At 43.0% G+C, this 272,681-nt stretch overlaps 1 protein-coding gene across 1 annotated transcript; it reads right to left on the bottom strand.

Moving 5' to 3' along the window:
• Positions 1-32,553: 32,553 nt before the first annotated feature.
• On the bottom strand, positions 32,554-250,295 carry ANTXR1 (ANTXR cell adhesion molecule 1). The gene is given in 19 exon segments (XM_070429383.1): positions 32,554-36,525; positions 36,527-36,751; positions 80,738-80,818; positions 91,081-91,248; positions 92,512-92,607; positions 98,337-98,378; positions 113,655-113,750; positions 143,358-143,436; positions 144,927-144,996; positions 165,040-165,138; positions 175,285-175,345; positions 188,850-188,930; positions 190,305-190,373; positions 192,921-193,000; positions 194,404-194,437; positions 195,018-195,099; positions 222,582-222,653; positions 227,883-227,954; positions 249,776-250,295. Coding segments are annotated over 19 exon segments (1,695 nt in total). The 5' UTR covers positions 249,928-250,295; the 3' UTR covers positions 32,554-36,489.
• Between the last annotated feature and the right edge of the window lie 22,386 nt (positions 250,296-272,681).

Below are 272,681 nucleotides of genomic sequence, written 5' to 3'. Positions count from 1 at the left end.
TCACCTCTGCCCTCTGCGGTCTGCAAAGCCAGCAGGGAGCACTGGGGGTCCCTATCAGCTGTGAGCACCACACTTCTCTACTGATGCCCTTCCAGGGTTTCCCTAATGGATAAACTGGTTCTATTCCAAGGGAGCCCAAACTGCGTGATGTACGCAGGCCAGGCACCAGGACTCCAGTGACCCAGACTAACCAGGATTATGTCCCCAGGTATCTCTGGGAGCAGTCAATCTGCTTAGCTCTATTACCCAAACTGCAGGACCCCTCACAACCCCAGTACCTTGGTGTTTGGGCATTTCTGAAACTTCTCAGGAAAACATTTTGCTCTGTGTTTGGGGAACACCCCCCCCCCCCCCCCCCCCCCCCCCCGCCAAAAAGGTTGCAGACATTTGAGGTACTACAGGGTTCAGTTCCTGGAGTGGGTGAGGCTGTGACAACATGCCACGTTCACTCTCTCATCCTCTGCTCCACTCTCTCTTTTTCAAGTTTCTTTTCCTCCGAGACCCCCTGACTCCCTCTCCCCTCCATGAACACCACAGACCCTACCCTTCCAGGTGCCTCTCCTTATCACTTGCTATTTTGACAGGTACAACATGACCTCCAGGGGCACAGCTGGACGGTGACCACTAGGGCTGGGATCCAGATGTCTTCATTCTCTGCTTTTTCCCTTTAGAACCAATTAAACATTTCTCTCTCTGGGAGATATCTGAGAGAACTGTTTGTTTAAAATATTAGATGGCCGATAGACATATGAAAGAATGCTCTTCATCACTAATCATCAGATACATGTACATTAAAACCACAAGAGGTATCATCTCACACCTGCCAGAATGTCTGCCAATAAATCAACAAACACAGGTGTTGAAGATGTGGAGAAAAGGGAACCCTCATGCACTGCTGGTGGGAATGCAGACTGGTGCAACCACTGTGGAAAACAGTATGGAGTTTCCTCAAAAAATAAAAATGGAACTCCCATTAACCCAGTAATCCCACTTCTAGGAATATATCCCAAGAAACTAGAAACACCAATTAGAAAGGATATATGCACCCCTGTGTTCATAGCAGCACAATTTACCATAGCTAAGATTTGGAAACAGCCTAAGTGCCATCAGCAGATGAGTGGATTAACCAAGATTTGAAATAACAGATTTGGAAGCAGGCCAAGTTCCCATCATTAGATGAGTGGATAAAAAAGCTGTGGTACATTTACACAATGGAATACTACTCTGCTGTAAAGAAAGAAAGCACTCTTACCATTCACAACAGCATGGATGGAACTGGAGAGCATTATGCTAAGTGAAATAAGCCAGTCAGAGAAAAACAACTACCATATGATCTCATGTGGAATCCAATGAACAAAATAAAGTAACAAGCAAAGTGGAGACAGACTTATGAATACATGGAACAGACAGCTGTCAGAGGGAAGGGATTGAGAGGGACGGGATGAAAGAAGATGAAGGGATTAGCCAAAGAACATATATGCGTAACTCACAAACACAGAAAACAGTGTGGTGATGGCCAGAGGAAAGGGGGTGTGTGTGGGTGGGGTGAGATGAAGATGGGCAAAGGTGGGGGGAATAGGGACATCTGTCAACAATAAAATGTCAATAAAAATAAAGTAAAAAATTCATTGAATAACAAAATATGTAAAATACATAATTTCAAAAATAAAAATTAAAAAATGTTAAAAGAGGCATCTTGCAAACTGGTTTTAGGTTTCTGTTTGTTTGTTAATCCTTTCCCGAGGATATTTTTCCATTGATTTTTGGAGAGAGTAGAAGGGAGGGGGAGAGACAGAGAGAAACATTGATGTGAGATGATTGGTTGCCTCCTGCAGGCACCCAGACTGGGGCTGGGGATCAGAGCCTGAAAACAAGATACATGCCCTTGACCAGCATCGAACCCGGGACCCTTCAGTCTGCAGACCAAGGCTCTATCCACTGAGCCAAACCAGCTAGGGTAGGAGGTTTAGTTTTGAAAGTCTAATTGGAGAACCTTGGGGGAAGGCAGTGGAATAATACTGACAGCAGCTATTTGTACCAGGGCCTTACGGAAGGAGGCGTCAGAAGATAGCACCCACTTGCCTAAGGACAGTGGCTTATGGTTAGAGGTAAAGGACAACTGTGAGTGAGGCAGAGCTCAAGGAGTCAGAGCAGTGGAGTCTTATTCACGAGGCTCAGACAGGAGAGTATTAGGAAAAGAGGGAAAGCAAAGGGGTCACCTTAGCAAGAGGAAATGGTGGCAGTCACAGAGTGGCCCAGGCTCCCTGGGATATGTAGAACGAATTGGTTGGAACTTGTGGGGATTCACAGTACCCACAATTCTGCAGGTGGGGCTGAAGCATAAAAGTGCCATTTTGTGCTGTTACTGTGAGCCTCTTGAACTCACCCCAAGGTGGGGTGACCGGGTGGAAGCAACGGGTCACTCCATGGACAGAGCATCCAAGTTGTTAATAAAAATCTCTTAGGAAAAATTGAATGGCGCCCAGGATTAAAACACTTGCTTTGACGGGAAGGAGCCACCGGGGGGCAGTGTCCTCCCAGCTTGTCCTTGTTTCATTGGGCAAAATTCCGCGGGAGTCGAAGGAAGGAATGTAGCCACCAGGCAAGGCCTTTCTTCTTCTTTTTTTTCTTTTTCTTTTTTTCCCCTCTGCGGGGTGTGATTGCCCTGGGAGGCTGGAGGTGGTGATGGGTCCAGACCGCGTCTAGAGAGCAGAAGCGAAGAGCCATCCTGAGGAGCATCTCGCGCTGCAGACCCAGCGGCACTGGGCAGGCCGCCTCCAAGCCCTTCTCCCCGCCGCTTCTCTCTAGCACCTCGGCCTTCCCTGCCCCACTTTCCAGAAATGCGTGGTTAACAGTCACTGTGCTTCAGGCACTTTTCTAGGCCCTGCGGGTACCGATCGTTCGGAACTTGGTTCTGGACCGGCGGGGCAGAGGTCCCCCACAGCTCCTCCCACCTGGCCGCCACCTCCACCTGTTCCTGGAGCCTCAGTCGCGACGGGCCAGGCGGAAGATGATTCCTGCTTTGGAAGGACAGGTGTCAGAGGGGCTCAGCTTGTCACATCTTTGTGTCTCTGGCACCCCCGGGTGTGGCTAGGATAACTGGGAATGGTGCCGCGACCGAAGCTGCGGGGGCGCGCAGTGACCACAAGGGGGCGCTTGAAGATACCAAAGGGCGGTGATAGCAAGGACCAAACTGTGTTTCTCTGGGGCCACAATAAGTCACAGTGACGGGGCAAGCATGGCAGTTCTTTGAACCAGCTCCCTCCCCCGACTTGCTCAGAAAATTCTCAAGAATACTCTGAACACAGAGATAAATATTCACCTGCAAGATTCGGCCATCTGCCTTCCACATAGGGTCAAGGCACGAGTAAACGAGCTGGTGTCTATAGGGCAATTTGCTCTAGACTGAAAACGGAGTTTCCTTGTATCCTTCAGATTTCGGTGGTTTCTTTCTGCCTCCTTAACTGGATCCAGGAAATGGGCTGTAGCCTGGGAGAGCTGAGTGGGGAGTCCTGCCTTCTTTTTGTTTTGTTTTGTTTTTCAATATATTTTTATTGATTTCAGAGAGGAAGGAAGAGTGAGAGAGAGAGAGAGAGAGAGGAGAGAGAGAGGCATCAATGATGAGAGAGAATCATTGATTGGCTGCCTCCTCCATGCCCCACACTGTGGATTGTGCCTGCAACCCGGCCATGTGCACCGACTGGGAATCCAACCATGACCTCCTGGTTCATGGGTCCACACTCAACCACTGAGCCACACCAGCCCAGATGGGAGTCCTGCCTTCTTGTGTAAGGAGGAGCAGCCTGGAAATGAGTTCCTGGCTGATGGATGAGCTCCCTAAGGTGTTGAATTAGGCGTTGGACTTACACCACACGGAAAGCCCTCCCACAGTTGTGTAAAGCCCTCCCACAGTTGTGTAAAGCCCTCCCACAGTTGTGTAAAGCCGTATGCTTTCTCTCTTTCCTACATTGTGGTGGCTAAAGCCCATCTTGTGCCCACCAGGCTGGTTTTGAGAATACAACTCAGGAAGCTGACACAATTACACGCCTCAGCCAGGAGTCTACGTGTCTGACATTTGATGGCAAATTGCAACTTTCCTGGCTTCATAGCTCCAGCGTTGAAAGGTGAATCTATCTGTAAATATCCTTCTCCTTAAAATTTGTTCTCTCACACCTCGTTTCTTTTTGGCTGCTACCCCTTTTGGCACAAGGAACACAGCTGAGGTCAGTGAGGCTGGGGTGTGACCAGGGGACCTTTGTCTCCGGCTGTAGTTAAGATGTGGTCCAAGGTGAGAGGAATTTTTGCCCTGACTTGGAAGTTGAATCTCGTTATTCAAAAGAACTCTGAATTCCTGGGTGTTGAGGTAGCTTTGGGACTCTACGCTCCACTGAGTGCCTCTTCTTGCTCCAGGAACAATGGCCTGGTGGAGAATGGCTCATCATTGGATTTGGAGGGAGCAGCTTGCTTGAGGTCTGGAGGAGAGCTCATCTAAAAGGACCTGGGCTAGGAGATGGGGGCCAGGAGGACAGCCACTCCCAACTGTTGGTACAGTTGGGTCCACCATGCCTCAACCCGGACCCCCAAGATGCCAGAGTGGCTTGCCATTGTTTGAGTAGTACGTGTGATTCTCAGCAGTTACCTGCTGGTACAAACCCACATTCAGTTAACTTCCCACTGCCATACAGGACCCTCACCTACCCCAGCGCACCTCAGCTCCCTAGTGCCTTGCTCAGTGTGCTGCCATGTAAGAGCCAGTCATGTGTGGCCCGGGCTCCGACCTCCGTGTCATGTCAGTACGAGGCTGCCCTGGCCTGGGAAGGACACTGCTCTCCTGTCTGTCATTCCATGCAAAGAGGTGGGTGAGCTTTTCTCCTAACGTCCCACAATGCAGCTGGGGTCAGGCTGGCATGTTGAACAGGCCTGCACTGGAGGCATGGACACTGGGGGGCAGTGAGATGCAGAGGGTCCTGTGTGTCCACCCACCAGATGTGGTGGCTCTTAGGGCCACAGGCCCGTTCTTGAAAGCATGGGTCTCCCTGCAGAGTGCCAGCTGCCATCATCTCTCCCCCAAAGAGAAGCCTCTGTTTACCCTCCCTATCCAGGGGCCTTCAAGCAGGAGAGAGGGTGGAGATTTGAATTCACCTTTGGGACAGACTTTACTTTGTCCCCAGGCCCAGAGAGGAGAGGAAATGCCTTCTCCCCACTGCCCCTCTCAGATCCTCTCATTTCCTGTATGGGGATCTGCCTTTGCTAGGACATCTGACAGCTGTGTTGTTCATCTACTTCCCAGTAGGGACAGCAGCCCCCCTGCCCCAGGGCAACCCTTCCCTTTGGCCTGCAGGATGGGCTTCACAGGACCCCAGCACCCAGCAGCACAATGGCCCTCATGCACGCCTGCAGGATGTTGAGAGTCAGCTGTCAGCATCGGTGGAGCTCCTGTCTGCCCGAGGGTAGACATTCAGGTTTCTGGCGACCACACAGTTCCACTCGGGGATTGCATTTACTGAACTCAAGGTGATTTTCCCAGAAAAGGGTACATCTGCCTCCGGGTGGATTTGCGTATTCACTCCTAGTGATGGACCTGAACTGCTTAGAGCCCCAAAGTATAGCTCTCCATTCCCCTCAAAACTCCTGTCCTACCACCTGCCCCCCATTCTTGGCAGCTGCCCTAATTTGGGGAGAAAATGAACCCCCCCACCCCACCCCCAGTTTCCATCAACATGACCCAGGCAGAAGTGGTGGCTTCAGCGCCCCCCCCCCCCCACCCTGGGGCCAAAGTAGCCGCTGTAATTCCCCAGGAGGAAGGAGAGAGTGTGTCCAGAGCAAGTGTCTTTAGGGAAATAATCTGGAAATCTCACACCTAACTTTTGCTGGTACAGCACTGGCTAGATAAGCCCTATGGCTAAGCCTAACTGTAGGGGATGTGACTAGTAAAAGGACAGTATCCAGGTGATCAAATGCCCAGTTAAAAGCTGGAGGATTCTGTTATTCACCAAAAGAAGGAGACAGCATGATGCCCTCTCTTCTAAATTGTCAACCTCTTCCTCTCTTCTGATCGCAACCGTCAGCATTTCAAGCGTTTCTCATCTTTAGGATCCCATTCTCCTTATTAGTATTGAATCTCCTCCCTCTCCCTCACACTTTTCCTTCTTCCTCAGTCCTATTTATTCCTCAACCCCGGCACTATGGTTCTCCCCCAACACTGCTCTTCATTTGTGTTGAACTCATGCTTTCCGGTGCTCCCTGTTAGGGGAATAAAGGGGTGCATTTGTCTGCGTGCATCAAAACCCAGTGAAACACAAGCAGGAGTTTGCAGCCAAGAAGGCAAGAAAAGGCGCCAAACCTGGAGTCACAGGTAAGCTAGTGCTCGAAGACTGGCTCCCCGATGGCTTCCAGGGGACGGGTTATTAAGGGGGAAAAATCATTCCTCATGGTTGCTAAAGGAGCTGGGGTCGAGGTCGGGGGTCGTTCATAGTTGCATCAGGCCTTGTTCTGTCTGGCTGCATGAGCTTGTGGTCGGTAGGGTTGCTCAGCATTCACGGGCCTGGGGCTGAAAAAACGGAAGCCAAGAAGTTAGCTTTAGCTTGTCCTACACTCTGTCCCTGCAGGTGACATACCTGAGGCTCAGTGTTTCAGTTTGATGCTAATCAGAATCTTCTGTCCTAAGGGATCAGACCTAAAAGGAGGAAGGGCTCAGTTAAAGAAGTGGAGTTTCTGCGTGGTTCCGTTCCCTTACTGGGTGTCTCTATAGCTTCTAGTGCGCTGGCCTTCTCTCTCTTGAGTGCTGTCTTTCCTTCCTTCATTTGCTATCATAACTTCATGCTTTCCCCACTCACTAGTCATTCCCAGTCAATCCCTGATCTGACGGACTCCTCCGCTGCCTTCTATGTCTCCCAGCATGTCCCAGGGCAGCGCTCTCTTCTGTTCTGTCCTCTATGCACTCACCTGAGCAGACCCACTCCTGTGATGCGTTAGTTAGGCTGCATGTAACCCAACAGATGGCTGATATAAGCAAGAAGCTCAGCTGTCTCCTGTGACAGAGTTTGGGGAAGGCTGTCAGACCAGGGTTCACTGGGCTCTGTTTAAAAGCCTGCTTCGCCAGCATTTGCGTGTGGCTCTTCTCCCTGGGGAGCAAAATGGCTGCCACATCTCCAGGCATCACGTCTACCTTCCAGGCAGGAGGAAGGAGAAGGGGAACAAGCAAAGCCAAAAGGAGGATGCTGACTGAGTCCGTTGCATTTCATAAATGCTATCTCAGGAGTCCCCCCAGCACCTCATAGCAGAACAAGGTCCCATGTCCTCCCTGGCTCCAGGGTGTCCTTAGTGAGTGATCTAGCTGGGGACAAGCAGATCTGAATAAGAAAGAAGGAGGAGATGAAGACTGGATGGGAAAGCAGCAGCGGGGATGACCCGTGACATTAGCACCCGTCTGCTGACAACTCAGAAACCCATATCTTCTATACAAATGATCAATAAGCCCAGGGAACAATCCCAAACATCGCTAATCACCAGGGAAATGCACCTCAGACCACAGGGAGATGCCACCTCCCACCCATGAGGATGGAGCAAAACAAACAACACACCTTGTTTGCGTTCACTAGGAACCATAAGTTGGTTGCGAATTTTTCTCCACAAATGACACATGTGGGACATGGCGGATTTTCTTCACTGGGTGAAAAGCCAAATGACGATCATCTTTGTCGTGATGGCGAACATTGTTTCTAATTCAGCTTTAGAAGGACCCGGGGCAGTAAGGTGCTGCTTGAGTGTCAGCTGCTGACGTGCTGGGCAAAGCAGCACGCGATGCACTGGCACCACTTGCTTCGCTGTCCTCGAAGTTGCGTGTTTTTATTAGCAATGTGTCCATTTCAAATGGAATGCTGTTGCCTAAAAAGAAAAAAAAATAGCTCTCTCCAGTCAAAAGAAAACATAGCTATTACTTGAAATTATTTGTGAACACACCTGCCAAAAGTTCAAAACAAAACGGTTGACATGAAATAAATCGAATGCGATTTAAACCTCCTCATGCATGCGAACTGAAAACGTGGGATAGGCGGTAAACTGCACGGATAACGCTACGATGTTCAGAAAAACTCACCTCCCTTCTTAGATGCGCGCAGATGGCGCGTGTTGCCGGGACACAGCGGGCCTGCGGGTGCCGCGGCCCTGCCAGGGGCCTCCCACTTCGCCTCCGAGGCCCTTGCGGGTCGCCCTGAGCTGTGCTCCCCAGGGCCCCGGCTTCATGTCCAAGTGCTTGCAACGTGGGGAGCCCACCGGGCGGCTGTGTTGTAGACGGAGAATAGAGCAGAGCCATGAAATGTGTCCTTGGCAACGGGGGAAAATCCTGGTAGCACAGCAGTTGAAAATCGCTGAGCTAGAGGCGCCAGAGAGAGAGGAAGGTCAGCCAGGCGGAAGTCGGTCTTATCATCTCAGAAGTGACATCCCCTCACTTTTTGACCATATTCTCCTAATTTGAAGTATGTCTCCAGGTCGCTCCCAGGAGGTGGGGGTCACTGGGAGCCATCTTGGAAGCCCCCCACCACAGCGATCTCCTTGGGCTCAGGACACTTCATCTTGCAGGGAACTTCGATCAATGGGGAAAATCAATCAAAGTGGAAGAGGTGGGTAAATTTGCCGATAGCTCTGAGCAGTTCTCCAGGCTTCTCTGCAGCTCTTTCCCACCAGCGTCAGTGTCTGTGTTTTCAAGCTCAGGTGATGAGATGGTGACACTGCACACAGATGGAAGGGTCCTCCCAGGACCTTGAAGAGGGAGGGAGCACTGGTCCCAAGGCTGCCTCCCCTCGCCTGGTCCCACCAGCTCCCAGTGGTTCGGCTCTGCTCTGTGATGTGTTTACACAGATGGGCAAGAGAGATGACTTCACCAGCCAGGCCCCTGGGCCACATGGAGCCCTGGCGGGGCTGGTTTCCAAGTGAATCTTGAGTCAAAATCAGCCGTAACCAGTTAACCAGCAGAAATGCATGTCTTTGCTGCAGACACACCACAACGAGCCACACTGTGTGCCCTGGCACGAGCTGTCCCTCTGCAGTGCCCTCCGCCCTCATGGACCAGCCTTCCCAGGGCCCCTTCCTGAGCCTCCCTATTTCTTTTCTTTTTTCTTTATTTTCTTTATTTTATTTTTTTCTTGAGTCTTCCCATTTCTATCCACACAGCTCTTTCCCTTTCTTCTCTGAAGTCTTAGAGCAGCTGACATCTGTGCCACCCAGTTTAGCTTCTGGCCACATCCTGCTGCGGGGGGTTCTTTACTCCCCACATGTGTGCCTTCTGCCCTGCCTCCAATGCCATGTATGTTTCTCTAGAGCAAGAACTGTTGTCCAATTCCTTTAACCCCCGGCGGTACCCAGCCAGGGTAGGGCGCGTTGATTTGAGGGCGGAGGCCTGGTCAGTTCTTACAGGCTGAGCCTCCGCAGTCTCCCTGCAGGTGCTGTCCACGGCGGGCTTTCCCGAAGTCCATGGGCATTTGATGTTGGTGTCCATGGCATCTGCTTAGATGGAGCCTGGGATTCAGAGGAGGCTGATGGAGAGGACTGGCCTCTTTGTGCAGGCAGCGGTTGTGTGGACAGAACTCATGTTTTTATTAATCCTCAGCCGAGGGTATGTTTAGGGAGAGGAGAGGAGAGGGAAAGGGAGGAGAAGAGAGGAGACAGAGAGAGAAACATTGATGTGTGTGTGTGTGTGTGTGTGTGTGTGTGTGTGAGAGAGAGAGAGAGAGAGAGGGAGAGAGAAACATTGATGTGAGAGAGAAATATTGATAGGTTGCCTCCCGTATGTACCCCGTCTGGGGATTCAACCCCACAACCCAGGTATGTGCTCTGACCGGGTACTGAACCCACTGCCCTTTGGTGTATCGGATGACACCCAACCAACTGAGGCACCTGTCCAAGGCCAGATGCATTTCCACTCACTTCCCCCTCTCGACTCATTTCACACGTCCTCGTCCACTTCACTCACGGGTCCCTATGGTGCTGGCACTCACAGGCAACTCTCAGACTTGAGCTCCTGGGGGCCTGGGGTGTGCTACCTGCAAGACGATGACTGCTGGGGTCCAACCCCAGCAGGTCCAGGGATCCCCAAAGGTGTGGATGGAGTCGGCGAAGAAGGAATGACACGGAGGCAGCATTCAGTTGATCAGCAGCCTAGCCAGGATCTCCAGCCAAGTTCTGGTCAGGATCTCCAGCCAGGTTCTGTGTCCATGTTCCCTCGCTAGGTTCTCCAGCCAGGTTCTCCAGGTTCTCCAGCCAGGTTTGGTCGCCAGGTTCTTTAGCCAGGTTCTCCAGGTTCTATCCAGGTTCTCCTGCCATGTTCTGTCTAGGTTCTCCAGCCAAGTTCTGTAGCCAGGTTCTGTCCAGGATCTTTTGCCATGTTCTCTCCCTAGGTTCTCTCTCTAGGTTCTGTGTCCTGTTGTCTTATTACATCTGTATTTATACCAGTTGATTCCAATCCTATCAATCTCTATTCCAAAGGTTAGGACGTTTCTTATCTCCATTCCAGGGAGTAAAGATTATGTAGCTTAAGTGTGATTGTTCGCAGTTAAAGTGATTAACTATCCGCCTGGCACTTAGTTAAGGGGTTTTATTCCCTCCCTAACTTCAGGGGAAAATTCCTACCTGGGGAAACAACCTTTCTCTGAGAGGTGACCTTGGTTAAAACACATAGCACCAAGAAGGTGAGCAAACATATTAAGAACAGTATGCCATATACGCCAAGTCCCTTGAAACATATGCTGTGCAGATGTTTCTTCCCTGCAGCGACTGTGTCAAGCAGCAAGGATGGACCGGCTCCCAGCAGATGACCAGTCTAGACAAATGTCTTCTCCTGGGGAAAGGGAATCTGGGTCTTTATTCCTGGGCCGGCCAACTCCTCCTCCCCAGCGTTCCTGTCTTTTGGAAAGAGCACAGTGTTCCTATTTGAGGAAGTAGAAGGAATACTTCAGGGGGAGCTGGGCCATTGCTAGGATGTACCCCCCGCACAGGCCCAGGTGCTGGACAAGGCGGTCTGGATGAGTGGTGCCGGCAGAAGAGCTGGCTTCTTGCAAGGATCATACTGTGGGTTTTGTTCTTGGCTTTGCAGTTCCAACTTGAAGGACAAAGCCTACAGCGTCCCGGTGCCTCGGTTCACCACTGGGAACAGGAGATGGTGGGGTCCTTTTGTGGGGGCTGGTGTTTCCTGTGAGCGCTGGGGATCCTCTGACTGCAGTTGATTCTGGGGGGCCACCTGGGGTGGGGGAGCGGTATTGCCCACACTGTCCCATAACCAGCAGTGTTTGCTGGGCACCCTCTGGGCTCCAGGCTTTGGGGGCTGTGGACACTGAAAGCACAGTCACACATGGCAGGTCCGGGCCGGGAGGAGCTCTCGCAGCCTCGGGGAGGAAGATGGGATGACAGCAGAGCTCTGCCTCCCCTGCCCTGGGGGCCCAGAGCCCGAGGAGAGGAGCAGCCGCCTCAGGTGGGAGGCAGCTGAGGAAGCCGGAGGAGGCCGAGTCTGGACAAATCAGAATTAGTCACTTGAGAAGAAGATTTTTGATTTCTCTATGGAAAGTGCCAGAGGATGAGAGCACACAGGGTGCTCAGGGATGGGGAGTGTTTGCCTGGCTACAGTGCGAGGGTTTCCAGCAAGAGTGACAACTAGGCTTGCACTTTAGAACGAGCACTGTGCCTGGAGTGGAGGGGCTGGGGGTGGGGAGGCAGCAGGGGCTCTGCGGGCGCCCAGGTGGGTGGATCTGGAGAGCAGGAGGCCATGCTGGGGACATTGAAACCCGAAGAGTCGGCATTTGTGCTACCAGAACCAATGAGAGGAGACGAGGATGGATTCTTATGGGCTCTTTATTCAGATGGCTAGCGATCTGAGAAGACGGCGGGCTCTGTACCCTACAACCATCTTCCGTCTCATCTGAAGCTGACCTTTTAATAAGGAGAAGAAAGGTGTAGGTAAAGGGGTTTGGGATTCAGAAGACAGTAGGTAAGGAGTTTGGAATGCAGGGAAAAGGGTAATCAGAGAAGAGCTGCAATCGGGTGATTTTCCGGGCATCCCTTCACCTGATGACCTGTGATTTTTTATCTGTGGCCCGGGCTGCAGACGTCTCTTCCGGCTCAGACACGGTCTTGGTCACCTGCTCAGACAGGATCTTGGTGGCCTGCAGTCCTCCTGGGACACAAAAGTCGAATTGCTTGTGGGTCTCCTGAAGTCAGGGCAGGTCATACATACCGGTCCCTGGAACAACAGCTTTCTTCACGCATTAATTACCAAGCCTCTTAACTATAGATCTAAAGCTAAAATACTTTTTTTTTTTTTTAAATATATTTTATTGATTTTTTACAGAGAGGAAAGGAGAGAGATAGAGAGCTAGAAACATCCATGAGAGAGAAACATCGATCAGCTGCCTCCTGCACACCCCCCACTGGGGATGTGCCCGCAACCCAGGCACATGCCCTTGACCGGAATCGAACCTGGGACCTTTCAGTCCGCAGGCCGACGCTCTATCCATTGAGCCAAACCGGTTTCGGCAAGCTAAAATACTTTTAACTTCTGGAGTTCCCCATCAACATCAGGGGAAAGTGGCCAGAGTTCCTGTGGCTGTGTTGTGTGTGTGCAATGCAAATGTGTATGTGTGAGTATGTGGGAGTACATATGTGTGTGAATGCATCAGCCTGTATGTGCAGGTGTATGTGGGTGTGTGCATGCATGTGGAAGTGCATGTTAGTGCACGTGTGTGAGCATGGTGGGGACTCCTAGTCAGGGTACATACACGGTTTGCAGGCTTGATCCCCAATAGGAGGTGTGCAGGAGGCAGCTGATCCATGTTTCCATCTCATTGATGTTTCTATTTCCCTCTTCCTCTCCTTTCCTCTCTCTCTTAAAAGAAAGAAAGGGAAGAAGGAAGAAAGGAAAACTATATTTTAAAAAAGAAGAAAAAGGTTAGGATTTCTTAAAACAATAGAAGCCTAAGCACACCCTCCTCCTTAGGCAGCTCCACTAAGACAAAGAGGATGGGAGGCAGAGGAGATCCCACGGGGGTCCTGTTTGTGCGGAGTTGACTTCTTTCTGTTTCAGTGTTAAGCCTCTAAGTCTGGTCCATGTTAACACCGTGTTAAATGGAAGGAGGCCTGGTTGTGAGATATGCTGTAAGCTAGCACTTCCACATCTTCCTGTGTGTGTGCCACCTGGGGATCCTGCTCAAATGCAGATTGTGATTCCGGGGGTAAGGGTGAACCACCCTTTGAGTAGCGAGACTGTGAAGGAAAGAAAGAAGTCAAAGGCGCCTGCGATCAGTGAGGAGGGGGACATGGGCAAGGGTCTGAGGGAGAAGAGCATGAGTTCTGTTTGGATGTGTTGCGTTTGAGGCACTCACATTTTCCTTGTGGGAAATTGAATGGCGATGACTAGCGGGGTTGGAGTTCAATGAGAAGTCAGCAAAAGGTGAGTGAGAGATCAGAGTTGAAGATGTAGACCTGGATCATAGGAGGTTATAGTGGATGCCTTGGGGGAAATGAAATTGCTAAAGAAAGGAGAGAGAGAGAGAGAGAGAGAGAGAGAGAGAGAGAGAGAGAGAGGAGAGAGGAGAGAGAAAAAGAATAGGACAGAGGGTCTAGGGCAAGACATTTCAGAAGACAGAGGAGACTGACAAGGCATGGTTAGAACATCCAGAGAACAACCAGGAGAATAGGGGAGACAGAAACCCTCCACTAGAAGAAAGTCAGGAGGAGGACGGGAAGTGCTGGGTCTTTCTGGGTCCAGATCCTCCACCCCCATTCTTCTCAAGGTGCCCTGAGCCCTGGGAGAAGCACCTCTCACATGCAGCCACGGGCTTCCTTGCCTTTTGGACTCTGATTGGATTTAAGCCAAGGGGGAGCGCTGGCTGGAGGTTGGAGGGTAGAGCAGGGTGAGTTGGGGTGTGTATTTCCCTGGCTCTTACCCTCCACCACAGAAACCCACTCCTGTCGAGTGACCCTCTCCACATAGCTCACTCCGTTTCTGGCAGAAATAGAATAGTGGAGACTAGCTATAATGATAAGAAATATCAATCATGCTCTGTTATCCATGATTGATTTGTTCTGATTAAAGAAAGGACATTCTAATCTGGCTGGGAGTTGTTTGCCTGCCTGGAGACCTGAGAGTCAACCTCTAAACTCCCTCCCCCCACGTCAGTCTTGGACTTGGGAGTCAACCTTGGAATTCGGTCCATTCTCATTCAAGAACTGCCTGTTATCATAGATTAGCAACCTTATTGCCCCCAAAATGGAGTTGTCCTAGCCCATAGTACCTATTTCCCCCATATTTACAATACCCATTTTGCATACCCATTCTTATTCCTTTTGCCCACTTCCCCATGTAATCTTTGTCGTACCCAGTATAAGCAGCTGGCTTATGGTGGGGTGCAGAGCAGATTTTTGTGGATGACCTGCTGCTCTCCCATACTGCCGGCTATTGGAATAAATCCTCATGTATGATTCTACCTTGTCTCTGCTTAATTGGCTCAAGGAGTGACAGGCAGCCCAGACCCATTGGTTGTCCAGTTTATTTCTGGTAGCTCCTCTCTCTGCTGCTGGCTCCAGTCTACTGCAACATCCCCCGTGAATAAAGGGACTATTTATAGAGGTGTGAGATAGTTTGGGAAAAGCAACCAAACTTGTGTGCGCCATCTGCATCCTGTTTGGACCCTGACCAATAGAGAGGGGATGGTCTGCTGTGTTAAATTGCAAGAGGAGGGCTGGAACCAGGACATAAAATTTTGCAACTGAGAGCTTGCTTTGTTTCCCTAGAGCCATTTCCCAAGTATGATGGGCATAGTGAATTGAAGGCTGAATGAGACTCGAGGAAGTATAAACTGCTCCTTCAGAAAGCTTGGCTGTGCAGAGAATGAGGAAGTAGGGCAGCAGCTGGAGGGAATACCCCGGTTGAGGAAGGGGATGTCAGGGTTGGAGGCTCTGGAGCACATTTGCAGGCAGACGGAAGGTGCTGTCAGAGGAGAGAGATAGAAGATGCAGCAGAGCAGGTGGATGATGGATGGAGGGGTCCTGGGCGGGGAGGCTGTAGGATCAACACAAGACATGGAAGACTCAGCTCTGTAAAGGAGGCGTGTTTCCTTGGTAACAGATAAGGAAGAGGGATGGGTGGGTGATGGAATGGGGAGCGTGTGGAAGAGTGAGGGTTACTGACAGACCTCCGATTGGGTGCTTTGATCTTTTTACCGACAGAGGAGGCAGATCTGCATCTGAAAATGTAGGAGTAAGGGATAGAATAAGAAGTTTAGAAAAAGCTGCTGTAAGGAGGGAAACTGGAAACATCTGGGGAAAAAAATGAAAGAAGAGGTAGCAGCCAGGAGGCCTTTTTATGTTCTGTGGTCCCTAATTTCTTTTACCAGATGGGCCACCCTTTATGCATCTGTCTGTTCTCACTCCCATCACCATTGCTTCTGCCACAGCATTCAACACTAGGTATGTTAGGGGCGGGAAGGAGAAATTGAATAGTGGAGACTAGCTATAGTTATAAGAAATGTTAATCATGCTCTGTTAACTGTGATTGTTTTGTTCTGATTAAAGAAAGCACATTTTAACCTGGCTGGGAGTTGTACCCCCTGGACATGGAAGTTAACCTGAAATGCAGTCCATTCTCCTTATCAGGAGAACTGCCTATTATCAAGGAAATATAACAACCTTGTTGCTGAACAATGGAGGCTTCAGGCCCAAGCCTGAAATGCCTGTAACCTGTAACCATTATACCCATTCTTATTCCTTTTGCCTACTTCCCCATGTAATCTTTGTCCTTCTACCCCATATAAACAGCCGGATTATGGGGGGCAGAGTGCAGACCAGATTTTCGTGGGTGACTTGCTGCTCTCCCATACAGCTGGCATTATTGGAATAAACGCTCATATATGATTCAACCTTCAATCTGCTGAATTGGCTCAAGTAGTGACAGGCAGCCTGAACCCATTGGTTGTCTGATTTCAGATGCATTGTAACTGTGAGGTCTCTTGCTTTGTGGGGTAATTACTTGTCTTTCAGGATTTCTCCCCACTTCCTGCTCTGTTCCAACGGGGGTATCCAGGTGCGGGGTAAAGAACATGAGTCCTCATAACTTTTTCTTGCTGTCTCTGGCTGACCTCAGATTGAGGATGCAGTTCCACTTCTCACGTCTATGGGCATCTGTCTCCATCCTGCGTTTGGCTCAGTTCACCATGGCACACCTCTGGCCTGATCTGGCATTACAGATCCGGTGTCTACCTCCATCTTACCCTCTGGGCCTCTCATTTGGAAAGGGCGAATCTGATTGGCTCAACCCAACCAATTGGGTGATTTTTCTTGGGCCAGGTATCCACGTGGGTTCTAGTCAGCTCTGGCCAGGGTCTGGGGCCCTATATTCCAAACTTGGGCCCATAGAAACTGTGGATGGTGTTTGAGCAACTTTATAAAAGAGGCTCTTAATGAGATTAACACCCTCAAAAGAGTTTAGTGCATTGGGCTTTGGATTGATATGAATTATATTGGTTTAGGAAAATTCCTTTGGTTATTTCCCTGAGATGCTGAAATCTCCCTGAGGGATAGCAAGGCATTAGCTAATGGGCCTCCATGATACTTCCCCATGAGGTGGAACTCCCCAAGAGAAAAGAACTGAGTTTCCTCACCATTCCTATTTCCTGTATGATCCCAGCAAGTAGATCTGACTGGTGGGGACTGAGGTGGTAGAAATAAAACCTGGGCATGTCCATCACCAATACCTGCCCGGAGCTGCTGCTCCCCGAGGCAGAGAAAGGTCTGGCTGGGCCTCATAGACCAGAGAAGAGGCTCCAGCCTACTCTTCTTAAGGCACATTGGTGAGGGACAACATATCGCTTAAAAATTGGATAATACCTTGGGTTAAACTCACATTAAGGTGTCGATGGCAGATGACTCAAACTTTTCCTTGGAGCTAGTTCTGACTCTAAGAAGGGTATTGAGCTTTGAACAAAAGGAGTAAAGGGACTATCCTGGAAAGAAGACATCAGTACATCTACAGGTCAGGAATTCTATCAAGAGATCTCTACACATTTAGTCTTGGGCTGATTATTCTCGAGTCCAGGTGCATGGGTGTGGTGCCCACCGGCTCTCTATGTAGAAGAAAGCCATCACCTGGAATGACTGGAAGGGGCTTGTCTCTGTCATGAACTTTAAAATCTGGGCTCTTTTCCATGACTCTCCTTTTCTGAGATACTTGCAGACTTTCCTCTTGCCTTCCCACAGCTATCCTGCTGGAGAGAGACAGTTTGGACCACTGTCAGAGAGCTCAGCTGTGACCCTTCAGCCTGCTGACCCCCGAAGGTATGTGTTCTCTCAATAAAGGACCAACCTCCTAGGCTTATTGCTATTTTTCTTAAAAAACAAAAACCTGGAAAACCTTCTTCCCAAAGCAACAACAAAAGCATCATAGAGACCCCACTGTATCTATTTCTCAAAGAGACAATCCATCAAGTCTCACATGCCACATGTATTTCTTTTCTAAAAGATTCCCGACTTGATGTCTCCCCAAGGACTTTGTGAGGATGATCTCACCCACTGAAATTGGCAGGGAAGACACATTCCGATTTCGTCCCAGCACAAGAACAGAAAGGTGGTTGTTAAGCAGAAATTATCCAGTTAGTAATCAGACAAGCCCCATCCCTTTTTTTTTCTCAAAAAGATTCTGACCAAATTCTGGAGATACTTCCTACAGTGGGGTCTACCCTAGACCCCACAGGCATCTGCTTCTGGTTCCTATAAGAGGGTTTAAGGCCTGGTTGCTTTTGAAGGTCTCTGTGAAGGAAAAGGGGACTTGGAGGAGTGGAACAATGGGGAACTCTTCCTATTACAAATACATAGAAATGCAAGTAAAAAGAAAACCAAGTTAATCTAGTTGCTGGAACTGAAGAGGGAATGGAAAAACAGCTGGAAGTGGTGAGTAGAGCTGCAGCAAGCCAGGGGTGTGGGCATGTCTGTCTGAGCTCTCATTAGGCTGGGAGAGGGTCCATGCAGAGATGCATTAAGGCCTTCAGTTAATGCTATAAGGGCCTAAAGAAGAAAGCAAAAAGGCGGGCAATTGCAGGGCTGAACTCTCCGTAAAAGGACGACTAGAAAAAAAAATCCAGTCATTGCATCAAGAAGATGCTGAGAAAGTTTGCCTCCACCTGGGTTCTGGGGGGAAACAAAAGTTGAAAAAGCGAAATCACAAGCTTATGCTTTGAGAGGTTCTGGAGACTGAATGCATACTGCCCATCAGTGGCTACCCTAACTAAGAGTTGCACATAAAGAGTGGTCCTAGTTATGTTACCTCTAGGACACATGCAGAAGCAGATGGAAAGTCACTCTGGACATAGGAGCTTTCCATTGAAAAATCAAACTCAGTTGAAGATGAGTGTTCAGTTTAAAATATGAACAAGAATTTGCACACACAATAAGCAGAAGAGTCAATAACTCTGAACTTGAGGTCATAGAAAAACAATCTGAAAAAGACTACACATTCAGGGATGTTTACGTGGCCAAAGAGATGAAAAGAAAAAGTAGAAGCCATAGTGAAAGAATAACACATTATAAAAAAGAATGAAAGAACACTGATAATACAACATATTTGCATTCATGTTCAAATTTAAAAATTAGTGGACAAACTGAGGAAAACTGGCAGGCACCAACCAACTAACAAACGAAACCACAAACCCAACAACATCCTCCCTTCCCCTAAAAAACACACACACTCAAAACCAGCATACAAAAAGACTCCAAAAGCCAGACCTTGGAAAGAGAAAATGGTAGGCCTACATTTTGTCCTTGCATATGTCAACCCAATGAAGCTTAGCATGGTTTATACACTCTTGTAAAATATACCAGTTAGCATTAGGATTATCTTGAGGATAAGAATGTAGGCACTAAACTTGGTTGCCTAGGGCATCAAAATAATCTATTATAATGATACTAGTACCCCTTCGCATGAATCCGTGTACCAGTAGCTCGCCAGTAGCTTGCTGCCGCCCTCCAGTAGCTCTCCGCCAGCTGCCCCGCCCTCCTGTAGGTCCCCCTGCTCCCCCTCCCCCTGCCCCCCTCATAGCTTGCTGCCCTGCCCCTCCTGTAGCTCTCTGATGCCCACTTGTAGCCAGTAGCTCGCTGCTGCCCTCCTGTAGCTCCCTCCGCCCCCTGCCCCCCCTTCATAGCTTGCTGCCCTGGCTCCTCCTGTAGCTCTCCACCACCCACTTGTAGCTCGCTGCCCCACCCTCCTGCTGATCCATGATCTGGTTGATTGTTACGCTTCATGGCATAACGACCATTTGCATAGTACATCTTTATTATATAGGACCAGAGGCCCAGTGCATGAAATTTGTGCATGGGTACGGTCCCTAGGCCTGGCCTGCGATCAGGGCCATCTGCTGGCAGCTGGCACTGCCCACCGCTGCCGCCCACCCCTGGCTCCCCATTCCCCATTGGGTGATTGGAGCCTGCTGGCTGGGGAGAGGGACTGCAAGGCTGGCTGTTCCTGCCTGCTTGCCAGCCCTGCCCCCTGCCGCCAGTCACCCTTTGTGCGTGGGGTGACCGGTGGGGCAGAGGCCTTGGACTGGCGCTGCCTGTGTCCGCCCCTACCCACCCTTGGTTCCCCGTTCCCCATCGGGCAATTGGAGCCTGCTGGCTGGGGGGAGTAGCCGACAGGTTGGCCTGCAGGCCCTGATCAGGCAATGCCTGTGGGTGGGGGGCAGCTCCCGTGTTGAGCATTTGCTCCCTGGTGGTCAGTGCCCATCATGGCCATCCGGTTGATTTGCATATTATGCTTTTATATATATAGACTAGAGGCCAGATGCACGAAATTCCTGCAAGAGTAGGCTTTCCCTCCCCCAGCTGCCGGCACCAGCTTCCCTCTGGCACCTGGGACCTGGGCTTTTTTTGCAGCCCTGGCTTCATCCGGAAGGTCGTCTGGAAGGATGTCCAGTCTAATTAGCATATTATGCTTTTATTATTATAAATGATAATGTAAAGAACTGGAAATATTGAACCATCAGGGCTCCCATGAGTAGTCCTGTAAAATCACACAGTGGGAGAGAATGAATGGGGAACTTGAGTGGAGTCATGAGATAGAAAAGGAAGTTAAAAATATTGTATACTAGTAATTGTATAATTCAAGCATACATGGTAGAGAACTTGGGTAGTGGACATGTCTGATGATCATTCACCTTCAATGAAATGAATCAATGTTAGCTTGGCCTCTTCTACCTGCTCATGCATGATGCTACAGATTTGTGAATTTTCTACTTTTTCTCCTATGGGAAATATTTCACAATACATGAGCATCAAACCATCACATTTTACTCCTTAAACTTATACAACGTTATATGTCAATTACATCTCCATAATGTAAGCTGTGGATTTGTCAAATATGGGCTTTATAATGTTGAGATAGGTTATTTCTGTACCTAATTTTTTGACAGTTTTTATCATGAAAGAATGTTATATTGCCCTAACTGGTTTGGCTCAGTGGACAGAGCCTCAGCCTGCGGACTGAAGGACTGAAGGACTGAAGGGTCCCAGGTTCGATTCCGGTCAAGGGCATGTACGTGGGTTGCGGGCACATCCCCAGTAGGAGATGTGCAGGAGGCAGCTGATCGATGTTTCTCTCTCATCGATGTTTCTGGCTCTCTATCTCTCTCCCTTCCTCTCTGTAAAAAATCAATAAAATATATTTTTAAAAAAAATATATATATATATATATATTTTATTGATTTTTTACAGAGAGGAAGGGAGAGAGATAGAGAGCCAGAAACACCGATGAGAGAGAAACATCGATCAGCTGCCTCCTGCACACCCCCCACTGGGGATGTGCCTGCAACCAAAGCACATGCCCTTGACCGGAATCGAACCTGGGACCTTTCAGTCCGCAGGCCGACGCTCTATCCACTGAGCCAAACCGGTTTCGGCTAAAATATATATTTTAAAGAAGGTTATATTTTGACAAATACTTTTTCATCTCTTATTGAGATGATCATATGCTTTTTATCCTTCATTCTTTTCTTATAATATATTTTTATTGACTTCAGAGAGGGAGAGAGAGATAAAACACCAATGATGAGAGAATTATTGCTCAGCTGCCTCCTATTGATTGTGTGACCTTGAGATCTGGCATTTTGATTTTCTCATCTATAAAGTGGAAATAGAATAACAGTACATATTTACTAGCTTACTAGGGCTGCTGTCACCAAGTGCCACAAGCTGAGTGGCTTAAACAAAAATGCATGTTTCACAGTTGTGTAGGCTCGGTGTCTGAGCTCAAGGTGTGGGCGGGGCCATGCTCCCCCTGAAGGCACCAGGGCAGGAGCTGTTCCAGACCCCTCTCCTACCTTCTGGCAGCTCCTTGGCTTGTGGCAGCATAATGGCCATCTGTACATAGCATTCACCCTGTGTGTTTGTCTCTGTGTCCACATTTCTAGTTTACCAGTCTCAAGCCCATGCCTTCAAATTCTTCAGTTTCCAGGGTGACCAGTCCTCTCTCTCCATCGGGTGCTGCCACAGGAGGCCTCACCCATGAGAGTCACTTCTTCATTCCTTTTAGGAAGCCCTCTCCCCCAGCATGGGAACATCTTTGGGGACCAGGAAGAGAGATTTTGCTGTAAATCCGGATGCCGCAGGTCCTGAGGAGTTATGACCCCATTTTCCTTTTTCTCTGGTGTGGTTTGTTGTGCAGCTAATTCTCATTGGTTACGCTGCGGCAAGGATTCTTTGGGATTTTGGAAGGAAATTTCCTCACATTTTCCATTCCTTTCTTCCCAGAGGCAGTTTGCTGGCACAGTAAGGGCCACTTCTTTTGACAGCAAGATGAGAAACAGAGTTTAAGGCAGAGGCAAGAGCACCTCAATGGGGCACAGAAGCGTTTTTTAGCATAAAAAAAGGAGTCAGTCCAACTTGGGGTCATTTAAAAACTTTTTTTAAGTGAAGGAAAATGCAAAGAGTACAAAGTGCCTCATCGACATGGAAGCATGGAACAGAGAGTGGAATCTCAGAGGGAAGGCGGGGAGGATGGTTGGGTGGGCGGTAATCAACCAAAGACCTTGTATGCATATATGCGTAACCCATGGAAACAGACACTAGGATGCTGAGGGCCTGGGGGGGGCGGTGGGCTGGAGGGAGTCAATAATGGGGGACATATTTAATATTTTCAACAATAAAGAATTACAAAAATAATTCCCTTGGGAAAATTCTACCTAGTTTACCAAAAAAAAAAAAAAAAAGAAAAGTTCCTCCTCTCAAGAGAAGTGGAAACTGCTGTTGGAGGAGAGAAGACTGGCAGAGAGGACTATGCCATGTTTCTCTTCACTTCCAGGTCATGGACACTCACCTTGCACACCACAAGCCCTGGCCTGCCTCTCCGATGGTGGATGGGAGCCCTTTGTTTGCTCTGGGGCACAGTCCTCCCCCTCCTCCTCTCCAAACACTGCTTACCCCTGGGCCCTGTGCCCCAGGGGTTTCCACAAAGGGCCTTTGTTTGAGGGGACAGCCCTGTCTTCCAGTCTGAGGCCACCCCTCCTGCAGGTGTTAAACTGCCAACCACAGTCCCCAAACCACGCTCTCGGCTGGTGCTCCCTTCCTACTCAGCAGCTGTGCTGCCTGAAGGACAGCACTCTCACTTGCAGGGACTTCTGGAGGCTTCACAGGTGCTGCCTCAGACTTAACCTCTCACTTTCCATGAAGTTTGTGCTTAAGGAACGGCTATCACTTGGAAAGAAAATGAAAATCAGTGCTTGCACATGGTTAAAATAAAAAAGCAGACGTTACAGAAATTCTGGCCAACAACGAAAATCCTGCCTTTCATGCCATTTCCACCCACTCCAAGTCCTGCTTCCTAGAGGAAACCAGTCTTAATTGTTGCTTTGTTTCTTTTTAAAATTTAGTTTTTATTTTATTTTATTATGGTTTAACAAGTGACATAGTTCTACAAGGCTTGTCATTAAAACAGCAGTACAGGGTTCTTTTGGGGATGAGGAAAATGATCTAACATTAGGTTGTGGTTGCACAACTCTGTAAATATACTAAAACCCATTGAATTGTCCACTTAAAATGGAAGAATATTATGGTATGCAAATTATATCCCAATAGAGCTCTTATAAAAAGGGGAGGATAATAAATACATTAAAAAAAGCGGTCTCATGACACCCCCCTTCTCACTTACTAGAGGCAACCACTGTTTTTTTCTCTTTCAATTTTATTTTATTATTATTATTTCTAATATATATTTTTTATTGATTTTAGAGAGGGAGAGGGAGAGAGAGATAGAAACATCGATGATAAGAGAGAGTCATTGATTGGCTACCTCCTGCACACCCCCTACTGGGGATCGAGCCTACAACTCAGGCATGTGCCCCAACTGGGAATCGAACCTCGACCTGCTGGTTCCTGGGTCTACGCTCAACCACTGAGCCACACCGGCCGAGCCTCAATTTTATTTTATATTGGTTTCAAGTGTACAGCTTAGTGGTTAGACAATCATATACTTAATGTGTTCCCCTTGATATTTCCAGTACTCACCTGGCACTATACATGGTTAATGCAATATTTTTGATTATATTCCTTATGGTTTGCTTTACATCTCTGTGACTATTTTGTAGCTACCACTTTGTATTTCTTAATCTCTTCATCTTTTTCACCCAGTCCCCCAACCTCCCTCCACTTTAGCAACCACCAATCTGTTCTCTATGTCTATGACTCTGTTTCAGTTTTGTTTGTTCGTTTATTTTTTCTTTAGATTCCACATGTAAGTGAACTCACATGGTATTTGTCTTTCTCTGACTGACTTACAGAAGCAACCACTTTCAACTAGTGTGATATTTTCCTCCAAATCGCTAACTAGTTTGCTTGCGATGCTATTTCTTGTTTCTGGTTTTAGGCATTCACTATTGCTTTTCCAGGAAAAAAGATGGAGCTTTAACTTTCTTCTGGGCCCCCACCATGCAAAAACGTACAGTTCCCATTCCCCATCCTTCCCACATAGTGTTAGTTTTTTGGTTAGCTCCGCATTCTGTGCTTACATTAGTACAACTCCATTGGCAGCTGCCCAGTTGTGTGGCATGGAGGAAGGCTTCCAAGATTTAACTGATTCTTAATTTTTCAACCTCAATTTTTTGCCCCTTCTGGCTGCCTCTCCCAGAGATACCTGGGATGGTTGATCCCCCAATCTTTGGATGCGTCCATAGTGCAACTCATTTAATTCCTGCACGCCCTCTACTGGGGCATGTGTTAGAGACATTACTCTGAAGTCACCAGTTGGAAACATGTTAGGCAAAAGTCAGGGTGCAAATTAGGGGGTGACTGCACCAGGTACCAGGCAATGGATGATGGCTCCAGAATTCAGCCTCAGAAAAATACAATTCATTTTTTGAGGGGAATCCCTAGGTTATTTATCACTCATCCATCTGCTGTTCTACTTCTTAAGTTTTGTTGCCATTTTCTAATCTCCCATTCTCCTATTTTAAAATCCAGTTTTTTAAAATATGATTAATATACCATAAAATTCACCCATTTGAAGTGTACAATTCAACAGCTTTAGTATATTCAGAGTTGTGCAACCACTCCCCAATCAACTTGAGAACGAGTTTTGACAAGTGTAGTAGAGAGATGTTGGGTTTGTTGACAGCCTGGGTTCTAGATATATAGGTCAATGCACTTTTATGGCCTTTCATCCCTTGTAGCTATGGCACTGGCATTATGTGGAAGATTAGAGAAGCATTGAGAAGAGTGGGCTAAACAATTCATCTTTATGAGGCTCAGGTTCCTCACTTTTAAGTCATTCATGAAATTAATGAGGATCTCCCATGTATGTGGTTTTGTGTTAAATGCTGGAGAAACAAAGATGAAATAGTCATAGTCCCTTCCTGTGGTGTAGTGGGGTAGGGGTTGGATAGAGACTAAAGAATGGGATTTTATGGTGAGTGCTACGATAGATACGTAACAGGTGATGTGCCAGAGTACAGGAAGGGAAAATCACGGAAGGTTTCACAGAGGAAGAAATATTCAAGCCTAAATAAGAGCTCTTTAGGTGCACAAGGGAGAGGGAAGGCATTCCAGGCAGAGGAGTGAGCAGTACCTAAGCATGGAGAGCTTGGTGCTTTCAGGGAATAGGTAACCATTCTATTTATCTGGATAGAACATAGGTGCTTGTGGGGGAATGATGAGGAGTGAGACTAGAAGGTTAACAAGGGCAGCTAACATGCCTCATATGTACAATTACTATGCACATATGCAACAAGAAAACTGAGGCACAGACTCACATGACCATAAGGTCCCTCGGTTAATAAGTGGGGGAGCTGGGAATGGCTCTCTGGCAGACCAGCTCTATAGCTTATTATTTTGTTTGTTTGTTATTGGGTTAGATGACCAAGGAGTTTGGACTTGGATCTAAAAACAGGCTTTAAGGTACAGGAGTGACAAGATCCATGTTGTGTGTTCAAGACATCACTCTGGAGCCACCAGTTGAAAACACGCTGGGCAAGAGTCAGGGTGCAAATTAGGGGGTGGCTGCACCATGTACCAGGCGATGGATGGTGGCTCCTGAATTTAGACAGGAAATGGGGCTGCAATGGAAGAGGCTATTAGGAAAGTTATTTGAGAGGCAGAATCAACAGCACTTGGTCCCTGGCCAAGTGGGAGTTAGGAGAAGATGAGGCCCAGATTCAGTGACTGAGCCACGGTGGGTTGTTTGTTATATTTGGGAGTACAAGATAGCAAGCTTAGGAGAGGAGAGAACAAGAGAACGAGTCAGCATGGAACACAGTGCGATTGAGGCAACTATACAATGTTCAGGTAGTCACATCCAGAAGTGGTTGGAAAGATGAGACTGGAATGCTGGGGATACATCTGTGTTGGAGGTATAGATTTGGGAGTCCCGGGCTCATGAGAAAAATTAAAATCATAGGCATGGATATGAAGACAATATGTGGTATGAAGACAGCCAAGGTCAGAGTTCTGGGAAGCATCAGAATTTCTGAGGACTTTTCCTGAGAAGTTGGTTGATGACATCCTTGAGAACAGGTGGAGGGGTGTGGGTGGTGGGAGTAGTGAGGAAGACTCCAGTACTGCCTCTGGGCCCTGTGATATATGGGGCCAAGTGCTGTAAGGGAGAGTCAGGTCTCTGAAGGGCAGGAGGAGGCCAGTGGTGAAGCAATGATGGAGAGAGTTTCTCTAGAAATGAGGATCCTAGGGGGAAGAGAGGAGAGAGGTGGAAGGAAAGATAGCAGTCATAAGTGTTGGGAATGGAGAGAAGATGCTTGACTGTGAGTTGAGTGAGTGAGGGCACCACAGAGGGTAGGTGAGAGAAGGGTGGGAGCCATTTCTAACTGGCCTGTCTTCTCTCAGCTATTTTCTGTGTCTAGTCTGCTCAGGTGGCTGCCTGTTGCTACAGGTGGTGTCAGCCCTTACAGATCTGCTGGGTTGAATCTGGGTTTCTGAAGTGCTCTTGTGCAAGAACCACTGTGTACGTTTACATTCACATATTTGGCTTCCGCTGACCCTAGGACAGATGTGGAAATAGTAAGCCTGTCCATCCAGAGGAAGCAGAGAGGCTTACAACCCAAACCTCCTTTCTGTTTTAACTGGAACATCAGGACCCAGGTTCATTCCTCCAAACCATTCTCGTCCAAGGGAAAATCGGCCATCTCTGGCCTCTCATTTTAGAAGAGAGTGTGATGATGGCATGCCACATGTCCAATTGGCTGGACCACACTCATCCCAGTGCCTGCCCGCTCCTGAGGTCTCCTTCCAGACTCCACACAGATGTCTTGGCTGGTTTCTGAGTGTGTCCTGACTTCTCTCAACAGCCCATCTAGTAGGCATTATATTAGTCTTGTTTGCAATCAAGAAAAAAAAAAGGAAGCTCAAGATCACACAAATACTAAGTGGTAGAAGCAGAATTTATTTTGATTAAACTTTTTTTTGTTATTAAATACTTCAAACAAACAGAAACATTCCAAGAATAACATATCTGGTACCTTCTGGACCTACTCATAGCTCAATGAGACTCTAACGTTAAGTCATCCCTGAATCATACTTTTATAAAGCAAATATTAACATCATAGTTGAAGCGCTCTGTGTTGCCTTTCTTGATGTTTTCCCTCTCCCTCTCTCCTTAGAGGTAACCACTGTTTGAAGTTGGTGTTTATTATTACCATGCGCATGTTTATATTTTGATTACATATACTATACTGAAAGACAGAAACCAAGGAAAGGACCTAGGACCCTAAAAGTCAACATAGTCAGTATATGAATGAACTAGAAAAATACTCGACCTCAAAGATAGAAATAGGAAGGAATCTGGCTTGTCAATGTTAGGTTAAAGGAGAACATTTTTTCTTGAGAATTCTTAAGCACAAGCTAGCATTCATGAAAGTTGTAATCTAAATCTACACTATCTGCATGATTCTAAATAACTTTTGGTCAGAATTTATTTTAAAATAGTTCTGAATTGGTAATGATTCCAGAAGCAAATATAAGTCCTCTTTGGAGAAATGCAATCACAAAACAAACCTGCAAGTTTTTCATGAATAAAGTTCTGAGAAATATGAGCTCAGAGGAAAAATAAAAAAGCGTATAAGGAGACAAGGCACTATGAGCAAAAGCCAGCAGGAACAACAGGCCACAGAACCACCAGCAAAGATTTTAGATGTGGGAATTATTGATTACAAAATATAAATAAGCTTGTTTTATATATGTAAAGAAAGAAAAGTGGTGACTAAACATTTAAGATACAAGTGATTATGAAAGGTGAACAGGCACATTTGAAAAAACAGCCAAGTAGAATTTTTTAAAAAGTCAAATATAAAAATTCAAATAAAAACTCAAATGATGGTTTAAAGAGAGAAGTAGATAAAGGTGACAAGTCCATGAGCAGGAAAATAGGTCTGAAGAAATATTCCAGAATGTATAATACAGAGACAAAGAGGTAGAAAATATGAAAAACAGGTTAAGAGGCATGGAGGACAGGGTGAGAAGGTCTAACATATGTCTACTTGGAGTACTAGAAGAAAAGGAGAGAGAATGGAGGAGAGGAAATATTTGAAGAGATAATGACTAAAAAAAATTTAGACTTGATGAACATACATGCATAGTTCAGATTCAGGAAGCCCAATGAATGTATAGCGATATAAACAAATTTTTGCTTAGACCGATAGTAGTGAAACTGAGAAATACTAAAGACTAACGGGAGCAGATGATATTCCCAGCAGCTGGGGTGGGTATGCTTTCTATCAGCCTTGAAGAGTGGATCTGGGCAGAGTGCTATACTATCCACTACAACTTTTCATAATATTAAGTAAAGAAACACAAGGTAGAAAATTGTATTTACAGTACGATTTCAATATTTTTAAATGGGCATATAAAAACAAAAATGACTGAAAGAAAATAAATGAAAATATTCAAAAGGGTTTGTCTTGGTGTTGGAATAATGGATAACTTTTCTTTTCCCTCCAACCTATATCTTATAAACACATACAGAAAACCTTAGAGTACTTTTATACAACACATAAAACCACTCCACTGATTCCTCTCTATGAACTGTTCAAATTGGTCAGAGAGTTAACATCAGTTTCCTTCAATAGGTGAATGGATTAACAAGCTGTAGTGCATCCAAACAATGGAATGTTACTCAGCAATAAAAAAAAAGATCAATCAAGCAACAAAAAGATATGAAAGAACCTTATATGCATACTAGAGGCCCGATGCACAAAATTCGTGCACTCGGGGAGGGGGGGGCTGGTCCTTCAGCCCAGCTTCTGCCCTCTCACAGTCTGGAAGCCCCGTGATTGATTGGCCTGCAGAGGGAGGCCCTGCCCACTGCTGCCAGCCAGGTAGCCTGAGCCTTCCTCTGCAGGTCCATCGTGGGGCGATGGTGGGGTCCCCGGACCAATCACATCACACCTACCTTTGCAGCAGCAGTCAGTGCTGGGTCGCCATGGCGCCTGCAACCCAGGAGGGACCAAGAGGTCAGCAGTTCAGCTCGCTCGCCAGTCCCTGCCCACCTGAGCCTGCTGCACGTGCAGCCTGGTGTTCCGTCGTCCGTTCGGACGTTTGGGACGTTATGGACCCTGGCTCTCTATATATTAGGATTGCTAAGTGAAAGAAGACAATCTGAAAAGGGCATACACTATATGATTCCAGCTTTATTGAATTCTGGAAAAGACAAGACTATGGAGACAGTAAAAATATCAGAAGTTTCCAGGGGCTCAAGGGAAGAGAAGAGGAAGGATGAAGAATGGTGGAATTATTCTGTATGATTCTGTATGAAAACATGGTGGATACATGTGCATTTGTTAAATTCTATTAGGACTGTATATTGCAAAGAGTGAATGCTAATGTAAATTATGGGCTTTAGTATAGATTTATCAATTGTAAAAATGTACCACACTAAAGCGAGATGTTAATAATAAAGAAAACTGTGTGCAGAGAAGTGGGGATATATGGGAATTCTCTACATTATCTGCTCAATTTTTCTGTAAATCTAAAACTTTTCTGAAACATAAAGTCTATTAAAAAAGAAAAAGAAAAAAGTGAGCCTCGGCTTCTGTAATCTACAAAAGGCAACATACTTAGCAATAGTTGAGACAGAAGAGGCTCAGCAAACTGAGGTGAAGAAACCTCTTTATTAAGGACTGAACAAAGCCCTTTCAGGCCGCTGTGAAATATTAGAACATAAATCTACAAATAAACAGCTGCTTTGTGTATAGCTGCTTTGTTAATGGGCATCACAACAGCTTGACTCCTGATTCAGGATTCTTGCTGTTTCCTCAATGAACCATGACACAACCGTTGAGTCTTGCTCTATGAATTCATGGAATGGCAGGGAATCTGGTCCTGTGACAGGACACTTGATAAACAAACGAGGCAAATTGGAGCTGATTCTGCTGGCAACTGCCAGTGCTGGAGCCGTTTTTTTCCTTCTGGCACCTACCCTAAGTTCTGGCATCTACTCTTATTTTTCCTCCCAGGCCAACTGCAAAAAGGACTTGACCTCAGTTGACCCAGAATGTGGAAGAATGTGTATGCATTGAAAAGTAACCCAGTCAGCTGACAAAGTTAATAAATTTTCATAATAATTCATTCAGTACCACCCAGTGAGAGTCCACACTTTGAATATTTTGCTCAAAGGCAGTGAGAAAATGAGAACTTGTTTATTACCTCTGGTTCTTGAAAGGAAACATGGTCTCAGATAGAGCTTCCATTTCTATTGTTGATCTGCTTAAACGTTCAGACATTGAAATTCTTCATTTATGTTTATTCACTCAACTAACATTGGTGAACTCCTATTATGTGACAGGCACCTTATGCATAGATTTGTGGGTGGGGAGGCTACACGAATACGTGCTCTACTACAGTATCAGAGTGTGTGTGTTGGGGGGCAGGGGGGCGGTAAAAAGAACCTTTTTATTTTCCATGCTTATTTTTGCCTTGACTATAGAGAGTATAACTCGTTCCTGCCCTTCCATTCTTCTTTCCACCCTTTCCTGCTTTTCCCTGGGAGTTGAGACCTATCTGATCGGTAAGATTATAAGACTCATCCATTCAGGGCAGTGCTATCAGTGGACAGACTATCAATCACAATCAAGAAAACTTTCTTGCATTCTCTTTTCTTTAATTCATGAGAAATCTGTTTTTATGCAGCAGAGACAGAAATTTCATCTTATTTTTCCCCAATTAGATAGCCCTTTATTTTATTTTATTTATTTTTTGACTTATTGATTTTCAGGGAGAATTTATATGACCAAGTGACCATTTGAATGTTCAGTAAAAAGGAGAGGAATCAAAGATTATTCTTAATGGAATTATGAGGCTTCTAAATGGTTTAGGTATGATAACTCCAAGTCAACACATTATAACTGTCATCAGAATACAATCCATGTGTTTTGCATATGCCAACTCTATAGCCTTCTACCAAATGTTTGATAATTATAAGCAATGTTAAACTTGTTTGCTATATATTTAGAGGGACAAAGTGTTATAATGATTGTGATAACTTGTGAGACTCCAGAGAAAAGCATATTTTTCCGAAGACAGAAAATTGGATTTAGTGATGAATAATTGTGAATCTCCTGCTCAAGTTCATGGTCAGCACCTGATCAATGATCTTATTCCTGTCCCTAATGGTTCCTTCACTTAGTCAACTTAATACATTGGAGCACTATTCAGGGTAGTTGAAGTGATTTCATCAGAAAGCTGGTCGGTAATGCAAACAATATGCAGGATTTAAAAATTCTTCATACCATACAGTAAGCATTTTTTCCTACTTCTAATATGTTTCTGGTTTTATTTATTACACTTAAATTCAGCTGGAATTTATTTGGGTGTAAGGAGTGAAGTAGGACTCTAACTCCCCCGCCCACCCCCCCTTCCAAATTGCTAGCTGGTTATCTCAAAACGATTCAATGTTTAAGAATGTAATTTAAAAAATGTCTATGTGCCCTAAATGCTATGAAAATAGAATACTAATGAAACCTTGGAAATAAATTGTGGCATGATTATCTGTTTGCAGATGTTTTTATTCCAATTAAGATAAATTCAAGGCTTAATGAGGACTTGCAAAGAAAAAAATTTAGCCCCACTGGCCTGGCTCAGTGGTTGAGCATCAACCTATGAACCAGGCGGTCATGGTTCAATTCCAGGGTCAGAGCACATGCTCAGGTTGTGGGTTCCATCCCCAGTGTGGGGAGTGGGGGAGGCAGTTGATCAATGTTTCTCTCTCATCATTGATGTTTCTATCTCTCTCTCCCTCTCCCTTCCTCTCTGAAATCATTAAAAATATTTTAAAAATATGTTTATTATTTCTTCATTTCTGATACAAACGACTTTATTCTTCTTAGCAGCTTCAGTTCAGCTCTTTCACTTACAGTTTTTTTGTAGAACCTTGACGAGATGGTTTTTTATTTGTTCCTGAATATATATATTGATTTCAGAGAGGAAGAGAGAGAGAAATCTCAATGATGAGAATCATTGATCAGCTGCCTCCCGCATGCCCCACATTGGGGATTGAGCTTCCAGGCAGGTGCCCTGACTGGGAATCCAACCGTGATCTCCTGGTTCAGAGGTCAATGCTCAACCACTGAGCCACGCCGGCCGGGCAAAAATAAACTTATTTTGAAGTGTAAGTAGATAGAAGGGTATTTACTGCAGCAGTATCTATAATACTGCTGGGTTTCTTGAGCAGCTGCAAACCTCTGGAATACTTGCTCTGTAAATCAAATCAATCATAGCCATGTTTTTGTTGCAGGTGCACACAATCCTAAATGAGACAACGTATTTCTTCTGTGTTCTTCTCTGTCTCCATCTTTCATTTTCACTTAGCGTTGATTACTTTTTAAAATTTAAAATGATTACTGGAAACAAAGAATATTTTGATTGTTGGGCAGCTAAAGAAGAAAGAGTAATTAAGACAGGAGTTCAGCAGAGGGCACAAAATAATTTGTGAAACATAATTTCATTTGCAGAGGGCAGCCATTTTATTATGACCAGGATGTTAAACACTTGACCAATCTACGTTTTATTTTTATAACAAAAAGACAACTAGTAAAAGAGTTGATTTTAGGAATTTATTATTTTTTTTTAAAAAAAGCAACTTCCAGAGTTCGTCATTGTACAGGCTTAGCCCGGTCTCCGATAGCATGGTACAGCGATTATTAATTGTTTTTTAATAATGACTCAGAGGCACTGGAGATCCATAACTGTCTTCTGAATTATCACAGAAAGAAAAAAAAAAGACTTAGAAGAAGAGTTTAATGTTAAGTGTACTTAAAAAATCATATTCTAGTTCTTTTAAATTCGTTATCCAAGTATGATAATATAGTAGAGCTCAGATAACTAGAAAAGGCAACTGACCAGAACACCCCCTTCCCACACGGTGTGCATTAACAGGCACTTTACTGCTTACATCCTTATATGGTTTGCAAACTAATTCAACCCATTTCACACAGCATTAATTATTTTTTATTAAGTTCGCATTGGGCTGAAAACGCTGCTCATTCTCTCACAATTATTATTATTATTTTTCCTGATTTTTTGATGGTTTCCCTCATCTGACAGTGTTTGGACTTTAGTGTGCATGAAAGTTTGCAAACATCTCTGCCCATTCTAGTGATATTTACAGTGAGGTTCCCCATGGCCAGGTATCCAAGACTGTTCTTTAATTTGTCCTCCAGCTCTGTTCTTGACCTTGGGAAAAGAGAGACCTTGTGTCTCACTGGAATATGTGCCAAGCTCCAGGCCAGAAGCTCCTGGTCATTAACAGAGGGGACCCCTCCAGGTTCTTATTAATGCTGTGCAAACAAGGGTCTCGTCGTTTCAATAACTATTTGTACATTTATAAAAGCAATACAGTCATGGGAAAAACCAACAAGCACAGCTTGGTAGATAACCTGCCATGAAATATCATTGGCTTTATAATAATTTACTACAACTGTTCTTTTTATTCACACTGGATAGGAAATGCTTCCATCTAACACATGGAATACGAATATATACAACAAAATGTTGGGTTTTATTATATAAAAAAATTCACAAAGACAATAACATGGGGGGTTTAAAAAATAATTTTATGCAGTTTCCTGATCACAATCATATGTCTGCTGCCTTTTACAGGGAATGATACAAGTACTGATAGATTTTAAAAACCAGTTAAAGAATTTTCCTGCCTGTAATAGCCTACTCTTAAAATATTGCCTTGTTCATACAGTATAGGTGTTTTTCCTTCTCAACTGTAATTCTAAATGACTATGGATGACACAATGAGTCAGTTTTAAGGACAAACCCTGCCAATCTTCTTCAAAATCATCATATATTTGCAGTTCCCTATTTCATCAAAAAGTTCACAAAACAACATCTCAGAAACTGCACAGGGCTTCTGATTGATGTGCTGTTGAGATCCTGAATGTTGCATTCACACCCGATTTTTTTCCACAACGTCAGCATCTCAGCTTGAATTTTCTTAAGGCCGCAGTGAGTCATGCGGCAGCGGTGTGGGGTGGACTGTCTTGTACTGCCAGCAGTCAAAACAGTTGTCATGGGCTCAACATCCCTATATTGTGAGCCTGGGGGATCGATCCATTCTTCTGTGGAATGGTTTTCTGGAGTCCAGCAATGTCCCTGAAAGTGTTTGAGACATCCTGGCTCCTACTTCATGAAGGACTATACTAAAGAAGAAGCCTAGTATTCTAAAAATAGACAATACAGGCCAGATTGGGGGCAGGGGGTGGGGGGGGGTGGAGGGAGGGGGCAGGGGAAGGTTGCTTTCATAAGTCCTGGACACCATCTCTGATTTTAGCTCTATGAGAAGGCTGGGGGATTCTCTGGGAGTGGCAGGCTGGGAGAAGGGCTGGGTCTGAGGTACACTTGGAGAAGTGTCTGTTTGGCATCGACACTGCACATTTAGTACCTGTAGTCTAGGCACTGTGCCTAGATCTATTTTTCCCTGACTGTACCTTTTTTGCCTAAGGGTTTCCCCATTCCCCCATGTCTGTTTTTGTTTTCTAAATAGGTTTGGGCAATAGAGCTCCTCTCTCTCTCTCTCTCTCTCTCTCTCTCTCTCTAATTCTAATAGGTGAGTGGTGGTTCTTTGGAGTTGTAATTTGAGGGCTGTGGAAATCATTGGGCTACATGGGAATAGTGCTGTGATTGATTAGCAATGTCTGTTGTGGCTAGAAGAATAGGTGTTTATGGAATGCATGCCAGGTCCTTGTGTCTCTGTTCTAAGAAAAGTGAAAGAATGAGTCTGGATTGATGGATTCTTGGAGGATCTTTGGAGACCAGAACCCAAAGCACTGCGTTTATATTTATATTCTACTTTGTTCCTGAAAAGATTTAAGGAGCTTGGGAGAGGAATTTTAAGAACTGTGGAAAGTTGGAGGAGGAGATAATTTTGAATAGGTTGGCGCAGGAGGCCCTCAACAATGGCCCTGTTTCCACCCCTGGGTGATGAGACCCAATGTTTACAGTGGTTCTCAACCTTCTGGTCCTTTAAATACAGTTCCTCATGTTGTGACTCAACCATAAAATTATTTTCGTTGCTACTTCATAACTGTAATGTTGCTACTGTTATGAATCGTAATGTAAATATCTGATATGCAGGATGGTCTTAGGCGGCCCCTGTGAAAGGGTTGTTCGACCGCCAAAGGGGTCGCGACCCACAGGTTGATAACCGCTGGTTTAGAAAGTGTTTACAGGGCTTCTGCTCACAAAAGATTCAGAACGACTGGGAGCAATGGAGTGAGCCCCAGGCGTGGTGGAAATTCCAGGCAGAGCATTTCTGGTGTATTGCCTCTGGGTCAATAGCTGATAATAAATTGTGAGTATGTTGAAAAGCCAAGAAGAAATCTACTTGCACCCACATACGTGCCTTTTTGGAGTTAACCAAATAACCGGGTGATAGTTTCCTTATTATGTCAGGATCATTGTCTCACAGCTCTATCTAGAAGTCTCTGGTGCATAACTTTCCCAAGAAAGAAGAACAAAATCAGTGAAATTGTGTGGTAGGTGCTAGTGGTGCCATTTTGGGAAGATCAACTCATGTTTATCTCTGGAAAATGGGATCAATCACTTTTTCATATCTCAAATGATTTATACCAAAGCCAATCTATATTTTTACCATGAATCATTAACGGGCTGCTCATTGACAATGTATTGTCTATGATTTAGGGGACGATGTCAGGCCAAAGCCAGCCACCAGCTGCTGATGGCTGTGGGTTTTAGAAACTGTCTGATGCTCCCGTCAGTATGCCCCTTATCAATGCATACACCTGACTCACTTACACAGCAACATGGCAACATACCTTTTTCCATCAGTAAACACCTGCTCTCTTCCTCACTTGGAAACTGGGAGAGTTTGGAAGGAAAATATGGTGTGTTTTTACTCCTCTGAAAATCCCAGTAAGACATATTTTGGATATCTGTCTGATGTTGAGTTTCTTGCCACAGTGGCTACTCCAAGCTTCCCCTAAATGAGTAGGCGAAGGGTTTCCACCTTCCTGGGTGGTGCACGGGGTTGAGGATTCCTTGGTTTCTGGGCCAAGGGTCCAAGGTTAAATGATGGATTTTGAGAGAAGGCGGGAAAGCAGCATTTAGAAACTCAGCAATGTTATTTCTTATCCAACTCCTCATCTCACCCTCAGAGAAATGATTTCTTATTGGTCTCCATGAGACACAATCCCATTTAGAGCATCTCAGCAGTTTCACTGTCTCTGGAACCTTCTAGAGGTGATGGCTGGCTGGCTATAATTGTGACTGTGGTTGCCTTCTCATTTGTTTTCAGGCATTTCAACATTTCGATTTCTTTCCGCTGATCACAATTGTCGGCATATTGGCATTATAAACCAGTTTTTAAAATGTGTGAACGTTAGTGGGCTTTGTCACCACTCATTTCCAAAGCAGAAGCCTCCTTTAACTGGAGAGACTCGTTCTAACACCACAGAGGAGCCTCCTCCCTAAAGTTTTTGAGAGAGCCCAGAGCATGAGCTTTGGGTTCTAGACCGAAGGCCTAGGAGGAGGCCGGGAGGGGGGGTGGCGCCCTGTTGGGAGGTGGAGCCTGAGGGGGAGGGGGAAGGGTGGAAGGTGGGGATGGAATTGGAGGAGTGGGAGCACTGGGGGGTGGGGGAGGGCAGTGGGGAGCAGGGGGTGGGGGCGTGTAGATGGGGGCAGGAGGCGGCGAGTTGGTGTGGTAGGCGTTGTTGAGTGGGTACTTGGCGGGCTGATTGTTCTTCACTCTGGTAAAGTTGATGCAGCGCCCCTGGAAGAGATCAGAGAGGAGATGTGAGCTGAAGCTAGGACCTTCCAGAAGGTCAGGTGGGAGGTGCGGTGGGCAGCCTGAGAGAAATACGTACAAAGCAGACCAGTGTCTATGACAACACTCCACTGGCATGCAACAAGCCTCCTACTTCCTTTTCCCAAGCTCGCAAATTACTTGTTACAGTGCATTTTCCCGGCGGCCTGTCTCTCATGGAGGAGGAAAAGAAGGGGCCTGACCTTAACTGTACGCATGGGGTCCAGCCAAGTCCAGAGGTCACTGATTTTCATCTCAACAGCCTTGTCAGCCAGGTGTTATAATCCATTTGCATTTCACAGATGAGGAAACTCAGGTTTAGGAAAGTTGTCACTTTCCCAAGGCCACACAACTGGGAAGAGGCGGGGTTGGTGGCATTTGAGGAACAATGACCTGCAGGATAGTTGCCTGTAGGATATACAACTGTGTGATCTGAGTCTTGGCTCGGGATGAGACTCACCGCAGGGACACAATGCGTGTTGGTGGGAGATGTGGGGCTGAGCAAACCGTTGTTCACATGTGCCCATGTCCTCTCATCCACCCAGTCGTTAAGTCAAGTCCCTTTTCCTCCACACAGCTTTCCCTGATGACTCCAGCCTCCATTCAGCCTTAGCCTCTCCCACCCCCCTGAATTCTTCTCTGGTTATAATCGAGGCCACCCGAAGCCTGCGCGCTAAAAATGTTTGATCTGTAAGTGCCTTGCCTCCCTGACTCTATGAGGAACTTCTGAAGGGAGTGGCCTTGTTTTATACTTTGCTGCCACACTATTGGTTTAGGAATCACCATGCCATATTTAGATGCCAGCACCCCATCTCCTCTGAGCTTCCATTTCATGAGGTTAAATCAGGGCCTAACTTTGTTAGGTTCAGATTGGGGGTCCACTAACTGTTGAAATAAATGACCATCTTCTACTGCATCGCCCAGAACTCCCAGAGCAAGTTCAGGCTTAAGCTGATGTTGTAACCCAGTACGGAAATCCCCAGTGGGGCACACAACTGTCTTTTACAGGTTTATAAACCTAAGCCTTGGTTACAGTTTATTTATGATTCTGGATAAAGCTCTTTCCTTCAAGACGTTAAAGCCCTAATGGTTACCATCTGTGATAAATTCCTGTAATGGACAAGTCAGAGTTGGGATTTACTGTGCTATGCATTCTGCCCTTCGTTCCTAGACATGCTAAGTCAGACCCAGAGATGAGAGATTCATTTCCTTGGTGAAATTCCAGTCCTGGGGAAGGAGCTGCTGGTGCCTGGGGTCAGGTCCCTGTGTGGCTTCTCCCTCCCTCTAGGGATCAGCAAAGGTGGGTGGGCTGGGGAAGAGAGGAGGCCCACTAATCCAGAGGCTGGGGGTGGGGGGTGGTGGTAGGAGAGAAAGACCTTCCTAGTCAGCCCCTGCAGCTGCCATCATGGCCTCTTGGCTATAGCTGCAGGGCATGTGGGAGGGCTGAGGTGGGGAGGGCAAGAAGCCCCCTTCCCGTGGGGCCCCAGGACTGCACCCACTGTCTCCTGCTCCAGAGGCTGGGCTGTGGTTCGTTAGAGCCCCTAGTCCCTTAGAGCTGACAGAACAACAGTCCAGAGCACTCCTTAAGCAGCCAGAGGGGAGGGGTAAGCTCATGTCTCTGCCATGACACCCCCCCCGTGAGACATGGTGGGGATAATAGTACCGCGGCCACTGACAGTCATTATGAAAATTAACTTAATCAATGCTGGTGATGCCTGGCACGTGGTGTTTGGAAAATGAAGTTGAGTCTAGATGGGGAAATACAGACATAATAATGACCTTATGTACTGTGGAAAGGCGAGCTGGAGGTAGTATCAGGTTTGCTGACTTCTAGTTTAGTGCCTTCTAAGTGAGCTGCAGGCTAGGGCCTCTCCATGCCACACCTGGCCTCTATAATAACACTGGCATACAGGGGCAACATGTAGCATTGGACGTGTGACCAGAGCAGCCCCCAGAGCCCACCCTCTTCTGCACCCTCTTCTATCGTCTCATTGTCACGTAACTCCTGTAACTTACTTGTATAGGACCTCCCACAGTGCTTTGCACACCCAGTTGACTGATGATGCATTTACACATACTGACCATCCTGAAAAAAGGTGCAGATTCCGCATAAACAAATCCCTGGGGTCTGTTACAGTAAGACGCAGTTGGGCTTCAGGGAGGGGTGTGGCTAAAATTAAGTTCTTAAAACCTGCAGCCTGAGGAGCCAATACAAACACTGTAACACTTAGACCATATAATTGGCCTGAAGATCAGTTTACACGACATCATTTTTTGCTTGCGAGAGGATAATAGAAAGGCCAGATGTTCTCAGTGTCGTGTATGCCAGCAAATCTGCACCAGTGTTTGCTTAAAACGTTGCTAGGACGATTGGAGCACTGGTCTGTGTAACCCAGTTTAATTCTTTGCAGTATTGTTTTTGGGTGGTTTGATTCAGATCTAAGATTGAGCTTTGATCTCAGTTTACCTCGGGGTTGCTCACTGACGAAGAACGAATGGCAATTATTTTCACACATTAGCAACACAATGCTCTGGATAAATTCCAAGAAGAAAACGCAATAATATCTCCTGCTAAGCGGCAGCTTGGCAGGATGCAAGGTGGCACCCCTCCTAGGCTGGGAAATGCCACTTTTATCTGACTGAATCTGATGGTGTTGGGAGGATTATTGGAAATGTCCAGGCACATCATCTTCTTTATTATCAAAACCCTATGGGCTAAGTATTAGCTTCACTGTGTAGAAAAAAAGACGGAGAGCTGAGCTTTATTTAAATAATGTGCCCAACATTATAGTCGGGGACTGATAAAAGTTGGAGTGAACCAGTTCTGCTTGCTGGAGGCACTACTCCTCTTTTCATTGGATTATCCTGAAGATAGACTAAAAGCACAAATAATCTCTTGAAGCCCTTGTAGATGGTATCACACAAAGTAGCCCTTGGCCACAATCCATCTGCTCCTAACCTAGCTATGTAGAGATCTTTCCAGAATATGAGTCTGGCCAATTCACTGCCCAGCTCAAGAGCCTTCAATGGCTCTCCATCATCTTGAGAATAAAATCCAAACCCCTCTGATAGAATTTCAGCCCTTTTGTGATCTGGTCCTGACTTCCATCTTTCTTTTTTTCCCCACTTTTGTCAGTGATTTATTTTTTTAAAAGGGGGAGGGTCCTGACTTACATCTTTCAATTAATTTCTTGCTCTTTTATTGCAGGATGTCCAGGTTGGTCCACCCCAAGCCCTCCACAAATATTTGTTCCATGAAAAGGTATACTATGCCACTTGGTACTCTTTTCAGTATGAAGATCTCTCTCTAGCTGGTGGGTGAGCGTCTCTGAGGCAGCATCTGGGTCTTCCTGAGATCTTTAAAGCAGCACTAGGTTCAAGTTCAAGTTGGCACTCAACAAATACTGCTCATTCCCCTGAAGGTTTCCGAGGTGGAGTGAGCCTTTGTTGAAAGCTCAGATTTTCCCTGCAAGTTGAGGTTCTCAGAGGATCAAAGGTCCATGAACTCATAGCTGTGCATCTAGGTCTCCTTGGTCACTCTCTCATGGTCTCTGGACATCTGGGCTCTCGGGAGAAGGTTGGCAAGCATCCTATGTGCTCCCCTTGATTTCCACCGCAGTAGACATGCTAATACATCGCCTTCACAAATAGCTACTTTTAATTGATTTATCAAAGAAAATTGTCCCTCAACAAAACCCTTTGGAGGTGACACACTCTGATACAATCATGGCGTAGACAGGTCGTGTGGACCAGGTTCTGGCTTTTTCTTAGTTTTGAACTGCAGACACGGATGGTCCAAGGAGAACAGAGACAGGAAGCTGGAGGTGTGAGCTGCGGTCTGCCCTGTGGGCCAGGCCTGGAAGGGAGTTCTACCTCCTGTTCTGCCCCTAATGCACTCACTGCGAAGTCCTTTTCTCTCTATGGACCTCGGCTTCTTTATTTGTAAAACAGAGTTGTGCTAGCTAGATGACATCCAAGGGTCTTTCAGCCCTAATATTTTATGATTAAATCAACATTCCAGTTGTTTTGGAGCCCTTTACTTGAATATTTTAATCTGAATTCTTTTGGGGCAGTTTGCACATTTTTTTCTACTACTTAGTTTGGCTAACACTTTGCATTGCATGTTTTCCAGTTGGTTATCAGATTTATAAAATATTAATAAATTGAATTTCAAAATTAGACTCTTCATCGTCTGCTCTTTTGTTAGTTACCATGGTAAAGACTCAAGCGTGGCCCTGGATGGTGTGGCTCAGTTGGTTGAGTATCGTCGCAGACATGGAGAGATCACTGGTTCAATTCCCAGCCAAGGCACATGTCCGGGTTGCAGGCTTGCTCTCCAGTAGGGTGCATGTAGGAGGCAGCCGATGGATGTTTCTCTCTCATCGATGTTTCTATCTCTCTCTCCTTCTCCTTTCTTCTTTCTCTAAAGTCAATAAAAACATATCTAAAAAAAGGACTCAGGCTTGACTGTGAGTTCCGAATTTGAATTTGCGGATGAAGGGGAATGTGAGAAGAACTGTGGGCTGATTGTGTGCAAATGACTTGCCAATGGTGATCTCATGTGTGCTGAGTGTTATAAAACATTCACTTAGGTATCAGGCACGATCAGTGCAGAGGGAGCTGGCCTTTGGAGATCATTAAAAATATGCCACGCTCCCACAGATTAAACAAAATAGTTCCCTATGAACAGAGGTCACTTAAGGAAATTGGGTTTCACAGGAAGAATACGAAAATAATCAGATGGAAAAAGTATAACGTGTACGCCAAGTTTCTTCTGACAAATACCTTTTCTCTCTGGCCTAGTTCATTAATTATCTTGTTTGGAGGACTGTAGGTATTTCTCAAGTTACAAATGGATTGGGTTTCCAAAATTTGTTTTAAGTCATTTGTTTAGAATTAGGAGCATAATTTCTAACTTAAGTCACTCTTGAAAATGGAGATTGGTTCTCAGGCTAGACCACAAAAGCTCATTGGCCTATTGAAGGCAATTGATGTAATCCTGCTGAAGTCGGTGCTCTAACAATAAATGAGACACATGAGCAATGAATGGATGGAGGGCTGGATTGGATGACTTCACAGCTTTCTATCCCACGATTCTCTTCATTTGTTAAGTCCTTTGTGCATTCATCCTTTTGACAAATGGTTTCTGAGTGCTCACTAGTCCTGCACATCTTCTGAGGTGCTGCTGACAGTGCTGAGCAACCAAAAGCAGCCTCTGCCTGCATGGACATTGTCCACAGGTGGAGAGAGACAGCAGTCGAGTGATCCCACAAACAGTCATATTTGTGCTCTGTGACACTGGCCTTCTTGGTCATAGTCGATTGAACCAGAGGTGGGCACCTACCCTGAGCTAGGCCAATCAGATTCTCTCTTCTTGAGTTTATAGGCAGTCAGTCAGTTACGGTTGATCCCTTGTTTAGAGGGAGTGGGAACTGGGGGGCGGCCCTCTTCTGCCACATTCAGGGAGAAGCAGAATTCTGCTTCTATCTCTTAAAAATCCTTCACACCCATGGATTCCTCCCCACCCTCACTATTGCTCATCTTCTATAACTTGGCCCATTAAGTAAACCAGTCTTCCTGCCTTCAGCCTTTCTCTTTTCCAGTGATATTTTGGTTTCCATATAAAATTTATATACACACACATATACAAATAAAAGTGTTTATGCACATACACACACATATGTATGTATGCACATGTATATATACAAGATGTATATATGCCTATGTACATAAAATCTTATATATTTACACATATAAATATATACATGCACATTGACCCACATTCTACATTGTCTTCCTGCTTAAACTCTTCAGTGCCTCCCCACCTTCTAAGGGAAAATATCCAAGTTCCTGAGCAGGAACTGGCCCCTGACCCGGCCCCCTTTGCATTTCTTTCTGCCATCCCACCCCTTTCCTTTCCTACACTCCAGCTTTGGCCCATCATTTGAAATGAAGCCGCCATACCCTGGCTTTTCATTTAGCAGCTTTCATTCACAGGCCCAACGCTATCACAGGGACAAATGGCACAGAGAACCTGTCTTGCTTTTTCCTCTTTCTCAAAGCCTGAGCTGGGGGCAAAGAGAAGGGTGTGTTGTGAGTGGTGAGGCCAGGATCCTTCTCGGTTCCCTTCTCTCCACCTTGAACTTGCCCTGTCTATAAATTTCATATAATAGACTGCCTTTTATGTGCTGCGCATGGAAAAGGAGCCAAGGTCAATTCTTCCAGTTGATTCATTTTGCTGACACACATGCTGGCACGCTCTGCCTAATAACTTCTTCAGATGCCAAACTGAGAGTTAGATGAAAGTGCAAAGTGAAATATTTGGTAACAAGAGGAAACAAGAAAAGTGCAAGGGTAGAAATAAAAAGGGTACATCTTTAGTGGGACATGTGCAAACATAGGGTTTGTTAAGGATTACTACTGAGATAAGGCTTATTTAACAATAAACTTCACTGGAGTTTTTTTTCATCTGATTAAAAGTTTTACATTTTCTTTGTGGAAAATTTGTAAAATGCACAAAAGAAGGGAAAAAAAGATTAAAGTTTTAAGTTATAATACTCAGAGAGTTAGTAGTTTGTGTTTATTCTTGCAGATCTCGCTCTTTTACACACACACACACACACACACACACAGGTGCATATATTTACAAAAATGGAATTGTCCTATACAAATTTTTTTAAATAACATGCTGTGGCCATTTCTCCACTGACATTTTCAATGGTTGCATAATCTTCTATCACAAATGCAGTTATTAAATTCTTTATCGTGCATTAGGAATCCAACTAACTTCTAATTATCACTACATTTCTAAAATAAACTTCTGAAAAGTTCTAGAATCAATTATCAATCTTTGACTTAGGATTTTTGCATCCAATTTCATATGTGAGATTGACCATTTTTCTTTTGTTGTTTACTCTTTTGTCATCAAGGTTATATTAATTTCATGAGAGAAATTGGGAAGGTTTTCATTTTTTATGTGTTCTATATTTCTGAAATAGCATGAAATAATTAGTTAATCAAAAACAGAAAATTCTCTCAAAATCTTTCTGAATATGCTGTTTTTCTAAAGTGCAGATCTTCGATAATTTAAATGTTTTGTACCACAGATTTTGTACCTTTTCTTGAATCCATTTCCAAATTTATCCTTTCTTAGAAAATCATTCATTTCATCAAGATTTTTAAAAGCATTTTTACAGATGTGTACTTTGTATACAGAAAATTCTTACAGTGAAATCTACTTGTGGTGACATCTCTTATATTATTAATATTAGAATAGTATTATTATTATACACATTTATATGTTATGACTTTTTTGACTTTCAAAAATTTGTCAATAAAATTGGCATTGCCAAAGCAAATTTTTAAGATTCATTTTTCAGTTTTATTGATTTTGCTTTGTTTTAATTAATTTGTTCTTTTTTATATTTTCTTTTTAAAAAATATTTTTATTGATTTTAGAGCAGAAGGGAGAGGGAGAGAGAGATAGAAACATCAATGAGAGAGAATCATTGATCGGCTGCCTCCTGCACTGGGGATCCCCACACTGGGGATCGAGCCCGCAACAGGGGCATGTGCCCTTGACCAGAATCAAACCAGCCAGGGCATTAATTTGTTCTTATACTATTAGAGTCCTTGTTTCTGTTTTCTGTCGATTGTTTTAGATTCTTTTCCAAGTTTTAACTAAATGCTTAGCTCATTTGTTTTCATTTTTTTCTTATTTAATAATAAAATTTAAGTCTATGATTTTTCCAAACCCCATAAGTTTTTATTGTGGCATTCCCAATTAGCACTTTTCTAGAATCCCATAATTGTAATTTTGATTTCTCTTCAACTGAACAGTAATTTATGAGCATGTTTTAAAACTGCTAAGTGCTTTTATTTTTTAAAAAAGTTTAATCCCTTATTGCTAAATTCCAGATTTTTGAGTGTGTGTGGTGGGAAAATGTGGCCTGTAAAAATACTGTCTTTTTTCTTCTTCAGGTTTTCTTTGTTGCCCAAGTTATAGTCAGTTTTTACAAATTTAAAAAATAATATGAATTTTCTATTTTATGGATGCACTGTTAAATTAATACCCACTAATTATTTTTAGTAGATTATTTAAAGCCTCTCTCTCTACATATATTTTTTCAACTGCTTGATCTATTGAATCTAAGGGTGGTATGGGTTTCCACCCTTATTCAAATAATGACATTTGCTCAAATACTTCAAATAATGATATTTACTCAAATTTGACTTTGCTGCTTTGGTAATCGGGCCACCCAAGAGCAGCAGGGAGGGGGCCTTGCTCAGCAGTCTGGGCAGAGAGGATCTCTTTTGTTCCAAACAATTCTCTCTCCCTGCCTGGAAGTAGCTGGTCTGAAAGGCGGCTGCATCCATTCCTTCCCTCCCGCATGCATGGGTCCTCCCTCATGGTCAGGAGCAGTCTGTGGTAGTTGTGCATAACGGAATAGGATGGAAGTGATGCTGTGTCTGATATTAAGAGTCCTGGAAGTTTCTGCTCCCTGTTTTTGGTGGCCCGAGCTGCCCTGGGAGAAGTCTAGGCCACTTCGCTGTGGGGAGAGGCCATGCCGAGGGGATTTGAGGACACCCAGCAGCTGGGACGACGAAGGCCTCTTGGACGACCAGTCCAATCAAACCGTGGGATGACTCCAGCTCTAGCCACTATCTGACTGCAACTGCGCATTACACAGCCAAGCAGGCCAACCCACAGAACTGTGAGAGAAAGTAGCCACAGTTGTTTTAAGCCACTATATTGATACAGAACAATACTGAAACAGACAGGCTTTCTACGGATTTGCCTGGTGCTTCCTCCCCGCATACTACCATTTAAATCTAACCCAGTAAGGCTATCCAGTTGGCTCTCCACATCAGTGAGCCCCACATCTGCAGATTCAAAAACAGCAGATTGAAATATTAGAAAAAAGTTACGTTGTTGCTGACGTGTACTGTGTAGTTAGGCCCGTGATGGTTGTGTCTGTACTAAATATGTACAGACCCATTTTGTCCTGATTCCCAATACAATACAGTATAACAATGATCTATATAGCATTTCCACTGTATTGGGTGTTAGAAGTACTCTAGAGATGGTTTTTAAAGTATACAGGAGGATGTGTGTAGGCTATATGCCAATGCCGTGCCATTTTAAATAAGGGACTTGAGCATCCTCGGATTTCCGTATCAGCTCGGGCTTTGGAAACTCATCCCCTACAGACACCTAGGGACAAGTGAACTGTAGCTCTATTTGCTGGCTTATCAAGGGCAGTTTGGGAATGTAAGTTGATTTTTGGGAAAAAGCCTTTGTCCTTCTCATCTGATTTGGCAGGTCTGAGAGTTTGGGGCTGGGAAGCTGCGTGGACCACAGGAAACAGGAAAACGTACAGAAAGCCTTCATCTTCTAATCGGTTTCTCTAACTCAATAAGAGACCTGGATGCGAAGGCCTCTAAGATGCTGCCTTTGTACACAACACCAAGATCTTTGCCTCTAAGGAGTATGAGGAAGGCACGTTTTTCTAAGGGGCTCTGGTCCACACTGAACATGAGCCAAGGGCAAAGGTCTTCCTCCAGGTAGTGCAGTCTGCCACGCCTCCTGCCTCCTAACTAGTCTCTGAAGCTGGTGCCCCCTTCCAATACATCCACAAGGCAGCCACATGAGCCTAACATCTCAGGATCATGCCACATCCTGGACCCCTTCCTCAACTTCCGCCCGACTAAGATCCCAAATATTGATGTGGCCAATGAGGCCCCGCACGATCAGCTTCACCTCCCGCCAGCTCCCTTTTCTCCCCACCTGCCAGCGCCACACCTCCTTTCAACTCCATGGTCATCTCTACTTCAGGACCTTTGTATGTGTCCTGCCTGGAACATGCTTTCCTCCCAAGCTTGCTTGGCTAAATTCAGTTCACATCTCATGTCTCAGCTCAAAGTCAGCTGTCAGAGAGGTTTCCCCTGCTGGTACCCAATCTCAATGACGCCCACCTGCTAATTTCTTTCATGGTTTCCTGCCTCTTTCCTTATCAAACTCTGTCGTTAACTGTCTGTCACTGTACGGCAAGCTCTTTGTTGCCGACTGTATTCCTTCCCCACCCAGAGCTGGCACACAGAGGGCTGCCACAGTATTTACAAAGAAAAAGAATGAAGAAGCAGACTCTGCTTTCTAGGAAGATGGTGAAACATTTGTCAAATACCACACTAAGCCCAGGGAACATTATGATACTATTTGTCCCCTGTGAATAAGCTTAAAAGCCCATCTAATGGGCACAGGTGGTCATCGTGTTATAACTGTAATAGCCAGGAGCGATCCAAGCCTTACGTATGTTATTCTAAAATCTCACCACACCATGTAAAGTAGGTATTACTATCCCTATTACAGACAAAGATCTGGCTGGAGGCTCCTAGGACCATTCTCCAGGGCCACACGAATAGTAGGTGGCAGGGTCAGGATTTAAACCTAGTTTGGTCTGACTTTGAAGCTGATGAGCTTTTCCTTCATCGCTGTTGCCTTTGAACGGGGTTCTGTAGGATTCCCCCAGCCTCCAGGCATTAGAAGCTGTGGGGGTTGTGGGAAGCCTGGAGGGGCCTCTCCCAGCTGGGTCCTGGGTTCTGGTCACAGAGATGAACTCTGGAGTGAATTTGGCCAGAGAACCCAAATAAACACTGTGAAACCAGGGTACAGAAAGGTGACCTCATGCTTAGTAAGAGCAGTCTTTGCTTTGTCTGAAGACCTGCAGTGGGGGAGGGGGAGTGCTAGTGGTTTGGCCCATTCCCTTTTCTGGTGCCACAGCCACCAACCCGCTCCCAGTTCACCGAGAAGGAGGATTCTTGAGGCCGAGAGATGTGGCTGGGACGGGGCAGAGGAATGCAGTGGCGAGGCCGTGTGGGGACGCACCCCGATTCTGAACGGCTCACTCTGTTTCTCCGGTAGCTTCTGCCGTGAAGGGGCATAATCATGAATAAGGAAGAAACCCGATGGGAGTAGCAATACTTTTTGCCCTCTTTTTGGCCATCACAATTTCCACTGGGTCCTTCCATGTTTTCTAGCCTTCTTTCTTTGAGGGCAGGGACTTTGTCATATTACTTGGTCTAAAACAAGCTTCAGGAAGAGCATTAGACACTTAATATTTCAATCAGTGAGCTGCGGAAAGGGGTTGAAGGGTCACATTGCTGGAGAGGGAGCTGTGAAGTGGGCAATGTCAGTCTCCGAACTCCGTTCTTCTTTCTCAGATCAACTGTCTCCTCCATCTTACCTCCTTCTTTGCTTCCTCCCAACCCAAGATGTTAATGCCTGTGTGGTGAGCTGAGTAGAACTCCAAAACTGCTTTGCCTGAGACATCTCCTTCCCACCCCTACACCCAGGCATGTCCAGCCTACTGCTGGGTCTGATATTCTCAACCTTAAGAGTCCTCTGTGGGCATCTCGCCGAGATCCCTCTTAAAATGCCAAACTGTTACCGGGAGGGAGATTCCCTGGACATTGGCACCTGGCAACATGTGGGTTTATCAGCACAATTACCTAACCTTTTGAGGCCAGGGAGAGGGCACTCAGGATTGTTAAGTCTGGGGTGCTGGTGGTCTGGGGAGAGGGACACAGGAAGGCCAAATTTTGGTGGGAGTGGGGGAGGCAAAAGGATAAAAGTGCTAAAGAGAAAGGATGCGAGTAGCTGGCTGCTGGCTGGTATGTTAGCACATGAGCTCATCCCCTTTGGCTGGGGAACCACAGAAAAGGGAGGGGAGGCAGCACCACAGATATGTCCATGGGTCTCTGACCTAGCGCTTCCCTTCCCAAATGTGAGCAAGGAACCCAAGAGAGATGGTTTAATCTCCAAGGAGATTTCTTTCATATGCTAGTCACCTGGTATGAGGTGGCCTGGCCACAGGGTTGTACTAGTTTAGGAATATTTTCACAAAAAGGAGCGGGCTTCAACTCCTCTGCTCTTTGCATCATTTTCAGAGGAAAACAACATTTTTTTGAAAGCTGTCGAGTTTACATGTTTTGGGAAGAAAGAGCAGGATCTGAACCAAGAGATGCACGTGTCCGAGGCCTGCTATGCAGGACGGCGCAAGGATGTCAGACAATCCTTTATGTTCTTGTGAAGAGGGTGCCTGAGCTAAGGGTGGGGCTTGTGAGGCACTTCCTGACAGAATAGAATGCAAGCCCATTTTCTGAAACTTTGAAGTAGGGAGGGCATTTACTGGCCTAGCTGGGGATTTGGGGGCAGGAGAGAGAGAAATAGGGAGGAAAAAGGTGGTGGAGTTAAAGTGAAGAGCCGCAAAGGGACCCAGCACTTCATTCTTCGCAGGAACAGAGCGATTCTAGGAGGAGCTGTAGCCTACATCAGAGGCCCATTCCTCTCTGGGTCACTTCAGCCCATTTTCAAAGTGTATCGAGCCAATCTTCAGTCAATAAAAACCAACAGTGATTTCAGTTCTGCTACTTTCAGGGAAGTTGTCAGTCATGGAAACATGACCTCTTCTTTAAGCTTCTGACAAACTATTATACACCACCTGGCCAAAAGGCTGATATCTCTTAGACGCAGTGGTTCTCAACCTTCTGGCCCTTTAAATACAATTTCTCATGTTGTGACCCAACCCTAAAATTATTTTCGTTGCTACTTCATAACTGTAATGTTGCTACTGTTATGAATCATAATGTAAATATCTGATATGCAGGATGGTCTTAGGCGACCCCTGTGAAAGGGTCGTTTGACCGCCAAAGGGGTCGCGACCCACAGGTTGAGAACCGCTGTGAGGAATTGCAAGCAAAGTCCCCAAAGTTCATGCCTTGAAAAAGAGGATCCTACTTGTTTTTTCGACTTGCTCATGCCAGAGATAATCTGGAATTTGTATTGACATAAGTCATCTTTCGAAGGCCACTGACACAGTTGTTGCTTTTCTATTACTGTAAATGCTGCTCCAGGGGCGGGGACTCTGGCCATACTGCTACAGTGGACGGCACCCGGCCTGGCTGTTGGCAGGACCAGGTGGGGATACGAACATAGTTTATGCACCAGAGTCTAAATCTCTAAGGGCACCGGTGGAGGTGTGGTTTTTGTTGACGTTCAGGAGCCCAATGGTTAACTAAAATTGGGTCTACAGCTACATTTGAGATTACACCAATTATCTGAAATACTCTACTTGTATACATTTCCTCCTTTAGGGACTTCATATTGGTTTCCCGAGGCATGGTCTTGCTTGATTTTCAGATATTCTTTCTTTTAACACCTCCATTTGATTACACTGACTAAACAGAGCCAACACTCCATGAAAGGTTTTTGTTTTGTTTTGTTTTTTTTTAATCTAAGCAAACTTCCTAAAAAAATTAAAACTTTTTTTTGGGGTCATTTTGGTCACAATGATGGTGATGATGTTTCCCAAGTGTTGGCCCTTGTTTGAACTGTGTTTCAATGATGACCTGGGAGTTTGATTCAGCCTTAGAGGAGCTAAAGGGGACAATCTTGAGTTATTTTGTTCACGTAGGTAGCTCTCCTTATAGTTTCATTGTGTGAGAAAACTCAGAGCCTTCCTCTCTCCAGGTTGGTGAATTAGTAGGAGGGAAAACAATGCACCAAAGACAGAAAACAATGGGAAGGGAAAGTGTCGGGGACTTAGAAAAGGAAATCAGTCACATACCAGCTGAAGAGTCACAGACACTATTTGCATGAGAGTGACATAGGAGGTTGCTTGTAACCTCTCCTATGAAGAGGAGCTGGCTGAGTAGGACATGGCACTGCCTCTAGCCTGTCAGTGTCCAAATTGTTGGCCCCTGAGTCACTCTTATCTGGACTTTTCTCCCCATTCCTGCAGCCTGAAGCGATCTCCCCAGTGGACCATGGTCCCATCAGCACACCCTCTGGGTCTTCTGAGCTGAGGTGACCCGAGGTCTGCTCAGAGCTGCTCTGGGTTGGAAGAGGGCCCTTCCTTTCCTTGCTTCTCTGGAACCACCAGGAACCCCCAAAGTGTGGAATATGATGATATGAAGGGGCTCTTTCTGAAGGCAAATCACAAATGTATGCATTCTTTACATTTATATCTGAAAGTGCCTTAAAGAGTTCAAAAGGAGCAGTTTTAGAAAGAGATTATACAAGTATAATTAATGCAAGATAAACTTCGAGAAGGTTCTGGGCCAGGCGTGATTTATAGACCAGACATGTCAGTCTCCCACTGCTTCGGAACACAGCTCTTCCTGTGAATGAGGAGAATCCTTTGAAAAGTTTATTTGAATATGTTGGTGCTGGGACCCTGATCCTGTCCTGCCTTAGTCTACGGAAACCTAGATAAGGATGCCTCCTCCTCCAGCACCTTTCACTCTCCGGCCCCTTCCTCTCCAGCCAGTGATGCTGGGTCATTCCCACCCCCTCTGGCCTGCTGTTGCTCTGACTGATGGAGAGACAACTTAGCCCGCCAAGTAGTCTCTGATGGGAAAGATAGTTTTCTCCCCCCGCCCCGCTTTTTTAAATTGCTAGAGTTCATTACTACTGCTACAGAGAATGACTAATTATAATGTTGCAGCGAGGACAATGATGTATTGTCACTCTGGAATTAACACTAGGAAAACATCATTGTCCCCTTAAGACCATTGTCAGAATATTGAACAATGGCTTTTTGAGCTCTCAATGTTTTTCATTTTTAAGGGTTCAAATCTTGGGCCAGATCGCCAGAAAACATTACCTCATCGTACTCCGTCATTGGGTAACACAAAAACTGTGAACTAAATGAAGATTGAATTTCATACCAAAGCTCTGAGTTCAAAACCTTGGGGGATCATTAGACAAACAGAATGACAGGAAGAGCAGAGAATGATTTGTAATGATGGAGATCTTGCCAATGAGTGCCTGGGAGAACTGGGCCACGGAAGCGAAGGTGGTGCTGGGTGCAATGGAAACAGAGGTGGCCACGGCAGAGAACCACTGTGTCCCAGTGTGATCAGCCGCTCACAGCTTCTCACCGGGGCTTTAATGCAATGGGCTGGGACATTCTTCTACCCACCAGGGAGTCCAGCTCAGACATCACAGATCCAGGTCTACAATCATCCCATAAAGTTCACATCTGCTTCCTTCTCTTTTCTTCAATTACCATTTGTTTCATTAAATAAAAGTAATTAAGGGCATTAAAAACTTTATAGAAAAAAAGTTTTTATGAGCATTCTTAATATTTGGGACCTATTTGTTTACTTCCACATTTCACCATTTTACATCTTAATGCATCCCCTTTGTGGGTGAAGCAACAGAACCAGAGTTTTTTTTTCTTTCCTAGAGGGGAAAATAGCCCAGGCAAACTTTAATGGACTTGCTGATAGTCTCTCTTAGATGCACTGTCCCATGATTAGAACCGAGACCCCATGGAACGCCTTTTACTTTACTTTTAGATCCCTTTTACTCTCACTCACTTTAAAGGTTCAATTATGATACAGGGGAAAGATGGAGCTTTATCCGGAGAATTGAAAAGGAATAGCCTGTCATATTGATATAAGAGCTAATAAAACCCCAAACTCTAATACCATATGTGTTTTAGGCACATAAGGTTGGGTAGGTACTTTTTGAAAGGTGTCTGTACGTCGGCCTCCATGGACATGACTATTCTGGGGAAGAGTGCCCGGTGGCTTCCGGTCCTCTGTAATTGGAGGGTCCCTTTATAGCTCCTGGCCAGCAAGCAGCTGCTATAAATGTAGTGTCATTCAAAAGGCCCACACTACTGCGAAAAAACCAAAACATCTTCCTGCATGTTCCCACTTCTCAGCGTAGAAAACATTATTGCTTAGATGTTTCCATCTCTGTTCTGGAAATGATGTTTTATTTAACAGACCTTCATTTTATTACGACGGTTCATATGGGACATTCCGAATAAAGTCGCCCTTTGTGTTTGAGGCAATCATCACCTCGAGTCTCAAAACAAATTTTGATACAGGGAAGAGGAATCATTGGAGCGCAAGCAGGGGCCTCCAGGGGTCAAAGGCTCCATCCTCTAGTTTCATCGTTAGTGAGGATCGGCCCCGGCCAGCTCTGCTTGTGAGAGGACAATGGATCCTGTCTTTACAATTTATAGAGAGCCAAGCACTTGTCCCATACATCCTTCCTAAGAAGTACATTCAACTGAAGCTAAGACATGGAATGTAAGTTTTGAGAAGTTGTTTTTAAAGAAATAAAGAAAATACACACTGCTATAAGAGCCATTATTAGAATTTATAATTATTATGTAGTACAGAGAGGCCTTGGTGTGATATACACAGGCTGTAATTTTCCTCGTGTCACAGACCCAGAGGTTTCAAAGCAATAACTTGTTGCTCCATCAACAACACATGGGAAAACCCTCAGTGAATTGTCTATTCACTTCCATGTAAGCGTTTCTCATCCTTCCAGGCAGTAGAGGGGATAGTGGTGGGTGAGGAAACCTAGTTTCAGAGGATGATATTCAACTGTTAGATTTGCTCTGGAAACCCAAGCCCAGCCAGCGTCGTCTAGGGGTCCCTCCGTGGGTCTGTGTGGAGGAGGCAGCAGGAAGCATCGTGCCTAACATGGTTGGAAAAACTGAGCCACAGAGAGGAAGGTCAGGGCACAGCTCCAAGGTTGCTCGGCAGCCATGAGACTTCTTGGCTTCCTATGTGGCTATTTCTGTTACGTATTTTTGCCTGTTCAATAGGTGAAACCATCGGAAATGTAAATGTTAACTAAAATAGACTCCATGTTAGTTGGCCTCCCATTTCTTTAAATCATGGCTCTAGCTCTGAGAATTTAACAAATGGTTTCTCTCCAAGAAAAATCCCTTACAGTGTACTATGTTGGTTTTCAATAGCTTCAAGCCTATTTAAAAACTACACAGATGCATAGAGATGCTTCTGGAAGGGCTCATCATGCAGGGCAGGGAACTTCCGGATGGTGGAGGAGGCTGTGGCCAAGTTCAGAGCTGCTGGTCTGGGGCAGCTCCTGCCTCAGATGAACAGGGTACACGGGCACTTTCCACCGCATATGCTGATGACCCCGGCTGGGAAGGGTGCCTGAGGCCTGGGAGGATGGGAGAGAACTGGACATGCTGGAGCAGTAGGCTACATTCAACAAGACAGTGTTTATAATTAAAAGCTAGGTCTAGCACTCAAGCGGAGAAAATCAATTCTGGCACACAGGACCCCTGGCCCAGTCACAGTCTGGAGAGGAGCATCTGGGGGTTTCAGACTGTCTGGTCCACATGAGGCAGCTGTGTGACTGCCCAAGGAGAGCGAATGGATTCTCAGGCCACACGAGGAGGTCAGCACCGCTCAGGTAACTGCCTCCTCCATTGTGCTCTGCGGTGATGAATCACACCTGCTGAGAAATTGGGAGCGCCTCAGTCCAGAGGGGGCTGTGGGAAAACTGGGAAGCCTCCCAGGAGAACTACTTGATCCCAAGCATCATCTGGGCCCCTTGTTAAAAACACGGGTGCCAAAACCCTTCCCTAGACGTACTGCGTGGGTATTACCAAGGGAGTCTGTCATTTTCAAACACACTCTGAAAGTAGTTATAATCAGAAAGTTTTGTGATACATGAAGATAATGAATTTATTAAGCATGCAGCATAGTGCCTTTCTCATGGTAAAGGATCCAATGATTAGAAATAAAAATATATGGTGATTCAATAAAAGAACACGATCTTCTTTAGCCAGTTGGTAAAGGGAGGCTGATACCCTAATTTTCATCCATGGTGTGTGTGCACTACTAGACACTGGGATGTTAATTAGGTTCAAGGTCCTTAAAAAGAGATGAACCTTTCTCCTTTTGAAGAATTTCTGGCAGGTAAGTTGGGGATATACATATGCACAGAGAAGTGTTCTAATCGCAGCAGGAGCCTATGTGCTCATGTATGTTCTGACTAAGCCCCAAATCTAATAATAGGACCACCAGAATCCTGGTAAGGAATGTGGGGACTTATTCCCTAAAGAGGCAGGCTCTGGGAAAAGTAGCCATTTGTGCTGGCTGAGGAAGTTCTGGTCTGGGGTCTTATTGCTTTAATTCTTTCAAGCATTAATTAAGCCCATGAAATAAAGAAAATAATAATATCATAGCCATTAGCAGAACTAAGAATGGGTTTCCTGATGCCAAAGTCAGGTAGCTGTTAAGGCTCTGGCTTGTTTTAATTGGACTAGGGCCATTCAGACCATCTCTCTCCAACCTTTGGAACCAGTTATATTCCTTCTGCCTTCAGGGCCCACACCCCAATTAAGTGGTGAGTCCAGGTGGGGCTGGGATATTTAATAGGCCTTTGGTTTTTTGCTAGTCTTTTATTAATGCTGCAAGTAACAGTGGTCAGAGGCTCTCTGCTGGGTTTCACCTTCTGGTGCTGGGGGCCTGGCCATGGTGGTTTTGTACCCGCTATGGTTTCTGACTCCTGATCAAAGTTAGTCAAAGTCAAGGCTGGAAGTACCACCCCTCCTAGAAGAGCTGCAGGCTCCCCCAGGCAGGCTTGAGTAGGTGCTTTATGAAAAAGCAACCAGGAGGCACCATTTCCCTCTCCTAGGACCTTAACCTACCCATGTACTTTCCTGTTACCCAGTGGGCAGGGCTAAATTATCCTGACTTTCCTAAGCAGTTTGAACCCATGACTATGGCACACTGAACTGACAATTAAATCTTCCTATTGACTTACCCTATTGACTTATATGAAAATATAAAAGGACACCCAAGCCCGGCTGGAGCGGCTCAGTGGTTGAGTGTTGACCCACGGACCCGGAGGTCATGGTTTGATGTCTGGTTGGGGCACTGATAGGGGGAGTGCAGGAGGCAGCCAATTGATGTTTCTCTCTCATCGATGTTTTTACCTCTCTATCCTTCTCCCTTCCTCTTTCTTTAAAAGACAAGCAATTAAAAAATAGTTTAAAAATAATGAAAGGATGCCCAACCCCCTTATTTTTTTCAGAGCTGAAAATAAAAGTTAAAACTCCCAGTCGTCATTTATTACTATTGCTTTTAGCTCAAGGACTTTTAAAATAAATTAGCTTTAGAAATTGACCCAGGACTTCTAAAATGCACTGTAGCTGAATCCTGTTAGCTGAATTTTAATCCCCAAAGCCCCGGGTGACCTTTCTGCAGTTTTCCCATGAGGGCTGGGTGCATAGACTGTAATAACCTTGGCCTCCGGGCTCCCTTTGTCTCCTTCAGAGTGCTCAGAGACTGAGTCGCTCCGGGTTAGAAGTCGCCCTGAAGAGCTTGCCCACAAGATAACCTGTGTGGCCTTTGACAAGTAGCTGTAGGAACTGGCCTGGAGTCAGTCCTCTTGACCTCAGTCTGACCCGAGGACAGCAAGTTCACAAGCATGCGACTAAAAGGGGACAGATATTTTCTCATGATTTCTTCTCTAGAAGAATCCAAACTTCAGAGGGAAGAGGGTCTTTCTGAGTACCTCACGATGCCTAGAAAAATAAGTAAATTGTGAGCCTATAAGTATGCCCCTCACATAGGCCCTCCCTCTAGGCCAGTTCCTTGCCCTGTCCCTACTCCTGACCTGCAGCAGTGGATCAATAGGGTTATTTTCTTTTAATAACAATAATGATGGCACATGCCAACCCCTGTGCTGAGCGCTTTGTGTACGATATTGCGTTGAATCCTCATAACCTTCTCATGACCCCATAGTGCAGGCCCAGAGAGGGCAATTAACCAACATCACACAGTGTGTGGGGAGCTGAGTTCCAAACCAAGCTGTGCTTCATGGTAAAGTCTCTGTTCTTACACTCGCAGCAAAGCGACCCTGAGCCCTGAATTGGTGTTGCTGATACAGGAATGACTACACTAAATTGATCTCTCCATACTCCACATCGTGCTCTTGTAACACGCCGGTGGCCCATCCTCTCTGAGAAAACCTAGAGAGATTAGGGACAAAGGAGCCATTTCTGTGTCCTGAACATTGGCCAGCAGCAGGGGCGGGAGGCCCAGAGCACTTTTGGTGGGAACTGCTGACTGGTGCGATGGGACTCAGTCCTTGGCAGGACGCTCGAGCAGATTATTAAACAGATGGCTTATAAGTTCCAAAGACAGGAAACAGTGGTCACCCTTGTGAGCAAAGGTTTTCAGGGAATGAACTGTGCCAAACCTCATTTTTTTTGCAAGTCCTCCTAATTCATAGATGGGGGCTGACAGATGTAGTTTATCTGCATTTCAGCAAATCACTTCACACAACCTCTCATAGCACGTTCAGAGTAAAGATGGACAGATGTGGGTGTGGGTGGGTTGTTCAGTTGCAATTTAGATGGTTCAGAGAAGGTTGAACAAACAGCAACCAAAGTGCTGATTAATGTAGCAATGACAACAGGGTCAAGGATATAGCAAGCATTTAGTAAATATTTGTTGGTCGTCTTAAGCTCATGGGAAGTCGTTAGTGGCCCCATGAAAGGGCTCTTTCTTTGATTTAGCAAACATTTACAGAATAGATGAGGAGTTTGGGAAGTGGAGGGAACGAGGTCAGATCCTCGATGGAGGGAGGGTCTAGTTCTGTCCATTTTCTTTTGACCTCTGGAGCCCAGCCCTCAGCTATGGTGTTGATTGAGGACAACCACGGGTCTTTCTGGTGTTTGGACACACCATGGTCAGTAAGCACTTAGGAATTCTGAGGGGGAGGTTCAGAGACTACTGTGGGGAAACTGTGTGTGTGTGTTTGGCCTCCCAGTCCACTGCCCATCTACAACCAGATCAGCTTCACTTATCTGTTCTGCATATTGGGCTTCTGGTAAGATTGTATTTTAAAGGCATTCTCTTTCTAGCTCAAAATTATTTGAAAACCACAGACTCTGGTGATATCTAAGATACTTTCTAGCTCTAAAAAGTAAGTGGTACCCTGGCTGGTGTGCTCAGTGGTTAGAAAGTCGGACCTCGCACTGAAGGGTCATGGGTTGTAAGTTTGTTCCCAGCCCCGGTTGGGGCAATTTTAGGAGACAACCAATTGGTGTATCTCTCACATCAATGTTCCTCCCAATGGAAGAGAAAGCAATGGAAAAGGAGACATGGTCCATGTCAGGGAAATGGCAGGAGAGAGGATCCTGAGGGAAGCTCCAAAGAACACCCCACAGGGAAAAAGAGTCACATTAAACCCATGCCGAGCTCACAGAGCATCAAGCCAGCTTAATGGTCACAGCTCAAGGAAGATCTACCTGTTCTCCTACTCCTGTCACTTGTCCCTGCCAAGGAGGCATAAGGAACTGGCTGAGAAGCTGAGATGGGGGTGGGAGGGAGAAGAGTGAAGTGGAGGAATAGAGGAGAGACAGCCACACTCCTCCTTTCCACGGGGTTCAGCCCAGCTCTGGGAGGAGGGACATGTAACTGGGTCAGGTTTGAGGTTTTAAATCTTCTCTTATATTGGACTTCCTAACTACTGAATTTGAGTGTGATTTTGATTGCAAACCTGCCTATAACCTAAGAGAGGGACAAACATTAATGGGGCCTAACCAGTTTGTATCTGGTGGCAGGAGGAAAGGGAAATACGAACCAATGTTTTATTTCCATCACATCACAAGTCATCTTGTTCCAAGTACCAGGTGCCAGAGCTCAGGAGGGGAGAAAGTGGTCGCCCTGAGCGTGGGAACGCCAGTATCATTTTCTCTTCCTCCTCCTCACAGGCCTCAGGAATCTGCCCTGGGCTTGGCTATTGCAGATCCACAGGTCCTACCCACACTCAGCTCTTTCTCTCCTATGGGGCTGGCCGAGACTTAGTGTGCAGACGGCTCTCACTCCGGCCTCAGCTGGTTTAGTAACACGGGTCCTCTGGGACCGGAGAAGCAGGGCCACTCTCTCTCTCGCACACCCACGTCGGCCCATTATGCCCAGTGTTCAGTGCCCCCACCCACATCCCAAGGCTGCTGGCATCTGGGGCAGCCTCATCTGTTGGTAACTTGTAAAAGCCCGAGGAGATGTTGACGGGAACCCAGCCTCTTGGCCTGCAGGCTCCTTCCATGAACCGCATCGGGAGCCTGAGTGAGGCGTTGTCCTGACACTCTGACGTGGAATTTATGCACAAGCACGAACGAGGCACATCTGGGCATTTCACGGAGTGTCAGAGGTGGGGTCTGCGAACCTGCCAAGCTGAGTTTCCATAGGATGAGCTTTTCCAAGGTGGAACGCCGGCGGGGCCACCGGCCTCTGCCAAAGGTGACTGCGTCCATGGAAACGGACTGACATTTTACAAAGGACGAGCTAGCTCTTTGGGAAGATGTGTGTTTAACCTTGTTAACAACATATGTCACACGTTTACCATTTTTAAAATGCACAGGAAAAGGTAAAAAGTCTGGTCCCTTTAGGAAGCAGGTTTATTAACAGGGGGCCGCTTTTGTATGCGTTGGAAGTATGAGGCAGACGTGGGAATGTTTTTTGTGTCTCCATCTCAGGCAGTTGGCCATTTGGCGGATGGAGCGATCACAGACCGCCTGGCCACGAGAAGCAGCGCTTAGAATCGTAGCCGGTGAAAAAGCTGGGCTGCAAAGTTGAGGTTGCAGCTCCAGCTCAAGCTGATCGGTGGTTTGAGGCCCCTCCCATGTAAAAGGCAGGCACAGGCCTCTTACAGCACTAGCTTAGGGTTATTTAATTTGTACTTTATTTATTTTGTACTACAAAAACAGCCAAGAACTGGATGCATATGCTGTTTTCTTACTAGTGTCATTATTATACTAATGATTATGTTACTAAACCAGCTGAGGTCAAGCGGGTGCCCAGGCTCAGGTATGGCACCTCCAGTTGACACTGAGGGCCCACAAATGGGCGCTGGCCTTCAGCACAGTGGGCCAGACCCAGGGTCACCTCCGAGGGTCATGGAAGGAGAGCCTCACGCATTGTTTCCCACAAGGAGATCAGGGGGCTTTCCCCGGGCTTGGCCACCCATCTACGTCCAACCAAAGCACCGTGTCGCCGATCCTGGCGGGATTCTCCTTCCCTTTGTCACCTCCATGCTCTCTCTCCTCTTCCTCTCCCTCCTTCTTCCCATCCTCCTGCTTTATCTCCTTCCTGCCTCTCCTTGTCTTTAATACCTGCCACTTGCGAGGCATTAAGAGACGGAAGAGATGGAAACCAGTGCTGGAATGCTCAACGAGTGAGACAAGAAGCATGTGATGTTGGTTCAGAGGCAGAGGCATCTCCAGAGCTTCCGGAGGAGATAGGACTTGGGTTGAATTGCAGCGAGAGGAGAGGAAAGGCCAGGATAATTTGGGCATGAGCATGGCGTGAGCGGAGGTCGAGAGGCAGGAATACAAAAGGCACATCTGCTGAGACAGTGCCTCAGAGGGCAGGCTGCTTTGTGCGGGACTCATGGAGAGCCAGGCAGGGTCTGATGGACAGTGCATGGCGGTGGGAGAAGTCCTGCTTAGCCCAGCATTTCCCGAAGTGCCTTCGTAGAGCACCGTACCCAGTGATGCTCTATATCAGTGATGGCGAACCTATGACACACGTGTCAGAGGTGACACGCGAACTCATTTTTTTGGTTGATTTTTTTTTGTTAAATGGCATTTAAATATATAAAATAAATATCAAAAATATAAATCTTTTTCTTACTATCGTTGCAAATATCAAAAATTTCTATACGTGACATGGCACCAGAGTTAAGTTAGGGTTTTTCAAAATGCTGACACGCCGAGCTCAAAAGGTTCGCCATCACTGCTCTATATAAACAGATGGGTCATTTTCAAGTTTGGGAAATGCTGTATAATAAATCCCCCTTTCTCCAAAGGACCACCAGCTTATTAAAGCATCTTGGAAGTCCCACAGAGAGAAAAAACACCTGTTTAGCATTGGTAAGCGTGGCATTTTCCAAACGTATGATGCCTATGAGCAGCTGTGGGATTAGTGTTCGGCAAAACACACCTTGTGTGGGCAGACAGTGGGAGGCAGTGAAGGATTCTGAGGGGGCAGAGTTCATTGCTGTGGAGAAGAAAAATCCACTGCATGTCTGAGAGGTGGGCGTGGAGCGTGTGTGCTGACGTGCCAAACACCTGCTCCCCGGTTGATCCCCCTCTGTTTTCCTGGGAAGAGACTGGCTGTGTTGGTAGGTGAAGAAGGGCGCGTTCTCATTCCTGAGCACTGAGAGCATTTATTGCCCTTGGGTATTAGCAAAAGCTCAGTGCACAGGCCAAGAAAATGTTTTCCCTGGCCGGAGAAGGAGTTGCGTATCCATATGCATGCACATGTAAACTTCTGCTGACTGGCAACCCTTTCGGATCTTATATCCTCCCTCCTCCTCTTTGTTTAGACAAAGCCTGTGCGTCTTCGAAGGAGAAGCTTAAGTCATGCCTCCTCTCCCCAGTCTATTTGGACCAACCCTGGCCTCCAGCTTGCCCCCTCCATCCATGATCTCTCTCTTATTCATCTTACTGTCAGCAGCAAACCAGCACTTTATGACACACCATCTGGGTCTTAAATATAATTTTCCTTCCCCATCTCCTTGTCCCCTACTCAGGAGTGCCTGTCCCATGCCGTGCCCCAGGGTGCATGGTGCATATGCTGATTTTTTGCATAGATGACATTACATTCTTCTGCTTTTCAGGGCAAATGAATATGCAATGGACTCGTCTTTCTGCCAGCCTCAAAATGACATAGAAAGAGTAGCCACTTCACTTTTCTTTCCACTGCAGTGATTGTGGAGTACAGCGAGGCTAGAGGCTCATCATTCATCATGTTGTCTTCCTAAGGGTCAGCATGGACAACCAAAAGGCTAACAGCTAGGCAGGCGATGAGTTAACAAGGCCAAACAATGGGGCCACAAACAGTGGCCATCTGCCACTTCCATTCTTCTTTCTGGGCATTAGTCAGAGGGATTAGACTTCCCAGGGCAGAGTGTGTTGGGAAGGACACTGCAGGAGGTGGACGGGGCTGGAAGGACAATCAGGCCAAAGGAGGGCTAAGGCCTCCATCAGCCAGTCTTCAGGGCTCTAGCTCCACAATATTCCAGAGCCTACCCACTCCTCGCCATTTCTGCTCTGTCCTAGCGGGGTCACCCATGATGGTTGCAATGACCACCTCACTGAGACTACCTCACTAATCGGCTTCCACTTTGGCCTCCGTACAGTTGATTCTTCCACCGCACCAAGGGCAGCCAGTTAGATCACGTTCCTTCTCTAACCCCCACTCCATGAATCCTTTATGTTAGGCTGAGAGTAAAATCCGATCACTGGGTTAGAGCCCTGCCTGCCTTGACCCCTGCCTTTCTCTCTGGCCCCACAGCCCTTTCATCTCCCACTGTGCTTGTCCGGTACTGGCTTCTGACTTCCTCCATTGTGCTGACTTCCTCCACTGTGCTGAGCTCTCTCAGCCTTGTGGGTTTTGCACTAGTTGTTTGTTCTCTGGTCCTGAGATGGCCAGTCCTTTCTTTCTCTTTTTTTAAAAAAATATATTTTATTGATTTTTTACAGAGAGGAAGGGAGAGAGATAGAGAGTTAGAAACATCGATGAGAGAGAAACATCGATCAGCTGCCTCTTGCACATCTCCTACTGGGGATGTGCCTGCAACCCAGGTACATGCCCTTGACCGGAATCGAACCTGGGACCCCCCAGTCCGAAGGCGGACGCTCTATCCACTGAGCCAAACTGGTTTCGGCGACCAGTCCTTTCTTGTCATTCAGATCTCACCTTCCATGTCAGCTCTCCAATGTCAACCTCTCCGAAGAGTGGGCTTCTGACCTCACGGGCTTATCATCCTTTCTCTTTCTATCCCACCGCTCTATTTCTCAGCATAGCACCTAGCACTTGGGTGCTGGGAGCCCTTCAGTGCAAGCTTCATGAACAGACATGGCCTCCTGGCTCACCAGAGCTTAGTACAACAAATACATGTCTTGAATGAATAAATGACAGTTTTCCCACTTATCTTGAGACCTCTGAGAAGAGAACCTCCTCATCTGTAAAACGGAAATGAGAACACCTACATCCAAGGGTTACTGGAGGAAAAGCAGTAAAAATACTTGCAAATTACAAGGTTCTTGGCAAATAATAGTATTGCTCAAGTGAAGTCAGTTTCCTTTTTGGTAAAATGGGGATAATATATGTTTTCCAGGAATTTTTCAAAGATAAAGTAGAGTAGATAATCCAATAAATGTACAAAAACTTAGAACAAAGTTTAAAATCCTACAAGTCTGTCTTTCCCTGTGATGACAGAGGAGGGAAGAAGCAGTAGAGAGACTTCTTTAAATGCTTATTAGCTAGAAAAAATAAACAAAAATAAAAGTAAAGCCCTAACATACATATTTTAAAAAATCAGTTATTCAATTATTTATTATCTTTAATTTAGTGATCCATAAATTCTAAAGTCTGACAGCCTCCTCTCTGCAATGTACTCCTGCTTTTTAAGTTTTCTTAAAATCAGACTTTCATTTACCTTGTATTATGAAACATTCTGAACATATTTCCAATACGATGCTGAGGATTTCACTATCTCCAGAGGCAGGCTTGTATATTTTAAATTGGTCATGGACTCAATCCAAATTCCAACCTTCCTTATTTTCCATTGAGTTCCCTTTCTGCTTCTAACTAGACCTCAGATATTGTAGTGACTCTGAACACGGTTTTATATATTGTGATTTCTAGAACTCTGGTAGCAAACATTACGTTTCAGTCTTAAGGCAGCTCCCAATCAATAAGTAATGCAACTTGAAATGCTAGCTAACATTTCAACACCTACCCAAGTCTAGTGCACACTAATCATTGATTTCTACTGCCTGTTCATTAACTATAGCTCTTATAATACAAGAAACGCTGATAAAAATGTCCTATTTTTCAAATCACAATATTCTCTCTTTTTCAAAACAACAACAACTCAGCAGGATAATCTTCCTAATGCAAGAAGGGGAAGGTAGACTAGAATCATTAGACATTTGAAAAAGATGAATGGCTGTTACAAAGTAGACAATAGACCGGGGTGGGCAAACTTTTTGACTCGAGGGCCACAATGGGTTCTGAAACTGGACCGGAGGGCCGGAACAAAAGCATGGATGGAGTGTTTGTGTGAACTAATATAAATTCAAAGTAAACATCATTACATAAAAGGGTATGGTCTTTTTTTTTTTTAGTTTTATTCATTTCAAACGGGCTGGATCCGGCCCGAGGGCCGTAGTTTGCCCACGGCTGCAATAGACCATTAATAGACTTGTGTTGCTAGATTGCAACCCAAAAGACATTGAGCAATATGATTAAATTTAATAGAATTTTGAAACTGGTTTGAGTCAACCAAGCGAGTAACATTTGTGGGCAGGCTCTGGCCTCTGCTTTCTCCACTCTTGAGTTGTTTACAACAATTAGATGAGTCAACAAGAACCATTTAAATTAGAGGCTTAGATTAAAAGAGACCTTCTTAGAGGCTTAGATAACAATAAAGTATGTCTCTGACTATTCAATGTTGGGCTATTTTGATTGATTTGGGATTTCTGAAAGAGACTAGGTTCATGAATCTATATTATAAAAAGCTAGTGACTGCAACGCTGTAACACCGTAACGACCAAATGACCGGTCACCAGGAGGTGCATTGATGGGTCTCGCTGCGTGGTGGGTCTTGGTCTCGTGGTGCTGAGGGTCTGGGTCCTGCTGGTGTGGCAGGTCTGGGTCTCGAACGATTTTTGCATGCTGGGCATCTAGTCTTTTATAAAAGGAAGCATGCACTCCTACCTCCCACATAACTTCTGGGAGCATAATGGATTTGGGGAAGCAGAAACTGAAAAGACTGGGCCAAGTCATCTATCTCTGATTTTCTGCCAGATATCTTGGAGGAAAGTTATCTTGGAGGAAAGAAAGAAGCTTAGTAGTCATCACTAAATTGTGTGCTGTCTACGAGAACCATATGGGTTCAGAAAAAGGAGCAATCTGTAGCCCTGGGTGGGGGTCAGTAAACATGTCATAGAGAGTTAAGAGATCCATATGACAATATTTCTTTTCTGATTGCCTGATTAGCATAATCTTCTGGATGCTCAAAAATTATGATATTTTCTGCTCTTCTGGAGGCACAGTGTGTAAGTAGGTGAAACAAACAATAATATCATCAGCAGGATTAGAAAAACAGTAAACCAGCAAGGAAGGCTGGTGCAGTCTTCTAAGTAATTTGTTCCTTAAACTGAATTGGCATCCATTCCCTAACCTTTTTTAAAAATCCTTACCTGAAAATATTTTTTCCATTGAATTTTAGAGATAGTGAAAGGGAAGGAGGAGGGCCAGGGAGAGGGAGAGAGAGAGAGAGAGAGAAACATTGATATGAGAGAGACACAGACACATCGATTGATTGTTTCCTGCACGTGTCCCAACTGGGGTCGGGGATTGAACCTGCAACCAAGGTACATGCCTTTGGCTGGGACAAACCTGCAGCCCTTTGTTCCATGGACCAAAGCTCTAACCACTGAGAAAACTGTCCAGGGCCATTCCCCAACTTTTAATAATCACCTCTAGCATGCAAGACTTCTAGCTGAGAACACAAAGTTTCTGATCAGAATTGACCCAGAAAGGCAAAGTCATAGCTGACCTAATAGAAAACCAGAAAAGAGTACAGAGACCTATTATTTCTGAAATTTTCATTGTGTCCACAAAATAAAAATGGTTGGAGGACTCAGGGCCTGAATAAAATCATGCTGTCCCTCTTCCCACAAGTGGCCAGTACTCTAGACCAGCACAGTCCAATAGAAATGTAACCACCTGGGTGATACTCAGTTTTCGAGTAGCCATATTTGTAAATGTAAAAAGAAATGGGTGAAGTTAATTTTAATCATATGTCTAATTTAACCCAATGTATCCACAAAATTTCAACATGTACCTAATATAAACATTACTAAAAAGATATTTCACACCTGTTCCTTCATACTACATGTTTGAAAACCCACAGTGTATTTTGTACTTATGGCACATGCTATTTATAACCAGCACATTCCAAATGCTCCAGACTCACCTGTGGCTAATGGTTGCCTTACTGGAAAGTGTAGACTTTACTTTTGAGGTGTTCAAGATGTAAAACCATGTTTTGTTACTTTTGGGAGTAAAAAATAAGAGGCCAAAAGTAATTTTAAAAAATGTGACTCCATCTGCAATCCCACCAACTTGCCTAGAGTTTGCTATTCTATACATGGAGGAAAGCCCTGGTTGACTCTTCTATTGGCCACTGAAGAGCCTAAAAGAAAGTTCTTTTAAGACTTTAATTTAAACTCCTGTCACGAAAGTACTTTTATCTTTTGATCTCATGGACTTTCAAGGACATGTAAAACTATTTGAAATTGCTTCTATCTATCTATCTATCTATCTATCTATCTATCTATCTATCTATCATCTATCATCTATCTATTTTCTGGAAGTGATGGGAAGATTACCCATTTAAAATCATCATCATGATGTTTTGACGGGGCAAGGTGAGGAGAAAGTAGAACAGAGGATAGGCCCTTCTCTATCCCTGCTGTTTTGGGGGAAGATTTACAGGAAACTGTGTTTCTTTAGGGAGGGACAGTCGGTTCCATGGTTTACAAAGCCAGAGAATTTCAATGATCAAATTGTTGCCATAACATAAACATCAAACTTGAAAATGGACTAGTACTAAACACGTTACCCAGAGAGAGCAGGAAAATTATTACAGATTAAATTTTACTCCAAAATTATTGCTCGTTTTTTGGCACATAAATATATGAGCATGGATTGGATGAATTTTATAAAGGGCAGACTGTCATCTCACTGTCATCAGAGCCTGGCTGTGGATGACACTCAGGGGCAGAACATTCATTCCAGCATCAGAGTCTAGAGCAATTTGAAGGCACAGCAAGGCTGCTGAATGACACTGGAGTCTTCACAAAGGTAGGGGAATCTTTGGAAGTGTCCCTCCATGTTGCTTATGAGTGGCCTAGTGTAGATGTAGACATGCGGTAGTTGGCTTGATGCCAGGAGATTCTTTTTTGACCCATTAGCAAGCATATTTGCAATCTTAGGCCACCAGCAGAGGAGTGCTGAACAAACAGGCAGCTGATGGGCTGCTGTGGGGCCCATGGGCTATGGGGAGTTCCCATGTACTTATTCTTGGTTTGGAGAGGTGCTTATTGTTTATAAGCACAAGTTACCTTGGCCATATCTGGAGGACCACATGGCATCTTGTAGGCCTATAAATGTGGTGGGGCCTTGAGGCAATGGTCTCATGACCTCTAGTAAGCTTGCTCCCATCACCAACGGAAAAACATTTCCATTTCTCCTTCCATTTCTCTCTACCTCCGTGCCTAAGACACCCAGCCTTGCTTGATCAAAACTCCTTCCCTTCCTAGAAAGAGAAAAAAGGGGAACACTGTCTGCCTCGCACACCAGAGGGATGCTTCTACAGTGGACTTTGCAGTGGGTCCATTTTCATTAGTTATATCACTAAGGGGAATGGATGTCTGTTATGATGTATAATTTTCCAGGCTCTGTGACATTTAAGAGTTTCCCATTACAAATCACTTTTAGTGAGCAGTACAGAATGAGGAAAAGCTCACACAAGATTTACTCGCGTTTAGACTTTGTATTCAAGTCAGAGCCACAGAGTCCTTGAAAACTAGCTATGCCACGGGTGGAGGCCAATGCCTAGATGCCAGCTGCCAGGGCCACACCATTCAACTCAATCCAGATGTTGGGGGGAAACACAGGAATGCAGAGGTGCTGAAGGCTAGAGGAGTGAACACGCCCAAAGCTAACTCTGCCATCACTGTGGGTTCCGAGCACTTTGCTCTTGATGCTATTAGCCAAAAAGAAAAGATGGAAAAACACTGAAATATTAAACAAATGCCATAAGGATGAATTTGTAGAGTGGGACTAGTAAAGTCTTAGACAGTTGTTTTTCTACCACACTTTCTATTTTCAAACAATTTTTTTAAAAAGTCAGAGTTAATAATAAATGGCAAAGATAAAAAGTACAAATAGCAATTGAAATAAATGTTTAGCTCGTCGATAACTCTTAATCAGCCTCATTTTACCTAGAGATGCCCCAGGAAGACTTTTGCGAGCTCTCTTGTTACTAAGAGGCGAGGGTTGAGTGAGACATCCTTGCCCACTGCTAACAAGCGGTTGCCAATGAAGGGAACGTTATAAAAGTTCACAAGCAGACGAGACCACCTGGGAGTTGCAGAAGAAGTGATCATTCCTGGGACAAGGAAACAAATGAAGCCATGTCTTCAGTGCTGTGAGTGAAGGTAAGAAAGTATGAGCGATGGTCCCTTTCTTCAAGTCACTTACAGCTTGTTCATGGAGTGAAAAGTCAGTATTGACTTTAAACGAAAATGGTGCTAAACTTTGTGGCAATAGCTGTAAGCACAGAAAGAAGGAGGGGCTGGATGGTGAGCAGCGGTTAGGGGAGGGCCTGACAGGGGTGGGCAAACTTTTTGACTCGAGGGCCACAATGGGTTCTGAAACTGGACCGGAGGGCCGGAACAAAAGCATGGATGGAGTGTTTGTGTGAACTAATATAAATTCAAAGTAAACATCATTACATAAAAGGGTATGGTCTTTTTTTTTTTTAGTTTTATTCATTTCAAATGGGCCGGATTTGGCCCGCGGGCCGTAGTTTGCCCACGGCTGGCCTAGGAGGAAGTGGGACTTCCGAGTAAGGGAAGGATGAAGGCTGTGAGTAGATAAAAGATTGGAGAAGGCGGAGTGAGAAAGTGGTGAGTCGGTGAGCTCTCCTCTCTCTCTCCACTGTCAGCCTGGGCCTTCTGCTTCACTTCCTCTCCCGTCTGGGCCATCACATCTGCCATTCCTTCCCACCAGAAGGCCTTTCCTCACTTCACCATGAGAGCTCATTCTCCAGCTCTCAGCCAAATGATCTCTTCTTTTTGGCAGTCTTCCCTGATCCCCTAGTCTGGGTTAAATCTTGGTCTATGTACCCAGGGAACCCTAAATTCCTCCCCGCTAACACTCACCACATCGAGTTGCAATTTAGCACCTTTCTGAGTGCTACAACGTATGTGCATAAGGTCCAGGACCTTGCCTCATTCATGCTAAACCCCTACTGCCTGCCTAGCTGGTGTCTGCTGCAGAGTAGGAGCTCAAAACCTATTTTTTGAAAGAGAGGGTATACCTTGTCCTAGACATATTGTTGGCAATTAAGGAGAAGGCAGGGAAAGGTGGAATCAGGGAGATAACAAGCACATGAGGTAATTTGAGAGCACAGCACTCTGTGCAGGAGGCCAGGCCAGAGTGGGAGGGTGTCAGTGATGATGTCATCTTGGGCAGGGTATGAAAATGCAAAGATGTTGGGAGGTACAAGCAGGTAGGAGGACAGAAACGGAGGTGGTTGGGTAGCAGGAACTAACTCTGCCTTCCAAAGTTGGGTGTGGTCCTACCTTCTCCTTGAGAGATCAAACCCTTTCACAGTGCCCACCCTCTTCTCCTGGCCTAGGGGTAGGACTCAAGGAGAGCTAGGCAGCGTAGGGCTGGTGGGTTTTGGTCTTGCCACTTCCACTAATTTCCTTTGTGAGCTTGAACAGAACAGGGACCTTATTATTTTGGCCTCATATTCCTAACATGCAAAAAGAGTATAAGGTGGTGATGGGAACAAAGGGGAAAGTGTACTCGGAAGTACTTCCAAGTGTCCCCATAACCTTTCTAGACCTCAATTTCCTTACCTGTAAAACGAAGGGACTGGAATTATGTGGAAATACCAATCCATTCCTGACACTGAATGTCAGGTTGAGGTGGGATGGTCATGGAGATGCTGAGATAAGATAGGGGGACATATAGATGGTCTATAGCAGGGCTGGCTCTTTTCCACACTGAGAATTCTGGAAGGCCAACTCCTAGGTCAGATTTTGCTACCTATGATTCAACCAAACACTTTCAGGCCAGAAAAGAACTTCCTGCCAGCCTGGGGAAGGGTGATTCTCAATTGAGTCCCATCCCAGAGTCATGGACTGTCCCTAGAGATGATCTTTCCCAGTGCTCTCAGCTGGAGGACAGGCCCACTGCAGCCAAGTGGCTAGACATAAACACATTTGAACAAAGTAGCAAACTTCCCAAAATGTTATGCACTTGGGTGAATTTTACCCTAGAACCAAGCCCTACCTCCCTCAATCCTGATTCTGTTTGGAAGGAAAAAATGAGGTAAGTGAATTTGAACAGCAGTGTCTTTATTACCCAACTCTGTCTCATTCAGCCTCTATTTCTCCTCTGTTTGCTATTTGCAGTTTGGTACTAGGATTTGACCTTCTGTTGCTGCAGCTGTTTGAGAGATGAAGCAACTCAAAGGTGTAAGTCCAAAGAAAAACTATAAAATGATGACTACGATGGTGATGATGATGATAATGATGAGTGTGTGAATGTGAATGCATGTGAAGGATTCGAAGGCAGAGGGAGGGAAGGAAGAGGGAGAGCCCTCAACCACATCAATTGCGTCCACATTTATTTATTTAAAGAGACCTCCTTCTGAGGGGGAAAGAAGTTGGTGCAATAAAAAATCTCAAGATGGTATATTTTGCATCATCAACTTTAGATTTGGCTTCTCTGAAGAAAATTAACTTGGCAGGTTTTGGGTACAGTTTGGTTTTTGCTGTGAACAGAGGATGCCTTGAACTTTTTATTTTTTGAGTTCAGGAAAATAAGCCAAGAATTCTAAAAACTCATTTCACTCTCCAATGAGATAGTGGAGGAAAGGTTTCCAAGGGTGAGAACCAAATAAATTCTACTGGGAATTCAAACATCCAAGAAGGTGCTGTGCCAAAATACATCACACCCTCTAGGAACATTTCCTACAATTTCCTTTTTTTTTCCCCTTTAAAAAATGACCTACTCTGACAAACATTTATAAAAGGTCAGGAGACAGTGGCCAGCAAATTAGACTTTCTTCTGAATTTGTTGGGGAATTACAACCTGGTATCAGATACTAATAGACACTTTGAAGATCTCTGTTTCCTCAATGTAAAAAGTCAATATAAAGCTTACTGTCTATTGCAAAAAGAAAGACTAATCTTCACATAAAGACTTCAATTTGTAGATAACTTGGTTCTTTTAATTACCAATGATTTAAATTTTTTTTACTGATTTTTATTTTTTTTAGAGAGAGAGGAAGGGAGAGGGAGATAGAAACATCGATCGGCTGCCTCGTGCACCCCCTTTACTGGGGATGGAGCTCACAACCCAGGCATGTGCCCTGACTGGAATCGAACTGGCAACCTCTCTGTGCACAGGACGACGCTCAACCAACTGAGTCACACTGGCCAGGGCAAAATGTGCTTTCTGAATTCTTATCTCTGGTGGGTTCAGTTCCTATGGAATGTCAACCAGCTTCGTGTATTCTGGATGCTCAAATGATCACTTGGCACCACATTGTTTGGTGGTGCTGGGAAGCTGATGTGCTGGTACGTAGGCCAGGTGGAAGTTGTTTCACCAACGAGCTGTTCAAATGTGAATGTTTGTTTCTTTACACACACACACACACACACACACACACACACACTGTCTTATCAGCTCACATAAAACTGGTTTTAATTATTTTAATTGCCTAGTAAACAAAAAGTAACTTAAAATTATTATTAAATTAAATGAAAGAATTAGGCAGTAAGTGATATGCAGTATGATCAAAACTTGGTAAAGAAAAAAGATAATAAAGGTAAAAACTCCATTAACCAAGAAAATGCTTTCTTGGTGACTATAAGAAATGGTGAGAAAATTGTTACAGGGATGATAAAATTGGGAGAACCCTTTGGATTGATTGAGCAGTATTTTCAAACGTATCTAAAGCAATCCTCGTGGGGAACTGCTTTCCATTTTCAAATGATGAGACCTTTGCTAACCCATGTGGTACCTTTGTGTGAACCAGGAAAAGGCACCCCTCTCCTAGGTAGAATGCCACCAGGGGGCAGATGCTCAACGCACAGGCACAGAAACATGGAACAGACTGATGGATCTCAGAGGGAAGGGGAGAGGGGGAGGGTGGGAAGAGATTAACCAAAGATCTTATATGCATACTAGAGGCCTGGTGCACGGATTCAAGCACTGGTGGGATCCCTCAGCCTGGCCTGTGCCCTCTCACAATCCAGGACCCCTTGGGGGATGTTGGACTGTTGGTTTTGGCTCGATCCCCACAAGCCTGGCCAAGGGACCCCACCAGTGCATGAATCCTTGCACTAGAGTCTAGTAGCAATATATTCAAGGAACCTGATAGGGGGTTCTCTTGGGGGTGGAATTTTGAAGTGAACTGCTTATAACATTGCATCCTGAATTACCCACATTTCTTACATGAAATGGAGACATCCACCTAAACCTGAAGTAAACGCTGACACAGAGGAGCCATGGGATTCTGAAGAAGTGACTGGTCTCCTCCTCATCCTCTCTCCTTTGGAGCTCTACTCCCATCTGCCCCACTCTGCCAGCCTCATCACCGGCAAGACAGAAATAGGTTCCTCAGCTTCCTGCCCTCTCACCCATACCTGAGAGCCCATTTTGGGTTCTGACACTCATGCCACTAAGGAAGAGCGACACTTCTGGCCTCTAGGTCCTCTAAGCCCTTCTCCACAGGGCTCCTGCACTCTATCAATGAGCTCTTCTCTTCCTCTTCCTCTCCTGGGCCTCTATCATGAGTGCTTAATCGTTCTCAAGTCCCTATTTTAAAAAACAAAGAGCCCCTTTCAACTCCACCACCTCCCACTCTCTTCTAAGCTTCTCTCCTGCCCCCATCATTCTACTCGGTGAACCTCGGTCACCAAGGTTGCCATGACCTTCTAACTACTAGTCTATAAAAGACTGGTGTCAGCTTGCATCTAAATTTTCCATCAGTTGACACTGTTGACCTTACCTCCTCCATGAAGTGTCATCTCCTCTCGGTTTCCAGGACTCCAGACTCTTCTGTCACATCATCTCTTTCTCAGGCTGCTCCTCCTAAGTTTCCTTCTTGTTTCCCTTTTTCTTTCCCCACCCTAACTTAAAGGATGTGACCTGGGGGTTCAGCACTTGGCCTATTTCTCTTCTTTCTGTACACCCTCTCTCTGGTTTCCCATATAGTCACAGTGGTCTTGCCTGCCAGGGTAATGACTTCCAAATCTTCCTCCAACTCAGGACTCTCACCAGAGCAAACTGCCTCATACACAGGTCAGGACTAGGGTGAGGCAAGGGAGGCATATAGGGCCAAACTCTAAAAAGGTGCTCACTCTCAGGTGCCTGCAGGTGCCCACCCTGCACGTGCATGATCCTGAGAGAGAGGGCCTCCTCCAAGTTTGTGCCTGAGATGCCTCCCTTGCCTCACCCTAGCCCTACTCCTGGCCATCTCTGCTCAGATGCCCCATTGGTACCTCAAACTTGCTAAGTTAAAAAGCTACTTCCTCATCTTCCCTCCCAGAGCTGTCCTCTTCCTGTGCCCTCATCTTGGTGAATAGTGTCACAGCCAGGTCAGTCACTTAGGCCAAACCCTGGAGCTCTTCTTCAACACCTCCCTCTCACTCATCCTCCACATCCACTCATTCTGTCTCCTCAACATCTCTTGAATCCAGACTCTTTCCTCCTTGCCCACCACGGCTTCCGTTCAGGCTGCCACCATCTCTTGTTGCCACCATCTCCACACTGCAGTCAGAGTGACTTTTCTAAAACACACATCTGACACACTCCTACTTAAAGCACCTGCAGTAATTCTCCACTGTCCTAGAGTCGGCTTCCATGACCAGCTCCCCATGCTGCCTCCTCTCCACACTCCCTCCTCTCACTGCCTCTCACTCTGTCTTCTATACATCATTCCTGTGTCTCCCTAAAGGAGCCACAGGCCCACTCTGGATACTTACTCAAGCTTCCCTCTCACTAGAATATCCTCCTTCCACAACTCTTCTTTTGGTTTGAGCGTAAGTCACTTCCAGAAGCCAAGGCTGGTGACATGCCCTTCCTGGGCGTATCCCCAACATCTCACATACTCAGCTCCACCACAGCTTTTCACACGGGGTTGTGCTTGGAGACTTGCCCATTTGTTCCTGCTTCGTAAGGGCAGAGGCACAGCTAATTAATCGGTGAGCATCCAGTATCAACAGGGTGCTAGGCTCATAGTAAAATGCTCAACAAGTTAGTTACTGAATACATGAAGGACTTAAGGAATCTCTAGTGTGCACTTTCAAGTCTGAGAGTCCTGAATTCAAGCCTCAGCTTCACCTCTTGCCAGTGTGTGTCCTTGAGAATGTTAGTAACCACCCTTGAGCCTCAGTTTCTGCTCTGTACAATGGAGATCATAGTTATTCTCAAAGTTATTGTGAATGGGTTTGTGCTTCTATAACAACCTGCTTCTCTTCCAGATCATGCACTGAGCTCCAGGAAGCCAAAATTTAAGTCCTATCCTCATTGGTGTCCCTAGTGCCTGGCCCAGTGACGGGCTCTTAGTGGGAGCCACAACAGATGTTTGATGAAAGTTGTCTGAGGGAAGGCAGCCAAGGTCAAGGAGGAAGGAGAAAGGGGTAATGCAGAGAATGTGGAGGAAGAACAGAGAAAGAGAGAAACAGAGGGCTCTTTCTCTGAGTCCACTTATGTGACAGAAGTCTCATCTGCTTTCGAAGGACCGGGCTGAGGACGCTCTCTCCCCCTAGAGGTAACTTGCCCAGATCACTTCTGTGACAGTAGGAGGACTTGGTACCCATGTGACTGGAAGCTCACTTATTGGAAGCAGCTGCGCAGAAGGCAGTAGCCCTGGGTGAGCTCTGGGAGAGGATTTCACAACCTCTGTGCTTTCAGACAAGCTTCAAACATTGTTTACGTACACTTATGTGTGTGCTTCCTGGGTCTCTTCTGATTGCAAGGAGGCCCAGCTTTGCAAAACAAGCTCAGTGTGCCTTAGTATTTTGTTTGTGCTGATAGTGATGGAATGCACCAGTCTCCCGGTTCCAGATCTGGGAGAGACCCAGGAGTGGAAAACAAAGAAGACATCCAACCCCAGTGGCTTTCTCCCAGAGCTCATGATGTGAAGTGGGGTTTGAGTTGGGGTAAAAATGATCGGAGAGGGTTTGAACTGGTTGATATATTGACTGAAAAGACCTACAAGACAGAGTTATATGTTCTCATTTCCATCCTCTTTACCTAAGGAGCAGCAATAATACAGCAGCCAGAAGCTATGTTAGCCACCTTCTTGAAAGGAGAGGGACTTGAAAGTATATGGAGATTGTAGACACCCATTTCCCTTATACTTGTGAAGCATAGGGTTTCTAGAGTATGGGGAGTTGCCTTCTTTCCAGAAGGCAATTATTTCCGGAAGGAAAGAGAAGATGCTGCCCTGGATGAAAAACAAGGAATTGGACCAGATCATTGCTTCTCACCCTTGGCTGCCCAGTAGAATCACCTGGGGAGGTTTTAAAAGCCCCCAATGTCCAGATCTCATCTCAGACAAATTTAATAGAACTTTTGGGGTGGGGCCCTGGCATCAGTGCTTTAAAACTCCCAGGTGACCATACCCTGCAACCTGGTGGAGAATCACTGGATTCCACGGGTTGTGCGGTTCCTTATGTTTCTGCATTTGTACTTAGTAATCCAGGAACAGAACTGTCTGCAGTTGAAAGGATGTCTCTGCAACTGGTTGGGGCTTAATATTTAGATGTAAGTTAGGCCAGTTATTCCCCAATTGTGTCAATAGATTAGACTATGAAATTATAGATAACTTAAAAAATATGTTTTAAAAGTTAAAAGGTAAATGACAAACTAGGAAAAACGTTGGCTTTCTATATAATGTTAGACTTTAACTTTCATAAGGTAAGCACCGTATACTTAATGCATGGCGGCACAAGGTCTGACACATAATAAGTTCTCAAAACATTCTATATATATAAAAGCCTAAGCGATCGTTACAACCAGACAACTGGATGACTGGCCAATAGCTATGATGTGCACTGACCACCATGGGGCAGGTGCTCAATGTCAGGAGCTGCCGCCTGGTGGTCAGTGCACTCTCACAGCCAACCTCCCAAGGCTGGCCAACCTCCCGCAGTCCCTCCCCCAGGCTGGCTGGCCCCAATCGGCCCCAATCGCTGGCCAGGCAGAGGGACCCCACCCATGCATGAATTCGTGCACCGGGCCTCTAGTTGAGTAATAAATGTACAAAGATGGGTTAAGAGAATGAACATATAAAAACCAATTCTAAAATATCTAATAAAAAAATGGGCCAAGGGTATGTATATGCAATTGACAAAAGAGAAAATAAACATTTAAAAAATTGTTCCACCTCAATGATAAATTAGGTGCAAATTAAATTAGCACCAATCAAATAGCTAAATTTAATAATATTGGTGAACATCTGGGGAGATGGGCATTTGATAGATGTGGATATGAGGGTTAACCCATGTTTCAGGAGGGCAACCTGGCAATATTATCAAAGCTTTAAAGTTCTGCGTGTTGTCTTGTTTTGGACACTTATTCTAAGGAAACATTCGTGAATGTGCACATTATTTGACAACAAGGTTACTGATTAGAGCTTCATTTATACAATAAACATTTAGAAATAAATGTCCAAAAAAGAGAAGACAGCAGAAATATTATGTCACAGATAGACAATAGAAAATGACATGGTCATGTTAATGATATTTTACCAGGATATGTGGTGACAAGGAAAGATAATTTCTTGAATATTGTTAAGTAATTTAAAAAACAGGATTACCAAATGGGACACATAATGTGATGACTAAGGAATGACCAAGTTACTAGTAAAAGCTCTGAGGGTGCCTTTAAGTCTTTCTCAGATAAGCATTCTCAACCCCTTCTGCCATTTGTCCTTGAAAGGTGAGCACATCTTCTGAATCTGAAGAGTGGCCCAGGTGTGTAGGAAGGCTTGGGGACCATCCTGGAAAATGCTCACAGGACACAGGCTCTAATCTCCACACTTTGCTTAGTCTTCAAATGCATTCTGCATTGGCAATGCCCCTGGACAGCCTGGGTCTGAACAGCAACTCTCTGTGTTTACGGGGGACAATGAGAGTATTGCCAAGGTGATGATTTATTGGGCAGCGATGATGGGAAAGGCATTTCCAGCAGAGAAATTAGAATATGTAAAAGCACAGAGACTCAGAAGCATGTTTAGGGAATGGTGAGCAATTCCAGGAGACCAGGGCCGATATGGAGTGATGAGGGAACCTGGGGTAAGTAGCAGATGAAGTGGAAAGAGAGGCCTTTCTAACTCAAGCTAAGGATTCTGTGCTTTCCCCTCATCTTTGCAGATCTAAAGCCTTGGAATGGCATGTTGAGATCTGTGTTTTAGAAAGAGCACAGCGGTGGCGAAGTACTGGAGGCATGTTGTGAGGGATGGTTTAAGCAAAGGATACCATATGCTTAGCGCACTCTTTGAATTTTAGGGTCAGATGTGTTGCTGGTTTGCTAGTTAAGTGGTTTCTTCTGGCACTTCCTCTTATATGTTGGCCCAGGACTTCCTGATGGGCTCTAAGGAAAAACAGGATTGTGAGCCCACCCCAGGCAGAAAGAGCAAGATGGGTGGTGGTGGTGGACAGAAAACATTCAGGTCTCCCGCTGTGGTCCCATTCATGTTTTCCCTGACCCGGGGCTTGGACAGCTCTGAGGAGGTGGGCACCCATCCCAGGAAAGGGTGTGGCTCTGTGCTCAGGCCTCCCCCAGCCATCTGCTCTGCGGTGGGTCCTGTAGGTGCTCAGCCCTTTCAGCAGCCTCAAAGCTTTGTTGGGCAGACAGAGTCTGCATCTGTAGGGTTGGGGTGGGTTAATGGGGGGAGTGGGGGAGACAGGAACTGAGAAGGAAGAATTGCCAGGTTTCTGTGAGGTCTATGTGCATTTGAAAGAATTTAGAAATCAATTGAGAATATAATTAGGTGATTTCTGTTTGTTTTTGTTTTAAATCCAGAACCTGTGACTCTTGTTCATGTGCACATGCCTGGATGTAGTCATTTTGAGTTTATGGAAAATGTGGTCAGTCCCATAAATCAGTGCTGAGGAATTCTCAAGAGTCATCACCATGTAAGTAATGTAGGTTTGTTGAAAGTCTCTTAAGGTAAAGCAAAACAAAACAGAAAAAGGATATAGACAGAGCTACGATACAGTCCTCCCTTCCCTGAAATTCGCCTCTGAGTTGCCACGGGGCAACTTTGAATTCTTGTTCGTAACTAATCTGTGACCTATCTTGTGTAACTGCATGTACATCAAGATGTTTGTGGCCATCATCATAACTATAGGGACACAATTCTCTGCATCTATTTCTCCTGTGTGTCTTAAAATTTTAGCAGGAGTGCTATAAAGAAAGCCCACCTGAAAGTAGGCTGGACAACCATAATAATTTCGTGGCAGACTTAGGTCAATGGTGTCCTAATTCTTTGATCTCCTGGACTTCAAATCTATTGTTTCATGTGATTAGATAATGAAAATTCAAGGTGGTATTGTGTTTCTTAAAAGCACACAGAATATCTTCACATGTTAATACAAATTTTCATTCAAAAGTAGTAAATACGTGATTCAATTTAGGTGTGATGCATTAAGGGAAATTCATTGTTGCTGGATTTAATCCATCAGCCCCGCTCCCCCCGCCCCCTGCCAGTTGGTTCTTATATCTTACATATGATAATATATCTTTCCATCCCTCCTTTTTCCAAACCCTCCCACTTCTCAGGTTGACCCAGTTTGTTGGGGTCCAACCCCAGCAGGTCCAGGGGTTCCCAAAGGTGTGGATGGAGTTGGCGAAGAAGGAATGACAGCGTTCAGTTGATCAGCAGCCTAGCCAGGTTCTCTTGCCAGGTTTTTGTATTTATTCTCCTGTTACATCTGTATTTATACTATTTGATTTTAATCCTATCCATTCTATTCCAAAGGTTAGGGCATTTGTTATCTCCATTCCAAGGTCACTACTCTATTGTTCTGTTAAGCTACAAGGAAGTAACTGAAGGAGATTATCCTAAGTAAAGATTATGTAGCTTAAGCATGATTGTTCGTAGTTAAAGTGATTAACTACCCACCTGGCACTTAATTAAGGGGTTTTACTGATTTATTCCCTTCCTTAGTCCTGTTAACCCCTAACTCCAGGGAAAATTCCCACCTGGGGAAACAATCTTTTTCGGAGAGGTGACCTTGGTTAAAAACATAGCGCTAAGAAGGGGAGCAAACATATTAAGAACTGTATGCCATATATGCCAGGTCCCTTGAAACATATGCTGTGCAGATGTTTCTTCCCTGCAGTGACTGTGTCAAGCAGCAAGGATAGACCGGCTTCCAGCACCAGTTTATGAATTTGTTTTGGCCAGAATGGTCAGTGGAGGTGTTTTTCAGTTGCTCTGAAATGGGCTTGTACCAGCATGTTCTGTCACAAAAGATAGCACTTCTGACCTTGAGTGTAGGTTGCTTACTGTTTTTTTCTTAATCTGTTAGATGAGTCTCATGTATGCTAAAATGTTTTTAATTTTCCACAGAAACTGGATGTATAGCTTCTAAGGCCAAATACCACCCTGAGTGTCAAGTTTATGGCCTAGGCTCATACTGCAAAGTTTGCTCTAGCAGTGTGTTTTTGTAGACCTTCATAGACAAAATACATATTTCTTATGCCACAAGGGCCAAGGTGGCCAAGTATTTCTACGACTTGATTTCTTTCATGCCATACTTTCCTGCCGTCCTGGCCACAACCTAGAGCAAGAACAGCTAATTGGGCAGTAGCTTGCACAAACTATGACTCTTTAGTGGTTCTCAACCTGTGGGTTGCGACCCCTGAAAATACATCCTGCATATCAGATATTTACATTACGATTCATAACAGTAGCAAAATTACAGTTATGAAGTAGCAACGAAAATAATTTTATGGTTGGGGGCCACCACAACATGAGGAACTGTATTAAAGGGTCGCGGCATTAGGAAGGTTGAGAACCACTGCTAGACCATATCCCCTCAGCCACACACCATCCATTGTCACCAGGTGCGAAGGAGAGGAACCTGCCTAACAGGTTCTGCTCTCATGTTTTATTAGTTGTGTCTTGCTGAAGGGTGGGCATGGCAAATATATGGGCATATTTGATACACATTGGTTGCAATTTGGTTTGAATTTTTGCACCAACCCTCCACGGATAGTAGAAAAGCATAAAGTAAATAATCATAATAAATGACTATGTGTTCAGTGTTGGTCAAACGCTTTACAAACATTGCCTTCTCCAATCAATCACACTATGAAGTAGTTATCATCTACTTTATAAAGATGAAGTTCGGAGAGGTTAAGTGACTTGCCCGAAGTTAACTTCCAGCCAGGAAGGAAGCGAGATTCAAGCCCAGCTCCACCTGACTTGAAGGGAGCGCTGAGTCACACATTTCATTGTGCTTTTAGGTAAATGTACCTAATTTCTTGAGAAGAAATAGAAGATGCAGACTGCTGATAGTTGAGGAAGAATTTGGTCCCAAGCTTTTGCTCTGTTAAACTTATGGAGGAGAGACCATCTCTTACAAGGAGACATGGCAATGATGCGATTTCAGCAGAATTGATGTTGTTTCCAGTGTTCCTACGATCTGAACAGGGCAAGTGATTCAGCTCCTCAGTTCCCTCATTTATGAAACGAAGACACGGGCAGATGGTTTCTCAGGTCCCTGCTGGCTCCTCCCTTTCTAGCTCCTCTTAGTTGGAGATGCTCTAAGCTTGGTCTGGACACTTTTGGGACAAATCCTTACCCGGACGGAAAGTACTCCTTTGCTTTTGGACCATTTGGGCCCAAAACCTGCTGCTGGAAGATGGGGGGACTCTTCGGTGGTCCCTGTTCCCTTGCCCCATCTTGTGGCTCTGGCATCCTGTTTGTCGTCACTGCCCAGGGTGGTGAGGAGCAGCAGGCCTTGCTCCTGCGATGGCCCAACGTCAGAACCAGCCCCCCTTTATTCACTTACCGTACCTATAACTTAAGTTTGGGTCCTAGGAGGCTAAACCCAACCTAGTCTGACAAAATCCTTTTCAGAAAAGCAAGTCAAAAGTCAACGTCTTATAAAACCCATAATTTTGTAAACTAGTATCTGATTTGTCATTGCATGAGATAATAGCTGGATTTGTTTACCTGGAGTTATTCTAGCTCTACAAACACAGAGGGAGACAGAAAATGACTGTGTGTGTGACACCATTTCTGAGTCCTACCGTGTCTCCTGGCTGTGGACGCATCACGGACACGCGGTCATATCCTTTCCTTAGTAGGACCCACAAGGCATCGAGTTTTCCCTGCAATAAAAATAAAGCACCAAGATTACACAGGAAAGCAGACCAGTGGCCAGCACAGACCTGTGCAGTTTCCATGCTCCTTCGGTCATGTGACAACACAGCACCGGCAACGTGGTTGTGACAGGGTAAGGGACTCTTTAGTCCCTGAATTCAGAAGCGAAGAAGAGACACCTATCAGAGGACCTGATGCTCATGCAGGATACACTTGAGATATCAGGGCAGCCCCAAGTTTACAAACACAGAGAAGTTCATTCAGGCTGTTGGCTTTTGCCCTTTCACATTCCTGGGCATATCCTAACACAAGTCTATCTTTTCAGCTTCCATTAGAGTTTTTTTCCCTTCCTTAGTGCCCAGAGTTCACAAATGAAAACAGTGATGATAGATAACAGGAAAATTACTAAACAGAAGTGTTTAAGGGCAAGATCAATGAACGGCCCTTAAGGTGCAGATACCTGGCTGTCCCCTAGGCTCACTAGGCAGGAATGACTTGTTCAGGAATCCATGGCTCAAGGGATATTTTACCAAAAATCACAGATGGCCTCAAATCACAACCTCTTTGTAGCTGTGGGTAATTGGTTGAATCTGAGAAGAGTGTCTCCCCAGTATGTGATGAAGGCAGTCTCATGCCTCTGGCCATTCTAGTGGCCAAGACACGCTTTATGAAGGCTGGTTTCTGCCATTGCAAATACCAAACAAACAAAAGGGCATTTATTTAGCTTTGTTCTTAGTATTACTCCTGGTTGGTGACTCCATCAATAGGCAGCAGTCCCCTTTACTTTGCCTGATTTTTTGTCATTGCCCTCGTGGTAGGCAGAAAAACCCTCTCCTGCCACCTTTACTGATGGCATCCTATTCTCTGGAACCTGTGAACATGTTGCCTTCCATGGCAACAACAACTTTGTAAATGTGATTAAATTAAGGATCTTGAGCTGTGGAGATTATTCTGAGTTAGCCAAGTGGCTTTCATTTAACCACATGGGTCCTTAAAAGAGGGGGAGGAGTATCAGAGTCAGAGGAGATGTGCCCGCTGAGGCAGTCAGAGTGATCCAAGTGACAAGACTCAACCCACTGTTGCTGGCTAAGAATTAGACAGGCATGGAGTCCAATCCCACCTCTCCAGTGAACAAGCCTTGTGCCTTTGGGCAGGTTAGTTGGGAGGGGGCTATAAGCCAGTGAGTGGATCTGCCTCTAGAATCTGGAAAAGACAAAGAGATGAATTTTTCTTCTAAAGCTTCCAAAAAAACAACAACAAAAAACCAAAAAAAACCAAAACACAGCCCTGGCCTCACCTTGATTTTAGCTCAATAAGACCCATTTTAGGTTTCTGACCTCCAGACTGTAAGATAATAAATTTGTATTGTGTTAAGTCAGTAAGTTTATGGTGATTTGTTACAGCAGCAATGGGAAATGCATACAGCCCTTATCACTTCCTGACACATTCTATGTTTATTTGCTTATCATCTGTGTTTGCCAACTGGAATGCCAACTCCGTGAAAGCAGGTGTCACTGGTTTTGGGAACTGCTGTGTGCCTAGCCCTGAGGACAGCATCTAATGCTCAATAAATATTTGTTGGGTGAATGAATGTATTCAGTGCTACTGGTGCTGGGCTCAGTGCTTTTACATGTGTCCTCTCATTTCATTCTCCCAGCAGCCCCAAAGGTTTATGGTGAGGAAATAGACGATCAGAGAGGTCAATTAACCTGCCCAAAGGCACAGCTTGTTCACCGGAAAGGTGCGATTGGATGCCATATCTGTCTAATTCTAAAGCCCATATACTTTCTACTATACTGATGGCAAATTCTTCCTCGGACAATTGTGGCTGGAGCACCTGAGTTTAGATCCTTTAGAATAGAGTTTCTAAACTGTAGGTTGCAAGTCTTTAAGTGCTTGTGAAACAATTTTGTATGTTAGGAACAGAACTTTTAAGAAATAAAATAGGATAGAAAAGATTAGAGTTAATTGCACATGGTGAGGATAAGTATTATTTTGTGAAAAATGTTTCAGTTAAATTTGCGCGGGTGTGGGTATGAGTGTACATGTGTGCACAAATGGACACGTATAGGCAAATACTGGGCCAACATGTATTTCCCAACTGGGTCTCAGGCAGACATGCTGGAGAACACGGGTCTGGAAGAGTCTCTGAGGGATGGTGCTGGGAAGGCTGGGGGTGTCTAGAGAGGTCAAGTTCTGTGACACAAAGCTCTCACAGTGGCAATGTTAACTGAAGAATACCACGTCGAAGACTTCCTGTTCTGAAATGATTTTCTAGTGGGTTATATTCAGATACCAAAAGTATGTTCTTGAACCTTTATCATTTGTTGCTCAAGTTCTTGTGGGTTAACTTTGCCTCGCTAAGTGCAGTGTTTCTCATCTCTTTTGGCAAAGTATTTACGAAAGCCTCTGAAAATATTTTGAAATGACTTTAGAATGCTGTGTTCAGCATGGTTTTCTGCATTCAGCCCGTCTCAATCAGCAGTTGCATGTTTTCCTTTAGGGTTCTTTGGGATAAGCATTTATATTTCAGCGTATAACCAGGTGGGTTTCCTGGAAGAAAGACTCTTTTTCTTTCCCTTTTTTTGGGTGACTAACAGTATTCGGTTTTGTAAATCAGCCCACCCACAGCAGTCTGGGCGCTAGTCACTCAACTTCTTGACAAATGAGGGGCGATGAGGTAAGGCTGAAAGAAAATTGGGCTGTTGAAGCATATTAATTAACCCAGCAGACATTTAAAGCTACATGCAGAGCAAAAGAGCAGAAGCCACCTAGATGTATAACACCAGGAAAACGGGTCGTAAATTACGTTTTTCTTTGTTTCAACAGATCATAGTGTAATATTAAGCACAAAATGACGGAATTCAGACTGCCTGCGTTTGTATTCTGGGACTATCCCTCACTGGCTCTGTGGCCTCGGACAAGTTGGTTCATCTCCCTAATGCTTACTGTTCTCATCTTTAAAATGACGATAATAATACTGTCTGTCCCATAGACGTGGTCTGAGGCTTACAATTAGACAGGCACTTGTCTCATAGAAAGTATTCATTAAATGTTATCTATGATCATGGTAACGCCATTACGATGACCATTTGGGAACCTCTGTAGAAAGACAGAAAAGAATGTAATGCAGAGTGTAAGGATCCAATAATTTGAACTTTATTAGCATGTACCTCCCCATCTTCTCTTCTGTGCCTTTTCAACCCTTTTCCCCCTTTCTCTTGAGCCACACTTCTTCTTCAGCCTGACAGTGTCGGGCTTCTCTAGCAGTGCTCAGTGGCCCCAACACTCCACCGAAGCTGCTCTTGCTAAGGCCACCCATGGCAGCCTGAGGGCCAAAAGTCTCGGCCACCTTTGTTCCTCTTTTACTGGATTCTTCTGAGAGATCTGACATGCCGGGTCTCTCCCTTTGCACAGGCCCTGGGCTCTTGTGCCACCAGCCTCTGACTGCTCCTCCCTCTCTCTCCGGTGAGTCCTTTTCAGCCTCTTTTGCTCCTCCCTCTGCCAACACTCTGGTGTTCCCCTGGGTCCTCTTCTAGTCTTACCCCCAGGCTGAGGCTCACCCTGACTACTCTCAGCCAGTCTCACTTCCTCCCTTTCTGCTGATGCCTCACAAATCCTATCTTTGGCTTTGTCTACTCTTCACCTCTCGATCTGGGTATCCAGTGACTTATCAAATCTCAGTTGTAACCTGGACATAGCACAGGTATTGAAAACCAAACACCACAAATTGAACTTTCTTTCTCCAAACGTGCTCCTCCTTTTGTAAACCCTGCCTTGGTTCACGGCACCATCCATCCAGATGGGCAAGCTGAATCCCCCTCCTGCCCCCCCCCCCCCGCCCCCTCCGCCATGTCTGAATCCCACCACACCTTGTGGATATTCTCTCTGTAACAGCTTTCCAGCCGTCTCCTCCCGTCCGTCTCCAGGGTGCTGCCTTGGCCCAGGCTCTTATCTTGCCACTCACTGTCGTAACAGTTTCCTGAATGGTCGTTAACTTTTATACTCCCTGTCTTCTCTCCTACGTGAGTACTAACAGATTTCATTGCTAGTTTAAATGAATGCATTGCAGTTAATAAAATAAAGCAAGAAACCTCTTACTAAAGGTATGTATTTGGGCAAGTGACCAAGCCTCTCTGTGCCTTGGTCTTCCCAATGAGAGTCGTATTAGTTTTTCTTTTGAAGGGTTGCTATGAGAAATAAAGGAGCGAGTGCATGGAAGGGCCTGGATCTGGGCCTGACTTATGGCACAGGCTTCCTCCAGGCGAGGGCTTCAGCCAGGTGAGTTGCTGTTGCTGGACTCTCCTGGCCCAGGTGAGACTCGCTGGCTCTAGTTATATCCTCAGTATGCCGAAGTCTGGCTGTTCCACACATGACCCGAAAGCTCCCATTCTTTGGCATCGAAAACCATCTTATTAATCCATACATTCAACTCCTCTTTCTATGCCTATATCAGGTAGCTTTTTAGGCAAGAGCCGAAGTAAGCTTTAGAATAAGTATTATAACCAAGAAGAGAGTAAAGAATAACTCTGTCAAGTCAAAGAGAAATGCCTAGCAAAGCTCATGGAATCTTGATTTCTGAATGTAGGCAGAAGCCGGTCATCCAAGACGGTAGCTAATGTGCTTATTAGTAGCATCCCCTTGGGGCCAGAAGAGCCTCAGGGGGTTCTTTCAACCAGTCCCCGGGCCTCATGCCAAGCCTGGGGAGGACCCTTCGGGTTGACTCCACCACTTATTCTAGCTTTGAGCGTCCACCACATGCAGGCTTCTCCACGGGACACATGCAAGATGCTGGTCCTCACTCCCCAGGAGAAATGCCCAGCTGCTCTGTGAGCTAAGAGATTCGCCCAACCCTCTGCGCCCCCCCCCCCCCGCCCCCCCCCGCCGCCAGACTGTATTGGCTGATGTTTAAAAATAGCTTTCTTTCATTTGAGACACGTTGACTATAAAATAAAAAATTTACCATTCCAGGCTCCCAACGCATCTCAGCCTCGGACAAAAACTTCCGATCCACAAAGTCAGACAAGCCAGAGGTCCTATGTCAACGCGAGCTTTGTTTCTTCCTAAATGATAAGATTGTGCCGAGGAGGCTTATGCCACCGGCACTCAAAGCACGTGGTGCGTGGCCTGTGTGGCTGGGTTTTTCTTTCCTTTTTCTTTATTTATCTATTTTGGCGAGCAGCAGCTGTGTCTTCTTTGCTGGCTCGTCTGCCTCGGCGGAAGTTAGTCAGAGGCTGAGAATTTTGAGAGTGGTTCTACTTATAGGGCCGTTATAGACGAACACTGGAATTTTTGCACCTTAAAATATATGGTAAATATCGTGCCCCATGCTTCCCTTCAAATGAAATAAATTAATGCATAAAGTTGGAAACTTTTCCTACACCCCTCTTCCCCCCCCCATATACACACTCACACCCACACATGCATACATACACACACGGTAATTGCCCTTTGCTCCTTCTTCTGTGGGTCTTTGTTAAAAAAAATGTTGGGAACCTTTCTGAAAAGTAGCTGAAGAGGGACAATAAAAGTCTGTTCAATGTCAACTGCACATCTGACAACATTTAAAGCTCCAGGGTGTTTTACTGAGCTACATACAGCTTCATTCCAGATAGTTTCATGACCGAAAGCTGCTTGATTACAAGGTCAAGGGGCTCAAGGCCAAGGACAACAGGTGGGCCTAACAGAAAATGAACAGAAGATTGCCCCCTCCCAGGCCCTGCAAGCAGCACAGGCCGCTCTGGCTCTTAGAGGGAACAGCCAGGCTGCCTGGCCAGCCAGGGTCTGGCTTTTGTCCTGCGGCTGTCATTTCTGTCATTTCCAGTCATGTGGAGGAGCTACTGGAAAACGAGAAGAATGGTTTCTCTGAAGGCTGCAAGCCTTCCAGGGAACCTGAACACAGTCCTGGTTTTAATCTATCTGGTGGCCATATATCTGGGCATGACTTAACTTGTCTGAAATGGTCAGTCCCAATTTAATGAGAAACATGGGGTGCTGTAAATCCAGGGGGTGGAAACCAAGCAAAGGAAAACTCAGGCCAGATAGTCATGGGCCTGGAATGAGGAAAGGGTGAAGTGTGGTCAGTGTGGTCAGTGCCTTAAATTAGACGGGGGATGGTGGAGAGAAGCCCACTGTGGACTCCTTCGCTTGGTGAATTCCCACTGGGTTTGCTTAGCAAATGTGCTCACCTGCTTCTCAGATCTATTTTATGAAATGCATGAAAAAAGTGAGTCAAACGCAATACATTAAAAGATGTATATGATTCCGATCACTTTCACTGGGGCGCTAGGAGTCTCCCCAGGACCCCCTGAAAGTTTTGCACTGGGTGGGGGTATTCTCCCTGTGTATAGTAGGGGCGAAGGAGACTGGTTTGCCTCTGTGAGCTGCCTGCCCGCCTCCATCCCTGTGTGTCTCTGCCTTCCTGGCTCTGTGCCTTGGAAACCTGACCCCTTCAGATGGCATCATCTGGTTTCCCTTGGGTTTGGCCAATAGGAGGCACCAGAAGGAGATGAGAGGGCAAGATTAGGGAGAGGCTGGGGTATTTATCCCTTCTACTCCTTCCCTGACCCCCTGGCTCCAACAGTGGCTGCATTCTTATAAGGCAGGGCTCTGCAAACATATTTTTCTTTTTTCCCATTTATCCCCTCTGTGCCCTCTTCCAGCTGCCCCCGCCCCTGCAATCACCACACTGTTGTCCATGGCCATGAGTTCTCTCTTTTTCTGTTTTGTTCAATGCCCCCACCTCCTCCAATCTCCGCCCCCCCCCCCGCCCCCACCCAATCAGAGCTATCTTCCTGCTCTCTATGAGTCTGTCTCTATTTTCCTTGGTAGTTCAGTTTGTTCATTAAATTCCATATATGAGTGAAATCATATGGTATTTATTTACTTTCTGAGAAGGGCCATAGAGTAAATATTTTAGGCTTCGTGGGCCAACAGGCAAATGCAAGGATATTATGTAGGTACTTGTATAGCCATTTAAAAATATAGAAACCATTCTTAGCCTGTGGGCCCTATGAAAGCAGGTGGCAGGCCAGGCTTAGATTGCTGATCCCTCTCTATGGCCACAGTTCCCATTGGGTGGCTTCAGCTCTAGAAAACTGGCTCCAGTGACTCCATCTGTCCTCCTTGCCCGCAGGGCAGGCCTAGGGGTGTAACAGCTCGGGTCCCTCCCTTAGCCCTGCCCACACCTGTGCTCGTTTAACCCTGTTGCGTGCCTTCTGCTTCCTGCCAGGAGTGTGACAAATCCAGTAAGATGGTCCATGAAAGAGAAGCAGAGTTTACGGTACTTCATGAGGCTAAATGCTTTGTCCAAGGCCTGGCGATGCCCACAGGCACTGTGGCTGGAGTGGGGCTCATCCTGGAGCATGCAGCATGTTCAATAGGATAAACACTGACTTTCTGGTAGGAAGTCTGCCCGTCTTTTGGACAAACAGTATACATTTTGACTTTTGAATTTCTTTCTGTGCTTCTATTTTCAAACTTCCTTGTCCCGGCCATTCCTCACCCCATTTGTCCCAGATATGCATAAGATGACCTCTCTTTTTCTCTCCTTCCCTCGAAGAGATAGCAAGAACAGTGTCACCTTCTTGGAACGGAGGTTACCAAAGCGATCCGTGTGCTTCAAGAGAGTCTAACCAGTAGGAAGCTCTGGGAACGGTTTCATAATTACATCCTGTGCCTCAGCTCTGTACCACCAGAAGGTGGAGACCCTACTCTGTGCCAGGTACAGTGCTGTTCACTGCCAGATCTAAGGTCAGGTAAGCATAATGGGTGCCTTCCAGGGGTCAACTCTGTTGGAGAGAAGACTCATAAACATGCTCAGTCACACCAGAGCAACTGCATCTCTCCCACCGAGCAGTGCGCGCTGAGAAGCGAGGGCAAGAGCTGCTCCGCCAGCAAGAGGGCGGCCACCCTTTCTCAGGTGCTAACGAGGGAGTCCGGTGAGGCGCTGAGCCCGTCCACCGGCATCACAGGTCTTTCCCGCCTGGCCGTTTGGGTGATTCTTTGAGACTCAGATTCCCAGCCACTTGGTATGAATCCAATAGTTGTGTTTGTGGGAAAATGGACTGTGAAATCCAGTGTGGTCTCCTTATCGAGACTCCTGACAAACCCACGAGCTATGATCAGGGGCTCTTTGCCAGACACCTCAGGGAACCTCCATTGGAAGGCTGGCTGGGACCTTCCGTGACAAGTTCTTAATTGGGCTTGTTAAAACCCAGGTTGCTGGGGTCCCATCCCCCATGTTGTTGATTCAGTGGATCTAGGTTGGGGCCTGAGAATGTGCATTTCTAACAATTCCTGGGGGATGCTGATGCTGCTGGTCCAGGGGCCACTGTGAGAACCAATGATCTGACACAAGGACAGAGGAGGAGGCTCAAGAGCAGGGACTGTGGAGGGAGCAGTAATGGGGGCAACAGAAGGTTATCCCTTGGGGAGTTTAGATGTGAAATTTGAAAAGGGAAGCTTTGGGGGGGAAATCATTTTATTTAATGAAAATAAGTGAGCAAGTTGTGATGGACGGTATATCTTTGAAAGCCTTTTGTGAGACTCCGAGTCACTAGGCTTGAGACATTGGGCCTGGGAATCTGTATTTTTAAAGCTTTCCCAGGTGCTTCTGATGCTCAGCTGGGTTGGAGAACCTCTGTACGCTCAGTATCCGGCAGTGCCTGGCACATAGTAGATGCACAACAAACCCTCAATGAATTGCTACGAATTCCAAGTGGGTGTTGGGAATGCTTTTAGATTCCTAAACCTAGTTGTCCACATCCTTATTTATTTCATAAAACTCAGTCTTAAACCCCCAGTTGATAAAGGAATAATGTGCTGTCAAGCACAACTTAGATTCTTCAAACGGAATGCATATTCTCTCAATGTCTAAGAATACAGAAATAAAAACCTGGCTGTAACCAAATATGTTGTGTTACTCAGAAGGTATAGATGGCTGCAAACGACATCAAAGAAAAACCCCCTTCGTCTTCATCTCTGAGATCCTCTGCGGCTCCTTCCTGTCTGTGCACGCATGCACGCCACTGCGGGTTCCACATTAGAAAACAACTACAAGCCAACAGCTGTTAGTCAAGCAGCTACATTTCGCCCACAGCTTTCTAAAGTTCAACCCACTGCCCCAGGGGTTTTATCTCAAAAGAGAATCTCACTGCTTTAAACACAGGCGAGCCAAAATGTAAATACCTTGCAATTAGTGTGGGCATAAGCTGGCTCGGCTGGGAGAAGACAAGTACCAATAAAGTGTCACTTGCTGTTTAAAATGGTTGTTCCTTTGATTTCATAGGAGATGGGATATTCTGAGCAAATAACTCAGAGAATGATGAATGTTATTTTTACTGTCATTGGGAGAGGGGTAAGGCTATGCGTTTGTGTGTGTTTGCGTGTGTGTGTGTGTGTGTGTGTGTGTGTGTGTGTGTTGTGAAGAGAGCAGGCTCTTTTACTGAATCTTTCACTTGAGGCCTTGGAGTTGGTCCAGTTCTGTTTGGAGCACAGAAGTAGAGGCTGTAGACCTGAGTTGGGGGTCTTGGGCTCCAGACCTGGGTCGAGTGAGGACTTTACTTACCTCAGTTTTCTGAAGGAGTTTTATGAAATGAAGAAATGGGGACAGACTCACTCAGAGTCTTTTCAGCTATGATTTTCTCACGCTCTTTGACAATTGGCAGAGCGCAAATGTTAATGGGCAAGCCTGAAGAGCAAGGGTATTGAATGAATCATGTATATTCCAAGACATTTGTACCCCAGAGCAAGAGAAAAGAGGCCTTCAGGAAGCATGAACTGCCTCCTATAGTTTAAAGTTCCTAATAAGCCAGAGAGATTTTAAGATTTGAAGCTGTGGGGGGAAGAGAGATGGTAGAGAAAAACGGGGTTTTGCTCGAAGCCAGAGAGAGTGAGTCCTAGATTGATGGCCAACTCAATCCACCAGCGTGGCAAGAGTGGAACGGGCTTATGTTACGGCAAGAGGAATTGCTTACCGATGAAATGAGATGTTATACAATTTATAAAGATCCTCTGGGGTTAATATCCAAGTCCACCTTCATTCCGCTACTTTGCTATGATGGTTTAAAAAAGCCTAGTTCTCAGCCTTGATAATGCAGAAATTGAGAAAAAGTAAATACCTGCAAGTTTAAGTTCACGAGTTGAGAAATTTGTTCCATTGTGATAATCTGGAATTTGGTTTGACATTTCATCATGTCAAAGAGTCTGATTCTTACTAAAAGTGCTTTATCAGGAGTGAGGATGGATTTGTAAGTAGAAAGAGACCCACCTTGATGGGAGAGTACCACTTCGGGGGGGAGGAGGGCCGCCGCATGTTGTTGTTGAGATTTCGAGGCTCAGGGAACTCGTACTCCTGCTCTGGCATTTTGACTCTCGCATTCTTTGCCTTTTCCAACTTAGCACCTTCTTCTGTGGAGCCCTTTTCTCCCCAACGGACCTAAATTAAATAACATGCAAAAAACCAAAATGACAAAATAAAATATGATGCCCCCAGAGAATGGGGATCACAAATACATACGTGATAGGCAGCGCAGGTGCTCCCCCCTCCTCAATTCCTTTGGGCTTTGAGGGCCAGGGAACGGGGAGGTGTGAGAAAGGGAAGGGCGAGGGCTGAAGGAGCGGAGAGAGCAAACCACGTGAATGGATATTTAGGGGTGGAACTGTCCGGGCCGTGGGGACAGCAGGTGCAAAGGCTTTGCAGGCGCAGGCACGGACTTGGATTTTATTCCAGAGAGAGAAGAAACCACTGGGGGTTTGAGCAGATGAGCGAACTGCTTCAACTCATGGTGGACAAGATATGGGGGGCACAGTTAAAAGGCTGTGCCTTCCATTTCTCCATCTAATGCCTCACAATTTACGTCCCTACCAGATCCCAAGTATGAGTTTCCATCAGTTTGCTTGGGTTTTCCATCAGTGAGTAGTCAGCACATAGATATGAGCACAGCAGTCCTCCCTTATCCCTGGGGGATGCGTTCCAAGTGGATGCCTGGAACTATGAATAGTACTGAACCCTATATATACTACCGACTTTCCTATACACACATACCTATGCTGGAGTTTAATTTAGAAATTAGGCACAGTAAGGGATTAACAATGATAACCACTAATAAAATACAACAATATAACAACATACCGTTATAAAAGTTATCTTTCTCAGGAAACTAGCATGAATTTCTTTTTCCTTCTTCACAAATTTCATGGATTGAGATTTGTTCTCATTCTAGATCTTAGCAACCTCCGCATATGATTTTTTTTTTCTTTCTTGGGAAGTCGAGAATTTTCACCGTTTTACTCAAAGGTAACATTTTATGGCTTCTCTTCAGCATGTGCAACCTGCCAGCATCACTGCTCTTGGGCTTTGGGGCCACTATGAAGTAAAACCGGTTACCTGAACACCAGGACTGCAATGCCTCGCCAGATGGTCTGATAACTAAGAGGGCTACTGATGGACTAACCGGGGACGAGGAGCATCTACAGTGTGGATACATGGGATAAAGGGGTGATTCACGTCCTAGGAGGGATGGAGCAGGACGGTTCGAGATTTCATCATGCTACTCAGAATGGCGTGTAACTTAAAATTTAAGAACCGTTTATTTCAGGAATTTTTGGACCATGGTTGACTGCAGGCAACTGAAATTGTGGAAAGCGAAATCACAGATAAGGGGGGAAGGGACTACTGTACATTAAGCTGTTCTCTTACCTCCATCCTTTTAATGCCTCCAACTCCTCGCCCACCATAATAAGAGGCATCCACCGTAGGCCACTTTTTCTTAGGCAGACCATCATCATCTTCCTCCTGCAGAGAGAGTGTGGACATGAAGGAAGCAGAGCACACGCTGTTGGTATGTGTCCACGGTGGCAACATGGACAAAAGGAGACTGTCTGGGTGAGATGATAAAATAAAAACAGAAACCTCCAATAACAAAGTAATTCACAGTATTTCCCCCCCCCCCCCCCCATGATATAGTTTCAGAAGGCTTGTGATGTCAAACCAGGAACCTTAGACATCTTACATATATGGTTAAACTTTACAGCTGGAGGCGGATATGTGTGTGTCTGTGTGTCATCTATGAAATAGGGCTTCCCTGGCCTAGTGCCATTTTCCAAAGGAGAACCTAAAATGATATCATCCAAAACTGAACATAGCAGCACCAAGAACACAAGAAACTCCAATAATAAAGCTGCTTTACTCAATAGGAAACGGAAATGGCTTGATGAGTCTCCTGAGTTTTTAAATGACAGGGGGACAACCAGGAGAGGTCACCTAATTGAGCCTTTCCATCGCCCAGAAGAGTACAGTCGGATTCAGAGATATGAAGACATCAATGGAACTCAAGTTCCAGTCAGGTTTCCTGATGCCTTGTCCCAGGATCTTTCCCCCACACTTGCACACCCAGCTGCCCTCACTCTCATCTCTTCCTTCCTTGCCTAGAGGACTTGCTGTCGCCTCTATTTCTGGGCTGTGCCTGAGTGAGGAGGCGGGGTCAGCCTCCTGCGCATGTGCAGGGACCGGTGTTTCCACAACAGGAAATGCCAACACTTAAATCAGCTCCACGTGCTCCTGATCCACTAAGCCTGCCGTTTAATCCCCTGACCCGAGCTTGCCTGCCAAAGTCAAACAACAGCAGAAGACAACACAAAGGCCCAAGCTTTGACCAATGAGAGAGTTGAAATTTCCCTGCAGTTACCATGGCTCTGTTTATACATTCTAGAGACCGGAGGGTTTTGCAATCTTCAGATGAGAAGGGAATCTTTGATGTGTCTTTGGCCAAAAGTTGGTGGATTAAAATCACAGTGCCCAGCAATTCCACTAAGAAAACCGGCAGCACCCGGGGTGACCCTCACATCTAATGAAGTACAAGGGCTCTTGGCAAGTTGCCCTCACACTGCTCTTCAAGGATGTAGCAGGGAGGGGAAACAGCCAATGTAGAAATACTCTATGATTATTGGATGGCAGATGGATAAGCTGATTTGCTTTGTCTGAGCAAAGCAGTAGGAATCAGGGGTTGGTGGGCAGTCGACAGAAGATGAGCAGGAAAGAGTGGAACTGAGCTACCAGTACCCACCTGAGGTGATGGCTGAGACCCTCATCAGCTGGAATGACAGTGATGCTACAGAAGAGGTTGCTTAATATTCGGTCAGGAGTTATTCATCCGTTGCACTGTGCTGCAACCACATACTTTTAATCCTTCACCAAAAGTCCCTATGCAGATGGCCTTGTGCCAGCAGTGCCTTTGGGGGAGTGTGGAAATCAAGTTTGTTAGGAGGTGTCCAGCAAACGAAGAAGGGGAGTTATCAGAGGAGAGGCATGAAGTAGGAGTTAGTGGTGCCTGGAGAAACCACAGAGCTTGGGGAGTGCTGGTTTCCCATCAGGGGAAGTTATGTTTAAATCTTAAAGGATGTGGCGGCCCCAGACATCTAGTTGGCTGATGCTCGGGTCACATTTCTCAGATTGTAGAGGACCATCTGACCTGCTTGTCCTCAGGCAGACCTGGGCATGTCCTCGGTCACAGTCCTGCTCTAGAAAGGAATAGCTGTAGACTCTGAGGTCAGATGCACACATTGGGTTAGCCCCAAATTGGCTTAGTCCCGTGCTGCCCTCAGACACTGAACTTTTCTGTCTTTCCAAACATGTCAGGCTTTTGTACGGCTCCATGCCCTGGATAACACCACAGTCTTGAGGTGCACAGCTCCCCCTGGAGTTGTGCATATCGATGGTGGCCCTCTTAGACTCAAGCTACAAGTTCTTTAACATTCCTGCTTCTCTGATATCTAGGTGGCCAGCTTGACCCAAATAGGCTCTCAAACCCCGATTCACTGCAGGTGCGAGAGGGAACTATCTATGGAAAGGAAAATGGAACAGAAACAGAATCGAGCCCAAGGAAATAGTTTTAAATCAGCCTTTGAATCCATTTACATTTCGATGAACCATAACCCATCTTAAATCCTTGTGATAAGCCCTGATAGTTCCAAATAAGAACCTCTATTTGTCCATTGCATCTTTCACTCATCTGGCCACTGTGGCTGAGCCTCCTTAGCCAGTGCAGTGTGATATTTTGAGAAAAATAAGGAGGATACAGCTGTCAACACGATTGTTCACATTTATAGAGGAGTAAGTTTTGTGAAGGTGATGATATGAAGTAAGTAAAGGGCAAAGGCCCCAGAAACTCCCAGGCCCAGGAGGCTCTGAAGGGCTGAACCTAAAGTAGAACTGGCTGCTTATGTCATCTGAAGTCTTTGGGGATAAGCCAGAGAAGTCATCCTCGATGTCAGTCTTGGAGATGAATTCCTAGGAGTGAACTGAAAAATCCAGCAACCCCTTTGTTTGCAAATAAAAAAATTCCAAATGACCTAAGATTTCCTTGTTCTGAGCTGTAGAACATGTCATGGCACCAACATACCCTTCACATACACACCATGACTAAGGATGATGCAAAGATTTTCTTGTATTCTTCAATAAAGAATAGTGTATTCATTTTTTTAGAAGTAACGTGTTTTTTTTTTTTTTTTTTTTTTAACTACTGAAATATTGAATACTGAATTCTGGGCCTGTTCTAGTACTCCTGTTTGGCATGTACACATGTGTGTGCGTGTGTGAATGTGTATCGCTGTGCAGTTGATGTCCACTGGTGGTAGATTAGCCCTTCACTCCTCCAGAAGGGGAGGCTACTCTGGCTGTCTGTGTAGACATAGCTGTGAGGGACCCCAGGACTGCTGGTTGGTCCTAGACAACTTGTATAATTTTCCCATCACTTAGTTATTTACATCTAAAAAATTCTTGCCTCGGAGAAATTGTTGGGATCAGTAAGCGTAATAACAAACCTAAAAATAAGTTCATCATTCAAAGGCAGGTGCTTATTGTTAACTGGATGCCCGTCCAGTGTCAATGCCTTCAATACACATCCCTCTCCCTCTCACAGAGTCAGAAAATCCATGATACGACTTAGAACGAAACCAGCAGCTGAAGTGCTCTATTATTGGTTTCTCCCATAAACTGTCAATTATTGGGAATAACTAGAAACTCAGTGAGGAAACCTCACTCTGCTGCCAATTAGAGAAGAAATGCCCCTCTCAGTTGTTAAAATGGAGTTTCCTTGCTTTTGCTGAGATCTTGACATTTCAATTAATTTTTCTTGGACCCCCTCTTTATACAGAAGTATCACTGTTGGTTGCATGGAATCTCAAAAAGTCATGGCTTTTTATGTTGTGCATACTGGTGTTCCTCATTAAAGAGAATCACTGTGGAGCGCATTATAAAGTTGTGTTCATTCTTAAAGTTCATTATTTAAATAGATATTTGTCTCTTGGGATACGATGCTAGTAGACCTGATGAAAGTTGAGATAACAGATCCTTGACTTGCTGATATATGGATGGCAGAGAGTGACTTCATATAGCTAATAATTGAGTGTTAGACAACAGGCTAAGCTCTCTGGGGATAAATCAAGGATTAACTAGATATAGATCTTGGTCTTTAACTAGCTAATGATCTTAAACATTGATGCAGAGGGAAGAGTCAATGAAACACCCTGGCAATGCAGAAAAGGGAGAAATGAGAAATGAATTGTGACAGGAGGAATTAAAGTGTGGTTTCAGACATAGTAGCACATGAGCTGTGCCTGAAGGGCTGGTGGGATTTGAACCCAGGGAGCTGGAGTGGAGAAGGTTGTCTGGGTTCTGACTATGATTTTCAGGGCATTGTGTAAAATACTCTGTGCGGGCTAAGTTATATTCTCTCTTTTTGTGGGATTTCTTTATTATTATTATTTTTTCTGCCAAAACACATTAGGTGGGAGATTAGGGCTGCTTAACGCCCAGGGCCAAGGGACTCTCATGGCCAAGATGCAAGCTAAGGTCATCAGCACCGCCTGCAGCCCGCTCGCCAGCACGGAAACTCACTTAGGTCCGGCACAGCCCTTTAAACCTCAGGCATCCCGAGGTTGTCTTTCTGTGTCAGAAACCAGGTCTGCCTTCTTCAGGTGAGACTTGTCTAAGAATATTAGATGAAACTGAAAAAACTCAATTACTTCTCTTGCTTGCAGCTATTCTTTCTTGGTATTTTTCGGGTTCGAGCCCCACTCCCCCTCCAAAATGGTAGTTCATTCTACACATACTTATCAAACTGTTCTGTGTGTGCAGTCCTATGCTAGATGATGGAGTCTGGGGTAAGCCATACTCCACAGTCTTACACCTAAGTCTCCTGGCATATTTTGGCCACAGTAGCTGCCACATCACCTTCCAAAGACAACTGTAGAGCCAGCACCAGAGGAAAGGGCAACGACTCCTCTAATTGAAAATAATGAGGGGAGGGAACAGGGCAAACAGACCAACCTCATCAAGAGAGTGTCGTGACCTATTTTTCTTTGGAAGTACAAGAGACAGCTGCGCACAGCAGAAGCACTGCCAAACTGGAACTTGCGGGAACTAACCACCGTGCTTTCTCTTGAAGGATTAGGAAAAAGCTTTTGTGGATGTAAAGAGGGTGTTATTTTTCCCCTCCCTCCTCTTTGCACGGCAATGTAATTTCCTCCCCTGATTTCTGGGCAGGAAGTTAGCATTCCAACAAGATGTGCTTTAATTGATGGCAGCTATTAAATCCCTTGGCTTACATGCATATGGTTCAGGATATAAGAGCCACATGGAATTTTAAATGCAATCATGATTCTTTCTGTATGTAGGAAACTTGACAAAGACATTGGGAGGAGGAATGGTGAGGGGGTGGTGCACGGTTTGCACACAACAGACCTTAGGGATTAAGGACCATGAACTAGAAACCTCATCATTATAGCCTTTGGTCCCATTGGGTTTTCAGACCTGTACCCTGGTTTATAAATTGGTGAGCATTGCATCCAGGGTGGCCAGCTCTCCCGGAAGTGATCAGAGGACCAGGAAAGCCACTGGCCGGGCACTCTTACCCCCTCTCCCCCAATATGCTCCTTCTCACCATCAGCCTTCAATGCCTCCACTCTATTCTACCCCAGGCAAACTGCTCCTGGCCAACTTATGGTGGAGCCTAAGATATTTTCCTTCTTTCAAATGATGAGGATTTGAGAGTATGGCCAGGATATTAGCATATCCCCTTCCAAAATATTTTCATTACTTCCTGGCAAATCTTTAGGTAACATTGTTTTAAATTAAAGAACAGGCGGTTCCTAGAATCACTGATTTTCCCTCATCTGCACACATAAAGCATAAGTCTCTGCAGTGAGAAGAGATCCCTAAAGTGTCTCTTTTAGAGGAAAAATAATTGTATTGATAAAAACGTTTCTGTTTGCATCTCAAATTTTATCTGTGCAAGGAGAAACCTTCCCAAGCCTCTGTCTGTGACTGCCAGTTTAGTTCATTCCTGTTCGTCTTTGGTTGGGAAAGAGCCAAAGACCTCCCTGCCTGCTGCTTCACATGCACTGGGAGCCTGGGCCTGACTTAGCTCTGCTTTGCAGGGGCCCGAGTCTCAGCCCAGTCCACTCAGCTCTCCACCCCACACCCACACCCTGCCCCGCTGGCTACACCCGGCTCTGGTCACTCACCTCACTTTCCTCAGCAGGAGGTGGAGGCATCTCCTTGATAATCTGAAAAGAAAAAAATAAAGAACAAGTCAGTGGAAATCTCCAGCCACCTGCTCTTCAAGAGGCCTGCTCTCAAGAGGTGTCTGGGTAGTGTGGCTGAGGGTTCTATTCATAATGGTGTTTTGGTGTAGTTTTGTGTAAAGGAAAAAATGTTTCCTAGATAACAGTTTCATCTCTTATCCCAGGGAGCTAATTTATTCACTCATTAATCCATCCAGTCATTCATGCATGAAATCATTTACCCGTCCATTCAAACAGCTACATATTTAACAAACAATTGTACACGACAGAGGTTAAGATGGTGCTGCAGAGAGGAGTCAGGTACGGACCATACAAGCTGTTGGTAGTTCTGTTAACTGTCACTGGTCCTAAGGAGTACCCATCTAGGGAGGGTGTAGGGTGTGAAAGTCAGGCAGATCGATTCCCAACAGTGGGCAGCAAAGAAAGGGTAGCCATGGATTTTTTCAGGGCCCTGAACTTAAAGGGGTACAAAGGTTTACATAGCAACATTATAAGATTGTATTTTGCAGTTGCCCTGTCATTGGGGCTGAAGAGAGACATGTGGACACTCAGGGCAGGCAGCAATTGGGGGCCCCTTCCATCCAATGAGAGGATGAGTGACACATGGGAGAAGGACAGGGAAGGAGGACAGCTGGGTGGCAGTAAGCGACCTCTCCTTACTCGTGTCCCCAACTTGCACACTCCATTCACAAAAGGAAAGCCCTTGCAGTTCATTAGTCTTTTACAAGGCAGTTTGGTCATCATCACGGTGACTCTACTATATCCTTTGTTAGCTCCTTCTTCTCATCTCAAGCTTATTAATAGAATTTTGGGCCAGCTACATACAAGGCAGTCCTTTTCCTTAAAGAATTCAGGTAAACACAAAGCTCGTTATATGTCTTTTGATGTTTTAGTGCCAGAGCTGGTGTGGACCACTTGTGGATGGGTGCTTGGGCACTGCCCACCGGACCAGTTCCTGATCCAGTTGGAGAGCTCTCCTAGCTGCAAAGCAGACTGCATAGTAGGCATTAAGCTCTTGCCTACTACGCACACATCTCCTCTGACTTAACGAGTATTCTGGGATCTCATTTGGGCTCTGATTCCCACTGTTATCATCCGGGCTACCGCTATCTGTCATGTCATCTCTCTATGTTGAGACAGGCTACTGGCTTGAGGCTCTATTAACACCAGCCTGGGGATTGAGACTCCACTCGTTGAAAAGGACAGCATCCAATTAATTAAGGACAGCAGAGGTTAAGGTCTCCAGGGGTTTCAAACTATCATTTCATCTGCCTCCACTTCCTGGCCATTGTGGGAAGCCTGCTGAAGGTCTCTGGAAAGCATGAAGCCATGATTTTGCTCACCCACTCAACTAAGAAAATCTCTGGGGAGGGCCATTTCTGCCCAGAGCTGATTTCCCATCATCCCAGAGGCACTGAAGATTTAAAAACAGGAAATGCCTGGGAATGGGAGGGAGGGTGGGAGGCTGGGGACAGCCATCTAGAATGTGTCTCTCCTCTTTGGGCAGGGTTAGGGAGGGGAGTGAGAGGGGGCAGGGCAGTTGGGAAGACAGACAGATGATGACAGGGTGCTGTGGCAGTGTGCATGGGGAGGACCGTGGGTATCTGGAGGTTGGGTGCAGAGCAGCTGAGCTTCTGTCTTGACAGGGCTACCAGCTTCCTCCCTCCCTGCACGGCAGCACAGTGCAGTTGTCCGAGCAACCCCAGACCTGCCCTTCTCTGACTGAGGATTTGACAAGTCCTTGAACCTCCCTGAGCTCCACTGTCCTCATCTGTCAAACATTAACCTGGCAGGAATTGAGTCACGATGAGCAATCATACTTGTAAAACACCTGGTATACAGTGGGTGCTCAATTGGTGGCGCAGACTGTTATTATTATTCTCCTTTTCCTTTCTTGCCATCTCTGTGTCTTGTCTTTATTGCATCTTTAACAAAGGTTTCACTTAACCCCTGTGTGAACTAAAAAGCTATGTATGGTCGTTTCCAGATGGAGCAGCCTAGAGGCCAGAGCTTCATAAATGAGTGACAGGAGGCTGGTGTGCAGGCAGTGGCCAGGGGCTACAGGAGGTCAGCAACAGCATGTTTCACCACATATGTGTGGGCACATGCCATCAGCGGGGAAGGGCCGCAGCAAGTGGCCCACCACTCCAACCAAGCCATTCAAGCCATGTCCCAAGGGGAAACCAAAGGACAGTGCCAAAATACTCAATTTAGTATTAATCAAAGGTGGACTAATTTATAATCCAGATTTCACTCTGACATGCCATAAACTGGGCACCTGAGCTTCTGGAAAAATGCCACCATGTTCAGGCAAACAGGATTTAGGCACCTCCAATCTGGTCTCATTGATAGGGTGTCTGACTATATTCAGCAGGAAGGAGGAGGAAGTCTTCTTAATTTCCTAATTCTTCAAAGCACCCTTTCCAACCCCTCTCTCCCTCGCCCACGCCATCACCAGTCTTTCACTGGGCTCAGAGAGCAGCTCGCCCATAGGATGGCAGGGGAGTGTTTCAAAGTGTGATCTAGACAGGCTAAGTTGAAGTCATGAGATGATTTTTCCAAGACTTGAAACTGGATAGACTGTCTGCAAATGAGCCAAACCCTCCTGCCAAGACCAGCATATGGGCCACCCAAAGAAGTGACCTAAGCACAGGGACACATCAGCCTTCTCCACCTTAACCCCCACCCTCCTCGTCCAGAGTGCACATCGCCTGGAGGAGCAGGTGGGCAGCTCTTGAATTCAGTGCTGCTGCCTCCTTGCTGTGCAGTGGCCCAGGGCTCACAGGATAAAATGCTAACTGCCCCACCCCCGTAGGCCTGCATCATGTGGCCCTACCACCAGTCTACCTGACTCCTCTCCCCTCTCCCCTGCACTTCAGCCTCCGGGTCACCTTCTTGTTCCTTCCACGCACCCTGCTGATTCTCACTTGCAGCATCTGTCTTCTGCCTAAATGCTTGCCATCCCTTCCTGCTTTATCGCACCCCTGTACATACCCCCGTTAACACCTATTCATTTAGCCAATCACCAATAAGTACACCTCCCCTGGAAGTCTGCGACCTCACAGAACAGGCAAGGTCCTGTTCATGGGGTCTCAGGTAACCCGGTGTTTTTTTTTTTTTATAGCACTTCCAATGGCAATTAAAAGATTAATTGCATCATTCTCTGCTTCCAAGTAGTATGACTAGAAAGTATTTCCAACAAGAATGCAAACTAGATTCCGCTGAGCACTACCAAGGGTAGGCTCGACTTGGCCCACTCCCTTCTCAGAAGGTTCTAGGAGCTTCCTCTTGGTTGGGAGTGGGCTCCTCAGCTCTTTTCTCATTAGAAGGAACAACTTAAAGATAGATAAGCTTGAAAGGATCCTTAATCAAATGTGTAAAAAGAAAATTCCTCAACAAACGTATCTATAAACACAACATGGTAGAACCAAATGGCAGTGCAGGGGCCGGGGGGCGGGGGCGGGGAGGAATCCGGGACATTTTTCATATTTCTCCTCTTAAGGCCCACCCCACCCCACCACTTACTGCCGTCTTTGGCTTACGTATTGTGGATGGGCAGAACGTGACCATTTGCCTCCTTGGAGTAGCTGCCCTAGAGTCCGTCTGGCATTAGTGGGTGGACTGGTGAAGTAAATGGGGGTATGAAGAATGAGGTGGGATATGGAACTTCTGAATTCTAGTAATGTTTCTTTGCTTCCTGAGAATTTCTTGAAACTGTCTCTGCTGTGCATTGGGAGATATGCCTCCTCTCCCCGCTTATCAGTGCTTTTAGCCCTGGTTTTAGCCACCTTTGTTTAGGTAGACGTGGGATGGCATCAGATTTGACAATGACTGTTATATGGGTTAAGGAAAGAGAGCCAGAGAAGACCAGATAGAAGCTTACTGAATTGAAATCTTACTGGCCACTCTAAGTCAAAACAAAATTAAGTTTTCATGTACACCTCTTAGTTTGGCTGCTGGAAATAGTTATGATGGAAGATGTGGAGATATCGTTAGGTTGGCATAAATACAGTAGAAAGATCACCCATGCCCAGGTCCTGCTTGACACCTGGGAACTTATTCTGGTTTTACGAGTCAGGTTCAACTGTTTAGGTCTCCATAAAGCTCTTTCTTAAAATTTATTTTATAAAATGTGAAGGTGAAATTAAGCACATAGTGAGTTTATTACACTTGTTTCTTTTTCTCCAGAAGTATTCAAATTCAGCTCCTACTTTGTAGGATTTGATCCTGACCACTTGACTCGTTCTTGCTATAACTCTGCTGCTACAGTCCTGGGCAATGGAATGTAGAACACAGTCTACCCTCTTCCTCCTCCCAGGTGATAGCCACCCTGGCTCACTAGGAGTTGCATTTAAAGTCACGAGTGAGGGCAACATGCTGCATCAGAAGCACGCAGCACGGGTTAAAGAAAAGGCTATACTGCTGACAACAGCAGAACAGTACTTTCCTGGCATTGGGTCTTATTTGGAACCACACAAATAGCTTTTTTTTTTGTTATGAAAAGAGAAACTTGGCAAAACAACAAAGGCTGGATTTCTATTTTAAGCCGATGCAGAGGAATAACAAGACAATGAGTCACAGCCGTCCACCTCTGTCGTGACACTTCGATCTAAGAATGCCCTTCCTTCCGTCCTGTCTCCGTAACTCAAAGCCGCAGTGCTACATCATCCTCATCCACCAGGAGTTTATGTCTTTATTTTTTAAAAATCAAGGAAAAGTGCTACATTTACTGTAGCATTATTTTAATTAAAAATGTAAGATGCTTCAAATTGTGAGATTTTTTGAGTTTATTTGAATAGATTGCACAGTTTTGAATGATCTGCTCTGAACCCCATCCTCCCCACTAGTCCAGTTATTTTCATGGGGCTGAAATTCCATATGCAGCGATATTTTTAGGAATAGCCATCATTTTATAGGAAAAATGATGATATCTAGAGAACTTTTGGTGCATCTGCTACTTAACAACTAGTGTTAACTTTGGAGACAAGAAAGGAGAGACAGTTGGCTGGGCCTGCGTTCCTCATCTGATTTCTGGTCTTTTGTACTTTCCATGTTTAGTAAAACCCCAAAGAGGCTGAGTAATCATACTTCTTGTGTTTTTGGTAATTTTGGATTATGAGCTCATGTGTAGTTCGCATTTACCTATGCGAATCCTTTGAGGACTGGGTTGCAGGATCAACCTGCCAGAGAGGACTCAAGTTTCCTTCTGCAGATTCCTAAACACTTCCACACTGTGACCTTCTCAGCTTGTAATTTACAGAGCTCCAAGTAGTACGTACATATTTGAACTTTAAAACTGAGAGGTTATGGTTCTGAATTCCTACACACACACACACACACACACACACACACACACACACACACACACACCAAACTCATAGCCTATTCTTTCACTTAAGGCCCAATTTTAGGCAGAAGACTCAATTCCAACTCCCAAACTTTTGTGGGCTTATCTATGTAAGGCTATTAGACCAGATGTCTGGGCAATTAAAATCAGAATATCTCTCCTAGGACTGCTATTGCTTTAGGGCAGTGATGGCGAACCTATGACACGCGTGTCAGAGGTGACACGTGAACTCATTTTGGTTGATTTTTCTTTGTTAAATGGCATTTAAATATATAAAATAAATATCAAAAATATAAGTCTTTGTTTTACTATGGTTGCAAATATCAAAAAATTTCTATATGTGACACAGCACCAGAGTTAAGTTAGGGTTTTTTAAAATGCTGACACGCCGAGCTCAAAAGGTTCGCCATCATTGCTTTAGGGTCAGTTAACCATCAGATTTCCAGATCTGTCTTTATTTTAGCCCTGGAAATGTCCCCTATTTTCTTGTGAGCCTGGTTATGCATTTAAAACAATGGTTACTATATTTTTTCCATTTTTGTTTTGTTTTGTTATGCAGTCCACTGTATCACCAGTTAAGAGTAATTGATTTTTCACAAATGGTTACCTCTTGCATGCTAAGAGAGGTCAGCTCAAATAAGTGTATTTAGATTGCTAAAGATATTTGGAGCCTTTGATTGAAAACACTGCATATCCTGGGACTTCTAAGCTAAGCTCTTAACACAACCTCCTCTGCTGCCTCCCTGGCCTCAAAGGTTCTGTGGGAGGAGGAGCCCCCAGAACAGAACTGTGTACAGAAGGAAGGCCATTCGAGATCTAAAAGGCCATCTAAAGAAGGCTTTACTATCTCAGATAGAAGGGGATGCTTGTTCTCACACTTTTACATTCTAAACTTCCATTCTGATTCCTAGTCCTTAGAATAAATACACTTCTAATTAAAATCAAGAAACCAAGGAAAAATAGGCGACTGGATATGGAAAGTGCCTATGAAGTATGAGATGAGAGCTAATGTCAGACAAATGACTCTTACTACTATAAGAATGGTATAAATATAATAGAAACCTCCCAGCTGTTTAGAGTGGATTAATGCTGGCCACGTGCTGCCTGAATGCAGTGGTTTACACTATATAAGTTTATCAAAGGCTAATGCCAAGTATTGATCTAGAACACAGTACAAGAAATTTTCCAAAAGATGAGCTTACATTTTTTTATATATATATTTGGAACTCAAACTTTAAATAATTTTTGGCCTCTCATCTCATCTTTCTTAAGACTGGGATTGTTTAGAAGGCCACATTCACCAATAAATAAAGTGAGAGTAGTGGCAGGAATTTCCTCATTTGTTTATAAAGCCTAAGCGATTTGCACAGTAATTTAAAATAATAGCTATGCATAGTCTCCATTAGATAATATGTATGTCAGAGTCACTGTAAAACTCTAAGTGAGACAGTGAAAAACAACAACAACCATGAATTCAGATTCCCTGAGGCTCAGAGGAGGAGGGTCTGATCCGCCTGGGTTAAATGCAAGGTGATGCCAGCCACTGGCAGTGCCTGTGGGAGCTGAGCAGGGCACACAGGGAACAGGATGTGTTGGTGCTGTTCACTGGATGTTCAAGCTTGTTGGCAATGACGCAGCCTTTGAGGAGGGCAGGGAAAATGTTGCACCTCAGAACTCGGGAATCAGTTGCTTTAACATTCTCTAGGGTTATGATTCCTACACAGTTTTTGGCAGAATACAAATGTCCTTTCAGATGTCTGTATGTCAATGGGTGGGGGTAGGGATAGTCCAAGGAAGAGTTCGAAGGTAAAAACAAGCTTAGAAATTCACAATGCAAATTATCCTACTAAAGGCTCTGAGAAGTCCTACAGTGAAGATTGAGTTTAATGGTCTCTTTCAAACTTATTGTCTAAACCCCTTGTGGTTTTGATGTGTAACCAGGATTGAAAATTACAGACCAGGGAATCTTGGTCTGGAAAGAAAAGAGTACACTTACTTAGAGAAGGTATGAATATAAGGTAACCTTAGAGACAATATGATCCCAATTTCCTAATTTTTCACCTAAGGAAATTAAGGTTCAAAGGATTTACCTTGAATTGATAGAGGAAGATCTCCATGGGAACCCACTTATCTTTACTTTTAAATTAATTATTATTCTTTTTAATCCTCACCCCAGTATATATTTCTATTGATTTTTTTAAAAGAGAGAGTGAAAAGGAGGGAGCAAAGGGAGAGAAAGAGAGAGAAACATCGATGTGAGAGAGACACATTGGTTGGTTGCCTCCCACACATGCCCTGACCTGGGCTGGAGATTGAGCCTGCACCCGAGGTATGTGACCTTGACCAGGAATTGAATCTGAGACCCTTCAGTCTGTGGGTCGACGCTCTAACCATTGATCAAAGCCAGCTAGATCAATGGGTTCCACCCATTTGTCTTTTTTTTAAAAATATATTTTATTGATTTTTTACAGAGAGGAAGGGAGAGAGATAGAGAGTTAGTAACATCGATGAGAGAGAAACATCGATCAGCTGCCTCCTGCACATCTCCTACTGGGGATGTGCCCGCAACCCAGGTACATGCCCTTGACCGGAATCAAACCTGGGACCTTTCAGTCCGCAGGCCGACGCTCTATCCACTGAGCCAAACCGGTATTGGCAACCCATTTGTCTTTAATGATAGCTCACACCTTTCCAGTTCACCAGCAGGTGTGAGGATGTGGTGGTAGGATATAAGGCAAGCTGTGAGGCCAGAGGGATGGGAATGAGGGAAGCCATGAGGGCAAGGTGAACGTGAGCACAGACGGGTGTGTGGGGCGTGGGCTGCGGAACTCCAGAGGTGAGGGCAGGCCATGGCAGAGCTCAGTGTGTTAGTGAGAAATGATCTTGTCAGCTGCAGGGTGAGGAGTGTCCAAGTGGGAATGGGTGGAGGCTGGAAAGGACTCCAGGGAGCATGACGGGTCCAGGCTAAGGAGCTGCTTGTACGAGTCAGGTTGCTATTAAACAAACTGTCAGTATGCTAGGTGATGCTAGGCTTGGTTGTCTGGCCCTGAAAATTAAATGTTATGCTTAAAGATGTGGAGAACATTACCTGAAGACTCTATTTTTATTTCATTTAAGGCACATCAACTTCTTGATTCATTTTTGCCCTTTGCAATTTGTCATTGGCGATGTCCAATGGGCTTATATGTTGAACTATCCTTGAAATTCAATAGTGAGTTAAACATGATCTTCTACATAAATTCTTTAAAAACTAACTGTTCCTAAGAGACCCACAAGGCCATTACAAACAAAACAGAGAATAGACCTCTGTTTATATGGAGAGAACTTGTGAGTGCACGCACATTATCCTGTCCCAACGAACCGAATAAAAATAGTTGCCATTATTTGAACAGGAATGTGATGATTTGATTTGACTTAGTGTGATTTATTAGTGGGATTGCAGAGAATTGCAGCTTTACTGCAAGATCTCCCCCTCCCCCCTTTTACTTGTGGAAAAAACACATAACAAAATTTATCATCTCCATCATTTTTAAGTATGTAGTCTAGTAGTGTTGGGGGAGAGAGGAGCCAGCAGTGCCTACAGCTGTTACAGAGGTCACTGCCCAGGGAATTCATTTGCAAGAGATAGACTGGAGAAATCAAGGGGTTGGAGGTCAGGGGGCAGCAGGTTGAAGTGAATGGGAGGAATTGTGGAGTGCCTGCAAAGAAGTTTGCAGATGAAAGTAAGGGAGAAAGTAGCTTGAAGGAGAAAAAAAGTCTGAGCCATTTTGAAGGTTGAAGGAGGCTGGCATACTTTTGTAGGCAGAGGGGAGGAAGACCGTGGCAAGGAAAGATACCAGAGGCAGAGATGAAGTGAGAGGGGACACAAAATGAAGAACACAGTGGAAAGAGAGGGAGAAGGGGCAACTGCTTCTGAGAGAGGGTGTTGGAGGAGGACATCAGAGTACGGGTTACCCGAAGTGGAAGGGTTTCTCACAGGACAGCTTCTGCTTTTTCACTGAGACAGAGGAGCAGGTTGTCTATGGAGAACAGAAGAGCCAGAGGTAGGACGGGGATCTCTGGGACAGTGGCAAGTGTTTGGGAGAGGTAGTGTGAGGATGAAATCTGAGGCTCCAGAAAGATGAGATAAAATTTGCTAAGCACGCTGAAGGCCTCCTGAGTGTGCAGTGGCCTCACCCGCATACTTGGTTGGCAGTTCTCTTCAGATATGATCAGCCTCCTGGGAGCGAAGAGGAGAGACATACCATTGCTAGATCTAGGTGTAGGGGTGGGCAGGGCAAGTGAGGTGGGAGTTAGGAAGTTGAGGGTGTTCATGAGAGCATTTATTCCATCCCCAGATTTTTTATTTGGAGGAGCCAGTCCCCACTGTCTATCAGAATCTATCAGTGTCTGGCTACCTGCTGAAATGTAGGCAGATGTGATGGTCTTCGTTGTGCACATAAAGCTACCAGCCTAGCTGGGCTGCAGGCTCACAGCGGGCATCGCCTCTTGGCTGGGATGGTCTACACCCTCAGGGCTGCCTGAATTTTCTGGAAAAGTTTAGTGCTCTAACATCACTGATTCATTGTTGATTTTTTCTCTATACACTGAGTGGCCAGATTATTATGACCACCTGATGTTTGTAGGCAAATTAGCTATAATTTCATGCTGAAGTTGCTAGAGGGCCAGACCATTATAAATAGGGAAGCAGGTTGTTTACCACGACAGTAGAAGTGATTTTTTTCTGAAGACATGGGCAAACAACGCGATTTAACAGCCTTTGAACGTGGGGTATATAGTATCTAGTATCTAGTATCTAGTATCTAGTATCTAGTATATATATAGTATATACTATATAGAGGTATACTATATGTATATATGTCCCAAGGTGGTCATAATAATCTGGCCACTCAGTGCATATACATTCAAGCCATTCATACATTTACTCTCCTAATACATTCCAACTCTTTTTTCAGGGTTCTCATCTCATTCAGATTTCCCAGTCTTCCTCTTTTTAAAGCTCAATTCAGAGATTTCAGTCATATCGGACCAAACTTACGAGTAGATGGAGTGGCCATGGCGTGACTTAGAGGGTCCAGCAAGGCCCCTTGTGGAACTGAGGCAGGGCTTTATTTATTTATTTGTTTAGGCAAAATATTGAGCCCCTTGAATTCCCTTTTTGAAAATGCAAATAAGCCCAGGGGGCCTAGTCCAGTGCCTCTCTCCCTTTCAATGTGGGTGTTTTTGTGCCAATGAATAAATGCAGGAATCTGAGAAGCCAAAGGTTTATCCAAGGACACCAAGGGCCAAGGTGGAAATCACCAAAAGGTTTGAACCAGAATCTGGCCATTTTCTCTCTCTCTCTCTCTCTCTCTCTCTCTCTCTCTCTCTCTCTCTCTCTCTGCTTTGGTCATTAATGAAAGATGATACTCCTCTATGCAGGCAGTAAGTTATCCCAGGTTCCATCTGGTTGGAAGATAAGAACCTAGGTGGGAGTGGGGTCCTTTAGGAAAGGCAATGGATAGCAGCAGTCGCTCTCACCCATCAGATTTCTTCTTCCAGACAGAGCCAGAGGAAGCCAGAGGATGCTGAGGCAGAGGGCAGGCCTGCCCGTAAGCACTACGCCTGGTCTGATCATTACATGTAAAAATGCTCTTTATGTTTAGTAAATAGGGACCTGAGGACCTGCCCTTCTACTCTGACTGCCCACTGGGACTTCTTGGACAACCCTGCCCTTCGTGTCTCATCATACAGCAATTAAAAGGATAATATTTGGTTCAGGTGGGATTGGAGTTGGGGTTGTTAAATAATTAGCAACTGGAGTTGTTAAATAATTTGAATATCACTCCTGGAGAGAACTTTGCAGAAACCGAAGGAAGGGGCTCAGCAAAGATGAGCCTCCTGAACCTCACATTTTGTAGGCCCTTTCTGCTCTCTGGCTCGTTCCCATCCTCAAGAGGGAGCTATGGTGCCAGGTCATGGGGCATTTCCCACCCTTGGGGCAGGGCGGGGAGGGTGAGGAGGAAGGTTTCAGGCCATCATTTACAAGGACACCTTCGGCTAGTCCCAACGTTGTGCTGAGGGGGTGGGTGAAGGTGGGAGGCGATATTTGGCCTCTTCCCTGCATGCTCTTTCTAGAAAACACACGACTGTATCTTGTCCCCTTCAAAGCATCATTACTCATCAAGGAAGTGAATGATAAATTTGTGATAAATTTGGTTTGGGGTCACATCAAGCATCAGAAATAAGGGTGAAGACAGTTTTTATAGACATCATAAGCAGGAAAGTTAATCTCCAGGATCTTTCCTTGGAAAGAAATCTTTCAGGATTTACAAAATCAGACATTAGACATTCTGGCTGCCTTCCAAAGCAACATGGACTTAACCAGATACATTCATTGAAAAGTATTTTGAATATTGCAAAATAATATGGCCTTGGATGACATTGCTTCCAATAATGAAAGACATGAATTTAGAGACATTTCCCTGCAAATAAAAACCATAATGAGATATCACCTCATTGCAAAGACAAGAGGTAACGTGCTGGCGAGAATGTGGAGGAAAGGGAACCCTTGTGCCCTGTTGGTGGGAACGTAGTAAATCGGTGCAGCCACTACGGAAAACAGTAAGGAGGTTCCTCAAAAAATTAAAAATAGAACTGCCATATGACCCAGCATTTCCACTTCTGGGTTTTTATCCAAAAGAAATAAAATCACTATCCTAAAGAGATAGTTGCAGCATTACCCAAGACAGGAAAACAACCTAAGTGTTGAACAGATGACTGGATAAAGGAGATGTGATTTATATATAACATCATATATTAACAATGTAACACTATTATCTATATTGCCTATATGTAATATATATATAAACAATATCATACTACTTAGCCATAAAAACAGAAGAAATCCAGCCATTTGCCACAACATGGATAGACCCTGAGGGCATTATGTTAAGTGAAATAAGTCAGGCAGAGAAAGACAAATACAAATACTGTATGATCTCACTTATAAGTGAATCTAAAAAAAAAAGAATGAAGTCATAGGAACAGAGACCAGGTTTGTGGTTGCCAGAGGCAGGAGGATGGAAGGTGTGGGTACTGGGTGAAGGTGATAAAAAGATATGAACTTCCATTATAAATAAGTTCTGGGGTGTAATGCACAACATGATGACTTTAGTTAATATACTGTATTGTTTATTTGACAGTTGCTGAGAGTAACTCATTAAATGTTTTCAACACAAGGAAATAAATTTGTAACTGAGGTGATGGGTGTTAATTAAACTCACTGTGGTGATCATTTTGCAATATAACATATATCATTATGTTATGTTGTACAACTCATACAATGTTATATGTCAATTATATCTCAACAAAACTGGAAAAAAGATTTGCCACTAATATAAATTGAATGACATACAATAAAATATACTTATTATAGTAAATATTTTTAAGTATTAATGGTAGTATACAGAACTTAACTATGTGCCAGGTGCTGTTTCTAAGTAATACATACACACACACACATATACATATATATACATATATACATGTATATACATATACATATATACATGTGTGTGTACATGTGTGTGTGTATCTATAATAATAAAAGCATAATATGCAAATCGACTGAATGGCTGAACAGCGGAATGACTGTCCAGATGACCTTCTGGACGACCTTCCAGACGAAGCCAGGGCTGCGAGGGTGGCCGAGGCAGCCGGAGTTGCAAAGGTCTACTCTTGCATCATCTACCTGTAAGGTTGGTGTTCTTATTGTCCTTACTATACAAATGAGGAAACAGGGGCACAGAGAGGTCAAGTAACTTGTCAATGATCACACAGCTAGTTAAGTGGTGAAGCCTTGCTTGGCTGTTTTTTTTTTTTTTTTTAATATATTTTATTGATTTTTTACAGAGAGGAAGGGAGAGAGATAGAGAGTCAGAAACATCGATGAGAGAGAAACATAGATGAGCTGCCTCCTGCACATCTCCTACTAAGGATGTGCCCGCAACCCAGGTACATGCCCTTGACCGGAATCGAACCTGGGACCTTTGAGTCCGCAGGCCGACGCTCTATCCACTGAGCCAAACCGGTTTCGGCTTGCTTGGCTGTTTTATTGTTTCTAGTTGTCCTGGCCCAGAGGTAACTGTTTTTAATAATCAAAGGGACAAGGTGAACAAGAGTGATGCCTACTACACAGAAGCTCTGGTTTCACTGCCTGCTGTGAGCATCAGCAACCCCGGCTACCCGCTTCTTTAAGAGCCCACTGCAAAGTTCTCCCTCCCCACTTGCAGACCTGAAAATGGGCCTTTTAAAATTTTTTGAATCACTATAGAAAGCACTCTGGCTAACTCATGATTCCCCTCCCCCAACCAAAATGGCTGTGCAGCCACAGGTATTTAAAACAACACCTAACTCTTGGGGCTACTATGGTAGGAATCAGTTTAACATGTTGGTGAGATCAGGCCAGTCTGGGTTACACTAGTTGACCCGAGACTCCCACAGGTCCTGAGCCCCTCCCTGCACACACCCACTCTTGTCTGCTGTAAGTCATCTCTTTCCCTCAACACCCACGGGCTTCTGTTGATGCAAGAGCCTCTCTCTTTCCACAAGCTCCTGCCACAAGGATGCACCTTCTGGCTGAGTGTCTCATCTCCTTCATTCCCCTTCTTTAAACTGTCACTCCAAGGTCCTTCCCCTCCTCACATCTAGCACTCCGACGTTATGGTCTTGGTTCAGCTCAGTTCTCCATACAGACGTGAGTCCCCTTGCACTGTGTGCTGAGTGCTGGCGTTTCAGAGGTAACATGTGACAAGCTCTTGGCTAGAAAGGCTCACTGTGGATCCCCCCGCAGGACCCTCCTGGGAAGAACTAAGACACAGGAAGTGGAAGGTGCCATGGCAGCTGGGCAGTGCTCGCTTTGAGCCCACCTTTTTTTTTTCCCACTTGGCTATTACTCTGTTTGGGCTTTTCCTAGTCTACGGGCCAGGAAATAGAAATTGGTAAACAGACAATATCATTTGGCCGTGGCAGGGGAAGGTAGCTTTCTCCAGGCCCTAAGCCAGTGGTTCTCAACCTTCTGGCCCTTTAAATACAGTTCCTCATGTTGTGACCCAACCATAAAATTATTTTCGTTGCTACTTCATAACTGTAATGTTGCTACTGTTATGAATCGTAATGTAAATATCTGATATGCAGGATGGTCTTAGGCGGCCCCTGTGAAAGGGTCGTTCGACCGCCAAAGGGGTCTCGACCCACAAGTTGAGAACCGCTGACCTAAGCTATTCATGGAGACACTGGTCAGAGCTATGCGGTGACTCCAGATGCTAAGGCAGGTTCTTATTGACCTCGTAGCCAAAGTGCTTAGACCAGTGCAGGGCATACAGTAGGTGTGTCCTGTAAGTGTTAGCTACAAGAAACAAAGGTAGGCGCCACTCTTCATTGTTAAAAGTAAAGAGCCCTGAGGCGTTCTTTCAGATGGGCTGACTGGTTGCTAAGACCACGTGGCCTTGGGAGAGCATCAGCGAGGGCAACTCAACAAGTGTGTGTGTGTGTGTGTACGTGCACACGAGCACCATACATACACATGCATATATGCTTATGACATGTCAAATACCACTCATCATTTGCAGTCTTCTGTGGATCCTTCTAAGCACCGGAGCCAGAGCAGCCACCTCAGCTGCCTACCTAAAGGCTATGTCCATGGGATGTCCCACTTCCTTAACCCATATGGACTCCCCGTGACTCCTGGTTCCATTGAACAATGCCATTTTCATCGGGTTTGTATAAATTGTATAAACAATGCAAGACTTGTCCTCTATGTTTGCAAAGTCTTGTCACCCTATCCTTCTCATGGTCCTGTTAACTTTGTGTCACCCTTGGCTTTGAGTGGCCCGAGGCCTGAGGAAGGAGGAGGAGCTTTGGGCACTTACCACGGTGCAGCAGAGGGGCCAGAACCACCAGAGGAGAGCCAGGGCCAGGAGCAGGAACAGGATCAGCAGGGCGATCGCCAGGATGGAGCCATCGGACTGCAGGGCCAAGAGAAAGGGGGTCAGCCATGGGCAGGCCATGTGTGCAACAAGCGGGTGAGCTCAGGGCGGGGCAAGGCAACACCTGTGCTCTCCCCCTCCCATCCCCAATATGCAGATTTAAGGCCCCGAGAAGAGCACAGTTTATCAAGCAAATTGTTGAAACTGCCCATCATTCTGGGCAACCACTCCCTCTATGTAGCCAATTCTCATGAGAAAAATATTCATTTTTTTTAATGAGGCCCTGCTCTTCTCTTGCGGCCCAGGCACCTGGGCGTTGAGGTGGCCTACCCCTGCCCATTACTTTGGGCCATCACTCTCTGCCCAGTGACGGCCTCCCACATCCTGGATCTTCCCCACGCTGTGAATGGAAAGTCTGGGGCTGCCGATAGAAAGCAATGAAGGGCAGAGGGATGGCAGGGAGCGGAGGGTAGAACAGCTGCTGCTGAACCTGGGAGGGGAGGGTGTGGTGGGTGAGTCAACGCTGCCAAGGTTATGTGAGGGCTGAGGGCCAGGGAGTGAGGCGGGCACCCAAGGCGAATTCCATCCACTTCAAAACGTGCCTCGGCCAGCCCTGAAAATAGACACGATTGTTGTGGCCTGAGATGGTTGTTAACTTTTAGTAAACAGAGATCCTACTCAGTGTTGGGATTCTGGGGTTGCTGGCTCAAGAAGCAGATGTAAGTCTCCTCCACTCTGCCTCCCTCCTGGCTACTGGGAGTGGAAATGGGTGCAACTTTCAGGAGGGGAGATGGCAAGGGGCTTCCCCTTAGGTAGGTATTAATTGTTACAGGTACTCCTTCTAAGTAAAGCTGGCAATTCCACATTTAGCCCAAGAAAACAATCAGGAATGTCTGCACAGATAATAATAATAAAGGGAAAACCTAAATGTTTAACAATTAGGGAAGGGATAATTATGCACTATTGAACCACCATGCAGCCAATTACCATGCACACATTTTGCTTTCAAATATTATTTAAATGACACGAGAAACATTCTTGGTATAATTAATGGATTTTTAAATGAGAACGAAAGATTGAGGAATATTTACTAAAATATTGATAGTTTTGCTGGTAGTATTTTTATGGTATTTTTCTTCTTTCTTTTTTTAAAATCCATTCTTTCTTTAGAAAACACACACACCATATTATGAGAAAATAAACTATTGAAATAAACTACTTTAAAAATCTGCATTTAGGGTCTCTCTCGGGTCTTACCCAGGGTCAGTGGACCGATGCGGTATTCAAATGGGCTCAAACGGACAAAAGGCTGTGACCCTCCTGAAATGACACCCATGATTTTTAGTGCCTGTGTCTTCAGGGGAGGCCATTCACAGCACGGTCAGTTTCTCAAAGCCACCCCTCCGCCCCATTTACAGAGGAGGGGGGTGGCCTGTGCAGGGCGACACAGCTGGTAATGGCAGAGCCGGGGCACGACTCACTCCCACTCTGATTGCTCAGCGGGGGCGACTGGAAGCTGTTTAAAGGCAGCGCTTACTCCCTGGAATGTCTTTGACCAAAAGGCCAGGGAACTAAACATCCAGCACCCAGCCAAGACTTGGGAATGCCTGACTGCCCCGAGGGAGCTGCAGCCTTACAGGTGCAGGTGCAGGTGCAGGGCTGGGCAGTGGGCGGGGAGAGAGCGCAGGGGCTGGCCATGCACCTGCCCTGGTAGAGAGGATGCCCCTGGACCCACAGCATTTATGCATGAGCCACGGCAGAGAGCGATGCTGTTGGGGATGACACAATCATACGTGTTTCCCAAGCTTGTTGTTAGTTAAGGACCTTTCCCTAGATCGCTCAGTTTCTATATTCCATGCCCATACAATGGAGATGCTGAACCTCACCTGCCTTATTGCACTGACGTGAGGATAAATGAGCAGTGAGATGGAAGCAGCCATGGCCGGGCAATTGGGATGAAAGCTATCATGTCCAAATATCGAGCTCACCCTCCCTTTATGTCCCCACGACAGAAAACATGGTGGGTATGCTGGGTCATAAATCTGTTTGCACTTGGAATAAGAAGTGGTTTTGGTTACTAAGAGGCTTATAAACAGTGGTCTTTTAGTGTTGACTTATAATTAAGTGAAGACCATAGACTACATTTATTCACATGATATACTCATCTCCCCTCCCCTGATTCTATATTTCCCTTTAGACGGAGAAGCAGAAAGGCTGATGTATTGTGCGGAAATATTTACATTTCCTTCTGAAAGAAGGAGAAGGTTTCTTGTGAAGTGGGGAGGGTGAAGGACCTGGCTCACAAGGGAGAGAGGAGGAAGACCTCCTGGATTTGGATAAAGAGACCTTTGACCCTTCTCCGTCCAGATTTGATCTGCCCCTCATGAACCACAGTTCTCTTTGGTTGTGTCGTTGGAGGACACATGGGACTCAGAAGGGGCAGATGCAGTGAGGGGCACTAGGGAGTGGAAGTGCCTGGGGGCAGGAGCTTCCAGAAGATCCTTTTCCTGCTCTACAGACAGCCCCCCCTCCCCATAAAGCCGCCAAATGCACTGCCTGGTACTCAAGATCTTGTAGCCACCATTACACACGAACTGCAAAAGAGCACCATCAAGCACAGGACACACTTTTTTGATAAACTTAGACCTGAGACTAATGTGTTACTAGAAGATAACGTGCACACAACTTCTGAGGTTTGTTCATGCATCCGTTCAGCAAATGCTTACTGAGCTTCTGTTCTGTGTCCACTGAGCAGACCTCTGGCACACAGGATTGATTAGAAGAACTGAGGTGCTCACGGCCTGCTGAGGAGGATGTATAAACAAGTAACCACAGGCAAGGGGCTGTGTGTTATTCAACCGCTGTATACCCAGCACCTCTTATGTGCCAGGCAGTGAACAAAATAGCCACTCAGAGAGCTTCTGTTTTGGTGGAATAGGAATAATGATGATGATGATGATAGTAGTAACTGTTACTAGTATAGTTAATATTTACTGAGCACTTACTATTGTCAGGGACTGTTCTTTCTATGCACTAACCTGCTTCCTATATATTAGCTCACTTAATTCTCTTTAATAAATTTATAGATTCAACAATATTGAATCTTGCAGATAAAAATTCCATGGCAAGGACAGGTGAAGGAACTTGCCCAAGGACACAAGGAGAAGCTGGAACTTAAACCTGGGCGGTGTGGTTCCACAGCTCACAGGTTTAACCAGCAGACTCCTGCCCTTAGCAAGTGCTAGGGAGCTAGCACTCCATAGGGGAGGTGACACTGGAGCTCACCCGCAGGGCCAAGGAGGGGTTGCCATTCCTGCACAGAAAGGCAAGCACCAAGTGCATGGCATGGGGTGAAAGGGAGGTGGGGTTCCCACTGTGAGAGGCCGTGCAAGCCAAGCCGAGCAGCATGGCTTCCACCCTGAGCCAGGGGATCCTTGATGGATTTAACTGTAATAGGATTTGTTTCTTGGGAAGCAGCTGTGGAGACTGTAGAGTATGGAGCTGAGGAGGGAAGTATTGGGAGTGTAAGGGCAGGCAGAGGGCTGCTGCAATTCTGCCCAGTTCTCTTAGGACGCCATTTTCCAGGGTCGTCTGTCCTGGCTGTGTTCAGTACTGACTTCACTAACATAGCCAACTGTTGGTGTGTATCCACCTTCCCGGGACTATGCTAAGTACTGCACACACATCGTCTCATTTAATTAAATGAGCCTCGTGAAAGCAGCCTTGTTGAGGGTCTGTCGTCCCCTCTTTGCAGGTTTAGGAAAATGGAGCCTCAGTGAAGGTCTGTAACTCACCACACACCACTTACGGACACATTTATATGCCTACAGTTTTAATGTTGCAAAACTGGGAACTGAACCTTTATAGTTTGATTTTGGAACCTTGCCTCCCTCCCATTCAACTGTTTCATGATTATGTTAGATTTCTAAGAATTCACTTCAGAAATCATCTGTACTTTAAAGACAAAACTTTGAGCAGCTGTATGAGAGATTGAGACTGAGTTTGTAATTGCTGCCTCTTCTCTGATGGAAGGAAGCTCACCCATGAGGCCCAGGGTGGGTCAGGTGTCCCACAGGAGACAGCGTGCTGCAGGGCGAAGTTGGAAAGGGGCAGAGACCACAGCAGAGCCTGCTTTCCCCTCAAACATAAGCTCAGCTTAGAGTCAACCAGTAACCTAAGGAAGAGGCACTGACCATGCATGTGAGGGGGACGCTGTGTGACCCCTTGAATATACACCAGCAGGTAGTGTAGGGACACATACACCTCTGCACCGCTTAGTAAACAGTATTTGCTTCATTCAGGAACACAGTGCAGTTATTCTCAACTAGGCCCTTCGAATCTTCTCTAAGTTCCAAGATGAAGACCCCCCCACCCTTGGGTTCTGAGAACTAGGCTTTGCCAGTCGCGGGGAGGCATGTGGGGTGTTCCCGAGCCCACACAGCAGGGCCTGGCACCCCAAAACCTGGCTCCGCCCTGGGCACCGTTCCCTGCTCTGGTGCACACGGCCTTGGCTCCTTGGCCTCGGGCCTCTGACTGCCCTCCCGGGTCCCAGCTCACTGTGTGTCGGCACACCCAGTGCTCACTGCCACCTGGTCCCAAAAGCTTCTTTCTGGGTCAGAGCTCAGGAGGGTTATGGGCTCCCCGCTGCTCTCAGCCCGACTCAGGACCCATGTGTGGCTCGGCCTCTGATGTCCCCCTTTACCAGGGCAAAGGCTGGCCAGGACCAGAGAGACCCCCAGGGCCACAGGGTCACCACAGGCTGAGTGGAGCCGTGGAGGTCAGTGTCCCTCTCATGGAATGGCTCAGGCCTTGTCTCCGGTGGCTAGCGGGCAGGGGCGAGGTGGCCCCGAGAACTCACTCTCGATCCGCCCGCCTGTCCTTCCTGAGCCTGCCCACAGGCCTGGAAACGGACCCCTCCCCACTCCAGGCTCTGGAGGAGGAGCCTGAGGCTGGGACCTGCACGGGCCTGACTTTAGGACACAGAGCCAGAACAGAAGCTGACTTGCCCAGCAAATTCTCAGTCTGACACCCACAGGGCTGGGCAGTCCTGCATGCCATTCACCAGAAACCTTCGAAAAAAGATTTCTGAGGGAGCAAGAAGCTGCAGACGAATAGCCCAAGATTTATTCCTACCATTGTTATTTTCCCAACAGCCTAAATAGCAACACAAGTTAAATTCTTATTTTATTTATTTAAAAAAGTAAAAATGCCATGGACATGGGCAATAGAGTAGTGAAGACACGATGGAGTGGGAAGGGGCTGGAAGGATGGGGGTAAAGGGGTGGGGGGGAAGGGGAGACATCTGTAATAATATCAACAATAAAAAGTTTATTTAAAAATAAAATAAATAAAAAAGTAAAAACAAAGTTTAAAAAATCAGCATAGCCCTTTAATTAAAAAAATCATTTTGGCAAGAGGTGGAGAGCTCAAAGGTATGTGATTGGAGCTGACAGGAAGCATGTGGTACACACGCAGCCTCGGGTGGTGCACCTTCTAGTGGGGGCGGGGTTCACTGCTTTCTTCAATGAAGAATGTTATGCCTGTCCCCCTGGCCAACGCTGCAGTGCCAGATGCTCTCCCGGGGGCCTCTGTGGGCATGCAGACGTGCCATCCTGAATATGAGGGCAGGACTCCCGGGCGCTGCTCCTCCCGGGGCGTTTGTTATTAGGATGGCCTTCCATCAAGGCTGTCTGGCCTGAAAGGCCAAATCTCTGCATCCCGGCTTTCTTCAAAGCCTCTGTCCCCAGCTCACCAAGCAAGGACATGCCTTCTAAGACAAGGAGGCATTGTGGTCAAGGGTTCGGATTTGGCAACTTGAATAATGAAAGCACCTCTTACTTGGGAGGTTTCTAGGTAACTTTGGATTTCTGACACAGGGCTTGGCGGGGGAGCGCTTGCCTGGGCCTGCCTGCGGTGGGACAGAGACAGGCCGGCCTCCTGACACCAGAGCAGTGAGCGCTGCTGCTCTTTCAGGCTGGGTTGTGGGTTGCCATGGTCAAGGGAGAAGCATGCAATGGAGAGGAATTAGTGGGAGACTGGGGGAATCAGCTGAAAGCAACTTTGTGAAATCCTCCATCTCAAAGTCTGGAGGGAGACCCTGCCTGATGCAGGCACAGGGCCGTCACGGAGCCAGCGAAGGGTCTGCGGTCCGGCCCGGGGGCCTCTCTTCCCCCCTCCCACGTGTCCTCCCATGTCGGGGGCACCCCGTGTATCCCCAGGACTTCCTCTTCCCCTCTACCTATTCCGTAAATAAGGCCGGAGTCTGCCAAGCATGCCGCCCCAAGGAGCAGGACTGTCCTCTTCTGGCCCATGCAGGCAGATTTTGGGGGGACTTGATGCTTATACAATTTGGGGGGGCCTTTTAAAGAAAGAGAACATAAAAATACAGAAGTAAAATACTAAGGGCTCCTCCCTGGCCCTTAGAGGAGTCTAGAAGGAACCCTTTCAAATGGGGATCCCTGAAGCTAAGCTTCACCAGCCTCCTGCCAACAGTGCCCCTGGCTGTAAGTTTTCCCCAGACAGGCCCCATGCCCACGGCGAGGCTGGGAAATCTATTTAATTCTGGGCTTCGGTTTCCAGCCCACTTGCTGCCACTCAGCATAGGCTCCAGCCCACAATAATAAAGGCAATATCGTGGCTTTCATCTACCATTTCTGTTTGTCACATGCTTTATTGCCCCCCAGTACAGTGACCCCCAATACCTCTTAGTTTAACTTACCCCAGGATGGGTCCTGGTAATTGTAACAATTACCTTTTGACAACAGAGGACACACAAATGATCAGCAAAGGTGTCACTAGAGCCCTCACTGTTGGTGGTGGGTTTGTCGTAGTTCTAGGCTCAGTTTGCAGATTCTGAGTATTAACACTGAGTTACTGAAGATATTCAGAGTTTTTTACTTTTTAAAAGATATTAGACTATCTTTTAAACGTGTAATGTGAAAGAACGCGTTAGCAGGCTTATCCTGCCACATTGAAGGAATATTAGACAAACTCTGCCAAAATGATGACAGGAGATTAGCTGATGATCCATTAGAGCTTCATAAAGCTGGCAATACTGTGTTCCTGGATTCAGCTAGTAAATGATGATGGTACAGGGCACCCCAGGATGACCCAAGGCGGGTTTGCTATGGGGAGATGCTGCCCAGTGGGCCCTCTTCCTCCCTCCTGTGCCTGTCCCTGTCCCCCTCTCTCTGGTATTAGATGAGGTTGTCTTTGAAGTCCTAAAGGGAAAGAGACCTTTTAGCCAGAGGCAGCTCCAGTCTATGACCTTGTGATTTCATAGCAACCTGCTTGGTCTAAACACCAAAGAAGCCATCCTGGTGAGAGGGAAAGATGCAGAGATAAAGGAATGAGGAATGAGGAAAGTCCTGACTTGTCCTGCTCAGATGGGAGACCCTGTGAGCAGGGAGAGGAGAGTCAGCCCTGGGAAGGGGGAGGGTGGAGTGCCCCACTGGGCCTCCCTCTGCTCCAGGCTGCTTCCCTCCCTCCCAGGGCAGAGGCTGGCACTCCTGAGGCACCACATTCCAGGGCTCTGAAGTGGAATTTAGAACCATCCTCAGCAGCTGGTCTGAGCTCTGCTTCCTGCCCAGACAAAACTGGCAGAGCATGGGCAAGTTTTATTTTGAAAGATGAAATTTAAGTCGTTTGACTGCTGCTGAGAAGTTCTGGATGGGCAAGTCCAGAGACCAGAATTCTCTCTCTCTCCCAGAGCTCATATATTCTGACTGTTATTTCTGGAAGTGGCCTTAGCAATTCTAACTTCTCTGCACACCCCATCCTGTATTTTATTGGAATTCTATTCCCCTGGCATCTGTAACAGTATTCTCCTAAACCCCCTTCCTCCTATCTCTGATTATTCCTTGTTTACCTTCCCTGTGGGCTTCTCTTTGTATGTAGTTCTTCAAATGTTGGCATGCCCCATGGATCCGTTTTTTACAATGTATATACCATTTATTTTGCCTGAAGTGTTTATCTACTTTCTTACACTTTAAAAATTGTAAGATATATATAATTTGCCTTTTAAACCACTTTCAAGTGTACAATTCAGTGGCATTTAGTATATTTATGGTGTTGTACAAGTCATGGATGCAATCTTGTCCATCCTGTCTTTTCTTTCTAAAACTTTCCATGGGCTTTCATTTCCTTTCATAGTTTAAACTCTCGTCTAGATATTGATGACTTAAATCTTTATCTCTAGCCTTGATCTCTCCTCATGCTTTAGGTCAGAGTTAGGGTCATTCAACTGTCTGGTAAGTCCTATTGCTACTTCAATCGTGTCCATGAGTTACGCATATCTCTCTATATAAAAGCCTAAATGACCAGCCAACCAGCCAACCAGCCAGTAGCTATGATGTGTACTGACCACCAGAGGGCAGACACTCAATGCAGGAGCAGAAACCACAGGCATGGAAACATGGAACAGACTGATGAATCTCAGAGGGAAGGGGGGGCGGCGGGAAGAGATTAACCAAAGATCTTATACTCATACTAGAGGCCTGGTGCATGGATTTGTGCACTGGTGAGGTCCCTCTGCCTGGCCTGTGGGGATTGGGCAGAAACTGGCTCTCCAACGTCCTTTGAGGGGTCTCGGATTGTGAGAGGGTGCAGGATAGGCCGAGGGACCCCATCGGTGCACGAATCGGTGCACCGGGCCTCTAGTATGTATATAAGTTCTTTGGTTAATCTCTATCTACCCCTGTCTACTCCATCTCCAACACCATTGATTAGGTGTTGAAACCTAAGATTTCTTTCCTGAATAGTTGCAGTTATCTCTTCACTGGTTTCTCCACCACCATTCTTGCTGCCCTGACTTACATCCTCTGTAAATCTACAGTCATCTATCTAGAACAGGGGTGGGCAAACTTTTTGACTCGAGGGCCACAATGGGTTCTGAAACTGGACCAGAGGGCCGGAACAAAAGCATGGATAGAGTGTTTGTGTGAACTAATATAAATTCAAAGTAAACATCATTACATAAAAGGGTATGGTCTTTTTTTTTTTAGTTTTATTCATTTCAAATGGGCCGGATCCGGCCCGTGGGCGGTAGTTTGCCCACAGCTGATCTAGAATGTTATTCTGACAGCTCTGCCTACCCAGGAACTCTTTAACAGCTCTTCACTGTCTGTATGAGTTCTTCACATTTGAGAATTTGATTAAAGTGATACACTCCTCCCTCAGAAAGTACACGTTCACATTTACACACAAGCTTACAAACTTTGATAACAATTTCAGGGGGTTGGGATTCATCAAATCCCCAGAATCCATTTTTGGACCTCTAGGTACAAGAGTCCTTAGGCCACACAAGGTCCTTCACAGCCAAACCTCTCTTATTTCTCTAACCTCCTCTCCCACCACTTTCTTCTTTATACTTTGTGCTTTGTCTAAACTAAACTGTATATACTTCCCTGTATACACCTTGCTGCTCTCATGTTCTTTTCCCTGAAACACCCTTTTTTCTTTTTATTGGTTGGTTAACTATTTCTCATCTTCAACTCTTTGACCAGTCACCACCTGACTCATTCATACCTTACACATTTATTGAAAACCTATTATGGGCTAGGTCTTCTACAGCACTAACATTAAAGATGGACATCGTCTCTCCAGTCACAGACCTTATAGTTGAGTGGGGAACAGACAAGTAAATACCACCACTCAACTCTGAGTTTGTGCTCCCATTTTTTATTATGTCTCTATCTTAGCTTCTATTGTATACCATAGAAACTAGAGGCTCAATGCACGCAATTCATGCACTCGGGGGTGGGGGGAGTGTCTCTCAACTCAGCCTGTGTCCTCTTGCAGTCTGGGAGCCCTTAAGGGATGTCCAATTGCCAGCTTAGGCTCACTCCCCACCACCACCGCTGCACTCGCCAGCCATGAGCCTGGCTTCTGGCTGAGCAGTGCTTTCCCTGTGGGAGCGCACTGACCACAAGGGGGCAGTTTCTGCTTTAAGAGTGTGCCCCCTGGTGGTCAGTGTGCATCATAGCGACCAGTCGTTCCACTGTTTGATCAATTTGCATATTAGCCTTTTATTGTATAGGATTATATTATTATATGCTTGCTTGTCTCAGACATATGCCCCTAGAAGACATATATCTGACTTTACTCATCTTTGTAACTTTGAGATGCAGTAAAGTATTTTCAATATAGGACTAAATAGTCACTCAACTTATTTATTAAATTGAGGGGAATGAGAATTTAGCAGGTTAACACCTTCTAGTGGGGGGGGCAGACATGGCACTGGAGCCAATGTTGCCTGAGGCGGCTCACCTCCCCCTCCATGGCCCCATCACTAGACACAGCTCACCACTCTCACTACAAAGAACTTGGGCTTTGGAGTCAGGAAAAGATGATCTAAATCTGAATTTTTCCACTTATTAATATGTAGACTTTGGGTAAGTTACCCAACTTCTCTTAACCTTCCTTTTCTCTACATATATGAAATTGAGATATTTCTATTTTCAGGATTAATTTGATATTTACTTCTATTTGTAAAGGTCCTGGCACATGGCCATCCTTCAATAAATGTGACTTCCCTTTCCATTCTCCCCTGCCCAGACCATGGTCCTGGTGATGTGCCAAGGCTTGGCCTATGTAAATGAATTATATTCTTGTGAACATCATGCTGATTCTGACTGGAGCTATGGTGTTGATGGGTGATACCAGGTTACATATTTGGGGAATCACAGGCCCTCAGATTGTTATCACTGTGTCAAGGAAAGGGAAAACCAAGTGGGTTTTCCAATGCTAAATTTAATATCCCTCATTATAGTAAAGTTGATCAAACATTAATGAGAGTGAAACATAATCAAACATTATGATTCGTTCTTGCTACCTGAGAGGTAATCTGGGTGAGAAATGAGAATGAAATTGATAGATATTGGATTCCTTAACCCATAAAGTAGGCCGTACAGAAAAACTACGAGGTGAGAATTACCTCTGCCTTTGTGGAACTCTGAAAAGCATGGCTAAAGCAGTGAGGCTGTCCACGGAGCGCACATGGCAGAACTCCGGCATCCACATGAATCTAATTCCAAACCAGTGGCTTTGGACGCTGGAGACTCTCCAATGATGTCGCCATTGCTCAAAGCATTCTGAAACACCTCCCTTGGAACTGTTTTTGAAACCACTGTACAGGCCACAAAAAGAAAATCTTGCACCTTCTGAGTCATGCTTTGTTTTTCACCAAGGAGGTTCCCAGATCGATAACCCACCATTCATCATTCATCATGCCTACAACTTCTGGGTTGTTTTGAAATCAAATGATGAGGATGTTCTCTTATTGCCCTAAGGAGGATATTCAAATACTGTGCCTTCAAAGTTATGGCCATTTCAGAGCAGGAGTTCAGAAGATAGTTGTAATAGTGACAGTGTTGTTGGAGAAAGGGCATGACCTTCCAAGGTAAATATTTTGAAGGAGTGGCAATAATTTGGATATAAATTCTAGTTCTCTATAAATCTCATTACCAGAAGGACGTAGATAAGCCACCATTCGTATGTGATTAAGGGGAAGATGGATGCCACACGCCTACAAAGGCAAGCTTTGAGGTCCTCTGCATCAAGGTTGTCCAGCATCATCTCGAATCCTGTTGTCACCCTAACTTATTAGAGACATTTCATGTTGTTCATAATGGCGAGAGTGGTCATAAGTAAGTCTTGGATTCATTCAGTACTTTCTTTTCTCTCCATAAAATGCATAGAGCTTGTTAATCAAAACCAGTTTTTAGAAGATAATGCAGACAAGATGTAGCTTGTTAGTACTCAGAATGCCGTATTTCCTGTGAGTAGGTTGCTGAAATAGGATTACCAAGAAAAGTTTATTTAGTAATTTCTAACACTGATACTAGAAGAAAAAGGCTAATTTCTTGTTTTCATTTTTTGTTCCATTAGAAACAGGGATTTGCCTACTTGCCCTTAGTGTAGCTATTTATTTAATGTACTAGTATATGCTCAATTGGTCTTACAGATCATCCCTTTCATATTGGTCAGCATCATGATTACTTGTTTCCAGTAAGTAAGCATGCCTACTGCATACTGTTGGCTCTTGCTTTAGATTATGAACTCAAGAAGGTTCATGCCTATGGGTGGCGCTTCATAGAGACAGATGCTACCAGTGATAACATGATGAACGATTCCTTAAAACAATGTCTCGAAATTGTGTAATAGGTTATCAGGAAACCAACAAATCATTTTCTATTGTGTTTCTAACACACTCTTGGCAATAGGAAACACAGAAAGATGAAAAAATCATCCTCCAATCCTGGAAGATGTTATCACAGTCCATTTAGGAAGTGAGGGCTGACTCACAGGGCTCGTTTAGAAGCAGCATAGAAGTGTGTTGTTAAACTCTAAATGATGCTACAACCCACAGTGCTTGAGCTCAGAGCACAGGGAGTTCAGGAGGCTTGCCAAGGTCAGTGAGGCATCCTGGGACAGGTCCAGGAAGCACTTGGCCGGCCTTGAAGCCACGGTGAGATTTGGGGAGGCGGAGAGAAGATGAGAGGGCACGCCAGAAGGAAAGTAAAGTGTGATCAAAGGCACAGAGGTAGAAATGAACATAATTTTATGTAGGGTGAGGATATATAAAATGAAAATGTTGGATCACCAGCAAAGATTTTTATTAGGGTTCAGTAAATTCACAAACTTTAAGGCCAGCAATTCAGGGTCAACTGAGGCTACCAGGTTGGATTCTATCATGCAGCATTTGTTAGATTTTTATTTTGGTTGCATTTGTTCCTTTTATATACAAACAATCTCAAGCTTTATAGATACCCTTGCTAAGACCATGAATTTCAGCCACGCAGGGAAAATAAAATTCTTTCATACTTCTTGGCCTACAAATGAAGCAGTTTTCCTGATGCTTGGTTGTGTGTAAAAGAGACCCAGAAATGTTTCAGTTGTCAATTATGCAAGTGCTTTTTAATTAAAAACAAAACAAAACACAGGAACAAAACATTAAGCTCTCTGCTTTGGGCACTGACTAAACTAAAATCTGTTTTAGCAACCACAGCAATGGCAAAAGGGTGCTAGTTATGTATAGCTTGTGGCACGGAATCTTCTTTTGGGAATATATAAATTAAATTACTAATTTTTGAATTTCCTTGGTGCACTAATGAATAGGTGAGAAGCTGGTTGCTTTGCAGAGGAAAAATGTTTATATACTTTCATGTGACTTTGTCATTCTATAGGGAGAAGAGGGAAGTTGGCCTCTTTTGGGAGTGCAAGCAATACAAATTATGCCAAACCCAAATAATATCCTGATTACAAGCTACATGTAATGAACCCGGGGGAGGCTGTGATTTGGTGCAATGTGACTATAAAGTGCCAACTAAGACAATATGGTCCGAGGCAGGCTGCTCTCACCTCCAGTTCTGTGACAGCCTAGTCCACTGATTTAGCCAATTTTTGACCATTTAAAGAGTTGGCAATTATTTTAGTGTTGGTAGAAAGTAGATCCTCTCAGGTTCTCTGCTTTATGGTCCTATTTCCCAAACTGTTCATCTCTTCTCTCTTCCCATCCCCCCACCTCCCACCCTCTCTCAGTCTCTCGGTCTCCCCTCCCTACCCACTTTTTGGAGTCTCTTTAAATTGTGCACTTTGTCCTACAATTGTTTTTTCTTTCAGTGGAATTCACTAATCCAGAATGCTCAACCCAAAAGATTCAGCTGTTTGAAACAGCCCCAATAACCCAGGAGTAGGCATTAGCGGACACATTGGTCATTCACTAAAACTTGTGTACTCAGGGCATATATTTATATATTTATGAATATATAAAATAAGAATTCTTATCTCTGCATAAGAACTTGAGACAAGATTGCCTGGTTATCTGATACCTGGGCTCCCAGAAGCGTAAACTATCAAATTAGAAAGGGAGGGTGCACCTCGAATGGAAGATACATGTATGATACCAAGAAGTGAGAGGCCAGGAGAAGCAGAACCCTAACTTTAAAAACACAGTGATCAGTAACAAGGCCACTCTAGGAACAAACAGCCTCAAAAATGGAGGGTTTCATAGTATTTTGCCAAATTTTAGTTCATGATAACAATGGCAGAGAGTAAGATGTAAACATTGTACAATATTTCATGACATCTCTTTTGAGTGAAAAGGTTTCCATAGCAGGGAAGACCTAGGAGTTGATGGGAATGAATTCAATTTGCAGGCGTTTTCCTGGTTCCCTAGGTTAATGATCTCACTCCCCCCACTCCCCCGCCCCCGTACCTGAGACAGTGAGTTGGTCCCTCCTCCCATCCAGAACTGACTAGAGAAAACATAGTCCTTTAGATACATGTCTATTTCTCTTTTTCACCACTCCTGCCCCACCTAATAGTTTTCTTTACCTATCTTGTTTTCTATTCTGTCTTTTTTTTTTTTTTTGAATTATTTTTGTCTTATTTTTTTGGAGAGGTTTACTCTGTTGCTCTTCTCTACCATCTTGAAGTCGTCCATGTCTTGCTAACTTTTCTTCTTTTCTAATGTAAACATTTAAGGCTATAAATTTCCCTCTCAGACCACTTTAGCCGCATTCCACAAATTTTATGTGGCATCTTCATAATTGACTAGTTTTCAGTATTTCCCAATTTCCAGTATTATGTTACTTTGACTTATAAAAGATTCAGATGTGTGTTTGAAATTTTCAAACACATGAGATTTTCAATATTGATTTGCAATCAATTTTTAGTGGACCTTTTTGGTCACAAAACATGGTCCATATGACATGAATTTTTTGGAATTTGTTGAGACTTTGACTTAAGGTCTAATACATAGCTACTTTTTATAAATGTTCAAAGTGTGCTTGAAAAGGAATAGGCATTCTCTCAAGATGCAGGTTTCCTGTAGACGGTAAGCCCTGCATAGCACTCTGGGCCATCTCACAAAGGTGCTGTAATGTGGTTGATGATCAGCTCCTGCCCTGTCCGCCACTCTCCAAAGGAGGAAAGCCACAGTTCTTATTATCTATTGTGGATAGGGGTGGGAAGTGGAGAGGAATTGACTGATACATGATGTTCAGCATGCATTTCATTATTTTACTTTTGGTACAGTACAGAATGTTGGGAGAGATTTCACTGAATTTAAGATGCATCCATTGTAGGATACCTCATTATGAGCCACTAGGAACAAACAATGTCAATTAAATTATGCTACATTATTGATTATATGAAACATATATTTCAGTGGTTAAAATGTGAAAAAAAATGTGCCTTAGATTGATGAAATAATGGTATTTTTTTCATTAACCTTATAATTGCATAACCCCCATTTAATTCAAACAAAAATTCTGGACCCTACCTAGAACATTTTGCTGTAGCCTTATTGTGTGGCCACTAGATCATGTGTAATTACATTATCCAAATATATTTTATTAAATTTTTGGCTGCTTGATCTATTAATTACTGAGAAAACTGTACTTAAATCTTCTCCTGTAATGGTGGATTCATCAATTTCTCTTCATGGTTTTGGCAATATTTGCTTCATATATGCTGAGGATATGTCATTAAATGCAGACTAGAATTATAACTTCTAGGTTAACTGCTCTTTTTAACATTGTGCAATGGTCTTCTTTATACCAATAATGGTTTTTGTTCAACCATAAAGTATATTTTACCTGATATTAATATAGCTACACTAATTTTATTTTGGTATTTGCCTGACATAATTTTTCTCATACTTTTATTTTCAACCTTCCTATGTTTTTATATTTTTGAGTGTATATGTATTATAAATAGCATATAGTGGCTGTTGTTTTTTTAAAACACAATTTGCTATTTTGTGTTTTTTAACTGCTGAGTTTGATCCATTACATTTATCTTGGTTATGGATTGTTTGGATTTAACTTTTATTTCTAAAAATAAATATTTCCATCTCACTATGTGCTTATCACAGCGTTTTCTGAGGCATAGATTCAGAAAAATTGTTTTTGCTTTTGTTCTCACTTACTCTCAAAACAAGGAAATTTCAAACTTAGGGGAAACATTCTTTAAAATACTTAGTGATTAAAATACTGAAAGTCAATTGCTCAAACATCCAAGAAAAACAATTCAGCACGAATCCTCCAAAACATATTTGAAAAGATATTTTTATGCATACAAGGGTTATCAAAATAGAGATGTTGGCAAACTATTGATATTTCAGTTCATAAACAACATCTGAGAGCTGAGTTTTGCATTTTGATATTCCCGTGGTCTTTTGCTTTTCCTAATGACAGTACAAAAAACCACAGGTCATCTTGTTAAAATAATAATAATAAAATACTAGAACATTGTAAAAAGACCTTGAATTTGGATGGCTCTACTGAGATCAGCTAATAAATAGGCGAGAATGATTTGTGAGTGGTATAACAATTGTTTGTAAACGGAAGGCTGTGCTTTGAGGTTACTTGACAACAAATTGTTCTCAGGAGGAGTTTTAAACACCTTCTGGTCTGAAATATCATCTCCTTTGTATTAGGTGGAGGTTGGCCAATCTGAATCTCACTAAGAGAAGCCGTCTACAGTGTTCCCAACAAAAGGTTCTCATATTTATTTTCAAAATATCAAAGGTAAACTCATTTGCTATACTCTATAGGATGGATCGTGTTTGCCTTACTCCTTCACTAGTATACTTTTTGTTCTAGAATTACAGACTCTCAGCATAGGAAGGAGTCTGAAAGCTTTTCTAGTTCAATTGCCTATCTGATGCATGAACTTGCCAAATTGTCAAGTTGCCTGTGCTTGAATACAACAACCATACCAGGGAGCTCCCTCCCTCTGGAACCATTTAGAAAGACTAAAATCTGAGCCACAAGCTGTGTCTATTGGCCTATTCTACTCCTTGGATCTATACAGTAAAAGCAGATGTACAAGTTTCAGGGTAGCCTTTCAAATATTGAAAATGGCCACTAAGTCTTTCCTCATGCCTCCAGGCTAGAGTTCCACTTCTATAAAATATTGTATATAATCGACCATATTTGGCATTATTTTTCAATTATTCAGTTTCTCTCGGCTCTCTCTGATGTGTTCTTTTATTTAATACAATATTTGAGTGGATATTTGGCTTCACCAAGGTGAGAGGTTCCATGACTTCTTTAGACTGAGACACCAACTGCTGTTAATTCAACAAGAAGTCCGCGTCTCTTTGGGAGACACATCACTGAACTGATTCTTACAGAGCCCACACCATCCATGCAAGGAGACTCACACTGAGTACTTACTATGTACAAGGCCCTGTGCCAACTATTTAAAGACTAGGATTGAACTGATCCCAAAGCTCATGTTTGTTCCCACTTTTTTTCTCCGACTAAGTCTTTCCCCTGTGCTTTGCTAAGCTACATCTTTCAGAGGACATATCACCTATAATTATAGCAATAATAAAGGCCATCCTTTTTTGAGGGCTGAGTATGAAATATTGATGAGTCACTTGTAGCCCTAGGGCTGTGGATTGGTCACATTTGGTGCAAAGTTCCCGTCAGCCCCCAAAATGTAAAAGCACACTAGAGCCTATTCCCCTTCCATGACCAAATTTATAAATCAGTGGTATCCAAACTAATGCTAGTTTGTTAATATACTTGGAACATACAAGTACTCTTCCAGGCAATGTGAAAAACGGACAGGTGTGCATGGGAGCAAGTCGGCCAGGAAGTGGGATAATGTTAGGGTGAAGGAATCTAGAGGGGAAAGTCAGGGTGTGGGCCCTGGTCCTGTCCTCCTAGATTAGTTATTGGGAAGGGGCTTGTCTTCTCCAAGGGTCGTTTCTTAGAATTTCACCAACAGTTGAGGGAGGGTCTTTTTGGGGAAGACTTTTTGGGCTGAGCAAATCATGAGCTGCTCATGTTATTCCTGAATGTCCAGAATGATTAGTCCAGCTCCCCTTGCAAGAAGGTGAACACCTTCTTGGGTAACTGGGAAGTAATCTACTGGACTATTAAAGGGACAGTCCTGAGAATGCACTTGCTTGTGTCAATTTACTTATCCAAAGGCTTGTGTGGAGGCTTGTGAATCTGGAACAGGTGGGGGAACTTCTGGATGCCTGTGTGATATTTGTCTTTTATACCCCAAAGTGTATAATATTTACCTCTTGGAGTATACATCCTGCCTTGTAAGCTATGCTATAGGATTCTGGAGGTCAAGGCCTAGCTATTTTTTGAGTTCCTAACACTTTGCCCATAGTCCTATTTAAATACATATGGGTCTTGCTCTTTGGCCCCATTTGCTAGCAGCAACCTCTTTCCTATACTTCTTTCCTTAATGAAGAGACCCACATGCTTATAGCCGTTGGCATGAATTATCCATCCCAAAGACAGCTACCTATTTTGATTGATGGGCTGTTTTGCTGACCTTGGAAGAGAAATAGAAGAAAAATGCCTTCTCTGATTTCTACTTTTTCTGAAAAGCATGCAATAATTTTTTATTATGTTGGAAGGCAAGATTGCCACCTCTCAGCACAGGCTACTGGATTCACTCCCTAACAGGCTGGTGAAATTCAAGAAATTTCGGCAAGGGCAGACATGCCAACTCTCTGTTTACCTAGATAGCCTTATGACTACAAAACTGGGCTGGGTTTGTATTTTTCTAGGTTTATTTCAAAACAATCAGTAACATAATTTAACTGGCTTGCAAAACAGACCCAGGAAGTTGCCTAGGACAGAAGTTTGCAGACAGTTCTGGGATATGCCCCTGCCCTCCCTTTGCAGTCTGTCTTAGCTGCAGCCACTGTAACCTCCATCTCTGGGCTCCAGAACACCCCCTTCTGAGCCAGCCCTGATCAAGGCAGTTCATGGCCCCTCAGCCTTGGCTGGCCACAGTAGTAGAACTTCCACAGCCTAAGTTTCTAGTATTCCAGGGTGATCTCAGGCCATGACATTGTTCCCCAAGCTTTCCTAAGTTTACCTAGCTTCTTTTATTTATTTATTTTTTTTAGACAAAAGATGTTTATTTCCTGAATGAGGAGAAATTGTAAGTTATCATCAAAACTGCATTATGTTTACATTAAATATTAAAGAAATTCCAAAAACATGGTAAAGAAGGCTTTTCCAACTGATCCCAATTGTTTTGTCTCTGATCCCTGCTGTTGCCAAATCCAACCAATTACAGCCAAAGTGGCCCAGAACATGCCTTTACCCAGGCCACACCCTTAGCTAACCCTAGTACTTTCTCCATGACCCAGTTCACTCATCATGTCTTTTGTGAACTCTTCTTTGATTCCCCAGACACTCCACTTCCTGCTATCACTGGGCTGGGCATTGTTCATTTCTCTATTAAAGCACCTGCCCCATTAAATTACAAATCCTTGGAGTACTTCTTTGTTTCCCATGTATTTATATCTTTGTGTTCCCTGGACTTAGCAAAATGAGTAACTTAGATTCTGTATAAGTTTCTATGGTTCTACCTAGTATCCGGCCTTGTGCTGTAGATTTTCATATACAAGGTGCCTGCCCTGAATCTTGACCCAGTTGAGTGGGCTATTTGCAGACCCCCTTCCTCCAGGTATGCACCCCTGACAAGGGTATGCTGCTACAGGAGCTGGTGCTGTTCTGTAGAGGTTTCTGACTACTGCCCTGCCTGGGATCACTGGTTGTCATTTCCCAATTGGGAGATTTTTTTTCTTCTTAAATTATGCGCAAGCTCCCCATGCTTCTTGTATGTGCATATTGGATTAGTGACCATCTTCTCTGGAAGCCTCTACTTCAACCAGCTCAGTGTGTTTTAATCCTACCTCATCCTGGCTTTCTTCTCCTCCTACCAGCAAGTGCCATCATGGCCTCAGTATGATCCTTGAATAAGTCTATTCCTTCATTCTCTCAGTCAGCAGCTATCTACTAACTACAATGCACAGGCATTGTGGCAGGTGCTGGGTCGCAATGGTGAACATGACGCAGCCTTTGTTTTTCCTCCAGAAGCATATGGGCTACACTGTACATGAGAGGCAATTGATCTTTCCATTGTCTGTGCTTTCTTTACGCCGTCTCCAGCTGTTTCCAAACTCATAACCTACCTCTGCATGGCAGCTGGAGACCCACATTCTTGTGAGACACTGGGAGCTATGACGCCTTAAAAACAATACAGATGATACTCGGGCTCGCTCTTCCTGAAACAATGAGTGGAGGAAGGGAAGGAACGACTTGGACTATGGAAACGAGGCATTTGGAGAGAAAGTTTTGCAGTCTTTGTCTGGCAACACAAAAAGGGAAGGTCCCTAGACTGGACATATGGACCAAATTTATTCTTTTAGGCAAATTCCTAGTTTTATAGCAGAAAATATGATCCAAAAGTAAGAATATAAAAGAGAGGTTTCTGATTTTAGAATCTTGGAATTCTTAAATGAATGGAATTAGGAATAAATCAAAAGAGAAAAATCATTTTTCTTAAATAGATTTTAATAATTTTTTTCTAAACTTTGGAGGACAATTAGAGTCAGGTAAGTAGAATGATAAGAGTTCTGAATGTTTATGACTTACTTGGCAAACTTACTAAAGAGCAAAATCCTGGGCTCCCTACCCCAAAAATTCTGATTCATTTGGGTTTTGCAATCTTGGTACTATTGACATTTTGGACTAGATAATTCTTTGTAATGTGTGTGTGTGGGGAATTCTTTCTTGTACATTGTATGTTTTCTCTTTCTCTCTCAAAAATCTATAGAAAAATACCACTAGTTCAGGAAAAGAATAGTCTAAACTTGAAGGATAAAATGGTTAAAAAATCTTTGGTAAAATAGTTGGCACCATGTTCATCCCCATAGAAATCAAATCATACTCCAAAACCACGGTGAGTCATGGCTCCTTCAGGGCACAACAGAGGACTCTCTTCTCTGAGGCTGCGCTCTCATCTGCCTGACACGGTGCCTCCTCTGATAAAATGCCCACAAACGTTCTGGGCATGATATAATACTTTAAATAACAATAGAAATTTTCCATGTGGTATCAACGCATCAACTTTAGTAAGTAATTGTTTTAATTCATTCATATAAATAGTCTAAATATTCTTCTTATGTTGCTCTTTACTTAATTCATTTATTGAGAAAAACTTTTTTCAAAACAGTGAAGAGGGAGGTGGGTTGGGGGACTGGGTGAAAGAGGTAAAGGAATTAGAAGTACAGACTAGCAGTTACAAATAGTCATGGGGATGTACAGTTCAGCATAGGGAATCCTATATAATAAAAGCCTAATATGCTAAGTGTCTGAATGTTCATTTGACTGTTCTACCAGTTGTTATGATGTGCACTGACCACCAGGGGGCAGACGCTCTGACCAGTAGGTTAGGAGTCTGCTGGGGTCTGGCCGATTGGGACTGGGCAAGACGGGCCAGAGACGCCCTGGAGCCCTCCCCCAGTCCCTCCCCAGCTGGCTGGTCCTCATCGGCCCTGATCAGGACTGGGTGAGATGGCCCCAATTGGCCCTGATGGGTCCTGATCGGAATTGAGTGAGATGGGTCTGGCATGCCCTGGAGCCCTCCTATAGTCCCTCCCTGGCCCTGATCATGCACCGGTGGGGTCCCTTAGCCTGGATGCTGCCCTCTCGCAATCTGGGACCCTTGGGGGATGTCGGAGAGCTGGTTTCGGCCTGATCCCTGCAGACCAGGCCGAGAGACCCTACCGGTGCATGAATCCATGCACCAGGACTCTAGTATAGTCAATAATATTGTAATAACTATGTATGGTGCCCCTAGACTTATGGGGGTGTGTGTGTCACTTTTTAAGTGTCTAACCATTATGCTACACACCTGAAACTAATGTAATATTGAACTTCAAGTATAATTGGAAAAAAAATAGTGAAGAAACTGCTATCTAATTCCAGTTGGCTTATAATTTATAAGTGTTATTTTCCTTCGCTATCCTGCAGGCAACATCTTCAAAGTTTCCCCCAGGCTGTTCCTAGCCTTATCGTGTACTCAAAAGGAAGCTTACCTCTCAATCAGGGAAACACTGCCTGTTTATAATCTATGTTAGTAAATAGCAAAGCTTTTCATGAGACAGGCCATTCGACTTTTACTTGGCAAGAAAAGAGAATGTTGATATACTAGTGAAGAGCTGTCATTCTTCGAAAGACTACCATATAGTTCCAGTCCCTTCTATACTTTACCTTTCATCTTTGCAAAGATCATATAAGACAGGCTCTGAGATAGACTCAGGTTAACTTGGCCAAGATCACCCTGAAAAGAGGAGGGGCTAGCATTTGAAATTAGAATATTTGACTCAATATCCTATTTTCTTAATTCCTTCCTTATGCTATAAGTATAGGGCAGTTCTTGTTTTGGTGCTCAGGGCTGAGATTGTTACATTTTTATTTTCGTTCAAAAAGAGTTTCTATGAATAGTGACTTTACATGGGTTCACTCAAATTTATTGGATCTTGTTACTGCTTGTAGCCAGGCTGTTTTGCATATAAGTTAGGGGAGAAAGAGAAGTTTCCTCACTGATTTACTGTTGACTTTAGACCCTCATGATTAACTTTAGATTTCTTTCCTTTCTTCAAAGATGGTGGTTCCCAAACCTGGAAACCAATACAAATCAAATCCTGATCACAGTTAACAGGGAGGTGCATCAGCTGGGCCTCATTGTTACATATGGGGGTGATCAAGGATGTGATGTGCACATCTTAGGAGAGTGGTTGTTAACCTGATAAATGGTCTCAGATGAGAAGGCACCAGAGATTGGTACCAAACGAGAGGAAAAGAAAAAAGGACTCATGGACCCTGGAAGGGATGCTCATGAACACACCCAGTCCTTGCTCAGGTTGGTTTCTCTTCAGGGGAGGGCCTTCTCCCACTTCTCCACTTGTAATTATTGTTTTTCAGATCACTACTTGGGTTTTATCTCCTCCAGGAAGCCCTGTGACTTCCTGCATTCACTCCTCCTTCCCTTCTCTGAATTGCTATCGCATTTACGCCTGGGTCTCACAGTCTTGTGCTTTATATTTTTAAATATATTTTTATTGATTTCAGAGAGGAAGAAAGAGGGAGAGAGATATAGAAACATCCATGATGAGAGAGAATCATTGATCGGCTGCTTCCTGCAAGTCCCCCACTGGGGATCGTGCCCACAACCTGGGCATGTGCCCTTGACCGGAATCGAACCTGGGACCTTTCAGTTCACAGGCCGACGCTCTATCCACTGGGCCAAACTGGCTAGGGCTGCTTTATGTTTTTTATAGGATTGTTGGGCTCTCTTCTCCAACTGGATTTTAAGCTCCTTAAGGATAGTGACTTATAAAATGTAGTAAATAGAGCACCGGATACACAGTAGGAGTTTGAGAAATCCTTGTTGAATGATTCCCTGATTTTTGTACACTTTGGGTGGGAAATGATAGAATTGAAAGTTTTTACCTAAAAGAAGACAACCTTTCATGAAAATTCTTTAAAGCACGAAATTTGCTTGCTTTGTTCTTAAAAGGAAAAACGTTTTTTTGATATTTCCCTTAAAATGGCACCATATTAATGATCTTTCTCACCCATTGCTAGAGGCTGGGAAGAACAGGAGGCCAGTTAAGACTATGGAGATAGCTGGTTTGGCTCAGTGGATAGAGTGTTGGCCTGAGGTCTGAAGGATCCCCAGTTCGATTCCAGTCAAGGGCAGAAACCTGGGTTGCAAGGGCGCATGCTAGAGGCGACCAATCGATGTGTCTCTATCACATCGGTGTTTCTCTCTGTCTCTCCCCCTCCCTTCCACTCTCTCTAAAAATCAATGGGAAAAAGTCCTTGAGTGAGGATTATAAAAAGAGAAAAAGAAAAAAAAAGAAAAGACTAGGGAGGTGGGAGGCATTTAAATACGCTGGAAGAGAGAACTTTGGCTATTTGACCACTTTCTATAGTCATGGAGCTCACCACAGTTTACCATTTGTATAGGAATCTTTTAGCTCTTGGATGGAAAAATCTTTTTTTCCTGTAAAACTTCACGGAATTTCTGCTCCTGGCAGGGGCAACAGTTATTCGTTCTGAATCTTGAAAACTTACGACATGGTTGTCCAAATGGGCACCAAATAAAGCGAGGAAAGAAAAGGCTCGACTACATATTTTAAAATTACCTTTGGTTCCAGTTGATGGACTGGGCAGGCTGCAACTGGCATTGACAAGACTAACCCTTTACTCAGACCCAGGGGATCTTTTTTGATCTAAAAACCTGTCCTCCAAACCAGTTGCTGCCCAAGAACCAAATGCAAGTCCAAGACCTCGCTTCACATTCTGGATGGCCACACATCCCACCTGCTTCTCTGTTTAGCCCAGCGATGGCTTCAGTCTTGTTTATTTGAGCTTCTGTGCAGGGCCCTGCTGGGGACTGGAGCTCTATGTTTGAATATCGGTCCCTCTGTCTGGGTGAATTTGGACATTGTGTCTGTTCCCTTTAGTCACCTGGGGTTGGTTGAGTGACAAACATGTACTTCTAAGGCTACATCTTGTCTCAGAAGAGTTCCTTTGTTATAACCGGATTCTGAAGTGAGGAGCTAATTCTTTGGGAAGGATCTCCAACCAGTTCAGTAATTTCGACTAAGCTTCTACTATGATAATAGCTAATATTTATTGAGCTCTTACTACCTGCCAGGCCTTCTGCCAAGCACTTTACACATGTTATTTCATTTCATATTGAGAGCACTGCTAAGAGATGTAGAGTATTATTATTCAAATTTTACAGATGAGAAAATTGAGGCACAAAGGGGCTAACACAAGTTGGTCAAGGCCATGCAACTAGTCAACAGCAAAACAGATCTCCAGACTTTCCCCCTCGACACCAAATCTTCTCCTTCAATCTTCCTCCTGTCAGCTGAGGGCAATTCCATCTTTCAGTTACTTAGGCCAAAACCCTTGGGGGCCATTCTTTTTTTACTTAATCCTCAACCAAGAATATGCTTTTACTGATTTTTTTTCTTTTTAGAGAGAGAGAAAGGGACAGAGAGAGAGACATCGATGTGAGAGAAACATAGATCAGTTGCCTCCCGTATGCACCCTGACTGCGGACTGAACCTGCAATCTAGGTATGTGCCCTGACTAGGAATTGAACTTGCAACTCTTTTGGTGTATGGTACAAGGCTCCAATCAACTGAGCCACCTGGCCAAGGCTTTTAAAAAATTAATTTATTTATTTATTGAGTTTATTGGGGTGACATTGATTAACAAAACCTTGCAGGTTTCAAGTGTACAACTCAACAAAACATCATCTGCACACTGCATCCTGTGCCCATTTCTGTCCTCATTTATCCCCCTTTGCTCTCTTCCACCTCTCCCCACCCTCTTTCCCCTATAGCAGGGGTGGGCAAACTTTTTGACTCGAGGGCCACAATGTGTTCTTAAACTGGACTGGAGGGTCGGAACAAAAGCATGGATGGAGTGTTTGTGTGAACTAATATAAATTCAAAGTAAACATCATTACATAAAAGGGTATGGTCTTTTTTTTTTAGTTTTATTCATTTCAAACGGGCCGGATCCGGCCCGCAGGCTGTAGTTTGCCCATGGCTGCCCTATAGCTATCACCATCTCTCTCTGTGTACCTATCTACCTATCTGTGTATCTATCTATCTATCTGTGTATCTATCTATCTATCTATCTATCTATATCATCATCTATCTATTGTCTATCTATCTGTCTATTTTTTTGCTTAATCCATTCACCTTTTTTTACCCAGCGTCCCAACTCTCCTCCCCTCTGATAGCTGTCAGTCTGTTCTATATATCTATGCTTTTGTTTTTATTTTGTTTGTTAAATTATTTCATTCATTAAATTCCACATATAAGTGAGATCATATGGTATTTGTCTTTCTCTGACTGGCTTATTTCACTAAGAATAACATTCTCCAGGTCCATCCATGCTGTTGCAAAAGGTAGAATTTTAATCTTTTTTATGGCTAAGTAGTATTCCATTGTATAAATGTACTGTGGCTTTTTTATCCACTCATCTACTGATGGGCATTTGGGCTGTTTCTAGATCTTGGCTATTGTAAATACCACTTCAATGAACACAGGGGTGCATATATTCTTTCAAATTAGTGTTTCAGGTTTCTTTGAATATATTCCTAGAAGTGGAATCATGGGGTCAAAATACAGTTCCATTTTTAATTGTTTCGAGGAAACTCCATGCCGTTACCCACAATGCCTGCACCAGTCTGCATTCCCATCAACAGTGCATGAGGGTTCCCTTTTCTTCACAACCTTGCCAGCACTGTTGTTTGTTGCTTTATTGATGATAGCCATTCTGTCAGGTGTGAAGTGATATCTCATCGTGGTTTTAATTTGCATCTCTCTGATGATTAGTGACTTTGAGCATTTTTTCATGTCTCTTGGCCATCTGTATGTCTTCTTTGGAGAAGTGTCTATTCAGATCCTTTGCCCATTTTTTAATTGGATTGTTTGTCTTCCTTTTGATGAGTTGTATAAATTCTTTATATATTTTGGAAATTAACCCCTTAACAGATGTATCATTGGCAAATATGTCCTCCCATATTTTCATTTTGTTAATGGTTTCTTTTGCTGTGCAGAGGCTTTTTAGTTTGATATAGTCCCACTTGTTTATTTTTTCCCCTTTATTTCTTATGCTAAATAAAAATGGTGAAGGCAGAAATCTTTGTCTTGTTGCTGTTCTTCAGAGAAACACTTTTAGTTTTTGCTCCTTGAGTATGATGTTGGCTATACCTTGAGGTATGATCCTTCTAGTTACACTTTGCTGAGAGCTTTTATCATATATGGGTGCTGGATTTTATTAAATGCTTTTTCTGAATCTATTGATAGGATCATGTGATTTTTATCCTTCATTTTGTTTATGTGATATACCACGTTTATTGATTTGTGACTATTGTATCAACCTTGTAACTGGAATAAATCCCACTTGGTCATGGTACATCTTTTAAATGTATTGGGGGATCCAGTTTGCTAACATTTTGTTGAAAATTTTAGCATCTATGTTCATCAGGGATATCGGACTATAATTTTCTTTCTTTGTAATGTCTTCATCTGGTTTTGGAATTGGGATAATTCTGGCCTCATAAAATGAGTTTGGGAGTCTTCCCTCCTCTTGAATTTTTTGGAATAGTTCGAAAAGGATAGGTGTTAGTTCTTCTTTGAATGTTTGGTAAAATTCACTTTGGGGCCATTCTTGATTCTTCTCACGTAAGCCCTACATCCAATGCTTTGGGAAATCCATTAGCTTTATCTTAACAATATATCGGATGCTGACCTCTTCTCTTATCTCCTTTGCTCCCTCCTGAATCAAGCCAGCATCATCTCTGGCCTGAAATATTGCCATAACCCTCCTAACTAGTGACAGTCCTTCCATCCTTGTCTTCCCACAGGCTGGTCCAGCAGCCAGTGATCTTTCAAATATAAATCTGATCATGTTGTACCTCTGCACAAAAGCCAAAGTTCTCACCAGACCCTCCAGTCTCCTACTTCCCTGTCACTGCTCTCCTCACTTGCTCTCTTCCAGCGACTGATCACCGGCCTTCTTGCTCTTCCTAGAACATACCAGGTGTCTGGTCATGGAGATCTAAGCACTGTGGCTTTCTAATTGATATGTTCTTCCCCCAGTAGTCTCACAGCCAACTTCAAAGTCTCTACTCAAATGCCACCTTCTCAATATATCTCTATTTACATTACACTCACTCAAGAAGTACCAAATCCTCTTACTCTGCTCTATTTTTTTAATAGAACATATTATATTTTAACATAGTGTGTGATTCCTTTATTATGTTTCTTATTTATTATCTGCCTTCTTTCTCGTCACCCTCTCCACTAGGTTTCTGTCTGTTGTGTTCTCTGATGTATCCCAAGCACCTAGGGAAGTGCCCAGCATATTGTGCACAATCGATGAATATTTGTTGAGTAAATGAATGAATGGACCTGGATCTCAAATCATAGGGTGGTTATAACTTTGTTGTAGACATACAGCATTATCAAACGAAAAAGGGAATAATGCAGAAGTGTTATGAGGTGGTGTTGATCAGAAAGCTTAGAGACATGCACCCAGATGAAGATGTAAGGTGTAAGTGAGTTAGGAAGGTACAGAGGGACTTTACTGGGAGTTCTTTTCATTTTGCAGTATATTAGTAAGGACACCCTTTCTTCTTGGCTTAGAGGCCCAGGACTTAAATCAGATTGATATTTACCATACTACAGGTTTGGTTGAGATGTTTCCCCTTCTCATTTCCCTGCCCACGCAGCCTCAAGGTCATGGCTGTTTCTCTGGTATGATCAGACAAAATGAGAAATACAGGCCCACATTGTTGGATCATTTAGAGGAGGGAGGAATCTGGAATGAAGTTGTTAGATTTGGGGTATTTTAATCATTTCCTGCAAGTTGGCAGGTTCTAAAAGGGTCAATTTCTAAAAGAATCAGGCAGGGCACACTTGAAATTTCACTGCTTGTGCACACAGTTTTCATATTTGGTCTCCAGATTTGATGTTCTACTGACAGATCCTTGAGACGTAGACATCTCTCAGACACTTCTTTGTGACAACTCTAGTCCCTTTGGTCAAGTAAAACTTTTCTGTTGTCGGTATCCATTGCACTGGCTTAACTGCTTTCAGGAAAACTGGTTTGCTCCTAACATAGGCTGAAAAGTGTGTTGTGGGAGTGGGGAGGCACGGGTTGGAAGGGAGTGCTGTCTATCACGAGGCCCGGCTTCCTGCTCATTAACCTTGCCTGCTCTCTCTCCTCCACCTGTGATGGTGTTAAGGACATGAACTCCAATTATTGAGGGGGTCCAAACATGTCCTTCAAAGGCTGGCCAGGAATTGATCAGAGCATCTGCCCAAGCTGACCAACAGGTCAAACTCATTCTTCTCTAAAATTATCTAAAGGATTTGGCTGAAGAATCTGAATATTCAGACAAAGGTCATTTGGGAAATGCTCATGTCAGGGACTGAGATCTGTATTCAAGCTGATCACACCCAGATTGCCCTCTGACGGGCTGAACTCTTCAGACGCTGACAGTGGGCAGGAGCAACTACACAGGCCCAGGTGTTCCCAACCATAGCCTCGGGCCCAGCCCCAGACTGTTTCGATGGGTCTGGCATGAGGCCAGGGCAGCAATGCTTTTTAAAAGCTCTCCCGGTGACTTTATGTGTAGCCAGAAACCAAAGCTACCTGACAGCAGGATCCAGAGAAGGGGCACTGGAGGGGCTGGCAGGGAGGACGCAGTCCCTACTGCTGCCTCCCAACCCCTGTGGCATAGGGCCTCTTCCTTGCTCTTTCCTGCTTCATCAATTTTCCATTTTCTCCTGGATTGTTTCCATAACCATATAAACAAGCTGCAATTTCTCCCATTCTAAATAAAAGACTCTCTTTATACTTTTTATACATCTTTCTTCAGTTACTGCCCCTTTTCCTGTTCCCTTTTAGTGAAAAACTCCTTCAGACAAGCTTTCTGTATATGCTCTCCAATTTCTTTCTGTGCATTTTCTCCTAAACCCAGTCCATCCAGACATCCCCCCTCACTACTGCACAGACACTGGCCTGTCTTGTCATCTGGTCATGCCAGTGCCTTCAGGTCTCACCCACAGTCACAGAAATGGGGAGCCTGGAGAAAATGGACACAGGAGTTCCTGACACACTCCAGGGTGCAGCACACCCCTCACCCAGCCCATAGCTGGCCTAGCAGTGTTGGGACGAAAACTCAGAGAACAGAATGCAAACCAGACAACTTTCCAGGGACATGAGAATGACAATGAATCCTTTGGTAAAAGGACAGGTGATGACTTACACAGTGTGTGGTGGTGATGATGACAGAACTGGAGATGAAAGACAGGCCATCGTTCATGCTGACCTGGAGTGCTGCTTTCCTGCAAAGACAGCAAGGGAACCAGAGATACTCAGCATGGGGTGCAAGGGACCGAGAACTGGACACGTTGGCCCGCTAGGGGCTCTGCTCGCAACTACTCTTTGGACTGTAGTCTCTTCCCCTGGGGCCTAAGCTGTCTCCTTTGTAAAATGTGGAGCATGGTCTCTAGGGCCGTTCCCACCTCTGAAACTCCAGGGAGATGTCAGGATACACTAATCATCTGGCTGCCATATCAAGGCAGTGCATTCAGCCCTTGTTGCATTACAGCAAATTGCATTGAATGGTCAAAGCCTGCTTCCATTTAATTTGCTTGTCTCATTGTAGTAAGATGAAGGACTCTTAAAAAATGGTCCAAATCAGTGGGGCTAAAGTGATCAACCCGTAAACCTAACGTTCTGTTGTTGTTATCTGGATTCTCAGCGATTTGATTCTGGTGGGGGCGGTTTTGTTACTACTAACACAGAAGCGCAGTAATAGGTGAACAAAGTTGCCTTCTACCTCCTCATCTATATGAGACTCACTGAATCAGGAGCTTGCATTTTGTAGGATGGGCACAGGGGTATTTGTGGAATCAACAGAATGAATGAATCACAGGCCAATGTTAGGCAACCAGAGTTGGAGCCTTACCATTTGAACAAATGATTGAAGGCAGAATTCAGATGAACCAGTTTAGCATTTCCCCCTTAAAGCCACCATTCTGTCTTCAGCCTGTTACAGACACGTTCACGGAGAGGCTTTGTCTTCTCTCACAGACGTTGCTTCTCTGGTCCTCACAGATTTCTTTTCCTGTTCAGGGTGCTAATTCTCCTTCTTTCTCCAGTGACTATTTCCTAATCACTTTTCACTAGCACTTATTATAATTGCACCATCACGGCATTTCCCCCATAAGTTAGTTCAGGGAGCCTCCGGCAGTCTGGGTGACTGTGCCTCTGTGGACCGTACGCTCCACAGAGGCGTAGAGGAAGAAGCACTGAGCTTGGCCTTGGATGGTCTGAATCTGGGCCTTGACCATCTATGGACCCACCTAGCCTTTCTGAACTTCCTTATCTCTGCAGGGGTGATACTCAACTGGTACGGCAATCACGATGATGGGGCAAAGTAATGTGTGTGAGAGCTTTCTGGAAGGCAGTTGTGATTAAGCCAGACAGACCTTGGTTGGAGCCCCAACTCTTTCATTTACTGCTGTGTGACCTTGGACAAGCTGCTTAAATTCTCTCAGCCACAGATTCCACATCTGTAAAACCGGGAAGATCTGAGCATCTACAAGATGACAAGTATCTTGTCAGAAACTTGGGAAGATGGAATGAGACACCCTTTGTAAAACATTTATCCTGGTGCCTGGCTCACTGGAAGCATCGTTCATCATCATTACTTGGAGAGGTCTAGAGAAAGACCCCATTATAATAACGAAGATAGATACTTCTTTCTCTTCCCTTTGTCCCCTCTATCTCCTCTCTCTTCTCTGAGATTTAGTTGCTGGTGGAAACTTACATGCCAACTTCTTTTAAGATGGGTGCTGGGCACAGCAAATAAGTATCTTCCACAGCAAAGGGCTTCTCATCTGTAAAAGGGAAGTCACTGGATTAAGAGGAGTGAGGCAAGTTTATAACTTCAAGTTCTGTGGCTCCCAAGGACTATTAGCCAAGTCCTTGGAGACACTAGAAAAGCAATGACTCTATGAAATAGAAACTCATCTTGAGCTATAAAATTCACTAGAGTGAACTCAAGGTCTCCTTCCTAAATATTAGTCTCTGACTCTATGTCCAGTCGAGTCAATCAATGAGCAAATAGAAACCGAGTTCTTAGCACAGACCAGGCATAACTGAAAAGAAATAAGAAAATATTAGACTGGTCCTAAGGGAGCTTTGGGTCCAAGTCTAGTTTGAGAGAAAAGCCATATTCATGGAGAAAATGCACTGACAAACACAAAAAGTGGCTAAGCCAGAATAGCATTTGGCTTCAGAAGACAGAGAGCTCCATTTAGTGGGTGACGTGGTGAGGTCACAGGGAACACAAAACTTGAGCTGTATTCCAGGGAGAGATAAGGAAGAGGCATTTCTGGTGGGAGGAATGACATGAGCAAAGGCAGAACAAATGAAAAGTATGTTCAAGGATAGGCCATAAATAGGATTTTAAAAGATCTGTATAGGAAGAAGTTTGGTCCAAGTTGAGTTAGACAGGGATTTGGGCATAGGTTTAATTGCAAGACGATACTCTACTATTGGCATTTGTTGTGAAATTGAAGTCTCTTAGTGACATTTGAATGTGGCTGACACTAAACATTCGCCCAAGTGGAGATTAGTAAGCCCCATGCCTTCCATGCCTGGATTTGAGGAGCAGACACACCTGGGATGGGAGTTAGAGGACATGTCTGAGTGCTAAGCACTATGTCCTCATGGAAGGAAGAAGAAGTGGTCAATTACAGTATCCCCCTGATGTCTAGGGAAATTATCAATATGAAAAGCTAGGGAAGTTATTCCATCTCATTTACTCATCCATCCATCCACCCCCCCCCCCCCATCCAACAAATACTTATTGAAGGACTACTATGTGCTAGAAATGCAGGCTTTTGAGGAGAGAAACACAGCCTCTGTTCTCATGGACTTTATAGAAGTTGCAGGGGAGATAGTTTTTAAACACATTCATTAAAAAAAATATTTTTATTGATTTCAGAGAGGAAGGGAGAGGAAGAGAGAGATAGAAACATCAATGAAGAGAGAGAATCATTGATTGGCTGCCTCCTGCACGCCCCCCACTGGGGATCGAGCCCACAACCCGGGCATGTGCCCTCAACCGGAATCGAACCCGGGACCCTTCAGTCCACAGGCCGATGCTCTATCCACTGAGCCAAACAGACTAGGGCTAAACACATTCATTTTTATTAAAAAATATTCTTTTGAATATTTACCATTAGCCAAACACTGTGCTAGGCCTCACACTGAACAAAAGAGATGAAGCATCTCACTCAAGGAGCTGACCTGCTGGTAATTACACGAATTACTACATATATATATATATATATATATATATATATATATATATATATCTTAAAGCCTAAGTGACCATCTGACTGTTCGACCGTCTGACCAGTATCTATGATGTGCAATGACGGCCAGGGGGCAGACACTCAACACAGGAGCTGCCGAGCTGTAGTGACTTGGCAGCTGCGGTTCTTGGGTGATGTACCTGGAACCAGAGAAGAAGGAGCCCAATTCTGACGTGCATGCCCCGAGAACTGCCCTCCCCTCTTGCACTCTGGGACCCCTTGGGGGATGGCGGAGAGCCGGTTTTGGCCCAATCCCCGCGGGCCAGGCTGAGGGACCCCACCGGTGCACAAATGCACTGGGCCTCTAGTTTAATTATAATTGTGGTGATACCAAAGAAGAAGAAGGGGCTGGCTCTCATCTGGAAGGTCAGGAGCTGCCTCCCTGAGGAAAGGCTGTTGAGGCTGGAGGTCTGGGGGAGAGTAGATGGAGTGGGAGAGAGGCGGCACTGCAGAGATCCTGGGCAGGAAGGAGCCCAGGACTCCGGAGAGCTGAAAGAGGGCCAACAAGGCTGTGGCATTGGAGTGAGACGATGGTTCAACATGAGGCTAGAAAAGGCAGCAGGACCAAATGACTGAGGCCTTGTAGGCCATGGTGGGGCTTTGGGGATTTTTCCTATGAGAAATAAGAAGCTCTTGGAGGTTCCCCTCCAATTTGGAATCAACGATGGCAGATTCAGAATGTTGCCAGAATAGTGAGGGTATTTTGAATGAAATTATGAATCTTTTGACAGTGGCAGGTCACCCAGTGCCTCAACTGAGCATTATTATTTTCAAGACTAGAGGCCCAGTGCACGAATTTGTGCACATTAAAAGGAAATTAATTAGAAGAAATACGTTAGAGGCTGGGGAGGGACCGAGGGAGGTTGGCTCCAGGGTGTGTCTGGCCTGTCTTGCCCAGTCCTGATCAGTGGACCCCAGGAGCAAGCTAACCTACTGGTCAGAGTGTCTGCCCCCTGGTGGTCAGTGTGCATAATAGTGACTGTTCGAATGGTTGAATGGTCAGACACTTAGCATATTAGGCTTTTATTATATAGGGTGTTTTCTTGTCTATGATGTCAATAATGACAGTGATACTCCCTGGGCAGGCTGTGCGTACATGCTCTCTAAGTGCTTCGCATACATCACATAACCAAATTTAACCTGGAGTGTTATCAGGGAAAATGTTAGTCCCTTCATTTTAAAGGCAGGAAACTGACATAGGAAGAAACGTGTCCGATGTTACAAAGGGGAGCATGGATCCATATCCAGGCAGTCCGATTGTCACTGCTTGATAAGAGCCATGCTTTATCTCCTTCACGGTGGCCTTGTGAACTAAGACAGGGTTCATTAGGCTCATTTTCCAGTTGCAAAATGGAGGCTCAGAGAGGCAACCCCAACCCAGGGAAGCACAGCAAGTCAGAGGCAACACCAGGACTAGAACTGAATTCTCCGTGGTTCTTTCCTTGCCAAGCCTCTCCATCCCAGGGAGGCTTGTATTAGAGAATAAACTGAAATTGGGACAGGCGTGGCTGACTAGAGCCTACATTTATTTTCTTTTGGCCATGGCTTACCCTACTGTGCATGCACTGGTAATACCTGGGAGTGCAGATCTCTGCCTACGGAGCCTGCCCACAGAGCCACGGAGCAACCACAGAGCGGCCACAGCAGGCCTCATGACTCCTGGCTGCATTCTGAGGGAAGAGCTGGGTCACACTGAGGAGGTCTCGAGTTGGCGCCCTGCAGTGACATGCCCGGGAGATGCCAGGGCCCGGCATGTCCATGAGCCGTTAGTGTCCACGCTCACTCTGGGGCATTCTCTGCACAGCTCCTCTCCCTTTCTCCATTCCAGGAAAGGAGGGAAAGGACGAGATTGACCTAGTCAAGTAGACATTTCTCGTTCTCCCTCCTTTCCTGCCTGGGAGTCCAAATATTTCTGGAGCAAAGCAGAGGAAAAGCTGGCTGGGAGGACTGAGGGCTTTGCCGAGGCTGCAGGATGGGCCTGACGCAGCCTTGCATCAGTTTATCAGCCTCCGAGCTGAGGGCCTGCTCTGGGGAGCTGGCATTTTCTGCTCGGAGAGGGATTGTTTGGTTTGGAGCCTGTTTTCACTTCACCACAAAAATGAGTGACTTTTTCCCCCCTCTCTCTCTAAACAAAGGAGGGCCATTTGGTTTCCATAACTCAGATCATCTGACTCCTTCCTGGAACGTCCACTTGGGAAGCAGGGCATAAAGCCTTCCTCCTGGGCTGGGCCACGCTTGGTTCAGGTGCCAGGCCAACCTTGCTGCCACCTCTGCCAGAGCCAGTGGTGCTGTGATGTTTACGGGGCCATGATCCACTCTGGGGACGATGGAGGCCTGAGCTCCTCTGTCCACCGGGCAGCAGCCATTTCACTGCGCATTAGCACCAAGTAGGCTGGGCAAACGGGACTGGGAGCTAAGACCAGCGCTGGCTTGTTTGCAACTGGGAGAAAATTAGGGAGGGGCAGGAGTTGGAAACCAGCAGTTAAGGGAATTTTTAGATGATGTGTAAATTTCTTTGCCTTTTACCGAAGATATTCAGAATTCAGTGCATACATATGACAGGTTAACCTAAAGCATTTGTCTATAAGAGTCTGATAATCAAACAGAAGCTTGATTTAAATAAGGATTTGGGGAACTATGAATGTCATTATGCTAAACTGCCAAACACCCCAAGCTTGAGAGCTGGGCATCCCCGAGGATGAATGCAGAAGGCATAGAATGGGGCAGGGCAGACCAGAGTTCAAATCCCAGGTCTTCTTACTAGTGGGTGACTGGGGACAAGTTGTTCATCTGTAAACAGTGATGATGACATCATTACACGGGGTTGTGTAGGGAGTAAATAGGAGTGCATGAAAGTGCAAACCATGTTACTTGGCACTTAATAAGCATTCAGTAAGTGTTATTCCACGTTATTTCACAAACATCCACACCTTTACAATAGCCTATATCCGTGGTTGGCAAACTGCGGCTCGTGAGCCATATGCGGCTCTTTGGCCCCTTCAGTGTGGCCACGAAGTTTCAATCGCACTGTACGTGCGCTCCTGCACGTGGTATTTTGTGGAAGAGCCACACTCAAGGGGCCGCAGTTTGCCGACCACTGGCCTATATGAATGTGTGCTTTAAAATCAGAGGAATTAAAATTTCAAAAATCTCTGATTGCTTAATTACATTGTTTTATCAAAACTAACGTCTTTTTAGGCATTATGAATTCCTTGTGAACATGTGTGTACATATATATGTATACACATATATATGTACACACATGTATATATACATACATACATACATCCATATCCATACATTATGTATACCTATACCTATATCTATATTATCTATAACTATAACTATCTCTATATCTATTTATATCTATATAATCTATATCAGTGATTTTCAACTGGTGGCTACAAGAATTTTAAAAATATACAATACCTGACTACTTAGTCTAGGGTACTGACCTCTTTTTCCCTGAGATTGTCAAATAAAAAAAAATGACAACAGCCAACACAACAATAGCTGTCCAATGTGAATGAATCAAAATTATGCCTTTTTTTTTTATCAGATCAGTAAAAAATATATTTTTTGGTTTGACACAGAATTTTAGTAATTAATTTATATGTGCCACAAGATGAAAAAGGTTGAAAATCGCTGATCTATATCTGTACCAATTTTGTCTAATATTATATACCCATGGTCTCATTTGACATTATTATTTTTTTATTACTTACAATTTGGGAAACTCAGGCTCTGAGAGGTTAGTTAATGAATCAGTTGTAAATGCCAGAGCTGGAATTCAAACTCAGGTTTTATTGAAACAACTTGCCCAAGGTCAACAAAGCTAATTTTTCTACAGATGTCATTTAAATTAGTCAGCTTTTTATATTGTCATAATTGCACAGCTTGTTTTATGATGTAGCCTGAAGCACCCTAGAGCTGAGTCTATTTATACCTGACCACTTTGGAGGCAAATGGTCACGACTCTCCAAGGTTAAAGTGGGAGTAGAGTAGTAGAAGGTATATCTACCATGAAAGGGGACCAGGGTTGAAAAGCTCTGTGATGTGGTCCAGGCCCTACTATAATGAACTATGTTCCAGAACCATACAGTCAAACGTGCACATTCCCAGGTTTTGACCTTGGATCAATGCAATTCTTTTCAGACTGGTAAAGAATTTCCCAGAATTCTTCACTGAAGTTGGTGACTGTCTAATGGATGTGGGATAAAACCAGGATTAAAATTCATTAGCCAATTCAAACACCAATCACAGTGAATCCTTTTATAAGGCTGATTAAATAATTCAAATACTTTCCAAGTCTTGGCAATCTTTTCTTAATATAAATATTTATTTCTGACCAAATGGACAAAGAAAAATAACCCTTAGTTTTAGCTGGGGGAGCTTGCTGAAACTCTCCAAAAGCTGATGTAAGCTCCAAAGTAGAGTTTACATTCCTACTGTGAACAAAATAGTGGAGGTTGGGGACTAAATGAGCTCACCCTGCTCTTTCTCCCAATCTCCCCTGGGTCGAAGGAGCATTTTTATGGCATCCCTGAGCCAAGTATAACTGTTCAGCACTAAATTATCAGCTGGTTTGGGAATGTGTCCCTGAATGAGAACAGACAGGCTAAAGTTAAGCTAGATGTTTCTACCTTTTCACTGACTTCAAAAGTAGGCAGCTTAAAAAAATGTTAGGCTTTTCAAATATTGTACAAAAACCTGAAATAAAATGATATTGAAATTTAAAGCATCTGGGTTGAGCTTTCTGGAGTTCCAGCCAGAAAAGAGATGGTCGATTGACCTACTGGGGCTCCTGCAATGACAATTCACAAACGTGAGGCGATGGGGGAGGGATCTACTGCAAAGCTAAAGGGGATCCATTGCTTAGAGTAGAAAGAAACTAACATTTATTGGGCATGTACTATGTGTCAGGCCCTTGTCTGGAAAGTTTTCATAGATGGTCAGATAATAAGCCTATGGATTTTTGTTGTTGTTATAAGATATTAAACCAAGGGACGAAGCTGAGATTATGAATGTGGAGAGAGTGACTTCTACTTGGAAAGGCTAAATAGTGGTTCTGAGTTTGGAGCAATGAGCAACAAGAGTCAAAACAGAATGGGAAGAGATGGTAGTGAAGTGCAGGTGGGTGGAGCCAAGTTGGGAACAATCCGTAGAACATAGCATAGCCATTTCAGTGTCCTCTTGTGCCGAGCTGAAGCCAGAGGGATGCCTATAAGATGGCAGAACCAAGCTGGTCACCATCCTTTTCCACAGATACGATTCACACCTACCCACTGTGGGGAGCCGATATAGGGTTAAGCCTCAGACTGACCTGTTGGCAAAGTCACAAACAGGTCTTCCGAGTCTTAAACAACCCGATTCGAGAGGTGGCCGCTGATTTACACGCGCTATCATTTAAAAAAATAAAAAAGGGGGAATTTGACAGAAGCTGGTCCATCCTTGCTGCTTGACACAGTTGCTGCAAAGAAGAAACATCTGCAAAGCATATGTTTCAAGGGACCTGGCGTATATGGCATACTGTTCTTAATATGTTTGCTCCCCTTCTTAGCGCTATGTGTTTTAACCAAGGTCACCTCTCCAAGAAAGGTTGTTTCCCCAGGTGGGGATTTTTCCCTGGAGTTAGAGATTAACAGGACTAAGGAAGGGAATCAGTAAAATCCCTTAACTAAGTGCCAGGTGGGTAGTTAATCACTTTAACTATGAACAATCACTCTTAAACTACATAATCTTTACTTAGGATAATCTCCTTCAGTTACTTCCTTGTAGCTTAACAGAACAATAGAGTAGTGACCTTGGAATGGAGATAACAAATGCCCTAACCTTTGGAATAGAATGGATAGGATTAAAATCAAATGGTATAAATACAGATGTAACAGGAGAATAAAGGGAGAACCTCGCTATGCTGATCAACTGAACGCTGTCTCCGTGTCATTCCTTCTTCGCCGACTCTGTCCACACCTTTGGGAACCCCTGGACCTGCTGGGGCTGGACCCCAACACCCACTCTTTTCCTGGCCTGAAGTTGTTGCCAGGGTTCACTGGAAGTTGTCCCTGGCTAGTGACTATGAGATTAGGTGACGAGCTTGGCCAACGGGTTCCAGGGAAGTTCCCTGGCCTGTACCTAACTATGTCACCAGTTCCTACTTATTATAGATACTGGGGATATGTCTTTTGGTTTCCCTTCCTGTTCTTTGGAGCAGGTTGGAGAAAGATGAAAAACAATGAGCACATGAAGAGCCTGGACTCTGGAGCCCCATCACAACTCAGCCACCCACAGGCTATGTAACCCTGTCCATAACCCAAAGCTCTCACCTATAAGATGGGGACAATACTAATTTCATAGGTGGTTGTAAATTTTAATGAGGTGATGATGATTAAATGCTCAACACTTAACAAGCACTTGACACATGTCAACCAGGGCACTGCTGGGCTCATTGTCTGAGGCACCTATAAAACACAAGGTGTGAATGTGTATGAAAACTGAGTAGGTCTTGCAACTTATCGACTGGGTTGTGTCAGGAATACATGGCATAGGTGTGATAAGAAGAAAGTCATCCATCTAGAGCGGATCTGTGGACATGCAGATAGTGCAGTGATTCTCCAATGGGGGTGATTTTGTTCCTCAGGGGACAATTGACAATGGTGGAGGCAGTTTTGGTTGTCAAATTGGGGGAGGAGTGTTATTGGCATTTAATAAGTAGAGATCAGGGATAGTGTTAAATGCCATTCAATGCACAGGGCATCCCTCTTTCCCCAACAAAGAATTATCTGGCCCAAAATGTTAAGGTTTGAAATCCCGGTATAATGTCTACCATGGTTTTATAGCTTTCTTTTGCTCCTTATAGAGGGTCTTACAAATATTATGGGGTGGTTCACAGCCCCCACAGTACTGGTAGAATGTTCAGGAAAGTTCAGAGGTGTTGTAGGATGGTGGGTAGAGGAGGGACAGGGTGTAACAGCTCTGGCCACTGGAAGACACCTGGTTGGAGTAAGAAAGAATGCTGGTAAATTCCTGTATGTGGGTCCGATGGGTCCCGGTTTGCCTAGTGGCATAGCACCAGAGCCACTCTGCTTGGTGGGGCTTTATAACTGAAATAGTGTACTCCAGAAGTGGGGCGTAGATTGCTGCTGTGGTTTTAAGCTGCAGTGGGTGGGAAGGCTATCGAGTCAGAATACCTTATCTATAAATAGCAACATAGGACTCAGCTGAGCACAGCCTTAGAAGGAAAGTGTGTTATCTTGATCACTGTGTCCATGACCCCAGGAGAGAAATTAAAAGGTTTAGGACCATAAATCCATTCCCAGAGGAGCTCAGGGAGGGGATCCAGCAGCCCTGCCGGTCTCTGGATAGTCTTTTTCTGGTTTACACATTCCCTAGTCCCACAGAAGGTTGTGATCTCCCGCCTCCACCCCTCTGGTTCTGGCAAACTAGCTTTTAGAACTGGTCCTCAGTACAGCTAATCTGGCTTCTCCTACTTACTGTTACTTATTGATTTTTAAAAAAATATATATTTTTTTATTTCAGAGAGGAAGGGAGAGGGAGAGAGAGATAGAAACATCAATGATGAGAGAGAATCATTGATTGGCTGCCTCCCGCACACCCTCTACTGGGGATTGAGCCCACAACCCAGGCCTGTGCCCTTGACTGGAATTGAATGTAGGACCCTTCAGTCCACAGGCCAGCACTATCCACTGAGAAAAAACAGCTAAGGTTTTATTAATTATAAAAGCAATACACATTTAGTGTGAGAAATCAAAAATACAGAGAAGTAGTATACCAAAAGAAACAAAAATCCTTGGCAATCCTAACTTCCAGTGATAAACATTGTTAATGCTTTGGGGTACACTATTCAGAATTTTTCCATGCATATTATTTTTTTTTTACATAATTTGAATCATATTATACAAAATGTCATGCTAAATGGCATTCATCTCTATCTGAAATTAACGGGACAGTTTTAAATATTGCAAGGAAACTAAATAAAGATAATGGGGCTCAGGGCTCTTGCAAAATATTTTATCCTCTCAATAAATCTACACCAAAAAATTCTTGACTGTTGACATTTATAGAACTTACAAATTATATCTTCTAAGCAAAATATCAACCTTTAAAAATTTTGTAAGCTTGAGGTCCGAATAAGTGGTGTACTCAAGACAGCTGCAATTGACTAAGAGTAAATATACTTTTTAAAGCTTTGTTTTTGCTTGGTTGAAGTGAATTCAGGATTCATGCACAAGGTATGTGTCTCCTGACACTCAAACTCTTGCAGCTGTGCACAATTAGGTTTGGAAGGATTTTACCTTGGAATTGGGATTGAGGAGCAAGTCTACAAAGATGGCTGAAGCCTTCCACACAATCATGGCCATGAATTAAGCAAACACTGACTGATCTTAAAGAACAACACCTACACGGAAACTAAGAGGAGAGCTGGGATGGAGACCCCATGTACACACTGGAGCATCAGTGGATGTTACTAAGCGGCTGTGGCATGCACGTTGGAGGCCAGAGCGGAATTGCATGGAGGAGAAAACCACAGATAGCACTCTTTTTCTTTCGTTCCCTCAGCAGTACCCAACTTTTCTTCTAAATGAATGTTGAGCAAATATTTAAAGAATGTTGGTTATAAGGGTGCATCGATTATTAACTTCTCTTGCCTGGGGTTCTCACAAGTCTGGCCTATCTCTGTGTTAATCACTTTCTCCTCCATCATCCTATCGAAGTGACAGAGAAGCACTATTATATGAGGAAGGGACAGTCCTGAAATCCCATCCATATGGTGCAGATGTAGAGGGGGTCCAGCTTTCCCTATCAGGACAGCAGGGCTGGGGAAAATAAGTTTTAAGGAAGTTCACAAGCAAATCCTTCCCCCAGCTATTGCTTGCCTGAGTCCACATGCAGCTTAAAATTTGCACTTGGAGGCAATTGCATACTTGATAGAGCAGCGGCAAAGTAGAGGGTGACCGTCTGCTGCTGAGTTAACTTTGGTCTGTGCAAACTTGCCCCCCTCCCCTCAGGAAGAAACTCTTTTTTTTGTGAGCTGAGGTTCCTGTCTGCAAAATAAGGGGGGCTGGTGAGGGACCAGTGCTCAGAGTAACATGGGTATTTGAGGGTCAGGGACCAAAGGCTCCATGGGGATTTGTGTTTTGGAAGCAATGTAGAGAAGAGGTCAAAAGCTTGGGTAAGTAGACCATTTGGGATCCAAATGGCTTCCACCTCCGGCCATCTGGGTGACCTTGGGCACTTCATCTCTCTGAGTTTCAGTTCCCATGTCAGCAAAATGGGGATACAAATAACTCCTCCTTCGCTGGGCTGCTGCACGGACGGAATAGATAGGTTGGGGAGGGCACACGGTAGGTGCTCCGCAATCAGGGGCTGCTCTTCCTGGGACAAAGCTCCCTGGTGATTCTGATGGGCAGCCCGATTAGGAACCACAGATGAGGCTGCACAAAGCGACATTCCATCATCTTCATTTGACTTTAGACTCCCAGGCATGCATCCACATTGCACGACGCACCTTTGACCTATAGATGCGACACTCTAACCAGCGAGAAAGGAAACAACAGGCTTTTGTGTGGTAAGTCTTGTGTTCTCCTTCTCTCTGCTTCCCTGCCCATCTGCCCCCATAGGTGCACTTCAGTGATCTGCTTAGGGTGCCCACAGCAGCCCAGGCCCAGATGTTTGCTAAGATATAAAGTCTAGTTTCTGGATAATAAAGTATAGATTTTTAAAAACAAACACACTGGGAATTCTACATGCGAGTGAGTGCTGTCTCTTATCCTCCTGGGAGCTGAGCTGCTCTTTGGAATTCCTACAGTTGCCTTCATGATTAACGTTCAGTTTGAAAAATGACCTTCAAAGGGGGCCAAATTTCATCCTTTGAGAGTGAACAAAAAGCAAACCAGAGCCATGCCTAGTGAATACTGTTGGAGATCAAGCTGGGAAATAACATTTCGCATCAGAAAAAGAAGTGTGCCTATAAATCCAGGAGTCTGATTTCTCACATGGCTTGTGAACTGAATATTAGTGAGTTTGTTAAAAACCAGTTTCTTTGGTTTATGGCCGTATCTCAGACGTCTCCACACACAACACCAGGGCTGGGGATAATCTAGTATGTTTTTCATTCTTGTCTTAGTAAAAAAGTCAATTTTGTGAAAATTTACTGTTCATTAAAACAGATCATTTCTCAGCTCATACCCGTGTCTCCTTTTTAGTATTCTAATCTCTTCGCAAATGGATTTCCAATTGAAAGTGGATCTTTTCTTGGCACAATACACTGAATACTGGAGCAGGAAAAGTGCAGCCAGAATAAATAAAGTTTGTGTGAAGATTTCCAAGATATTTTCTTGGCCTGGAGTGAGATCAGCCTGGTCATTGGAGAACCAACCAAATGCCAACGTAAGATGTGCACTAGGCCTAAATCATTAACAAAAATTTAAAATTAAATTTTAAATAACTGTTGTGGGCCTTTTTCTTCTTACACAAGGGCATGTGATTGTAGAAAGCTTAGAAAATGCAGATAGAAAGAAGAAAGCAAAAATGAAGAGTGGTCTCAGTCAGAGGTTCCTCGTGTTAACATTTCCATGTGTGTCTTTCAGTCTCTCTGAATACAAATGTCTGTGTATGAAACAGAAATAGCTCCAAATACCCTTTGTGACTTATTAACACATGAAGCTACTTCATTAACATCTTCCCACATGAGTAATTCTTCTTCTTTCACACCATACTATTTAACTGTTTAGGAATAAAGTATAATTTTTTTTGACAAATCTTTCTTTCTTTCTTCCTTTCTTCCTTTCTTCCTTCCTTTCTTTTTCTTTCTTTCTTTCTTTCTTTCTTTCTTTCTTTCTTTCTTTCTTTCTTTCTTTCTTTCTTTCTTTCTTTCTTTCTTTCTCTCTCTCTCTCCCTCCCCCTCCCTCCCTCCCTCCCTTCCTTCCTTCCTTCCTTCCTTCCTTCCTTCCTTCCTTCCTTCCTTCCTTCCTTCCTTCTTTCTTTCTCTCTTTCCCTCCCTCCCTCCCTCAATCCCTCCCTCCCTCCCTCCCTCCCTCTTTCCTTCTTTTCTACCTTCCTTCCTTCTTTCCTACCTTCCTCTCTTTCACTCTCCTCTCCTTTTGCTATCATAAGCAGTATTATGATGAACATTTTATAGCCAAGTCTTTGTAAACATTCCCAATCATTTCCTTTTGATGAAGTTGAAATTCTGGGTAAAAAAGTGTATAAAAGCAGTTGATTCATTTTAAGAATTGACTTTCAAAAGATTTAATGGTATCTCACTAACGATGAATAAAAATACTTGTTCCCCCATATCTTTGCCTATACTGGGCACTGTATTTTTGTTAATCTTTATTAGTTTGATAGATTATTTCAACTTGGTTATGGTAGCATTTTTTATATGCTTATTGCCCATTATTTTTCTTGTAAATTCCCTTTTCATATCTTTTACCCATTCATGTGGTCACTTTTTTTTTTTACTGGTTTTTAAGAGCTGTCTATGTATGAAGGTTATTGGCCCTTTGTTACATGTCTTATAAATATTTTGCAAGTATTCTGCTTCCCTTTAGATTTTGCAGGGAGGGTAACCAGAAAAATTAAAAAAATATGTACTCAAACTTTCAAATTTTTCCTTTATGGTATCTCCCTTCTCCACTGGTAAATTATGTAAATATATTTGTTTCCTTCTAGAATTTTTATAGTTTTATGTTCACATTTTACTTTTTCATCTGGAATTTGTTTAGATTTAAGGTGTGAGATAAAAGTGAACTTAATTGTTTTTCCAAGTGCTTAGCCAGTTGTCTCAATATCTTTTTTTTGAATAATACACTGCCCCCTCGCGCCGCCCCCCCCCCCCCCCCACTCCCTGATTAGAAAGGCTGCTTTATTTTATGCTAAACTAACATAAGTGTTTGGCTCTGTTTATGGACTTTGCTTTTCCTGTTCCAATGCTTAGTTTGCCTTTTGTGGCACCAGCCATGCATTGTTTCAATTACTTTGTATACATCTTAAAATTGGCTAGGGTTTTTGTATACATCTTAAAATTGGCTAGGGCAAGTTTCCATATTTTTCTTGGCTATTCTTATATGTTTATTCCTACATATAAACTTTAGAATTACTTCGTTGACTTTCAATACAATCCCATTGGATTGTATTAAAAGTAAATATTAATTTGAAGACAATTGATGTTTTAATAATAGTGTTAATGATAATAATAAATTAATACCAGTAGCCAACATTGATAAACAGTTTGCTGTGTACCAAGTCCTGTTCTATGCCCCACTTCCCACATTAAACCTCTTAACAATACACGATAGAGTTGCTATTATTTCCATATTATTTTACAGGTAGAGAAATTAAGGCATGAGGATGTTCAGTTACATACCATGGTCACACAATTTTAAGACAGAGCTAGGATTCTTTTCCTAGTTGGTTTGGTTCCAGTGTTTATACTCGTGTCTGGTATTTTTGCCATAAGCATGTTTGCTGTAGACATCTTTGCTGCAAAATTAATTGACCTCTGGCAATTTCACCAGAAAAGATAAAATAATGAAAAATTAAAAAGGAGCCAAAACCTGTTTGGCTCAGTGGATAGAGCGTCGGCCTGCGGACTGAAGGGTCCCGGGTTCGATTCCGGTCAAGGGCATGTACCTGGGTTGCGGGCACATCCCCAGTGGGAGATGTGCAGGAGGCAGCTGGTCGATGTTTCTCTCTCATCGATGTTTCTAACTCTCTATCTCTCTCCCTTCCTCTCTGTGAAAAATTAATAAGATATATTTTTTTAAAAAAAGGAAAATTAAAAAAAGTCATAATAAAAAATGAAAAATTAATAACAAAATAAAAAAGACTTTACTGTGAAAAGTAAAAATACATTGTCTTTGATGTCTTTTGTTCACAATGTTATACATTTTTTGTTTGTTGTTTTGTCTTCTTGTTTGGTCTAGCATTTTTCTTTTTTTGCTGCAATTTCTTACTTCATTAAGAAAGGTATGAGTTTCCAACTAAATAGTTGATTTTAACATCTTGAAGACTGTGAATTAGTAGCCACCTCTTTTATATTTGCCATAGCTTGGCAAACTTTTGATTTTGATGGATGGGAGGGATGACTGTGCTCCCCGAAGGATTTCCAAACTGATGTGTGATCATTTTCTAGAATAGTATGCAATCTGCTTCATAGTAGTTGTTACTGTTCATTATTTTAAGACCAGGTCTACTCGTCACTGGACAGACCTTTATGAGGGCTAAAATTTAGACATAATATAACAGTGGGAGTAACTGCAAGCACTTCACCAATGGACAAATGAAACTAAGTGACAAGTAGCTTAAACACATTGAGTCTGTCAAATGCACATCAAACTATCAACCAGCTATTCTATTTTTTACAGCAAAATTGCCTTACTGCCAATTAGTTGTGCAGCAAAGATGTTTGCAATGAAAATGCTTGTGGTCAAGATATTTATGACAAAGATGCTTATGGCTGGACCCATATCAGATACTGGCCATCTGTCCCTTAACGTCTGGTAAAACATGGGTGAAAAAAATCTGGGTCTGGTGCTTTGGTTGGGGGTTGGGGGGGTAGGATTTCCTCATATCTCTCTTTCCAGTTTATGCATTGCATCTTCATCTGTGTCTAATCACTCTGCTTAATTCATCCATGAAGTTTTATTCCAGTGATTAAACTTCTCCAATTCTAGAATTTACACTATGGTCTTCTGCAAATCTGCCTTTGTTGAACATTCTTCCCCTTCAGTATGTTTGATCTCTTTACACTCTTTAAATGTGTTTATTATCCATTCTCCTTCTGGTTCTCTTTCCTTGCTTGTTTTCCTGTTTCTTTCATCCATCTTCATATTTTTTGCCACTCAGTACTGTGAGCTCATCTTCAGAGGATGTTGTTGACTGCAGGAATGCTGTAGGTTGGGTTGAATGTTCATTGCCTCTGCCAGGGCCACAGGGATCAGGATGGTCATGGACGCACTTTGGGTGATATAATATCTTACCTTTATTCTCTTGCCTTGAGTCACGGAGCAGCTTTTCCAGCTCCCATTTAATGTGTGGTGCAGCTCTTTGGAGCCTAATTTCTGTAGGGGACTCTGCTCTTGCCCACTGCCAGGCATAGGCTGGGGTTCTGTGTTTGGATCAGTATCAGGAGAATGAACTGCAGACCCCCAGGCATGGAGCCCACACAGCTTAGCTTTCTGCTTAGATATTGCTTTCCATTTTTGTTTCCTATACATGGGGGTTTCCTCTTCATTCCTTTGAACAAGGCCACATGTTACAATTTTTAAAACCATATTTTATCCAGAATTTCTGGACCTATTATATCAACCACAAGTCCAGAAATTGTTTTAGATTTCTAAGAGGTTGATTCATTGATTTTATTTTTATGAAAAGGCAAGGAAAGTGGGGAGAAGTAGGTATTATCCTATGGTTTTTATTTTGTTTATATTTATCATCTAAGAATATATTTAAAATTTTTGGCATTAATATGTTGGCATTTTATTTGTGTCTTAGTATAATAAATGTTTAAGATATTTATACATTTAAAAAGGTATATGTATTCATTTTTTTATTGCTCATTTAAATACTCAGAAATTCACGTTAATATCTTCCACTATAAATATTATTTGTCAACTTGTTCTTTTATGTTTAACAGTTTTGCTTCATATAATCTGCTACTGTATTATTTGTTAATGACTATGAGGCCTGTATCATGTTTGAACCATCTAGAGAGCCACAGAAGCCTTACCTTCATCATTGGGCCTTTAATTAGTCTTCTTCTGATTAATAGCATATTATTATTATAAGACATAATGCAGCATTTGGGAAAAAATCTAGAAAGAGGAAATATCCTATCTAATAATAGACAAACATGGTAATTGACCATACCTTCGTTACATTTCCCATTGGCTAATCAGGGTATTATGCAAATTAACTTCCAAAGAAGATGGCAGTTAATTTGCATACATAGGCACAATGCTGGGAGGGGAAAGGGGAAGGATGGAAGAAGCCGCCTGCCGCTGACGGTGATTGGAAACCCAGGCGGCAGGCAAGAGCTGGGTGGCAGGGCCCGTGATCAGAGAACTGGGGCCTCCTTTGCCTGCCCCCTGGCCAGTGATCGAAGAAGCTGGGCAGGGCAGGGAAGAGGCAGCCGCCAGCAGCCGCCCCTTCCCTGCCCCCTCCCACCCCCGGCTGGTGATTGGTGATCGAAGAACCGGGGCCACCTTTCCCCTCCCCCCGCCGGTGATCGGAGAAGCTGGGCGGGGCAGGAAAGAGGCAGCTGCCCCGACGGCTGCCTCTTCCCTGCCCCCCCACCCTGGCCGTTGATCAGTGATCGGAGAAGCTGGGCGGGGCAGGGAAGAGGCGGCCACCTATGGCCGCCTCTTCCCTGCCCCTGCCAGCCAGTGTTCAGAGAGGTACCTGTATTTTTTTTTTTCAAAGTACCTGTATTTTTAATAGTTTCTTGACATGGTAAAAGAATTTTACATTACAATCCAAGGGTGGTGGGGTGAGGAGAAGGAGCAGCAGAACAATCCAACAAACAAAAAGGGAAACAGAAATGCATGGTGGAAGGGATTTGAAGGGTGGGTAGGGGCATTGCCCAACTAAAATGCAATTAGTTTGTTACTGAGTACTATTCATGGGGAAGACAGCATCCTGACTCCTTCTCTATACAGCATACTGGGAGTAAAAATGATGCATCTAGGTGGAAATATGATTAGGGGTTGGAAGACAGACAGGGAAAGAAGAAGTCAGAAATAGACACTGAGAGAGTCACTGGCTGGCTGGCTGCAAATACTGACTCTCCAGTAGTGATAGAATAAAAAAGTGGGGGATATCTCTGGAAGATTCAAGAGATAGGGGGCAACTCTTCTATGGTTTTGACTTGCCCAGCAGATTTCCACATACACACGTGTACACGCCTATGTTTGCATGCACACACATATACACATAACTCACTGCCCTCCCTGGAAGCACAGAAGAAGAAGAAGCCACCAGAAGAAGAAGCCACCCACCTTTGGTCCAGGCGCCAGCGCCTATGGCTGGCTGCAGCCCAGGAGATGGACAAGCCACCCGCCCAAGGTCCCAGGCTGCAGCCACTCGGAGAAGCTGCCAGCCCTGTGGTCCAGGCTGCCAGCACCTATGGCCAGGGAAATAGGTTCCCTCTTCTCCTACTTCAGTCATTACTTCAATATTCCCCTTCTGAATTTCTCTCCTGTGCTGCAACCCAACTCCACTTTTCATTGGAAGGATACGGAACAGAGAGAGCAGTGTTAAAAGCTTACATTTTTAAGCCTGTAAGGTTGGTACTTAAACATATAAATGGAAAACTAGAGTCCTTAAGGTAACAAAGGCTACAAAGGACAGGGACAGCGCATGACTTATTATATTCAACAATCCATATGGGGACTAAAAACTTTGCAATGATGACAATTAGTGAAGATATGAATCAACTAAAATAGTTGACAGCGACAATTCTTCCATCTTTGAAAATATCTACATCAAATCTGTTTAAATAGATTTTCATCTGCATAATAAAACACATTCCGACAAGACCACCACCACCACCACCAATGTGGTCAGTGTTGTGCCGATAAATGTTTAATAACTGAGGGACCCCCTCCCCCCAGTGCACAAATTTTTGTGCACTGGGCTACTAGTATACTATAAAAATGAAAATAGATAAAAATTTAAAACTTGGGATATAGAGGTAGAAAAGGAGAATGGGAAAAGTAAAGTAAAGGAACATAAATTTATTTTATTTTATAGTGACAACTCAACAGACTTATATTTATAAGGTTGATGGAAAAATGTAGACTGAATATGCTGCATTTAAAAACTTACTTACCTTTTCTGTCCTTCATAGTTTCTTGTTCTTATTATTAAGGAATGGGCCCATTCATAAATAAAGGACAGGTACTTTTCAAATTCCAATACTTCCCTCTTAGTTATTTTAAATAACCATATGTCTGAGTTTAGGAGTGTTGCTCGCAGCATATAACGTGATTGAGTCACTGCCTTCCTCTTCTCTAAACTCTCAGCACTGTGCTGGAAGCACGGTTAGCTTTGTGGTTTAAGTCCAATCCCTATCCCAACAGCCTTTTTTTTTTTTTTTTAATAAGAATGAGGTGGAGGGCTATGCAGGTGTTAGGAAAGGAAGAGAAGAGGGAGAAAGAGAATGAGCTGATTTCCCAAGAAATAAAATTCCATGGAGAAACTGGGAAACAGGCTTTCAAAACGTCACTCTGCAAATCCATAGTGCGTTTGCATTTTGTGTTATTCTAATGTAGCACCCCTGTGTCACCTTTCAAGCAAAGGCAACACTATCCCCATTTCCATTCATCTTCAGAGAGGGGTTGGTCCAAAGGCTCGCGCATCTGGGAAGTCTGGAAGGTGTTGATGTCTTGAGTTTGAGATTTTGGTTAAGGAGAGAGGGAAGGCGGACTTGAGTGACATCACCATCGAAAGGGAGAAAAAAGGAAGAATTCTGTAGGGGGTGCACATCCAACTTTCACACTGTGACTACTCAGGGATATTTTAAAATGTTTTCGAATAGCGAATATTTTTTGGAGACGTGATAGTATTTCCAAGTATTAAGAAAACTAACTGAATGTTTCAAATGTTTGGAATTATTCCAAGGCCAGGAATTCCAGATGTTTGTAAGGGAGCCATTGCATATCTCTGTTTAAATATTCAAGCGGGTTTTAAGATGGTAAAGTGAAAAAACAAGGCCTACCTTTCAATTCTTCCTTTTTAAAAACAGGACAGTACCTACTCAATTAAGGCGAACAGGAGGACAGAATGGTGTGAATACCTCCCTGGCCCACCCCCATTCTCTTTCTACCTCCCAGGGCTGTTGTGGCGAAAAGATGTGAAACATTTAAAAGGACATGGCACTGTGGAAAATGCAATCTATTTTTACTGTTCATCACTGCAGATGCTGAATCAATAATTAACTGTGGGATGGATGCCAGGTGCAAATAATAACCAGGCTTCCTGGACATCTGTCCTCTGACAGTCAGTCTTTAAATTAAGAACTTGTCTGCTACAAATGTCTTGTGAGAGTGCCAATGTTATGCTAATTCATTTTTTTTTTGCATGAAATGCACTTAGTTTTGCTTTCATATTCCTGTATTTCATGTCAGATATTCACCATGATGAGTTTCTTGGCAACTCCAAGCCAGAATCATCCAGCCTGAAAAAAATTCCAGCATCTACACATGCAAGCCTTACAGTTTGGCTTTTGGTTCATTCTGAATTAATAAGTTTAGACTCTCTGTTTTTCACTCTTATGCTTGAGAGGCCCTAATACTTGGTTAAGGAATGTCAAGCTTCATGTCCCCTCTCCAATCAGTGCCACCACGGACAACCTGGAAGGGGTAACTCAGTACACGTGTGAGTGCGTCTTTCCTGATGAGAACCAGGGTGTGTAGGGGTTTGCCATGCGCTTACTGCAGGGAAGACCCGTCTCTGTACGGTTTCCTGCGTGAGGCCTTGCTGGAAGATGGGGCTGGCGTTCCCTTCCCCGACGAAGCCCACCAACTCTTAAGGACTTACTGAGCGTGACCGACTCGTTGATCTTGAAGCTGCAGAGCACCCTGTCCACGTTGCGAGCGTGTCGAAAGCCATTTCCTCTCACGACTACTTGAAATGACTCTGAAATCAAGAGTAACAACAAGACACGTTATTTGACTGCAGGCCATTAATTAACCTGGGGCTTCCCATCTTCTCTGATTTAGGGTGTTTGTTAACTAGTTCACCAGGCTTCAAATATTTGAAAATTGGTTCAGGTTGGAAACCAAAAGTGACCTTGTAGGTGCCTTTTATCACAAGACTTCTTACTCTGAATTCTCCCCTTCTTGCCTTGGCTCTTGTTCTTTCTACCTGCAACACCTTCCTCCCAGCTCTGTCATTCAAATCTTCCCCATCCCTCAAGTCCCCGAAACTTTGAAAACTTTGATCCCAGCAGCTGAGGGCCACAGGAGAAGGACGGGCTTTCCATTTCATCAACTCTTATTCTCGTGTCTCTTTTACACACTGGATGCCCCTGAAAGGATTTCTTTAGAGCTCAAAGTGTGGAACATTTTTTGAAAACCACTAATGTATGGCATTGGCATTCCCAGTCTGTCCTGAACAATGTAGCATGTGATTATGTGCTATCTGGCATTTTTCTTTTGCCTTTTCTTCCTCAACTAGAAATACATTCCTTTAGGTGGAGAACTGTTTGATACTGCTTTGGCCCTTCTGCCTCTGCTGGGCATACAGTCCTGATGCCTCGAGGTGTGTAGTGGTAATCATAGCTAGCAAAACATCAACAACTTGCTTATCGGCGACCAGTTGTCAAGCATTACCTGTTTGAATTGACGCTGGCCCCTTACTGTAGTAGTGAGTACTCACTTCTCTCTGAATAGAATAGAGAATACATGTCACAGGTCTCTGGCCCTGCATATTAACTTCACATGTGAATAGTGCATGTTGAATCAATTCATGGTAAAAAATCCTTATGAAGTAAAAATAACGATCCTTTTACAATAGTCTTGCTGAGCGGGTTGGGGGGAGGAAACAGCCCCTGAGAATTAATTAGTTAAATGTGTAGGAATAGTTGCTTAAGTTTGATGGTAGCTAATAGTCAACGCTCCACTTTCTTTTATTTTTGTCATCCTACTGTGTGTAAAAAGATTGGGGCTTGGGATAATGCTGCGTGGCATATTAAAAAAGAACTTAACTAAAAGTCATAGGGAAAAAATGCAATATTTGCGAAAGTGAATCTTAAACTGTAAATTGCTATCCAAGTAGCGATTTTTGTTGGAGGAAAAATGAAATTAGAAGACTAGCATGTGGGACTGTTCCAAACTTTAATAAATGTCATGAGTGTATGTCACTTTAATTCCTAGGAAACTAATTTAGAGATGATGTTTGCCAAGAGAATAATAACGGATGTTAACTGCTCCCTCAGTATGTGCCAGGCCCTGTGCTCAGCATTGTCTGTGTCTGATGTCACGTACAATGTGAGGATTTAAACCTCCCCACAGCCCAGGGAGGTACAAGTGAGAAAACTGAGGTTGGTGAGGTTAAGTCTTCCGTCCAAGGTCACACAGCTAGTAGCTGTCAGAATCAGAACCGGAATCCAACACCATGTCCTCAGAACTCCGCCACGATGCTCTTGACCACCAGGCCAAACTGCATCCTCATTGTCTTGTGACATATGACTAAGCTAGAGATTGACGTTGTGATTTTTAAAAGCTTATTTTAGGCAGGCTTGCCCATTTTGCAGAAAAGTGGAGCTGGCCTGGATGGAAAGCAAGAAACCAAAACTGAAGTAAAAGAACCCCGAGGCACTGCATGTGCCACAAAGAGCACAAATCAGAACAGAATGCCTTTTACAAGTATAATGAACCATGACAATAAGGAACTTGATATTCTGACATTTTAAATGACTTGCCCAAGGTTATGGAATTAGTAAGCAGCAAAACTGGGACTTGTATCCAAATGTTCACTGCCTTAGTTTGAAACTATATTAATTAAGGTCATGGGCACATGGTTTTCCAGGACCGTTAGTCCTATGAATATTAAGTATTGATACATGCATGTTAGTGCATATACACAATTGCTAAGTTTAGAAGGATGGATGTAACAGTTTTCTTTAGATGTCTGCCTGGTGCATGACCTATGATGCCGATGGTTCAACAACATTGTGGAAGAACCTTTTTGCATCTTAGTTACTCAAGGTAAAACTATAGAAACCTATTTCTGGTTTTAGTTCGAATGCTAGCCTTCCAGAAATCTGCCACTGAACGCTTTTGTTGATTCAACAGGTTTTCTGCCTCATTTCTGTGCCCCCTTCTCTTGTTTCCTCCAAGATCAGGAGAGAAAGGAGACCCTGGCAACGCAGGCTGCACGCCGAGGTCTCCTCTCCAACAACATAACATGTTCTAGCGTTACCAGCTCCGCTGCCGGCTCCTCTATAAAAGAGGCTGCCCACACTCTGCTTGGCCTGACCTCACGGTGTTTAGGAAGAAAGACAACGGCAATCCATGACGTGGCCATGGTGGAAACCCAACAATTTAACCCCTTAGGCCTGAGGAGAGGGAGGAAGCGATGCTACGGGAAACAGGAGGAGAGAGGCGAGCTCCCACCCTGCCGGGGCAGTTTCTGTGTTAGTGCGCACATGTGGTTTCCAGAAGAGCCCAAACATCTGACTCAGCAGCCCGACGAGAATGTCAGCTCTTCACACACACAAGTTACGTAACAAAACCCTGTCAAATGAATGCGCCAGCAAGTGAGAAAATGGATTGAACTCCATTTATCCACAAAGCCCTGAACCTGCTCTTCAAAATATGTACAGCTGAGTGTTCTCAGGCAATGTGCACACTGGGTTGCAGCTCTTAAGAAGTGCTTAGGGATTGTAGGGCTTTAGGAAGGAATTTCTACTTGAAAATGATCTTTGATCTAATCTTTTAAGATACAGATTTTTAAGGTGTCTTTAAGACATGCTCATTATGATCCTTTTGTCACTCTTATTCTTAATTATAATTGTTTAAGTTTCGTGATGGTAGAGGCCATCATTTCTATTTCTTCAGAAGTTTTGACTGCATTTAACTCAGGACTGAGTCAGTCTCGGTATAAACTTATTGAATGAATAATAAATGACATCTTGGTTTAGAAAGGGAATAAAGAGGAAAGACAAGGTGTTCCTTCATTCAGGTACCAGCCAGGTCTAATCCTGTTTATTTTCTGAGGATTTATAAGACCAACGAATGAAAAGACATCATTAGTTGTTAGGGAAATGCAAATCAAAACCACAAGGAAATATCACTCCATACTCGCTAGAATGGTTATAATAAAAGAGATGGACAACAACAAGTATTGGTGAAGAAATTAGAAACCTCATACATTCCTGGTGGAAATGTAACATGGTGTATGTGCTTTGTAAAATAGTTTGGTAGCTCCTCAAAAAATTAAACATAGAGTTACCTCATGACCCAGAAATTCCACCCCTAGGTATCTATATCCAAGAGAACTGAAAATATATGTCTACACAAAAACTTGTACATGTTCACATTATTCATAATAGCCAAAAATGGAAACAACCCAAATATCCATCAACTGACTGATGACACTGTTCTTACAAGGGAATATTATTCACCCATGAAGTTCCAAGACATGTTAAGATATGGACGAATCTTGAAAACATTATGCTAAATGAAAGAAGCTAGACACAAAAGGCCATATATTGTATTATTCCATTTATAAAAAATCCAGATTAGCAATTCCATAGAGACATAAAATAGATTGGTGTTACCAATGCTGGAGGAAGAGGGGAATAGGTAGTGACTACTTTGGGCTTCTTTTTGGGGTGATGGAAATATTCTGTAATTAGTAGTTATGCTTGTACACCTTTGTGAATATATTAAAAACCACTGAATTGTACTTTTTACAGGGGTGAATTTTATGGTATGTGAATTTTAGTTCAATTAAAAAAAATTAAGGTCAGTGAATAGTTTGATACACTTATTCCATTCTGTTCTCTCCTTTTGTATATTTTCTTTCTTTGAAATGTGGAACACATAAATTTGAAATGACCTTAATAAAGATTGACTTTCATTCACTGTATCTGAAAATGAGACATTTCTATATTCTCCATTTGTGCTGGTCTCCCAAGACTTTCCTGCAAAATTGTTGTTAGTCATATTTCATCTCGTGAGTCTGTTTGCATTTGTTCTCCTATTCGATGCTTAATGTAAATCTAAAATATAACATAGTGACTAAATTATTCTAGAACTCTTAAAATTCTATAGCTATTTATTTATAACAGCTTTAGTGAGGTGTAACTGACATAGTAACTCACATATAAAGTATAGAACTTGATAAATTTTGACATATGTACATAATCATGGGACAATTCCACAATTAAAGTAGTGACCACATCCATTACTTCAAAAGTTTCCAGGTGCCCTTTGTAATCTCTTCCTCCTGCTCCTCCCCACCACTACTTCCAAGCAACTGCTGATCAGATCTCTATTATAGATTTGTCTGCATTTTCTAGAATTTTATGTAAATGAGCTCATACAGTAACCATTTTTTTGTGTAACTTCTTTTTACTTGGCATAATTATCTTAAGACTTATTCATAATTATTTGAATATTTATGCATAGTCTAGCCCTACTTATTGGTGACTATGGTTCATTATATGGACACTAGAGGCCCAGTGCACAGAATTCGTGCATGGGTAGGGTTCCTAAACCTGGCCGGCAATCAGGGCTGATGGGGCCTTCTGGCTGCTAGCCAGGGCTTTCCGTCCCCAGCTGCCAGCTGCTGGCTGGGGCCTTCCTTCATTCCGGGCCTCCCCCTGGTGGTCAGCGCATGTCATAGCAAGCGATCAAACTCCTGGTCTCCCGGTCGAACTCCCAAGGGAACACTTTGCATATTAGCCTTTTATATATATAGATAATATAATGTATATTATAACCCAACATTTGTATTTCCATTTACCTGCTAATAAACATTTGAGTTGTTTACAGTTTTGGCTATTAAAATAGAGCTGTTTTCGACATTTGCATGCATGTATGTGTCTGGATATAGAATTCCTTTTCTACTGGGTGAATACGTAGGACTAGAATGACCAAGCCATATAGGAGGTATGTGTTTAATTTTTTAATAAACTGTCAAAAGTGTTTTCCAAAATTATTTTGCCATTTTACATTCCCACCAACAGTATATGAAAATCCCTCCTCCAGGTAGAAATATCTTTAAATGAAAAGAAAGATGAAACAGAGAATTAATCAATCCATCCAGAGAGGTGCCTAAGGGCCTGGCATGAGTGCTTTGAAAAACAATGAAAAGGGAAAGAAATGAAACCACTATTTGATGTTGTTTAAATGTGCCTGTTCTAAAGCATCTAATTTCCAAATAGTAAACGTGAAGCCTAAAACTACCTTCCTTTCCTGCTACCCCACCCAGTTTTATTACAAACAGTGGGAAACAACCCAGCAGGAATAATACAACTGCTTCTAAAATGACAATATGAGGAGCTAATTACAACCTCCTTCCATTTCTGGAGAACAAAAACTTAAATGTGGAGCAGTTGGCAGGTTGCACACTTGATTCCAATTAGTTCCTTCCTGGACTACTTGCTGACATAGTACACTGAAGTGTCCAAGTTTACGGCCAATGAGTGGGGCCTGAAAAAAATTGTGCTTAGGCAAAAGGGTGCATTTCCTACAGAGGATCTAAACTAGGCAGGGCCAATCCAACAATGGGTTGATTCTCCTAATTATACAGAGACTCATCTGCAAAAATATTTAATTAGGAACTCTAAAAAAGAGTCTGTATGAGAAGGGAAGCAGGTGCTGTGAAAGGTGCTATAAAGGCTCTCCACATAGCAGGTGACTTCTGACATGTTTTAGAACAGGGACTGTAAAACATTGACAGAAGCACCATGCTAAATGGTGACCATATACTTGGTCTGAGTATTAGGTGACAATAGGGAGTGGCGAGGAGTATGGTGAACTGAAAAAAGTACATACTTATTTTAAACAAAGTTATTCAGTATTCAGTAATTATTATCTTGCAATAAATACAGGCCCAATGTTGCTAGATCTTATTTTTCAAGACTAGATGAAAATCTGAATTTTTAGGTAAAATCAGATTTTAAAATGTTAGCAATAAATTTTAAAGTTTCTTAAACAAACAAACAAACAAACAAAAGCAGAGTGCGGCTTTAACTGGTTTGGCTCAGTGGATAGAGTGTCAGCCAGTGGACTGAAGGGTCCTGGGTTTGATTCTGGTCAAGGGTATGTACCTTGGTTGCCGACATATCCCCAGTAGGGGGTGTGCAGGAGGCAGCTGATCCGATGTTTCTCTCTCATCAATGTTTCTAATCCTCTATCCCTCTCCCCTCCTCTCTGTAAAAAATCAATAAAATATATTTAAAAAAACAAACACATAGTGTGGGTAAAAAAGAACATATGTGTAGACCAGACAGGGTTTGTAGGCTGCTAGTTTATAACCTCTGGCAGTGGTTTCCAGATCTCCTCTTCTCGTAGGAACATACCTTTGTCATGCCATTCTGAAAATATGGGGCTTGGAACCATAGTCTGAACCTGGAAGAGTAGGCCATGGAGTTCGCTCTCTTGACCTGGACACTGGATGACTATTGATTCACCCTAAGACTACATCAGCCTTTTTTTGGTTGTTGTCAGAATCAAACTTGTTGGATATCAAGATAGCTATGATTCTTCTTATTTTTTCTTTTCCCTTATATTGAATAACTAAGTCAAGTTTCCCTATACCTGCTTGATTGTGAAACTGGCTATTTGAACCCGAGTTCAGCATTTTATATTTGCTCCATTAAATGTCACCCTGTTATTTGCAGCCCAACATAATAGAGATCAGCATTGGGTCTCAGTTTTCTTGTCCATCCAGTGCATTATCTCTCTGCCTCTCTCAGAGCACAGTTTGCCGTCAGACTATGGCTGTGGTTGAGTTGTTGGTTAAAGAGCTGTGATCACTGTCTTGGGGGGATGCAATAGTCAGCATGAGTGTCCTGAGTAGACAAGCCTGAGTGGGGCTTCAGCAGGGGCTGCTCTAGGGGCCATGGAAGGGAAGTTATTCATAGAGAGAGAGGGGAGGGGGCTAAGAGAAAAGGTTTTTAATGAAAGCAAATTCTACCTTTCCCCCCGCACAAATCTGTCTAGGGCTTTGTCTCCCCATTGGACTTAGACATATGAACAATCAGTTATTTCCTCCTTTACTTTCTCTTCTCGCACGTGAGTTGATCACTTTGCAGGTACTCTGAACTCTATCAAAGTTCTCCCCAATATTTTTTCTGTAGCATGTTTTTCTCATGTACGTGTAATGTTATCAACATTAAGATTCTCACATTGACCTTTAATCTGCATTAAAATGATAGTGACGATAATAATGCCCCTTGTTTTGTATAACAGTGTATGCTTTTCAAAGCACTATCAGAGGTTATAAACTCACAGCCTACAAACCGAGTCCTGGCAGTAGCCTAAAGAAAATCACAGAGGGGCTCTGCTTGGGTCTACTTGACAGGAGTTCCTGGTCATGAACAATAAAATAGGCTCCAGAGGATGATCAGCAACAGACCTTGAAAGAAATCCATGGAAGAACTTCTGGTGTAAGGATTTCCTTTGAAAGGTTCATTTTCTTCCTAGTGAAGTTATTCTCTAACCAGCGTGTTTTAGCCATTTTGATTCTAATTCAAGAGAGATCGGAGCTTGGCTCTTCAAAACTCTGTGTCTTGTTTAATTTTTTCTTTATAAGAAATAAAGGAAATAGAATTGGATAGTTTACTCCGACATACGGAATGATGGTTTGTCTATAAAATATGTCATATTGCACATAAGCCAGAGATTCAAAAAATGTCTAAAGTAAGGTGCCAGAGATTTGTCTATTTTATTGATTCTACCAAAGAAACATCTCTTGGAAAAGTTACCAATTGAATTGCTTTAACTTGTTTAACTTTATTAATGCATTTTAATATTTTCTTTGACTTTAAAAAATATATTTTACTAATTTACTTTTCTTTTCCATTTAATAATATAATGAAATCAATAAATTTGCTAGTTCAGTTCTTGTGGACCCTGATATTTCTGTGCCATATTCATTTTACATATGTGGTCTTTTTTATTGTCTTGAATATCTCAATGGTATGTAAAGGAGATTTTGGTTCCCAATCTTTGATTCCAGAATTATTTAGGAAGATACTTCTCTATCATCCAAGTTGAAATTTTATTTTGTCCTTGTTCTTTCTGTCTTTGGCTATTATTTTCTAATTTTTCTTCATTTTAATTAGATAGTTCAAAGATATGATAATTTCTTAAGGTGAAGTGAAAGGGGTTGATAAGGATCAAATAGGCAAAAATCAGAGCATTGTTTGTTGAAGGAACACAGGAATCAAGACATTCAGTCAAGATTTATTGACTAATTGTTGAGTGCCGTGTACTCTATTAGGAAGTGAAGAGAAATAAAATTCCTTACTTGTCCTCAAGAACCCTGCAGGAGGGGACTTGATTATGCTGGTGAATTAATAGAAGTGTATTCATTGTTGTTAGACTCTCTGATTCATTACAAGGTTGGAACACATTCAGTAGGATGGCGGAACCACAAGTCTGGGTTTTCCTCATGAATGGGATAATTGTACAATTAAGGAACTCCCCTATTTCCCCATCATTTTTAAAAGAAGGAACTATAAGAACTGTGGAGGTGGGTTTGCCTTGACGCTAATGAACCCTGGTGGGGGCTCCTTACTCCACAGACCTCTTTCAAGGCTCTGGCACTGGATTCACATGGACATACACTTTTATCAAATTTTCAAAGGTAAGATTTTTCAATTCCTTTTCTTCCTTTCTTTTTTTAGAGAGAGAGAGAGGGAAAGAGAGAGAGTGAGAGAAACTTCAATTTGTTGTTCTACTTATTTATGTATTCATTAGTTGATTGTCTTATGTGCCCTGACTGGGGTCAAACCTGTAACCTTGACATATGGGGACAATACTCTAACTAACTGAGCTACCTGGCCAGGGCCTCAATTCTTTTTCTTAAAGAGGTCCTCCTAGATCTGGCCTGTGGCAACCACAATTGTCCCTGCGAGCTGTCCTAACAGGTAGCAATTTATTTAAAGAGCAGTAGATAGTCTTTATTGATTGCTTTTCTTTAGGAAATGTACACATATCTCTGAATAGTCACCAAGTATTGTTACCAACTTTATATGTTTACATATATGTTTAATGTTTAGTTGTTGGCAAATATTATTCAGGGCCTCTAATTCCTTGAAAGTCTTTCATCTATTCTAAAATATAGCCAACAAACTGGAATGAAATCTTTAAGGAATTATTTCATTTATACCAATACAATGTCATAAAGAATAAAAAAGTACAGTATTTGACAAAGCCTGAAAGGTGATCTTCAGTGCTTATAGGATTATATAACACATTTTCTGTGATAAATAATAACTGGCACTGGCATTTGGGAGACTAGGAAGGTGACACTAACAGTGACCTCTCAAGGGTGAAACACTCAAACTCTTGGGGCACCAGTCTTCACAGAGAGGGTTTATACCCTTTTGTATCTTCAGTACCCAGGACAGTGCCTGGCATTCAGTAGGTGCTTAAAAAAGAGTGAAGGGAAACCTTCAACAATTATACAAAAAGAGCCAGTATGGCTGAAGTTTGCAGTCTGTTACAATACAAGACAAGAATGAGACCCCAATTTGGATCAGTTAGAGAAAATATTGTGATTCCCAAAAGGCTGATTCTTTGTATAAGCAGAGACTCCCTGTATAAAGGATAGAATTATAACCGTCTTTTACTAAGACAACTGGAGTTGCCTACACTATTTTGTGAGGACTGGCAGATTGAGAAATTCATTAAGATCAATATATTAACTATGGAAAGAGGCCAGCACTAATTCAATAATTAAATAGATTAGCATTCAGGGGTGGCCTATGATCCCCTGATCATCTGGTATCTGCAGGGCTGCCCTGAGCATAAAGGGTTAGACTCCACTTCTATCCAAAGCAGGGTTGTTGGTGGTGATGTGTGGGAATAATTAATCCCATGAAAAGAGAGTTTGGACAGAGTTTTTCAAAGTTTCAAACAACTGACATGTTGCTTCTTTCTTTTTTTCCTAAAAGCAAATGTATTTAGCAATTTTTTTACTCCTCTCTCTACCCTCCCTCTTCCTGCCTTCTTCCCTTCTCTCCTACCAATGAAACCAACATGTGATTTGAGCTCAAAATATCATTTATATGAGAGCAATTAGCACTTAATCTCAATTTACCTCCTGCACATATGGTGGATGGTTCAGCTGCTAGAATTTCAATGCAGGACTTCTTCAAAATCTAGAAGGAGAGGAAATAAAAAAAGTCAAAGCACAGCTTATTTTGTTAAAAGAGAGAAGTAAGGTTTGCTTTTAGTTACCAAGATAGGAAGAGTCAAGAACATTATGTTGCAGTGGGTGGTTGGTTGGGGAGTGCTTTACTAGCACCCTTAATGTCAAACATGCAATGAGCCAATATTGTGTTAGATGCTTTTCCAAAAGCCATAGGAATCATTCATTGCTTCTTTCAGCAGATATCTACTGAGTCTATGATGTGCCAGACCTAGCTATGGAGAGATGTTGGGGAAACAGAATTACAATTGAAAAGATAAATAACAATGGCCGGTCATATGTGATAGGTGCCAGTGTGAAGGGGCAAACAGAAGGAGCTGAGGAGTTCACGGGGGTGGGGGTGATGGGGAGAGATCACTGAGGTCTGGTACATTGGGAAGGACTTCATGGAAGCCATGGGTGCTGAGGGTAGGGCTCAATGAAGTGGAGTGGAGTGGAGTGAGTTAGGGGAAGGTTGGAGCCCAGGCAGGGAATGGCATTAACAAAGGGAGAAAGTAGAAATACATACATCTCTTTAGCTGGAACATAAGCAGCTTGAAGAATTGACAAAAGAAAGAGTGATAATAGATAAAGCTGGAGAGTAGGATGGAGATGCCAACCCTCTAGGATCACTTCCGGATGACTGTACTCAGTTCCCTTTTTGTTAGTAAAGTCCAGCAAGAAGTTGAGGAAGAAGGTTTTGAGGGCTGAGTTGTGCCCCACTCTTCAGCAGGACCCTCTATGCCTTCCTTAAGTGGAAATGCAGTCTTCTACCAAATAGGAGTCCTGTGAGGTTGGAGGAGTTAGAGAGGAACCCCATGACTGCTTAGGGAGTCTGTAAAGAAGGCTTCTCCGGCCAAAGCAGGGTATCTGATTGGTAGGGTTTAAGCTTCTCTCCATCATTTCTAAGTCATGTTTCTTAAAATTTCAACTAAGCATTTTAAACACGTATAGGATACTGAATTAATTTACCAAGCAAATGCAGTATCTTTATCTGGGCCTTCATTTGGAAATAGAGATGGTTCAGAGGGCTAAAGGAAGTCATTTTTCTATTTATGAAAGGGGAATTTGTTAGAGGAATAGACAGTGAAATTATAACACTAAGTCAATAAAAGGAAAAGCATCTTTTGGCATTGGGAAGCACTCTTGTGTTGGTGTATTTATTTGCATGTGCTACTTTGTTCCAGCTTAACTAAAACATACATCACGGGTTACAATAAAATAAAAGACACACAAATTGCAAAAGGGGAGGAAATGGATTAAAGGGAAAATAAGAGGATGATGAAATAAGGAGTGAGAACATCATAGGAAAAATATACTGTGCAGAGTTTATTTCCTTGCTAGGAATGGCTCATGGATTTAGTTCTAAGATTTCCAGTAGCAAATAAGGACAGACAATATTTATGAGATTCTCAAGCTGTAGAATGAAAACAAGCCAGTTTCTCTGAAGAGATAATATTTACCCATTCCAGAGAGAAAGCTGGGCGTCCGCATAGAGAAGCATTGTGAAAGGAAACGAACAGCACGCTTCAGAAATCTCATGGGCAGATGACAAAACATTAAAATGCATTCACTGAAACAGGCTCCCTCACAACCATGTATTTTTAGGTAACTATATACCTGAAAGTCATAAAAAGCAGTATGTCTTTTTTTGACAGTTCTAAAATTCAGATTTCCAGCTACTTTTCCTGACATTCCTTCCCACTCTTGTGCAATTTAAAGGCATTTTGATCCTTTGATTCTGCTATTTGTTTTCAGCTTTCCCCGATTTCACAGTAGGAAACAGTTTGTCTTTCTGTCAGCTTCTGCCTTCTTTCCTGGGCCTCTGGCTTCTCCAACCACCTCTGTCCCCAACTCCAAACACAGGATCAGCCTTAGTTCTTGCTAGTCCCTAAACCTGTTCCAATTGAAGAACGATTCACGTGCCCGCAACCCCCACAATCCAGTGTCCACCTCCGTGAGAGTCAGTGGTCCTCACACAGCTGGCTCTGGGGACCGGGAATCACCACTGGCTCCTGAGTGCCCTTCATTGTCACTCTGACTTGGGACCAGGCACCCCAAGGATAGATCCTGGGCATCCATGTTTCCCTGTTGTCTTCCCTGTCCTTCCCTTTCCTAGGGTTGGTCCTCTGGGTCTCTTACGTATGCAGTGATGTCCTACGATTAGGGCTTATCAAAATCTTGATGTGCAGGGACTCAAATCCCAGGTGACAGCTGTCTGACTTGAATGGTGCTGATTGTTCAGTCTCTCCCCGCATTTGCTATCATTGGTCTTCCTGCCGGCAGGGCCACCTCAGCCAGTGGTTGCGATGACAGAGCCACCCCCTTCAACATGCCCTCAGGCAAGTCTTCAAACAGGCCACATTGGAAGAAACAATTCACCCACATGGAGAAACTTACTAAATAGTGGCATTAGAACAACCACACAGCTATTTTTTGATGTGTTAAATAAAATTCCTAAGGCATTTGACATCCCTTAATAAATCATTTTATCATCCACAACAAAAGATCTCCAAAACAGTTTAAGAATAAAGATTGGGCTATTGGATCTACTTTGTCCCCAGCCCTAGCCCCACCAAAACACATAAATGAAATATTTTCACCCATGTAAGTTCTTGACTTTGAACCAATGTTTTTGATCCAACTCTAATACTTAACCAGGGGTCAGTAAAGGCAACACCCGTGAATCTTTGAGCACAAAGACACACTAGCAGGAGTTGTCATCATAAACACATGCTGCATTATTCTCCCAAAGTGTCTGCAATTAGCTGATAAATCTAAGGAGTGTAAGAAGGGCCAAAAAATGTCAGCCAAGCGCTGTGATTCAATCCAGTAAAAACACAACTTTCCCAATCTTAACCTAAACCATCTGGAAGGAATGCATTGCCGCCAACAGAGTAAATTTATCAGTGAGGGGGGATGGGCAGGATTTGTCTAGCACTGTGGCTTCTATTACTGTGAAATGTCTGGTTTCAAAAGGTAGGAAGTCACAATGGCACTGGGTAGATTTGGGGGGTTTCCTTGTTTATTAGCAGCCCAGACTGTACGGTAATCACTCTGTCTGAACTTCCCCCACACAGCAAATCAGCTTAGGGCTGGAGACTAGATGAGGGTGAGAAGGTGAAGGATCCATCCCCCCTCAGCACAGTGGTAGCCATGAGGTGTGGACACAGCACTGGGGAATCGCTGCAGTGAAATCACTAGATGGAGTGGGAGGGACTCACACAGAGTCGTGGTGATGTCAGAGCTGACAATATAATTGGCCTGTAATGGAGACTGGTTAAGACCACTACATGCTTCAAATATAATCCCTGTGAGAAGTTAGGTCCTGGCCCTGGTCCTGGACTTACCTGACCTATGGTCCTTGACAAACCCTTTAACTTTTCTGAACCCCAATTTTGGGGAGCAATTTCACGTACTGAATAACAGCTTAGAATCTGAAATCAAATTGCTTGGGCAGCTCATTCATGAGCAGGTGGCCTTGTGCAAGTTGCATAACCTCTCTGAGTCTCTGTTTCCTCAATTGTAGAAGTGGGATAAGAACAGTACCTATTGGATAAGTGTGTTGAGTTGGCAAGATTGAATGAGATAACATAGATAAAGCCCATAGCACAGAGCCCGAAATCAGATAAGTCCTCAACTAATGGTAGCTGTTATTATTGGGCCCCAAGCTGCACCCTGTACTGGCCTTGTGGACTTGGACAAGTTATTAACACTCTGAACCTCAGTTTCCTCTGCTATATAATGGGGATAAGAAAAACACTGACCTGAATGGGCTGTATGATGGCAACATGATAACAGACATGAAAGGAGAGATATTTCCTTTGTAAAGTCAGTTGGACTTAGGTGACAAAACTCATATTGGATTGGAGGGTGAGGAAGAGAGTGAAATTCAAGGAAATCTGACAAGGATTTTGTTTAAGGACAGAACAAACAGATGTGATTGGTCAATACATAGCTATTAACAAGACTTGGGCTACCAGCCATAATGTACCCTTCCTGAAAAAAATTCACCAAGAAATGTCTTCAGAACATCCTTAGTAGCAAAACACTTAGGAGAATGTCTGACGAATAAAAGTAGGTTTACAGTTGTGAGTATGTGAAACAGAGTTTATTCTTGTATTATTATTTATTAATTATTGTATTATTTTCCGTACAAACAACTGAAAACCACATTTTGCCCACCCCATATATTTGGTCCTCAAACCATGATAGCTGTTTTTATTACTTTTCTTATCACCACCACTACTGCTATTACTGTTGGGCCAAGATGGTAGCTCATAGATGCTTACATCCCGTCACCCATCACTGGCCTCAGGCTTAATTTGCTGGGAAAAAAAAAACAACCCACAAAAAACGAGGATAGCTAATAATACTTTCCTGTCAACTTTTGGAAAGATTTCAAAAAGGAGCTATATGGGGAAACATGTTTAAAATCCATAAAGAACTATATAAATGCGACGTGTTGCCACTGGTATAGTTACTTTTGCACATCTCATTAGACTGTTGGCAGAGTAAGAGAGGCAGCAGAGCTTTGCCAAATAATAAAAGCTACTCAGTATATTTAAAGTGAAATCCATTGTGGACCAGTGCAGGTTGTATAGAAGAGTTTATTTTTTTGGACTCTAAAAGCCCAAGGTCCCTTTTCATAAAATTCTCAGTTTATACAGAGATTTTGCGAGAATCCTTAAAGGATTATAAATGTTGCATGGAGTATTAGGAACACCCCCTTTGCCATAGGCACACCTCATTTTTTTTTCTAATTGCTCTGCCTCCTTAATTTTCATTTACTTGGCCATTTTCTGTTAGAGGCTCTGTGTGTGTGTGTGTGTGTGTGTGTGTGTGTGTGTGTGTGTTAATAAAAGACCAGCCTCTTTTATTCACTCATTGCTTCCACACATCTTTCAGAGCATGTTCCTTAGTGTCTTATTTGGTGTTAAGGGCACAGTCTACTTTTAAGACGCCTGGGGCTTGGGACAGGCTAGTCCACGGGTGGTTAACTATCTATTGACCAATCCCATCTGTCTAGTTCTCTAAGATTAAACCTAGCAGTTTTCCTTAATTTCACTCTCTCTGTCCAATGTGGATTTTGCCACCTAAATGCTAAAGATTGTACCAGAGAAATATTTCTGCATCCACCTACATTTTAGTATACATTATCATCCTTCAGAGGACTTGTCTTGGTTTGTAATTATCTAAATATTTTTGGATTGTTTGTTCATTGTCTATCTTCCTCTTTTAGACTATAAATTCTATGGACTTTTTACCCACCACTATATCCACAATGCCTAACCTGGCACATAGTAGGCACTAAGTAAATATTTATTGAATAACTATGTGAATAAATGGGACAATTTCTGCATGACTTCAGAAACTGGCATTCTAGCATATTATGTATTGGTCGTCCTTCTTCCCTGTAGTTATAATCTTAGGGTCTTATTCCTCATCTTCTAACACCTCCTCCTTCTTATTACACGCCACCATCTGTGGGGACCATTTTCTCAGGGTACTTATTTAAATACTGTGGGTGTATCATGTCTAAGACCAAGATTGGCCTGCTTTGTAAAAGCCCTTGATGCCTTTACTTGGAAAAACATGTACAGGTCTGTGTATGGGGGACAGCTCAGACTCCCACAGAAAGACCATATGCACTATTATAGCTGATGGCAGAATGCACACTGGATACGTCTGGGGACCATTGCGTTTAGTTTAAAAGGCCAGGCAGCTTGGGATACACAGCCAGCTCCTCCAAGCCTTCAGGATTGTCAATGCTTCCCCCATGAATTTTGAAATTACAGCAGCTCCTCTAATAACATCGATTCATTTAACATCATTTCATTATGTTTGAGATATTTATATCAGCTAACCTATGGTAAAATCGGTTTCAGTAATGTCATTTCACTGCAGTTCTAAGAGCCTATTTACAATATTAAATGAGGACTTACTATATATGATTTCTAATAAAATGAAAACAAAAGAAGTCACCTTTCCTAACTAAATTCCATAATTTAATTTAATTTAATTTAATTTCATAATTTAAACCAATCATCACCCTTATTATCAACTATGGACAGTATCCTAGATCCATGTCTTTTCTACAGAATCCGAATTACTATTAATAAAATAAAAATGTACTATTATGCACACATCTTCCTGGGATCTAACATGCAAGAAACATTTTGAAGGCTTTACTGAATGTTGGATAATAAAGCCAAAGTTTCTGTCTGGGTGGGAGCACCCAGCTCACTGAAATAAATGCTCCTCTTCTCTTGGTTAATTTCACTCTGAAGGAGTATAGGACAAACAAGGTTCTGAAACGGAGGAAATCCTTTTATTTTCTTCCACGAAATCACTTTCCTCTCCTGTTTTCAGAAGGAACGCTCAGATAACTGTGAACTTCAAAATGTAGTTTATTTAGTAAGAGGAGCTTGTTGACCTGCATATTGGCGAAGGCAGCGGCGCTCCTTGAAAACTGACCCCTGTAGCGAGTGTTTCACTGGATTTTGTTCTAAATTCTGCTGTTGCTTTTGTAATAGAGCTTAACAGATTCTTAGATACAGGAGGAGGAGCTGGGGGAGTTGGTGGGGTTGGTTGCTGAGGATTACTCTCTGCGATCATTGTAGCCTCTTCCTGCAATTATTTTTATTACAGTTGGATTCATTAATAAGCCAAACAGAAATAATAGCTTAGTTGAAATGACCGGCCCGAATGCCTGCAAAGTCTGAGCCTAATTAATGACTGCGGAGGCAAATACTTTTTAAAAAAGATTTTCTGCTCACTATAGAAACAATAATTGATTCTATTTCTGTTTCCAGGCAAATGTGCACGGAGTCCAAATACCATCTTTTATAGATATGGTCTTGGAAGAGAGGATGGGGGAAGGACCGAGGATTTTATATGACACAGAGCCATAAACATGCCGCCTCATCATGCAGTGTAGGTCACGAAGGGCATGCAACCCTCTGGGCTGCCGTACAATGAATAAATAAGCACAGCACGACCTTGGACAACATGGGAAATACGACAAATGGGGGCAGTCTCTGTCATCACACGATTTACCACTGACCCAGAGGAACAGCACTGAGCATGAAAAAGACCCAAGGGCCAGGCAAGTGGTTCCAACTGGTGCTGCTGGAGTTCGAGGCACGAAGAGTTCCTGGTGGAGGAGCCACCAGGGCAGGCTCCGTGGAGAACAGAAGACTGACACAGGGACTTGAGACAGCATTCAGGTGTCGCAAAGACACAGGAAGTGGCTTCCTCCAATCAAATAAGCCCGACTTAAAAGGAGGGTGGCTGTTGCAGAAGTGGTCTCCGCCTGCCCCCCCTGCGAGGTCTGGAAAGAGGCTTAGTCCTATAAAGACAGGTACTTTCCAGGACTGCGGGAATGTGCTAAACTGTGATTGGAGGGAAGCCCGGGTAGTTCTTCGTGGGATCTTGGAAGGGTAAGTGGGAGGGAAGGCCTTTTGTCTTTTGTCATAGCTTTGCTAGGACCTGGACCATATTAGGGGCTACACTTCTTTCACATTCCCATGAGCGGACAAGGGAGGTCAGCACAGGGTAAGTTTTTAAAAGTAAAATAAATACATATACACCATGGAAGAGATTTGCTCCTCAGTTTTGCTGATCTTACAGCTTCTTCGTTAACAAGGATGTTCATGCCAAAACTCGCAAGAAATTCTTGCAAATACAATTGTTTGCTCAATACTTGATCAAACACGCAGGAAGCTCTGCACACTGACTCACCCTCTCATTAATAGGAAGCCCGATGCAAGTTCAAATATTTATTCCAGGGAAATGCTCCTAGATGGAGGTCTTGGTGCCAGGAACTGGTTTTTTCTTCTCATAGACAGCGCGCGTGGTTCCAGGCACCGCCCTCAATTGCACACTAATGGGGACAGCTGGGGGCAGAAGCTGGCATCTCAGTAAAGGCCAAGTGCTGGGATTCAAACCTGTAGACCATTTCAGTGTGATCTGAGCCCAGCTTTCAGGCAGGTTTCCGTTTCCCTGCCTGCAGCACTTTTGATAAAGCAAACCAAGCCCCGGAGCCTGGTTAGACATACTCTACTGTGAGGGCTGGTGCTGCATTTACCAGTTGTGGTCCCTGGAATTTCCCTGAAGAAGCCACAGTGACAGAAGGCAAAGGAATAGCTTCTTCCTTTCCAGTTTTACTGGCTCAAAGGGCTGCAATCTTCCAACCAACTTTTGTCTTGTAATTTTATTAACCAGATTCTGCAAAAGCAAGTAGGAATACTGTCCTCACAGGTAGAATCCTGATTAAGTGTGAAGAAAGATGTTCCTCCCAGCCCGTGTCAGGCTTCCAGCTTCTTGTGATGATGGAAATTCATCTGCTGAACAGAACTTGGGATTTTCAGAGATGCTGTCCACCGAGCAGTGAAAGGCTCACGCTGGTGCCCTGTCAGACCACGTGGGTTCTGGTCTTGCCTCTGCTGTAACTGGGTGAGCTGCATCAAGCCATTTCACAATTTTGGTTGTCAGTGCCTCCTTCTCAGATGTGGAGCTGCTTCCTGGCCTGGCCACATTATTCAGTAGTTTCCTGTGGCCATTCTCCTCATGGCCATAGAGATAGACTTGAGTCTGTTCCAGATCACAGCCCAGGGATGTGTGGCCTTGGACAAGTTAGCTAATCTCTCTCTCCTTTAGAGACTACCTGCTTCTGTAGAGGGAGTAACAATATCTACATTAAATCATGGTCATGAGAATCTGATGATTATGTAAAATGAGTTGCCTGGTATCTAGCACATGAGAACTCAAAAAATGGTGGCATTTCTTATTTTTACCTTCCTAAGGAAATGAGGTGGGGGAGGGCACAGACTCTTGGGTCATGGAATTGAGTTCCAACCCCATCCTCCTCGTTAGAGCTATATGCCCTTGAGTAGGATGTCGGAGCTTCAGTTCCTTCACCTATAATATGGGAATAAGAGTATTTCCTTCACAGGGTTGTTATGATTTTTAAATGAGATAATATTAAATGGGATGAAAGAACAATATTTGGCTCCCAAATCAGTTATCTACAGCTGTAGATTTCTTTCTGTCTTTCCCTATGTCCCACCAATGAGAGACTAAAATGAAAACCAGGTGAGAGCACTTTGAAAAATAACACATTATACAAATCTGACACATGAGGACTTCTCCCTTAAAGTAGAGAGGGCTGAGGAACAGCAAAAAGACCAAAACAGCAGTCAGACTGAGGAGGCAGAGAATCCGGGACTCGATGAATCCAGGCTCTAGGATTCAGTAGCAGTTTTCCCTCTGCTTGCTTCTTCACTTCATCTTCGGCCATTCTCCACCATAAGTACCGCCCTTCCTACATTCTGCTATGTGTCATCCTAGGGCTTTGCTCTGCCAAGAATATTCTATCCATGCTCTTCAATGAATAGTTCCATTTCCTCCTTCAGGTCATCTCTTCCAAAGCGCCCGGATTCTTTGTCACCCCCTTCACTCTTAATCTCAGAACTGTGGTATGTTATTTCTTTTATACCACATAACACAATTTTAATTATACATATTGTTTTTATGCGTCCCTCCCTCTAGATCAGCGGTTCTCAACCTGTGGGTCGCGACCCCTTTGGGGGGGTCGAATGACCCTTTCACAGGGGTCGTCTAAGACCATCCTGCATATCAGACATTTACATTACGATCCATAACAGTAGCAACATTACAGTTATGAAGTAGCAACGAAAATAATTTTATGGTTGGGTCACAACATGAGGAACTGTATTTAAAGGGCCAGAAGGTTGAGAACCACTGCTCTAGATGATAAACTCCACTAGGGCAGAGTCTCTCTGTCTGCTTTACTTATAATTGAATGGCCAGAGTCCACCATAAGAGGTTTTCAATAAGTACTTGATGAGTAAATAAATACTAGCCCCTGCTTCTTAAAAATAAGGTCACTCTGGGCAGAGACCTTTATAAAGCACTTGAGCTTATTGCAAGCTGCCCTGCACTCTTATTTTGGATAATTAAGCCCATTCCTATTTTATTATGAGAAAACAATCAGCCACCAAGCAGCCTCCATGGGCACAAGCTGCATTAGAAGCTTTAGATGGGGGGAAAAACAAGAACTTTCTCTTCAGTACCCACAAGGATAAATGAACCTAATTCTTAAAAATAGCCAACTTTTAGGCCATAATTATTTCTGTCTGACTTGAGAAAGATGAGCCCTGCTGCGCTTGTCCCTGTTTCGCTGTCCAAGCAAACAAATTAACAGCTACCATAAATACAGGTTTCATGTATTGGAAGGATCAAAACCACTAGCATAACTCCCAGATAAAAGCCCCTAAGAATGCTATCATTCAGCTAAAAGTTTGGAGTCTCAAATTATTATTCTTTTTCCCTTTTTGGGAGACATTTTTTGCTAAAAGTTCTTAAAAATCTTTGGCGTCATTTCCATTTGGGGGCGAGGAGAGCTTTATAAACATCCTGGCTCAAGTTGAGCTTGGGTGAGTTGTTAGGTTGAAATATTTAAGGACAACAGTGATTTATGCAAATAAAAATTATAATTTTTATTATATAACAAAAATAATCCAAAGTACTTGGGGAGGAACCAACTCTTGAATGATGTAGGCACAGGTCCCTGTTCAGAACCCAGCCATATGGGGGCAGGACTTCTGCAGTAGCCTCATGATAGAGCTCCTGCCTCTGGCTGCCCCCAGTCTCCCATCTAGATACCCACCGCCATCAGATTCTCTTCTTAAACATCACTTGTTAGACATTCAAAATGTTTTAGTGCTTATACCTTCTAAGTTGAAGTTAAAGGCTCTTCAAGGCTCTTGTCAATCTAGTTTCAACCCAGTGTCTTGGCTTATGTCCCATTACTCCTGACTCCTTTACCCAAACTCTCCCACCAGACAGACAGGCATTATTATTGTCCTTGGAAAATGCATTGCTCTGGGCTGAGGTCACATCATCTGTTCTCTGGTGCTATCCATCACCCCTCTCTGGTGGTTCAGGGGCTCAAGTCTGCCCTGCTTTCTCATGAAGGCTCCAGCCCAGAATCATCCACCTCTGAGCTTCCAAAGGATTCATGGTCAGACCCAAATCCTGCTGTTCATCCTGTCTTGCACCATTTGGATGTTGTTTTATATGGTTATTGCAGTTCTTGTTGTTTATATTGTCAAGGATGCCACCCTGACCCCAGAAATTATTTACAGCAGGGGCCCCTCACTTGGGGATCCATAATTGGAACTGATACTTTTTTATCCTTTCAATTATTTCCACTTTCTGGTTAAGGGAGTTTGAGTGAGTTTCTGTTCCTTGCAAACAAACACATCTGGAAGAAGATGGCTGTCATATGTGCATGCTTAAGATAGGAATGCCCAGCCCGAGGAGAGATTATTTTTCACAAATCTGAAAACTTAAGGTCTCATGTATCAATGCTCTGAAAGTACACCTGAGGCATTTATTTAAAAGTACAGATTCAAAAGATGCAGATTCCAGGCTCCATCCTATACTGACTACAAAAGAAGCCCTTTAGAATGGGGCCTGGGAGTATTATAAACAAGATTCACAGGTGATCCTATATAATAAAAGCCTAGTGACTGAACGGCAGAACAACCAGAACAACCACTTGGCCAGTCGCTATGATGAGCACTGACACCAGGGGGCAGATGCTCAATGCAGGAGCTGCCTCTTGGTGGTCAGTGCACTCTCACAGTGAGAGTGCCACTTGGCTGACTGGGATGAGCAGGGCTCCCACAGCAGGAGCAGCCACTCAGATGGCGTATCCACAGCAGGTTGGCTGACCAGGATGAGAGGCTATTCCCTGCAGGCCACGCCCCCACCAGTTTATATATATACTAGAGGCCCAGTGCACAAAATTTGTGCACTTGGGGGGGGGGGGGGCGTCCCTCAGCCCAGCCTGTACCCTCTCACAGTCTGGGAGCCCTTGGGGGATGTCTGACTAATGGCTGGTGGACATTTTTAGCACTGCCGTGGAGGCGGGAGAGGCTCCTGCCACTGCCACTGTGCTTGCCAGCCTTCAGCCCGGCTTCTGGCTGAGCAGCACTCCCCCTGTGGGAGTGCACTGACTACCAGGGGGCAGCTCCTGTGTTGACTGTCTGCCCCCTGGTGGTTAGTGAGAATCATAGCAACAGTTGTTCTGTCATTTGGTCGATTTGCATATTAGCCTTTTATTATGTAGGATATATATATATTCAAGAAAATTTAGAGAAATGGGGGAATCTGACATTAATATCTCTCATATGATAGTGAAGGGACATGGAAGAGGAAATAATTCATATACCTTGAGAACCAATTGTTAAGTATTCTCATCAGTGTTATTTTCTGCAATCTTTCAACAAGTCTATGATATGTCTTATCATTAATCCCTTAAACAAATAAGAAAATAAGTGAAATAACTCATCTAAGGATCTATAAGGGTGACTTGCTGAGCCAGTACTTAAACTCTGGGCTGACCATCTCCAAAGTTCTCACTTCTCACTCTGCTGGAGTTCCTAACACACCCTGGAGGGAGGGAGAGGGAGCATGAAGACACATCCATGCTGGAGGTTTCCTAGGTCAGTCTGGGGGAGCAGGGCAAGTCCTGACCCTGTGGCTGATAACTTCTGCATCAAAACTTCCTTGCCATCTAAGAGGACAGTGATTCTCTGAGCTCTGAATTTACATCCTAAACCCTGAGGCTGGAGCCTGGTAAGATCCATCTGAGAAACCACTAGCTGTCTACCTGGTCCTCAAACTTAAAGGCAGAGGCTGCAGTGTCTCTGGCCTCCAATACAGGTGCAGCACACACACTGACCTCTGGCTGAGGCTTTAGAGACCAGTGGCATCCAATATGCCAGGTAGACCGAGGGTCTGTCCCATGTATGGAAGGTGGAAAGGAGAGGCCCTGGAAGCCAGAGTTCTGTTTCCTGACAGGAAAGGGTGGTGAAAATCCAAGTTGGGATGGAAAGGTGGTGATTGTACAAACCCTGGAGAACACTGAAGCCTTAATATTTGGGGATTATAGGTCTCAAGCAGTGGTTCTATTAAAATCACCTGGGAAGATCTTAAACAATGCTGCTCTAGGTGATTTCAATGGTCAGCCACGGCAGAGAACCACTGGTTGAAAGTGCCTCCCATGGCCGAGTGAGACCAGGTGAACCTTCAGATTCTCTGAAGACAGCTTGTGTTCAGTTATGGCTGGGAAAACGGAGGCCTGTAACTGCGCACCATCAGCCACAGTCTGGGGGCAGCCTAGGGTCCCCGGCTGCCAGAGCAGGGTTCCCTTCCATGTCGACTTTCCCATTGTAGGGTAGAATTGGCACAGAGAATGAAGAAAGAAACAGGTGTGAAAGGCAGGAGGCAGAAGTGGGAGATGACCGATAGGAAGATCTGCAAAGGAGTGTTCCCTCAAGCAGGAAAACGCCAGCCTCGGAAGGATGGGATCGGGGTATTTACAGCAGATCAGGGGCAGAAAGGGCTCAAATGTCCAGTCTCAAAGGAGGTGCTCTACTCACTGAGTGGATGATGCCTTGCAGAGCCTGAAAGCCGTCATTTACAGGAAACACGTGATCCTTACTGTCCGCAATCCGGGCCAGCTGAGAACAAACACAAACACACATGGAGGATGCAGGAAAGCCACTGGGTTTAGGGGACTCCATCCACTTTTAGAACCAGAGGAACTTGAGAGGCTTTGACTGTGCTCAGGGGCCTCACTGAAAAGCCCTCAGTAATAATGAGTTTACCAGCGGCCTCCCTGGAGCGAGCCCGGGGGGTTGGCGCCAGCTCTTACATTTGTTGTAATACTTCTTTCCTTGGGAGCAGAGGTAAGATTGCCCAGCTAGATGAACATTTGGCCTGGGTTGGTGTATTTATGGATTTGGGGGCAGGCCATGGGCTCATTTCTCTCCCATTCACCCAAATTTCTGTTGGCAACTGTTTTCGAACCAAACAAACTCGTTTCCTTTGAGAGCAACTTTGCAAATAAATTCAAGCTTTGGTGTTGGGGAAGGCCAGTGAATGGGGACCCTTATCTTCAACCAACCTGCTCACTGAGGAAAGGACCCTGGTCATGGTTTGTCTGCTCCAGCTTTAAGGAGCCGAGGACTGGAGAAAGGAGAAGCTGCTCTGTGAGCTTTACTACCCTCGCCCCATCTTCACAGTTTTCTGCAATTGCCACGGTCACAGTCGGTGCCAGGATGTTTACTGATTGCACAAGCACCACAGTGTCATTGGGAAATTTCAGAAAACCCAGGAGAGTTAAAATACATTTATAAAAAGTTACTTATAATCTATGGATTCATCCATTCATCCTCCCATCCATCACATTTCTATTATTGTTAATTTGATATATATTATCTTTCATAGTTTTTCTAGGCAATATACACATATTTATTTAAACACTGGACGCACACTATTCCCAATATTCTGCAATCCTAATTTATTTACTTAACAACATATCATGAGCGCTGTCCCATGTTATTAAAACAAAAAGAAATTACAAACTACACTGAGTAACATTCATTTAGGTTGTTAGCAAATTTTTGCAATTTGCTTATATATATTTGTACATTTTTTTGCCCACTTTCTAATTATTTCCTTTTTTTTGTATTGAAAATACACTGCATATTTAATGGAAGGAAGGGATGTTTGCCATTTAAAAAAAAAGATTCATCACATTGAATAAAAACAACAACAACAAGTTTTCCAAGTTAATTCAGATCTATTTTGACACCTTGGCTGTTTAGCATCTACCAAGAAAGATGCTGCCTGGATGGTCTGTGTTAAATGCCCCCACATGCATCAGCAAATGGCTTTACATTCTTTACTCATCCAACAATCCCCTTCCTGCTTATTAACATTTCTGGAAAAATACTCCATCTAAGGGGTGTTTATGTTGCTGCTGCACCCTCTGCACCGAAACATTCACAAACTTGGTACGCTCCCAAACTGGAGGACAACCAAGCGCATACCTGTGTTTCGTTGAAATCCTTTACCCCGACACAGTAAACAATTGCACCAAGGTCTCGGGATCTGTTAGCCTGGGGCAATGAGAGAAAAGACGTTAGCGAGAGAAGCAGAGGCAAACATACTCCTTTGGATTAGCCAGACTAACTGCAATGATCAGGCATTCACTGAGCACCTACTTACTATATGTCAGATACCACAATGGAGAAGGTAATCCCTGTCCTCAAAAAGCTTATACTCCAGCGAACGACCCACTCTAACCTAATGCATTATGGGCATGAGGGAAGTGATTAGTCTAATGGGAAGTGAGGAGAAAGAGCCACATAAATAGAGTCTTTGAAAGACAAGGAGAGGAAAAGGAAACTGTAGGCTAGGGTAAATTGTATGAAATAATCTGGGGAAATGATTATCTTTTCTATTTCTCTGATGAATTTTTTTGGCATACTTTTTCTTCCTCTGTGATAGCAGCATGGTATAACGGAAAGGATGTGGCCTTCAGAACCTGCTATACCTGGGTTTGACACTTGGCTTTGCTCTAGAAAGTGTGAGGGGGATTAAATGAGATAATAAGTGCAGAGCTCCTCACGCAAGGTCTAGGTGGACAATGCAGATGCTCATAAATGTCAGTCCCCTTTAGAAATAAAGCCATTTTCATTGCCATAGAACACATTGGTTTCATGGATGGGAATTATGGTCCATATTTGAGTAGGTGAACCCATGACCTTTTTTTTAACAATTAAGTATGGAGAAGGCAACATAAAAAACAACATTCAGGTTTTGGCTTGATTTTTATATTTGATTTGTGAAAGGCTCTGATAACGGATTTCAAAGTTCTTCTGCATTTCAGAACAGAAAACAATAATTGGAAATCCTTGGTATATACAGTAGGTGCTTAATAAATAATCAATAGTAAAGATATATTAGGTGCTCAATATGTGCATATTGATTTGAGTTGTGTTCTTTCCCCCACTCTGTTAGTATGCAAACCCACTTGTGACTAATATTGAATTTTAGAAGGGACAGAAACACATCTTTTTTTCCTTCATGTTAGAAATATTTCTTGAGGCTTTCAGGATAAAACAAACTTTTAGACACAGTCTAGCCCCAGTCTTATCTGTAACAACTTCTGTGACACTTTTCCTCCAGTTGGACTTTATATAGAATTATCAAAAATGGGAAGGTTCATTTTCGTTATATATCTTGAATTTTATCTTTCTTTTTCAGAAACTCCCTTTCTATTGGTATTGGCACTCCAACTATTTTTCCAAGTCTGTATGTGCCATACCTAAAATTCTTTTCTACTAACCCCTATTTGAATCATCTGACAACTATCATTTATTTTATATTCAGTTATTTCCTTATTAGGGTTTTTACTTCATTTGACTGTTGTTTGGCACCCAGATAAGACATTCTGCATTCCCATTACATAGTGTCGACTTTAGAGAATAGGAATTATATCCTTTCCCAAATGCTCAGGGAGCGCCTGTCATATTTACTGTGTGTTTCACATTGTGAATTTTCCCAGTGTGGTTCCCAGTGTAGGTGATTAATGTGCTAACCTACATAATCTGTTCATGCCCTTTGCCAGCAGAGGCTTCAACAAGCTGAACATGATTACATGGGGAGGCCCATGAGGGCAGCTACTGTCTCACTTAACACTGAGTGAGTGAAGGAATGAATGAATGAATGAATGAATAGATGAATATATACTTCTTGCTCACTAAGGGAGCCAAATTTAAATTAAATCATAGTCAAGAGCTTGAGGTAAGTGTAATGTTCTTATTAACTCCTCCCTGGGAGGCCAGAACCTCCCTCCCTCACTGCCTAATTGTGTTGCTTTCTAACTTGGCCTGAATAAGGCTTTGTCACTAATGAGGCTTTAATACATTCCCATGGTTAACTGGTTTCCTTGGGCCACTTACACATATAGCTCTCACATCTACAACTTGAAAGGAAAGGCTTTCTTAAATATAAATGACTACTTTTTAATTTTTCAATAAATTCCCTTTTCTGAATCTCTTTATGCAAACTGAAAGTTTCATTTAAAGAGCATTCATTCACTTGCTTCGAGGAGTATTTTATGAGAACACAAATGAAAGGAAAAAAGAAATATCAAAGGAGAGATTACAATTTACTTTGCCTCTAACTAATATTCAACTTTGGTTCATAGAGTGAGAATTTCAATGACTAATCCATTCTGCCAAGATTGGCTCTTACATATGTCAAGTAATTCTTTCCCCTCCTGTTTTTAGTAGAAAATATGAGGAAAATTTCAGAAAAAAAAATGATTTTGGTTAAAAATGATAGTGTTTCAAAAGTGCTAGATCAATATAGTGCTTTCAATAAAATTATGCTAGATATATTTTACCCCTCCCAAACAGAGAATAATATAGAAATATTTTAAAGAGGAAAAATATCTATCATGTATAAGACATGAAAATTCACTTTAAAAAATAAGTTATTATTTTTTAAATGTATAAGACACGATTTTATCCAGGAGTTGTTTTTTTAATCAAGAGTAACTATCATTTTGGCCAAGTAGAAAGATTGCAGCCCATCTCAGAAGGAAGAAGCCCTTTTCCATGTCTGTTTAGACAGACACAGGCCGGACTGTCGCTTACCTCCCTCTCTGAATAGTAAAAGAGATCTTCATGGAGTTCTCCATCAGTCAGAGCAATGATGACGCTGGCTGTCCTGTATCCTGCTCAACACAACACAGACCGCTCAGTCCATCCTGCCACACCAAGGGGACCCTCTCTCAGCCCTGAGAAACTGTCTCCTCTAAGCTCAACCACCCGAGGTCAATATCTTGAGAATCAGCAACTTCTCTTTGGGGACTGGAAGCAATTACAACATGAAGAAGAGTGCCGAGGCAGACTCTAGAGCAGGGGTGGGCAAACTTTTTGACTTGAGGGCCACAATGGGTTCTTAAACTGGACCGGAGAGCCGGAACAAAAGCATGGATGGAGTGTTTGTGTGAACTAATATAAATTCAAAGTAAACATCATTACATAAAAGGGTACGGTCTTTTTTTTTTTTAGTTTTATTCATTTGCCCACGGCTGCTCTAGAGGGAATAGGCTTTGTTTCTGGGTTTCTCAATCTTATCTTAAAACAATGGCTAAACCTGGTGAAATGCTTTCTAGGCTGAGCTAGGAATAACTCCAGTGGCTTTTATTTCTGGGGACAAGCTCTACCACCTGGACTGTTCAAGAGTCCTTCTCACAGGCTGTAGCTGACCACATGCACCAGCCCTTGAAGAGCTGGGCAGAGTCCTAGTCATCGTGATTTACAAGCTGACTGAATCACAGCAGTTGGCAAAACCTACTAGAGTTCTTCCAGTAATTGTTAGGCATCTAGTAACATTGCTGATGGTTGAAATATACTAACAAGCGTTGGTGTTGATGTTGGATCTGTTTTATTTGTTGTAGTTTAGAGTGAAATCAGAAGTGGACATCTCTACAGGCCTAGGAGAAAAATCCCCAATGCAATATTGAATCTTTTAAAAGAGATTTGCCTCAAATAAAGAAAGGCTATTCATAAAAGACACTATAGTAATTGTAATAATAGCCAAAATAATAATAATAATGATAATAATAAATATTAGTTCTATGTACTAGGCACTCTATTAAGTAAAATTTTTGCCTTTTTTCATTTAAATAAAGGAAATTTCAAACTGAACTGGTATCTTAATCTTAACACCATATCCAACCACAGTAATGAAGGGGTGAAGGGGCTTGGAGCTCAGAGAAGACATGAAAATTACAGTTGACATAAAAATCCAAGACTTTACTAACCCATCCAAGTATTTACTAATTTAATGAATTCAACATGCAAAACTGTTCCCAGACATTGCAGACTGTGGCCCATAATGGGATCTAATTACTTTCATATCACTTTTCTTGCCATCAACAGGGTAGTAGCATTAGGCCTGGCACGTATCACCTTTCTAAGCATTCCTTCTTCGTGATGAAGTGTGTGTCCAAGGATTCTAGGCAATATCAAATATGTCTTTTGAAACAAGAAATTACGGAGGCACTTTTTCAGAAGTAAACACAGAAAAAAGTTAACTAGCTCATCATGGTAGTTCATAAGATAGTCTTACCTTGACTGTTTTCATAATAAATCTGCTCGCTGGCCTGGAAAACACATGAAAGAGCCATTAGACAGACAGCCACTGTTTGCTCCTCCAAATCCAACATTGGGCAGTGGGCTCTGGTGTTGGGTACGCAGCCATGGCCCAGTCTTGATTCTTCATGTGATCCACCCACACTTCACACAGATATCAATGGGTCACCTTCATCTAAAGTCACCCTGACATGTAACCAATATACTTGTGAACATGGATCAATGCCTTACTTCACATAGACTGGGATTTGTTCTCTTCAAGATTGAAGTCACTGACATTCTGTCTCAATCACTGAAGCAACATGTAGAAGAGGTGACCGTGGGAACGGGGAGCACTTGCATGTGGCGTGACTCCTGTCAGCCAAGCATCAGCCAACAAACCTTTCACCAGTGTCAGGGAAGGAGCAAGGAAATCTCCCTCGTTCTTTTGTATACTGTTATCAGCGTCTAAGTTTATGGGGAAATTTTCTTACTCTCTTGCCATTGGGTGTTATTCATTCCCTCAATGCATGTGCCTCATCGTCAGCCATCCTTAGGTGGATGTTCCGTGTCACACTTTACATTTGGAGTTGAAAATTGTTATAAAATTACCCTTTGAAATCCTTCATGCATGTAAGTATCTCCTCCTGGCAGGACCTTCTGCAATTCCTCAAGGCCTTGACGAATCTGTTCTCTGAAATCCAAAGACACCCTATTAGTCTTATTAGAGCATTTTTTACTGTGCTGTGTACATGCGAATTAGTCTTTTTCTTATCTCTGTGGATAGTCTATACTGCCCCAATGGTCCCCCAAAAGCCTGTCAGGAATAGAGTCTTTGTAGTACATCACCCATTCAGGGTTAGCCTTCAGCCATAGCATAGGATGAGCGAGATTTCAAAGACCCTTCTTCAGGAATCTCCTCCATCTGCTCAAGAAAGTCTTCCATTTCTTTTATTAATTATTATTAATTTTAAAGAGAGAGGAATGGAGAGAGAGAGAGAGAGAGAGAGAGAGAGATTGATTGATTTGTTGTTCCATCGTTTCCCCTAGTTATGCGTTTACTGATTGGTTCCTGAATGTGTCCCGACCAGGGATCAACCTGCAACCTTGGCTATGGGGACGACACTCTGTCCAACTGAGCTACCCAGGAAGGGCTTCTATCTCTTTAAATGGACAAAGTTTTCATTCTACATTGGAAATGAGCCTTAAAATGCAACTGCTCCTGAGGGGACACACAGCAACTTCAGCACCTTTATGTCAACATGCAAATGGCTCCTGTGAACCAGAAAGAGGCGGGTACCAAAAAACCAGGGCAAGGCCACCACAAGGACCACAGGTGGGAGGGGCAAGCGTCACGCGTGAACTCTGCCACCCGCAGAGTTGGGCCAAAGGAAACTGTGTAGTCAGCTTTGAAAACAAAAGTCTAGGCAATCTCTGCTTTCCAGGACAACGGAGAGTGTTTTCTGTGGCTGATGCCTGTGTTTTCTTACTCTGGTTGCTTGAGGTGGCCCTGGGGCAGGAAGAGGAAGTGAGTTAGGGCATTAGGAAAGGGTCTGACTGAAAGTGGGAAACATGAATGGTCTGGGGATCAAATGGAATCTTTGTGGACCATTCTCTCTGGGATGTAAGATATGTTCCTGTCTTCTAAATAGCCCCACACTGTAACGAAAGGGCAAGAAAGTGTGATTTCTGAAAAAACATTAGCCTTATTCATAAACTGTAAGCCTATGGAAAGTTTGAAATTACCTTCTTCTCACTGGGGCCTCTTTAGTGATAGAGGGTGGAGGTACACTATTTAAATGAGCAAGGGAAGCTTCTTTTGATTAGGCAAAGAACCTAACATTTATTAGGCATCTACTATGTATAAGGTCCTACTCAAAGGTTTGTTTTCATCCTCACAAGACCCATACAAGGTGGGTAATGTTGACCGCATATGATAGGTGAGACAATTTGGGTTTAGAGATTAGGTAGAAGAACAGAGACTCGAATTCAAACCTGTCTGACTTAAAAAGGCGTTCTATTCTGCCAAGCAGCCTGCTAGCACACAGCAGTGCTGGAGAAGTGGGAAGTTTTCAGTAACACTTGAATTAGTGAAGAGCAATAGCAATTTCTAACACCATCTGAGTACCTAAAGTGTGCCAAGCTCTATTTGAAATACACCACACACAATAATTCACCTCTGCCTTATAAAAAATAGCTCTTTTGAATAGATAACACTGTTATTTCCATTCCACACAGAAAGAAACTGAGTCACAGAGAGGCTAAGGAACTTTCCCAAAGCCCTGTAAGACGGAGGTAGGATTAGACCCTAGAGACCCTGTTCTCAATAACCATGATAACTGTCTCTCTTTCGAGTGAATGAATGACATCTATTGCTGGTCTATTCTGGCAATCGCTTGGGAGGAAGTCTAATGTAAAATTAACCTTTTGTTAAAACTGATATAATGGAGTAGCCATGGATGAGGCTGGATCTCCAGGCTGTTGGAGGGCTTAAAAGACAAACTGAAAAGGGGTTAACCTGAGCTTGCCCCTGGCCTAGGCTACTGATGCTTCGCAGGTGGGATAGTGAAGTCCAGGTAATTCAGACGCTGGGAAATGTACTGACTATTGTTTCATTGTCTCATCAGTGCCCAAATGTCAGACCACATGCCCAGTTTTGCAAGTCAAAAAACTGGAACCCTTCCTTGACCCTCTACCTTGGCTCTCCTCTCTCTTTACGCTTCCCTACATAATCTATCATCAAATTCCATTGGTTCTACTCTAAACATACCATGAAACTTCTCTATCTCCTCTGCCAATGCCATGGTCTGAGCCACTATCATCTCTGGCTTAGACCACCGGGAAAGTCACTGGCTAGCTTTCGACTGCCCTCTTGCCCCTTTTCCGTTCATTCTCCACATGGCTGCCGGAATGTTTCTAAAATATTGATCAAAACATGCTACTCACTCCCCTGCTCAAAACCCTTCAATAGCAGACAATTACACTTGGGATAAATCCCAAATCCTTGCCCTGGCCTTCGAGTGCCTACATCATGGCTCCTGTGCCTCCGGGACAGCGGCATGGGCACCACTCCGCCCCCCTCTGCACTGGAGCCCCGCGGGCTTTCCTAAGCTCCTTCTCCACAGACCCTTCCCACCTGCAATCATTGCTAGCCATGGGCTGGGGAGACTTTTTGCCTAGCTCTGCACCGGGCGAATTCTTCCCCAGCCTTCAGTCCCAACTTAAATGTCAATTGCTCCAAGTGGCCTTGTTAGACTTCCCCAGTTCAAATTGGCTCCCTCAATTAAATTTGCTCATGGAACCCCAAACTTTTGCTTCATAGCACGTGGGACATTTTATAACTTTTGATTGTGTAATTATTTGTTTAGGTCCCCCCTCCCCCCCAGTTTTGGACTTCAAACCCTTTGAGAGCTGAGCCATGTCTGGTTTGGTCTCTATTATTTCTTCTACGTCTACTACAGTTCCTGGAACATTCTAGATATTCAACAAATATTTACTGAAGAGGTGAGCGGAGGGAACAGGTGTCTCCACTTTCATCATCCCGTGAAGAGGCCAACCTTGGGGGCAGGGATTAGCTTCACTTGGCATGTGGAGGGAGGCCAGGCAGGGACTGACCTGGTAATGGACTTTAGGTGTGTGCCCATGTGGTGGTTATAAGCCATTCTCTATGTTGTACTCCTTTACATTACCCAAGCATTTCAATAAATCCCACCAAAAGGCATAATTTAATTTCAACCCTTGTTGTTTAGTAATGAAAAAAGGCATATATCGGTGGTGTGGAAGGAAGGGCAAAGATGAGAGCAGTGTCCTCCACCAAGGCCACCATTGGGAGGGCAGAGGGAGGCCCTGGCAGCCATCTGGCCGAGAGCAGCTTTGTCCTTAATGGTTGGCAATTTCATGAGGGTCATGGCAAGGACCAGGTAGTATGAGGGTGAGGCTGGGATAGGAAAATCAGGGTTTGCTCTTGAGCACACAGAAGTGGTATCATGGAACCTTCAGAATCACTGGGGGACACTACGGGGGAAGGGGAGCTAGTTTCTGACACTTAAGGGGTAGGAGATCGGACATTACAAGTAAATGTGAAAAAAAAGTATTGTGGTCTTGCTCTTTGGCCACGGACTAGTGAGATCTGGGCTATATTGGTAACACTAAAATTGGAATAGTGTGTTAAGGCTGCAGCTTGAAAAAGAGGTTAAAAAAGGCATATTAGGGGAATGGAAAAGGCTCCTTGGCTTCACTGTATTCTTTCCCTGCCAAATAAAGTCTGGGAACTGGGGTGTTTCCTCTAAGCCTATTTCCTTTTCTTTACAAGTACTTTCTTGAGCTTTATATATTTTTGGTAGCAGAACAAGCAAAGGCTGGTTTGGAAACTGTCCTTATCCTTGATGCTTTGTGTCTGGCAAGATAAATTGACTATCCCAAGCAGTGATCACAACCTCCCAGATACCACCCTTACTTCTCCAAAGACCAAATGACTTATGCCCCACCTCCCTTCGCCCTGCCTTGTCTCTAAGCACCCACAACATCAAAGCAAACGAAACAGATGGTTTCATGGGAATGGTGGGTCCATTTAAATTTTGGGACAATAAAACTATTAATAAAGGCCCATTTTTTAATGCTCTCTTAGAAATGAAAGAAATTGGGAGAAAGATCTGTTAAAGGGGGTGATAAGAACCTCTCTGAAGCCTTGGTTATTACCAAATGAAATGTTATCTTCCTGGGAAATGAGAGAGGCTGGGAATCCTAGGAAGACAGGCTGCTATTAAGAGTCTCCTGTTTTCCTTGGTGGTTTCAGATGTCTGCCAGTGTTCTTACTTAGAAGTTAAGGGTTCTCAGGCCACATGTCTTGTGTTCCTTTTGCAACCCCTGCAGCACTTAAGTATGGGCCTAGAGTAGGTTGTATGTTGTTGAATGAATGATTCCAGTTTGGGCACATTCATTAATCCATTCATTCATTTCCACAACTATTTGATCATGCATTGTGCACCCAGCACTAGTCTGGTTTGTAGGGATGGGGGGTGGGGAGAAGTGGGATGGTGTCTGCTGGACTTTTCGTTGGCCCTGGGAGTTTTTCTACACTTCATGAAGATAACTTTTTGGGATTCCAGATGTCTTGCAACATTTTCATATTTGCTGATGAAAGGACGAACACACATAAGCACATCAAGAAGCACTTCTATAATCACTTATCCCAAGTATCCCAGTGATGCTCCTACTGCAAAATCCTCCTTGGGGTTATGCAATGTCCACCACATTTTCATTCTATAACCCCCCCCCCCTCAAATAACCCAACATCAGCTTTGCATTGTTGGCTTCTTGCCTCCCATAAAAGAGCTCCTGTGGAATTGGACTTTCCTCAAATGCCCTGCAGTTGTTGCCTTTGCAGCCTCAACTTATACAGTAAACACACAACATTGTTATTACCACTAATGCTGCATTCGCATTTCCAGATGGCCTAGGACTCTGGTGTTCCCTCCCCAAAACATGAAGTGAACCAAACAAAAACATAGATTGATTAAAGTCATGCTGCTGCTGCTACTTGTGGAGTCATGAAATTCCCACACAACCGACCGTAATCATTTGTTTATAATGTATGTAAATCAGCCTCCTTGGGTTTTTTCCTAAGAATAGGCCAACATGATTAATGACATGAAGGTACATATTGAACCAATGATATATATATATATATATATATATATATATATATATATATATATATCTCCTCACCTGAAAATATGTTTGTATCCTCACCTGAGAATATGTTTATTAATTTTAGAAAGAGAGGAAGAGAGAAAGAGTGAAACATTGATGTGAGAAACATTGAGCGGTTGCCTCCCATAAGTGCCCCAACCAGTGGTTGAACCCCAAACCTTGGTATGTGCCCTGACTGGGAATCAACCTCGCAACCTTTTGGTGTATGGGATGATGCTCCAACCAACTCAGAAACTCACCCAGGGCTCTATATATTATTAAGTGAGGTATAATTTATATACAGTAACATGCAAAGATATTTATTCATTTCCTTTGTAATTGTTAAATTTATTCCTATAAAGTTATTTATAATATCCCTTTATGATATTTTAACTGTAGGATCGATAGTAACATCCTCTCTTTGGGTCCATATTAGCAATACCTTGATAGCTTACAATATTCATCCTTATTTTATCATAGTCTACTATAAGTTAATACAGTAAAACCTCACTATAATGAACTAATTCGTCAGAGCCGAAGATCTGTTATATAATAAAGTAGGTTTTCCAAATGCGTATGTTAAAAAATTGATAAATTAGTTTACCTGTTTTACTTATTCAGACACATCTGTGTAATTAAAATTAAGTATGTATGAAAAGTTTAATTACACAGAAAAGTTTCCTAGGTGTGTTAGAGGAATGTTAAATTTATACTGAATAGGTTTAGTAAATGCCTACACTCACCCATCACCACAAGTAACAAATGCACACAACTGGGGTGTGGCTTAACATACTGTTAAAACTGCTGCAGAAAGTCATGCCAAGGGACAACAAAACCAGTTACCTGGTGGGATGCGGTGTGGTCATGTGCTAATCATTTGCCAGACATTGTTTACGAGTGATGACTCTTGGATTTAAATATGTAGACTATAGTTGTAGATATGTAATATTTATTTATGTTGATGAAATTACTAGTGTTTTTTCCCAACATATGGCGTACTTGCTAAAATTTGCTAAAAATAGCAGTGAATTAATAAAAAATAACCTATTAATTTAATTATAAACAAATCTTGGTTACAAGCATTTTGAAATTAACAGGGTGTTAATTTTCACATATGACATACAGACCAGAAATTGTGTCCGTTAAATTTGAAGTGTGTTAAATCAAAGTCTGCAAAATCGAGGACTTACTGTACTATAACACTTATATAATGGCAGAAAGTTTTAATATTATACTTCCACATAATCATTTCTCATCCTTTGTGCTATGACTGCCATATATTTTACTTCTATGTATGTAATAAACTCCAAAACAGTGTTATTTGTCTTTTTATGAGAATCAGAAAATGACTATCATTTCTGTGACTCTTCTTTTTTTCTCGTAGATCTAGTTTATACCTGGTATCATTTTCCTTCAGCCTGAGGAATTCCTTTAGTATTTGTTTTTTTTGTAGTGCAGATTTATTGGTGACGATTCCCTTAGGGTTTAACCCCCCCCCCCCCCCAACCTCTCTGAAGTGTTTTAATCTTGCCTTCAGTTTTAAGGATATTTTCACTGGATATAAACTTCTAAGTTGACTTTATTTTCCAAAGATATTAATCTTTTATCTTCTAGTCTACATGTTTTGTTTTGTTTTTCTGATGAAAAATAAGTGATATTCATTGTTGTTCCTCTGTTTGTAATATACCTCTTCTCCTTCCCATCTGACTGGTTTTAAGATGATCTCTTCATTCTGCTTTTCAGAAATTTTACTAAGATGTACTTAGATGATATTTTCATTGTATTTGTCCTGCTTGGGATTCTTTGAGCTTCTTGGATCTCTGTGTGGAACACCATGTTTGATATTCCAATTACACATACATTTGACCACTTGATATTATCCCACAAATTATAGAACTGGTTCATACTCCCCACCTCCCGGTCTTTTCCATTTATCTCTTTCACTTTAGGTAATTTCTATTAACTTGTTTTTAAGTTCATTAATCCCTTTTCTGCTGATATTGTATTTTTCAGTTCCACAGTTTTCACTTGGTTCTTTGAGATTTTTTTTTCTGATTTCTCATGTCTTCCTACATTATATTCACCTTTTTTGTTGTTAAATTCTTTAAAAAGTCTGTAATAGTTGCTTTAAACTCTCTGTCTGCTACTTCCAATAATTGAGTCATCCATGGTTTGCTTCCATTGCCGTGTTTTTCTTGATTATGAGTCACATTTTCCTGCATTTCCCCATGTTTTATAGTCACTTAATTTGTATTTAAGACATTATGTAGGAAACAAAGCAGTGGAGACTTAGGTGTAATATTGATTTTCTTTATTTACTTACTGCAGAATGTAAGCTTTTTATTATGAGGGACTGATTATTTAGATTCTCCTTAAGTTAGGTTGAGCTTGGGCAGGGCCACAGCTGTAATTAGAGTGTGTTTCCTGTTATTAACCCAACTCCCAGCCTTTTGCCTGTCCTACCCTTATGGTCTGTTCAGTGTTTGAGCTGGGAGGTGGTTAGGTACAGCTTCATAGATTTTTGCTTGACGTTTAGATTTAACCTTGGTAGGAATCCAGAATCTAAGCAACACAAGAATTCACAAGATTATGCAATTTCTTTCTACTTTTCAGTAACTTCTCCCATGTTAATTTCTTGGAACAATGTAGAAAAGAGGTATGGGTGAGGCAGAAGAATTGCAACGCTGATAGATTCCTTTTTCATTTGGAGATCTTTCACATAATCCATCCCTCTGGCACACATTGTTGTCCTATGTTCAGCTGGCTTTTCCTCCTCTCTGCAAAATCTCTATTGAAGGCTGACCTACTTTTCCAACTGCCCATACCCAGACCAGGCATCCACCCCAAGAATGGAAGCTTCTGAAGATCTCTGCTCAGCTCTAAAGGGCTTTTTTCTCTGTAATTCAGTTCATCAGTGCTTCCTCTGTCTACTAGCCCCATAGAAACATATGAATTCTATTTTGCCTGGACTTTTCTGGTTGACAATGGAAATGAAGGTCTTTCACATCCTAACTAGAAGCAGGCATACCGTAAAGTCTTTTTCTAAATGTTTGTAACTACACATTTGTCTCAAATCAGGAAGAAAAATGCTACTGACTGACGACTGGCATATAAATACTAGAGGCCCAGTGCACGAAATCTGTGCACAGGTAAGGTCCTTAGGCCTGGCCGGGGATCAGGGCCAATCAGGCCTTCCTTCCGGCTGCCAGCTGGGGCCTCCCTTCCGGCTGCCAGCTGGGGCCTCCCTTTCCCAGCTGCTGGCTCTTGGCCAGGGCCTTCTTTTGTTCCACACCGCCCCCTGTTGGTCAGCGCATGTCATAGCGAGTGATAGAACTCCCGGTCAAACTCCCGTGGGGACACTTTGCAGATTAGCCTTTTATATATATAGCTACTCAAGTATCTCTCATCTTAAAAAAATTAATCCTCTCTGACCCCACATCTCCCTCCAGCTGTTGACCAAGTTATTTGTGTTCCTCTTCATTACACAACTTCTTGAAAGAGCACTCACTTTTGCACCCCTCTGTCTTTCCTGGTGGAGACGTTCTTCAAATGTGGAGTGATCTTTGGCTATCTTTCATAGTGAATGAGCGAGATTATGAGATTTGTTAGAAGCTCTAAATGCATGTAGGGACATGCTAATTGGCTGATGACCAGCTTTTGTCCACAGGCTTTTTTTGTGGAGCATATATAACTTTTTCCCTCTCAGAAATATTTATTTCTATAGATAATTAGTTTTCAAACTCTTTCCTTGGGTGTTCGGTCTGGAATTGACAAGGAGGAGAGCTGAAAGTCACAATGTTTATTATGCAGATGTCTCCATAAACTCCCATGTCTGGTGTCCGACTGTAAAACCACTCTTATTTAATTTTGCCAGAGAATATACTACAGAAAGGGTAGTTTTCAGAACATAGTGGAGGTGGGTGGTTCTGAAGGTTGAATACCCTCCCCAGATAAACTTGTAAACAATATTCCAGTTTTCATCAAGTAGTCCTTCTTTGACTTTTACAGTATCTGATACCTTCAGTTTTTGAGCTTTCTGAGGTTCTGGAAGCTTCAAGGCTTGCTTCTCTTATCTTCTTCTGCAAGACTGTATCTGACTTCTCTCCACACTGCTTACATTATTTCCCACCCCGATGTCTTCTTTCTGTCCCCAGATACAGTGCTTTGTGGTTGAACTATTTCTTAGAGTCCTCAATGACGGGCATTGTGGTTTTGTTTCACAGTCTTCTGGTTTGGGGGTGCTCTTTGTGAGACAAAGGGCCAAAAATGTCTCTACCTTTCATTTTAAAATTGAAATCCTTCACCTTTTAACCTATTCTGCTCTGCCTTTTGTCTCCACAACCCTGCTGAATCTGCTTTTGTCAAGGTCGCCAGTGAGCTCCCCATTGCCCATCCATAGTCACTTCTCTGGATTCAGTACTCAAAGCCTTATGGCAACAGACACAGTTAACCTGTCCCTCAATTTAAAATGCTTTTCTTCTTTTGATTTCCATTACAGGATATTCTTTCCAACTTCCTCATCTGTTGTTCTTCCTCATATTTCTGTGTAGGCTTTTTCTTCTAGGTAATCTCTTTCTTTCCAAGACTTCAGTGCCATTCAATGGCTCATGGACTTTGGAGGAAGAGAGACTTGGAATTTACTCCTAGTTCTGCTGCTTCTTAGGGATTTCAACTTCAGAGTTCTCAAGTATAAAATGAAGGCCTGAACTGTTAAGATCTACCAGCTCCCTTCCAGCTCAGAATGGTGCATCAGATTGTATACGGGGACCAAAGGGAGAGTAGAAACAGAACGTGGGTATCAGCTGGGAAGTGGAGAGGCCAGTTGGAAGATAGGAGTAGTTCATCATGTGACACGGGGTCAAGTGCAAACCAATAACTGAACTTCATGAAGAGGAGCCCATCAAGTAATTTCCAAAGGTTGCAGCCTAAGCTGGCATAAAGGACAGGAGTGATGGTTTAATCACAGGACAATGTGATTAATTTGTCCAAATTCCTCTTTATACAACTATATTTTGGTTGATTACTCATTTGTACAGTGGTTTTTACCATGCATTTCCTATGGCACCAGTTGGCTTCTGAAACAAATTCCTGTAAGATATTCCCCATCACTAACATTTTTCCCCAGTTGAACCATATTTTGCAGGAGATGGAAGTGGTAGAAAGTGGGCTCTATAGCCAGGGTTGCCTAAATATATAGCTTTTTTTCCCCCATGAGAACCTTCAGTTTCATGCTCTTCTTAGTTCAGTAGGGACTGGGTCTCTCCTGGAGCTGATGACATATAAAATGTTCAGGTTCATATAGGTGAGCTCAGTACTATTGACCACAATAAGTGTTTGGAGGGGCATAGGATGAAGTGGCACTCTGCCAAGTCCCGTGAGCAGAGACTGTGGAGCCCATCATCTTAGATGGAAGCAGAAAGTGGATAGCCCTAGGGCAGATGATCTGTTTTGGTCAGATTACACCTTTTTAGTATAGGCTGGCAGTTCTCTCCAAAGGACTTCCCTACCAGCCTTTGGAGCAATATTGGGCTGCAGGTGGGAGTAGGTAGATGTATACTAGATCCATACCAGATAATCCAACCTACAAGTCATATGTGGACACAGTCTGAGAAGAAGTGTTGGGAATCATACAAGACACTGGGAGAATGTCAGGCAATGACAACTCTGATAAACCACAAGTGGGAGTATAAATTGGTGCAGCCCCTTTGGAGAATAACTAAATCATGCCCAATGAAGTTACATATTCACATATTGTAAGACCTAGCAATTCAATCCCTAGAATTATCATAAAGAAATTCTTGCTTCCTTCTCCCCCAGGAGACAGGTACAAGAATGTTCATTGTAGCCTTGTTTATAACAGCAAAGAAATTAGAAGCAAACTAACTGTATGAATAAGAGAACAAATAAGTATATGATGGTACATTATTATAATAGAATACCCAATGCACAATAGTTTAAATGAACCAAGTGCAGCTACATGTATCTATACAGAAAAAGTCTCAGAAACATAATGTTAAGCATAAAAAAGCCATTTCAAGAAAAATACAATATGGCCATTAATTATAAAATTTAATATGAAAAATACTATATTGGTCACAGTTGTATAAAAATATACAACATCCATTAAAATGATAAACTCAAAATTCAGGATAGTGATTGTCTCTGATGAGAAAAGAGAAAGGGGAGTATATACAGGGCATGTTAATATCTGTAAATTTTATTTCATTAGCATTGTGGTGGATAATAACTGCTCATTATCCTTTGTACACTTTTGTTGCACGCAAATAATTGCTAATTTAAAAAATTGTTGAGGGTGAGAAGCAAAGGCTAAACCTGCAGTTCATGAAGAGGCAGCGTTAAATCTAAGGTTCAAGTCCACACCCTGGGGTTGAGTTAGGTGAGGGACATGTGTGAACCCACCCGATGTTGGCCAATTGTGGAAATGATTTTGTTGGGTCACAGAAAATCTATTAGTTTTGGCTGTGTAGCTTCAGAACTCTACCTACCAATTTTTGGTTCTGTGGGCTACTTCTGCAGTTTGCCTTGCTGGCTTCATCCAGAGAAGAATATTTTTGAACCTTGCTCTGTCAACTTTTAGCCTTTAAATGTATTTTCCACATGAGAGATAGTAGGTGAGGGAGGGAGGCAACATTTCCGGAGTGTCTATGCTGTGCCAGGGTCTCTGCTGGGCACTTTTTATGCAATAATTAACAAAAGTGTCCCAACGCCACCATATGATTGGCATTACTATCTTGGTTGTACATATGAGAAAACAGATTCAGGGGAGTGCAGTAACGTGGAGCCCAGACTGGAACCCAGACTGGTCCTGGCACAAACCCTGCATGGTTTCTATTACATCTGTGGTGTCCAAAGTAGGCACAGGACACTGCTATACACAAAGATAAAGGAAACCTATCTAATATACATATCTATCTATCTATCTATCTATCTATCTATCTATCTATCTATCTCTATCTAACCTATCTATCTATCTATCATCTATCTATCTATCTATCTATCTATCTATCTATCTATCATCTATCATCTTCTGGAGCATAAATTGTACTCCAAAATTTGTGAAAGAACTCAACATGATTTTCATATAAAATCAAACATTGTAGAATAGACTACAAATGTACATACATTTTTAAGGTGAAAGGATGTTAAAGAATTTTTTTGCTTTCAATAAACCACTTTAAACTATACCCGAGGACCCCACAGGTCCACTTTTACTTTCTTTTACTAGCAGGGGTACTCCAGAGGAAGAGGGTGAGAAGCACTGGCCCACTCTTCTCTCACAAATCGGTCTGTTCCCCGACCTGCTCTATTGCTTCAAGGTGTGTTTTTGTTTTTTGTTTTTACCATCATTGAGACTCAGTATCTGTAGCCCTTTGGGTTCAAGGGTGGGAACGTCTGGCCTGCAGGCAATATAAGGCCCACGAAATCATTTGGTCTGGCCCTGCCAAGGCAACCGCAGACGGGACTCAAAATTCAATAAATCTAGAAGCTTTTTTCATAGTAACATAAATTTATATTAAGTGAATTATATTAAGGGAATGATGTTATAAATATCCAAATGGCCCTTGGCAATAAAAAGGTTCCCCACCCCCCCTTAAACAATTGCTTCTAGAGATATTGCCTGGGCTCTCCTGTGTGGGAGAGGTCTCTTTAGATCAGCGGTTCTCAATCTGTGGGTCGAGACCCCTTTGGGGGTCAAACGACCCTTTCACAGGGGTCGCCTAAGACCATTGGAAAACACATATATATAATTACATATTGTTTTGTGATTAATCACTGTGCTTTAATTATGTTCAATTTGTAACAATGAAATCGGGGATCACCACAACCTGAAGAACTGTATTAAAGGGTCGCGGCATTAGGAAGGTTGAGAACCATCAGACAAAGGAAACACTAACTTTTATGTGGCCTCATGCTGGAGCAGAACGTTCTACCTGTATGCCTCTATATAGTGACAGGACAGCCAAAAGCTAAATACTTCAGAGAAGGAGGTAGGCCAGGCAGAGCTGGGGACACACTCTTTGAATTACTGTTGGATATGCAGATGATTTGAGTGGGGGTGTATCCAGGAGGATTTGGGGTAATTCCTTAGCTGTTTGTCAAAACCCTAGCAACAACCACAATAATAACAAGGACACTGACTATATGCCTGGCATTGTTAATTCTTCTAACAGTTCTATAAGGTAGGGGCTATTATTATATTCTTTTTTTTTTTAAGAAATATGATTTTATTGATTTCAGAGAGAAGAAGGGAGAGGGAGAGAAAGAAACATCAATGATGAGAGTGAATTATCAATCAGCTGCCTTCTGCATGCTCCCTACTGGGGTTTGAGCCCACAACCCAGGCATGTGCCCTGACTGGGAATCGAACTGTGACCTCCTGGTTCATAGGATGATACTCAACCACTGAGCCACATTGGCCAGGCCATTACATTGATTTTACAGATAAGAAACAAAGGCGCAGAGTCAAGAGAAGGCTGAAGGCAACTGACTCAGACCCCATGATATTATCCTTCAATCAACAGGCCAGAGAATTAAATGCTCTGCTGTATTTCTCTTAATTTTATCACCAAAGCTTCTTGCATTAAAGTGAATAATATCTCAAAATGGAACGAATCCCAGGTCTTTCAAGCACAAAGTATCTGAAGACTTTTTCTCTTTTATTTTTATATTTAGAAAAGACTTTTAGAACTGTCTCTTGGTAACAACAGCCTATAATCATTCTGCTCCAGGAATCAAGCGGTGTGTTCAGAATATGTCATTTTCCCCTGTGACACTAATGGCAAAACCACACTCCCAACCAAACCAGAAGATGACTGAGGGGGATAGAGAAGTGTGGTCTCTTGGTTTCCACTCAGCAGTTTGAGCCAAGCGTTCTTGGCTTTCACTGCAACTTCTTAAGCAGTAAGCAAGACACTTACCCTCTTCACCCCATCTGCGAAATGCTGATGCTACCTCTTTACCTCTCTCTTTGTGAGGACTATTTCCAAGCTGAAGCTGATAAAAGGCCATGAAGATAAAAGAGGGCATATGTTCTCAGGGAACTGTTTTCCCTAGGGTTTAGGGTAGTGAATTGTGAATTGGATTTTTTAAAACTTAAAACCATATATATAAGAGTAAAATTGTGGGAAGCCCTATAGTATAGTGGTTAAGGGTGTGGATATTGGGGTCATGATGCCTGGGTTTCTACACTTTTACAGCAGAGTGGCCTTTAGCCTTCTCTGACTCAGTATCCCCACCTGTATAATACATATAATAAATAACATAGTTCCCATAACAACCTCACAGGGTAGGGATTATCATTTTCTCTTATTATAGCTGAGAAAAATATTTTAAGATATTGGTACATAAGAAGCCATTAATAAAAGATTGTATAGACTAAAGAATGTATTTGCACATATACCTAGCGATTGCTTCCATTTAAGTATTCCACAGATAAGAAACAAGATAGCAGCATGCATACATGTGCCATGAATTGCGTACATTATCTAATGTAGTACAGGAAAAATCACTAAATTTAAATACCTTAATTTTGTGAGTATAAAAAAAATTCTACTGCCACTGACTACTTAATGTGAATTTGGTCAAATAATTCCATCTCTCTCTGAGAATAATTTTCCTTAGTGAAATGAGGCCAGTGGGTTGGATAAGACATAATAATTGTTTGACTTGTTGTTTTGTTATGCTTTGTTTTATAATTTTTGCAAAGTTCATAAGAAAGGTGAAAATTTCAGTTAAAGATAGTGTTCTGGGTCTACACATTTTAACTCCCCCTTTTCTGTCCAAAATGATGTAGAAACAGCTAAACTAACATAATAGGAGAAAATGTTTGTCACTGATGGAAAATAGGTAAAGATGCCATATGTGTGTCAGACAGTTGGAGGAATTCCTGCAAAACTGGAGCTGCTGACATCATGATGAGGGAAGGACCTGTCAGCCTGGAATTCCAGGACTTGAGAAGAAAAGCCTGTGGGTGATGGGATAGGTTCTTAACATAGGGATCCAACATCTACACCTGACCATCTTCCGTTGGCTTCTGTTTCTTCCCTACCTTGGATATACTACTGGGTCTTCAGAATTTCAGAAAAAAAAAAAAAGCTACATTATGTACATCTAAAAGTTCCTATCTTCTTTAGCCTGGGATCTTCACATTTTCAACAAAGCTTTACATGATGTCTGACAGAACTTACCCCAAAACCCAGTACTGAAAAAAGTAGTTGTTTTTCTTTTGAGTCACTATACTAAGGAAATGTCTCAGAAGTTGGGAAAAAGAGAACCAATTTGAGGAATTTGAGAAAATTTCCCCTTTGAAATAAACTAATGTAAGAAACATACGACACTTCTAATTCATACTCATGATGAAGATATTCCATCTCTAACACAATATCAGGGACACACACACACAAAGGAAAAATTCAGAATCAGGAAAATATTCATAGGGTTGAAAGACATTTGTCACTTAAAAAATTTGAAATGGCAATAAAAAAATACAAAACATTGATGAAAGAAGTGAAAGGCATAAATAAGTGGAAAGACAGCCTGTGTTATGGATCAGAAGACTTAATACTATGAAGATGATAATAGGACCCAAAGTGATCTATAGATTTAATGTAATCCTTATCAAAATTCCAATAGCATTTTGCAGAAATAGAAAAACTTATCCTAAAATTCATATGAAATCCTAAGGGACCCTAAATAGCCAAAACAATCTTGATAAAGAAAAAAAGTTGAAAGGCTCACACTTTCTCATTTCAAAATTTACTACAAAGCCACAGTAATCAAAGCAGTGTGGTACCAGTATAAGGAGAGACAAATAGACCAATAGAACAGAATAGAGAACCCAGAAATAAAACTTTGCATATCTGATCAAGTCATTTTTGACAAGGTGTCAACTATCCAATGGGGAAAAGGCAAGCTTTTCAACAAATGGTGCTGGGAAAGTTATATATGCATTTGCAACAGAAAAAAATTGGACTCTTATTTTAAACCACATAAATAACTCACAATGAATCAAGAACCTAAATGTAAGAGATAAAACTATAAAACTCTTAGAAAAAAATAGGGCAAAAGTTTAATGACACTGAATTTTGCAATGATTTCTTGGGATATGACATCAAGTACAAGCAACAAAAGAAAAATTAAATAAATTGGACTCCATCAAAGTTAAAAACTTTTGTGCATCAAAGGACACTAACAACAGAGTGAAAAGGTAACCCACTGGATGAGAGAAAATATTTGCAAGTAATATATTAGATAAGGGATTAATATCCAGACTATATAAAGAACTGTTAGAACTCAATGACAAAAAGAACCCAATAAAAAATGGGCAAAAGACTTGAATAAACATTTTTGCGAAGAAGATATACAAATGTTCCAATAATCACATGAAAAGGTATTCAACATCACTGATTACTAAGGAAATAGATCTCAAAACCATAATGAGATACCATTTCACACCCATTAGGATGGCTGTTATAAACAAACCAACAAACCCAGAAAATAACAAGTGTCAGAAAAGATGTTGGGATATTCCTTGTAGATTATTGGTAAAATGTAAAATGTTGCAGCCATTGTGAAAAACAGGATGGCAGTTCCTCAAAAAAAAAAAATCAAACATAGAATTACCACATAATCCAGCAATTCATTTCTACATATAATCCCAAAAGAATTGAAAACAGAAACCTGAACAGATATTTACATGCCAATGTTCATAGCAAAATTATTCACAACAGACAAAAGGTGGAAACAACCCAAATACCCATTGACATTAGGAAGGTTGAGAACCATCAGACAAAGGAATGGATGGATAAACACAATGTGGTAGACAAAAACAATGGAATATTATTCTGCCTTAAAAATGAATGAAATTCTAATACCTGCCACAATATGGATGAAACTTGAAAACATGCTAAGTGAAATAAACCAGACACAAAAGGACAAATATTATATGACTCCTCTTATATGAGGAATCTAGAATAGACAATCCATAGACATAAAAAGTAGAATAGAAGTTGCCAGGGGCTGGTGGGAGTTTCAGTTTAGGATGATGGAAAAGTTCTGGAGATGGATAATCGCACAACTTAATACCACTGAACTGCATGCTTAACAATAGTTAAAATAGCAAGTTTTATGATACATGAATTTTACCACAATAAAAAAAATGCAGTGGAAGCCATGAACAGTAAGTAGAATACTGCAAAAACAAAACAAAACTTAAATTGGAGAATTACAGGACCAGAGTGAATTATTTGCCAAGAATTCAAAGAAAAATGATAGAGATTAAAAATTATAGTAGAATATAAAAGAGTTATCGGTTATATTCAAGACTATAATGCACAGACAAGAAAAAGTAATAATAAAAGGAATAATAGAAAAATTTCTTAAGCTGAAAAAGCTTATTAAATTGTCAGATGAAATAGCGCAAGTCCTACACAAAGTATTACACAAAATAAGAGAACCCACACCTAGACATATACTCTTGACTCTTTAAAAATTCCAAAGATAAAGAAAAATAATTTTTACAAGCATCCAGGAGGAGAAAATAACATGAAGCAGAAAGCATTAAAGGGACAAACAGGTTGCTTTATGTTGATTGGAAATATATTCCATAATGATAATACATGTTAGCTAAATAATTCAATACAAATTATAAAACAATGTGTTGGATACTCAAGTGAAACATAGTGGAAAGTTTAAAATTATTTCTGTCTTCACAGATCAAGTAAACAAAAAAATAAAATATTTGATAAATTTAATATGATTTTATATAAAAATTTTTATTCATCAAAGTATGCATATTTTCTAACATTCATGGATGATAAACAAAATTTAATCATAAACTAGTCCACCAACAAAATTAATAAATTTTAAAAGCAGAAATTATATAATCCACATTTTCTAAAAAAATGCAATGACTCTTGAAATTGAGAAAAATATTTTAAAAATTATGTGAAATTGTGAAATACTTTGTGAATCACATTAAATCAAATATAAAATTATAAATTTAAACTATTTAGAACATAATGAGAACAATACATGTCAGAGTATGTGATATTCAACAAGAATGAGATTTAGAATATAATTTGTATTAATAATAACTTTTATTATTAAACAAGAAATAATATAATGAATGAACTTCCAATTCAAGGAGCCAGAAAAACAGGTGAAATAAAAAAATAAGAAGCAGAAGACAGGAATTAATAGAAGTGAAAGAATAAAATAATGAATCACAAAACAAAACAAATACATAAGAGAATTGATGAGTAAATTTAGGAGACAAACCATTGAGTAATTTCAATGGGCAAATAAGAGAAAATAAATACCTTTACATGAATGCAGGAAAAGGAATATAACCACAGGTACATAAGAGATTTTGAAAACTAAAAAAGTAAGTTATAAAGTTAAAATATCAATACATTGGTAATTCCTACCACTTTTCAAGGTGAAAAATATGGGAACATAGGTCATATAAGAATTTAATATAAATGTCAAAGAACTCCTTTAATAATGATCTAGGCTTAGATTGTTTTCCTCTGAGTGGTATCAAACCTTGAACAAACAGATACTTCTATATTAGTTAAGATATTCCACAGCATATGAAAAGACTGCCAATTCATGTTAACGCACTCACATAATCCTTTTACCCGTAGGCTGACAAAGATAGTATAAAATGAAACTCCTGAACACTCTTAATATTAAATGTGGATGAGCAATATCTTCAGGCTTATATTAAATCAAATCCAGAAATATAATGAAAAAATAAATCATAATAAATAAAATGTATTCCATCAATGTAATTTTTCACCAGAAAATCATTTGATTTAAAATTTTCAAATGGACAGAAAGGACAAAGATAAATAAAGAAGAAAGCTATAATTATCTTGATATGACCAAAGGGCGTTTAATAAAACATTTACTTCATACAAAAAATTAAATAAAATTGGAAGAATAATTCCTTAATATAATAGATAAAATATATCTATGAAGTCAATATCCGATGAAGTACATAATTATGAAGTACAAGTCATTCCCATTAAAATTTGAAAGTTTTATTTGTAATAAGACATACAAGAAGATATAACAGCTATAAATATTGGAAAAGAGAATAGAAGTTATTATTAATTACAAATAGTACAACTATTTTACCTAAAAACCATTCCAAAATTAACTGGAAAGTATTGGAATCAATAAAATGTTCCATGAAAATGATGGAAGCCTGGCTGGTATGGCTCAGTGGTTGAGCATGGACCCATGAACCAGGAGGTCAACAGTTCAATTCTCGGTCAGGGCACATGCCTGGGATACTGGCTCAATTCCCATTAGAGGGAGTGAAAGAGGCAGCCTATCAATGATTCTCTGTCATCATTGATGTTTCTATCTTTCTCTCCATCTCCCTTTTTCTCTCTGAAGTCAATAAAAACATTTTTAAAATATGGAATGAGAAATAAATTTATAAAACCAATAGTTTTTCCCCAAACCAGTTTTTCTTAACAATTTTGGGATCATTAGCCTTTTCTGATACAAACTATAATCTCTCTGATTTGCAAATTTTAAAAAATCATTTCATGAGCTCAATAAAAGTCCATGGACTCCCACATTACAGGTTAATTGCTCTTTAGTAAGTGGTAATTTAAAAAATACAACAGAAAAAAATTATTCACAGGGGGGAAAAAACTTTAAAGTGCCTAGAAATAAACTTAGGAAACATTGTATGACACTGATCTAAAGAAAATATCAAAACCTTACTGAGGGACATAAATGAGAAGTGATATATCCTTAAACAAGCTAGATATAGTAAAATGCAATGCCATTTCGCTAACATTATTCATACAATTCAAATGAAAAATTGCCAGAATATTTTGGAACATGATAAAAATTATTTAAAATACACATTGTAAAAAACAACAGACAAAACAAAACTCTAAACACCAGGGAAATTTTCACCCAACATTAGAAGTGAGGAATGACTAGTCTTCCAGATGTTAAAACTAATTAAAATATGTAATTTTGTTCTAACATGGGAACAGACAGAAATGCGGTGCATCAGAATAGAAAACCTAGCAATGGAGCCAAGTTTATGGAAGTGTTTAACTTTTCACATTGGTAGCAAATGATTATTCAGCAAAATGGTATTGGAAAAACTGTCTAAACACTTGGAGGAAATATGATTCATCTTGGCATTACATTGTACATCAGAATAAATTCTAGAAGAGGTAAAGATCTAAATGTAAAAAAAATTACAGAAAATACTATAAGTAAAGAGAGTCATAAAAGGATAATAACAGCCCAATCACAATTATGGTGCTAAATTTCTGAATAAAACACAGAAATAGAATTCAGCTCTACATTAAAATAATAATATATTACAACCAAGTGTAACCATAAATGCAAGAATGATCCAATATTAAAAAATATTATTAATGCATTTCACTGTATTAGTAGGTCAAAGAAAAATATGATCATCTCAATAGATGCCAAAAATGCATTTAATTAAATTTAATATCTATTCCTGATTTCTTTTAAAGTAAGAGTTGGACTTCCTTGACATGATCTCATTTCCAATGAAACATTTAAAGTATTTCAATGAAGATCAGGAAAAGACATTCCAGGGAGTTTTTAGGAAATTATATGCAGTAATTAACACTAAAATAATTAATTCTAATAGTACTTAAATTAACATTCTATCCTTTATTATGCTAATGAAGAAGCCTAAAAATTTTGTTACAGTTTGTTAATTGCTTTGCAAACTGATGAAGCTAAGAAATCTTGGAAGAGCAAAGCACATGAGTTGGACCAAATCCAGAATCCAGAATCAGAATACTAGTTCTGCCATTTTTATTATTTGACCTTAGCAAGTTATCTACTCTCTAAATCTCAGCGTCATTACCAGTAAAATTAAAGTAACAGCAGGTAAGATGGAGCAAACTTGCCCCTGGCTATCACTCCTGCTGATTATAACAAAACTCTGAACAGAATTAAAAAGCAAACACACCAGGGCTCTGAAAAGTAAACAAAGCAGGTGGATTGAGGAAAGCAGTTAAAACCTGGAGGAATAATCCACACAAACATGAGCCCCAATTTGTTTTTCTCTTTTTTCTCATGCCTTTAATCTGACTGTGGGTCTCAGTACATGGCAGTGGCCTGGGATGTTACCTAAAAGACCTAGAAAATCCCCATATTTCTGGCCTCTGGTGAAAGGGCATCTTGTGGCTAAAAGAATGTAGAGGGAATCTCCATTTTTACTTCTCTTTTATTACTCCTGGTTTTGCTCCAAGGTTGGCCTAAATTGAGAACTGTATGAAGCAATGTGATGACCAAAACGCCAGGAGAAACCCCATTTTTCTTGCTAGATGACTTGGAAAGAGGGGCCTCGGTGGGTAAGATAGTATTGAAGAATGCTGGAGAGGAGAGAGCTGGAGAAGGAGGTCCCTTTAATTCTGTGTATGAAGTTATATAATCCCAGGTTCATCTTGAACTACACATGTGGAGGATAGACCCAGTGCAGCTTAGCAAAGCCTTTGAAAATGGGACCAAGAAGAAGTGATAGGACTTGTGGTCTGAACCTAGCCAGGGTGATTTCCTACTAAGCAAACAAAGAAAAAAAATTCTCCAGAGGATTTGACTATGACTCAGAGTCTAAACAACATAATATCACAAACTTCTAGGATATAATCTAAATTACTCCACATACAGAGTACCTAGAATATGTGACCAATTCTTAAAGGAGAAGACAATTAAGATGGCAAATCTGAGCTGTTAGAATTAACAAATAACTTAAAACAGTTATAATAACTATGTTGCATGAGGTAAAGATAAACACATGAAATAAATAGAAACATAAAAGTTCTCAGCAAGAAATAAATTTTAAGAGAACAAAATAGACACTTTAGGACTAAAAAACACAGTATCTGCAGTAAAAAATTTAAATAGATGAGCTCAATGGCAGAATAGAGATGATAGAGGTGAGAGTCAGTGAACATGAAGATAGATCAATGGTAATGATGTAACCTGAAGAACAGAAAGATTGAAGAAGAACTGAACAGGGACATGTGGAATAATATCAAAAGGTCTAACTTTTGTGCCACTGGAGTCCCAGAAGGAGAGGAGAAAATGACAAGTGCAGAAAAAATTACTACAAATTCCCCAAATTTGGTGAAAGACATAAGTTTATAGATTTGAGAAGCTCAGCAAAGCCAAAATAGGGTAAACTCAAAGAAAATCATGCCTAGACACATCATAATCACACTGCTGAGAATTAAAGATAAAAATAAAATATTAAAAACAGTTAGTGAAAAATGGCATATTACATATAAAACAATGAATCAAATGACCACAGAGACCGCATTAAAAGTTGAAGTAATAATGGTTATATAGGGATAGATAAGAAATAATACATAAAGTGTTTAGCATATAAAAGACACAAATGATAGTGATTCTCAAAGTAAATCTACATGTTGGCACCTCACATTTATTTTTCACTCTATTTCTTCAACCTTCCCATGGTTCCCCCTATGTGATTTGATCCCAAGAATTGGACACAAATATACCTTTAATATTATTTCTTTCAATTTACCCCAAATCTTTTGTTCTTGTTGAAATGAGAATCTCTACTAATTCATGTCTTGTTCTTAAACAAGTTTTAAAAAACTCTGTATGTTTCCTCAATCATTACATATAATAATGCATTTTAAACTGTCTTACAGGGATATTATGAAGATCAAATGAGATATAGAAAAAAGTATTCAAATTCCTGTGACCAACTAAAACACTGAAAGTCTTATATTTCAGAAATAGTACCAGTTTAGAGATTCTGAGAGCCTAATTCTTGTAGCCACTTATATGAGAAAGTATTTTAGAGAGAGATGGCTTGCCCCCATTTTCACAGAGGTTGATAAGGTTGGGGATGTGTCAGGAAACCATGTTATGCTTTGTTAGTTGACTCACAGGTTAGGCTAAGCAGTCGCCATATGAAACCCTTACAGCCTTTAGGAAAGCATTTCTGGCTGTTGTTTGCTACATTATCAGCCCTTAATTATTAAATCCTGCTTCTAGCAAACAGCACATTCTAACCTCAGTCTTCTCCTTCGCACAGGAAACTAGGGGTAGTGAAGTGAAGGCACAAAAAATTAGATTGAAAGTAGGGTTCAGATGAGTAATTTGAAGTAGCAGAACCAAAATGGATCTGAAAACCTAGTGTTCCATGAGTATTTATAAATCTGTGACCTTCCCTCTGTCCTCCCCAACTTCCCAAAGGTCGTGAGCAGTAGCACACAAAATATCCACAAGGGATGTGATGTGTGAATCGGTCACTTGGCCAAACTCTTAGTCATGGAGTGGGTGGAATAATCATCATGAAGAATGGATGAAAGGGAAGTTTTGTATGAATAAAAGACATCTCCACATAATGATGCCATCATTCAAAGACAGAGAAAGCTTGGGAGTCTTGAATAGAGACCCCACAAACTAGAGACACTTTCTCAGAGCTTTTTAAAATCCTTGGCCAATATTTTTTTAAAAGGTCATAGGTTTCTTGGGCTTTGTGGTTCTCTGTTTATTGTATTGTATTGTATTGTATTGTATTGTATTGTATTGTATTGTATTGTATTGTATTGTATTGTATTGTATTGTATTCTATTGTATTCTATTGTATTAAAGGGGAGAATAATGATTTTTATTTTTTTAAATATATTTTATTGATTTTTTCCAGAGAGGAAGGGAGAGGGATAGAGAGTTAGAAACATCAATGAGAGAGAAACATCGACCAGCTGCCTCCTGCACACTCCCCACTGGGGATGTGCCCGCAACCAAGGTACATGCCCTTGACCGGAATCAAACCTGGGACCCTTGAGTCCGCAGGTCGATGCTCTATCCACTGAGCCAAACCGGTTAGGGCAGTTCTCTGTTTATTAATATAAGGCAGCAAAATAGAGTGGGAAAATGTGGGGCCTGTGACCAGTGTGGGTTCTGCTTGTATCCTTAGGAACAAGATATGGTTTTGATACCGTTGTAATTTAGCCTACTTATTAATAAATGCAAAGGAGCAAAGGGAAGGCCAAACATTATAGCCCTTTGTGAAGCTTTGCCAGGAAGCTGCAGTTTAGATGCATGCCCAGTAAATTCTGGGTGAAATAAGGAAGGTACTTGTCTGTGAGTCATACCTGGGAACAGGTCACTGGCCAGAGTAGGCATGGCCACTACAAGCGTGGGAAGATATAAGATATTTAATCTCCTAAACAAAGGAGTTCGCTCTCCTGGTTCATGCTCTTGCACTTTGTGTTTTCGGGACTCTTGGGACTCCTGTTGCAGGCAGTAAGTTCTCTTGGCTCGCCTGCATTCACCCACATGGCCCACACGCACCGGACTGATAGACTGCAGCTAGCCTAATGCTAAACTGGACCCTGCTTCATCATGGAAGGGAAACTTTGGATATTGGCTTTGCTGACTCCCCAGCTGCACATCTTCCAGGACTGGATTAAGGGAAATGGGACTTTGGAAACCAAGAGATATAATTCCATGCAAATAAAAATTACTCATCCTCCTGTGTGAGTCTCAGAACATTCTTTTTCTCAAGATATTAAGAATGGGGTCCTCCACTTTCATTGATAACAGTTTCAGTTTCTCTTTTTATTAATAAGGAATAAGAAACTCCTGTGTGTGTTTCTTTAAAACCTCATTCGAGGATATGTTTTTTATTGATTTTAGAGAGAGAAAGGGGAGAGATAGATGGAGGGAAACATTGAAATGAGAGAGAAATATTGGTTGCCTCCCATATGCACCTTTACCAGCATCGAACCCGCAATATAGGAGTGTGCCCTGACTGGGAGTCAAACCCACAACATTTTGGTGCACGAGATGATGCTCCAACCAAATAAGCCACCCAGCCAGGGCAGGAACTCCTGTTTTAAAAATAAGTTTCTGTTAATCTCCAATGGCATGTATGCATAGTCTATATAATAATCTACACTAATAAAAGAGAAACATGGTAATTAGCTTACAACCGCTACCCTTTTCATTGGCTAATCAGTGAGTATATGCAAATTAACTGTCAACTAAGATGGCGGCGGGCAGCCAGGCAGCTGAGAACAGGATGCTTGGTTGCCCCAGCGATAGAGGAAACCAAGGTTCCCGCCTGCAGCTGCGGGGCTCTGAGCTCCTGAAGCAACAGCTCCAAAAGATACAATGTTTCAAGTAGAAGCTAAAAGATGGTGGTTAATCTGCATACTCAGGCTCCAAGAGGTAGAGCGAAGCCAAACAGCCCTGAAGCCGCAGAGCAGAGAGGCCTCCCGGCCGGGGATCAGCGGAGCAGAGAGGCCTCCCAGCCCCGATATCAGCGGAGCCGAGAGGCCTCCCGGCCACCTGGATCAGCGGAGCCGAGAGGCCTCCCGGCCACCTGGATCAGTGGAGCCGAGAGGCCTCTCAGCCCTGGGATCAGCAGAGCCTGATGCAAGCCCTGCGTGTTTATGCACCCTGGGGGTGCAGAGGTCCTGTCCTAGGCAGAGGCCTATGGCGAAATTTTCGACTCTGAGAAGCAGCCTATGGGCTGGAAGGCGGCTCCTCTGACCTCAGTGCAGGAGAAGACGATTAAGTAGAAAACTAAAGAAACCGATTTTACATCATTTCCCAGGTGGAGAACAGTTGGCATGTAAGCCCCTGACCAGTGCCCAGCCTCTCCTCTGTCAGTCTATCTCACTCTTAGGTACCATGTTCTTTGTTCTGTCTTAACTGCAACTCATTTTTAAACTAGATTGCTTTTAAAAGAAGACTAAATAAAGTTTCCCTTAAGTTATTTAGGTGGTGCTGGGGCTGCTGGGGGCCTGATAGAAGACACAAACATGCAACGGGGGGCCTGTACCCAGCAGCCCCAAGGCCCGCCACCTTGGTGCTGGGGCTGCTGGGGGTATCAGAGACACAAACCGGCAGGCCTGGCACCCAGCAGACCCGAGGCCTTTGTGGCAGCACTAAGGAGCAGCAAGCCAAGTGGTAGGAAGCAGCAAGCAGCTGGGCAGTAACAAGGGAGGGGTCCCGGACTGCAAGAGGGCACATGCTGGGCTAAGGGACCCCCCACCCATCCCCAGTGCACCGGGCCTCTAGTCTATATAATAAAAGGGTAATATGCAAATTGACCCCAACAGCCAGGCAGAATGAACAGGAGCAACCGGTTGCTATGATGCACACTGACCACCAGGGGACAGATGCTTAACACAGGAGCTGCCTCCTGGTGGTCAGTGCGCTCCCACAAGGGGAGCTCCACTCAGCCACAAGCCAGGCTGACGGCTGGGAGTGAAGCGGCGGTGATGGGAGGCTCTCCCGCCTCCTCAGCAGCACTAAGGATGTCTGACTGCCAGCTTAGGCCTAATCCCCTGGGGAGCGGGCCTAAGCTGGCAGGTGGATATCACCCCGAGGGGTCTCGGACTGCAAGAGGACACAGGCCAGCCTGAGGGATCCCTCTTCCCCCAAGTGCATAAATTTTCGTGCACCGGACCTCTAGTAATAGATACTGCTGAAAGAGAAATAGGGGTTGAAAGCATCTAGATGGTACGAAGTAGTCTTTTTGTTCTAGATAATAAACCAAGATATGGAGAAAAATGGGGACTAGCTCCTATTTGCTGTTTCGTTGCAAAATCCAGAACACCTTACTCTGTCCTGTTAGTTAGTTTTAGAAGAAGAATGTTATAGAATAAAGTCTTCCTGCCCTCCCTAGACTTACCCTACCTACTTTCCTTTTTCCAATATGTCCGTACATAAGTTCCACATGTTCCCCCCCAACCCAATGGTGCATCGCTCATGGGGACCACATCAATTTTTAAAAAGTAGACAAAGTTTCATTAACTTAAAACTGTCATCTCTACCCTGAATATACCCTCCTAACTATGAATGAATGACAATGTCTCTGTAAGCACTAGTTTTCATCTGCGGGTGGTAAAACCCAAAATAATATTTTTGTTAAGCTAGGTTTAACGAATCCTTTTATGTCAACAGCATTTTCCCACACTTGATTCAAATTTCCTTTTATTTTGTGGTATCATAAACCCTTCCTTTCTCTTCCCTGCCTTAGTAACTATGTATGACAATATTTCAAGTTCTTGCCTCTCTCACAGTGTGCTTATTATATGTCTGAAACCTTAACCCACAAAATAAATCTAATTAAAAGAAAAGAAAATATAGTCCCCCAAGAAATGGTTTTGCTAACATTTTGCTCCAAGTTAACAGACTGAGTCACCAATCAAATGTAAGATTTACCTTAATGTGATTTAGTCATTTATAAAATTTCACCAACATCAGGAAATTCGATCAAAATCATCACAGAGTAAATTAGCAGATGGATCAATGTGCAAAGTTCAAGGCTTAAGTGAAAATAGAGAACTATTAGATTAAAATGACCGACAGGTCAAGGTTGGCAGTAGGGCAGAAATAGGAGAACTACTCAAGAAAAGATGAGCATTTTTATGACGGGAGGGGCATGCTTACCTGTCTTCTGTTAGCTTCATTAGGGTTGTTCCTTGAGTAGAGAAGACAATAAAGGACATTCTTAGCTGTGGGCTGGAATGGAAAAGAAATTCTATTAGGGCCAATAGAAAGACTGTGCAATGCCATTCTGGTCCAGGCTTCCTCCCTCCCCTGCCCTTTATATTAAGGCTGCCAAAACCGAGGACCTACAACCCAAGGGGCTTCCATCATTGGTGTAAACATTTAGCCAGCAGAAGACTTGAAGCTATGGACCAAAGAGAAGACCCATGTTGTCTGCCTGGAGGCTGCTTCTGATTCGACACCACCACTCAGCGAATGTGGATTATAAGGAAGAAGCTAAATTCATCACTGCCTGTGCTCTGTCTGAAGAAGTGTGTCCTTAGGAGAGGACTGGTCTGCATGGTTCTACCAAAAGGGGATCTCAATAGACAGAGTTTGATAGTGTCTCGCAGTCGTCTGGTGTACCCTATAAGGAAGAGAGCGTCTCAGATGGGTGCGGCTTGTTCCCATCAGCCATTAAGATCACCTGTGAACTCCTTTTGCTCTGAAAGTAGGATCACCATCAGCTTTTGATTTCTACTTGGCTTCCCAAGGAGGTTATCCTATAAAGAGAGACTGTGCTAATGGGCCCCAAGCATATCTATTCCAATTGATAGTTATATTTCTCATTAGTAATTAATATATTGGCATGATTTTTATATGGCATTACTTAGAAGCTTTGTCAATGTACAATTGACAAATTTTACCTGTTCTGGGAGTCAGAACAACTCTCAGCTAAGGACCAAATATGCTTCTGTCTGCAGAATGGATTGTCAGACTGCAGGGCTGTCGCTGGGTGGCCAACTGATTCATCTATCATAGCACCAATCTATTTCTTCACAATGCAATAACCTCCCAAACCTGATCTGGCCCCAGCTAGTATCTTTCTCACTTCCTAAATGTTTCTCAAACCTGTCTGTCCCTCTCTCTCTCTCTTTTTTTTTCATCTCTTAGCTTAAGAACTTGACCTCAGTTATCTGACCACTACAGTTATTGCCTAGGGATGAACTTATCTATCATCATTCCTTGTTCCCCTGCTCCCAGAATTATTTTCCTAAAATATAAATCAGATGTTGTCAATCATTTGCAATAAAACCTCCAATGGCTCCTATTGCTTCCAGGATGAAGTCTACATTCATTACCTACCATACGCTTGAAGCATCTTTGGAAACCGTTAGCATGGTATTTAATGCTTGGGAGGAGCCCAAGCAATAGCTGGTGTGTTGAATATTGATCTCGTGAAGCAGACTTAGGTTCTCTGTGCATGACACCACACTACCTATTACTACGTCACCAGTGCTGGCCCGGCAGGATACCTGTCCTAAATAACAATAATAATGATCATACTAATTATGGCCAAACTTACCAAGTGCTTACTATGTGCCTGACACTACTGTTAAGTGATTTGCCAGTATTATCTCATTAAACTTAGAATAACTTTATGAGATCAGTACTGTTATTATTCTTATTTTTTTATAAAAGAAAATTGAGACCCTGAAAGATAAAGGTCACACAGTGGGAGAATGGTGGATCTGGGGCTTGAAACCAAACATTCTCATTCTAGAACTTGGGCTCTTAAGCACTATAGTGCCCTGCCTCCCTTATAGAGAGTTCAGCTCTTGGAAAGAATACAGTTCAGATGTGGGAAACGTAGGTCTCCAAGAGGCCGTTGGTATATGAGTCTAGGCTAGAGACATAATTTCAGAGTTCTCAGCACACTCAGCATGTGAGTAAAACTGTTCAAAGAAAGTGTCAGCAGCAAGAAGGAATGTGAGCCAAATTTAAAACCAACATCAGCATTTACAGGCCTGGCTCTGGTCAGGGAGATGAAAGGAGAACTGGAAGCCAGAGGAGGAGAGAATTCCAAGGAAAGATAAACCTGACTCAAGTGAGGCTCCTCTATCCAGCTGAAGAAGCTCGCTAGCTCTGTCCTCTAGGGCACCATGTAGGGCCTTGGGTGAGAGCAAGCAGCTGGAGGGTGGGTATAGCAGCCAGTTGGCAGTGAGTTAAGGGATGAATAAGAAGCTAAGTGAAATAAGCCAGTCAGAGAAAGACAAGTATCATGTAATCTCACTTGTATGTGGAATCTAATGCACCAAATAAACGGACAAAATAGATCCAGAGACATAGAAGCATGCAACAGACTGAGTATTTCAGAGGGGGGATGGGGTGGGGGGAAAGTTTAACTAAAGAACTTATATGCATATATAAGGAAGGCCTGTGGAGGAGGCAGGAGTAGGGTACAGGGGGTTAATGGGAGAAGAAAAGGGGACATCTGTAATACTTTCAATAATAAAGATAAATTTTAAAAAAAGAAGTAAGGATATAGAGACAGGGCGAGTTTTTAAGGATATGTGAGAAACAAGTAAGATATGTTAGTATTTTTTTTTAATATATTTTATTGATTTTTTGCAGAGAGGAAGGGAGAGAGACAGAGAGTTAGAAACATCAATGAGAGAGAAACATCGATCAGCCGCCTCCTGCACATCCCCCACTAAGATGTGTCCGCAACCCTGGTACATGCCCCTGACCGGAATCGAACCCGGGACCCCTCAGTCCGCAGGCCGACGCTCTATCCACTGAGCCAAACCGGTTCCGGCGAGATATGTTAGTATTAACAGGAACACATGATCAAGAGATTTGTTGCTCCTCCTTTTCAGACAAGGGGCAGTAGAGATTAGTTGGTGTCTATTAACAGTGGAAATGGAGGCAGGGGAAATGTAGAGAAAACATAAAAAAGAAATAAAGACCTGGAGGAGATCGGAAACAGTGGGATAAAATGGACTAAAATGCAGGAATTGGCCTGAAACAGTGGGGTACTTGAATCTCAGAGACGGTGGGAAGGACATGCATGCATCTTGTGATAATGTATGGAACCTGAGGTAATCAGTTGTTTGCTCTTCTCCAGGTTCCTGGTGAAATAGGAAGTGAGGCTCCTTGCTGAGAGTGATGGGTGTGAGGTGTAGCTTGGAGGCTTAAAGAAAATGGTGAAGAGTTAGACTCACTATTAGGAAAACGTGAGGGGTCGGAATAAAGACAAATAATAGGACTTGAAATTTCAAGGATCCCACTGAAATGAGAAATGATATATTTATACCATTATTAATTACTGTTATTGAATAAACTTCCCCTTTGCAGTATCAGTTGCCTAGACTATTTGTTACAATGATCAATAAAAACCAGTCATCCCTTTTCAAAATGTATTCACTTACTCAAAATTATTGACTGATCATATACTATGTGTCAGGCACTGGTATGGGCACGTGGGCTGCAGTTATCAATAAAATAGCCTCCCCTGCTTGGAGTTTGCATGACAGTAAAGTCTTGGTGCCACACTTGGATGGGGCCCATAGCCAGGGAGGTCAGTGGAGATAACAGAGGAAAGTGCCTCTGGGTCTGGGTTAGGTCATGTCAATTACAAGGGTCCTCGGTTTCTTTATCTATAAAATGAGAGGATTGGATTATGTGGTCTCATAGCTCCCCTAATCCCTACCCTCTAACTTCCTTTGATTCTAAGACACTGAAGTGTCTGGAACGGCTGAAAGAACTGGCAAAGAGAAGTGTCTAGCACCCACTCTAAATTGGGTGCTGGGCTAGTTGGTTTGCACATATTTTCTCCCATAATTTTTACATGCAAACTAGGGTTCAGCCGAGTTAGTTACTACGGTTGCACAATGGAGCTTAGATTCCAATCTGCATCTGCCTAACTTCAAAGCTTTTCCCAGTAGATTCCTCTGCTTCAGGAAGAACAGAAGGCCAGAAGGGCAGAGACATAGCAGATACTGTCGAATGTCTGGAGGCAGGTTTGTTTTCTATCACTCCAAAGGATCAATGGATAAAAGTGCAGGAGAGGATATTTTGGCTCAATGACAAAAAGACCTTTCTGGAAGCTGGAATTGTCCAACTGGCAGCAGCTTCTCACCAGAGCTATTCAAGCTGAGAGTGACTGCCTCTTGGAATACTAGTAGATAAGTTGGTAGGTTGTTCCTTTCAGTTCTAAGCTTCTAGGAGTCTCTTAAATATTTTGCATTTAATGCCACCTGTGTATCTGCTTCCTTCCTTTCTCTAAACTTCCCGTCATCCACCTCTCTCCTATCAGCATCTGTTTTTCTCATTCATCTGGGTGTAGCTGCTTCCTGCTGCAGTGTCCAATTTTTGGTATCACAGCGAGGACATCTCCCTCCAAACTGGCAGGCAGGTACATGCTGAGATTGTTAGCTGAATTTGGAGGAACATGTGTGTCATCACCCTGATCTCAGAGAAGAACTGTCTTCTGAGGTAAAGAACTTCATTCAAAAAGTGTATGGTTATTCATATTGGCTGGAAGACTTTACAGAGGCCATCAGCAAGAGAGGAGCTGCTTTGTTATTTTTTTTAATTTTTAAAAGTTATTTTGAGAGAGAGAGAGAGAGAGAAAGAGAAAGAGAGAGAGAGAGACATCGATGTGAGAGTGAAACATCAATTGGCTGCCTCCTGCACACCCTCCACCAGGGATGAAGCTGACTGGGAATGGAACCCGCAACATTTTGGTGCACAGGACGATGCCCAACCAACTAACTGAGCCACATTGGCCAGGATGAGAGGAGCTGCTTTAGAATTTACAATTGGAAACAATTTTACCAAAGACCTTGACAGCTGGCTTCAAGCATATCCATGGAAGCTCTTACAGTTGTTTATCCCGGGGAGGTTGAAGTGGTTTCCTTTCCTTTACTAGTGGGTGTCTATACTTATTGGAAAGTGGGCCCTCCAAGATCCCTACAATGTTTATAGTGATGATGTTCAAAACTGCATTGTCCTCTCTTGGAAAGCAGTGTTGAGAATGCTCAGAGAATTCTACCTGATACGGCACATAGCTAGTTTGCTCAGGAATGAGGGATGTGAGACTTTCGGTGCTAAAACTAGAAAAGTTCTGGGCAAACTGGGATGACTTGGTCACTTTACATATACCTATACTCCCTCCTACAACGAGCCAATTGCGCCAGCTTGATACACTGTGCAAGAGCATTTTAATTATCATTCTAGAAGAATATATTCTTCAGCAAGAGAGGGACAAGGTTAAAATGTTGTTCTTTCAACTAAATTGGGGTCCTCTTGAAAACATGAAGCTAATAGTCACTCCAAGAGGTGGCAAAGATAAAAACAAACTTGTCCAAGATCTGAGGGTCTACCTTTGTCAAAAAGCATCCCTGAAGTAGTAATTTGTAGAACAGCAAATACAGGCTGGTTTTGCTCGTGGCAAAGAACTATGCATGTGTTTCTCACCTGATGAACTTGTGAGCCAACTGTTCCACAAAGTAATAGATCTCATTCCAGTGGTGCATCACACTTCCTGATCTAGGAAAACAAAAGCAGACGTTACTTAACCAGGTATTCATTTGTCTTTACCTTTCATTATTTCTCTTCATATTATTAATTGATACTGGACCTATCTATTAACGGGGCTCATTCTCTGAAACTTCTGTAAGTTTGCAAATTATCTGAAACGGTGTTTAGAGTTAATGTTAGAGTTCTTAAAATTTTTGTTAAGGGGAACTCCTTCACTGCACTTCCCACCCATTCCCATGCCACACACTCATACACTAAAACAAACAAACAAGCAAACAAACCCGGGCTCAATCAGACTTACAGTTTAGTTTCAAATCTTTAGGAAACTGTTATTTTTGTGAGCTATTTAAATTATTCCTTTTTAAAAAATATATTTTATTGTTTTTTTAAAGAGAGGACGGGAGAGGGATAGAGAGTTAGAAACATCGATGAGAGAGAAACATTGATCAGCTACCTCCTGCACACCCCCTACTGGAGATGTGCCCGCAACCAAGGTACATGCCCTTGACTGGAATCGAACCCGGGACCCTTCAGTCCGCAGGCCAATGCTCTATCCACTGAGCCAAACCGGTCAGGGCTAAATTATTCCTTTGATAAGGGAAGGAAAACAACTCCAATTCAGTTGAATGAGATTAGCACAAATTAGATGTCCCAGTGGACACAGATAAACAAATCACCCTCCTCAAAAAACAGTCATATATATATATATATATATATATATATATATGTGCAAATTTTCCAAAGAAAATGTTAACAAAATGAATCCAACAGGAATCCAAAAGAATAATAATTAATTAATTGGCAAAGTTTATTTCAGGAATGTATTGTCAGTTCGACATGTAAGAAAATCTAGTGTAACTAGTCATTCTAATAAATAAAAGAAGAAAAACTACACAGCCTTTTATTTATTAAAAGGAAACCCCTTACTGGAGAAAGGGGGAAATATTCTCTAGGGCACATGGAATTATAGAATTTTAAATCTGGAAGGGGCTTCTTTTTTTGTCAAGGTTGACTTCTGTTTTATTGATACTATTTATTATGGCTTCAATTTAGCTTATAATTATTTCCATAGTGCACATACTCAATTTGTTGCAATGGCTTCATAGTAGATTTTTCTGTTCTAACCCACTGTTTTCTGAAACTACGGTCTCTCTCTCTCTCTCTCTCTCTCTCTCTCACTTAAGGATCTATTTCAGCTGAGCTCTGCATTTCTGCCTATCATGCTAATAACTGTTGAGGTTAGAGTTTGTTCCTTTTAGTCTGACAGTTTCTACTGCAAATATTTTCCACTGGTTTCAGATTAATTTCATTTACCTTAATTTTAACTTCCAGAGAGTTATTTATGACCATTTCCTTTGTTTTAGACTATTTAAGATGAATCTGTGCAAAGTAGATTTTATGCTTTCCTCTCCATGGTACAAAATCCCTAAGAATTCTCATTGAATGTATTCCAGCTCTATGAGAAGAATTTATTTTTCTCTGCTCCTCATTTAGACAGATATATCTGTCTGATTTGAACACAAATGATAAAGTACGTTACGATTCTACAGTGAAAGACTCCATATCATAAGGATATCTCACTTTACCCAAGTTAATCTATAAGTTCAATTCTAGGAAAAAAAATTGATAGGATGTTTTATGAAACTAGAAAACTGACTTTAGAAATGATATGAAGATTAAAGGTCTAAAAGTCATCAGGGCAATTGTGAAAATGAAGAGCAAGATTAGAAAGCTTGCCCTATCAGATATAATGACCCCATATGTAGAATTCATGACATACAGCAGAGCCAATAGGATAGAACAGAGAACCTAGACCTCAACCTGTGTGAGGTGTTGCTATATAGTGAAAGAGGTGATTCAAATTGAGGAGGAAGAATAAGCCTTTTAATAAACGATGCTATGACAATGTGTTTCTAATTGGGAAAAACTAATTGGATCACAATTTCAAACCAAATGTAACCCTAGATGTATTAAAGCCTAATGGGAATGACAAACCTTTAAATCCACTGAGCAAATTATAGATTTTTATGTCATCAGGTTAGTGAAGGGTTTCTTCAACCAGATGCAGAAAGTAGGAATTCTTTTTTAGAAAAGGATGTTTTGACTACCAGAAGTATCAAAAATCCTGAATTACAAAATATGCCATAAACAAGTTCAAAGATAAGAAAAGAGTGAGGGAAGATTGGTCTGCAACAAATATAAAAGGCAAAAGATTCGTGTCCAGGAAATGTAAATAATTGGTACAAGTAAACATTTAAAAGGAAAATAGAAAAATAGACAAAGGATCAGATCAGGCAATCCTCTGAAGGATGGTAAATCAGTATTTGAAAAATCATTCAACTCTTCTAGAAAAATAAATATAGAAATGCATAGAGAATGGGCAAAAGTAGGTTTACAGTTATAAGTGAAACAGAGTTCATTCTTGTGCTGTTATTTATTAATTACTAGAGGCCCGGTGCACAAAAATTTGTGCACTGGGGGGGGGGGGGGGGGGGCGGTCCCTCAGCCCAGCCTGTGCCCTCTCGCAGTCTGGGACCCCTCGGGGGATGACCACCTGCTGGCTTAGGCCTGCTCCCAGGGGATTGGGCCTAAGATGGCAGTCAGACATCCCTCTGGCAGCCCGGCAGCCCTCGGGGGATGTCCACTTGCCAGCGGGGAGCAGGCCTAAGCTGCAGTTAGACATCCTTAGCGCTGCTGAGGAGGCAGGAGAGGCTCCCACCACCACAGCTGTACTGGCAGCCATCAGCCTGGCTTGTGGCTGAGCAGAGCTCCCCCATGTGAGAGCGCACTCACCACCAGAGGGCAGCTCCTGCATTGAGTGTCTGCCCCATGGTGGTCAGTGTGTGTCATAGTGACCAGTCATTCCTAGTCTTTCTGCTGTTAGGGTCAGTTTGCATATTACCCTTTTACTATATAGGATAGAGGCCTGGTGAATGGGTGGGGGCAGGCTGGTTTGCCCTGAAGGGTGTCCCGGATCAGGGTGGGGGTCCCGCTGGGGTGCCTGGCCAGCCAGGGTGAGGGGCTGATGTCTGTTTGCAGCTGGTCACACTCCCTTTAGGGAGGGGGTCCCCAATGGGGTGCCTGGCCAGCCTGGATGAGGGGCTGATGGCTGTTTTCAGGCTGGCCACACCCCCTTCAGGGTGGGGGTCCCCACTGGGGTGCCTGGCCAGTCTGGGTGAGGGGCTGAAGGCCTTTTTCAGGCTGGCCTGCTACTGAAGTTCCCAGCCTCTCCTTTTTCTCTTTTTTTTTATTTTATTCTGGGATGTATTTACCTTCTATAATTGAAACTCTGTTGCCTTCACTGGCGCTCCCAGCTCTGAGGCCACGGCTGGCTGAAAGCAGGTGTCTGGGATTTGTTTAGCTTCTATAATTGAAACTTTGTTGCTTTTGGAGCTGTTGCTTTCGGAGCTTAGAGCAGGCCGCAGCAGGAGGGGAACCTTGGCTTCCTCCATCACTGGAGCAAGCAAACCTCCTGCTGCCTTCAGCTGCGTGGCTGCCGGTCACCATCTTTGTTGGCAGTTAATTTGCATATCTCGCTGATTAGCCAATGGGAAGCATAGCAGAGGTACGGTTAATTACTCTTTTTGTCTTTTATTAGATAGGATTGTATTATTTATTTGTATTACAACTGTAAACCTACTTTCACCCCAACCCTGTATTTAAATACTTGTTCGGGGAAGAGCCAGCAGTTTCATGTGGCAGCAGCCCATAGAGTAGGGGGTGAGAAGTTGGGAGATGGGGAAAGAGGTCAAGGTGGAGAGAGTGTTGGAGGCCCCTCCTGTCAAAAATAAACCTTTCCAATAAATATTTTCCATTCCTGTCTCTAAGCTTTTATACATATTCCCTCTGCTTAGGACACTCAATGTCCACACTGGCAAACTCCTACTCATTCTTCAAGACACAACTCAGTCTCTGCCTGTTGCCTTTGACAACAAAGATGGGGCTCATTGTCCCTGCCTCCTGCGTTCAGAGCACAGTATATGTCTCTGTCATCAACCTCTGATATTAGGTTGCAATCACTTTTTTGTCAAGCTCCCCTTGTGGGGGTCTTAGGGATATTTACCTCTCCAGCATCTACCTGTTTGTGGAGTGGATGAAAGAAGAGCACAGAGAGGAGAAACCTCTATTGCTCATGGAAGGTCCTGATCTTTGGCCAACTTGACATCACCTCTTCCTCCCTCGTCTGGTTAAATACTCTGGGTTTGGGCTCACATGACTCCAGCCAATTCCCATGACCCTATGTGAACCTGAGGAGCCTTCACAGCTGGGTCACTAATTCTAGAGCACAGCTCCTTGGCAAATGCGCCTACTTAATCATCAGCGATAGACCTCTGAGCTTCATGGCAGCTGGAAGTCTCCTAAGAGCTTAACAGAACTGCATCTACTACCCTTGGGCTTTTAATGTTTTGGAAATCCTCATTCATTAGAATCTCAGCCATAATCCTGGAAAGCATTCAGTGTATACTTTAAATCTCAAAAACTGGTCCTGGCTGCTCTCCTTCAGCAATGGGGTAGAGATGCTCTGGTCCTGGGGGTCCTGGTGAGAGCCTGGTGGATATGGCCCAGTGCTGTGTATGTGCCTCGGTACAGGCACCACATGACTGACCGAGTATAAGCTATGATCCAATCCAGAGTTCTGTAACTCCTTTCCATTGGAATCAAGAGATTTTCTTGGACACTGATCATCTGTGTCCACTTCAGAAGTGCAATGCTGTGCTTTTGTCCATATGACCAGGATAAGCACTACCGGAAAGTTTGGTTATTGAGAGGGACTGTAAGATGCCTTTTGATTTGCAAAAAATCCCCATACTTCCTCCATCCTGAGTTTGATCAGTAGAGAAGTTGTGCATTGAGGGGATTATACTGGGAGGGGAGGCAAAGTGTTGGTGAAATAGGGACTTGAACTAAAATTGAGAGATTTTCTTGACTCTCAGCTTAAGGAGCGTTTGGAGTCCATCTTTTCTTGGTTTACTACTTCTTTGTTTCAAGGACTAGCTCTATTTCACAGCCACAAATCAACCTGCATTCCTTTATTTATTAAAAAGAATCACCCCATAATCTTTCACTTTCTTTCGTCTTAAAACATTTCATTTTCACTATTCTTTTGAATAACATGTAAAATTTATACAATTTTGGTATCCATCTGATTTGCTGATGCTAGATATAAGGAAAGAGTCAAGAAATATACTGGGGTGTTGAGAAAAGTTTAGATCTATCAGGAAAACTTTCTTGTTAGTGGGTAGGTGCTGTAGTTTCTCAAGAAGAAAAAACGAGGCCTCCAAGACAAAACTACAGGCGAGGAGGTATTGCCCAGCTTGTTTCACGCATTCTAACTCTGATCAGACTTGCCCTATTACTGTTGAGGTTTGTTTCATATTTACACATGATCACTCTTTACACAATTATGTAAGCCTTGACCAAAATATATCCCCTCTGGGACACACTTGAGATGTACATAGCTTGTTCCCTCAAGCATTGAGAGTAAATATAATCTAAAATTCTGGGAACCAAACTGGCTTTGTGTTCTCTGGGTTACCATGAGATCCCAAGGGGCCTCCGCTACTAAAGGGGCAGAGTATAGGATTATCTAGATCTGAACCTTGGACTTCTTCTAGTCCTTATTACTGAGCCTTCTTAACCCATGTGCTGTCTTCCCCAAGATCAAATCACCCCATGGAAAAGGAAAGAGCCCTGATGGAGTGCTGCTTATATTTCTTTTACTCAAATCCGCAAGAGCAAGAGGCTTGCTTGCCTGCCTGGTGCCACAGTCCTCTCCTCTGCCTCACCACCACCCTGAACTCTAATGACCTCATCCACCGGGCCTCTAGCACCTGCCCACTGGCACCTCAATCAGCCTCCTTCCCTTCTCCCACAGGGGTGGGTATGCTGGGCCTTGGACTCAGTTTGGACTTTCTGTTAAAACACAGGTGCATCATCTGCACTCTGCCTTGTAAACTGATTTTCTGGTTTGAAATCTGCCCTAGTAGCTACTCCCAGAATAATCAATCCAAGGTGGTGTGTCCATGTTCAGACCCTTGGCTTCCTCTCAACCCCGAGGACCTAAGTGGACTCCTGGTCATAGCCAGAAGTAGGGTGTTGGTTGGGGAAGTGGCAGAGATTAGATCCAATTCCAGCATCTCTCCACCCTACAATGTGTAAAATACCTCATTTATCTGCCAACCATTTTAAGAGTTAATGATCTTAAAATCCCAGCTATGGAATCCTGATGTTCTCTTCAGGTAATAATGGCTCTCCCAGCCGTTGTGACCGAAGCTCCAAGGAAAAAATAAAAACTCTTTCATAATCCAAATATAAGTGGTACTGGGAAATGTTCCATTGGACTCTGTTGTGGGTTGGTTTTATAATTTGTTTTAACACACAACTGCTGAGCAAACTATAGCCACAGAAAGTTGAAATGCTCATTTTAGAAATCAGTGGATGTGAAAGGTCCCTGATATTTGACTCAATTAAATCCTGCTTCAAATATAATTCTAGCCCAATGGGCCAGCTGGGTAGCAGGATCCAGGTCCCTTCTTGGCATTTTGTGTCCACAAATATAAATCTCAACAAAACTTGGAATTCAAGTAACCTCTCAGGAATTCTGCTTGAACACAGTGTACAGAGTTCTGTGCTGGAAGATTCATTCGATATACCTGGGTCTACTCAAAATCAGAGTCAACACCTTCCCACACCTTCTGTCTTGGCTTTGAGGGCTTCCCAGATCATAGGGAGGCAAAGCCATCAGTCCTCAGTAATAGTCCCTCAAGAAGGTCACTGCTGGGGGAAGCCCCAGCATTTCTTACTTCTTTTTGTTTTTTGATGCCCTCTCCAGTGTTTGGAACATGGTAAGAAGTCAACAGCCCTGGCCAGGAAGCTCAGTTGGTTATAGTATCATCCTGATACACCAAGATTGCAGGTTTGGTTTCTGGTCAGGGCACATATAAGAAGCAACCAATGAATGCACGACTAAGAGGAACCACAGATCTCTCTCTCTCTCTCTTTCTCTCTCTCTCTCAAATCAATAAATAAAATATTTAAAAAAGAAGTCAACAAATTTTTGTTTCATTGCATTCACTGTGTGTTCCCAGTGAGGGATTTTTGCCTTCAGATTGCCATTCAATTACTTCCAAGGGTCTAATATGCAAAGAGTAGAAGAAAAATAAGATCTCGGAGTCTCATTCTGATTTGTTGTCTAAAATACATTCTTTTGTGTTTATGTGAGTTTCCAAACCTCCCTGTGGTTAAGCTCCTTAGAAACACAGGCTCTTTCCATTAGCCACACACACAACCAGAGTCAAAATCAAGTGGGCCTAATTGAGTTTAAACTGTTTCCCCTTCTTTTGCACATGGGTTAGAATACAACGAAAGGGAAAAAAGAGAGCTCATAGTTGGAACCGTCACCCAGGAATCTTATAAATCTGGAAGAGCAGAGTTGCTTTAAGGGTGGAAATTATAAAACTCTCAGTCCCCGCTTTTCCTTAGCCCCACCCCGAAGAAGGCTCTGATGTCCTCAATAACCCACCCAGGTCCCCAACTAATCCTGAAGAGTATGGCAGCCTCGGGCACCATTAAGGGGGACCAGCAATTAGTTCTGCCATGAAAGACCCCAAGTCCATTTGCCCCCTCCCTCTACTCCCCAGCTTCTTTCTTGGTCTTCCTTCCTCCCTCCTAACCTCACACTGCACGTTAACTGGCTGGAACCCTACACCCAGCCCAGGCCTTCAGCCCTAACCCTCGTATTACTGTCTGGGGTCATGGCCAAGCCTCCTTCCTGCTCAAAAAGCTTGACCTCAACTCTTGCTTCCACTCCAACTTCTTCAGATACCAGTCCAGACCCAAACCAACCCAGTAAGCACTGTACTTTGAGTTTGAGGCTACGCACCCTGCTCCTGCCTGTGTCATGCAGACCCCAGGCCAAGGTGCCCTGCCCCACCCTACTGACTTGTGAGGCATCTACCTTTTAGTCAATCCAACCGATGGCTATGGAAACAATGACTTTTAAGCTATAGAATACAAACTATTAGTGATTGGGGAAAGCAGTTTGGTGGGATGTTGCCAACATTTTGAAAAAAAAAAGAATAGAATAGAAATATCAGGATATATTGCATACAGAAAGTAATGCTATGTGAAACTTTTGGCCAATTATGTGTAAGTAATGTATACATAATGTTTCAAGATGTAAACTTGATTTTTTCAAGATCAAGAGGATATGATAGCAAAATATAGTCTCCTTTCACCTCCACTAATTCCCCTTTTTCAACACACACACACACACACACATCCCAAGAAAGTCTAAAAATATTTTCTGATATCTATTGGTACTCTCGTGCAAGTTCAATCCAAAATTGTTATCATTGTTGTTTTAAAAACAACAACACAGAAAATTGGTTGGCTGCCCAAAGGTATTTCTCATAATTGTAATGTACATAAAGATGCCATAAATGAGACCTACGGGTCACTAGCCAAAGCCACCAATGTGATCTATGGATGACCACCAGGAGACCACGACCAGACAAGGGAAGTCAGAGGCCCCCTTCACATGCATGCCCAAGGACACCATAAGCCTCCCCTCAAACATGCATCTGTAAGAGCGAGAGAAGGGGGTAGGAGCAAACTTAAAAAGACAAATTTACGGAGCGTTTAAATTCTTGCATTGGACTAAGATTTCCAGTTTGGAAGAACGTTGCCTCCTTTCCTCCCCACACTTGCACCCAGAAGGAAAGTCTTTCGAGGATAACCTAAGCAGCTTTAACTTATTTTCTATAAATTTTAGTACAGTGGGAATAAGTTTTTCTACCTTGAGATATTTGTATTTTTGATTACTGTATTTCTCCATGCTGGACTAAAAAAAAATTCCCAAGAGTAGACTTTCTGGGTTAAAGTTTATACAAATTCTAAGAGTCTTGGGTGGTTATGACCAAACTCCCCCAGAAATGTGGGACAATGTACTCTTGAGACTGCCCAGACCAGCGGTTATGAGCACCGATTGGCTGGCCGATGTGAGCTCAAACTCCTATTCTTCCACTTCTAGTGTGACATCTGAACAAGATGTTTCACTTTTAAAACTTCAGCCTCCTCCATTATGCAATGGAGGTAATAGTACCTATCTCCTAAAGATCGTTTTGAAGATTAAATCTAATGCTTATGAGGTGACGAGCATCCTGCTTGGAACACAGTGACCTCAGTGCAGGACTTGGTAGCTGCTGGAACTCACTTCCCACCCTCATGACTATTAAACCCTCGGGAGTAAGATAGGAAAGATTCATTTTCTTACCCTTCACCCACACTCAGGATTAGCTTCTGCTGAAATATCTGTATGTTTACTAAGTGAATATAGATTTCATTATAGTTTTTATGTGGATACATTTTATTTATTGTAAGTCACTGATTTTTTCATATCTATTATTCATTTGATTTTCTTCATTTTAAAAACGCTGAGTATCAATTAAGAGCAGCTACATGATTAGTAGAAGCCAGTGCAAAATGAAAACGCAGGGCCGTCCTGTACAAAAATTATTAAGAATTTAAAGATGATGCACACAGAGAATTAAACTGAGTGCAAGTCCCTGGGCAACTGCTGACCTTGGTACCAATATTCTCTGCCCATTTTCTATTGGGGTGCAAATGTTTTCTTAATCCAGAAGTCAGCAAACTTATTTTTTGTGGAGGGCCAGACAGTAAATAGTGTAGGCTCTGAGGGCTATGTGGTTGCCATGGCAACTACTCAACTCTGCTGTTGTAACACAAAAGTAGCCATTGATAGTAGCTGAACAAAATGGGTGTGGTGGTGCTACAATAAAATTTTATTTACCAAAACAGTCTGCCAGCCATAGTTTGCCATCCTACGTCCCAGAGAGTCACTCTCTTTCAGTCCTCCTCATGACAAGATAATATAAAAATCTAAAATTTTTTTTCCTAGTAGCTGAGGGTTAGTGTACTTTGGCTATTCATTTCCTGTTATTTATTGCTGAGAATGTAGACTGGAAAAATTGTGCCTTGGGATATATAGGGAGGCATTCTTTGTGACCTAATAAATATTTCATGGGCATTTGAAAGGAAAGTTTATTCTCTGTGGGGTATAGGGTTCAAAATATATTTATTAAATCAACCTCATTAATTATTATTCATATCCTCTGTATCCTTTGAACGTTCAAGTATTCGGAGACATGTCTTTTCAGATTCTGCTGAGGAAATAATTTGGTTTTCATCTTCAGCATTCAAAGTAGATGTGAGTTACTGCAATACGTTTCCTAAATACTGAAGTACTCTTGCATTCCTAGGATACATTTTACTTGGCCTTGATGTATTATTCCTTAGTACACTGTTAGTTTTGTTTTGATTATATTTGATTCAGATTTAAGTTTTTATTCCAATTTGGTCAGAAGTTTTGCATCTGAATGTGTTATCTTTGGTAGATATTGGTATCAGATATATGCTAGCTTCCTAAAACAAATTGGGAAACTTCATCTTTTTCTATTTTCTGGAAGAGTTTAACTAAGATTGCAATTTTCTGTTCCTTGAAGATGTGCTACAACTTTCCATGAAACCAACTGGCCTAAAACCAAAGGACCTACTCACAAGAGCAAACTAGTCCTTCTTCATGTGTCCGGATTTTATTGGGGGAGGGCAAAATCAGAAAGATGCCTGGTGTTCATGGACTCACTCTTTTGCGATGAAACTGCCCCTTCAACTGCCCAGTGCAGCTGCCTCTGCATGATGCTGAGGCACATGGCAGCAGGGCACAGGGGGATGGTTCTCATCCCTCTCCCTCCCACTAGGAACTTCCAACTCACTTCCAGATTTGGGATTATTCTTGGGACTCTTCTAGAATCTTCCTCTACATGTTTTTTTTTTACAACTTGGGAGCAGAGTTGAAAGTAGACCTTGGCTGACCTCCTTCAAATTCAATCCATCTGCTTTGTTTCTGGTGGAATTTCTCACCAGTGTGTTACAGGTCAGTGTCCTGTCCTTTGTCTTTAGACCTGAATCAGGATTCCCCCAGCCACCTCCTTAAAACTTTCTGTTTTGGGGAGGGGAGCAGTTTTAGATGATAGTGAAGGAGACAGTAAAGGAGAAGCTAACTGTCTATGTTCAGCTTTTTTTTTTCCAGAAGTCAGAAACAAATTTTCTTTCTCATCTCCTAGAAAGCCCTTTAAATCATTCAATTTCAGTTTCTGCATTTATGATTCCCTGAAGACAAAGCACTTACAAAAGTCAGCAATGCCTTTATTTTTGCCAAAGCATATGGCCTCTCTCTGTTCTTTCCTGCTGGATCTATTTTTAGTAGGTTCAAATATAACATAATATTTAATGATTCAGCAAACTGACTTTTGAAAGCCTGGTAGGTCCTTTAGAATCTATAAAGATTAAAAATTATAACTTGACATTTATTGAGTACTTACTAAGCATCAAGCATTGTGCTGAGCATTTTGTACTCATTTCCACTTAATAATTGCTAGCACTCGATGAGTACATAGGACTCTGTTCTGAGCACAACAACCCTATATTATAATTCGATTAGCTTCCCTTTTATAGATGAGGAAACCGAGTTCACAAAGAGACAAAGTAACTTGCTCAAGGACACACAACTAGTAAGCGGTAGGGGTGGGACTTGAACTCTGGTGGTCTGGCCCTAGTATCCATGCTTAGTCCAAACACTAAACTCATACAATCTCCTTTCTGCTGTTTAAGCCTGTGCTCTTAACACCTGTGCAACACTGCCTCCCCATGGAGGGGCTATGAAATGTATATAATTCATAGTGATAATTCATAGTGATGGGTGCTAACATAGTGAGAAGTACTAGAGAATTTCCACAAATTATGGGAATTTGGGAATGGGGATACCAGGAAAAGCTTAAAATTGAGGCACTTAAAAGGAATCAGGATTCCTGAACTGGTTGCTTATTTTAATGGAATAAGGTTTACAAGGGCTTCACCTGTTTGGCCTTCAATCCTCACACTTTTTGTTCATTTGATAGTCTTTTATGGCAGTTAATAATCAAGATGACCATATAATTTAAAATCTAAACTGAGATACTTTCAAGAATAAAATAGGAAGCAACTAATAGCTATACTGGGACAAAAAGCGTAGACCAGGAATGTCTTGACTCATACATTTGTTTATTTATGGTTAGATTATGGCTGTCCAATGGTATTCTGTAATCCCTTGGTCGTACATTATTATTGTGACTCGTGTTCGGTTACAGTTAGAATATTTCACTGTTATTGGTTATATAATTTCCTTAAACCTGATATCTGTATTATCTTTTATGTAGGGAATGGTGGCAGGAAGACTGATTCTGATCACAATCCTTTTGCCATCAAAACCCTGTGCCAGGGGGTTCCTACAGTTACTTATAATCGAAACTGCATGTGGTTGAGCACCCGAGTTTGAGGAAAAGATGGTAAGGCCACTAAATATGACCCATGGACAAAATCACGAGAAGTTATTCCTCTCCATTTCTTGATAATGGACAATATGCTGCTTATCAGGAGATATGTGATGAGAGAGAGTCTGAAAAAAGAATGGATTTTGAATGATGTGATGTAGAGAGGTGATCATTCCTTGTGTGTGTGTGTGTGTGTGTGTGTGTGTGTGTGTGTAAAACCTCACCCAAGGATATTTTTCCCATTGATTTTTAGAGAGAGTGGAAGGGAGGAAGGAGTGGGGAAGAGAGGAAGAAAGAGAGAAATATCAATGTGAAAGAGTCACATTGAGTGGTTATTTCTCACCGCCTTACCAGGCCGGGGATCAAAATTGCAACCCAGGTATGTGCCCTTGACTGGGAATTGGACCCACGACCCTTCAGTGCACGAGCCAATGCTCTAACCACTTAGCAACACCAGCCAGGGCGAGAGGTGATTATTTTTAATTTTTATTACCTCAGGCAGCCCACAACTAGTGATGGGAGAGCACCAAGTATTAGTAATAATCTCAAAGGGTAAGAGGACATCAGTTATGTAAAGACAGGAGTCATGTAAAGCATTATAGCTAAAGGCAAGAGAGGGCATGGGTTAGTTCATAGTGTGGCTTTATTGGAAACCACAGAGTGTGGAAAGAGATAAAGCTAGGAAATATACAGTGGCTTGTGCAATAAGGTTCTTGAGTATCTTGCTAAGAAATAACCTTAGAGGCAATAAAAGAACTATTACAATGTTAAATACATTGTAATGTTAAAGATGTGAAGGTTCTTCCAAAAACTTATAAGGCTTTCCTAATCAATAGTAAACTCTTGTAGTTGATAAAAAAAAATTAAAGAGCTTTGGAGGTGTTTCAAGATTAAAGGATTAGGGAAAATAATGTGAAGATTAAATCTGTGTTCTAAAAAGGTAAATTTTGGTATTGGGGGGATGGCTAAGAAAAGACATAAAGAGACCAATTTAGAGAATGTTTCAGTGAACTGGATGAGAAATGGCCTGAGCTAAGAACTAAGGCAATGATGAAGCAGAGAATGGGGTATCCTCCCACAGGATAAATGTGGGAGCAGATAGGATCAGGCAGTATGAGAAAGAGGATTTCTCCCAGATCCTCTGCTTAAGTGGCTGGATTCATGGTGACGTCATTCACTTGTTTAGCATATTCCTTTCCAAGGTCTACAATTTCTACCAGCCTAATTATCACTAAAGCCTTCCTCCTTCCTCCTGCTCAGATGTAATCCTGGGATGCTAGGAATCAGCATTACTGGCTTGCCTTGCTCTACCCTGCAGTCTGTCAGTTAGGGGTTCTCAATTGGGGTGGTACCATTTCATGGGAGGGTATTTAAAAACAAATGTATAGGCATTATTTATTGGTTTTCTCATTGACCAAGAAGACAAATAACATTGACAAAGCAGATATCAGAAAGATTAAGCATCCTGCAGTGAATAATTGTCCCACCAAAAATGCCTAGAGCACTCCTATTCAGAAATTTAGTTGCAGCCCAGATTCGCAAACTCTGTCTGAATCAGCCTCTGCAATATTCAGGCATCCTGTCGGCTCAGCTGCTGCAGTTGCAGGGGCTGCTCTCCCTTCCCAGCCTTCCAAATTCCCTCCTATGCCACAGACTATGGGCAAAGAGAGTCTTAGCTTTCCAATACATTCCTGTAACATGCAGGTAGCAGGGAAGCATGTCTGATCTCCATTTCTACCTCCCATTTCATCTAATTAAACCTTTGCCCACTGCATTGAATGTCTCATCTAAAGTATGGAAGGAATGAGGAAGGGAGGAAAAGAACAGGAGCCCTCACTGCCTCATGGGTGGGTTTGAACTGTCATGTCTGATAGTAATTCCACCTTGAGAAGTATATCTAAGACTTATAGCTCCAAACTCTTTTCTATGGTAGAAGACTCTTATCTCTTGACCTTCTCTCATGACTATTCCCTTCTTGCTTACTCAGGCCAAAGCAGTGAATAATTATATGCTTTCAGTAGTGGCTTTTGATGCCCACCCATGTCTGGCTTTCCTCTCCATTTAAATACATGGAAGAATGACATTATGTTCATCTTCTTTCCATGTGACTAGTTCTGACCAATGGGTTGTGAGTGGAAGGAGGCATGTCACTCCTGGCTGGAGCATTTCATTGCCAGCCAGAGACCCTCCGGCATTTTCTTCCCTTGCAGCTTAGGGAAACAGGCATCGAGAAGGAGTCTCCACCAGCCTGGCTCCCCGAACAACTAATGAGCAGACCCCTGCTGACCCTCATCACATGTAGCTAGGCAAAGTTGATAACCTGGTTGTTTTGTGTCATTGAAATTTTGGGGATTGTTTGTTACCACAGCACAACCTTACCTACCCTGATTGATTCAATGTTCTTTTGCAAGTTAAGATTTTTTTTTTATCTTTGTGCATAGATCATGACTCAGGCTTGGGTTTGAGGTTGAGTTTCATCACTTACAGTGACCTTGGGTAACTTTTCTAAAACTCAGTGTCTTCATGTGTCAAATGATGACTGTACTGACCTTATGTGGTTGCAAAGAGGAAATGGGATCATACAGGCAAAGCACTTACCACAGTGCCTGGAAGCTAACAAGGGCTCAGTAAACGTTACTTGTTATTTCTTCTTGATGTTGATCTCAACTTTGTTCTGCCAGCCTCCTCACCCAAATCCCCATTGTAGCCTTTAGCTTTGGCTGCCTGGAGTCCTTCTAATGTCCTTCTGCCTAAAAAGTAAGAAGTCTGGGACTGCTTCTTGCTTTTTTTTTTTTTACATCCCTTGCAGCTCCCAGAACAGGACATTGCTTGCAATAGGCATAGTGTTATCCATGCCTTTAATAGATTACATATTTGTTATTGGAATTGAGAGATATGACAAATGAGTGAAAGAATAAGCTCAACCAAATTGAAGAAATCTAATTACTTTTTTCATTATGAACCTGGCATGTCTGAGAAACATGTGAGAAATGTTCAAATATTCACTTAGTCTTTGTTGGCGAGTAATGGCTGGGAGAGGCGAAATCTAGCAACTTGGTCACACATAAAAAAGACAAACATTCTAAATTAGCATTTATGTGACAGCCAAGTATCACTAAGGGATGCCAGAGTTTGTTCCTGGACCACTGGGAGTCCTTCAACATTTGGAGATAATTACAGGTTATCTTAGGACGGGTGCCTTCCTCCAACACTCCTGGATTCTATTCTCAGCTTGACACTGAGTGTTACCAGGTCTCCACAGCTAAGGAAACTGGAGCTAATTGCTTGACTGATCCAGACAGAAACACAAAACAAAACAAAAACACTTTTCCCTTATTTTTGACCCATATGCCCAACCTTCCAACCTGTAGGTAGTTCTAACAACTATTACCTGGCCTGATAAGTCCTTTCCAAACCTAGAAGCTAATTGGAGGAACATTTAAAACTAACCATAGAATCCATCTCAATAACACACACACACACACACACTCCTGGCCCCTGAACACTTTTTTTTCCTGATGCCTCTTAGAATCATTATTGTAGCATTTTAAAGGTCCCTACTAATGAACTCTGTTTCCCTTATTCAAAGCCAATGTCACATTTTCACTACCCAAAGTTCTCTTCCAAAGCATACCTGAAAACAAGCAACATCGGTGTGTTTTTACACATCGACAAAGTTGAATTTCCCTTCTCCATCAGGTTCAATCTGAACAAATCACTAATTTATTTGACCTTTAAGTGCATCATAATCATCCAATCCATCCCTCCAGATCTTGGAAGCATCTTTGAGAGTTGGGGTGGGGGGCAGGGGATTCGAGTCCTAAAACTTTCAATCAAAGACAGCTGACTTAAGAGCAGAGTGGTAGTTCTTCAATTAAGTATATTAATTGCCTTATACACCATCATTTACTGAAACTCTGATGCAAGGACTTTTAATTCCAGGAATTCACCCAGTACCTCTACTTGTATTGACATGTGCTTCCCATTATGACCCAACTGCACTGGGCAGTGATGAGTGGAAAGAGCTGGACTGGGAGTTGGGAGCAGACATCGTCTCAGCTCTATCATGATCTAATCCTAGATCCTTGGGTAGCTCACTTCACCCAGTGAATTGACAAAGGTTGAACAGTTTTCTCACCTGTAAGTTAAGGATGGTATTGCTTGTCCTAGTTACCAAACAATATTGTTTGGCACATCTGTGAGATGGCATAAGTATTGGGAGACTTCAGTTCCGACTCAAAAGATTTCTTTTGTAAGTTAGTAGTTGGGAATCCAGAAGGTATTTTCCCAGAAAAACAATACTATACCTGGTAGTGAGGTTCCCAGCCTAATGTTATAAAAATCTATTTAATGACCATAGTCCTGAAGTATAACGCATAGTAATGATTGCTCATTATGACAGGGGTTCATCCAGTGGTGAGTCCTGGGCTTGGAATTCTGAGTGGCAAGACAAGGTCCCCTTGTGTGGGGTTAAGGGAAAGAGAAAATTGGTGCTGGACAAAAAGGAAGTGGCAGAGGGAGGGGTACGGAGGCTCTAATGGTGAAGGAGCACCTGGTAAGCCTGTGGGGGGCCTTTACAAATGTAGGGATTTATTGGGTGACAGGCTGTGGCTTTGGCAAGTCCTATAAATAAAGCTATTCAGTGCTTACTGTCACCCTCCAGCTCAATGTCTCCTCCATTCCTTCTACTCTCCATGCCACCATTCTAGTTTCAAAGTTTTTAGGGCACACATGAATATAGTCAGCACTTCCCTGAGACCCACAGTGAAGAATCCCCTTTTTCCATTTAAATGATGAATAGCTCTCTATAAAACAGATCAATACATGATACATAAATACACAGTGCAGTAGTAGAAGAGCCCTGTGAGAGGGAGGAGAGGTACAGTTATGTCTGTGTATTGGTCAACGGAGTGTGTTCATCTTAGCGGACCCCCTGGAAGACTTAAAGGAAGCTCCTTGACTGTTTTTCTCTGGATAAAGGCCTTTCAACTCTGACTTTTCAAATCCCTGATTGAATTTCCAGCAATCTACTTTTCCTGACTGTAACCAGAAAAGCATGTTTAAATGAACATGAAATTCCATCAGTATAAAGCCTTGTGAAGCTCAGTCCACCAACCCCATCGCCAAAGCCGCTAATCATGCCCTATTGTGTTACTGTGGTAGCCTAGGTTGTCATTATAAAGTCTTTTGCTCCTGGTTGAGAAAACATGACGTTCCATTAAATGTATAATCTGAGTTCCTTCCAGGCCAGAGATGCATCCTGCTTAAAGCTGAAATGAGCCTAGATTCAATGTCATAAAAAAGAAGAGAACCATCCACTGGGAAAAAGGGAGTTGAGGGATGGGGAGAAGAAAGGTGAATTCAGGGCCCTGTGACCCACCGGTTTCAGCCTGAAGACAATGTCTTGCTGGACAAAGGACCTTAGAGGCCCAAGGGAAAAACAAGTTAGCATTCTTTCTCTTTCTGCTCTGCTGTGGTTGGGTGCTGGACAGCACTAATTGAGGAAGTTCTTATCTGTGAAGAGAAGACCATGTCTTTAGGGCTCACCCAGGGGCCTATTAGCTATCACTACCTTTTGGCCCATCTCCTGGTTCTGGGCTCCACAATCTGAGAAATTCGCCCGGATCCAGATGGCAAGCTAGATCTGGGCTGGGAATCAAGAGCAGACATCGTCCCAGCTCTGTCATGATCTAATCCTAGGTTCTTGGGTAGGTCACTTCATCCAGTGAATTGACAAAGCTTGAACAGCTTTCTCATCTGTAAGTTCAGGACAGCAGTGCTTGCCCTAGCTACCAAAAAGTAGCTGTACTAGTAGGTTTTTCATTCCGCACCACTATATCCCTCACTTCAGGCAATAGGACAGTGATGGCGAACCTTTTGAGCTGGGCGTGTCAGCATTTTGAAAAACCCTAACTTAACTCTGGTGCCGTGTCACATATAGAAATTTTTTGATATTTGCAACCATAGTAAATCAAAGACTTATATTTTTGATATTTATTTTATATATTTAAATGCCATTTAACAAAGAAAAATCAACCAAAACAATGAGTTCGCGTGTTACCTCTGACATGCGTGTCATAGGTTCGCCATCACTGCAATAGGACAACTAAAGGAAGTCAGAGGAGTCCAGGTAAATGTAAAGTAGGTACCTGTAAAGGTTTCCCCACAATTTGTTTCCCAAAGCAGTTTTGGGTCCATAATGACATTGTGCATTTAGAAATTTATTCCAGGATTATATGTGGAATAAGCAGCATCCTCTACAATGGTGAGAGGCTCAGAGCTCAGCACACTAGTTAGAGATCCTCCTCACACTTGAAATGATTTTTTTAAAATTCAAAGTAATTTATTTTTGTTGAATATAAAGGTAACATGTTCATTGTTACTTTTGAAAATTCAGAAAAGCATAAAAACAGAATTCAAAAATATTCTAGAGAGAAATACTATTACATATTGGGTTAATATAGGCATCTGTTAAGCTTTTTTTCAAAGGCAGAATTATAATGTATATGTTTGGTAATTGTATTTTCACCTAAGAGTATATTATGAGCATTAAATATTTTTCCTAAAACATCTCACAAATATGCACAGTAGGCATTTATCATGCCTTACTTAATAATCCCCTGTTGTTGGACATTTAGTTAATGTTCAGCTTTATTTACAAATAGCACTGCCATGAACATACATATAGGCACTTCTATGTGACTCTTGGATTTTTTTCTTTAGGACATGGAATTGCGAGATGGAAAAGCAGAAACCTATTTTTAAAAAGCATTTGATACATGTTGCTAAATTCTCTTCTTGTCTTCGCTATCCAATATAGTAACCATATGTGGGCTATTTAAAGTTAAATTAATTAAACTTAAATAAAATTAGAAGTTCACTTTCTCAATCACACTAATTACATTTCAAGTGTTCAACAGCCATAAAGGGCTAGTAGCTACCATATTGGACAGCACAGATAAAGAACATTTCCAGCATCACAGAGAGTTCCATTGCACAGCACAAATCTAGAAAGCCTGTACAAATTTATATTTTCCTTAGTAAAACATGGCAGTGCCTACTCTTACAAGTTGGCCAACACTAAATATTGTTATTCTTTTTAAAAAATTGCCAACTTAATACAAATTATATCTTGATTTTTTATTTCTTTGCTTACTAATAAAGTTGAACTTTTAAATTTATTTGCCTTTGATACATATTTTTTGTGAATTATTTATATAGTAATTCCTATTTTCTATTGGGATGATCTTTTAAAAACTGCTTTTTATATATATTCAAAGAGTAATTTGCATTGCAAAAGTTTTTACAACTGGTTATTATCTTTTACTTATAGCATTTTTAACTTATAGAAACTTAAAATTTTAATATATTTAAATCTTTTTACAGTTTTCTTTGTTGTTTCCGCCCTGTTTTAAAAACTATAAAACTAAGATTATAGTAATATTCATCTAAAATTTATTCTAGTTCTTTCATCACTTCATTTTAAACATTTAAATTTTTAATCCTGAAATTCATTTTGGTGTGTGGTGTAAAGTATAAATATAACCTTTTCTTTTCCCATGTTATCAACCATTGTTCAAGAATCATTTATTTTAAAACAAATTAATTCCCACTGATTTGAACTTCCTCTAAATGCTTACATATCCTCGGAGCTATGTCTTGATTTTCTACTTTGTCCACCTATTTTTTGGCTTTTACCATTCTTTTTTTATTAACTTGCTTTATAATACATTTCAATATTCAGAGGTATAAGCATTTCTTCACTATTCTTTTCCTCAACAATGTTTTAGCTCTTTTGCCCTCCCACCAAGATAAACCTAGAATTATTTTGTTAAAGTCTTCTCACCACCAAAATAAATTAATTCAGCACTTTGATTGAAAACTTGAATTCAATTTATAAATTTATTTGGAGAGAATTTATGATCTCTACAGTATGGACTGGAGTACAGTATCTCTACAGTACCATTTAGGGACATGGTGATTCTGTCCATTTTTTCAAGGTTCCCTGTATGTCCTTCTCAATTGGCTTTAAAAAAGACACAAACTTTTTTTTAAAAAAAAGCTCAATGATGGATCTCTGATTCCAGACAGTCTCTGAACCTGTGAGCTGGTGCTCCCAGCCACTAGAACCAACAAAAGAAATTCCATTTCTTAACATTGGAGTATATTTTCAGTATCCACCTTCTCATAAATCTGCAAGAAAGATCTCACTTTTCATCCAAAGAATCTGGAGTTCAAAACAGCCTTTACGGAAAAATCAAACTCTAGGGGCAACTGCAAAGCACATTTGGTTTCTAGCTGGCCAGCTTATTCTGCAGGACTCTTTTTTCCAATTCCCAAATACTTTCCAGTCTGTGAAATTCATCTCCCCACCACTGTAACAGCAAGCGCCTCTCCTGGCGCTGGGGAGCTCACAGTTCTTCAGGAGCACGATCTTCTCTGAGGGGCTTTTTATTGTCGAAGTTGTTTATTAGTAGGCAGCACGGAGATTCCTGGAATGCCTGCTGCTTGGCAAATCTAAGGGGATTTGGAAAGTGTTTAATCGATCAGAGTTCCGCTCCCCCTTGAGCACAGTCCAGATGCCTAACCACTATCCATTCTCCTAAGAAACCAGGGCTCCTGCACCTCCCTGGTAGCCCGCCAGTCAAATCGCCAAGAACTTGAATTCGCCTGCATCAGTGGTTCTCGAGTCCCGGGCTGTTTATTACCCGCAGGGGACTTTTGGCAGCGTCTGGAGACATTTTTGGTTGTCTCCACTTTGGGACCGGGGGCGGGGGAGAGTGGGAAAGAGGGAGGAGGGAGGAGGAAGGATGGAGGAGGGGTGGTCCTGGCATCCCCACTTGGCAGTAGTGGGTAGAGACCGGGGATGCTGATAAACACCCTACAATGCACAAGACCGCCCCACAACAAAGAATTTCCCAGTCTGAGGCTCCATAGTGGGGAGATTAAGAAATCCCCCTGTATTTCCACTAACTGCCCAGTCAGCACGCATTATGTTATTAGGAACAAAGGTGATGCATTAAGTAGGACAGCGTTTTTTAAAAGGAGCCCGGAGACTTTGCACAGCCCACGCCGGACGTTAGAGGTGCCCGAAAGTTCTGCCTCCCCTAAGCAAGCTTTTCTCACTGAGGTTTCTGCGGCAAATGAGAAGGATCGGCAGAAACGTAGTAGGTCAACAGCATCCTCACACTCCCTTGCACACTCCTCGGTCTCGGAAAGCCAGGCAGAAAAGAAGTTCGTCTCCCGAACCAGGAGGGCCACCTCCCCTGCGGACGCCGGCAGCAGAGGATGCGAGGCGCGCTCCCCTGACAAAGGCGCAGCGCTGCGTCCCTCTCGGTCCCTGGGCAGGCGCGCCTGTCCCCAAGCCACCCTGCCAACAAGCCCAGCCCGGGAGGAAGCATCATCAGCTCAGCCTTGTGTGGAACAACTGAGGGCACTTACTTGTCCAAAATGAAGTACAGGTCAAATCCCCCGTAGCAGGCGGGACCCCCTTCCTCCCTGCGTCCCCCGTGCCCGGCGCAGATGAGCACAAAAGTGGCCAAAGAGAGCCACTTGAAGCCAATGCCGAGGGCTCTCGGCTCCACGGTGGCCATGACCTGCAGCCCAGGGAGAGGGTAGGGTCCTCTCTTTCCCACGCTCCTCGGACTCGCCAGGACCCTCAGGGACGCGCCATCCGAGGGGCCCTCCTCTCGGGCCCTTTATTCCCCCACGCTCTCCCGAAACTCCCCGGAAGCAATTGTCTGGAGGAGTTCAAGGTTTTCCTTCTGGTTTCCGCTTCGATTCTGTTTCTAGGTTTCAGGTTTCAAGAATCCCAATACTGTACTCCGCTTTTTTAAAGGGGCTGCTCTGACTCCGGCCCGCCGGGCGCTCCCGAGGCTGCGCTGAGGTTTTGCGATTGAAGCAGTTCCGTCCAGACGGTTCTTTGTCCCAGATTTTAAATATTATGGGGTGGGTTTTCAAATTGTTCTTGGTCGGGGGAGCGCTTTGCCTTTACTCCCTCCTCTCTGCCCCGTTTCTTATTTGGATGGGGGAAGAAAGTCCAGAGGGTGCCACCTTGTGGCCTAAGATGATGAAAGCGCTCCTCGGCGTTCGTGAGAGCGGGTTTTCCTTTTCTCACGCACCTTCCCTTCCCTTCCCGCCCCTTCCCCCATTGCTTCTTCCCTATTTTAAATTCTTTGCCATTCTCTAGCCTCTCCCCCAGCCCGTCCCCCTGTCCTTTCCTCTCCTTTGCTGGCTCTTCTGATAATCACCGTAAACATTGGATGAGAACGTATTTCCTCCAACCCCAGACTGGGGCCTTTGCAAACAAGTCACTGTGCAAATTCAGCAGAGAAGAACGGGGTCCTTTGTGATCCGAATCACCCAAGTGACTTTACTGTACTCTTAGCGCAGATCACAAAAGAGACTGTTGGGGTCCAGTCATGTGGCTGAGAACAGCATGAACAGTCCCACAGAGAAGCCTGCTCCCTCCCGGCATGGAAAGACTGAGCATTCTACATTATCTCCATCTCCAGATTTTAGAGATTCTGTGGTAATTCTTTTCAGCCCATGAACTTTGACCTTTTTCCACCCTATCTTTGATGTAGGACAGAGGAAATAAACAGCTTACAAGGGTATGGACCTTACAAACAGTTTGGGACTGGCAGCGACGTCTTGTGTAGCCTTTCTAAAGTGAGAGATCCTCTTTAGAGTGGCCCCCGAGCCCCAGTTCCAGGCGGGAGTCCTCAATGCATACTCCCTTTTCAGGACGATTTCTCCAGACACACATCTTCCCCTCACTTGTGACCCTCTAAGACCCTCACTCCCCGATGTGACCATCCATGGTGGTTTCCCCCACCTTATGTATCATGGAATCCTACTGTCTTGGAATAACCCATTGAACAAGAATTTTGTTGTCACAAGTTTTGAAGATTGTAATGCATTGCACTAGCCTTCCTCCAAAATGTTTCTTATTGCTTAGTATTCACTCACCACTGTCCCCCAAACTGAATAAGACTGATCTATGTGTAATTTATAATATATGGCAGAAAAGAAGGTGTGTAAGTTCTGAGGTTAGGTCATCGTGGTTTCCTTCTTGCTCTCTTGGATTACTTGCTCAGGAGGAGAGGGGCCCACTGCCATGTCATGAGGTCACCCAAGCAGCCCTATGGGAAAGTCCATGTAGCAATGAACTGAGATCCCCTGCAGACAGTCAGCAACAATTTTCCAGCCACGTGAGTGATTCATCTTGGAAGTGGATTCTCCAGCCCCAGTCAAGCTTTCAGATGACTGCAGCCCTGGGCAACACCTTGAGAAACCCCAAGCCAGACCATTCGCTAAGCCATTCCGAGCTTCCTGACTCCCAGAAATTATGTAATAATGAGTGTTTACATCGCTGTAAAGACACCATTATTGAAGAGAGGTGGGAGCACAGTTCTCTAAGGGGGAAGGAAATTCAATATAAAACAAAGTTGTGGGGAATGGGAGAGAGAGAGAGGCTCCCCTGGGACAAAGATGATGCTTTATCAGGCAGAGGGATAGTTAGAGGGATTCAGACACTTGAATGTCCACCTTCCTCCAATATTCTAGAAAGAGGCCTATTAATACATGCTAACCATTCCATAGATCTTAAATCAGCTCTACCTTCCTTTCCCTTTAGTTCAGAGAAATACATTCCAGACACTTCTTCTAATTGTGTCAGCCTCACTCACTATGGGGAGGTATCATCCAAATATGCTCATGAAGTGAATTTGACATTGAGCTACGGATATAAAAGGTTGAAGCAAAACAAAGATCTCTAGAATTTATAACAGGTAAATGAAGCCCCTAGTGCAGTGGTCGGCAAACTGCGGCCCCTTGAGTGTGGCTCTTCCACAAAATACCACATGCGGACGCGCACAAACAGTGCAATCGAAACTTCGTGGCCATACTCAAGGGGTCAAAGAGCCGCATGTGGCTCGCGAGCCGCAGTTTGCCGACCACTGCCCTAGTGCAGTGGTTCTCAACCTTCCTAATGCCGTGACCCTTTAATACAGTTCCTCATGTTGTGGTGACCCCCAATTTCATTGTTATAAATTGAACATAATTAAAGCATAGTGATTAATCACAAAAACAATATGTAATTATATATGTGTTTTCCAATGGTCTTAGGCTACCCCTGTGAAAGGGTCGTTCAACCCCCAAAGGGGTCGTGACCCACAGGTTGAGGGCCTAGTGTGGTCTCAATGTGGAGGCTCAGCAAGTCTGTGAGAGGAGATATTATTAGGTTCTTTGAATTGGAAACATTTTTCTTCCGTTGTTGGGATATAGCAGCTTTATAATTAACTAGAAGCCCAGTACAAGAATTTGTGCACGGGTGGAGTCCCTTGGCCTGGCCAGCCATCAGGGCTCATCTCGGGGCCACTGGCTGGGGGTAGGGACCATGGGAGGTTGGCTGGCCATGGGAGGTTAGCTGTGGGAGTGCACTGACCACCAGGGGGCAGCTCCTACATTGAGTGTCTGCCCCCTGGTGGTCAGTATGTCATCATAGCAACCGGTTGTTCAGTCGACCGGTCGTAATGGTCACTTAGGCTTTTATATATATAGGTTAGTGCATGTAGGGAAAAGGGAGAGAGGTGGATGTCACTTGAGGTTGGAGGAGGGCAGGGGAAGAGTCTTCAATGGATTCCTGCTTGCATTTCCCAGATTAATTTTACATCTCAGAGATATCCAAGTATCAAAATTCCCTTATGCAAATGTTACCATCTTCTCAAGGGACCCCTTGATGCTCTGATTGGACTGAGGGTGTCTGGGTTTCTAACCCTTTCCAAGGACCCCAGTGTTTCTGGAGATTAATTGGCCTTCCCAAGGTCCATAGAGATAGATATATGAGTGTTGCAAGAAACTCCTCTGTCTCTCAAACTCAAGTTAGCCGAAGAACATTATAAATGGTGATGTTGGGGCTATGGATTGATATTTTTGGGGTTGGAGAAGCACAAAGGCAAATCAAATAAGCATATGGAACTGTTTGAATGATAACTTGAAAGTCAAGGCAGGGAAGAGATTCTTGGAGAAAGAAGTAGTCAACAGTGCCTACTTGTCAACAAGTAGGATGTGAAGAAGATAAGCCCTGAGAAAATTCCATTGATATGACAAAAGTGTCATTGTGTTACCAAAGAACCTTGCAGTGGAGTAGTACAAGGGGATGTTAGATTGCATTGGGTTACTGGGAAGGGGAACTTCTCTTTCAAGAAGAGAGAGGGGGTAACTTATAAATGTTTTATATGCTACTAGGAAGGACCCCAAGATATCTAAAGATGCCAATGACTCACTCTCCCTTACTTTCCCCCCACTCTCCAACAGATGTGACTGAGCCCCTTTTGTAAAACTATCTAAAACAAAGTTTGCTGTTGTCAGGACATCTATTCTTCCTAGAGTCTCATTGGGTACTAAAGCACCACTTGTCTGGGTTCTTGGTAAAACTTCGGAAAATGCTCCAAATAACACAGACTATCCAAGAAAACTTGGGGGGAAATTTTTTTTAAAAGCTTTCCTTTAGTTCACTGGTTAAGGAAATCGCTCTAATGTGCTTTTTTAAAAAAATTTTTCAATATATTTGTATTGATTTCAGAGAGGAAGGAAAAGGGCGAGAAGGATAGAAACATCAATGATGAGAATCATTGATTGGCTGCCTCCTGCATGCCCCCTACTGGGGATCGAGCTCACAACTCAGGCATGTGCCCTTGACGGGAATCGAACCCAGGACCCTTCAGTCCTCAGTCTGATGCTCTACCCCCTGAGCCAAACCAGCTAGGACAAAAACTTGGGGAAAGTTTTACATAGAAATATTTGTCCACAATATGAACAGATCTGACACTCCCCACCAAATTTGTGTCAATCAGATAGGTCCAGTGTTTGCCAAGTTCTTGGAAGTCCCACTGATACTTGGGTCATGGTGGTACCATGTAGCCTTCTAAAGCAAAACATTATTTAGTAAAAATAGTCTCTTTTCATTGTTATTAGATTTCCTTCATGCTTGTCCTTCATAGAACCACCATTTGCAAGAAGTCAAGAGAGCATTCCCAGAAACAATTTATCATCTGAAAAAGCAGAGTTTCTAAAGAATCTGAATCAGTTCAATAATGGCTTTTGGCCATAGGAAAAGTGGAGGTACTGCTAATAACTTTAAGCCCAGAGGCAGAACCATTGTCTAGACTCGCAGTGGTTCTCAACCTTCCTAATGCCGCGACTTTTTAATACAATTCCTCATATTGTGGTGACCCCCAACCATAAAATCATTTTCGTTGCTACTTCATAACTGTAATTTTGCTACTGTTATGAATCATAATGTAAATATCTGATATGCAGGATGTATTTTCAGGGGTCGCGACCCACAGGTTGAGAACCGCTGGTAGAGAACGATATCTTAATGGCATCTGAGAGCCCAGGTCATTCACAATTTTAGCCCAGAGCCTGGTTGAACCCAACATCCCATTAATAACCTTATCCAGAGCCCAACCCAGTCTGGCTATAAAATAAATGTAGTCCAACACATTCCTTGATTCAATTTAGGGCATTTAAAATCCCATCCCAAAGCCCTATTAACCCAAATTAAGAGATAAGACTCACTTAACACAGCCACAACCAAACTCTGATTATCCAGAAAAATGAGCCAATCTCATAGATAAGTCGATGTCAGCCCAAAGACAAATTCTCGGTTCGAAACCCAGCTCAGCTAAATCCACAAACCATCTCAGTCTATCCTAAACCAAACCCAACACAATATGAAGTTTAATCACCAGTTTCCTTATAGCCCAATCCAGCTACAATCTAGCCAAAGCTCAAAGCCTAGCACAGCAAGTCTTATGAAGAGCACATTCCTACAAAGACTCAGACAAGAGAACAGTATGTAACTCATACCAGCATGGCCTAAAACATATATTCCAGATCCTCAGAAGGAAAAGCCTTGATAACAAAATGTTCATTTCATCTAAAACAGAGACCAGGCCAATCCAATCCAGAGCACAGACAAGGAATGAAATGGACAGTGCAGGGAACTGACAAACACAGGGTTTACAAACACCTAATGAAGACTATTTCAGACAACTCAAGACTAGCACAAAGCTAAGTTCAAGATCAGTTCAGCATTTTTTCTGTCCTGTCCTGCTCAACTCTGGGATATTTAAGTACATCTAAGACCAGGATCTTTCTCAGAGACCTCAGACCAGTTTACAAGTTAAGATACCAGAAGAAATTCTACTTAGACCCATCAAACCCATAACTTCTTCAACCCTTTGGCTAATGTGTCCAAATCCAAAGGTAGAAAGAGCAGTGGTTCTCAAAGTGTGTGATGGGATGTGTGGAAGAGGCACTGAGAAGGTGATGGCAAGGAGGTTTACTCGCTCTGGAATAACCAATGGAGCTTTTTAAAGATACATATATTTGTAGCAACCAGGAATAGATGCAGAGTTTTCAGGAACACGTGTAGTTTAACACAGCCTTACAGTGGCCAATATTTTTCCCTCATGCCTCATACACTCCTCTTCTCTGATCAGTTCTATTTAATTAGACAGAAATAACGGTAATTTCCATAAAGTCTTTGATCACTAAGCAGGACAATAGACTAATTGTAGAGTGATCACACATCAGGCCATTTGGGGCAAAGCACAGCTCCGCCATTACTAACTGGGTGACTATGCAAATGACATGACCTGTCCATAACACACCTTCTTATCTACAAAATGGGGATAATAATATTACCTACCTCATTGTGTTGTCATGTGGTTTCAATGAGATAAGGAATGTCATATGTGGCCCTGAGGAAACATACAATGGATGTTAGCTTTCATTGTTATTGGGGAATTGTGGGAAATTGCATGTGAATTTCTTCTAAAGATGAAAAGAATAAATTTAAAAGAACAACTTTCAGATTGTTTGATTTTTCTAATAACAGTGAAACAAGACTGCTTCTGTACCATAGACATTCACATTGTTAACTTTGAGAAATGCAAAGATGAAGATTCTAGCTCATCCTGGAACTACTGGGAGTTGATGGTTTCCTAGGACGCATGCAAAAAACAAATAGAAAACATACTTTGGGACTATCAATAATCTATTGGCAGCATTGCTTCTTCTGCAAGCCAAGAATGCTAGATAGCTAAACTCTAATGAAATGTCTGAGAAAAATGGTTATATTAAGAGGTGCTTCTTTCTGACACTGTATTTTCCCCAAAATCTAATATTATAATCTAACAATTTTGAGATATAATAATCCATTAAAAATCTTTATTATTTGTTAACTTAATGAATGAATGAATTAATTCAAAAATAGTTTTTGGATATATACTATAGAGTAGGCCTTGACCTTACACTGAAGATAAAAAAAAAATGAATACAACACAACTTGAGAGTTTAGTTGGGAGACAAAAATGCATAAGCAGGTATTGGGACAACAGTGTGGTTAACTTATCTTCTAGAGTAAACTCAACATGTCCCTCTACCCCATCATGCTAATTCTAAGGAGAAGTAGATCTGACATAAGGGAACCCTCAATGACATGCAGTTGGAACCTAACTCTTTGGGGTGGCTTGTCCCAGAATGTGAATGAGTTAAGACATGATAAATGCCTCTTCCTACTATTAACGAGATACTCCTTCTCTAAGAAGATCCAAAAGTGATCAGGAGGGAGCACATGGCAAAGAGAACAAGATCTGGACTACTTAAACTGCCTCCAGTCTGGGTGGAAGGAATTCCCGGGATCCTTGTCCCTACTCATAAACCACCATGGATCATCAGGGCACTGAAGGGCTTGGGGGCTGAGCTATAGTTAGCAACAAGGTACGCATCTACCTGATAAGTTTGCCTCGGAGTGCTGACTCTTTAGAGAACTGCTTGAGCAGCCGTTAGATCTGGGTGAGTTCTTTGTAACAGATTTTCAGGCTCCATTGAGCATGTGTCCAAAATGGATGCCTAAGAAGCAGGCTCAGCCTGTAATCTCAAATACAACAGCATTTTCCCTTATAGTGGCCAAAGTAACACTGATAAAGTCATATGTCAATCATTATGAAGGGGACTTTACATCTCCTGAGCCAGAATTGATTCTTGAAGTTAGAGCAGATGCCTTTAAAAATAGGCAGAGCTCAAGGTGAGGATGGTGCTGATACCCAGGCTTTGTTTTCTTCTCTATTATATTCCCATTCAGGGTTGAGGACTGATTTGGTATGAAATCTTCATCATGGTCATAAATTTAGGCACTTAAAGTGTGAGTTTATACATAGAAAATAGTGGAGTCAATCAATAAGTACATAAAGACACTAAGGGCCCCTCTGGCAAAGGGGAATTTTCATCTTGAGTGAAAATGGAGGAAAAACCCAGGGGAATTATTACAAACCTAAGAGCCAACAAGGAAGAAATAAAGACATGTCCAGAACACTGTGCTTTGGAAATCAAATTTGCTCAGAAACAGATGAAAAACCTCATGTGATAGGCAAGAAGACTTTAGAATTTTGTGTCTGAAAACAGAAACTATAAAACTGAAGTATGGAGAGAGTTCATCAACTTAGTAAGTAATGGGATCGACTTAAAATACAATTCTTATCATGCAGTCAATTCAGGAACTCTGGGAAAGAGAAAGAAAAAGAAAGAAAACATATAAATTCAGCAAACTCTATGCATATGTGATATCATTTTTCAAATATTTATTCCACATATGGATAGTTCCCCATAATCATGTTCTCCTAATATGAAATTAAAAAACAAGAAGCACAATTTTCTAGTCTTCATTGTTGTTACAAGTTCAAGCATATACTGGAGGTCTTACTATGTATCTTTAGTTGGATTACTTTCTTTCTCTCTGAGATGTCTCTATATCTTTTCTTCAAAATTTCCAGTATATTCTTCTTCAGTCTCTTTTTGTTGTTGTTGTTAATCCTCATCCAAGGATATTTTACCATTGATTTTTTAAATATATATTTAAAAAAATATTTTTATTGATTTCAGAGAGGAAGGGAGAGGGAGAAAGAGATAGAAACATCAATGATGAAAGAGAATCATTGATCGACTGCCTCCTGTATAGCCCCCAGTGGGGATCAAACCCCCAACCTGGGCATGTGCCTGATCAGGAATCAAACTATGACCTCCTGGTTCATAGGTCTATGCTCAACCACTGAGCCACACTGGTCGGATTTTCCATTGATTTTTAAAGAGAGTGGAAGGGAGGGGGAGAGACACAGAGAGAGAAACATCGATGTGAGAAAGGCACATGGACTGGTTACCTCCCACATGCACCCCGACCAGGGCCTGGGATCGAGCCTGCAACCGAGGTACATGCCCTTGACCTGAATTGAACCTGAGACCCTTCAGTCCATGGGCTGACACTCTATCTACTAAGCCAAACTGTTTGTTTCATATTTGATACTGGTGTTTCATATTTAATTGGGAAATTAGAATCCAGAAGACATTTACATATGTGAATCTTACACTCAGGAACAACGAGTAGACTGAAGAGCTTTGGAAGTCATGAGCATATATCATGAGTTGAAACTATGAATGTGGTTGCATAGCATGCTGGGTTAAGTGAATACAGTGATAAGAAATGAAGGTTAAGGATGGAGTTCAGGAGAACATCAGCATTTTTATACAGTTTGATAAACTGTATAAAAGCCTTTATACAGTTTGATAAAGAAAGAGGAATCAAGAAGGGAAATAAGACATTTCTAGAAAGAAATTGTCATGAGTATCAATTGGGGTGGAGAGGGTAAGTATAACAGAACTGAAATTAGATTTAGCAACTAGAAGTTTTGTGGTGACCTTTATAAAAGGAGCTTAATGAAAATGATTCTAGAAAAAAGGGAACATTCACAGTAAAGAAAAGAACTCTTAGAAATTAAAAGCACATGGATTGGGGGTTGAGTGAAAGGGGGGGGGGGGTAATGATTAAGATGTACAAACTGCCAGTTATAAAAACAGCCATGGGGATATAAGCACAGTACAGGGAATATAGTCAATAATATTGTAATAACTAACAATGGTGTCAGATGGGTACTACATTTACTGGATGATCACTTCATAAGTTATATATATATATATGTGTAATCTCTGAATGGTCCCACATCCCGCGTGGTTCAGGGTTCAGGATCTGGAGAAGGGGCCACATGCAAATGAAAGAGACGAGACAAGAAATAATAATTTGGAAATATTGGGGGCCAGGCGGGCAAGCCCAATGCAAAAGAAAGGACTTCCACTGGTGCCCAGGCCTTGCCAACCTTTTATTCAATTTTGGATACACATCTAGCTCTTAGTCAGGCAGGTAATTGCAGTAATAGACAGACTATCTTAAAGTTCAGTATATATTAGAAAGATTTACTCTGAGACTACTTGGTCAGGAAATAGCTTAAGCCCCCATTGTCTGGACTAAACAATCGTCGCATAGCTCTAGCCCTTGCCAAGGGCTCAAGGTTCACCAGCATTCTGGGATCGTTGTTTACACTTCTCTGATAGTGAAGACAATGGGTGGCTTCTTACATCAATCACTATGTTGTACACCTAAAACTAATATAATATTGTATGTCTATTGTAATTGAAAATACTTTAAAAATTTTAAAAAATAAATGAGCTTATGCTGAAACCGGTTTGGCTCAGTGGATAGAGAGTCAGCCTGCGGACTGAAAGGTCCCAGGTTCGATTCTGGTCAAGGGCATGTACCTTGGTTGCGGGCACATCCCCAGTAGGAGATGTGCAGGAGGAAGCTGATCGATGTTTCTCTCTCATCGATGTTTCTAACTCTCTATCTCTCTCCCCTCCTCTCTGTAAAAAATCAATAAAATATATTTTAAAAAAAATAAAATAAATGAGCTTAAAAAATTGAAGCACAAATAGTAAAATTGAAAAAATTCAACAGAATAAATAAAAAGTAAGATTGAAAACACTGTTTTCAGGGAGTAAAACAATAAGAAAAAGGTGAGGAGGAAAACATATGCTAAATAATGGACAAGTGCAGGAGGTCCAATATGTGAATAACAAATTACAGAATGTGAGAACATAGACCATAAGGAGAAGAAATCACAAAGAAAATTTCCTAGAATGAAGGACAAGAATTTCTAGTTTGAAAAGAGCTCTGATTGTCTAAAACAAGACCTAAAAATAGATCTCCAGCAATCCCCTTATTACATTTCAGAGCATTTGGGACACAGAGCAGATTTCATGAGACTCTACAGGGAAAAATGAGGCCAACATAGAGGAATAGAATGGCCTTGGATTCCTCAACAACAATATTTGAATTTAGTAGGTAATGGAGCCTTCAAACTTCTCAAGAAAAAACAATGTACAACCCAGAATTTTATACACAGCCAAACTGTCAATGAAATGCCAGGATAAATTAGGACATGTTCAGACATGCATAATCCCAAGAAATTTACCTGCCACAAATATATTCTCAAGATGGTGCTGGAGGAGTTTCACCAAAATGAGGAGGTAAACCCAAAAAAGGAAGACATGATACCAAGAAAAAAGGGAACTCACCTGTGATGGTTAATTTTATGTGCCAACGTGGCTAAGCGTTAGTGGTTAACCATGTGGTCAAACACCAGTCTAGATGTTGCTGTGAAGATATTTTTTAAATGTGATCAACATGGAGCTCAGTAGACTTTGAGTAAAGCAGATTAGCTTCCATAACGTGGGTAAGCCTCATTCACATAGTTAAAGGTCATAAGAGAAAAGATTGAGGTGCCCAGGGAAAAATATGCCTCCAAACCACCTTGAGACTCAAGAGCGCAGTATTAACTCTTCCCTGAGTCTCCAGCCTGCTGTCCTGCTCTGCACATTTTGGACTTACCAACCTCTACAATTGTATGAGTCAATAAATTCCTCTCTCTTGCTCTCTCTTTCTATGCATCCTATTGGTTCTATTTCTCTGGAGAACTCTGACTAATGCACCAGCTCAGGATAGAGGCAAAGAGAATTCTTAGGATGGCTGCGAAGTGATGTTCTAGGATAACAGGCATGGGGATGGCCTAGAGTGCAGCCAACCCAGATGGGAGAACAAAGCCCTCCTAGAAGGATTCTGCCACTGGGGAAAGAGAAATTGATAGCTACCTCAATGTGATTGACGATATATCCACCTTTAAAATACAAAGTCAATGGATAATGTCTGAGCTTGATGAACCAAAATATAGCAATGTGCATATCATTTGGAAACATGGCAATGTATAAATGTCAGGAGAATTACCTAAAGTAGTTAAAAGGGGTGGGACTGGGAGCTGTGGAGAATGGTGGGGCAAGAAATGTGAACATTTTATTATAAGACCTTTAGGCAGTCTGATTTTTAAACTATGTGCTTTATTATTTTGAGTATAAATTTGCAATATTTTTTAAAATAAGAGGCTTCATATTTTGCTAAAAATTCTGCAGTTGTTTTATTATATTGGGCTATTAGCAAAAGGTATGCCATGTTGACTTTAAAAGTAACAATCACATGGGCTAGATATCAATACTTAGAGTTTTTAAAAAATATATATTTTATTGATTTTTTACAGAGAAGAAGGGAGAGGGATAGAGAGTCAGAAACATCGGTGAGAGAGAAACATCCATCAGCTGCTTCCTGAATGCCCCCTACTGGGGATGTGCTTGCAACCAAGGTACATGCCCTTGATTGGAATCGAACCTGGAACCCTTCAGTCCACAGGCTAACGCTCTATCCACTGAGCCAAACCGGTTAGGGCAATACTTGGAGATATTTATAAAATAAGGCTAAAAATTAGAAAAGGTTGAAAATAAACAGAGCACAGAGTAATTTATAAACATTGAAAGAAACACCAAAAATCATATATACACATATGTATACACAAAATATATTATATATATATGTGATTTTTAGTGTTGTCTTGAATGTTTATAAATTACTACATGCTCTGTTTATTTTAATATACATGTACATATATATATACATACATATAAATGTATACACAGTTATAATTAAAATATAAAATGATGCTTAATATTAGGAGAATGATTTAAACTTTTTGGATCATTAACGAAGTGGTATATTACATGGCCCTTAAAATGAAATACATGAGCCCAGCTGTCATGGCTCAGAGGTTGAGTGTCAAGCTATGAACCAGGAGATCACAGTTGATTCCCGGTCAGGGCACATGCCTGGGTTGTGGGCTCGATCACCAGTGGGGCCATGCAGGAAGCAGCCAATCAATGATTTTCTCTCATCATTGATGTTTCAATCTCTCTCTCCTTTTCCCTTCCTCTCTGAAATCAATAAAAATATTTTTTACAAAAGATGAAACACATGAAGACTGTAAAATATGAATAGTGTTTCATATTATTACATGAAAAATTTGGAATATATTGGTTATGATGGGGACTATGAAAAATATTCAGGTGGATAAGAGCTCAAAAGTAAATTTTACAAATCAAGTAATGTTAGAAACAAAGAGTAGATTAAAGGAGACACAATATAACAAAATAACTGTGAAGCTGTGAAGAAGCGCTAGGTGAGATGAGGGAAAGAACAGATAAGGTTGAATTGAAGGAGATTTTTGTGTTTGCTTGTTCCTGGGATTTTTTTTTTTAACTTAGAGGTGAGTGATCAAAGGAGGGAAAGAGAGAAGTGGGGGTGTTGGCATGAGCGGGGGGAGGAAGGTGGGACTTAGAGCACAGAGGGAAAAGGTTAGCATGGACCAAGGAACTGAAATACTATAAGACAGGAATGCTCCTAGGTGGTCACAGGTGCTGGATTTCATTTAATACTCACAGCAACTATGATTTCAATATCACGTTCCTCATTTCATGAATGAAAGCCTGAGGCGCAGAGGGGTCAAATAACTTTCCTCCAAAATCTGTGTGCTTGTAAGCAATAGAGCTGGAATGCAGACTGTACTTACAGTATTTGCCTGTGCTCTTTCCACCATGTGACCTTTTGAGATAGTGGGAAGGATGTTGACAAGTCTGTAAGTGGGAAGATGAGGAGTTGAAGAAGTTTTGAAAAACTAAGTTTAAACATGATAATCCTTTTTGTGCAATTTTCTTGCACTACAGGAGTTCCTGGGAACTGGATCTCCCAGATTCCATTAAAAATACAGTGCTTGGCATAACAAAGTACTTAACTCGGACATTTCTTTATTTTACTGGTTTTGTATCATCAATTTGCAGACTACCTAACTGTTTTAAATAATGACCATCTTATATTTAGGCAAGTGGATGATGAGACTTCTTCCTTTTCCTTATGTGAAGACTACAGATCCTTGAATTCAAAAACAGGGGTGCTGTTTCCTTTACTGTAAAATTACTTCTGCAGAGCCTAGGTACTAAGCCAGAGAACAGGGAAGCCACTTGAATAACGGTGTTGCAACTGCATTTTGTTTCCAAGAATGTTGGTGGGTTCCTGTGGACACCCCCTCCCATGCTTTGAAGGGTGAGACCTCAGAAGAAGGGGGAGCTGAGATGCTGCCAGCATGGTTGGGCAGTCTGTCCAGCTGCATATGTCTACCCACAGGCCTGTGTTCCTTGGAGCTTGTGAAGTAGCAGAGGTCAGTGCAGAGTTCCAGGGAATCAGATTCTCCCAGTGCCTCTTGAATATGACATTAAGTATGTTTGGGGTCAAAGGCAAAGATTATCTCCTAGTCAGAGGGTCAATTCAGTCCATCTGAGGCTGAGTCTTCCTGAAGGTGGAGGAGGGGAAATGCACCTGCATGCAGAACTCGGAACTGCCATCCCCTTTTAACCCCTGGGAGGACTTAAACCTGCGTGTCTACATCTCCCCAAGTTGCTGCCAATTTAATCCTCACACCATGGACACCTGCTCCATCTTGAAGTAAAATGATCTGGAGAGGGAGCTGAACAAATGCTCATTGATAAAATGAACCTTTATCAATGGTTGTTGACAGTGCTGGAAAGGGAAGGCAGGGCCAGCACCAAGAGTGAGCTGGGATGAGTCTGAGGGTGAGAGGGAAAATTGTAGAGTTGCAGATTCTCTGTCCCCTGGGGTCCTGCATAGCTCCAGGGGCCAGTAGAGATATTGGCATTGGTTAGCATTCTGGATACTACTACAAAATAAACCACCCCAAATGTAATGACTTGAAACATTAATTTATTATCATTGGTCATGGTTCTGTGGGTTGACAGTTCAGATAGGCATTTCTCACTTGGGGTCTCCCATATGGTTGCAGCAAGATATCAGTTGGGCTGCAGTCATCCAAAGGATCAGGTGGGTTGGATATTCAAGATGGCCACTCACATGGCTGACAGCTGATGTTGGCTATTGGCTGGGAGCTCAGGTGGAGTTTTTAATTGTAATATGAATATGTGTCCTCCCCATGTGGTTTGGGGTTCTAACAGCTTAGAGACTCAGTTTCCAAAAGGAGTGGTCCAAGATTGAGCATGCCAAGGGACGGGGGCAAGTCTTTGTATGTCTGACCCTTGAAAGTATCTGAATGTCACTTCTCCTTCTCTCTATTGGTCAAGAGAAGTAAATGAGGCCGGCTTATATTTCTGGGGCAAAAATTAGATTCTACTTTTCAGCCGAAACCGGTTTGGCTCAGTGGATAGAGCGTCAGCCTGCGGACTGAAAGGTCCCAGGTTCGAATCCAGTAAAGGGCATGTACCTGGGTTGCGGGCACATCCCCAGTAGGAAATGTGCAGGAGGCAGCTGATCGATGTTTCTCTCTCATCGATGTTTCTAATCCTCTATCTCTCTCCCTTCTTCTCTGTAAAAAATCAATAAAATATATTTTTTAAAAAAAGAATTAGATTCTACTTTTCGATTCCAGGAAAGGCATGACTATGTAGTGAGGTAAGGGACTGATGGAAGCCATATTTTAAGAGTCTACCGCAGCCTGAATAGACTTCAGCCAGAGCATGACAGTGGTGGGCCTGGAATGTATGTATGCAATGGAGTGCAACAAATAGTTATTAATGCTTATTATGCATCAACATCTTTGCACACATTATTATATGTAACTAGGGGCCCAGTGCATGAATTTGTGCACCTTGAAAGGAACTGTGGGCCAGGAGGCTGCGGTGGGCATAGGGGCGGGTCTCAGCCCATCCTCCGTGCCCCTGCCCAGCCCACTACGGACCCCGTTCCCCTGTCTGCCCACAGCCCTGCTCCTGCTACCACTGCTTCCATGCGCTGACGGTGCCAGCCTTGCTCGCACCCCTGACTGTGCAGAGTGATTGGGGCTGGCACCAGCAGCGGGTGTGAGCAGTGGCTGCTGCCCCAATCACCCCTCAGGAGCAGGGGGAGGTGGAGAAGTCCTCAGGGATGATCAGGGCGGGTGCTGAGCGATCAGGACCAGCGCCAAATGCTGGCAGCGGGTGCAAGTGGGGCCGGCGCCAGCAGTGGGTGTGAGTGGCGGCTCCCATGCCGGCAGCAGGTGCGATGGAGGCCATTGCCGTCATGGGTGCAAGAGGCAGCTGCCAGCCCCGATCACTCCTCAGGGCTATTGGAGCAGGGGGAGGTGGAGAAGCCCTGAGGGGCAATCAGGGCCAGCAGCAGCCACTCACACGTGCTGACAGCACTGAGTGATTGGGGCTGGTGTCAGGTGCTGGCAGCAGGTACCAGCAGGGCTGGCATTAGCAGCAGGTGCGGGCGGGGCCAACTTTGGCAGCAGGTGCAAGGGACCCCAGCAAGGAGGAGCAAAGAATTTTCAGTAACCACCAGAGACTCGTCCCAATGACAGTGACCAGCACCCCACCTTGATCTGGTACCCCCGCTCACTTGCTCCACTATCCTGCCGTGGCCGATGCCCGCCATGTTCCGCATGCGCCCTCTGGTGGTCAGCTCACATCATAGTGACCAACTGTTCGGTTGTTCAGTTGTTTGGTTGTTCCGCTGTTCAGTCTATTTGCATATTAGGGTTATATATATATAGATATTTTCAAAAACCCTATTAAGTAGTGTAATGCTGGAAGCCGATCCACCCTGGCTGCTTGAGGCAGTCTCTGCAGGGATGTTTCAAGTAACCTTGAAATGGAGATGAGAAATGCCCTAGCCTTTGGAATGGAATGGATGGGATTAACATCAAATAGGATAAATGCAGATGTAAGAGGACAATAGGGGAAGGAACCTGGCTAGGAGAAGAAAGGTTGTTTCCCCAGGTGAGGATTTTTATCAGTAAACCCTTTAACTGAGTGTCAGAGGGGTGGTTGGTCGCTTTGATCTTTGCTTGGAGTGACCTCCTTCAGTTACTTCCTTGTAGCTTTGTGGAACAATAGAGTAACCTTTGAATGGAGTTGGGAAGCCCCCTGGCCTTTTGTATAGAATGGATAGGATTGGGACCAAATAGTATATATATACAGATGTTAGATGACAATAAAAAGAGGAATCTGGCTATGATGATCACCTGAACACTGCCTCCATGTCATTCATTCTTCGCCGACTCCGTCCACACCTTTGGGAACCCCTGGACCCGCTGGGGCTGGACCCCAGCAGTGTAACAAATTAATATTTGGCTCCAATTCTTCACCCTTTCTTGGTTCCATGCTTTTTACAAATAACTTTTTAGTGCCTGTCACATGAGAAGTATACAGGGGATTACTTTCTGTAACTTGACTTTTGGCTTGGCCATATGACTTTCTTTGGTCCATAGGATGACAGTAGATGTGGTGCAAACAGGATTTGCAACGTACTTGTGTGGTTTGCTATGCTTTATGGCATTTTTGTTCTTCCCATGAGAAAAGTTTTTTCCAAGTTGGTGTTGTGTCTTCTACCTGGAACCCAGAATGAGAAATATGGAACAGACCAGAGCCAGCTGGATTTCTAACTTAATGCAGAGATGTTAAACCCAGACCAGCCTAGATCATCCATTTCCCAGCTAGCTGACCACAGATGATAAAAAAGAAATGCTACTGAGATTTTGTGGTTGCCTGAAATAGTTGACTAATATAGTAGGCATTTTAGGTTTATGGTCTTTTCCTGGGGCCCTGAGCAGTTAATTAACTTACCTAAGAGCCAGTTTTTTATTTGAGCTGTGCTTACTTCACACTGTCTACTCCACACTGTCTACTCCACTGGTCCTACAGGCAGGTGTGACCAAGCTCCTACACTGCCTCAAGGGGTGGGGAGTTGAAGGAGTTTCTAGCGACCTAAGTGGGAAGGCTTCTGCCTATATTGCTTCCCTAGGAAGTTCTTAGAGATTGTTGATGATATTTATCTCGGGGTGTGTGTGGGTTGAGAAGGGGGTGTTGCTGTGCTGAGTTTCACTGCTTCTTAACCAATTTCCACTGAAGAGATAAACAACTGAAGAGGCAGGGCCCATCTATAGAGCTCAAGCATGAAAGACAGAAGTGTTGATGTAGTAACTGCCTTGTATGATAAACTAAAAGACTCAAAAGGTCCTTGGAGGGCATTGGTCTCATAGAGATTAACTCTGTACGTGTGGTGTGTGTGTGTGTGTGTGTGTGTGTGTGTGTGTGTATATGAGGAGGATTGGAACTCTGTACCCCAAAGCTCTAACATTTGATACTCTTCATAGGGAGAACAGAGACATTCATTTAAGACTTAGCTTTTGATATTTATACAGATCAAAGCTCTCTCTCTTTTATATTCCGTGCTTGCTCTCTTAATAAATGATATTATGTGAATAAATGTGTGAGAGAAAAAGCACTGGACTCATGTTTATCTTGAAATAATTTTAGATTTATAGAGAAGTTGTGAAGATAGTACAGAGAGTTCCCAAAGTCAAATCATCTTCCATCACCATATATTTGCTCCCCTTTACCCTTTATGCCCCACCCCCACCCCATACACTCTGGTAGCTACCATACTGTTGTCTGTATCTATGAGTTTCAGTTTTAAATCCCACCTATGAATAAAATCATATGGTTCTTAGCTTTTTGTGACTGACTTATTTCACTTGGCATAATATTCTCAGGTCCATTCGTGTTATCATAAATGGCAGTATTTCATCCTTTTCTATGGCTGAGTAGTATTCCCCTGCGTATATGTACCACATCTTCTTTATCCAATCCTCTAAGGACACTTTGGTTGTCTCCATGTTTTGGTCACTGTGACTAATGCTGCAATGAACGTAAGGGTGCATATATCTTTGCAAATAAGTACTCTCAAGTTTTTTTGGGTAGATACCCAGAAAAGGGATTGCTGGGTCATATGGTAACTCTATTCTTAATTTTTTGAAGAACCGCCTTACTATTTTCCATAGTGGCTGTACCAGTTTACATTCCCACCAGCAGTGAATGAGGGTTCCTTTTACTTCACAACCTTTCCAACACTTGTTATTTCCTGTCTCGTTGATAATACTCATTCTAACAGGTATGAGGCGGTAATCTCATTGTAGTTTTGATTTAGCAGTTACCTAATAGCTAGTAAAGTTGAACATTTTTCATATGTCTATTGGCCATTTGTATATCTTTTTTGGAGAGGTGTCTGTTCAGATCTTCTGCCCAATTTTTAATTGGATTGTTTGTTTGGTGTTGAATTGTATGGGTTCTTTCTATATTTTGGATTTTGACCCCTTTTTGAAGCTGTTGTTTGCAAACATTATCTCCCATTCAGTTGATTGCTTTTTTGTTTTGATGAAGTTTTCTTTGTCCTCTCTCCGTAGAGTCAGGATTGTGCCTGGCACATTTAATATGGAGTATTGCCAACTAGGGAAGCTCACCGAAGCTTCGATGTTCCTAGTTTTTATTTTGGCTTCTTTATATAGGCAAGATTAACTGAACCATTGGCCATTGTGTAGGCTAGATTGGTTGAATCATTGGTCATGTGACTAAATCTCCAGCCTCCTCCTTGCCCCTGTGGTCAGGCTGTTATCACGTGGCTCAAAGCCCAAACTCTCTAATCACATGGTTGGTCTTTCTGGCATGACCAGCTCCCATTTGGAGTCATCTCCTTCACTGAAACTATCTAAGGGCCCACCAGGAGTCATCTTATTAGCATAAACTATCAGGTGTAGTCTGAGGGGATCACTATGAATAACAAAGAAGTTTCCATCACTTGGAAATGACAAGGGTTTTGAGACTACCTCCCTGTAACAGAGCCAACAATATTCTTTATTACACACCTTCCTGTCTAATATAAAATACAATCCTTCCCCCACTTTAATCTTCCATTGATGGTTCCTCTTCCCTCATGTTATTCTGTTCCTTCCTTAACAGTTACCTTTATTTATTTATTTATTTATTTATTTATTTATTTATTTATTTATTGTTTTTCTCCACTACTGGAATGTAAACTTCATTAAGATAGACATTTTAATTGCTTTTTTTTCCTGCTTTATCTTCAGTCCCCAGAAAAGTCAGTCACAAAGGAGGTGCTCAATGATACTTGTTAAATAAGAAAAGAAGGAAGGAAGGAAGGAAGGAAGGAAGGAAGGAAGGAAGGAAGGAAGGAAGGGAGACCATAAATATAGAGTTGCAAATAGGATATGATATTGATGATGCTCCTAGTTAAGGAAACTAAGATGTAACTTATGTTGTCTGATTTGAATCTTGTAGATCAAAATAATACTAGGAAAACAGACCCAGCCTAATTTGAATATCTGAGTAGGAGTGATTGAAAGGCAAGGTTTGGCATACTTTCTCTTATGTTTGAATTTGGTTGTGCTTCCTGATATTCTTAATTGTTTACTTCTAACTTCTGAATATTTGGGAAGTATAAAACTCAGCAAATAGATACATGTATCTATTCATATGAAAGTACCTTGGAAAAATTGACTTTGGGTTAAAATTTATTAGTGAATGTTCTGGAAGGGTTCAACTGCTGGAGGTTTGGTTTAAACTAGTTATTTCAGAAGTACAATTGGGAGGAGACCAGAAAGAGACTCTAACAATGGGCAAGGGCTTATCTAAACTATTTCTGTTAGCGCTTCTCTCTTAGCTCATGCTTGTAACAGGATATCATCTGCTCCTCGCTGGTGCCTCTTGGGGCTATGAAATCACTAAAACTTCTGATGACCCTGCCAGCCAGCTCTGTGCGCTCCCTGTACCTCCTCCTGACCTCGGTGGGCTGAGGTGCGAGGGGGAGCCATGGTTTGGTATGAGTTACTCGGGTTATTCACAGGGCCAAACAAAACTGTCAATGGGAAGCTGCCCAGCAGGCTTCCAAGCAGCGATTTAGAGTCTTGTGGACAGCAGGGCTTGGCACGGGCACAGCCAGGAACAGAACAGCAGCCGCTTCTCCCTGCAGAGCTCGGCATCCTGGTGCTGAATGAACTCATTTTCACTTACACCACTCTTCTAGAGACATGGGTCAAAGGCTGAATGTTTGGAACCACCAGCCTCAAAGTTGAGCAACAGATGAGAAGCCTCATGTTAAAATGAAAGAACAGTTTCTTTCCATCCAGGCAAGTTTACCCTCTTATTGTCTTCATTGTAGCTTACTTATTGTGCTTTTAACTTTAAAAAATTACAATGAAGTATTACATGCAAAAGACTATTTAAAAATATATGTAAACTATAAAGATTAATGATACAACACACATTCATGAACACCCGCCCCTCGGTCTAGTTTGAGAGAGAGAAAAAGTATTACCACTATCTTGGAAGTCTTCCATTTGTCTCTCCATGAACCTTTCTTTCCCTGTCAGGGGTACACAGTCATATGAATTTTTGTGTTATTTGCTTGCTATAAGTTTTACCAGATATGCATGTATTTCTAAAAAATATGTGTTGTTTAGTTTTGTTTGTTTGTGGGACTTATATAGATACAGTATATTTTCTTCTACAATCTGCTTTTTGGACTCAAGATTATTTTTCAGAGAGTCATCTATGGTTGTTGTGTATGGCTGTGATTAATTTGGTGTTTTTTTTTGGGGGGGGTAATGTTTAGTATTCTACAAATAAACACATCACAGTTTATTTATCTATTCTACTGTTGGCAAACATTTCAGTTGTTTCTAGGTTTTTGCCGTTCCAAACACTGCCACTATGAACATTCTTTTTTTTTTTTTTAAATCTTTATTGTTCAGATTATTACATTTGTTCCTCTTTTTTCCCCCCATAACTTCCCTCCTTCCAGCTCCCACCCCACCCTCCACCCTCACTCCCCACCCACTGTGTTCATCCATAGGTGCATGATTTTTGTCCAGTCACTTCCCGCATCTCCCACACCCCTTTTCCCCCAAGAATAGTCAGTCCATTCCCTTTCTATGTCCCTGATTCTATTATAATCACCAGTTCATTCTGTACATCAGGTTATTTATTCACTTGATTCTTAGATTCATTTGTTGATAGATGCATGTTTGTTGTTCATAATTTGTATCTTTACCTTTTTCTTCTTCTTCCTCTTCTTAAAGGATATCTTTCAGCATTTCATATAATACTGGTTTGGCGGTGATGAACTCCTTTAGCTTTTCCTTATCTGTGAAGCTCTTTATCTGACCTTCAATTCTGAATGATAGCTTTGCTGGATAAAGTAATCTTGGTTGTAGGTTCTTGGTATTCAGCACTTTGAATATTTCTTGCCATTCCCTTCTGGCCTGCAAAGTTTCTGTTGAGAAATCAGCTGACAGTCGTATGGGTATTCCCTTGTAGGTAATTGAGCCTCTTTCTCTTGCTGCTTTTAAGATTTTCTCTTTGTCTTTTGCTCTTGGCATTTTAATGATGATGTGTCTTGGTGTGGTCCTCTTTGGATTCCTTTTGTTTGGGGTTCTCTGCGCTTCTTGGACCTGTAAGTCCATTTCTTTCTCCAGATGGGGGAAGTTTTCTGCCATTATTTCTTGAAATAGGTTTTCAATATCTTGCTGTCTCTCATCTTCTGGCACTCCAATAATTCTGATATTAGTCCGCTTAAAGCTGTCCCAGAGGCTCCTTACACTATCTTCACACTTTCGGATTCTTTTTTCATTTTGCTTTTCCAGTTGGGTGTTTTTTGTCGAATCTTTGGTTTGATTCTTGTGCTCCTCTGGTCTGCTATTGGGTATAATATTCTTTATTTCAGTCCGTGTATGCTTACTTTCTAATTTCTTTATCGTAGCATCGAGGGTCTCATTAGTTTTCGTGAGGCTCTGCACAAATTTATGGCAAGCCCTCAAAATTGCGATTCTTAGCTCCATATCCTCCATTTCTGTCATGTTTTTTTGTCTCCGCATCTTTTATGCTTTCTTGGTGCACCCCCTTGTGGTCTCTGTGCGTAGTCTTGTTCTAGCCAAGCCTTAATTGTTGTAGTTAACACTAGAGGGATTTGACCACCAGGCCGACTGGCTGTAGGAATCAGCTGTTTGGAAAGCGGCTGTCTTCTGGGGAGGCGCTAGTCCAGCCCTTGCCTGAGGCGATCGGCAAATGGCTGTGCGCAGGGTTTGGGCAGGGCAGGCTCAACAGGGCGGGGGGAGGGAGCAGCTATGGCCGCTCTCAGTCCGTCCCCAGGGGCTCTGCCTCTCTGTCCCAGAAACTGCTGCAAACCTCGGAGGGGCTGTAGCCAGACAGT

Source organism: Myotis yumanensis, unplaced genomic scaffold, assembly GCF_028538775.1.
Source record: "Myotis yumanensis isolate MYYU_CA2020_CCGP unplaced genomic scaffold, mMyoYum1.0.hap1 SCAF_11, whole genome shotgun sequence".
Taxonomy (NCBI): Eukaryota; Metazoa; Chordata; class Mammalia; order Chiroptera; family Vespertilionidae; genus Myotis; species Myotis yumanensis.
Note: the sequence above shows the minus strand (reverse complement) of the source record. Positions and strands in the feature narration are given on the sequence as shown.